The 288,358-nt window shown below is 42.6% G+C and overlaps 1 protein-coding gene and 1 pseudogene across 2 annotated transcripts; both read right to left on the bottom strand.

Annotated features, from left to right (window-relative positions):
• Nucleotides 1–59,120: 59,120 nt before the first annotated feature.
• Nucleotides 59,121–278,913, bottom strand: ZMAT4 (zinc finger matrin-type 4; the record flags this gene model as incomplete). Its single annotated transcript, XM_082608743.1, has 5 exons — nt 59,121–59,221; nt 128,267–128,494; nt 156,144–156,300; nt 230,866–230,955; nt 278,812–278,913. 5 exons carry the CDS (start codon nt 278,911–278,913, stop codon nt 59,121–59,123), a joined length of 678 nt encoding a protein of 225 aa, XP_082464869.1.
• Nucleotides 110,084–117,970, bottom strand: LOC309795866 (BAG family molecular chaperone regulator 1-like; annotated as a pseudogene). The gene is made up of 4 exons: nt 117,930–117,970; nt 112,483–112,565; nt 111,125–111,390; nt 110,084–110,901 (listed from the first exon to the last, which is right to left on the bottom strand). The product of its transcript is annotated as a BAG family molecular chaperone regulator 1-like (transcript).
• Nucleotides 278,914–288,358: the final 9,445 nt, after the last annotated feature.

The raw sequence follows: 288,358 nt of genomic DNA, 5'->3' as shown, positions 1-288,358 counted from the left end.
AATAAATACCAGGCACCAGAAATTTGGCTAAGGCTTCTAAACTTCAGTATATCCTTCTGCATGTAAATTCAAACAGGTAAAAACAGGGGAGCTCGGAAATTCCATTCTTTTTGAGGGCAAACGACAGACCCTACGAGCTCTTGGCTCGTGTAAGGATGAGTAGCAATAAAAAGAAAATAAACATTGGACCCAAGAATATATTTTGAGACATAAAAGAGCAAACACGTATTTTTCATCATCTAGGGCAGGAAACAAAAATATCTTTTGAAATCTATTGCTTAATGTTGCTTAAATTCTCAATAATACCCAAGGATAGGAACAGTTTATAAAAGGAAAATTGAAAGATTAGCTGTTGAGACAAAAAATTGAGATGGAAAAATAGGGGGCTGAAAATCAGGAAGAGATTAAAAATTTGTTAGATGAAGGAAGGAAAGATTATAGACAATTGAAATGTAATCATAGAATTGCCATCTGCATCAGAAGTCCCAGAAGTCCCAAAAGACAGAATCAATACTGTAAAAATCAAAAGAGCAATCTGGAAGATGCATTTCCAAAGCTCCACTTGACTGTAGATTTTAAAAATGCAAAGAGATGCAAACAACTAAAGTTAAGAGGAATGAATGGAACAGAAGCAATAAGCAAACACACAATCAGAGAAAAACATTCATAAATATAAAGACAGACGCAAGGCACAGATTGAAAGAGGCCATTAAAAGCTGGTAAAATTAGTGAAAAGAAGCCAAGAGGCAGATATGTCTTTCATGAGAGGTTTGCTTTTAAAGAGTTAGTCAAAAATTCTAAGAGTTTTCAGACAAACCTATCTCTCTTCACCTAACTGCCCTCAAAAGTGGAAGATATATGAAGAACAACAAATTTAATATTTCTATAAACTACCTTAATATCACTCTTGACAGTCGACCATGTACACACACTATAGCCACAGAGCTTTCACTCATCTGCAGTCTCTTACTGGATTTTTATAGAATAGAATCAATCTTAAAATAATAAAAATGTTTTAAACTAATAATTTAATAAAGTAAATAAAATAACATATGTTTGAAAGGATGTCTATGTTTTCCTCAATATTCAATGTTCCATCAATAAAATCCATTTGAACATGGGTTCAAGCTCTGATCTGGGAAGATCCCACATGCCGTGCAGCAGCTAAGCCTGTGAGCCACAACTACTGAGCCTGTGCTCTAGAGCCCGCGAGCCACAACTACTGAGCCCACGTGCCACAACTACTGAAGCCCATGCGCCCTAGAGCCTGTGCTCCACAACAAGAGAAGCCACCACAACGAGAAGCCCGTGAACCGCAACGAAGAGTAGCCCCTGCTCGCCGCAACTAGAGAAAGCCCGTGCACAGCAATGAGGACCCAATGCAGCCAAAAATAAATAAATTAAATAAATTTTTAGAAACTTTGTGTAAGTTATGGGGCCAAGCCTCATTCTTAAAAAAGAAGAAAAAAAAGAAAAAAGAGGAACCTATTGGGAATTCCCTGGAGGTCCAGTGGTTAGGACTCCGAGCTTCCAATGCCTGGAGCCCAGGTAACCAAGATCCCACAAGCCATGCAGCCAAAAAATTAAAATAAAATAAAATAAAATATGGACGGTATAGCCTCTCCAGCATTTCTTTCACAGATTTACTCAAGGTAATTACATTTTGAACCCTTCATAAAACTACATTTTTAACAATATTCAGAAATTGGTCCAAAGTAGGCTACAATTTTTCACAGTTATATCTTTTATGACTGTTAAAACTGTTACAGTTTAATGGATCGTGATAAAACTGGATCCAAAGATTCTTAAGGTCAAACTCGTCATTTTAATCTTGCTTAGTGTCTGTAGTGTGCTTTGCACCTAATAGAAACTTAATAATCATTTTAATATACCCTAATAACCTGTATTTTTGAAGTAATGCTGCACTGCAATATACTGAATTTTGTTTATTTTCAAAAATCTCTTTTCTGGAAATTCTTCTGAGTTTGTAAGTTCTGGTACAGCATCTTCTGACAGTAGTGATGATGTCTCAGTGCTGTATCCAGCTGTGTCTGTGATGTGCCCGTGGACCTTCTTCCCATTGACTTCATTCCTTACCCTCAGAGCACAGGAGTGCATGAGCCAAGCCTGGCCAGTCCTCCCCAAGACTGTTTATAAAAATACACAGGGGGTACTTCCCTGGTGGCACAGTGGTTAAGAATCTGCCTGCCAACGCAGGAGACAGGGGTTCGAGCCCTGGTCCGGGAAGATCCCACATGTCGTGGAGCAACTAAGCCCGTGTCCCACAACTACTGAGCCTGCGCTCTAGAGCCCACGAGCCACAACTACCGAAGCCCGTGCACCTGGAGCCCGTGCTCTGCAACAAGAGAGGCCAACGCAGTGAGAAGCCCACACACCGGAACTAAAGAAAGCCCGTGTGCAACAACGAAGTCCCAGTGAAGCCAAAAAAAAAAACAAAAAACACACACACACACAGGAGAAGGAGTTTTCCTTCTGCTGGGCTGTCATCGGCCACCTTCCCTTCTCGTCCCTGTGCAGAGAACCAGTCTGAGTAGGAAGCAACCAGAAAGGAATCCAGATGAAACAGCTGGGAAGGTTATGGAGAGTGGTCCCTGCAGCCTGTACCCTGTGGCTTCCCTGGGCCTCTGGATGCTACCCTGGAATTTCTTTTTCTCAGTCCTTTTGCTCCTGCTGATTTGAAATAGATTTCTACCACCTGCCACAGAAAAGAGACCTGACTCATAATTACAGAAATAAATGAAATTGAAAAAAAAACCGTTGACTCTGAACAACATGGGGGTTGGGGTGCAGTTGAGAATCCGCGTGTGACTTACGTCCACCGACTTACATATCCAGAGTTCCTCTGCATCTGGGAATTCAATCAACCACAGGTACTGCAGTAGGTATTCATTGAACAAAACCTGCCCGTAAGTGGATCTGGCAGTTCAAACCCATGTCATTCAACAGCATGCATATAGTTTTAGGCTTTCTGTTAGTTAGAAAGAGGTGCCTATTATTACTTCTTTCTAGCTAACAAAAAGCCTAAGGCTATAAATTTGTTTAATTCACCACTGAACTCTGTTCTCCTGAGCAGCTACTCCTGACCTTTCATACTGTCTTATACTTGTCTGTTTACTTACACATCCCTGTTCGTAATCTATTTCTGTGTAGCAAATTATTCCAATACTACTTTGCTTCAAATGATCATTTTATCTTATCTCATGATGTGATGGGTCAAGAATTCAGACAGGGCTTGCTGCATGAATTGTTAACTCCACATGGTGTCCAAGGGGTCACCTGGCAGCAGGCAGTTGGCAGCTGGTCTCCTCTGGAAAGTCCAGACGGCTTCAGTCACGTGTCTGCACTTGGTGGGGATGACTGGAAGGCTGGGCTCTGCCAGGTGCCTCATCCACCCCATTCGTCTTCCCGGTCTCCACATGGCCCACTCAGCAGAGTGGTCAGACTTCCTACCTGGTGGCTCAGGGCTCTGTGAGAGAAAGGAACTGGAAACCACCGATCTGCAAGGCCTGGACCCAAACATGGCACTGCATCACATCTGCCATATTCTCATGGTCAAAGCCAGTCTGGATTCCAAAAAGAGGACAGTGTCAAAGAATCTACGGCTTATTTTATCCACTGTACCTACTACTCTGTGAGTACCTTGAGAGCAAGAGGTGTGCCTTATTGATCTTTGCATCCCTAGATCAAAAATCAGGCCAGAAACACAAGGACAAAAGCTAGAGAAGGACAAACAGAATCTGGAATCTTGAACACATCCTTGAGTAGCTGTACTAGCTCTGGATGGCCCACATCTCAACTTCTTGATACATGAAAACAAAACAAACAAAAATTATGTGTTTAAACTCTTGCTAATAACAAATCAGACTAGACTAATCTTCCTCTTCTGCATGAGGTCTCAGAACACAACTGAACAACATTCACAGTGGGGTTTCCTTGGAGGGGGCCAAGAGGATGGAACAATTTTGACTTAACTCATGCTGATTTCTTTAAAGTCAAGTTAGGGGAAATTGACTTTTTTTTGCATCAAGAATTAAGGAACTATAGATTTGAGTATATGCTTAGAGAAACTTAAAGGTGACCATTACAAAATTTAAATTTTCTTTAAATTACAAATGACTAGAAGAAAAGAAACAGTGCATTTAACTTAGAGAACACAAAGGAAACATACAAAATGTAAAGCAAAATGACCTCAGACTAAATTTTCTGAAATGCCAAAATAGGTAATGGTTTAATTCTCTTGGTAAAAGACAAAGACTCCCAGTAGTGATTAAAAAGAAAGAAAGAAAGAAACCAAACCCACATCTAAAATAAAATGACGTAAGAAGCTAAAAGACAGGGGTAGTGGGGTGGGTTAGAGTGAGCAAAAACAAAGCAGAAAAAAATTAAAATTTAAAGTAAGAAGAGTGGGACAATCTTAACAATAGGAAATAAAATATAAAGTCTTAACCCAGATAAGGAAGGTTAGTTCACAATGTTAGATATATAATCTATAATAAATATATAATAGCTGTGACACTTATACCCAAAACCATTCTGAAATACTTTGGGTAAGAATTAGCGCTAATCACATTGACAAATATTGTCTTATTAAATCCTCACCACTGTACTTTAGAGTAGGTATTATTATACCTAAATGACAGATGTGGAAATCAAGGATCCATTCTTACATAAGAGTATGGGGGTGAAGCTTTGAAAGCGTAAATGACAGATGGAAAAAAAGATGGGCAGAGCCGGGGTCGTGTTTGAATTCTGCTCCAAAGAGAGGAGTTGGCAGGAATAAAAGCCAGAGCTGGCCTTCTTTCAAAAGGCTGCTAGGGAGCATTCCCTCCCCTCCTCAGATCCCATGCTGGGGAGGGTGACGGAGATTCCCAGGCTGCCCGAGAGGCCCACAGGAGGAGGACTTAGCTGGGGATGAATGGAAGGGCATTGCTGTTCTGACCTCCTATCATCTTATTGGTCGCAGGGCAGAGTCGGGCTTTGCTCATGAGAAAAATTGGTGCTCAGGCAGATGGAAAACTGAAAGCGTTCAGGACACACCCTATACACATTGGAGGGACCCTGGCCCCAGACTGGAACAGCTTTGCTCACTCTTTCAACATCTAGGAAACAGTTCCGGGCCTGTTTATTGCTTGTTACTACTCAGCTATGGATGCTTTTCTGCTTACACACTGTCAAATAATAACATTCAGAATAAGCAGGGCTACATTCCAGAGCAAAAGAGCATCCATTTGGTTTGCCTTCAGAAGAAGCCACCTTGGGCTTCCCTGGTGGCACAGTGGTTGAGAGTCTGCCTGCCCATGAAGGGGACACGGGTTCGTGCCCCGGTCCAGGAAGATCCCACATGCCACAGAGCAGCTGGGCCCGTGAGCCATGGCCGCTGAGCCTGCGCGTCTGGAGCCTGTGCTCCGCAACGGGAGAGGCCACAGCAGTGAGAGGCCCACGCACCGAAAAAAAAAAAAAAAAAAAAAAAAAAAAAGAAGCCACCTTATGTTCTTACACAGTAGCCCAAGCCATTGTCTTTGGTTGGTTGATTGGTTTGGTTATGTTTGGACTTTGTATTCAAGTGTCTTACGAACATGATTCAGCTTAACGTGTCCAGTGACTACTCAGAGGAGAAGGTGTTGAAAACACCAGTAAGAAGAGACATTTGGTTAGGAATGGGGAGAAAAGTAAAGATGATGCATGAATAAATTAAAAGTGGATTTTTTTAAAATGACAAATACCGCGTGTGCTTGTGCTTGTGGAAATGAGCCATTGGACTGTTACAAGGATTCTGAAAGAGGAAACTGTGTATCAGCAATAACCCAGAAACATAGGGAAGAAGTGATTGACCAAAAGCAGCATTGGCCTCTGTGTGGTGGGCTCAGGAGAGGGGCAGGGTCACGGAGAAGCAGGGCAAATGTGGGCGGGGCCACAGAAACAAAACACGTGTGGGAGCCCCGCCCTGGTAGCCCATTGGTTTAAGGCCAATGGAAACTGACTAGTTCTCCTGGGAACTTCATCAGGGAAGAAGTCTCTGTGTGTCCAGTTGTGAAGGGTGGTCTCCCCTTTCGGTTGGGAATATACCTGGGGTTGTAGGTTAAGTCCTCTCATTATCAGTTAAGGATCACAGATATTTTGGAGCCTTGTAGAGTCTGGGTTTCTCTTTGGGGCTCTTTTCCTGAGCTCTCAAACCTCAGGGGTGCATAAGGCATTCTGGGGGCCTGATTTGGCAAAGAGACCAAGGCTGTTACCTGGGCAAGCCCCCGCCCAAGCTCTGGTTCAGGAAACACCAAGTACCCTAGTTTAGGGAGTGATCACACCACCCGGGCTCTGGCCTTAATTCTGCCACCAGTCAGCCGGGACTTTGGGTGAATCCTCTACGATTCTTTGCCTCATTTCACTCAGCTGGAGGTTGGTACACACTCCAAGAACTGTACAGCGATAAGGGAGTAGGGATGTCACAAGGACCTTGTCTTAGAGAAGGATGCTATAGGCCCTACGTGAGGACATGTCTGCCAGCAAGCCTCCCCTTTCCTCTGATTCATTTTAAGAGACTCTGCCCAAGTTCAACAGGCACGTGTTAGCTATGGTTTTGTCAGTTCCTTCTCACGATCTATCATCTGTTTCCATGTGTGATGGCCTTCTCGTTTCCAAGACAACAATCACTCCAACAGCAAACGGATGGAAATAACCAGTTTTCTACCTTCAGCTTCTCACAGAAGTCATTTTCGCTCACTTGTAGAGGAGGATTAATGAGGTCTATCTAATCTTCTTTTGCCAAAGTTACTATATTTAACAGACTTTCCTCATTGAAAGAGCCCAAGGATGATCTATAGCTTTCTGCAAATGTATAAAGAACCAACATGTTGCCCCACCCGATAGAGTGATTTGACTTCATCTGTTTCCCCAGATTTGGGGAGGGGGGGAGATTTTCAGAAGGACAAAGCATAGATGTTTCCAAAACATAGTTAAAGCCATAAGACACTAACTCTATGGATGGCTTGAACTGGCCTGGAATACTTCACAAACTATCATAGGAAAATGACATGACAAGTTACTTTTTTGTGAATAGAGGAACACCTTGGTCTTTAATCAAATGGAAAGCATTCTGTTTATGTGTTTGAGAGCTTCCCATTACTCTTACACAGTTCTGTTGGTCCCTCAGTACAATAAGCAGTTACATTTTTCTAGGTTTATCCATTTAAATACGAATTATGTAATTAGCAAATGCAGTTCTAATTAGAGCTTTAAGTTTGTGACAGTTAAACACAGCTTTCTCCTTAACCTGTGAGAATGTCTGTACTGTATTCTTAGCATCTGAAATGCATTGAAATAAGACCTACAAGAGCACAGAATGTCACCCACAAAATAGGTCTGTTTTTCAATGCCGATTTGAGAGTGGACAAAGGACCCTAAGTTACCACCTACAGGCAGACGTTAACCCATCTGCCCCTCTTGGCTGACCTAATTCCCCAAGGTTGTCTCTTACTAGGGAGATGTTTACCAGCAGCCTCGTGCCCACTGAGGCAGACCCTGAAGGACCTGCGTCATCCACGTGTCTTGGCTTCTGAATATCTCGGCTAAGCTGACCACCCACCGATAATGGGCTGGTGCAGAAACCTGCCATTTACTCAGTCCCCAGCACTTGTGGGCAGAGCCCCTCAACATCCCAGAGGCAGAACTGCTCAGGAACACATAGAGAAATCTGAAATAATGTTGGAGCAGCATCCAGCTATCTGGTAGAATTTTGTGGATGTCGGGGGAAGCTGCGTCCCCTCTGGGAAGCCCTAGCCCTAGGGGTGGCAGGCTTGGTCTCAGTGGTGCTGCTTCCAGGCGCCTCCCATGAGGTTCTGCGCTCCATCCTTTGTTCTGCCTTTGACTTTGCATCGTCTTCAATTCTGTGGCCTCTCTTGGCTCTCACCCCCTGCTTGGGGGCCCTGCTCAATCTGGGGTCAGCAGGCGGTAGCCACCTGCCCTGCCAGCTGAGGAGCCCCGGCCAACCACAGACAGCACACCAGTGTTACCCAGACCAGCTCTTGATGTGTTTTTCACCTGGATGGCTGGGACCCCGCCCCTCTCTTTCCAGTCTCTTCCCTGGCAACTTCTGACTTGCTGCTCAGTCTTTTCCACAAATCCGTGTTCAGACCACGCCCTGCCGCTGGATAGGAACACTTTTCCGAATAACACCTGGCTTTGCAAGGTTGTCTGAAAATCGTGTAACGTCCATATGAGCAATTCTTTCCGTGCGAGCCCTGGCTGTCTGCTCAGTCCCCTGGGTCTCTGCCCGGACTCAGCTGCTTCCTTAGCCCTGCTGACACAGGATGCTGGGGTCCCTGGGTGCCTCACATGAGAGGGCACCTGAGATGTAACAAGGCAGGGATGCACTGCGGTACATGGCCAGTAATGACAGGCAGCCAGAAGGTTCCCTCCGCATCTCCTTCTCTAAAAGGGCTTGTGTCAAAAAATGTGCATACAAGGGACAGAAAGCCTCAAGCAGAGCGTGCTATCCCTCTCAGTTTGTTTTGCAGAAGGTTGGGGGGGGGCTCCATTTGATTTTTTTTTTTTTTTTGGACTCATCCAGAGAACAGGATGCAGCGTGGGCTGGGGTGAACTTCTGGGTCCTCTCCTACACATTCTGCATTGGATGGGCAAGAACAGAGAAGACCTTTCCCAGATTCTCAGAGGTGGTGACAGACCTGCAATTAGCACACTGACACCTGAGCCTTTTATAGACCTTGCAGTCGGGGTACCTCAGAGGATGGTCCACAAGCAGCCTGCAAACCGTGCACCTGTCCCAGTGTAGGTGATACAGAGAAAGCTCAGTGTCAACTTGTCCTCTTTAGCCTGTATCAAATGGCTAAAGAAATTTCTGAAAACTCATACTTTTCTCCTTTCCTTCTTTTTTTTTTTTTTTTTTTTTGCGGTACGCGGGCCTCTCACTGTTGTGGCCTCTCCCGTCGCGGAGCACAGGCTCCGGACGCGCAGGCTCAGCGGCCATGGCTCACGGGCCCAGCCGCTCCGCAGCATGTGGGATCCTCCCAGGCCGGGGCACGAACCCGTGTCCCCTGCATCGGCAGGCGGACTCTCAACTACGGCGCCACCAGGGAAGCCCTCTCCTTTCCTTCTTAAGCCCTGATTTTGCCTGAATTCTACTTTCCCATCTCCCTGCTTTTCCTCCCCTGTCCAACAGTCTAGAACCTTCGAGTAGCTACAGCCGTTTTGCAGAAGCCAGGCCTCCCCTTCTTCCCTCCCCCCCCACCCCCGCTCCCTCTGCCCAGGAAGTGGCAGCCAATATAGTGCTTTCATCTTCCTGGGGAACATCATTATCACTTGATATGCCAATGTGCTAATGGGCAGTTTGCCAATCTTGTCATTTTAGAAGCAAATTGGCTTAAGTAATCACCTAAGCCTCTTCCAAGGGACTTCCCCCCCCCCCACATAGGAGACAGCACCTGTCATTTCCAAGTGTGAGGGACAGAGAAAATATTTCTCCCCCTAAATGATACAAGGGATTTGTTTGAAGCCTTTGCAGGCCTTCCATGTAAATAAAGCTTTTTTTTTTTAAGTAAAAATTCAATGCACGCTCAGAGGATTTCAGTGTTGTCAAATACTCCGTTTAAACTCTCCCCGTTATTTACATCCTCCATCCTAAAAACGATGATTACCCAAGAAAATTTTGTCCCTGCTGAGAGCTTTCAGGCCACGTGGGGCCGGTGTGATTACCTGAGCGATTCTTGTCTCCTGTAGGCTGTGTTCCGAAGCCTTATCTCTATTGTTCCCTTTGTCCCATCCGGCGCCAAGTGGGCGTTCTCCACAGCAGCAGACAGTGATTTCCATCTCTCAATAATCAGCCTGATTCCAAGGGGATGGACTGGGGGGAGCCAGAGCCTGAAAGCTGCTGGGCACCGGGCCCCAGGGTGGGAAAGCTTGTGTCCCCTGCCCTGCTCTCCCTGCTGCTTCTGATCTGAGGAATGCACACCCCGCCTCTTCTGTCCCTCATACAGACGTTTCCTAACACGCCTAAAACCAGGCTGGAGAATGCTGCGTCCTTGCTTCTCAAAGGGCTCTCTGGTGCGTGCTATTTTCCTCTGACTCAAGCCTGGGAGCAGCAACAGGACGTGCTGCTTGGGCTGCGGCAGGTGGTCATGGGCTGACGCTTGAAAATGATTGATGGTGGCCACGCACCTGAGTTTTTGAGGACACCTAGGCTGCAGAACAGTCTACAGACTGTCACTGGGGCTGGGATGCCACTTTTCCACCTGCTGCCCTTGAGCTCCATGTTGATTTGATCCCGGAGTCCATGCTCTTTCTTTAGTTATTGCTAAATTGTTTGACATACTTGATTATAAAATTAAAGTGCTTTCTCACTGTCAGTTGAGACCTGGGACACACCGGACAATTGCGGGGTCACGAAAATGAAGAAGCCGTGAGTCGGAGCCTTGTCGTAGGAGAGGTGAATGGGGACAGCACCAAGGCATCCTCCTGTCACCGCCAAGTGCACAGAGGAAAATGCCAGAAACCCTCTGGACATCTTTGGGAGTTTCTGATAGTGTAATATTGTGGGCAAAGTAATTGCAAACTTCATTTAGGATTCAGGTGGCATCGGTGTTGCCCTCCTGTGATCTGGTCGTATTAATTTTTCTGAGTTGCTTTAATTCACATTCCTGAAAACTGAAGTAACCCTAACGAAGGAGGTCTTCCTTCAGCACACCGTACCACAGTAAAAGGCATTATCACTTTCTTTACTATTCCATCGACTTCCTATTTTACACGGAAATTGAGACCATCCTGTCCATAACTCCCCTACTGTTTTACCCAAGAAATCTGGGCTTAGAGAGAGCAAAGCGGCTTGCTTTATAAAAGCCCCAATTTCTCTCCTGGCAGAGCCTGGCTAAAACTCCTAAATTTCCTACATTTCAACTCCCTTCTTGCACCTTAATGCCACCTAATTCATAGAGTTTCAAATTAAATTTACGATCATTTCTGTTAGTATTTAACTTCACATCATTGAAGCAGTGAAGATGTATCTATATATAAAATGTGTGTGGATCTTATAAAGGCATGGCTGTTTTCCCCCCCATTTGTCAGGACTATCAAGGCCCCATCCACTGAAGATGAGAAGAATATCAGGAAGAGGGTTGTAAGCTCAGGATGGCTGGCGCTGAGAACGAACAGGAGAGCGGGACCCCTGTCTTCAAGGAAGGAGTCAGTAGGACACGTCATCAAGATCGAGGGAGCTGGTGAAATGAACACACCTTCTCTGTTGGGGTCAGGCGCCAGGAATGGGGACCAAGGAGCCGGGTTCTGCGCAGAGCAGTCAGGAGCTAGACATGAATCGAGGGCTGTCCAGAGACACTGCAGCCTGATGTGGTTGGAATATTTAGACTGAAAAGTTCAAGTCCAGCAGGCTCCAGGCAGAAGGCTATAGTACACATCCAAACCACACTGATTGCCGGGTAGGTCTCTCATTGGCCCAGGGGACTGGGTCGGGTGGGACTCCTAAACCCACTGTGTCCCTAACAGGACTGAGCAGAACTAAGCCAGCTCCAACCCCGCAAGAAAGCACTCACCCACCCACAGTGATGAGGATTCGGGCCATGCTTCTCTAGCATCTGTGCTGTGAACTTGAACCAGAGGGCAGATTTCTGAGCAAACACATAAGGAATTCTAGTCAGCTAACAATTACAAATTTAGGGTGCCAAGGGGCAGACATATTTACAGAGCTGGGTCCTTTGATCTTATGTCCATGCCTAGTCAGCTGACTTTCTGGAGTTGGGGGCTCATGTGTAATGAGCTGATTGATGCAGTGGGTTAGGCTCAAGCTCACAAAGTTTATGACTCAGCAATGTCTGCCTGACATTTATTACCACTCAGACTGGCAGTCATAAATCCAGCTTCATTTTTACAGTCAGATGGCTCCTCTCATGAGACAAAGGAACAAAGGGGAATAATCCACAGCTGTGCAATTCATCCTGCATCTTATCAAAAACAGAAAAAAGTATAGAAATGAATAGGTCATGTTGTAACAGATTCATATTTGTGTGCATACACGCATGTACACTATATTACAAATACTGTATAAAAACATATGCTAACCTCTGCTCGCCTATGGAAATATGTTGAGATGCGTGTCTTATCTCTCTGTGTTTAGAGCCAAACTGATCACGAGCACTCCTTGGTAGCTGCAAGTGTGGGTCCTGGTTCAAGGTAAAAGCCCAGCAGGCAGACAGAGCTACTGGAAGAGATGCTTGGGGTGGGGGGAGGTGGCTGGCAGAGATGCTTGAACCTGGGGATGGGGGAGGGTTGCAGTGGGAGTGAGACAGATGAAGGTGCCTCTGGGGAATTCATTTTACAGCTTCTGGAAAGCTTTGGGCTCTGCTCTTCTGGGAAGCTCTTTCCTACTGGAGTTATACTAGCCGCTACCTTCTTCTATACAAGGTTCTATCCCATCATGTGTTTTTAAAAACAAGAATGGTCAAAATAAGAGAGATAGGCAAGATAGTCTTAAAGGCCTTTTCCAACTCACACTGAATGGCTCTGTCTTACATTAAACAATTATTAGTTAGTTGGATGGTAGAAGGAGGGGAGAAGAAGAAATGCATATAGTTAATTTGTTCAACTTTTACAACCCTATAATAAAAGTATCATTAGCTCCGCCTTAAACATTGAGAAACTGAAGCTCAGAAAACTTACATAACTTGCCCAAGATCATAGAGCAAATGAATGGCAGAACTGTATTCTAAATTCAAGTTATTTTTAACTCCTGTATCATTTCTTTTATAGTGTCCCCTTTGTCTAGAATTTTTTATTCAATAAATAATTACTAAATCAATATATGCACATATGATAAACAACCCATATAACCCCTTTAGTCCGTGTTATAAACTGAATTACTAGAGTTTGCAAAAAAGATAAAGAGATTTTGGTTTTGGTTTTTCCCTCCTCGGGTACCCATCTCTATTCTCAAAAAATAGAGCTTTGGCTAAAGAAGAATGATTGCAAAGGAAAACTGGTTTGTTCTCTTCAAACCCCATCAATGTCAGATAATATCAGATATTTCCTAAAAGTAGGAACTGTACTCTGTCTTGAATTCAACATCTGCAGAGATAAGGCCCTATAGTAACCAAGACATGTGTTACCGTACAAAAATGGATAAGGATTGAGTCCAAATCCATCCAGAGAGAGCTCACCATTCATCTGGGAAGATAGGCAATTTCTGAACCAAGGGGTCACTGGAAAATAACTCAAGTATTTAGTTCATTTGCATTTCAGTACCATCAAAGAAGTAAATGGCTGATGGAATCCCTGGGTGGAACACTCAGTTTATTATAGACCCCCATGGGTGGCTTGCAAAGGGTACCTGGTTAGCTTTCATCACAATTAAACTCTCTATACCTAAAGGACACTGAGAGATGGTAGCTTATATAAAGAGGTAGGAGAGGAGCTTGTAACTGGCCTTAAATTAAGTGGTAAAGAACAAGATAAGGAAGACAGAGGCTTTAAAAAAGATACCTAGTCAAAAGTAGAAACTTGTTGGCTTTAAAAAAAATATGTCTCCAAAATGCCAAGTGTTCTCCATATATACTGACTGTATTTCCTTTTACTAATCACTTTTTTTAACAGCAACGTGCTCTACGTAAGCAAGAGGGGTGGAGAAAAGTACACACCACTGAGGAGTTCTGAAGGTGTGGTCCTTGCCAATCAACATGAAAGCCGAAAGAGAAAAGAAGAATGAATGTGGAAGAAGAAAGGAAGGAAAACTCAAACCATTCATTAATGCTCCTCCAGCTGACTGTGGACCCCTGGAGGCCAGAGGATGTCTTTTCTCTACTGGGTGTGATCTTCCTCATGCTCTGACCGTTCTCAGAGTTTCTGCAGGTAGCCTGCCTTGCAAGATGACGTCCCTTCTGTCCATTATTCTCAAGCGCCACCAAAGAGATGATCTTTTTGACAAAAGAGAAAAACATCCCTACTACCTTGCTTGTACCTATGCAGCATTCATAATTTTCTTGGAACTAATACTAGGGAGGCCACTCACATTCTTCCATTCTGAGCTTCTTCGGACCATTTACGGCCAGAGTAGTAAACGGATGGGACATGGGGTTGACCCAGCATGGCAACTCTTTGAGTCTGAGTGATAAAATCATTCGTACTGATGCTGTTATGAATACTAATTAACACTCCATCCAGCTATGAAGACAAAATCAAGAAATATGAGAATATACAATAAGAAACTGATTTTAAGGTAGGACATTTGGTCACTGAGTTGGCCGCCACCAGGAAACCTTATCTTGCCCATCACTGGTGGTCTAACAGTCAGATTTTTAATCATTTCAAGTAGAAAATGCACTGAGAGTTCTCAAAATAGCAAGGATGCAAGACAGGAGTCCATGACTGTGTATAGCAATTGCACTTTTTCCCTTTAATTAAGAAATGAATAAATTTAGCAGCCAAATGCACTACCTTGTACATTACTTCAACTTTCTGAAGTTGAATCAGCCCTTGCTGATCCTGGTGACCACCTGTGGGATGAAAGAACTTGAGCCTGGACTTCAAAGAACCACCGTTGATGTGACGGTTTAGCACATAACAAATAGTTTGACTGTTCTTCACAACGGTAACCTGTGCATGACAGCTGGAGGTCGGGGGACAGGGAAAATTAGGTTTTGTTTTTTCCTTCACTCATATAATTTGAAGATTATAGAATGTGGTTTTTAAAGGTCAGAATGAATTGCTAATGAAGTTGAGACATTTAAAATTAGCAAATAAAACTGTTCCTCAGAATGGTGACTAAGGAGTAATTAATCATACAGGGAAAAATGGTAACCAAGTAGAGCCAGCAGGAAATTTTTTTTTAACTCATTGCCATTGAGCCTTCAAATGACATTACGAAGAAGGTGTCAGATTTTAATTCCTCTCCTTTCTCTTAGGCTATATCCTTTTTTTAAAAAAAACAACCAGTGTTCACCATTTTTCTAGGAAGAAACAAACCAAGGTAGACATTTTTCTGCCCAGTCTCTCTTGCAGGGAGGTGTTCCAAAATATATGGACTAATCATGACTCCTCCCTCTTTAACTCAACATGTGAAGGAATTAAGGGTTACATTATATAGGCGTAACCTTCACCCCATTCTAATTAATTTTTAAACATAAATCACTGACCATTTTTGGCATTTAAACTATTATAGTGCAAATGACTTCATACATTCTTTAAAATAAGTGTTGATCTCCTCTCCACCCCACCTTGGAGAACACCTGCTTTAAAATCTGCTTAAGAAAACATTTTGGTTTTGCTTCTAGGTACTTTTTGTTTCCTTAGGGGCTACATTTGCCAGACTTGCGTTAGATGTTCTCAGTCCATGCTGGGACTCTCAAAATTTCATTTCACATCAAAATATTTGTATTTGAAATTTCAAGTCAAATTTATCAACATGAAGATAACAATGAAATAACCAGATAGTTCATTTGACATGCATATCTTTTTTTTTTTTTTTTCAGTACGCGGGCCTCTCACTGCTGTGGCCTCTCCCGTTGCGGAGCACAGGCTCCGGACGCACAGGCTCAGCGGCCATGGCTCACGGGCCCAGCCGCTCCACGGCATGTGGAATCTCCCCGAACTGGGGCACGAACCCACGTCCCCTGCATCGGCAGGCGGACTCTCAACCACTGCGCCACCAGGGAAGCCCCTGACATGCATATCTTAAACTAGAAAACTAAGGCAACATTTATCCAGAGATTTATATTTTTAAGCACTTGACATGTATTAATTAGCTAATCCACACCACAAACATATGAGGTAGTTTAGCATGACTTTAAGTTGAATAAATTAGGTAAGAAGCAGGAAAAGAAGAAAATCCATCCCCACAATAGTATGTTGATCAGACCATTCTCATCCTGGTGACAAAAGAACAACCATCAATTCTTTGTACGATCTGATCAAATGAATGATGAATATTTAGCTTGGATGGAACATAGAAAGGGTAATTATTTTATTACCTGACAGTTAAGAAAAGTTATTTTCTTATTGGAGTTCCAATATGCTATGCTCATGTGACCTGTCAGAAACTCCTCACTCAAAGATCAGCTTCAAAAGAGGTGTGAGACCTGCCCACCCCAGTGACCCCGGGGCTCAAATTTCCCAGTGAGAGTATTAGCATTTTTTCATCTATCTCATGTTTTTCTTCTCTTGGTCTGATTGGTCTAATAAACTCAGGTCAATGGAAAGGTATAAAGACTCCTGCAGTTCCCATGTATGTTTATATGTCATCAAAAAGTTAAAGGAAAAACAAATTCTATTGGTCTTCGTAGTCAAGCAACTGCTGATGAGTTTTGTTACTACTTTTATCAGCCAAAGGGCTCACTGGAGTCCTCTCTACTTAGCAGATTGCTTTATGATCATATTTATGAGTGTGTTGGGCTGAGGAGACTATGTGCAATGAAAGCTCATTAACCTGGTTCTCATTCTTGTGGCATTTGTAGCCAATGGCCCAGGAGCCAGCCTGAAGGTTTCCTCTGTAGTTAAAGAAGAAAAACTCTGCAGAGCAAGTGCACTACATGCCCAACACTGGAGGAGATTCTATCTCTGTGAGAAGACATACACTATTTCAATCACTTAGCAAGGATCCTTTTAAATACAAATATTTCACATTAATGTAAGAACACCATTAAGCTTGTGTGTTAACTCCAAACCATTTTTCTCTCATGGGAGTCAAACTTCAAATGGGCATTCGCTGGTTAGTCTAGTGGACATGGCTACAAATACTCTGGAACAGTACACATACTTTAAATATTGATAATCTGGATAGTCTCTCTCTTTCAAATAGATAGTGTTCTCCCCCAGTTCCCTTGAATTGAGATTTTACAGGAAATTCCTGGACTCTTCTCTTTCCCAGAATCTCTGCTGTAATCAGAAGGTCCTTCCAGAGCAGCAGGTCTGCAGGGGGCTCTTCCTCTCCACCAGAATTAACTTGGCTATTTGAAACTAGTTCCCTTACATCTCAGTCCCGTTGTTCCTAATGAAACTGGAAGGTAAGATACGACCTAATTAAACAAATATAACCATACCCCCCAAAAAAAGAACAGAAACAAGTAGCTAGCTTCCCCAGCAGAGATGCTTCCATTCAAGACTTCCCCAAATATAAATCACATTCATCATCACCTCCATGGTACACTGGAATGACAATTCCCTTTATCTGCAGGGGCAGAAAAAAAAGAAATTTGAAAACAAACCACAGACCTCTGGCAGGGTATTCACTTGCACTGGACAGGGTGCCAAAGTGCAATGGTATTTAGATGAGGAATTCTGAAATAATCTGATCATTATATCTGGGAGCTTACCTATAAAGGGTGTGGCCCAGCCTTTCTGAAAAGCAAAAGAGATCTACGTTCATAGGCGTGTCTATATTGTTATTAACATCAATAACAACAACAAAAAACACTTAAGGATATGAGCTCACTCACAAACAGAAACAGACTGTTTTTCTTTCTTTTTTTTTTTACTTGGACAATGCTTATTTTACAGCAGAATTGACAAAGAAAGCCTTATTTTACACACTCGAAGAAAAGTCATCATTGGTGGTTTGTACCTCTTTTGTGTGCTTTCCAAAACAGAAAAATAGATTGCTTCCTTTCAAAGCCACCTTCCTTCTCAAGGGATGGCCCACGACTGGTGTGGCCTCTTCTCTCTGCAGACACGGAAACTGACAAGCCTGGTCTCTCCTGAGTGGACCCTTCTCAAGAGAACGGTGCCAAATTGCAAACACCTCCATAACCACACTGTGATGCCTAAGTCATTTCATTTATTGCTCACTGAGTTTTAACCACCTCAGCTCTCTGTGGAAAAATCACAGACATACAGAAAATCCTGACACCAGGAGATCAATTGGCTGGAGTCACAATGCACAAAGGGCAACCCCAGCCAGGCCCTAAGAAGCATCCAGAATAGAAGCATTTAAATGCCCAGCTTTGCAGCCAGCCTGTAGGACTCCAAATCCACTCGCCATGGAGAAGATTTCAACCTAGAAATGTAAACCTCCGAGATAGTCCCCATCAGAGAGTAATGGTTTTCCAGTCTGCCATATTGGCCAATGGCGTTCTCTCTAAAGAAGTGGTTGAATCTCAGTTCAGCAAAAGGACTTCAGTGAGAAACAGAGGAATAGGTGACCTCAGTACCCAAGGCGGTCATTTGTTCAGAATTCACTCACTTCTTTCCAAATCATCAGTGCCCTACACGAAAGCCCACAATTCAGACCAACTTCATAAAAATCCTTCATTTATTTCCCTCTCATATGGGGTTGATCATTCTTCTTTTGAGTGCCTTTGGGAAAACATTTCATCAAGGTCAACTGCTATTAAGACATTTTTGCCTAAGAGGATCATCATGCAGGCAAACTAATTCTTTTCCTAAGCTATTATTTTGGCAGCTTGCAAAAGAAGACTTGGCTTAACCTTGAGAAACTGTTGTTTGAATGATCAGAAGAAAAAAGACGAGGATTCCTCCTTGATTACCCTCTTCATTCTTGTTCAGATGGCAAAGATGGCTCACATTTTTGAAGGTGAAATGAGAATTTGTGTCCATTATATATTTTCTACTAATAGTGATTTGTCCGGTTCTGTGCACGTTGCCACCAATCATGTCAACAAGATGAAAAAGTAAAGTTTATTTCATGATTGAAGTGGTTTACATCTCAATCAGCAAGGATTTAACAGAATAATTATATGTTGAAGAAATCTGAGAATAAATTGGAAATTGAGATTTTCCACTGTCTTTAAGTTTGAATGATGCTCCCGCTGTTTGCTATAGGATTATAATTGAGAACATGTGCTAAATATATTATCAGGAAAGAATTTTAAAAAACCATCCAAATATCATAACTTACCACAAAATTAAAAAAAAGAAAGAAAGAAAGCTCATTCACTCTCCAAAACTTAAATTAGTCATATGTTAATCTGTGAATCCTCATAAGAAATGTTCATTGTTCCAGAAAGAATCTTCTTCTGGTGGTTGGTAAGCAATTCTCCACGGCACAGAAATCCTAACTTATTTTTTCTCATCTCTTGATTGATGTTTTCACTACTTATTCTTCAGGCTATAAAACAGAAGGAAATACAGTCTTACCTTCTTTCATAATTACATATTCCCATCTATCCCCCCACCCCCTTTCTCTCTCTCTCTCTCTTAAGCTCTTCCCATCCCCCATACCACTTTAGCCATCAAATTAATATAAAGCTGAATTGATAACGATGAAACTTTTAAGTTCTAAATAACATGCATATATAATAATTCAATTACCAATAATTCAATTACCAATGTCACTTCAGTGTATGTAGAAGAAAACAGATATCTCTATACTGGCAATCCAGACACTAAATTCACTCTGAAAGTTCTTTAAAATTAAAATAATAAATTGAATTTTATATATGGCATATTGCAAACACCCATCTTTAAGTTTCAGGTATCACTCTTTGCCAAACCCTCTTTTGGGGAGGGAAGAACAACATTATAGCATTTAGATTTCAAAGAAGTATAAGCCCTCTTCAATTCATTCAAATTTTCAGTTGGATAAATAGGAAGAAATTGTTTCTGGTTTTACTCAAAAGTATAGATTTAAATCAATAGATAACTAATTTTTAACGGGTTTTTAGTTGTGTTTTCCTTTATGGTAAGAAGATACCTCCATGTGTTACATGCCTACCATGTGTCAAAACTTTCACATTTATTTTACTTGATAATTTAATCCCCTCATCCACCTTTAATATGTATGTCATTTCTCCCCATTTTAAAGGTGAGAGCACTGAGGCCGAAATTGGCTAAGTTAATGGCACAAGGTCATCAGCTGTCAAGGGTGGGAGCTGAACCCTGGGAAAGATCAGAATCAAAGGCAAAAGAGCTTGTTGGCATGATGTGAAGGGCATGTTTCTCACAGTATTGAAGGTATCCTCTGGCTGCAACGAGGCTGCCAAAAGAGTATCTTCTAACAATTGCCATTGACCCTAAAGCTATATTTTAGTGGGGAGGGCGGCAAAGTGCTGGAGCATGTCAAAATCCTTGCATAGATTTTCCTATCCCTCAACACTAAGATCTAAATATCTTAGTGGAAATCTGGTAAATGAAAACTCACATGCCACAAAGGAATGCTCTCTCACTCACCTAGAAGCACACAGCATATCTTGACATTTTATTTTCCAAAAAACACTGCAGTCATAAAATCTTCTTAGGACCTGAGTAAGAACTGAATGCTGTTGGGATAATGCAGACCAAAAGAAAATGGAGACTACCTGCATTTTGGGGGTAAAAATAGCTTTGAAATTTTGCCTTGGAATGACCCTGGTAAACACTGATGCTTTTTAATAGTTGTTATAAAAAGAAAAAACCTGTTTTAGAATGTCATATTCAGTTTCTGCTACCATCCGGTCATGACCTAAGGAAATTCTATAGTCCTTGTCATCTTCATGAATTAATGTGACATAAAGGTTGGAAGTTCTCACTAAGCAAACAAGCATAATCTCATTTTTAAAATCTGCAAAGATGAACACTTTTCAAATAAAAATGAGTTTGAAGTGCAGTATCTCTACATAATAGTAAGAAAACCAAATATATTCCCAGCTGAGCAGACTTTAATCATGATTACATTGTTAGAAGAAACCACAAGAGAGGTTTTTTTTTGCTTTTTTTTTTTAACTTATAGTAAAAGTGGTACATTAAGAACATAATCCCGTAATGAGGAAAAATAGTACACTCTTCTTTTTTATGGTCAGAATAACTATTCAGATCCTTCCTAAACACATAGAAGTAATGACAAATTAAAATGTCTTTCAGTTCCATACAGCTTTTATAATTACTCAGCCATTACTGGTTACTGTTATTATTTCTGGAAAGGCTCTTTCATATTTTAGTCAGCATCCCATTTGATACAAAAGAACATGGACATTTTTACTGCTATTAATAAATATGCAGTCATCCAATCCAAGGAGAAAATTCTTTTCCATCCAAGAGATAAGCTGCATAATTCATGTATTTTCAGAAATTTCTTTAAATAGAAAATTGAAGAAAGGCATAGGGAAAAAAGAATTCATTACATAGCTTCCATTTGTGGGGAGGGACGGTCTTTGTTTTCTGAATCTTCAGTGTGATTCTGTTTGAAGAGACAATTTCCATTGCATGGTATTCATACCAATCATACTCACAGAGCTCACTTTATTTTTGACTTATATCATGGTAAAAATGATGATAATGTGGGCTTTGTGTCGTTATCTAAAAAAGCCCCCCAAACCCTGTAACTAAAGATTACTGGGACTTTTCTCAGGGTCTTAGAATGCACTGAGAAAAGCTTAGAACAATTCGGGATGGATATCTCTGATCTTCAGGAAGAGAAGTTTCCACGTCAGGGGGTTTGGGGTTCCATCTACCTTCTTCCCTGTTGGAGTTCCTGCCTTAGGAGGGATGTGATGACCTTGCAGGCAGGTCTTGGATTCCAGGGTCCTAACCAGATGAAAATCACATGTGCAGGACCAGTTAGTGAAAAAAGCTTTTCTTTCCACTAATCACGCCTTTCACAGATCTGACCAGGAAGGTCCAGAGTGCAAGGATGCTGGAATGGGCTGCGAGATAGGTCTTATGTCATCTGATAAGGACTTAATACCTGAAAAGGAGTCTTAAATACTGAAATTAAACTGTTCTCACGTTTGAAAATGACCAGAAGTGTACACAGTCTTTTTAGATATTATCAAGGAGAGAGATAGGAGGAAAGAAAGTGCTCAGACCAAGTGTGTTTAAAGTGGTGACTAGAGAAAAATGTAACGAATCATTAATCCCAGGCTGAATTTATGCTGTTTGATAAACCAATTAAAAAGCAAAGTGAACATCCTCAGCCCTGTCAAGCCCAGTTTGTGAGAGCCAGGCAGCAAGTTTACAGTGCATGAACCATGAAGTCGTGAGCCATGGCTTATATGAAATGATATGGCCAGGATTCATCAGATGAGGAGTTATGTTCCAGAGTCTTCCACCAACATGTTGCTGGACAGTTGTGAATTTGAACTTATTCAGCCTGCTGTCTGTGTCTTGAAGGACGTCCAAGGGCTTGTCATCTTTGCCCAATTTATTAAGATAGTTACAATGTTATTAAAATTATGTTTCCAGATTAAATTATGTTTCTATAATTGAACATCTCCCAATCTCTAGTCTTTCTTTTCCTGCATTCCTTAACTTGGCAAATAAGAATCAAGGGCAGAAATTCGGGGTTTTCCCTGACTTGTTTCTTTCTCTCCCTCACCCCATAACCAATCAACCACAAATCTCATTGGCTTCCTGATTCGCTCATGAACATGTATTTCCTCGGCATCCCCTACCCACCCGTGCCCTATTCCAGGACTTGGACGTTGCACGGTCTTCTCTCCGGCAGCCTTGCAACCAGCTGTGCTGCTTCCTCGCACTGGGGTACTGACTCACTAAGTTTCCATCACCCACTGGAGAAAAATACAATCACAAGGCTCCTCTGCAATGTGACTGCTGCCTTCTTCTCCAGCTCCACCTTTTTGTCGGTCACCTTCCTAATCACCCTACACTCTTGATCACAGAGAACTACCTGAGGTTTCTGAACCGGCCAGACTCCCACATGCTTCCACAGTCTGCACAGGCTCTTCTTCTTGCCCAGGAACTCATCCCCCGCAGCTGCTCTCATCCCACTTAGTGGAAGCATATTTCCTCAAGAGACCCTTTCACGAAATAACCCTGGCAAGATGTAACACAATAAGAAATGTATCTGGAATCTTTTGAGCAACCACTTAGGAGTAGAGAACAAAACCCCAAGAAAATGCCCAAGCGACAGGAAGTGACTGGTAAACTGCTATGCTTAAGACAAGGGGTGCAGTGTGTTTTGCTTCTGAGAGGGGTGAATGGCAGGGAATGAGTGGGGTGGGGAGAAAAGGGGAGAAGAGAAAGAAAATGAGGGGGAAGGGGGAAGGGGATAAAGCACGGAGAGAGCAGAACCAAGAAGACAGCTTTGCTCTGTGCACAGCACTAACTCCATGATGCCCAAATCTTCAAGAGTTGTCTAAACAAATAAAATACTTGCAAAGTGCTAATTATTAGTGGAAGTCTATGTAGTCTGATTGATATGGGGGGCACTCCATAGTTATAGGGGGAGAAAGATGCAGAAAGACCACAAGACATTGGAAGTTAAAAGTACAGATAGGGCTTTGCATCCTAACCGATTGTACGAACTTTGTTGGGTCGTCCTGAGCCAACCCCAGATAACTAAAAGTGGATGGGGTTCAGCTGGGCTACACAAGATGGACTTCTCCAAACCCTCTTGGAAATGCAAATCCAGTATATATATAATCCATTAAATACAGAAATAATTTAAGAAGATTCAGGCTAGATCAGAGAAAACCCAAATATTCTGAACATGCAAGGCATTGCAAATATTCAGAAGTATACAGTAGTTAAAATGGATGCAGCTCTACCACTGCCTAATATACCTAGCGAAGCACAATTGACAAGAATGATCTGCAATTAACTTACCAAAACACCTAAGAAAACAAGCCTCCTCCGCTCATATAGAATTTGCATTGTTTGTATGCAAATGAATGCTCCTGATGTGTTTGAGAACAATTTATTCCCTGAAGAAGGCAAATATTCTCTTTATAATCCTGTTTACTCTGTTCCTTTGCTTTGCAAAACATTTTTCATAAAATCACAAAATGATGAAATGTTGGAGGCATCTAACATTTCTCAGGGAACATGTCGGAAAGTCCAAAGTCCTCGTTGTACAGAAGAGAAACTCCATGGAGCCCCGGGCACACCCATATACCCTCAGCATTCCCAAGGTCTGCACCCCATACCCCACACCCCAAGCCCCCATTCCCCCAATGCTGGGGTCCAAGCCACAGCTCAGGCAGATGCAAACAGAGCAAGAAACCTGCAAAGCACTAGCTTTGGGGGCATCACCAGGACCCATCAGCCTCCTAGACTGAGGCAAGAGATTCCAGCGCCATTTCCTTATAGAACTCTAGGCCTTGTTAATCTGTTTGTTTCTAAGCCCCAGCTCCTACTTTATCTCCCGCAGGAAATCTTTCCTGACTCTCTTCCCCCTACCCCATCCTGATTAGGTGTCCACCCTCAGTGCTTTCCTCTATTGTTTTTCTAACCACATCCTATGGCCATCTCGCATTTACTTTCTGACCCCCTGCAAAGAAGCCTGGGACTCTGTCCATTTCTGTATTTTCAATGCTTAGGATAAGGCCTGACACAGGACTTATTGATGCATAAACTTCTCCAAATAAACCCATGAAGAAAATCCAGAGAGGGAATCATCATCTCCTTGGGAAGGAACATAACTCAGATTCACACAGTCCTCATTTCCTGTCCTGTCCTGGCCAAGTCCACTTCCATCCTGCATTTTCAGACAAGAAACACAATTAAGAATTCAAAGCATCTCTATCTCTATTCTTATCTTCTTCTTCCCCTCTTCTTATAGGTTCAAGGGACTTCTGATCTAAAGTTAGGAAACTTGGTTTTAAATTCCAACACCAATTTCTACTACCTGGATATTCGTGTACCGCATTTTCAACTTTATTTAGTCTCAGTTTATCCATCTGTAATACAAAGACACCAAGAATATCTTCCACGTGGGGGTTTCAGGAGGATTAAAGGAGATAACATGTATGAATATGTCTAGTAACCACTAAAAGTTAGAAATTCGAAGGTCCTTATCCTTGATCTTAGCCACTTGAAAGAAACATTTCTGAGGCAGGTGCTGTATAATAAGGAATTTGGCTGGGTTTCATCCCAGGGTTTGGGTGGAGGTCCTAAAGCCTTAGAATTCCCTAAGTGATAGGAGTGTCTTTGGTATTCATGGTGGGCCCTGATAGTTTATCCTAATAAGGTGACTCATGGTGAGTCGCAGGATAATTTCAGGATGGGTGCTGGCCATGCCAGAAAGACTAGCCATGTGATTATAGAGGGTTGGGGCTCTCAGCCAAATGATGCTACACCGACCGCAGGGGAGGGGAGGGAGGCTGGAGATAGAGGTCAGTCATGCGGCCAATGATTCAATCCATCATACTGAAAGAAACAAAACCCCAATAACAACTCTGGACACTGAAGCTCAGTTAAGCTTCCTTGTCGGTGAGCACATCAATGTGCTGGGAGGGTGGGGGGTGCCCCCAATTCCACAAGGAGAGGGCATAGGAGCTCTGCATTTGGGACCCTCCCAGAACTCACCCTGTGCATCTTGTCTGCCCCTGATTTCTGTCCATTATAATAAAACTGTGATCATAAGACTAGTGCTGCCCTGAGTTCTGCAGTCCCTTCTAGTGAACTGTTGAACTTGCGGTGGGGGAGGGACCCTGGAATCTGTAAGCCCTTGGTCAGAGCACAGATAGTCTGGGGACCCCCACACTTGCGGCTGGTGTCGGAAGTGAAGGTGGCCTGACGGAGGATTATGCCCTCGCCTCGTGAAGGCTTTGCTGATCCCAGGTAACTAGAGCCACAGCTGTACTGCAGCACCTCAGTAGCAAACCTCTCTGGCTCTGCTTCTGGTTTAGCAGACAGCACCCAACCCCACCTCCATGTGGGACAGGCACTGAGCAGGGGCAGGGGGCAGGCCGGGAGCTTCTCTGCAGTGGCACATAAGGCAGAGGCAGCTCTGTAGTTGTCCGAGAGTGGGCACCACCATCGAACGCTGGACTTCAAATCCCAGAGCCGGCACTCACGGGCTCTGTGGCCTTTACCTCTGTTTCCTGATCCATAAGATGGGGATGATATAATAATAGCATAACAGCTCACAGGGCTGTTTCCAGATTAAATGAGCTGGGCTTCCCTGGTGGCGCAGTGGTTAAGAATCTGCCTTCGAATGCAGGGGACACAGGTTCGATCCCTAGTCTGGGAAGATCCCACATGCCGCAGAGTGACTAAGCCCGTGCACCACAACTACTGAGCCTGAGCTCTAGAACCCATGAGCCACAACTACTGAGCCCACGAGCTACAACTACTGAAGCCTGCACGCCTAGAGCCCGTGCTCCGCAATGAAGAGTAGCCAACGCTTGCCGCAACTAGAGGAAGCCCGTGCGCAGCAACGAAGACCCAACACAGCCAAAAATAAATAAATTAATTAAAAGATTAAATGAGTTAACACCTGTAAGTATTATGTATCTTGTGCACATGGAACAAGGAATACATGTGGTCTCTCATTATCATTATTAGTACTGCTATTATTTACTCTGCTGCATGGGCCCCTGCTTTAGGTGAAGTCGATTACTGTGGCTGACGTAACTGGCAGGAACAGAGGCAGGGTATGGAAGAGAGACATGCCTTCTAGAACCCAAGGGCATCTCTGCTTCTATGTGTTACCAGAGTCGTGAAAGGTCACGGGAAACCACAGAGTATAACATAAAGATACTGGGGGTAGGAGGAATGCTAATATTTGATGGGTTTACCATGTCCCCTCCGGCAGGAAAAGAAGAAAAAAAAGGTCTAAAGTGGTCTAGACTACACTGTGGTACCCAGTATCTATATGTGGTATTTAAATGTAAAATAATTAAAGTTAAATAAAATTAAAAATTTATTTCCTCAGTCACAAAGGCCACATTTCAAGCTCTCTGAAGCCACTGTACCTGGTGGCTACTGCATTGTTTAGAGTAGATACAGAACATTTCTATCACCACAGGATCTTCTATTGGACAGTGATGGTCTAGAACCATCAAAGTGTCTGCAATCAGAGATGTTTTGAAACATAAATCAGAGTTCTTTTGTGTTTTTTTTTTGGCGGTACGCGGGCCTCTCACTGTTGTGGCCTCTCCCATTGTGGAGCACAGGCTCTGGACGTGCAGGCCCAGCGGCCATGGCTCACGGGCCCAGCTGCTCCGCGGCATGTGGGATCCTCCCGGACCAGGGCACGAACCCGTGTCCCCTGCATCGGCAGGCGGACTCTCAACCACTGCGCCACCAGGGAAGCCCCAGAGTTCTTTTGTAAATAGTTCTATAACCATTTAAAAACCATCAATTTCCCCTCAAATGTAAAATAAAATGAAGAAAAACAATGGATGCATTTCACGGACAGACTGACCATCACTATGTTCAAATAATCTGCACTCTTCTCTCAAACACTTCAGTGGCTCTAAGTTTGGGATCAGGAAAGGGGAAATGTCTGAACTTCTGATATACTATCTTCCTCTCCTTGAGCTCTCATGCAAACATCCTGGGGCACCTGTCTTTTGTCAACCTGGAGGCTAGCAATTCCCGCTAATTCCTGGTATGCTCAGGTCAGCAATTTTAGAAGGGGAAAACCACTCCCCAAAGCTGGCCCTTGGGCAGAGATGGGTCGAAGGCCGATGAAATGGAGTAGTGGAAGCAAAGGAACACATTGGCAGAAGCATGTGTTGATGGGGTTCGTGGTGAGGTCAGAGGGAAGGGAAGGACTGGGAACAGAAGTGATAAAAGCTGGAAAGCAACACTGATTGCTAAGATGGTAACTGGGAAATCTGGTGGGATAGAGCCAGCTTGCAAGGGGGAAGATGCCAAGATAGAGAGTAAGAGGGCAGGAAGCTGCTGGAGGCAACATGGGGGTCTGTACCAACACATGGGCCACGGAGGGGTCACGGAGGACCCTGGTACCCTGAGCCAGCCTGCTGGATGAACATAACAATGCAATTTTTATAACAAGTTATTTGACAATTCTTACATTCTTATCAAAACACCAAAACATTGTGTGATGGAACAAGTGACCTCAGAAAGAGCATTCAATTAAGATCTAGGCCTGGATTTACCACTTAATGGCTACACTGCAAGTATAGCTTCATCTCCCCAAGCCTCAATTTTCTCAACTATTCAATCAAGAGATGGACAGATATATTCTCTAGGTGCTTTAACCTCCATCATGCTGGAATCCTGTGGCCCAGCCAAGGTCACTGTAGTGCAGACAGACTCAACACTTTAAGTCATCCAGCTCCAAGTTCAGCCCCATCTAAATGATCACAATCTCCAAAATGACAAATCCACAGATAGAGAAGATTCTATACCAACCTTTTCCTTTCCTTTTTAATTTATTTTCCCTTCAGACTCAGTTTATTTGCTAATCAGCACTAGCTATAAACACAGCCAAATCTTTCAGCAGATGTCCAAATTCACTACAGAAAGCTGTCAGGACATTTTTCCAATAGAGCCAAACTCTATCTTATAAATGTGCCAAAAGGCCAAGGAAGAGGACCAAGAAAGCCAGCATGTGCTCACAGAGAGCCTCTGGAGGACCGTGGTCTGGTACAGCATCCTCCAGGGCACCCAGGTCTGGACCAAAACAAAACAAAACACACACTACAAAGAGAGGGCAGTGGTATCTGCAGTGTCGGTGGTAGGGAAACTCAAAGATGCAGAGACAATTCAGCCACATCTAGAAATCATCCTAATAAAAATATCCACCCTGATTCCTGACTCCAAACGACTCTACCCTCCATATTGTCCCCAGAGGACATCTACGATGCAGAGTAGGGCACGTAGGTGTGGAGTCTGAAATTCCAATGTCACGGGACATCCTCTACATCATGTAACTGATAGAAAATGACTTGACCTCTCTGAGCCCCAGTTCCCAAAGCTCAAAACTGGGGAAAAGATATCTTCTGCAAAGGATGTTTGTGAGGAAAAAGTAGGTTAATGAAAACCCTTTGTAAATGGTAAAATGGGTGGGAAAAGCTATTCAAATGTAAATCATTAGAATTATAGCTTTATGCAATAATGTGTCTCTACTGCTCCTTAAAGACTATTCTGTACATTTTAATTGAGATAGTGTTGTGGGAATAACATATTAGCCAACTACGGCATCATCAGTGTTTTGCTTATATGATGAATCTCTATCACTTTGGACTTCCGGGTGTCCAAGGACTTGAACCTAACAGACTTGAGCTATTGGAAACAAGATGTTTGTCAGCCTGGGGATCCTGAAAACCTTGGCCTAAGTAGTCAGGGACTGCAAAGGGCAATGAAGCCAATGGTGGAGCAAGAATGGAAGAGCAGGGAGATGGCATGGGGGGTGGGTTGCAATTATGCATGGGAGGGGCTGTTAAAATATAGTTTCCCCCTCACAAAGTGGCCTTGACCAGCACTAATGAACTTGGTGGTCCAGAAGAGATTTTTAAGCTGGGTTGAAGGTGCCATCTGGCCTCATCTTGCTGCTTATAGTAAACTGCAAGAGTAAGGAACTGAAGGAAGAACTGTTAAAAGAAAAGGAAGCAAGACTTGATGATTTTGAAAATTCTCAGCCTCTCCGGACAGAAAATGATGCTAAAATTAAGAAATGGCTTCCAAGAACTGTCAGAAAAATGTGGTCTAGAGACAGAGCTGAATGAGACTGCAGAACCCTGGGTTAAGACTCTAAAAAGATCAAAGCATGGGCTGTTACTGGGTCCTGCACGGCAGCCTGTAAAGAGACTGAAAGTGTGCCTTACGGGTTGTCTCAATGGGACAATTGGGCATTGACTCTCGGTCTTCTCAACAGGACCCAAAGCTAGAGGAAGGCTTTTCTCAAAGAGATTTGTGGATGTGACCTTGTTCTAGTACAGTGAACCCCTACTGGATTCACAGAAATCCCACAGAGCTTTTGAGAAAATGATATCAGCAGAAACACTGTCATTTTGGACTAAAAGGAGTAGACACAGTAAAAAATGAAAAGAGGCCAGTAGACCCCAGACTTTCTCCTGGCAAGAAGCAGGCCAAGCAAACTACTTGGGAGCAAGCATGTATTAGCTTTCATGAAAAAGGAGGATGACTCAGAGGACAGACCGTGGTAAGTGGCTTCTAATAGAGCTTCCAACGGTCCCTGGATTCTGGTACCAATGTCCTGGTGTGATGGCCTCGCCTTGAGTGTGGGCTGGATCTCACGACTTGTTTCTAGCCAATAGGATATGGAGAGTATTATGGCAAGATTAGGTTATAAACGACTGTGATTTCCATCTCATCTCACACACTCTCTCTCTCTTGTTCGGATGGTTGTGAGATGCCCATGCCCAGAAATGCCTCTGGTCCGTATTTAGTGAGGAATAGAGACCCTCATCTCAACAATTCACAAGCAATTAGATCCTGCCCACGACCACTTGAGAGAGATTGGAAGTAGATGCGCCCTAGTGCAGCCTTGATGGAAGCCTTAGGAGAAACCCAGAGCCAGAGAACCCAGGTAGGTCAGGCCTGGATCCTTATAAGGCACCAAGTTTAGGGGTAATTTGTTAGGCAACAACAGATAACTAATGACGAGTGCTAGGAACTGAATTCTGTCCCCCACCCTCTCCCTTCACAATTCATATGCTGAGGTTCTAACCTCGAAAACCTCAGGATATGACCTTATTTGGAAATAGTCACTGCAGATGTAACTAGTTAAGACGAGGTAATCCTGCAGTAGGATGGGCCTCAATTCCAATATGAGCAGCATCCTTACATGCTGGGAAAGGGGAAAGTTGGACACAGATATAGGGAGAATGCCATGTGGAAATTGGAACTATGCTGCCGTAAGCCAAGGAACTACCGGGGCCTAGGAGAGAGGTTTGGAACAGATTCTTCCCTAGAGCCTTCAGAGGGTCCTGCCAACACCATGACCTCAGACTTCTGGCCTCCAGAACTTGGAGACAATCAATTTCTGTTGTCGAACCACTCAGTTTGTGGTACTTTGTTACGGCAGCCCTAGGAAACTAATACAGTCAGTAAGTAGAAGAAAAATGTTATAGAATATCAAGTGGGAAAAGCACAACCAAGGCATGATTTGCTCTGGTTCCAGTAATCCTCTGAAACACGATACCCCCTCACTAAATCTTGGCCAAAAAACAAAAAAAGATCTATGTGTCCCTGTTCAAACGCCATCATTCCAGGGCCCTTCTGATCACAGGAGAAGTTAGAGGACCAAGTTAGAGGACCATTCTGAGGCAGGTGGGCATGGTCCTTGCATCATGGCAGTCACACACCTGGAAAAGGTAAGCAGGGTAGAGTAGCTGGAAGTTAACAAAGCAGAGCAAAAGCCCAGATACAGTAAAAAAGAAGATCTGGGTAAGGAGACCCCCCCCGCTTACCCAGGGCGTGCGTCTCACCACCTCTATAGGTTCATTACTAAGAGAATAAAAATAAATAAAGAGAAAATGTGATTCCCTTTTGTGTAAATTAATTTACAGCACTGGCTGACCCACTTAAAGAACCACAGGGTGAATCACTTTAACAAGAAAGACACCATCTTCTAAAGGACCTCTTATATAAGCCTGGGCTCTGCCGACAGGCACACGCCAGCCCAGCTCTGCATGTGAGCCACTGGGCTCCCAGGCGTCCAAATCCATCAGTTCTCAAACTCTACGCATATTCACTTTCAATTAATAGACCAAAAAAAATGGATTATGGAAAATTCAGGGCTGAAAAACAGACTCTCTGATTAAAATTCATGCTGACTGCTCTCATCCAGGGCTGGCAAGTCCTGGTGGAGAAGAAAAGCCTTTTTTGTTGACTTTTTGTTAATACTTGAGAAGAAAGAGTGAAGAAATGAATTACATTGCAGTGGTCCTCAGGGGGGAGCACCGGTTCCTGAGGCAGCATAATTATCCCTTCCAGCCCATGACCTTTACTCCTTGATGACTGGCAGGTAGGGAAGGGGGAGGGGAGCCCGCCTCTCCAAGGCTCCCTGTGAGCTGCCCAGGGTCAGGAAGCACTCTGCTCTAACCGACTGCTACAGAGATGTAGGTTATGTGCAGCTCATCAAGCTGCACCAAAATATGGCTCAATGATGCTTCTTCCGGATCCTCTGAACAGACTCCGACACACCAGGGGCGGGTCTGAGTAGAGTGTAATTTTTTTTAAAGCATTTCATACACACACACACCCCAAACTAACAAGGAACAAATATGGAAATGCAAACATGACCAGGGGTGACATTTCTCAAGGTGCAGCATTTGCAATATTTTGATTAACTCCCATTTCCGAATGGCAAAGCAACTTATGTTAATAAACAGCAAACCCCAATTAGACATCTGTGCCTGCAGTCCAAGTGGAGCCTTTGGCTGGCTCGCGTGGGACACTGGTTTTCCCAGAGTCTGTGTGCAGGGATCCAGCCTGGGCTTCAGGAAGAAGATTTCCAGTGATCTCCCCAGGCACCTGCATTGAACTCCTGTAAGCAGCAAAACACCCCGCAGGCTCGTGGCCGAGCACCTTTCTCTCCTTTCCTGCCTTCGCCCAATCGGATCCCTGACCACAGTTCGGTCTAGAAAGCAGGAACCCCTGTGCAGAAGCCACCCCCTGAATATAGGAAGGTATTTAGCTGGCTACTCGGAGAGGAAGGAAACCACTGTGTAGTGAAAAGGACGTGGATCATGGGCCAGACACAGATCTGGGTTTGAATTAAAGCCTTGCCATTTACTAAAGAAGTGACTTGGGGAAACCATTCCAGCTTTTCAGCCCAGTCCTATTAATATCCATTAATTACTATTAATTATTAATATTTAGTAATTAATGAAAATGAAAGGGAATTTTAATAGTTGCCTTTTTAGAGCCAGGCACTGTTGTAATGTGCTTGAGGACACAGCAGGAAATCAAAGTGGCAAAAATCCATGCCTTATATTTTGGTAGGGAGAGGCTGGTGTTGGATGAGAATAAGTTAATTATACAGTATAACAGAAGGCAATAGGGACTATGAAGAAAAATAAAGCAAGGCAGGAGTTAGAGTTGGAATTTTTTTTTTTTTTTTGCGATATGCAGGCCTCTCACTGTTGTTGCCTCTCCCGTTGCGGAGCACAGGCTCCGGACGCGCAGGCTCAGCGGCCATGGCTCATGGGCCCAGCCGCTCCGCGGCATGTGGGATCCTCCTGGACCGGGGCACAAACCCTTGTCCCCTGCATCAGCAGGCAGACTCCCAACCACTGTGCCACCAGGGAAGCCCTAGAGCTGAAATTTTTAAGAGTGGTCAGGAGACTTGCCATTTGCATGTGCTGGGAAATTGCCAGTGGCTGTCAGGAAGAGCAGGCAGGGGATCAGCAAGGGCAAAAGCTCTGAGACAGCGCTCTCTTGAGGTGCCCAAGGGGAGTGTGTCTGGAGGAGGACAAGAAAGCTGTGGGCACAATGGTGAGGTGAGTGCAGGCCTTGTAGGCTGGTACGGGCTGAGGCTTTGATGGTGAGCAAGATGGAAAACCATCCGTGTGTTCTGGACCTAGGAGCGACCTCATCCTTTAGGATGTAGTGAATTAAAAGAAGATAAAGACAAAGACAAGAGGAGAGAGAGGAGGAGGAGGACAGGGAAGGTGAAGGAAAAATGATACCAAGTGCAATTAAGGAAGAACAAATCTGACTACATATTGGATCTTAACCTTGTGTTCTATTGCTTTTGCTACAAGTTAATCACTAAAGGGATGGTGCCTATAGCTTAAACTGTACATAATGGTCCATCTCTGGGAACCCCGCTTCTTGTCCTAAGCCTTAAGCTAAAATGCCTTTGTTTAGCTCACAGGAAACATTCTGACCAGGTCCACCTGTGAATGGCTGCAGGAAAGAAGAAATTAACACACACCCTCCCAGAGTCTGGCCCAAACCAGGAGACACTGCAACAACTTTTGGCCTTTTTACTTTACCACCTCACCTCCCCCGATCTTTGCTCCATAAAAGAAACTAGCATCCAGACCCCAGCCAGAAGGGTCTCTAGGACAGCAGTCCATCCTCTTCTTGGTCTGCTGGCTTTCCAAATAACGTCTTTATTCCTTGCCCCTACACGTTGTACCCTGATTTACTGGTCCACTGTGCGGTAAAGCAGAAGGAGCTTGCACCCCGTAACGAAAGCACTTAGATGCCTCCTGGGACAGGTAAGTGCTTTAAAAATGCTGTTTTGAAACGCTCTTCACATTCCCCAGGGAATCACAGCAATCTTTCTTTCTTTTCTCCTTTGCCCCAAGATGGTGTGATTTATGCATACAATTTTGCTTGGAAATTTTTATGTTGCCTGAATGAATGTCATGAAACTTAAAGAATGGAAATGAAGTTTGGAACCAAAGCACACTGTTTTACTAGAGATTCTGGTGATTTCTGCCTTGCTGGGTCAAGGAAGCCAGGTAATGTTTTCCCCTCCATCCATCCATCATCAGCTGTCAAGAGATGAGGGTGCTCGTAACCAGTGTCTGCAGGTTCACCCCACACACCTGTCTGGAGAAAGCAAGGACGCATCCTCCCAAAGGGACAGAGAAAGACAGAGGCAGGGACGGGCTGATTGAGTACCTTGTCCATGTGATGAGAAATTCATGGCTGTTGTTCTCTTTACTGACTTCTGCTGAGTAGACAAAGGTCAAAATCGATACTGAGATGCAAGGGAAGCACGCTCACTAAACCCCTCACTTTACAAGATTCAAGGCGGCCGCTGACCATGCCGGGGTTGTTAAAATGCCTCCCAGGAAAAAAGATTCACAACTCCCAGTCTGCATCTGAAGCCTTGAGTCATCGTTTGAGCTCTGGGTAAATCAGTGCTGAGGGATCTAAAATGCCACACTGTCCAAAAAGCATTCTTTTTTTCCCCAAACCAGTGTCTCTACATGCAGTCTCTCCCTAGCTGAGGAAATGACCCCACTGTCTAGTGCCCGAGCCAGAAACCTGGAAATCAAAGACGCCTCACACACAACTGGTGACCAAGTGTTGCTAATTCTAGTTTCCAAACACCTTTCCAAGCTTCCACATTTCCGGTATTACTGCGATAGTCAGAACATAACCTGTTTTTACCTGCTCTCCCTGTTTCTTATCACATCTTCTAATCCATCCACTGATTTATTTGGAGAAAAAAAAAAAACAATAACCTTATTAGGTCCCTTCCCTACTTAAAACTCTCCAGTGTCTCCTCACTGCCTAAACCCCTTAGATGTACATATCAGACTCTGTGATTTAGCTACGGAACATCTCTGCTTATTATTTCTCAATACCTGCCCTCATCCTTTCTCATTTCCACCAAAATGCAACTTAGCCAGATTGAGGTTGGAGTTCTCCTAAAATTTACCAAAACACTTTAAGCAAATGCTTTGCTTAATCCACCCTCTCAGCCTGGAGAGCTGGCCTCACAGCCACTATGGGTCCCCGAGAACATGCCTCAGGGACCTGCTTCCACAGGGAGGGTGGTTTCGGACCAAGGGACCCAAGTGCAGAGTCCTCTGACTGCTTCTACCGGACCAAGACAGAGGGCAGCCGAGAGGTCAAGGAGGATCCTTTCCCTGAAGGCAGGAGATCCTCTGAGACAGCCTTCCTCTCTGTCTTCCAATGGCCCTGATTTCCTTGGATGACAGGAATCTGGGACACTTCCACCCATCTTTCCTCCTTCTCTCCTTCACCTCGGGTCAGCCGTGCGGTCTGACAGCTTTCCCAGTTTCTCCTGGATCACGCCGCATTTTCTCTCACCGTTATTCCCCCAATAATATTCTTGCACATTTAATCCTCTTAGCATCTGTTTCCCAGAGGAGCTGGTCCCAGACTAACACAATGGCCATGACAGGAAAGCCTGCTTTTTATCCGACACGTCCTCTCCAAGGTGTCTCATGACCCCTGGGTAAAACAATGCATCATATATAATAACAGCATATTATATATTATAACTAATCATAGCACTGCTCATATTAGAGAAGTAAATATTCACACGTCTCCATGGCATCCCCGCTGAAATGCCATCATGCCTCATACTATACTACAGGGCCTCATCACAGTCGTGGCGTCTTACACAACATCTCTGTGTCCAGAGAGCTGAGCACAGGGATTGGCCCACAACCAGAAATGGTTCATCAGTGACTAGAAAAGTGCTCAGCACAGAGTAGATGCTAATAAATACATGGTGAAAGAGTGAATGAGTGATGCTTTCTGCCTACATGAACGAACCTATGAATGGATGGCACACAAGCCCGGATGGCAGGGGTGGAAACCAGAGATCCTAGAGAAACTCAAGGGAGAGAGAGAAAATGTTTTGCTTCCTTGAAGGAATAATGGAGGATGAGCAAATTCTAACAGGTAAGGACAGTAAGAAAGATATCGAATTGTCCTAATGACCTTTCAATTTAAAGTATAACTAAAAGTCAAGTATTTGACATTTTGTAATTTTGTTTTGTTGGACTATTTTGGTAGTTAGACTGTTATTAGTTGTTATGTAGTAGAGGATAGATTAGGTATAGCCTGGATGTTTGTGAAAGATGGGCAATTTGTTGTGGGGAAAGACATGGATTTGCAGAAGAGATCCCGAAAGAAAATCATCACCCCATTTTAAACGTCACTGCGGTAAAACCATGTCATCAAGAGCAAGGTACTTTTCATGGAATGATATAAGCCTAGACCTTACCCTACACCAGTCTTTTATTTAGGGAGAGATGCTATGTTTTAAGAAATGTTCGTTATTCCAGGATGTATCTGCATTTGCAATTTCTCATTTTAAGAGAGGAAAGTTGTGATATAATCAAATGTAAAAACTTGGATTCAAAGCCCCGTTTTTCCCCCTTGCTAATCTGGTGACTTTGAACAAAGAACATAACCTCTCTGAGCACTAATGTCCTATAAAAGGAGAATACTAATAAAACTTCCCATACAGTGTTTGTGAGGATCGAATGAGATAATAAATGTGAATGCCAAAGGAACAGCACTTGACACACAACTGCGGCTCAATAAACACTGGCTGAGTCGACAGCCAGGGCTATCGTGGCATCAAATGCATTTGAAAAGGTCTGAGATGAATTTACAGCTTGGTGTTTCTCCAAAATTCAAATCTACTTGGAAAGGGTTCACATAATAACCTTCTCTGAAACTCGCCGGACTCACTCACTCCTTCGGGCTCTCCAGTTCTGAAGAGACCTCTTCTTTGGCTGCATCTGGGAGATTTCCCCAGGGTGGTTCCTACTCTCAAGGTCATCTTCCCACCCATCAAGCTGCTGCTGCTGTTCCCACTGCCAGAGACTGCAGGCCACCTCCAGACCTCCCAGCCTTGCCTTCCATAAACACGTGCAGTTGTAAAGCTGGGATCTGAGTGCCTGATTCTCTTCCTTTTCCCACTGGACCCCTTTCCCCGATCCCATTCCTACTCTCCAAAACCTCACATCCACTTACTAAAACTTGTGTCCTGGAAAGGATCAGATAAACTACTTCCATGAGGGATCTTTCAATACATTGAACTAATGTTCCTTGAACTCTTTTCTGTGCCAGGCACTATGTTCCATCTTTCCAGAGATGTTCGATTTTAAAGGAGATGGTATTAGGACATACGGATAAACATAAATCAAACTCTACTGGGAGAACTTGAGCAAGCAGGTGAAGTTGACTGAGAAGTGAGAAGGAAGATGAGGTCCCCGTGCTAAGTGGATCACCATCGGTGGCAGGTGACGACCAAAGGGATTGCGAATTGACTTTGACTCTAGGGAATGGTGGTGGCTTTAAAATATGTCCCCAGATTCGTTCACACACCTCCCTTCAAGAGGAGGAGCCTGGTCTCCATCCCAACTCCCCTTCAGTGGGGCCAGACTCATTCCTAACAAATAGAAAAAAGAGTAGAATAAATGGTATGTGACCTTAGAGGCTTGGTTACGCAAGGCACTGTATCTTCCTCCCTGCTCTTCCTCCTGGATTTCTCACTCTGGAAGAACTTAGCTGCCATCTCATGGAGAGAGAGCCATGTGGTGAGAACAGAAGCCTCCTGCCAATAGCCAGGTCCATGCACCATCTTGAAAGCGCATCCCTCAGTCCCAGTCAAGCCTTCGGATGCCTATGTCAGGCATCATTCCTGGTTCCCAGAAACTGTGAGATAGCAAATATGTGTTGTTTGAAGCTACTTAGTTTGGGGATACTTTGTTACGCAGCAATAGAGAGTTAATACAGGGGAAACTTAGACATTCTAATGTTTTAGAGTTAGTTAGAAGTAACAGGTGGTATATTGTGTTTCAAGGTAGCAGCTGGGTTTCTTGTGCCAACACAAGAACACGGGGCCTAAAAATGCTAAAAAAAAAAATTCCAAAGGCATGGTTGACTCTCATCCCACGATAGAAATGTCTGTCTGGGTCACAGGTGGCTTTGAGGACCAAAATAATGGCACCTTACATTCATATAGCATTTCATGCCTGACGTCATTTGATCCTCACAATAATCCCACTGGGAATGTAGGAAAATTATTATGTATTTTGTAGACGACATAAAGTGAATGCCTAAGTTTCACAGATAATGAGTGATATGGGTGGTATGAGAATTCAGGACCCCTGAATTTCAATCCAGCATAATTTCTTCCATATTATACTCTCTGCAAGAATCTATTCCCAAGCCAGTGACTGTGTTAGTTATTAGGGGAGAGGAAAGAAATAAGCACTTTCTGATTATTCATTCTGTGTCAAGAAGTACAACAGCTATTTTACACACGATTTCAATTAATCATCATATCCATTGGCATAGCTCTTGTTATCTTAGTATTTCTGTCCCTAAAATTCCTTGTAGCTCTAACCTGACATGATATAAGGTCAAGGTTGGTCACCCCTGTGTAATTTTTGGCACTTAAAGGCTTTCGTATTTGGGTAAAAGGCAAGACTAGAGCAGGCTTCAACTACAACCACCAATGTCAAGATTACCACCAATGTCAAGATTACCACAAATTTCTGCTTCTGTTTTTGATGAATTACAAACCTATCACCATCTTTAAAACAAGCAAACACAAAAACAAAAAATTAACAAAACAAAGTAATCTATGTTCTGGAAATACATCAGTGAAAAAACTAGGTATAAACTTCTTCCCTCACAGAGCTCCCTGGAAAGTGTCAAACAGTCCTACACAACATGGAAATCAAGTAAACGTCTTTGTGGGAAATGTCATTCTTCCCCATGCCACTTCCTCATCCATCCCAGCTGGGTCATCAATAGAATTCGCCAGTCTTTTTATTTGTTCTTCCTCAACCACCTCGCAAGTATCAATACTTCTTTTTTTTTTTTTTTTTTTTTTTTTTTTTGCGGTACGTGGGCCTCTCACTGTCGTGGCCTCTCCCGTTGCGGAGCACAGGCTCCAGACGCGCAGGCTCAGCGGCCATGGCTCACGGGCCCAGCCGGGAGTGGCATGTGGGATCCTCCCAGACCGGGGCACAAACCCGTATCCCCTGCATCGGCAGGCAGACTCTCAACCACTGCGCCACCAGGGAAGCCCATCAATACGTCTTAGTCACAATCCCAGATATCCTCAGATATCACAGTCTTCAAGATTAAAAACCACAACAAAAGTAGCAGCTAACACACTGGAGTGCCTGCCCAAGCGAAGCACAGTGCTGAGCTTTATGATAATGATCTTATTTGATTCTCATAACCCCATGAGTTAGGTCCTGGTATCCCCATTTTACAGATGAAGAAACCAAAACCCAGAAAGGTTAAGTTACTTTCTCAGTGTCAAACAACTAGTGAGTTGTGTGCCCACTAACTCATGTCAGAGCCCATGTTCTTCACTGCCAAGGGGCACGGTCTCTCCTCCAGTCCCCACCCCGTCATTCTCAGCAGAGGATCATTTCCTCCCGGATCTCTCCCTTTTCTATGCAAGGTGAATTTATTCAAGGAACAGTTCACACCATCATTGTCCCTTCCTCCCCTCTCTTCTTCCTTCAACACCCCGCAATCCATCTTCTCTCCCGACCACTCCACAAACTGCTTTTACTGAGGTCTTTGAAAGAGCCCACTTCTAGACTATCCAGATAGCATTTAGACTTTACCTTACCAGACTTCTCTCCTGAATTTGACTCTGCCCAGGACTCCCTCCTTCTTAAAAATCCATCCAGTGTTCCAAGATACTAGCCATGCGATCCTCCCACCTCTATAACTATTCCTTTTGGCTGTCCTTCATATAATATCTTTTACCCACACTTCAATTTTGCTATTTCCAGGGTTTCGTGCTTGCTTGCCTCTCTTTTCACCCTTTTTCCTTTTTATTCAACAGCACTCATGTTCTTCATTCTAACCACCACCTATATGAGGGTTCCCAAGTCCACAGGTGTGGAAACAGTCCTACCTGATTTTGTACCACCAGCCCTCACTGCCAACTCTTATATCCAGTGTTTTAGTGGAGAATCTTTGTGAATGCTCCACACACACATCTCAAACTTAACATGATTAAAGCTGAACTCATCATTTTCCTCTTTGTCTCAAGTCGGCTCCTCCTCCTTTCTTCAAGTGATGCCACCCCCTTCCTTCTAGTTCTTGACTCTGAAGTCTGGAATTATCTCATAAAGCTCACTTTCACTCATCCTTTTCTTCAGCTCCTAATACTATTATTGTCTAAGATAGTGTCCCTCTCTCTTACTCCATGCAGTCCTGCAATCACGGTCCTAGTTCTGGCCTGGACTACCTTAATAATCACTTAATTGTTGTCTCTGTTTCTTGAATTTTCCAATATGCAGCTTTTTCAATCCAACGTTGGAGTGATATTCTAAAAATCACTTCAATGTGACTCTGCTATCTGTTAAGACCAACTTGCTTATTTCCTGCTCACCTACTCATCAACAACGCAAGTACCACCTCTTCCAGGAAGTCTTCTCCCAGGCTAGGTTGGCTGTTCCTCTTTTGTGCTCCCAGAGTACCCTCTGCTTTCCTTTGACATGGCATTTTCCATATCATTTTAAAATTTTCTCTCTCTGACTGTCTTTAAAACAAGAATGCAATGCATGCTTTCTGTGGGCTGGTCCCTTCCAGGTACTGGGGATATAGCACTGAAGATGACTGAGAAAATCCCTGTTCTTCTGGAATTTTTATTTGTGAAAGTATAGATGGAGGGATGGATGGATAGATAGAAATATCAGAGAGGAATAAGTGCTAGGTAGAGAATCAAAATAGGTTGATGTGACAGAGAATATTTTAGAGTCATTTAAGCTGAGAGCTGGTTGACAAGAGGAGCTAGTCATGTGATGATTAGTGGAAAAGCACATCAAGGAGAAATCCAGGCTGTGTAGGGGATACCACTTCAGGCAGAAAAAAGGTTTGGCTGTTTCAAAATCAGAATGAAGGCCAGCCAGTATGCCTGGATCCAAGTGGGCAGGGGGAGATAGGTCTGAGCTGACACAGAGAGGTGGGTAGAGGTCAGATCACATGGGGCTCCATGAACTGGGATGAGGAGCTTGGATTCTCCTCTGGGTACAATGGGTAGCCTTCAGTGGATTTTTAGTAAAAGAGAATAAGATCTGGAGAGATGCAGACTGATTTGAGATGTGGAGAGGCAGGGTCCCAGGACTTGCTGATAGATTAGATGTGGAACTGGAGGGAAAGAGAAGGATCAAGGTTAATGTCTAGAATTTTGCCTTGAGAAACTGGATAAGTGGTAGTGATGCTTAGAGATATTTGGAGATCAGGGGAGAAGGAGGTAGGAGGTTATAGAGGGAAGTCAACGGTTCCTTCTTTTTGTTTCTCTTTCTTGTTTTATTTTATATTTTTTGGTATTTCCAAAGGATGTTTTTTAATTTTTATTTTTTTATTTATTTGTATTTTTAATTGAAGTATAGTTGATTTACAATATTATATTAGTTTCAGGTGTACAACATAGTGATTCAATACTTTTATAGATTATAATCCATTTAGAGTTATTATATAATATTGGCTATATTCCCTGTGCTGTGCAATATGTCCTTGCAGCTTATCTACTTTATATATAATAGTTTGTACCTCTTATTCCCCTACCCTCATCCTGTCCCACTGGCAAGCACTAGTTTGTACTCTATTATCTGTGCTCTGTTTCTGTTTTGTTATATTCATTTGTTTTATTTCTTAGATTCAATATATATGAGATAACATATATTTTTTCCAAAGATGACATACAGATGGCCAATAGACATATGAAAAAATGCTCAACAACAGGGAAATGTAAATCAAAACCACAAATGAGATGTCACCTCATACCTTTCAGAATGGCTGTCATCAAAAAGACAGCAAATAACAAGTGTTGGCAAGACTGTGGGGATCAAGGAACCCCAGTACACTGTTGGTGGGAATGTAAATTGGTGCTGCCATTATGGAAAACACCATGGAGGTTCCTCAAAAAACCAAAAACAGAGCTACCATATGATCCAGCAATTCCATTTCTGGATATATATCCAAAGAAAACAAAAACACGAATTCAAAAAGATACATTCACCTCAGTGTTCATAGCAGCACTATTTACAATAGCCACAATATGGAAGCAACCTAAATGTCAACAGATGAGTGGATAAAACAGACGTGGTACCTATATACAATGGAATATTACTCAGCCATAAAAAAGAATGCAGTAATGCCATTTGCAGCAACATGGATGGAGCTGGAGGGTATTATGCTTAGTGAAACAAGTCAGACAGAGAAAGACAAATATTGTACATTATCAAGATTTCTCTTTTTAACCATGTTAAGTTTGAGATCTGACTAGAGTCTGGAGTTCCAGGGGAAAGTGTTTATATACATATACACACACATATATGTATATACATACATACACCATCAAATGTATATATGATAGTATGTGTGTATATACATATAATCAAATCCATATCTCCATAGATATATGTGTGTGTGTATTTATATATAAATACTCATATAGATAAATAAATAATGTGTGTGTGTAGTTGGATTAGATCTCTTCTGGCAAGTGTGCTGATAGAAAAGAAGAGAGCACCCAGGAATGGTCTCTATAAGCCCCTTTGTGACCAAACTGTTTTGACAATCTCCTTGGCAGGAATTACAGAGCAGGTGTTGTCTGTTGTAAGTTTTTCACCTTTTTGTCCCCTGAGGTCTGTCCCCTAACTCTTGTCCTCACATCAGCTTCAGGAGGTGACCCTGCCATTGCCATCATTTCTGACACCTAGCAAGTTTCCAACTCCACCCATTCACAACGTGACATTCTTTGGAATGATCTTCTATAACCCTGTCAAACTTTAAATATACACATTCAAAATAAAATAGACAATTTCACTGAGGGAAATTGGACCTTCTATCATAACTCGTTCTGAACAAATTATATAAATAATAATACTTGCAACCACAGATGTTCTATTTTCCAGGAAAGCTCTGTAATAAATCCCCAAGCTATAGCGCCAGCATAAAATGTTTTTTCTCTTTTTCTACTTACCAGTGAGAAAACAAATCATTGTATCTTTCCCCTCAAATAAATTTCAGTAATTTAAATTAATTTCAGAGGAAACCATGTATTCTCCAGATTGTATTTCAGTTCTTTAGTATTCTGGGTTCAGTTCACTTCTAGGTGGATATTAATTATCTTACACATGTGATTCTAGAATATTTTCATTAAAGCCATATGGTTCCTTTAAAAAAAGGTGGTCTTCTCCAACCACCTAGAGGGGTGGGATAGGGAGGGTGGGAGGGAGGGAGACGCAAGAGGGAAGAGATATGGGGATATATGTATATGTATAGCTGATTCACTTTGTTATAAAGCAGAAACTAACACACCATTGTAAGGCAATTATACTCCAATAAAGGTGTTAAAAGAAATTTAAAAAGATGGTCTTTCATTTATAATTTTTATATGTACCTAAAGCAAAGAGATTCAGAATGCCATTCATTAATAAAACAAGTTCATTTTCCTGAGAAAATTGGAGGCCTCTAAAGTTCCTCTTTAATTTTTTTCAAGGAAGGACCAAATGACTCAGCACTTAATGCCTTGGACTTTCATCTGGTATTTAACTCTTTTTCCTTCTATCGTTATCCAGCTGCTCTATTAGTGTGCTGTGGTCATTTTGTAGCGTGCTAACATGGCTAGGCTGAACCTTTTCTAGAATTCCCTTCCCTGTCTCGTTCCAGTTTTTTCTTTTTACACTTGAAGGTCAGCACTTTTGCAGTTCACACAGGTCCACACCTGATTCTCCTGCAGAATGCACCCTTCACTGAGGTGGGTGGTGATAACCAGTGAGCAGTAACAAGGGGCTCCGTCCATCCTCACAGGTTCCAGCTGGTGCTCACGAATTCGCGCTTGTCCTGGCTCTTCCCCACTTTCAATCCATTTCTCTTTCCAACAGGCTGCACTGCATCCTCCAAGCTCCAGCATCAGATGCAAAGGCAACAGCCTTAGACAGTGTCTAACCAGCGGCCACGCTGCCCAAAGTCAAATGTCTGTTGCGAATCCCTGTGTGTAAGGGGTCAGGCGGTAGTGGGGGAGCTGTCCAAGGTGATGCGTTTTCTCTCTACCCCTGTCTGTATGCCAAATGACACTTCTACTCTCCAGACTTTAACTTAATCCTATCTAGATGACTCCATCATCTCCGTTTTAAGCCCTGGCTTGTATCTGCACACCTTGCCTGTTTCCAGCTACCTACAGGACATCCCCACTCTGACAAGGTACCATCACTTCAAAAGCAATGTGTCTAAAGCTTAGATGACTGAAGTCCCTGCCAGCCTCCATCAGCATCCCTTCCATCTTCCAGGCTGGATAAAGGCAGGCACCTTTGATTCTTTCCTCCTGTGGTCCATTCAGCAGCGATTATTGAATGCTCCCTCGGCGTTCTAGAGGACAGCTGGGGTCAGGGAAGAAGTCCAGTGGGTGGCACTTTTGACCCTACCTGTCCAGTTCCAATAAACAGAGTTCTGTTTTCATGAAATTCCACACACAATTATTTTAAATGAGGGCTCTGCTATTTACTGTGGCGTACACACTCAAGGCCCTTTCCTCTGCACGTCACCCTCTGCCCTCCTCACTGCTTATGATCTGTGGGGTTGCTGGTCAGTATTGCTCATCCAGTGAGAACACTGGTGAGGGACACCCTCACTTCGTCCACACCCCAGACAACGTGGGCAACACGGTCTCCAAATTTCAGCAAGATGTCCCTGGCAAAAATCAACCACCGCTGCCTCATTGACAAACCCTCTGGATTTTTCGTCTCCTTCCTACTTGACTCTTTCTGGTATGAGGTGACTCTGTTTTGCACCCTCCTTCTCGAAATGCTTTTCTTCCTTGGCTTCTGAAGCATTAATCTGTCCTGTTCTCCTCCTACTTGAAAAGAAATATAAAATGCATTATTATGGGAAGAAGTGATGACGTCACTTCCTTTGTCACCCTGTGTGTGTGTGCACAAATGTGTGTGTGTCCCTGTTCTTCTCCATACACTCTCTTTGAATAATCTCATCTTTTTCCATCTCATCCACTTCAACAATCTCCTACGAGCTGATGACCCCCGAATCTGTATCTCAACTGTCATCTGTGATCTGCATTCCAGTCTCATAAACCTAAATATCCACTGGAATCTCCACCTGAATGCTCCTAGACCCTTAAACTCATCCCACCCCAAACTGAATCTATCCTTGTTCCCCAGCCCAGGTTCATCTCACCCAAGCATATTTCTCTCATTTATTCATTTATTCTCCCTTCTCTTGATTCCTTGCATGATGTTATGTAAGATCACTCTCAGATATTAGCATTTAGATGTTCTTTTATTATGTTCACCTGTTAATTTCGTCTCCTCATGTAAAATTTAGGCTCCTTGAAGGCAGGGATCACACTGTTGGCTGGTCTTCTAGCCTTACAATATGTGACATTTAGCTACACATAAATACATGGAACCGAATGGAATTATTCTCAAGTCTTTGGCTCTACCAATGGAGGAACATGCCAGGAAATCATAACTACATCCGCTCTCTAAATCCAAAAGTAACAGATGCAATTCATCTTCTTTGAGTACTATTAGTAGGAGAAATAATTTTAAAGTGAAAAATATGTAAGAAAAAGAAATGTTCGAAACTAGATTTTGAAATCTGACTTAGAACTATGTCTTAAACGTTTCCACCTGCATGATCTTCCATGACTTGATAATCCATCTCCCCACCTCTGACCTTCGGATTGGACCAGTACAGATGAAGACAGATGAGAAGCACATGGTTTATTAGGCTACAGAGGCTCTGTCCCTAAAGATGGCCAATCCTTAATTCTGAAAACCAGTCAGAAACTGGAGGAGTTGGGGGGAGGCTGGGAAACAGAAGTGGGGCATCTCAGCCCCTTCCAGCCCCTACCTTTGCTTCCCGTGGTCAGTCCCCTGCAGGGACAGCCTCTGACCTTTCACCCCGTGGTGGCAGGAGGAGAGGCCTTCCCCATTTTCTCATGCCAGGCTCCCCAGACTCTCGGAGGCCACACATCTGCTATCCACCAACACTTCTCTGACTGAAAATGGTAATGAAGCTACTTATTCCCCGCCTGTCCTCCAAAAGGATAAAAATGGGGTGGGTGAGTCATGAGCTCAGTACATCTACAGTTGTTCCAGAATATTTGAAATCTTTGCTTTATGGGCAGTAAGCTAGAGGGGCCAAAGAAATAACCATGGACACAGCCATGACGGGGAGGAGGTCTGGAAATAGTGTGTAGAAGAAATAGTTATCGTCTCCTTCAGTTTTTCTCACTTGCCTTTTGATAAATCCAGGGTACATGGAAGCAGATGTTATTTCTTCATGCTCGCCTGGCCCTGGGCCCAAAGAGGCCAAGCTGGACCTTGCCTGTCCCAGCACCCCTTCTGCCCTCTCTGCCCCACTCAACGACACCCTTTAAATGTCTACCTCAGGCCCTCCGGTCTAACTTCTCACGGATAAGATTCTCAGATTTGTCATTTACACGCCCCATCGTACAACTAACCCTGGGACTTCTATGGGAAAGTAGACAGAAGCAATTGTTTTTCTTCTTCCCCAGTTAGCTAGCAGGTGTGTATGGGGGGAAGGGTATCACTTTGAGAGAAGAAAGCCATTCTCTGATATCACATCCTAAGGCAGGTCCAATGGTCCAGGCTGTCACATCCTCTCAGGGGAATGAAGAAATTACTCACAATTAGCAGAGAACATCTTGGAATGATATTCATGATATTCCTTGGCTTTAGTCATTGTATGCTCTGTTGGCCTCAACCCTAATTAGACGGTTGAGAAAAGAAAGACTATTAATTGCTGCGCATCCACTGTGAGCACAGGATGAGATATTTTAATCAAAAGATCCAAGAACAATTCCCCTTCAAGGTTAAAAGAAAAGTTAGCTGCATGGATAGTAAAAAGATCTGCTTTGGCACATAAAGCAGTTCTTGTTATGAATATCTGACTCAGGCTGACGCTTTTATCTGCGTGCTATCTTATAGAAGCTAATCATTTGCTACCAATTCCTAGAACCACACACTAGAGAACATGTTGTAAGCATGAAGAGAAAACAAATAATTCGACTTGATTTTCAACCCAAGTTGGACAGATGAATGCCTCTCTCATCATCCTTCTTTGATCACGAATGTCACTTTTTCTTAATGTAATTTTCATTCCCGGTTTCTTCCCAGGAATAGCAATGAAATATCCAATCAGGTGTTACAAGATTTAAATCATCCTATATAAGTCATGAGGGCTCTTCAAAGAAAACCCAGAAAACACGAAGTTTTGACTGAAGAAAGCAAAGGCTTTTTTGGGAAAGCCTTAGAAGGCAGAGCTTCTGGGATGGCCAAGACAACAAAACAGCAAGTGCTTTCTTGATGCTTCATCTTGTTCATACTTGACATCCCTCCTGCATCCTCAGATCATCTTCTCTCCTCCCTTCCCAACTCAGGTTCCAGGCTGCTCTGGATCCTGAAAGCTGTACCTAGGACCTACATTCCTGGTGGCAGCTGCTTGGAGGCACAGCTGGGGATGCTGCATCTGCTCACCCAGCTCCACTGCGCTGACAGCTGCTCAGAGAGCTCACCAGCCTCCATCGCTGAGATGGGCCACCAGCCCTCTCTCCCTCCAGAGAGACCCAAGAAGGAGGGGTTACTCTCTGGGATCACAAAGCTTTATTGTTGAGGCACTTTAAAAATTACACCAGTGCTTTAAGGATAGGGAAGGCAACTTGTTAATTTGTCATTCTCTGGTAAGTGCCTTGGACCCTAGCATGCAGTGGATTGCTCTGTAATAACTGACTCAACTACTGACCCAATCAATGGATATCCTGGAATTCTTTCATCATGACATGTTGTGTCACCGAAAACAGATCATCAGTGGACTAAATTCCACCTGCAGAATGAGCTTTCTAGATTCACTGTAGAACTACCATTTGCATGTCCTAGAAGACGAGTTAGTGGCTTGTTACTGGATTTCTTGAGAGTTAAATTTGAAATGAAAGATGCCACTCCAATGTACATACACAGTGAAATGTGCTGGTAGACCTTTTACTTGTACTTGTTTTCACTTGTACTTGTTTTCCTAAAATACTGGAGTGAGGGGGCCTGACCCCTTTCCTGTCGCTTTTAAATAGCCTCCGTCTAATCCACTAAATTTCCTGGCAGTAATGAATCTCTCAGAATACATTCTGATCAGGTCTCTCTTTTCCACAGAAAGCACACTTTTTACCTGCAGGACTCTTATAAAATACGGAATAACACAATCATAACATCTGGTTCTAAGAGTAAGAGATAGAAACCTGTGTAGTTGGTCTAAAAGGGTCCTTTCCAATATAGATACTCCAGGGCAACTAGGTTCTAATTTAGGTAAGATGCCTGACCGTGAAAATCTTAAGCTATTAGTAAGTTTATCTTTAGCACTGGAAAGATGTTAGAAAACAGAATCTATTGTTTGAACTTTATCTATTATCAAGGAAAGAAAATCAGAGGTCTGAAACTCCTCTATGTGAGGCAATTACAAGATCTTTTTTGTTAGAACAGGAATAAATTCAGTGGTGACGGTTTTGGAAATCAAAAAGAGTAAAGAGCACATGTTAGCCTGTTGGGTGTCTTTAGAAGAAACAGCACTTAAATAAGGAAGAGAAAAGACAGATATATCTCTGGAAAGTATAACAGGACCAGAAGCTGTGGGGAGAACTTTGAAGTAATTGTGTCCTGAGCTTGAAATATCACCAACATTTCTGAAAGCTAGCTATATAGATTTTGATGTATATTTGACTATTCAGCATGAAATGGACTGAGATTTCTTTGTGACTCTAAAAGCTATAGAAAAATATACACATTTCCTATTTTCTGTTCGGGACTATTCAAAGTGACACGTATATACTCTAACGATGCTCAAAACTGCATATTCGGACTGAGGTCCAGATTTTGGCTGCATCTGGCTATACTTAACACAATATTGAATGGTCTAGATAATATTAACTCAAAGAAGAAAAAATCTTCAAAATATTTATCATTAAGTTATAACTTAAATAACAGTGGTTAACACTTAAAGAGGTGTCTCCCTCATACAGGGAGATCATTTGTTTTTGAGAAAACCCTTCTAATTCTGAACTATAGAGGATTTATCAAATGCTGTGAATCAAAATCGAATTTAATAAGTTAATGTTGAGATTAGCTAAGGATCTAGTATGTGCTGCAGCAGACAGATGCCTGCGTAAAAATGATACATATTATTTTTTAATGGTGAATTAAAAATGCAAATGGAGAAGAAAAATGAGCTCCATATTATCAGAATGGTAAAGAAAATCTCTCCAGGGAGTCTCAAAGAATATTGGGAAAATGATTCTGGGAAATGCAGCCAGGAGCATAGTTCAATTTATTTTATTTACTTTCAAGGATTATTATCCATGGTCTTTGGAGAATAATGTGCTAATTATAGACGGCTGACAAAATGTAACTGGTAACAAACTATTATATATAGAATGGATAAACAACAAGGTCCTACTGTGTAGCACACAGAACTATATTCAATATCCTATAATAAACCATCACGGAAAAGATATGAAAAAGAAAGTATACATATATGTATAACTGAATCACTTTGCTGTACAGCAGAAATTAACACAACATTGTGAACCAACTATACTCCAATAAAATAAATTCTAAAAAAAAAATGCTCTTTCTGATGTTGCAAGATTGAATACCAAGGTTGAAACTGTTGTATAAAATGAAGACTTGGAGCAGGTGGAAGGCATTAGACCACAAGAAACTCAGAATGAGAATAGTCTTTGGAGGACTGTCCTAGATAATTCTTTATATCTGTCTGATCTAGGTCAGTTTGGGTTCTAAACCCTGTACGGGTCTGAACTTTTTGTGAGTCCAAAACCCCAACTTTGGGCAAGCAACTAGAGTTTGCTATGAAGAATTCTGGACCAATCTTACAGAAGTACTTGGGATAAAGAAGTACTGACGGATCCCTCAGTATTCATCTGCCTGTTCCCCAAAGTCCATTTCAAATGTAATTTCATTATTACAGAATGATAATTAACACATGAGAAAAAAGTTCATGCCATGCATGCCAAGTACTGTCTAAGAAGTTTTGTATTTTTTGTTATTGTTGTTTTTTGTTGTTCTTAAAATTCAATCCTAGGAACTTCCCTGGCAGTCCAGTGGTTAAGACTTCGCCTTCCAATGCCTTCCTCGTCAGGGAGCTAAGATCCCACATGCCTCCAGGCCCAAAATCCAAAACATAAGAAAGCAGGAGCAATATTGTAACAGATTGCATAACGACTTAAAAAAAAAACCTCAGTCCTCACCACAGTTCTGCTAAAACTTTTTAAAATCTGTCATATTTTACAGGTGTGGAAACTAAGCTCCAGACAGGTCTTTAAGTAACAAGCTCAAGGTCACCCAATCAGTAGATGTAGAGCCAGGATTGAACCCAGATGGTCTCCTTCCCAAGCCACTTTCCTGTACTCACCCCATGACCACCTTTCCTGCTGGCCCCCAACCAGAGGCAACTACTTCTGAATTCCAGCAGCATTTGGTGCCAATATATCCTACGTTGATTTTAACTGTATTTACTTGACTACCTGTTGCTTCCTCTCAACTAGATTATATACTTGTTGAGAGGTAAAAGGAGCTCCTTCTCTTGTCCCCAAGGCCTGTTTCAATGCCTCAAACATAGCAGGCACTCAACAGATTTGGGTCATGGGAGTGAATTCAATGGGGTGAGGGGCTGATTTGTCCAATCACTCAAACCACTACCCCATTTACACTATGAAAATCCCAGCCAGAATGGACTTAATCCTCTTCTCCAGCCAAAGGGCAGAGATGGAGAGCTGGACTCAGCAACACAACCAAGGCACGTGTCCATCCCCATCTTATCTCCTCCGCCTACTCCCCTGTCAACATTGACCTAAATGAAGCAAGGTCCATCATTTATTTTAATTCAATTCCCTGGCATTCCATGTTCCATGACAACTTTTAAGAGATGAGACAAACGCTGGCCAAGTTCAACATTTTACCAAAGTCTGGTTGGAGTAAAAGTCAAGAGCAGCTAAAGATAGCTTACAACTGGACATACTCTAGTGTCTAATGAACTCTGGGGAGATGTGTGAGAAGGGGTTACAGTAACTTACCAAAGACCCAGAATGAGTGGAAGGACAGAAACCTGGACTACTCAGGTGATGGGTCCAGGTTCCCTTTCGAGCCCTCCTCACCCCCTCTCACTCATCCCGTTTGCCTGAGAAACCACCAGAATGTGTGCTTGGTATTCATAGCGTGGAATGAAGTGAAAATAAGCTTCTTTCTCTACTTTCTCCTGATATGACCAACTTCACTTCTTTTGCCCCAAGTCATAGCCTTGGAAAAGCCCCTCCGCCTTTTGTTCAAGAACAGGATAAACAGGCCCGGAGGACACTTTTCCTCTAGCAGGACCTGAGCGTGAGGGGGCTGGTCAATTTCTGGGCCACCCAGCAGGAGAGAGGTAAACACGAAAGCAGGATGACTTTACAGACCCTCTTCTGCCGCTGGAAAATACTAAAAAGTTTTAAAAGCTCAGTCTTGAAGCATAAAATTAGAGAATGTTGGGTTGATAGAGACCTTGACTACCCTATATTCAATGAGGGCTTTGAAACTCAGTGAGGGGACATGATTTGAGAAGCAGTGACTCTGGGACTTGCTGTCCACCTCCCAGGCCAGCCCTGTTGGGCTCCATCACATCCTTCTGGTGGTCCTTTTCTCTCTTGACACAGATGCACTTTTCAGAACCAAATCAGGTAACGGCCTTGCACCCTTGGAGACTGGTACTAGGTGACTCTCTGAAGCAGCCTGACAAAGAACATGAGAGGTGGGCAATGGGACCCACAATTAAAGCGGAGACTTGAAAGCATCGGCTCAGAACCACTCTGGAGACAGCCATGACTCACGAAAATTTCAAGCTAGACAAAATAATGATTACAAGTCTGTCCAGAAGGCGCGGGGGGGTGGGGAGTGAGTGAGCTAAAGAGCACTAGGGGTCATCAGTCATTCTATAAATAATATGGAAGATTGAAAATGTTCCCCATTTAGTACTTGTCAAGCCGACAAAAGGCCTAATCTATTCACAGACTGTAACTGTAATGTATCCCTAGATATGGCATGTAGAGCAAAAGCATGCAAGTGAGACTTAGGAAAAAGTACAGCTGTTAGAATTGCCTGTGCATTAGTGCCGTAGAGAGAGACAGATCTAGCTTTTTCTGGCTTCTCTGGAATCCCTCTATCTATAAGCTATTGTCTCTTCTGTTTGAGAAGTTGGGCTCTGAGGCCTTCCTCAGAGAAGGGAGGGCTCGTGACAGTAGTGAACTCGAATGTTCTGTAAAGAACAGGGCTAACTGTGAAAAACAATCTGGAGTTTCCTTAAAAAACGAAAACTAGAGTTACCATATGATCCAGCAATCCCACTGCTGGGCATATGTCCAGAAAAGGTGAAAACTCTAATTCAAAAAGAGACATGCTCCCCAGTGTTCACAGAAGTATTATTTACATAAGCAAGACATGGAAGCAACCTAAGTGTCCATCAACAGAGGAATGGATAAAAAAGATGTGGTATATATATATATATATATATATATATATATATATATATATATATATATAAATATATATATAATGGAATATTACTCAGCCATAAAAAAGAATGAAATTTAGCCATCTGCAGTAACATGGATGGACTCAGAGATTATCATACTAAGTGAAGTAAGTTAGATCAAGAAAGACAAATATCATATGATATCACTTATATGTGGAATCTAAAAAAATGATACAAATGAACTTATTTACAAAACAGAAACAGATTCACAGACATAGAAAATAAATTTATGCTTACCAAAGGGGAAAGGGGAGGGTGAGGGATAAATTAGGATTATGGGATTAATAGATACACACTACTATATATAAAATAGGTCAACAACAAGTATTTACTGTGTAGCACAGGGAACTGTATTCAATATCTTGTAATGACCTAAAATGGAATAGAATCTGAAGCTGTACACCTAAAGCTAACTCCCTATTGTATATCAACTATGGTGTAATAAATAAATTTAAAAAAACAGGGCTAAATAGAGAATGCCCTTTGACCCACAGGCCCTGCCCCATCCCCATCCTTGTGCTGCATGAGGCACCCTATTTACAGTGCCTAGGATGTAAATCTAGCCCTTTGGCTAGAAAGACTTGGTGATATTCCACAAGCTCCACTTCCTGCAGGAGCTCTTTTGCCTTGGATTCTAGATTTTGCCCTTTATTCCAAGCCTTTTCAAGCAGCTTATGAATAATTATCAGCTGAAGAGAAACAACTTGACCCTCTTTGGGAAAGGACAGCTCTGTTTTCAACACTGTCTTATGTCCTGCCTATCTCAGAACTCAGAACCAAAGTCCCAACCCCTTAGGTTATTGAAATTCTTGGTTAATGCCAGTAAATCACATTGAAAATTCTACAAAAAAAAATTCTATACTTTTAGCCTTCGAAGAAGTCCATGCCTTGATTTGGTTTTTGTTTGCTTGTTTCCAAAGAGAACATCTCCTTGGTATATTAAGCTATTTTTATTTATTATAAGTACAGAAGCTTCTTCATGCTGAACATCTCTTGCAAAACTATTTATTTTTATTATTATTATTTATTATTCCACCCTCCTCCCACACACACACAACTAACTATTATCCTGAAGGCAGGAACTGAATTCCAAGGTATTTAAAGCAAATATATTCTAGCTCTGAAAATTAGACTGAACATCCACTCAATCACTTCACAAATAAATGAATATAATGGGGAAATGAATAATATGAAGGATTATTGTCTGGAGGATTCATACTAATTGGGAAAAATTGCAGAAAAAGCAATGGATATCACCACTTCAGGATTCTTCTCAAAGGAAGCAGCACATATAGAAATTACTACTAACTTTTGGTCAGTCTGATTTATTCTTATAAACACTTGTACCTCATTTTCAACCAAATGAAATATCAAAGTAAGTAATGACAAATTTTATAACCTTTAATTCTAGGTAATACAATGTCCTGAGGCTTGAAGTGTTCCCTAAACTCAAATTTAAGTACATTATGGGGGCATTGTTCATTAGTCTATGGTATGTACTCATCTGCCTTTAAATTTCATTTTAAACATTTGTACTAATTGACAGACTAGATCCCCCAGAAATGCTGAAAAATCTACCAATAGGCAATTGCTTTATATGCCGGTATGATCATTTGCATTTCGAAACCTTTACTCTCATTAGCTATTGAATATTTCTCTTGCAATTTAACCATAGAGCAAATTTGACAGTCATTTTGCTGTTTATGACATTTGCCAAAAAAAGAAAAAGGCTTTTTACTACTAGTAAAGAGCAATATAATAATAATATTATTATTTAAGTACTGTTATAACAGTTAGAGTAAAGGTTGCCAATAACCTGACTTCTGTTCTTGACTCTGCTGACCAATTTTTTGGGGATCTTGGGCAAGTCACTGAACTTCTCTGAGACTCAATTTTCTAACCTATAAAGTGGAGCCTCTGGTCAATTACAGGACTGCTGTGTGTATTAGATGTAACACTTCCAAAGCATTTTAGTCTGTGGCTGCATCCCAGTCTCAGACAAGTCCCACTTTGGTTATCAGTGGTGGCGTCATCATCATCACCATCTTCTCCACCCGCATCATTATGACCATCATCGTTGTCATTATCGGGATTGGCATTGTAAGCAGTTGCCCAGAAAATATGACTGAAGGATTACTGATGGAACAAGGCATGTGGGTTTCACACTATATTAATTTCCTAGGGCTGCCCTTAAAAAAGTACCCAAAACTGAGTGTCTTCAAATAACAGAAATTTATTCTCTCAAGGTTCTAGAAGATGAAAGTCTGGAATCAAGGAGTCAGCAGGGCACACTCCCTCCAAAAGCTCTGGAGGAGATTCCTTTTTGCCTCCTCCAGACGCTGCTGTCTCCTGGCGTTCCTTGGCTTGAGGAAACAGAACCCCAATCTCTGCATCTGTCTTCAAAGGGCCACCTTCTCTATGTGTTCAAATCTCCCTTTCCTTTCTCTCATAAAGACACCATAAATCATTCTCATAAATCCAGAAAGATTTCATCTTGAGATTCTTAACTTTTACATCTGCAAAGACCCTATTTACAAATAAGGTCATATTTTGAGGTTCTGGGTGGACATAATTAGGGGAGAGGAGGGTCATTGCTAACTTCAATAAATGCTCAAGGCTGACTGGGACATGTTTCAGGAAAAAATTTAGGTCTGAATTCAGGATTTGTAGAAAAGAATATCAGGATCATGAGCAAAGCATGGGAAGTGGAAGCATATTTGTTGTGTTCTTGTCATCATTAAACACTGATCTTTGAGGGAAGTGAGACTTAAAGAAGGTTTGTCAGTGCCCAGGGTCACTCAGTGGCAAAATTGCACTAGAAATAAAATTCAGTGTCCTTTCCACTACACAACTGAATCATCTCTGCTCATCTCAACGCTCCTCCAGAAATGACTGCAAAAATATAAATATAAGACCTTGAAAATTACAGACACTTTAATACTTATGTTGACTTAGATTAAAACAGTTAAGAACCATTTGGCTGACTTTCACCACACTAAACTTCCACCTGAGAACAAAATAAAAGCTGGATACAATTTAAAGGAAAAAGTTTTGAAAGCCTTGAAGAGTTGCTGTAGTTGATGTTGGTATACTTCAAGGAAAATACTACTAGTAACAAAGAAGGATATTTCATGATGGCAAAAAGTGACAAAAAAAAAGGGGCCCATACAATAAGAATACATTAAAAAATCCTAAATTTGTAAGCATCTAATAATATACCTTTAAATATATAAAACAAAAAAGAAAAGATAGAATTAAGAAGACACATAGGCAAATCATATGTACAGCCAGAGGTTTTTAATTATGTCTGCTTCTCATGGATATAAAAAGCAGACAAGAAAATCAGTAAGAATACACTGATTTGAACAAGATTAAGAAACTTGGCCTAATTGATAGATAGGACCATTTATTTATATTTATATTTATATATATTCTTTTTCAGATTCTTTTTCATTATAGAACCTATACTTTTATATTAAGAAGCCAGGGGAAAATGCAAATTAAATCCAAAGGAAGTAGAAAGAAGGAAATAATATTTTAAATGTCATAAAATAACTGTACATAAAGAAAATCAACAAATCCCCAATGTTTGTTCATCAAACAAAAAAAAAAAACAACTAATAAAGATTGATAAACTTCTAACAAGAAAAGTGATCAAAAAAAAAAAGGAAGAGACACAAATAAACAGTGTCTGGAAAGAAAAATATTCCACAAGCATTAAAAATAAAATTAGGGGATAAAATGAACAATTTTAAACCAATATATTTTAAAATGAAATGGACAAATTAATCGAAAGGCAGCTTATTTAAGCTGATATAAGAATAGAAGATATGAAGAATGCTGTACTAAAGAAACTAAATTTCTAAGAAAAATACTCCCATAGCATAAATTTTTAGGCCTAGATGGCTTCACTAATGAATTCTTCCTCTTTTTTAAGGTAAGAAATAGCAGCAGTCTACCACAAACTCATTCAGGGATTAGAATCTGTTTATCGAGGCCCTCACACACTTGAAACCAAACCTAACAAGGATATTACAAGAAAATTATGGAACCATCTGTCTCGTAAACAAAGACAGACTCATATACACACCCAGGATACTCAAATCTGGTATAAAGACAGATGAAATGGCCTGCGCGACACAGCTATGACAATTATTTTCTTCAAGGTTTCTTCAACCTTGTGCTTTTGTGGTTAAAAAAAAAAGCAAACTGTCTTGTTTATTGGAAAGAAGGCAGCACAGCAGGAGACGTACCCTTCTGAAGTCACATATACTTATTAAATTACACCAGGGAAGCGATGTCCTTTTTCAAAATTCATCATAGGACTCTACTGGCAGTCCCTGCAGTCCTGTGTCCAAAGCCTGTCTGTGGTGGCTGAGTGACACGAATGAATTAAAAGCGAGAGTATGACGCTGCTGGGTCCAGTCCTGGTTCTGCCATTTTTTTTGGCAAGGTGGTGCTGCGAAAGTCACTTTGCCTCTCTGAGCCTTAGTTTCTCAGATCAAATAATGGGTCAGTAATATGTATCTCAAGGTAGTTAAGAGAAATAAACAAGGTATCAGGTGTGACTATGCCTAGCACAAATTCTGTCACGTGAAGTTTTATAGGTACACATGGAGAGGTAGGTATTTTCCTGAAGCTGGAGATGCTATCCATCTGCATCAGTTATTGACATGATTCTCGCCACCTAAAATCACTGCTGTCTACCTTTTTCTGTTTATGAAGAGCAATAAATACATGCCCCTAAAAGATGATCATTTATTGTTGCAGCTCCTTGTAAGGTGTCTGTGCGTACATCAGATGCATGCTCGTTAGGATGCATACGGTATGGCTCACAACGGGAGAGTCAGAGAGATGCTGAAGGGACCGTTTTGGGGGTTGGGGATGGGATTGGGGCAGCGGCTTCCAATAATCAATACAAGTGTTCTAGGTGCTCAGTATCAGAGACAGTCTTGTTTCTGAAGAACTTCCTCGATAAAAGCCCTTTGGGGGTGGATCAGAGTAAAGCAAGTGATGAAAGTAGCTTTGACTCACTGAACCGCACAATATTGTGGAAAAACTGAGAGTCGGTAGGAACTCTGGGCTTAAACTTCTCCCCTGAAGCCAGAAACCCCTGTGAATCTATGTCTTTACAGTATCTTTGCCAAGAAATTTCCCTGCCTGGAATGTACCTTCCTATCCGTGCTTGGAAAATCGTTACTCATCTTTTCTTCTTTTTTTTTTTGGACATCTTTATTGGAGTATAATTGCTTTACTGTGTTGTGTTAGTTTCTGCTGTCGTTATCATCTTTTAAAAATCACGCATTCACTCCATCAGGAATGTTTATGAAGCCCTTACTACGTATCAAGTGTTGTGCTGGGGTCTGGGTGATAATGGAAAACAAAATCAGACCCTGACTTCATCCTTATGAGCTCAGCCTCTGCACTGATGTCCCTGGAAAGCTTCCCCTGGATGCTCCCGTCCTGGTCCTCAAAGCTCGGGGTGCCCACATTATGGTAACAGAGAACAATCTGTGTGTTTACATGACTGTTTCCCCAGCCTGGCAGGGAGCTCCCCAAGAGGAAGGCCTAAATCCATTCATCTTTTCTTCCCCAGGGCACACTCGGGGTCTGGCACACAGTGGGCGCTCCATAAACCTTTGTTAAATGAATCATTCATTATTTATGAGGCCCTGATACAGTCGAATCTGTTCAATGATTCTGCTAATGAATATGAGAGAAATGAAAACAATTCTATTCAGGAAAATTACATATTTTTGAGATATTCTTTGTTTTTTCCTATTTTATTAGATTTTATTAGCAGTCCTAGCAGCTACTTTAAAAATACCTAAAAGCTAATGTCATTGGTTTTCTAAAAAGATGAGCAATATAAATACAGGGGAAATGATGCCTGATTAGACTTTTCTGGCTTACAATCATGAGAATTTGGGGGAGGGGGAATGGAATGAGCTTCCATTGAATTGAAAATAGCTATGTACGTGAATGACTTAAAATTCCAGGGGATTTGTTAGGTTTCCAGACTAAGCAACAATATGCTTCTAGAAATAGAAAGTGGTCGAAGACATTCACAGAATTTGACTTCACAACACGGAGGTCTGGCCCATCCTCCAAGTAGAGACTACATTGCTTATTTAAAAACACTTAATAATATAGATCTAAAAGTTTCCTGAGGTTCATACAAATGTGCTGACTAGCCTTGAAAAGAAGGAAAAAATGAAAAAAAAAATTGTCATTACTGTGTCCAAAAAAGGCAAGAAGTCATTCTTCAAGCGGTGCTAGGCAGACTCTGGAGGCTTGAGCAGCCTAAATATCAAGGGAACCTTGGAGATAAGAGATACAGTTTTCATCTACTTATTTTGAAATAAGTAAAATGGTTAGCCTTGATTCATCATGCTAAAAGTTACATACAAAAGGGCTGAAGAGTGAAAGCATGAAAGTACCTACTTGGTCTGATGTTTAGATCCTTTCAGATGGGCATGATACTGTTCTATTGAGTTTAGAGAGACACTGCAGATGGTACATCTGTAATTGCGCCTCAGACCTGTGGACGACAGACACACAGACCTGGTTAGCTGCATCCTTGTCATCAACCACCTGAACGAATCCTAGATCTCCAAAAGGTCAGGGACAGAGCCTCTTAGAAGCCATCTGGTCTACCCCACCAATAACAGTTCAATCCTGCCTTCCAAGAGCCCAGCCAACAGGTTCCTCTGCAGAAGTATGACCGTCAATACTTTGGAAGCCGCCTGCCCCATTGCTGGATGACTGAAATTATTAGAACATACTTCTTTGAGGTAAAACGTTTCCAGATACTTCATAACCCAAACAAAGAAGCAATCTATTTTTTCCTTACGGCAGAGAGACATGTAAGCTGTCATTTCTGCAGTGAAACTTGAGACTCCAGAGAAAAACTTAGTCTCAATTCCTCTTCCACCTCTATTCCAAGGACTGAATCAGAAATTCAAGTTTATATATCATTCATTTGAGCTCTTCTCCCAAGACCATCTTATAAAATGTAAATGCCCAGGAGGAGGAGGCTGTCTTAATTTAACCCACATGTAAATTTACTTTCCACCAGAGAGTTGAAAAGAAAGTTATTGACTGTTTACCCATTTCACTCATTCATTAATAGAGTGTCAACTTTGGACCAGGCACTAGGGATTCCAAGAGGAATAAGATGTTCTTTGTTTCCAAGGAGTTTAGTGAAAACCTTGACTCCTCTGTCACTCCTCATCTAGAGTCAGATGTGTTTGAAAGAAGCATCAACCAAACAACTTCCACAGCTCATATTCCTGCTATGTCCCATCAGAGTGGAGAGGAAAAGTAGATTCAGGGTCATGGTCTGAGACTTTGGATTTTAAATCCTGGCTCCAAATATTCCTCGTTCTGTAATGTAGGGGAGGCCAATCATATCCCCCTGGCCTCGGTTTCTTCATCTACAAGATGAAGACGAGTCCATCCACATCACAAGGTTTTATAAGAATTAAGCGAATGAGTCTATTCAAAGGCTTAGCAACTGAGACTCGGTGTTCTTAATTTTGCTCCAAAATTCCATATCTTCCCATTGTCAAAGCCAGGAGAGTAAACAGCTATAACATTTTTCCCCCCTGATGAATGCATAGTATTTTCTTTCTAAGACACAAAAATCATTCTTATTTTCCTAAAAAGAAAATAATGCACAGTGTTGGGAAGAATTTTGCAACCTGCTATCTGGGTGACTTGACACAAATTATTTGACTTCTCTGACCTTCTGTTTCCTTATAGGATTGTGGGAAGGACTGAGTAAGATAAGGCATGTATGAAGGAGCGTCTGGTATACAACAAGTGATAAACATGAACTAGCTGGTATTATGACTGCAAAGAGATATTACAAGGGAATCTTTATTTCTCAGTATCTTGGATGAAGCCCCTGGTTGAAGTTCTAAGACACAGATGCTAGCTACACCTCCATGACTAAAGTAGAGTATGAGAGCCCCAGTTCAGGGCATCCAACAGAAGTGGTCAAGAGCCATTTTCCAACTAAAGCTGATCCCTCACCACCAATCTGAAAAAGAGATTGGAGAAGAAAGAAAGAAATAGAGAATTTCTTAAAGGGATCTCTATCATACTATGAATTTGACTTAACCCTCTTCCATGTGAGATGGGGGATTCCTTCTCTCTCACCTCGAACCCATGGGAAAAGGATTCAGTGGAATACTCAGAGAGCTTGAGGAATGCCTTATTGTGCTTGGAGCCCAGTGTCCTGGACTCGACAACACTGGCAAGATCCAAAGTCTGGAGCCTGTGTCTACTTAGCTACTCTGATGGCGAAGTAAGCGAGGTGGAAGGACTAGGCCTGACCTATATTCTCAGAGCTTGTCAGAGCAAACGATGTGAAGTTCCCCACAGACCACGTGTGTGCCGTGTATGAACGGTGGGGGCAATGTGACCTCAGCGGAAGGATGCTAGCAGGTTCAACTGGATATCTAGGGCCTTAAAGTGACCCCAGAGGAGGTACATAGCCTATAGACTAAGTATCAAGTAATGCTGAGTTCTTGAAAAAGCCATGAAATCACCCCATGAGAAAGAGTCAGGCAGTGTCTATGCGAGTTTTGTATAGGTATGTATCAAATAAACCTTTATATCCCTCGCCTTTCTAACCTGATACCCTGCATCCCTCAGCCCTGGAGGAACCTGAGGCAGAGATAAAGGAAGAAAAGCAAAAGCCACAGGCAGAGAGGAAGAGAAGAGCCTATGCACCCTTTTCCCATGGCAAATAGGCCGCCCAAGCAGAACTGAGCTAAGGGAGGGGGAAAACTCACTTCCAATAAAGTTTGGAGCTGTTTAAAAATTATTTTCTACCCTGTGGGAACTACGAATGTCACCTGCCATTTCAGTAGACAAAGGAGTCATCAGCCACTGCAGGCCTCCTGACAATGGGGCTCCCTGAGGGGATTCAGGATGCAGAAAAACAAGATATTGGACCGGGATAGTTAAGATGCATGTCAGGGCTTCCCTGGTGGCGCAGTGGTTGAGTCCGCCTGCCGATGCAGGGGACACGGGTTCGTGCCCCAGTCTGGGAAGATCCCACATGCCGCGGAGCAGCTGGGCCTGTGAGCCATGGCCGCTGAGCCTGCACGTCCAGAGCCTGTGCTCCGCAATGGGAGAGGCCACAACAGTAAGAGACCTGCGTACCGCAAAAAAAAAAAAAAAGATGCACGTCAAAGGAATGACTTCAGTGGGCCCAAGACTCTTGCCATACATAGAAAAGCACCTAAAATCATTAACTTGAACTGTTTTGTTCTTATGATTAGCAGTAATCTTGTGATGTTTAAACACATGGTTTTTTTTTCTCAGCAAAAACTCCTATATATCCTGGCTTCTCCCTTACCTTTTTAGAACACCCCCTCAGAGCTATCTGAAAGGCTGTATCCCAGGCTAAAGTCCTCAGTAAGTTCACTGAATAAAGCATAATTCTCAACCTTGAACCTGTGCAGCTTTTTTCAGCAGATAAAAACTACTGAAAAAAACTTGGATATATCAGTTAATGCCATAGAATTTTGTGTATCTAAGAAGGAAAGTAAAGAACTCTTTACTACTTAAAAGTGAGCAAAAATTCATGACACTTACCCTGGTTTTTACCAAGGGGTAGGAAAAAATTAACCCCACAGAGATGGCATGAAAGGGCAGTGGATGGCAAGAAGTTACTTCTGATTACATCCAATGAGCCCTGCTTACTGAACACTGCAGTGTCATCAGAATTGCTCTTATGTAGATAACGTGACAAAGGGCAGAACTTCCTGTGGACTTTCAAATTCCTAGAGCCCAATGCATGTGTCTGAGAAACCTGTTAGACATGACAGGATAAGTTGGTTTGGCCAGTGTAAGGACGAACTTATTTTGTTTTAGTTTCAGGTACATGATAATCGGACGCTGACTGACCTAATTGCTCAATTAAGAGTCAATTCAGTTATGGGAGAAAACAATGAGACCACAGGATCTTCTTGGTGAGCAATCTAAGGGACTCACAATTTGCCAGGCACAGATGGACAGTTCAGAGACAAAAGAGACAACCCTTGTCTCTCTATTCCTTCAAGCAGTGGCTCCAAAACGTCCCAGTGCATCCTCTGGGGATGGTGCTCAAATGCAGATTCCCAGGCCCAGCATCTGCAGGTTCAGATTCTATAAGCCTTGGATGGGGCCTGGGAACCTACAAGAAGTTTCAGACTTGTAACCCTCACCTCCAACACACATACACACCTACCTTACAGAGTACCGCCCTCTAGTACCATGGTCCTTTCGTTAACTTGAACTTGTCAGAACAATACTGGGTCTTAAAGAAAAAAGTTACAAAGAAGAGCTGTGCTTCCAAGGCTCTTCCATTTCACTCGCAGGTGTGCGTGACTCAGGAAGATTACCATAGTCCCCAAACCCAGAGGCAATAAGTTATCACAACCTACATGTGAGTTGTTTGAATGCTTGTCTGGGGCTGAGCCATTCTCCTCTGTTATGCACAGAACATGAAAGCTAGCTTCAGCCTTCCTACCTCCAGAGTTCTCCATCAGCCTTGTCATAATAAATGGAAACCAGTATTTATATGGGTCCTCTTCACACTACAGACTCATCAAAGGTCTCCTCATAACGAATGGAGGTTGAGCACGGCAACAGGCATAAATATTTATGTTTACAAGTGGGCCTTCTTAAGAGCACCAACAAATCTAAAAACTATTCTGATCTGTTGCTTTTCCATTACAATTCTCCTGCTCTGCAGCCAAACAGAAGCATGGGCAGGAAATATTTGGCACGTTATTGTGATGCAAACTGCAGGAAGCATAAACTATGAAGGCAGTGCATATAAACATGAACAAAGGGAGAGACAGGGCAGAGGAGTCCTCCTCCACACGTGACACAGTGTCCTTGGTGGGAACTTAGGGCTTTATTAATGCTGAGTTGAAATTCCAATGACTTTGGAATTATACAGCTCCTTTTTCCACAGAGAAATAGAGAATCCTATTAAACAAAAACGCTAACTTTCTCATTCAATTCATTTTCAATGCAATACCATTTTATGAGTATCCCGAAATGTCTGCAGATGTAAAGGTTATTTCTGCAGGATTGCCAGTGTGTGTTCAGAAATATCTCCCCTGCTGGCAAGGACCTGACAATCCAGTTGGAGAGGGAAGATACGTATAGAAAGAGCAATGGTACAAGGTCAATCACAAAAAGTACCACAGTCAGGATGAAGTGGAATGCTAGGGGAATGAGAGGAGGAGATTGTTTCCAACTCAGAGAATCTGGAAAAGTTTCTTGAAGAAGCTTCACTTTTGCATTTATATTCCCTAGCACAGTGTGTAAAACAGATGGTCCTGGAGAGTTTAGCAGTGTGACTACTCAATGTGTCTTTTCAATTCTAGCAAAGCTAGACTTCAGATGCCCCTGTAACTTCAGTTGTATCCATTCTACATTAGGGAAACATCACTGTGCCTTTATCATGATGCCAGGCATTTTGCCAAATGCCAAGAATGTAGGAGAATATAAAATAAATTTTCATATGGAGCTACTCAGGTAGAAAGACAAGAAGCAAGGAAACAAATAAAAACATTGTGGAAGTATTGCACAAGGTGTAAAGAGGAAAATGAGAAAGTCACAGAGAAGAAGGCTGGTTTTGGATAGCATGGTCAACAGAGGTCTCTGAGAAGCGTGAAATGAAACCAGAGAGATGAGAATTAGCCTGTGATATGAGGAACTGGTTAAAGAGTTGTCCAGGGAGAGAAAAGAGCAAACAGAGAGACGGGGGTGAAGTGGAGTTGGATCGTTTAAGGAAGAAAAAGTGGTGAAACAAGCAAACGAACAAAACAAAACAATCAGAATTCTATATCCAGCAAAAATATCCTTCAAACTTTCAAGTAGAATAAGGACATTTTCAATAAACAAACCCTAAAAGAACAGTCTGCCAACAGACCTGCGCTAGAGAAATGCTTATAAAGTTCTTCAGGTGGAAGGCAAATGACACCAGATGTAAACTCAGATCTACAGGAAAAAATAAAGAACACCATAAATGATTAATATGTTGGTGTCTTTTTTATTGATCTAAATTTATTTGAAGATAGAGAGCAATTTAAAGCAAAACTATAACACTGTGCTGTGTATTGTGGTGCTTATACTGAATATAGATGTAAAATATGTGACAATAGCCCAAGAATGGGTAGGAGTTTGAGAGCTCATGATATTGTGTATAAAATCTAATTAATAAATAATAAATCTACCAATATTAACTCTAAATGACAGTGGTCATTTAAGGATGCGTCCTAATCCCCTAGAAACAAATACAAAGGTATAAACCTAAGGAGACTATAGAGAAAATTAAGTAGGATAATAAACAGTATTTGATAACCCAGAAGTGGAAGTTCCTATATGAATATCAGACAAAATAGACTTCAAGACAAGAAATATTTCCAGAGATAAAGAGGATGTCTTGTAATAATACAGGGAGAAACTCATTAGGAGAACCTAGCAATTGTAAATGCAATTTAGCCAATAAAGCATAAAGAACATGAAGCAAAAACCGATGGAACTACAGGCAGAAACAGACACCATAATTATAAGAGATTTAACACTCCTCTCTCAGTAAGAACAGAACAGTACAACAAAACAAATAGTATCTAAATGAAACTATCAACCATATTGTACCAACTGATATTTATAGAACAGTACACTCAACAAGTGGAGAATATACAATCTTTTCACATGTATATAGCAAGTAAACTAAGTTAGGGAATGTGCTAAGCCATTGAAAATTCTTACTAAATTTCAAATATTTACATTTTGTACAGTGGTTTCTTTGACTATCACTGAAATTAATAAGAAATAAATATTAATAGCATTTATGAAAATACCTAAATACTTCCAAGTGACCTATTATCAAAGGGAAAAATCCGAAGGGAAATTAGAAAATATTTTGAACTGAATGATAATGAAAATACTACATATCAACAAGTTTATATTAATCAGTTTTTAAAGGAAAATATATAGCTTTATATTAGAAAGGATGAAAGGTTTAAAATCAGTGGTCAAAGTTTAAATGCTATGAAAGTAGAAAAAGACAAGAAAATTAAAACGAAATCAGGTAGAAGGAAAGAAATAATAAAGAGAAGTCAATGAAATAAAAAAGAGTACAGAAAAAATAACAAAACCGAAATCCACTCTTAGAAAGGATTAATGCAACTATTAACCATTAGAAAGTTTCATGGAGGTTTAAAGAAAAGCAACAAATTACTAAAATAAAAGAATTGTTTCTAATGCAGATACTACAGACAGTTTTAAATGGATAATAAGAGAACATTATGAATAATTTTATGCCAATAAATTTGACAAAGTATATGAGATGGGCAAATGTCTTTAAGAATTCAACTTACCAAAACTAACACAAGATGAAATAGAAAATTAGGGTAGCTATTATCTATTAATGAAACTGAATTTATTGTCCAAAGTTTTCACACAAAGAAAGACCCAGAGGATTTCACTAGAGAGTTCAAACAAACATTAAACAGTTGCATAGTATCCACTTATACAAACTCTTTTAGCAAACAGATGAGAAAGAAACACTTCCACACTTGTTTTTGAGGTAACATAACACTATTTTTTTTTAAAAATTGATAGAATATAAAAGAAAATAAAATTGCAAGCCAATATCTGTCATGAACATGACAGAAAAATCCTTTAAAAACTAGTAAGAATCACATTATAGATAAAGATATTTCTGTATGTATGTATACATACAGACATATAACAGTTCCATCATAAACAAGTTTGTTTGTTACAGGAAGTAAGACTGGCTTAACATTTAAAAATCAAATCATATAATTCAAAACCTACAGCTAATATTATATTAAGCAGTGAAATACTGAAGTTTCCTAAGACCAGGAAAAAGCCAAGAATGTCTTTCTTATTTATATTCAACATTGCACTGTGGATTCTAGGCAGTGCAATAGGATAAGTAAAAGAAATGAAAGGCTTGCAGATTGGAAATGAAAAAGTAAAACTGTCTTTATTTGTAGAAGATATGATTGTTTATATAGAAGATCCTAAAGGATCTACAAAATAACTACTAGAATAAGTGAATTTAATAAGGTCACAATACACAAGGCCAATAGAAAAAACTGCATGCTTAAAATAGCTGCAAACCACTGATAAATATATTTGTAAAAATACCATTGTAACAGTATCAGAAATATTTTAAAACACTTAGGGATGAATTTAATAAAAGATGTACAAGACTGAAAACTACAAAACATTGCTGAAAGAAATTAAGAGGAACCTAAATAGATACAGAGATATATACACCATACTTATCAACTAAAAGAATCAATACTTTTAAGATATCAGTTCTCCTATAGATTCAATGAAAACTCAATCAAAATTCCAACAGTCTCTTCCAGAGGGCTTCACTGGAGAATTCTATCAAACACTAAAGGATTACAGAGATAAGTGGATTCTAAAATTTATGTGGAAATCAACGTACCTAAAATAATTTTGAAAAAGAAAAAAGTTTGAGGACTCACACTTGAGGATTTCAAGATTTGCTTATAAAAGTCCATCAATCACAATAGTGTTACATAAGCATAAGAATGGACAAAATGCATCAAAGGAACAGAATAGAGAGCCCAGAACTAGACCACACCCAAAGAATCAATTGATTTTTTTCACTTTCATTGAGATACAATTGACATACCGCTCTGTGTAAGTTTAAGTTTAAGGTATACCCTGTAATGACTTGACATACGTATACCCTGTAATGACTTGACATATGTATACTGCTACATGATTATCACGATAAGTTTAGTTAATATCCATCATCTCACGTAGATTTAAAAAAAGAAAAAAAATTTTCTTTGCTATGAAAAATTTTAAGATCTACTCTTAGCAACTTTCAAATATATCATACAGCCGTGTTAACTATGGCCAATGTGTTGTACATTACATTCCCAGTACTTATTTATCTAATAAATGGAATTTTGTACCTTTTGACCACTTTCATTGATTTCAGCAAAGGTGTCAGGGCAATTCAGTGGGGGAAAGAAAGCTTTTTCAGCAAATGGTTATGGAATAACTGAATAAATGCATGAAATAAAAAAATGAACATCAACCTCTACCTCACAACACACATTAAAAGTAAGATTGATTACAGACTTAAATGTAAAAGTTAAAACTAGGGGCTTCCCTGGTGGCGCAGCGGTTGAGAATCTGCCTGCCAATGCAGGGAACATGGGTTCGAGCCCTGGTCTGGGGAGATCCCACATGCCGTGGAGCAACTAGGCCCGTGAGCCACAGCTACTGAGCCTGCGCGTCTGGAGCCTGTGCTCTGCAACAAGAGAGGCCGCGATAGTGAGAGGCCCACGCACCGCGATGAAGAGTGGCCCCCACTTGCCGCAACTAGAGAAAAGCCCTTGCACAGAAACGAAGACCCAACACAGCCCAAAATAAATAAATAAATAAATAAATAAAAAGCTAAAACTATAAAGCTTCTAGAAAAATATGGAGGAATACGTCAATGAACTTGGTATAGGCACAGATTTCTTAGGAATTAAAACACGGTGAACATAAAAAAGAAAAATAGATAAATTGGATTTTACAAAAATCAAAAGCTCCTGCTTATAAAGAGACCAACCAAGAAAACCAAACAGTAAGCCACATACAGGGAAAAAATAATTGTAATTCATATATCTTGTTCAGGACTTCTGTCCAGAATATATAATTTACTCCTACAGATCAATAAATAAAAGACAAACAGTCGAAGTTTTTCAAAGGACAAAATATTTGATCAGATATGTTATAAAAGAAGACATAAAAATGATTAATAAACACATGAAAAGATGCTCAACATCGTTTGTCACCAGGAAATGTAAATTAAAAGAACAGTTAAACACTATCTCATACCCTCTACAAGTGCTAACATCAAATAAAACAACATAGGGGCTTCCCTGGTGGCGCAGTGGTTGAGAGTCCGCCTGCCGATGCAGGGGACACGGGTTCGTGCCCCGGTCCGGGAGGATCCCACATGCCGCGGAGCGACTGGGCCCGTGAGCCATGGCCGCTGAGCCTGTGCGTCTGGAGCCTGTGCTCCACAACGGGAGAGGCCACAACAGTGAGAGGCCCGCGTACCGAAAAAAAAAAAAAAAAACCATAAATAACATTTGGTTATGTACCAAATGTAAATAACCACATAGAACAGCTGGAATTCACATACAGAAGAATGTAAAATGGGAAAACTGTCAGTTTCTTATAAAGATAGACTTACCCTATAACTCAGCAATTCTACTCCTAGACATTTACCCAAAAGGAACAAAAACTTAGGACTAAAAAATGGCTTCTGCAAAAATGCTTATAGCAGCTTTATTCATAATAGCCAAAAACTCAAAATAATCTAAATGTTCATCCATGCAAGAATTGATAAGCAAATTATGGTGTATTTATATAACGGAATAATACGTGGAAACTAAAAACCAAACCAAACCAAAACAAACCCTACTGATTTATGCAACAACATAAATTAGCATCAGAAACATAATGTGTAGGTAAAGAAGTCAGACAGAAAACAGCACAACAGCACAGCTATGCTGTGATGATAGAATTCAGAGCAACGTTGCCTTCTGGGATGGGGAAGGTCTGGCAGGAGACACAAGAGAATTTTCCAGAGTAATGTAACTGTTCGGTATCTTGGGAGGGTAGTTACAGGGTATATTCATTTACCAAAAGTCATCAGATTATATACCCAAGATCTGCATATTTCGTTTTATTAGAAAAAAAAGCCAGAAGGATGTAGTTCCAGACAGAAATCTCAGCAAACCCGAGACTTCAGTTTATCCTCATGTACTCCCTACATAACTTCTATTGTTTTACATCCCTAGAAAGTAAACTTTATATTCCTACTTATGCTTTGATAACCTTGCAACTCTCCAAGAAATGTTTGCCCATGTTCTGCATTATAATGCTTGCTAAAGCTGGAAACATTTTGAAAGATGATTAATAATATGAAAGTTAAAAAAGTAAAGTCTTTGGTTTTGAGTTCTTTCTTTCTCCTCTAATCCTAAACATTCATGAATCAGACTGTCTAGTAAATGGATGTGTCATCTTCCAGTATAAAAAATCATACCTAGGGCTTCCCTGGTGGCACAGTGGTGGTTAAGAATCCGCCTGCCAGTGCAGGGGACACGGGTTCGAGCCCTGGTCCGGGAAGATCCCACACGCCGCAGAGCAACTAAATCCCTGTGCCACAACTACTGAGCCCGTGCGCCACAAGTACTGAAGCCCACGTGCCTAGAGCCCGTGCTCCACAACAAGAGAAGCCACCGCAATGAGAAGCCTGCACACCGTAACGAAGAGTAGGCCCCACTCGCCACAACTAGAGAAAGTCCGCACGCAGCAATGAAGGCCCAACACAGCCAAAAGTAAATAAATAAAATAAATACATTTATTAAAAAAGAATCATAGCTAATCCGTATCTTATATATGCCATATAGAAGCATTGCTGTGCTTACTTTACCCATCTACTCATTTACTCTTGGCAACATTCTAGGAGCAGACACGACGGTTATCCTTCTTTAGCAGATGAGGAAATTGAGGTACAAAGACTTAGTCAAAATCACAGAGCTAGGTGGAGACCCAGCTGGGTTTGAACCCATCCCTTCTGCTCAAGCTGCTCCTGATACCATGCATGGGGCCCTCCTGGGACAGGGGGAATAGAGTCACAGAAATATGTAAGGTTCTTTGGAGCTCCTCTGGTCCAGGAGTTCCCACACTGGTGACTAGAGAATCAGGTGGGAGTTATTAACAGCACAAATCCCAGGCCTCACCCCAGATGACTGATTCAGTACATCTAGAGTGGGACCTGGAAATCTATATTTTGGAAAGCTCCCCAGGGGGCAAGTTTAAGAGAAACCATTGGTCTAGTCCAAAACCCCATGGGGGTCGCATGAAGGTTTACAAGCAGAATGGTTTGTGTCCGCTTGCATTTGGAGGCTGTCCTTTTTCAAACACCCACTGTTCTGAATTCTGCTTTGTGCACAAGCTTATTCCCATCTCTTCAAATACATCAAATACTTGAGGAAGGTTATCACATCCCCAAGGCTCTGTTTACCAGGCTGAAAGTCCATTGGCACTTTGACAGCGTTCTTCACTAAAATATAGGTTCAAGTTCCCCATATCATCCCTTATTACCTTATGGATGGCATTTCCTCTTTGTGGATGACATTCTTAAACTATGACCCTTGAACTGAAGGCCAGGCCCCTGGTGTGGTTTCATCGGTACAAAGCAGAGCAAGACTTTCACAGCTCTCGTGCACCATTAATTCTATCAATACCTTTAAAGCTTTAAGTATGTATGTGAGTCTGGCAACCCTGACCCACTGTAATCTATACTCATAAGGAAGCTGCTAACAATCAGTTCTAAGTCTTTTGTACCCAGATTTCTGCTAAGCCAAATCTTCATTTCCTCTACTTTTTATACTGCTTATCCCCATTAAGTTCTAGCTCAGTGAATTCCACCTATTCCTTTAGGGAATATAGCTGCAAATACAAGGCAGCTCATGTATCCATTTTGATTAGTTAGGAAGGAGAGGCAGCCAGAGTGCTATGAGAAGATTATGAGCCCTCATTCCAGATGACAGTGAAAGACGGCCACCATCTATTAGCCAGTCTGTCATTGGCCAGTGGTGTACTTGGCCTGTCTGTGAGATTCCAGCTCTAGCATATCAACATCAATCATAGAAAAGTCAGGACAAGCAATGTTCTGGTAAACCAGGGAGTCATTGACATATAGGTGGTAGTTAAAGCTGTAGGGTTGGTGAGATCATCTATGGAGACAATGTAGGTAAAGAGAAGAGAGTGGAGGAGGGTGGAGAAGCATTTAGTACCCCTTGATATCAGAGATGCTCACCGTGATGCATGCGGTGGAGCCAGACCCACGGGCACCTCTGGCTCCTATCAGACCTCCACCTTCCAGGTTGCTGAATCCTAGGCAGGACGTGGTACAACATGGTACAAAGCCCCAGCCTATCCTGCAGGTCACCCACATCAGACACAGCCTCCAGTTTGCACTCGTGGGTTCCAGTTTGTCTTTGCTCTTCCCTACTTCACGGCCACCTTTCCTTCCTGACTGCCGGCCCTACGGACTTCAGGCCCAAGACCAGATGCAGAAGAACCAACAGAAGAAAAGACTGTCTTACCAGTTCCCATAATCCTTACAATAAGTTCCTCACTCTTGGTGGTTGTACTCCTCTGATCAAACCCCGATGGATAGAGGGGTTATCAAGGAACCAGAGAGAAGAAAGCTTTGCTAGAAGGATGAAGGAGACATTTTTTTTTTTTTTTTTTGCGGTATGCAGGCCTCTCACTGTTGTGGCCTCTCCCGTTGTGGAGCACAGGCTCCGGACGCGCAGGCTCAGCGGCCATGACTCACGGGCCCAGCCGCTCCGCGGCATGTGGGATCCTCCCGGACCAGGGCACGAACCCATGTCCCCTGCATCGCCAGGCAGACTCTCAACCCCTGCGCCACCAGGGAAGCCCAAGGAGACATTATTATCATATTTAATCCTCAAAACCACTTTATGAACGTTATTAGCCCATTTTCCAGATAAGAAAACCATGGTTCAAAGACATCAAAGTCATACAACTAGCAAGTGCACAATGAGACCTGAATCTACTTATTTCTGAATTCAACGCTAGTGACCTTGATAACGACACTAGGGCTTTTAAACGAAACATAGGAGTGAAGGAAGAAAAGCGGAAGAATCCTGTTTAAAAAAAAAACAACTTAATTTGAAAATAATGCATGAAATAGACAAAGCACAGTTGCTCTAGTTGAAAGGGGAGTTAGGGTTTTTAAACATCAGTGAGACCATCAAACTTCAAGCATAGCACTTAGGGTGCCCCAAGTAAGGGACCTTGGGCTTTGGGGAGAAGAATGTGAAAACCACTGCATTTCGTCATGCCACCCATCATGGGATAACACAAGTGTTGCCATGTCCAATCTTAGACTTGCGCTGTGGAGTATCTCTTCCCTGTGAGTGTCAGCTAAGGAAACCTCCTAGGATCAGGGCTGGCTGCAGCACCAGATAGAGGAGAGCAGTATTACTCCAAACAAGAATCATTATGACCTTCAGAACATTTAAATGTTTAATCTTTTGAATTCATCCCACTGTTTGCTGGCACAGACTACAAGATATCTGACAGTCAATTAAACGAAGAACACACATTTCCTAAAACAATTCTTTCTCTATTTAAATAGTATTTATGTGAAGCCTTGAAAATGGAATCATGAAGCAAATGGCTTTACGTCTTCATAAGCTCTTTCCAAACAAACAAAACCTAAAGCTATGGGCTAAATGTATTCCCCATAATTAAAAGACAATTTTAGCCATGTTGGATGCCTGACCCAAGAAAGGACTAGAAAATTGTCACCCTACTGTGAAGATTCAGAATTGACAGAGTAGCTCATTCTAAGTATTTAAAGAGCTGCTTGATCAGAAGAAGATTCACATGTATTCTATGTGGCAGAGGATAGATGATACTTTTTTTTTTTTTGGCCGCACTGTGAGGCATGTGAGACCTCAGTTCCCTGACCAGGGATTGGACCCATGCCACCTCCACCGGGAGCGTGGAGTCTTAACCACTGGACCGCCAGGGAAGTCCTGATATATTTTCATACTTTGAGCAAGGCAGCCCCCAGACAACCTTGTTTTTAGCTTTGGAGGGGATCACTAGTATTATGATGGCTATTAGCAAACTGCAAGCAACCCAAAGAATTGAACTCATTTTTGTTTTTGTGATTTGAATTAAATGCAAAGGATACAGAAGTAAGTAAACCTACTCTGAAGTAATCTGTTATTTGAAAGGTACTCAAGGGATCTGTAACCATATATTAAATAACAACATATGGGTGAAATAGCTTTGTCCTGGTCTGGATGTTGATGTGATACAAATGGAAATTTATGGAACATGAAATGTGTTTTTCCTTTTGGTCCCATGACATTGCCATAGATCTCAACTTATACAGGCAACTAACAACTTAGCTGGGCTATATGTTTTTCATGTAAAGTGTTGTCATATATGTGTTTTTTTCTAAAATATAATTTTTGATTACAGATTTTTTCATGCATAAACTGTACTCCTAAGGTGAAGTTGTGAATTATGGCATCAAGTTCAACAATGGGTTACATTAAACTCAAATGGGTTAAATTAAACTCATGAGGGCTGGTGGAAAGGGTGCACAGGAAAGGAAACACGTGTCTCTTTCCTTCTCTCTCTGCCCTGTGGAGATGTGTCTTCCAAGCCATCTCTCATTTCTTCCTGAGGGCTAGGGAATCACAGGCCCTGTGATTTCCCTGAAGAACTGTCAGTAGTCCTGATAGGTCCACAGCTGTCAAAGGATCATGGCATTGGCTTTTTAGCTCCATCAGCTGAGGCACAGTGATTGTCAACTCTTTTGTTATCGGCTAGAGGTCCAAATGCATCCTTAGCGACCTTTGCTTTGGAGCTGTCCCGACTACCCTGGTCAACCAAAAGGCTCCAGGAAGCAGTAGGAGCACTTGTGATCATTTTCAAGAGACCTAGTCCAAGAAGGATTCAAAGGTGAAATACGAATGAAAAAGAAGTCCTAATTGTCAGTATCTCCTTTGACTCACATTATAAATGAAATTGTTCTCTCTCCCTCTTTCTCTCATTATCATTCACACACAAGTTGGCTGTCTGGTACATGAATATTATCTTTGGTGTCCTCTGATTCTTTGTTAATCTCTCTTGGCCTGCTCATAAACATCTATCTCACATGGCTGGGTCTTTATCTTGCTTTCAGCAGACAGCCTGCCAGACCCTGTGTTAAGTCACAGCTGTCTGCTGCTTCCTGCAGTATTGGCCTTTTAATAGGGATGTTTGAAATTAAAAAGCCTTCAACACTTGAAGAAAACAATATGAAAGGTAGAATTTCAGGCCTCACCAGATGGGTAGGAGAGACCTTTATGAAGACAGTAGCCTTCAAATCTCTGCAGCCACCTGAGTGTGTGCCCTGCCTTCCCCTGGGCCAGCCTGACACCAACGCCTTGACACACATGGCCCCACTGTGCCTTGAATAAGTGACTTTTCTCTAGGACACATGGCAAGAGACATCCCCATTCAATACCATTATCACAGTAGCCTCACCTAATTACAGAAGCACACCCGATCTTGTTTGATTTACAAGGTAATGGAGAATAGCAAAATTCACAATTTATAGATAAATGTTGATTTTAGAAAAAGAAAACATTGTAAAAAAAATCTAGAAAATGCCTGCGACTCAGTAATTCTCAAATATATCGGGGCCTGCAGATATGGGAAACAGTGGGCATGAGAATAAAGTACCAATCATTTTCAGGAGGAGGAATTACATATTTTTCCTCTCTTTCAACCTAAGCTTGTTATTTAACCCTTAGGAATCTCTATTTCATAAACTATAAAAGGGAGATAATAATTGTACCTACCTCAGAAAGATTATATGAAAATTAAAACTGTTGATGTAGGTGAACAACTTAGAAAAGAACCAAACAGCTCAATAAATGTAAGCTGCAATTGCTATTTTTAACCACAATGAGCCTTTGCTTTGAACAAAAATAAAGACCTAACTCATGAGTGTGAGATTTAATAGAAATTTAATATTCTAGAAAGAGTTCTCTTTCTTAGCATCCTGAGGCATATTCAAATTATTCTGGCAAGCTGCCTTCTCTACAGATGCTATTTATACACATCTTTTTTGACAGGTCAAAAGTTTCCTTATACACTGATCATCCTATATATTTGCTTGGCATAGAGTTGAATGAAAAATTATCTCTATTCTTTAAAAAATTTTTTTGAAAACATGGAAGATATGACATTATATGAACTACTTCTTAGGAAGCTGTTGACAGTGGATCTCAATATATTTTGCCTGCTTAGTTCTCAAATTGAGTGATTGAGGCTATTGAATAGGTAATTAGCCAAGTTCATAAATTAGATAAAAAGGAAAACTTGGAAGGGTATATTGGAAGTTGTGTAATTGCATCTTTTTTATTCTTAAGGCGTGCACTCAAGGATCCATCTGAAGACCTGTTTTAATTCTTCCATTAGTAGCTTTTGTTAACAATACTATCTGTTCTCTTGGGCCCTTATAAACACTGAGCAGGCAGCAGCTCTGGTGAGAGCAGCAATTCCTTTCCAAATGCTCAAACTGACTTCCCAGGAGACTTTGATGTACCTGAATAGAATATATATACAGATAAATAGATGTATAGATATATCTCCTCATCATTACATTATATTATATTATAATGCATGGATCTGAATTTGTGAATTCACTTACCTACTAAAATTTATCTGTAATCCCCAAAATCAATACTGGTGATGCTCTGTGGTCATTCTCAGACATGTACAGAACAGCCCACATGCACATTCCTTGATGAGGCTGAACAGGTGACACTCCATTTCCTAGTTTCAGCTCTCACACAGAGATGAACAGAGGATGGAGGTGATGGGGAACAACCAATGTAAGGCAACAAGCTCCAGCTTCGGGGCCCATTGATGGAATTTGAAACTCAACTCTAGCCCCTATTCATGGGGCAGCTTCAGGCACGTTGCTTACCACTTCTAAAGCTCATTTTCCCTTTTTGAATAAAAGGAAAATAGCCTTTACCAGTCTGAGTTGTTTGTTAAGATTCTAATCTATGTGAGATATGTATACAGATAAAATGATAGGCGCTGTTATATTGTGATTTATAATAAGAAACATATATTTGGTCTTCACCCCTGTTTCTGGCACAGAGCTCCTAAAACCCTTGGAATTTCCAAAGTGAGGGCAGAAAGTTTTCTTTTGTTATGTTAATGAGGATGGGGCTGGTTGTCAGGAGAACCAACCTTGTGATTAGAGGCTTAGAACTCTCAGACCCACCCTTCTGATTTCTGGCTGGAGGTTGAATCAGTCACCAATGGCCAGTGATTTAATCAATCATGAGCCTCCATAAAAACCCAAAGGATTGGGTTTGGAGAACTTCTGGGTTGGTGCACATGTGGAGATGTGAGGACAGTGGCTCCCCTGGAGATGGCATGGAAGATCCTAGCTCCTTCCCACGTACATCTCTTCCATCTGGCTGTTCCTGAATTATATCTGTTTATAATAACCTGGTAATCTAGTAAGTAAAAGGTTTTCCTGAGTTCTATGAGATGCTCTAGACAATTAATCAAACCCAAGGAGGGGGTCATTGGAACTTCCAATCGATAGCCAGTGGGTCAGAGGCACAAGTATAGGTAACAACCTGGCCTTGTGACTGGCATCTTAAGTGGGGCTGGAAGGGCCGTATGGATGGACTGTACCTTTAACCCATGGGATCTGGTGCTGTCTCTGAAATGGTGTCAAAGTTTAGTTGAATAGTAGCACACCCAGCTGGTGTCTCAAGAATTGCTTGCTGGTGTGGGGAACTCCTTGCCAGCATTGGAATTGATACCAGAGCCTATGTAGATATACATATTTCCCCTAGTAGCGATGGTTCAGTATTTGTAATTTAGTTTTGGGGTGGGGGGATTTACAGAATAACTACCCTGGATAAAGAAGATTAATGGCATATATACACAATGGGGGAGGTCAAGACCATGCGAGGGTCTGTGGCCACTGTGGTGACTTTGGCTCTTAATCAGAGTGTCATGGCAGCCAGCCACTGGACCGAAAGTCAACAGGGTCACTCTGACTGCTATGTTGAGAGTTGTCTAAACGCAGAACAAGAGCAGAAGCGGGGAGACGGTGTAGAGACCAATTACAATCATTCAGATGGGAAAAGGTAGTGTCCTGGACCAGAGTAGTAGCCCTAATTTCATAAAATGCCAAAGACGAGCACAGAATATGCCTTTCTCCCCTGAAAAGAGGAAAAGCAAGAGAGCTTTAACTATGCAATGTCTCCACGTCTAACACCAAGCTCTTCGTCTTCTATTCCAACTGCTCCTCCCACAATGCTTTGCATCAGGTCCAGTGAGCACCGGCTAAGCCTTCAGAGCTGTCCTCCAAGCCCCTTCCAACCCCATCCAGCTCCCTGGTACACTGGGTTGGCTCTGTCTTCAAAACAGATCCAGAGTGTAATCTGACATTTAAGAAATTGTTTCAATTGTGGTAAAATTTATTTACACGTAACAAAAAATTTGCCATCTTAACCATTTTGAGGTGTACACTTCGGTGGCATTCAGTACATTCATATCACTGAGAGGCCATCACCACCATCCATCCTCAGAACTTGTTTCATTTAGCAAACCTGAAACTCTGTACCCAGGAAACAACAACTTTTTCCTCTCTCCCCCCCTGGCAACCACCATCTACTTTGTCTCTGTGAATATGACTATTCTAGGTATCTCACGTGGGTGGAATCATATGGGATTTTGTCCTTTTGTGTCTGGCTTCAGCATCATGTCTTCAAGGTCCATCCAAGTTGTAGCATGTGTCAGAACATCCTTTTAAGGCTGCACAATATTCCATTTGTATGGACATACTAAACTTTGTTTATCCATTTGTCCTTGGACACGTTGATTCTACCTTTTGCCTATTGTGAATATCGCTGCTATGAGCCTGCTGTACATGTACTTCTCTGTTTGAGTCCTGGCTTTCAGTTCTTTTGTGGCCCTAGCCTGAGGTGGCATTTCTGGATAAAATAGATCCAGAATCCATCCCTGACACGTCTGCTGCTACCACCCTAGTCTAAGCCACCATAACCTCCCATCTGAATGATTCCAATTGGTCCCCACACCTGTCTCCCTGCTTCTCTCCTCTTCCCTAACTTTAGACCATTCTCAGCACAGCAGTCAGAAGGATCCTGTTAATGTTTCAGTCCAATAGCTCCCATCACAGTGGCATCACACTGTCACTCTGGCCGGACCTCCCCCACTGCTCTCTGCCTTGCACACTCCTGTCTTGCCCCCCCCCACCCTTGCTACCCCCTCTGTCTGCTCATCCCCAGGGCTGTGTGTGGCTCTCCCTCAGCTTCTTCGGAGCTTCATTCAAAGGTCACCTTCTCCGTGAGGCCCTCCTTGACTGCCCTAATGAAACTGCAAACCTCCTGCCCCACTCCTGTCTGTTTTCCTCTCATCTTTCTCCATAGCACTTACACCATCTATCAGATTATTGACTTTACTTCTTAAAACAATTTTCTGCAATGCTGCTTTAAAATTTAACATTCAAAAAGGCACATATCTTTGTCTTTCTGTTCCAAGCACAGAGAAGTGCCTGACATAGAAGCACTCAGTAAATATTGGAATAAATGGACGAATGAATGAAATGTACAATCATTCAAAGGTAATTCAGAGAAGCTGAACATGAAGATATGTTTAATCTTTAGAGAAATATCCAAAACAGTCCTTTCTTTAGGTTACCTGGATGGGAAAATTCATTGACCTATTATTTGAGTTTCATGGCTATTTAAAACCAATGTTTGTGGAAGGGAGAGAGTTTCAACAGAAACTATGTTGCTCTCTCCCCCCCATCAAGATTCTAATGTGCCTCTCCAAAAGGAAGTATTTGAAGATGCAGAGAGTATATTTTTTAAATTCCCTGAGTTTTATGATATAAGATTATACCACAGATTTAAAAAAAAACACATGTAATTCATGTTTTTACATGCCAGTATGTTATATGCATAATTTGAACATGAAAGTAAGGTACCATGTATATGAGTGAATTGATTTTGGAATTCTATGTGAATGTGTATAGGAAAAGAAATAAAACATTAGGCCTACAATCCAATGAGACAAAATCCCAACAGCTATAAAATACTGCTTTGATACTCCAACTGACAGTTTCCAGGACTAACTGTCACCAGGTATGTGAATTCTTACAGGATTTTTTCTGATCAGCCAATACAAATGACTATTCTTTAGTCAATAGTTACAGTCTGGTGGGAAATTTTGACTGGAAAAGAGTTAATTCAATAAGGTCAGTAGATATAGGCAAATCAATCAAAAGTTGTAAATTTGAGATTTCCTGAAATCTTACAAACGTCTGACACTGACCTACTCCAAAGTATTTCTAAAACGAATTCTTAAGGCCCCAGATTCACTCATTGCAATTTATTTTATCGTTTCTCCTCTTTTTACCCCATTGCACTTTAATTTTATAACACTCCGGCTTCCTCTATTACTTGGTTATAGCCATGGAGTACGGGAAATGTCTGATTCATTTATGTATTTCCAACATAGGGTCTAGCACATAGTAGGTATTCAATTGAGGTCTATAATTACAGTTAATCAGTAGGACTCTGTCAAATACACACACATACATACACAAATGCACACACACATAAACACATACACATAAACATGTATACATACATATACATACACATATAGACTTAAATGTTTCTGCACTGACTTTCAGGAAGTTGAAGAATTTGATTTCCAAGGTAAAATTGGGAAAAACTTTACCAAAGAAGGGCTTCCCTAATATAGCAGGTCTTCACCGTTAAAAGAGCTAAGATTCTCTTCCCTTTGGTAAAAATAGGGGCACACCTCGTCTGGCGACATACCATTTGGGGAATCATCAGCTTGCTTTTTTTTTTTTTTTTGCGGTACGCGGGCCTCTCACTGCTGTGGCCTCTCCCGCTGCGGAGCACAGGCTCCGGACGCGCAGGCTCAGCGGCCATGGCTCACGGGCCCAGCCGCTCCGCGGCATGTGGGATCCTCCCGGACCGGGGCATGAACCCGTGTCCCCTGCATCGGGAGGCGGACTCTCAACCGCTGCGCCACCAGGGAAGCCCCATCCGCTTGCTTTGAACCTAAGAGTTGGCATCTGCGTTAGTGTGCAGCTGTCTGTGCCGGGGCATGGCTTCCTCTCCCAGGGCTGTGCCTCGAGGCAGGTGGGAAGGTGGGGTGGAGACATCTGGGAGGAGGATGGAGACTGCTTGAGCATACGCTGTCTAAGGAGCAGCATGGGGAGGCATCACTCAGTCCAACTGAGCCCTCAGTTCCTAGCACAATTCTTCTGCCTGCCCTCCCTCACCACACTCAGTGCCCGAGTCACCCTCGGGATTCCTTGGACCGTGATGGTCTCTCCTGGTCATGCAGAGTTTGCAAATGTTCTTGGTCTTGAACTATTCAAACTAGCACACTATTTTTTTCGATGTTTTCATCTCCCCATTTAAACTAAAAACCACTTTGAAGCAACGGTGGCATCTCAGGACGGTCATCCTTTTACCTACATCTGCACCTGCAAAGAGTTCTGCTCACAGGGCTGCTCACAAAATAGCTGTGCAATCCAACAGGTGTGTATGTGTGTTGGGGGAGGGATGTTGGAAGGGAGAATGAAGGTGATGGATAAAGCTCTTTTTTGCCTTATTTTCATAAATTGGACATCTGTCATTCCTGCTAGGACAAAAGTCAACCATAAGGAAAGTAAAAGTTTCCATCACATTCAGATATTCTGTTATTCCGTCCTCCTTTCTGGCCTAAGCTGTGCTAACTCTTATCTCTAACTTCTCCCAAGATAACAATGAACCAATTAAAACATTCCTACACAGCTCAGTACAGGATGCCAGAGGGTCCTGCCTGGGTACCAGCCCGCAGATCCTTCTTTCTCCATCACGGTGGACCCAGCTGCCCTTAACAACGGACAAATACACACACATACACCTAACACCTAGCCGCACCTTTGGCAGTCCCAAGAGCCCCTGCCAGCCAAGCTTAGGCAGGAGGAAGCAAGGAAGTTCTGATCCCGGTAATTGCGCTTCTGAAGGGCTCTCAACATCTAGGCTGTGTAACTCCATCTCACCCCAAGTGTGGAGACTAGATTCCCGGCTTGGTCGTGATGCCTGAGCACATCGGAGAAGTGCTATTTCCTCGTGTCGGTCCCCCTGCTGTCCCAGTCCCCTTCCAACTGCCCACAAGAAAGACCAGCAAGCCATTCGATCCTTCCCGTCAGTTCCAGAACTCCAGCAGGGTGGAAGTTAAGTAAAACTTTTGTCCCTCTGACCAGGTGGGTTTGGAAAAAAATCTATTTAATCTATAGCTGAGCACCTAAATGTCAAGCACGTAATATAGACAGGCAGCAGGATAAGACTGTCCTCCATCCCTCAACTTGAAAATGGCTCTCACTCCCAGCAACTTTTATCGCTTGAATATTTTCAGTTGTTGAAGGAAAGGCTTTATTCATATGATGTGCCATCAGGCAGAACCGAAGATCAGGTGACACCTGGTTGAAACAGGGTCAGGATTATAGGGCAAGGGAAAGCTGAGGATGGTTCCTCAGTGGTTTGGACTGAGGCAGCCCTTTTCCACTTGAACCAAAACTTGCAGTCCGGGTACCAAAAACCAGCAGCATAGCGTTTACTGAGACAGGTTTAATAAGCCTTGTAATTTAGCAGTTCTCCAAAGTTCCCAGGAAGTGGGGAGGTAAATAGCAGAGAAGCAAGAGAGGGGGCAAAGGTGAAAGGCAAGGGGGAAACTGGGGCCTCTGAGGTCTGTTTTATTCCCCTTACGTGCTCAGTGCTTCTCAAAATATCTGTGATAAAGAACCATAATTTTTTGTTTTTATTGACTTTTAATTTTCGATATGTTGCAGACCGCACTTTTGTGAAATCCAATAAAAATTAAATTAGTAGGAAAATAAAATGAAAGCAAAGGCACGTAAAACACCAGCTCAGAGTTTTATTATCAGCTTCAACATACTTAAAATGACTCTATAAAGTTAGGGGGAAAAGTTTCTAAACGTTTACTCTCAATGTCTATGCTTATCTCATTGCAGACCAGTAAAAACTGGTTCTCAGAGCATCACCGGCCATGAACTACTTTTTGAGCGGAATTGCTTTAATTTAGTGGAGTTTCTTCAGTGCCTCTAGATCTCAAAGCCCCACCTGCCCACAGGAATATCCCCCGCTTCACAGAGGGCATCCCTGTGGCTGGCGAGTACTTTCCTGACAGCAACCTGCTGACCACTGCCCACAGGTGGCCCCCATGCTCTTGTTTTCAGTGAGAAGTTACACCCCAAACCCACAGTTAGGCACTAACATTGGCCAATCTGATCACCTACCAACACTTGGAATGTGGCTAAACCCCAGAGACACCTCACTGTGACAAAATAGCAAAGCCAGACCTTTTATTCTGCATTCTTCTCAATTTTCTTCTTACCTCCCCTCACTTTCTCGATTCCTTGATGGATAACTGATTCAACACACTTTGGTGTGCCATCCCTCCAAACTTTTCTTGTAGCTTTGGACCATGGTTTCCCCCAAGTTTCATGTCCTTTCTGTTCCCTCAGCTCCCTTTGAGAAGATGTCCCAGGTTCTAGCTGAGCCGGCAAAGCCTCAATTCAGAGGAGTCAGGTCACAGAATTTGCTGTGTTAATGGCCAGATCCAAGCCCTAGTCCCTTTACTCTGTCCCAACATAGTCAACCAGTCCCAAGGTAAGGCAGCAACTCCAACCTTTATAGTTATTAGAAGATTAATTAATGCCCAGCAATTTGAACAGATTTCCATTGGTGAACTCAACATAGTCTGTTTAAAGATTTTTTTTAAGAAGTAAAAGTATCTTTCAATAATGTCAATCCTTGAAAACAAACAAAACTACAAAGAATCCACAAATAGGGCTTCCCTGGTGGCGCAGTGGTTGAGAGTCCGCCTGCCGATGCAGGGGACACAGGTTCGTGCCCCGGTCCGGGAGGATCCCACATCCTGCAGAGCGGCTGGGCCCGTGAGCCATGGCCGCTGAGCCTACGTGTCCGCAGCCTGTGCTCCGCAACGGGAGAGGCCACAACAGTGAGAGGCCCGCGTACCGCCAAAAAAAAAAAAAATAATAATCCACAAATAAATCCCCACTCATTATTGAATCCAGAGCGTGGAGAGTGTGCGTTGTATACAATAAATCCAGGAAACTGAGAGATTATTCACAGAAGCACACAGGACTAAATTTAAAGAATACCCAAAATACTGTTCACATGTACAAAGACCACCTGGGTGTCTACCTACTTTTATCTTGGATCAAACAGGCAAAGCTTTGTGAGCACATCATGCCTTAGGTAGACACAACACTATAAAGCAAAAATGGGTTGGGTGAAGCAGTGATGCAGGGTTGGAATTCATCCCACGAGGAGATATCCAAAGAAAATCACACAAAAAATATCCTAATCAAGTGGATGATCCACCAAATCATATACATTTTTTTTTCTTTGCATCTGTCTGGAAAGCTTGACTGCCAGTTGAACCACTTAAGGGAAGATGGGTCGTCTGCTTCATGTGGATGAAAGCAGGAAGCATTTCTTTCATAAATGACATGCATACAATTTAATTCTGTTATCTTTTCTGCTTGGGAAAAGTGCCTGGATTTTACACAGAAATAAGAATTCGATGTTGGCACATTTGCCATGTTTTCTTGAGACTGTAAATAAGAAAGAGATGGTGTCTCATGCATTTCTGAATCATTGGTATGTCTTGGATTCAAATGTGCAGGCTCTGTAACAGCAGAAAGGAAAGATAAAGACAGGGCAATAAGAAAAGGAGGTTGTGTGTGAAACCCAGGCTGGTCCTAGACTAGGCTTTCTCCTATTTTCAAACTGAGTAACCAGATTTACCCTTTGTATTATATTACTCGGCTGGTCTCAGCTTATGTGTGTGACGGCTGTTATGGAAATTTCTCTTCATCACCACATAAATAGACAATTATCATTTTCAAAAAGAACCAAGGTGGCATCTGCACTTTCCTTTGAGTTCTAAGAACAAGTGGTCTGTGCTTAACTGAAAAGTTCCTTTGGCAAATACACAAGTTGTGGAATCTTTTGCTATAGAGAGTCACGTAAAAGTAGTTTTAATGGACCATGTAATAGCTTATTTGACTGTGCCCTTTTATTTTAGCATAAAAGCATAAATGTTCCATTCAAATGCAGAAAATCTATTCAAGGCAAAAATTCCAGCCTAGTGCATCAGCTACAACACTCTTTGGGTTGTGGTCCATTTAAAGGACAATGATGTGTCACCATTCATGGTGTCTGCCTAGAATTTGTATGTATTATCTGTGGGATATATCTGATCTCTGAAATTCACACTTCAACTTATTGTCTGGTGCATGTAATCACATTGAGAAAACCATTATTCCTTACTACACCAAATCAATGTAGGATTTCCTTCTGGAAAAAAAAAAAAAAAGTAGGATGTTCATTATTCCGGGCACTAGTAAGGGAGACCAGTAAAGATGAAAAGTAAAAGTCTCAAATGTTCAAATGGTTTCTCAAGAGAGGTTAAAAATAAAATTTTACTATCATCTATTTTAGTTTTACAGACAAGCAGCTTAAGTGCCACAGTAAACTGGGGAAGTAAGGTCTGAAACTCTCCCTATAACCTAGAGAGCTGATTTTTCAGCAAGCATTTTTAATGGTCAGACCTGCACTGTCACGGCTGAAAGGCAGAGGTAGTCCAGAGGAGGGCAAGTTCACGGGCTTTGGGTTCAAACAAACCTGAGGTTTCACTCCCAGTCCCACGACTTACTGTCGTGACGCACTGAGGCTCAGTTTCCTGCTTGCAAGAATAAAGATCATTTCATTCACTCTGGAGGGTTATTGTGAAGGAATGAATTGGCAACATATATAAAGGACCCAGCACAGTTCATGGTATATTACAGATACTCAATCAGCGCTTATTCCTAATCTCTCCTTTTCTCTCTCCCACGAGTCTATTATGCTAAATAATAGCCACTAGCGCTCTGGGGCAATATTGCAGCCCAAAGATTCATTTGTGTGTCAACGCAACTAGAGGGTAGGAAACGCAGGTTCTACGTCAAAGAAGCCACTTGTGACACCCACAGAAAACTTCTAATTCCATATTCCTGGCAACTCTTTCTCAGTTTCCTTTATTGCTAGCCCTTCCCATGTACACACAATAGCTGTTCCTTATACATTGATATTCCTCAAGCTTCTGGGCTTGGCTTTTCTCCTTGATCTTCACTTATCACTGATCTTACCCACTCAAGGACTCCAGCTTCTACCTCTGTGCTGATGATCTGAAGTCCATACGGTCAGTCCTAGCTTCACGCCTTAGCTCTGGACCCACGTACCTCATGGCTGACTGGCATCTTCACCTGAGTGACCCCCAGGCACCTAAATCTCACGTCCCAAACAGTCTTCACTCCCTCAACCCACTCAATCCTCTTACCCCCCAATAAACCTGATTCTCTGATCTCCTATATTCTGGTTTATTGTATTCCTACCCAATCATTCTCTGAACTAGAAATTCTTCACCTGCCCATTTAAATTGGTTAAATAAGTTTTACCCTCTTCCCAAGATTCCTACATGCACTACCCTATTCAGCTATGGATGTTCATTCCCTCCTCGCCTCTTCCCACCCCACACCTGTAACCTGCTCCTGACTTCCTTATCTACTCATGTAGCAAAGGCAAATCTTATCTGGAACCTTGGATTTCCTCAAATGGCCAGTTTCCTGGACTTGATGCCACCACTGGGGGCCAGGAAGTCACTTGGTCTTACTGAGAGCACCAGGCCAGGCACGTGCACTGGGTGACTGGTTTCTTCAGCCACTTCTGGACTTGAAAGAAACATCACGCTGCAGGGCATGGAATCTGGCATCCCAGAGCAGCCTCTGAAAGCTTGGGTGACGCAACCTGATAGCATGAGAGAGTCAGCTTTCTATAAGGCCAATGTCCCCCAAAGAAAATCAGAGATGGAATAGGTCTGGACAAAGGAATTCCCCCTTGCTCTTGGGCTCTTTTAAGGTAAGCTTCCTTGATAGACAGTCCAGTGGCATTCCACATACTGATTGACAGCCCTGCTGGGTCACCTCTGTATCTCCTCACAGCCCATCATGAAGCAGCAGCTCACACAGAAATGCATCACGTTTCATTACATCATATCCTTCTCTGCATCCCCTCCATGGTTCCTCGCTTCTGCTACCCTGGGCTTTTACCCGACAAACAAAGCATTGACATTTAATCCTTGCCTTGAGCTCTGTTTTCTAGGGAACCCAGGACTAAGAAAACTTCTAAAAAAGATTTTGCACAACTTTAAATAAAAGGCCATGTTCAATAAGATAAGAAGGCTTGGCTTTCCTTTTTCTGCAGCAAGTATTAAAAGAAAAAGTAGTAGTTTAAGAGTCTGCTGGAGGAATGCTACATTCATTTTACAAAATTTTGCCTTAGGTTTTCTAGCAGCCAGAATGGAGAAAGAAACATAATAGGTTTCATAAGTTAATAACAATTGGAAATATATTTATCAAGAAAAGTATCTCAACTCTGAATAGACCCTGAGCTTTGGGAGGAATTTGTCATGATGTCATGACGATCTTTACATAAGAGTCATAAAGTAATGCAATGAATCATATCCTTTATATTATATATTTTTTACAAAATTTAAAAATATACACAGAATGCTCCCCATGTGAATTTTTCTTATACTAGAATTCAGGGAAAGGCAATGCAAGATTTTAGGACAATAGTTGTAAAACTCTTGATCTACACAAGAAGTTTCTTTAAAATACACATTTCAGGGCCTCATTCCAGACTCATGAATCAGAATTCCTGGGACTAGAGATATGTATTTTGGACAGGATGAAGCCAATGCACATGAAAGGTTGAATACTGGCAATTCCAACGGTTCAATCTAAATGTTATCTAGAAAAATGGTACAACTTTGGTAGCAGACACAGCTTCTAAGAATACAGTCTAAATGTTATCCTAGAATGGGGGATCACTACACAAAAAGATACCATCGTTTGGATTTGAGGAATTACGAAATGTGTATAAAGCTAAAATGAAATGGCAAATTATGGATCAAGAATATGATGTGTGTTCTTTGAACAAATATCTGTGACACATCCTCTGTGGTTACAATGCCTTAGCTAAGTAAATGGCATGGGACATGCAATGTAGGATTCTTAAAAGCAGAGGCAGGGTCCCAACCATCCATAAGCTTACAGGATAATTCAGAAGAAGTGCCACACAACAAAAGGTTATATCACTCAGGACGAGATGATGTACCATGAATTATGTCCACAGATGCAAACTGTCTCCTGAATATGTCAGCCACTGAGGAAACCCAAGACCAGCCAAATGTTTTGTCTTTTCCAAAAGGAAGCTTTTGTCCCATAGATAGCTTTGTTGCTGACAATTCATGTAAGATTAAAAATACAACAAATAAGGCACATGGCACAGATCAGAGCACTAGAATGTTCTCAGAAATTCTACCTCACTCTCCACTTTTAGAAAGCATGACTGAGACAGCCTGGTTGGTCAGAGTTGAATCACCATTGTTTTCTTTCTTTTTTTAAAAATTTTTATTGGAGTATAGTTGGTTTACAATGTTGTGTTAGTTTCTGCTGTAGAGCAAAGTGAATCAGCTATATGTAAACATAGATCCCCTCTTTTTTGGATTTCCTTCCCATTTAGGTCACCACAGAGCACTATGGGTAGAGTTCCCTGAGCTATACAGTAAGTTCTCATTAGTTATCTATTATATACATAGTATCAATAGTGTATAAATGTCAATCCCAATCTCCCAATTCATCCCACACCCCGCTTCCCCCTTGGTATCCATACATTTGCTCTCTATGTCTGTGTCTCTATTTCTGCTTTGTAAATAAGATTGTCTATACCAATTTTTTTCAGATTCCACATAGGTGCATTAACATACCATATTTGTTTTTCTCCTTCTGACTTACTTCACTCTGTATGACAGTCTCTAGGTCCACCCATGTCTCTACAAATGACCCTATTTTGTTCCTTTTAATGGCTGAGTAATACTCCATTGTATATACGTACCACATCTTTATCCATTCATCTGTCGATGGGCATTTAGGTTGCTTCCATGTCCTGACTATTGTAAATAGTGCTGCAATGAACATTGGGGTGCATGTGTCTCTTTGAATTATGGTTTTCTCAGGATATATGCCCAATAGTGGGATTGCTGGGTCGTCTGGTAGTCCTATGTTTATTTTTTTTTTAAGGAACCTCCATACTGCTCTCCATAGTGGCTGTATCAATTTACATTCCCACCAACAGTCTAAGAGGGTCCCCTTTTCTCCACGCCCTCTCCAGCATTTGTTGTTTGTAGATTTTGTGATGACGGCCATTCTGACCAGTGTGAGGTGATACCTCATTGTAGTTTCAATTTGCATTTCTCTAATACTTAGTGATGTTGAGCATTTTTTCATGTGTTTTTTGCCATCTGTATGTCTTCTAGACTAATGAGAATAAAAACAAAAATAAACAAATGTGACCTAATTAAACTTAAAAGCTTTTGCACAGCCAAGGAAACAAAAAACAAGATGAAAAGACAACCCTCAGAATGGGAGAAAATATTTGCAAACAAAGCAACTGACAAAGAATTAAACTCCAGTATATACAAACAGCTCATGCAGCTCAACATCAAAAAAACCCAAACAACCCAATCAAAAAATGGGTGGAAGACCTAAATAGACATTTCTCCAAAGAATCACCATTGTTTTCTACACATTAACCCCCAGGCTCTAGGTTTCCACGATCTGGGTGTGTGGCAATGAGCTGACACACCATGAGGAACAGTACCATGTTAATATGACTTCAGATTCAATATTTAGAGGTATTTTTAAACATCAGTCCAATTCTAACAAAGAAAAAAAAATTCTTTGTCCTGGGGTATCCAGGACAAGGACAATGTGAGGCAGTGTTTTCATTTATAACAGAGTCCTGCAGGGCCTATTGGTATTTACCTTCTACATCACTGCTCTAAGAGGCTAAACACTCACAAACAATTCTATCAGAGGGTCTGAGGATAAAAAGCACTTATAAATAATACTTCCTGACACCAAATACATTTCATAGTGTCTAACAGATGCTCCAGATTTTAAAAAGGAAACCATGGCTTAAATATCTTTTAAGGGGATGCAGTTCGTGTGGACAGAAAATTAGATACTCTTGAGCACGAGGGTTTTAATTGTCTTTTGAGACTTTAAAATCCAAGCTCCTAACTCATTTGTTTAATGTAAAAGCTGAAATTGTGTGGTCATTTTGATTGAGCACATTCCATTTTTCCTGCGACTAAAAAAAAAATAATTACAAGTTTTAATGGTCAGAGCCACACTAAAGATGGAAAGGAGACGTGAGGGTCTAGCTCACTCAGGCTGACCATGCATTAGCCTGAAAGACACAGCTTCCGGCCTCATGCCCCGACGTGCTATGAAGTGGCATCTGAGCTTGCGTTTCTCTGGCTGATTCAAGGAATCAAGTGCAAGAATTGTATTCTGAAGACAATTCCAGGAAACACTAATGATGCAGTAGGGAAAGGGGTAAGGAAACTGATTAATGAAGGATTTGTTCCCCAGTAAGTGAGGTCTGAGAAGAAGGCTGAACCCCACTGGGGCCTCTCGGAGTGAGTGTCCAAAGTGTCTGTCAGAGAGTAATCCCATCTGAGGGGTGAGGATACACCAACTCCTGGTCAGCCACTGAGGACAGGCTGCTGGGGGAAGGGGCAGGAGTATTAATCCTCTGATGACTTCAGCCTCTGCCACAGGGACAGCGAAGTGGACTCTGGTGACCCGAGAAAGCCCTTAGACAAAGAGGTGCTGGTGGCGACGGCCTGAGGTCAAGGTGACGTGCACTGAGGCGCCGTAGGTGGGGGGTGATATGGGAAGAGCGTCAACAGGGTTGGCCCCAAGTGGACTTGACCTCATGCGCCCATTCAAACTCTCTGTAGTCAGGAAGATGGCGGGGGCAGGGGGGCGGGTAGAAGAGAAAAGGTCAAAAAATAATAAAAGCAGACAATTTGGTCTTCTCTACTTGGATGGGGCACACTCGGCACCTTCAGTGTTTATGCCGTGCTGGGCAGGACGCAGGCTGGAAACAGGCAGAGCTCACACAGGTGCCCGTAAGGTAGACACAGATGGGGGGTGGCCGTGAGCCCAGATGGGGATCACAGGAGAGGCAAGTGGGGAGAGAAGCAGAGACAGAAGCTTTTGCTCAGTCCCTGGGGTAACAGAGGGGGAGACAGGGAAGCTGGCATCGGCAAGGTCCAAGGAAGCAGGTGCCGGAGAGGTGCAGGGCCAGGGAGACACCAGTAACATCTAGAGCAGAGCCCTAGCCGGGCAACGATTCTATTTCACTCATCTCTTAGCATCAGCTCCGCACTGCTGACAGGCAAAGCGGAGCACGGAGGGTGAATCGGGCACCTCTCCACCCCAGGAAGGAAGAAACATGCCCTGGCAGAGGGCAGAGGGATCAAGGGAGACCACGTCCACCACAAACATCCCAAGTGCATGCCCTGTAATTGTGGGTCAGTCGTGTCTTTTTCAGACTTGAAGCCCAGCCCGTTACCAACAGCCCAAGACGCGTCCATCTAGTTTCTCAGAGTGAAATCACTTACAAGGAAAATGCACAGTAGAAACACAATAGGCCATCAGCCAAATAAAATCCCAGAGTTTGGAGGCTATTTGCCATAACATAGAAATCTAGATTTTTCTCACTAGCTGAATACATTGTCCCCTACATATGAACCTTCAAGTTGCGAGCTTTCAAAGATGCAATCGTGTGTTCCGTTCCATCATCGTCAGGCGTGAGTGAAATGGCAGCTGGCCCTCCGTCTCCTATTGCTGACGACCCTTCAGCTCTACCGTCTCCCACCTCCTCTCCCTCCTCCAGTCAGTAACTCTTCTTGCCCGTTCACTCGATGCCAGCCCGTGTGCCGGCTGTTGTACTGGACTACTGTACTTTTCAGGGTACTGTACTGTGAGATTAAAAATGTTTTCTTTATTTGTGGTGTTTGTTTTCTATGTATTATTTGTGTGAAAAGTAGTATAAACCTATTACGGTACAGCACTATATAGCCGATTGCGTTAGTTGGGTACCTAGGCTAACTTTGCTGGACGTACGAACAAACTGGACTTATGAACTCGCTCTCGGAACAGAACTTGTTCATATGTAGGGGACTTAGTGTGTTCCGAGAGATCCCAAGATATGGAAGTGTCTGGGCTCATGGCTTGTGCAGGAAGGTAGCAGGCTGAGAACTGCTATGGGGCAGGAGCCCTGACCCATCCTGACACTCTCTACGCTGAAGGGTCATGGCAGAGGCACACTTTAAAATGACAAAAGTCTGGGTGTTTAGAGCAACAAGAGAGTCGAAGCTGGAGCTAAGGTTGATGTGGGAACTGTCAGAAGCCCCCCTCCTACTCTGTTCTTCCCCAGAGCACGGCAGGGCTGGTGGCCACAGGGCACAGAACCAGTACAAAGCGAGGCCTTTCCTGCCCGGGGATAGGGGATCTGCCACCCGACTAACATTACACAACGTTGTGTTAATTTCTGCTGTACAGCAAAGTGACTCAGCTATACACATATAGACATTCTTTTTACATACTCTTATCCATTATGGGTTATCACAGGATACTGAATCTAGTTCCCTGTGCTATACAGTAGGACCCTGTGTTTAACCATTCTAAACATAAGAGTTTGCATCTACCGAGCCCCAACTCCCAGTCCATCCCTCTCCCTCCCTCCTCCCCCCTTGGCAACCACAAGTCTGTCCTCTATGTCTCTGAGTCTGTTTCTGTTTTGTAGTTTATTCCACTGTTAAAGACCATTTTTGTAGGATCCTTCCTACAAGATCTAGGAATCCTGTTTAATAGCCAAGCAAAGATTTAGGTCAAAGGAAGACGTGTTTGTTTCAGATTTTGAGATGCTCCCAATGTAAAGTCGACCATACGTTATTATAACACAAATTATCCAACCAACGATTCCTCACTCCTATCACTTGTTTACAGATTTTATTAAGTTCTTGATCCAGCCACTGGGGTTTGCCATTGCTTCTATTTGTGTCATCCCATAACAAACGGCCCTGATAGGTTATAATTCTTCAATTACAATGCCTAATACAATCTGTATGTGAATGTGCACAAATATGTTTCTCTCTTAGTGGTTTTCTCAGGCAAGCCTTTTTGCTGCTCAAGCTGCTTTCAAGCCTGTGCCGTACATTTATTTTTCAGCAAAAGCATTTGATTATATAACCCCTGCTGCTTATTCATTTCTAATGCCTCCTAGACCATTTGGAATTCTAGTAAATTCTTGACAGAATTATATATATTCTAATACTAGCAATGTTCTGTTTCACAAAATTGAGGCCTGAGTCGTTTTATTAGAGAAATGACATCTACCGTTACTGAGCTCCATTTTTATAACCTAATAAGAGTGGGTGATGCCCTGCAAGGATAGTGGGCTGGCTGGGAGACACTGTGATTCTAGTCTCAGCCCTACTGGGAAGGGACTTGGGGGTGGGGCGCTTGGGAAAATGACTCAGTGTCAGACACAGGGCTTGTGCCCATGAGACAGGCCTGCACACACCAGGACCACCTGTGGAAAGGCAGCAGGTGGAAAGATGGGAAGATGTTGGAAGCTGCAGGCAAGGCCAGAACTTGCTGCATTAAAGGATGAATGAAGATACAAGAGCCTGCAGATAACCCTAAAGCCATACTCTAATCTGGAGGAAAAGGGCTGGAAGAGGCTGTAATTCCACTAGCTGGTGCTTTGAAGTGGGTCCAGGTCTGAGCAGCTGGTAATCTGCAAAGACTCAGGGATTCAGAATTTGGAGCAGATAATAAAGACAGAGGAAAGAAGAGAGAGTCACCCCGGTGGTACCAGGCAGGGCTGGGAATTTCAAGTCACAAGGTTAGAGCTGAAGGAATAAGCAACAATAGTGACATGATGTGACATCCCTGAGCTAATGGCATCAACTCCTCGGGCCCTGACCTTGGGCATGTTTTGTAACACATTCGTAAGTGGTCCAGAGGCCTCTGCTTTCAAGGTCAGTGGGAAATGGTGGTGATGGTGGGGGTGTGTAATCAGGAAAACATGGCATGTGTCTCTTTGGATTTTCCCTTCTGTAAAGTGAACAACTTGGACCACATCTCTAAGTGTCACTCGGTGTCTAAGTTTAATTATTCTAATGATTCTTTGCACCATCTATGAATTGTTCAAAGCAGGTCAAATCATGTTTGGTAAAAGCTTACCCAAAGCTTTTCAATTTCAGTCGTGTCAGAGGCAACACACCAGTTACAAGGTCAGGGAATTTATTTTGAAGGCACTATAAATATGGAATATTTTGTATAGTTTTAGTAAAAATAGAAACTCTACTCCTGTTTACTAAAATAACAGTTATCAGAAGCTTAGTAGTAAGAGTCACTTCAAAGTATTTAACCTGTTTAAACTGCCCATCACCAATACATGAAAACACAAAAGAAAGTTCAATTGATAAATGAGCTGCTAATTCTTTTCACTAACCAATCACTATGGCTTATAATTTAAGCATATGAAATGCAGAAGAAACACAATAGTTTATTTCAGACATCCAGAGTTTACACTTGTATCTGCCCAAAGAAAATGGTGAAGAGAGTGAATATGTGTGTAAGGTACACCATTGAAGGATACTGGGAAGGCCCATGGACCCAAACACCTGTCTTCTCAACCACTTACAAGGAGGCCCCTCCAAGGCTGAGGCTGTAGACTTCCAGGAACCTGGCACGGCTGATGCATGCTTACAAAGAGGAAAGCACACTGGGCCAAGAATCAGCTCTATTCTAAATAGTGGCACTAACTGGGCGGCTTTGCACAAATCCTTCACTTCTCCAAGTTTTCTGTCTCATTTGCTAAAGAGGGTATTTAAGGCCAGCTCAAATGTTATGATTCTAAGAGGTTACTTAGCATTAACACTTCATTTGACAAACATTTACCGCTTCCCTCACCAATGTGTTGGACTCTTGTGTTAAGGACTGGGAAGCAAGACAAATAAAACAGCACATGTGGCTTCAGGGAGCCGTCCGTCTGGCTGGGGGACCACCAAGGACACTCTAACTGTTACTGAAGTCGGGTCTAGCTGCTCAAAAGCCAATATTCGAGAGGCAAGATTGGTGGAAAGGAAAGTTGGCTTTATTCTAGAGGCTGGCAACCAGGGAGAAGGTGGACTGATGTCCAAAGGCCAACTCCCCACTGCCAGTCAGTGGGCAAGAGCTTTTAAAGGGGAGCTTCAGGGGTGTATAGGTGGAGGGAGGGGATTACGTGTAGAAACAGCACAGTCAGCTCTGACAGCCGTCTTGAAATTGGTCCTGCACTGGTCTGATCAGCATCATCTTGATTGTTTTAAGTCCAGTTAAACTTTAGTTCCGGAGTTGGTTTGTTCCCATTTCTCTGAGGCCAGTTCTTGGAATTGTGGCCACTTATGTCATGGCTACAGTCTGGTCATCGTGTAGTTAACTTCTTCCACCTGGCGGGGGTTTCAGTATCTACAAGACAGCTCATAGGACATGGCTGAGAATATTATCTATAGTCCTTGAGGAACTAAAGGTCCTTGACTTTATTTAATAACTAAGCATTGTTAATTGGTCTTATTTGACTGATTTTCCTTTGTTTCTGTCTTTTCTCACGTCTCTGATTAAATTTATTCCTTTTTTTTTTTTTTTTTTTGCGGTACGCAGGCCTCTCCCTGTTGTGGCCTCTCCCGTTGCGGAGCACAGGCTCCGGATGCACAGGCTCAGCGGCCATGGCTCACGGGCCCAGCCGCTCCACGGCATATGGGATCCTCCCGGACCGGGGCACGAACCCGTATCCCCTGCATCGGCAGGCGGACTCTCAACCACTGCGCCACCAGGGAGGCCCTAAATTTATTCTTTTATTAAAGTATTCCTATAGACAAAAAGTAGGCTGAGGACTTGGTGGGGGGGGATAGTGGGGTCTCTTCTGGGAAGGGTCCATAGCGTCCTGCTCGGTTTCATAACCACGGGATGCTACACAGACAGAGGGAGGGTTCCCCGACATAACAGAAGAAGCTAGCTGGAGATTAGTAGCTGTCACTTGAGTACCTGGCCTCATGGTGGCACAGTGGGGCAGCATGCAGCACTACGACAATGTGACATAGTGACAAGATGGCATACTTGGAGGCCTCTCAAGGCAAATACTGTAACTCTAAGTGCTCCTCTGTGAATCTGAAAAACAAGACTAATATTATTTCCCTTGCAGGGTGGGTGTGAGGATAAAAGTGAGATAATGCATAAGAAAATACTAGTAAATGCCTAGCATAATTGTAATAGGGAAGAACAAATCTGCCTCCATATTAGATCTGTTCCTTTTACTTTAATTTTTGTGCTCTGTGGCCTGTGCTTAGTCATGCTGGCTCTGCACCTTTTGTAAAAGAATGTTGCCTAGGGCTTCCCTGGTGGCACAGTGGTTGAGAGTCCGCCTGCCGATACAGGGGACACAGGTTCATGCCCCGGTCCGGGAAGATCCCACATGCCGCAGAGCGGCTGGGCCCATGAGCCATGGCCGCTGAGCCTGCGCGTCTGGAGCCTGTGCTCCACAATGGGAGAGGCCACAACAGTGAGAGGCCCGCGTACCCCCTCCCCCCACAAGAAAATGTTGCCTATAGCCTGAATTATACAGGGTAGCCCATTCTCAAGGCTCTGACCTTTAAAGGTATAACAGTCCTCCATTCATATAGAGATAAAAAGTTGCAGAACAGAGAATAACATTTGTCTTGTTGGAGGTTTTACAAGAACATCATGACCTAACCAGATGTGGGCAGACGCAAGAACAAAGGATTCTGACAGCAAAAAGTTTGCAATAACCAACCTCACCCCCTCCCCTTTTAGTATAACAGAAGCCTGAATTCTAACTCAGGCAAGATGGTTCTTTGGGACATGAGTCCGCCATCTTCTCAGTCTGCTGGCTTTCCAAATAAAGTCATTATTCCTTGTCCCAACAATTCGTCTCCTGATTTATTGGCCTGTCATGTGGTGAGCAGGATGAGTTTGGACTTGGTAATATTATTTCGGTGATTTTCATTTTTACTAATATGCAAGTTACTCAGAAGAGGAACCAAGAGGCCAAGAAGACAGATGTGTCAGTTTTGCCTCAGCTTGGCCTTGCTTAAGGCAAGAGGCTGGAGGAAGTGGTCATCCCTAGCCTGCAGACCCCAGATCTCTCTTTTCCAAGACCGCCAGGGTATATCACGGCACAAGGGGACAAGGGATGGCATCTAGCATTCCAGCAATAGCCAGAAAACAACAGTGCTCTTGGTTGTGGGGAATCCATCTCACAGGGGCATGAGATATGTTGGGTTCTAAAACCACAGGGACCCCGGACAGGTCATATCAATTCTAAGATGAAATAAACAACTCTTCTTCCTCCAAGTTTCACCCCGCCATAACAAACCCCAGAACTAACAAAGCCTCAGCCTGCCCCCTCCAAACAGCTACAGTGCTAATGTGTTTGACTCCAATGGGAGAGGCTTCTGTGATTGGTGGCCCTTTGTCTCCTGTATCCTACAAACACTCAAGGCTTAGGAGAAACACCAGTTTGCCAGACTCCTTATCATCGGCCCAATATCAATACCCTTGGGGAAGTGCGTGGGTCTGCTCACTGCACTCACACTGCCTTTACCTCTCAAATGAGGAAACTAAAGGAAAAAATGTCCCCAAGGATATACAGCTCGTCTGTGTAAAGGGCCAAGACTAGTCTCCAACACTAAACTAGCCTGCTAACCGCCAGCCCTGTGATCTTGACCTGTGTCACCTGCCCCATCGCATGCCACCCTCCCTGATGCCCTGCCATGAGCAGTAAACATGCAGGGTGTCTGGGGAATGGCAAAGCTGGTTAATATCTCTTTGTGATTGAGCGCTGTATCCAGCACACTGTCTGGGAGGACAGACCAGATCTTTATCCCACTGGTGTGAAGGTAGGCTTCTGTGACTATAAGAAGGAACCCCTGGGTCTTTAGAATTAAGAGGAAGCAAAGCCGTTGATTGCTAATGGGAGATGCTGGGTGGACAGGCACCAGTTAGGATTCAACTGGGGAGGTAAAAGAAAGCACGGAGAAGATGGGGGTAGGCTGGAGAGAGCCATTTACAACTGCAGCCCTCTGCAGGAGAAGCTGGGTTTGGAGTTTGGGTAAAAGGAGAATAGAACAAGGAGCTGTGGAATTATCCATTGGATGAACCACATTTCCAAAACAAAGTTCAGCACAGCTGACCCTGTGAAGCTCTTCCTGATCACCCCACTCTGAATTATGTGTTCCCTCTGCAGTTTTCCCAAATGATTCTGTGTATAAAATCACATTGTTCTTCTCTACCTTTGTACCTGTCTCCCCCACTGAACTGTGCCTGGTCTGGAAGACTGTCAGTAAGTGATTATTGAACCAATCAATAATCAAACAATGAATGGATCAGGAGATTTGACATTTGGTTTGTCTTTGAAAATCTGAGCTATGTATTTGCCTTAAGAATATTGCTGTGGAATAGTCTACCAGAAAGGCTGAGATTTTCAAGGGCATTAAGCACACTGAGAATGTATCACCTCATTATGTAACTAGAACATTTTAGATATATCTGCAGTAGAGTTAGGCATTAGAATCTAATGCATAGATAAATAAAAGAATATAAGAATATATACACAAATACAAACCCATACACACATATATACTCAAAAGTCTATATATACATACATATATGTTTGTCTTTATGTGTGTGTAAGTATATATACACACACAGAGAAAGAGAGAGAAAATATTCATTGTTTTACTGACTTTATGGACCAGGAAGACATACACACTCCTAAAATTAATATTCATGAACATTTATTAACACTATTGTAATTCAACTTATCATTTGAATTATAATATTTCTACCATTACAATTTTTTCTGCTATGTATAAGCCTGGAATAGAATTAAAACATCTTATACCTGTGAGATTTCAATATTTTCTAGGTTGATATTCATATTCAAATTATTTCAACTTGCTTCTTCAACTTTAAATCTAATGAGAGCATCATCTCTTTTCTTATATGGTACTAAGCAGTCTCTGTGTTCACAAATAGGTATGTTAATAAGGCTTTGTAATTGATACAGCCCTATTTCTTAGGGAGTCCTTGGAGAGGATAGGGAAGGAAGTGAGGATTAGTCTACAGATGCAGAGGCAGGAGGCCAAGGGATTGACTGCTGGAAGGTCTCACTTCTGTCTCTGTGGTGGGAGGGGAAGCCATCACTGAGAATGAAGGTGATGGAAGGTTAGGAAGAGGCTTGAAATAAGTTGTCAGCTTTGAACCGTCCACAGGGAATGGGAAAGAAAGTTACACAGAGATACACAGGAGGACTGAGCTCTGAGTCAAGAGCTGAGGAAGGATTGTGTCAATTTATCACAGCCCAAGGTTTAGGTGATTTTTCCCATTGGTGTCTCCACATCCTGATCACAGGAAGGGATGTGAAGATGTGTGGATGATTCCAGGTTACAGCCTGCCTGAGGGGGTGTAAACACAAGAGGGCAAGGGACCTGAGGGTACTAATAAGGGGGAGGCAGGCTGATGTCTAGGTTATCAAAGAAATGAAGTCAGAAAAAAGTCGATAATATGGTATATATGGATCAAGGGACTAAAGGTCGTAACACTGAACAGTAAGATTCTGGAAGGTTTATTATGCGCCGACTATTGTGTGAAGCATTTCACATACATTATTTCATTTCATAATAACTATGAAGTCTGCACTATGACTATGAAAGAGGCTAGGTAAGTTATCCAAGGTCATACTGCTAATAAATGATAGAAGGGCTCAGCCCTCTCATCTATTATATGACGAGACCGCATGGTGAATAGTTATAGTGAAATTAAGAAACTGTTTTGAGCTTAGAAAGCTGTGGTCTGGGCATGAAATTTTGGATAGAAAGGAGGAATTACTGGAGGGCTGAAGGTCTAGAAGTTGGTAGCTGGGTGGCATGAGCCTCAGAGGAACACGAGCACTAATTTGGAGCAGAGAGATGGAAATTTGAAAATGTCACTAATAATCTACAAGGATGTCAACACTGCTTCTGGGTTATTTGTAACTTAGAATGAAAACAAGGAGTAACCACGAGGGAAAATGCCAACACAAATCTATGCAATACAGAATCACTACTACTTCGAATCTAAATACATAGTGATAAAGATCCATCACACAATGGAAAAATGATTGTATTTGTATGACAGATCATGTGGAAGCATATTATAATGTCTACTTGAGAAAGCCTTACTTTCAGTCTTCCTTTTCTATTCGAATTCTACTTCCTGGCAAAACAAAAAACAAACAAACAAAAACCAAAAAAACCTTATTTTCAATTCTTACTTAATGACTTGCTGCTCCATATGAAAAGTTTCACATCACTCATGTGGCTTCCTCCATCTGGGACGTCCATCCGTCAGTGGCGTTCGTGCAAACTCTCTCTTGTCTGGACCAAATTCCACATTCTACACAAAGTTTTTCTTCCTTCTCCAAACAGAAGTATAGTCGGTCCACCGTATCTGAGAGTGGTTGAATTCACAGACAGAGCCCAAGAACGCAGAGGGCTGACTATACTGTGCCACTTTATACAATATAAGGGACTTGAGCATCTGTGGATTTGGGTATGGGGAGGGGGTCTGGAACCAACCTTCCCCAGATTCCTAACGACAATTGTATATGCTACTTGTGCTCCAAAATCCCCACCACATTTGTTTGTACTTCAAATGCCTCTGCTGCCTTTCACAGTTACATCCATAATCAGTAAAACAACAGCTCACATTCATTGAGAACATCATATTCCCTGTGGGGCCTAACATGGGTCCCTTGAAATAGATTTTCTCTAAACCTCACACATCTCTTATGTAGAGTATAATCGGTATCAGTTCCATTTTACAGATGAAGAAACTGAGGTTCAGAGAGGCAAGTTACTTGTCCAAGCTCACACCACCAAATAGGAAGGGACCAATATTCAGACACAGTGATGTCTATTATTAGTCTCGGGCCCAACCCCTGTAGTATTCTACACATACAGACTCACATTCTATAAATCCTGAAGAGTAGGTACAGCTTAAGATCTGAGTATAAATGATCTTTGTACTTCCTGAAGTGCCATGACAGTGCTTTGCCCATAATAGGCTGTGCCAAGATACTGAGTGAGGGGATAAATGAATCGGGCTAGTGATAGTTAATAAGGGAAAACTTTGTTTCTGAGCATTTAAATAATTGTGGGAGAGGGTAAATTATCAGAAGAAAAGGGCTTAAAAAGTAAGGAATAGGGCTTCCCTGGTGGCGCAGTGGTTGAGAGTCCGCCTGCCGATGCAGGGGACACAGGTTCGTGCGCCGGTCCGGGAAGATCCCACATGCCACGGAGCAGCTGGGCCCGTGAGCCATGGCCGCTGGGCCTGCGCGTCCAGAGCCTGTGCTCCATGGCGGGAGAGGCTGCAGCAGTGAGAGGCCCGCGTACCGAATAAAAAAAAGTGACGGATAGTTGGCAGTGTAGGGGGAAAATGGGGCTACAGGGAGATATGTATCAGGACCTGAGCCATGCCAGAGCTACAGTAGCCCCACTAACCCCAGTCACTGTTAACACACCCATGTTGTGTCAGTGTACCTGTGCGTATGTCCACAAAGTCATTTTCTTACCTTTAAGAGTTTGATTTTTCTTTTTAAAAATTTGACTTTATTTTTCTTATTTCACTCCTTAACACCTTACCGATGCACAACCTGTCAATGGCATATACTTTTTTTCCCCAAAATAAGTAAAGTTAAAAAAAAGTTCTCTTTTATTATTTTCTTATTTCTGTGATAGCATTGTTTTTACATTATCAATTGGTAATAAGCAGGAGAGAAAATAGCATGGCTTGCCAAAAAAAATCTAGAAAACTCTTGGACTAGGATGATTTCTTGCTATGGGCAGGGGCGAAAGAAGAGGGATGAGCAAGGACCCCATGGATGGACATTACCTAAAAGGTTTGTTTAAGTATCAGATACAACTAAGCTTTAAACGTCATTGGACGCAATAAAGTTTCTTTCTTTTTGGCCCAGCAGCTAGAGGTGCATGAAAAAGACCCTATTTGTTTAGACAAACAAAAAAGCATCTAAGCACAGTGCAAATGAATTCGTTTTTATCCCAGGTTTATTCCCTTAAATAGCTGGGGAAAAATATTTTCTCTTTGCTGTCACCTCTAAGAAATTATCTTTCACAGCTCAGAAAGACTTCTTATACCACCAGTTCTAGAGAAAGGTTATTTCCACATCCTTAATTTCACCCAGAAATGTAAAAGTAAGTCAAGGCAATAATGTCATGCATCAAGCAGTTATTCTACATGTAATGAAGAGGCTCCAGAAGCTCTTGTTCTATACACGGGGAGTTGGGCAGGAAATGTGAACTGTTTGCAGGTAAAAGTTTCCATTCTGGGGGCATCATTCAATATGGTTTTCTTAAGCTCAGTTACCTTCTTTGCATTCATAATACCTCTGATCACTTTACAAAAAACTATTCAAACATCAGTAATCTCCCACAATCCACTTGTGTGTAAAAGCATCTAAGGATGGAGCCATCCACACAGAGAAAAGATACAGAGGCAGGATTCCATTACCCACATCCCTTCAGCACCCTGCGATCATTTGCAGTATATTAATTTGTACACATTTGTAGGAGTTTCATGGAGATATACTTAGAGGCTAGTCATATGGCTCTATTCTGTCTGCCCTTTTAGATGGTGGATGATCTTTTCAAAGGGAAGAGCAGCAATTTCCCAGCGGCCCTTGTGTAAACTGCTCGGCTACTAGTACAGAGAACGAAATTCCCCCAAATCTGATGAACGGATAGCGTTCCTAGGTTTTCTCTCCCAAACCTGTACAAAGCATTTCCGTTTGTATGACTTCCGAGAGGTCCACTTAGCCAAGGCGCCGACAAATAAAAGGTGGCCTGGGAAATGATGTTCAGTACATCTTGATCATTACTTTCTCCAGAGACCTAAACACAGTGGTGAGAAGGACTCGGGAAAATTTGGTCACTGCTTCCTTCTGCCTCCGTTTCCTTCCCCAGACAGTCCCCTGCTGCGTCCTCATCTCTCTGTGACTTCCTTCTCTCTAAAGGACACCCCAGCCCACCACATGCAGACACAGTCACACACACTGCAGCCCAGCACCCGGGCGTACACGTGTTCCAAGATATCCCATCCCCTGGCCAAGCAATCAAACTCCCATTCCCTGGTAGTAGACTAGGTAGTCGTACACTAAATATTCATTTACAGTGATTCCTCAGACTTCCCTGGAGTTCCAGTGGTTAGGATTCTGAGCTTCCACTGCAGGAGGCACAGGTTCGATCCCTGGTCGGGGAACTAGGATCCTGCATGCTGCACGCACGGCACAGCCAAATAATAATAATAAAAAATAAATAAATAAATAAATAAATAAAAATATACAACGATTTAAAAAATAATAAGTAAAAAAAATAAAATGATTCCCACGGAAAGAGTGGCTACAACATTCCAGAAAGAGCCCCCAGACTTTAATTTGGAAGTCTTGGGTTTGCCCCCTTGTTCTGTCACTTACTACTTCGAAAAATTCCTCTGCCTCTCCAGTGATTCCCCTCATTAGCTTTGGTGTCACGGCCATGAAAATATTCACTATGGTGCGTAAGTGGCTAACAGACATGGCCTTTGTGCATGTGTTCTGAAAAGCAATGTTTAAAAGGAGAGCTTAGGGCTTCCCTGGTGGCGCAGTGGTTGAGAGTCTGCCTGCCGATGCAGGGGACACGGGTTCGTGCCCCGGTCCAGGAGGATCCTGCGTGCCGCGGAGTGGCTAGGCCCATGAGCCATGGCCGCTGAGCCTGCACGTCCAGAGCCTGTGCTCCACAACAGGAGAGGCCACAGCAGTGAGAGGCCCGCATACTGCAAAAAAAAAAAAAAAAAAAAAAAAAAGGAGAGCTTAAAGAGTACAGATAGATACACATATGTATATGGATAACCGAATCACTTTGCTGTACACCTGAAACTAACACAAGATTATAAATCAACTATATTTCAATTTAAAAAAAAGTTTAAAAAGTTAAAAATAAAATAAAAAGAGCTTACTAAGTCAAAGAAACTGTAATTTAATTAGTAAAGTTTGAGAGCAGGAATGACTGAGTTCTGACATCTTCTGGGGGCCTCCATCACCACCTGCCAGAATAAGTGTCAGCGACCCGGGCCCTTTTCTAAAGGTTCCAGATATCTGAGTAAGCTTCTTAGTCAATGTTACAAGAGATGCCGTGAAGAACTGTAAGGAAGTCCAGCAATCAAAATTAAGGACATTGCCAGAAGAACCTGTGACTAGTCCCTGGCATTTTTCAATATGTCATCGCCTTTTCATTTAATGGATGTGAGAACATTTCTTAGTAGACATCTGAGGGTGTAAACACACACACATACACATTTTGTATGCCTTTTCTTCTTGAGAAACAGGCTTGCACTCACAGAACTGATTGAAGTTGAAAAACAGACTTGGCCAAGCAGCCGGGGTTGAAGTATGGTACACAAAAGCTTTCACTCTGGGAAAAACCAGGATCTCTGACATAAAGCCAAACAGTGGCTTCAAGTCCTGCACGTCCGCATCCTTTTCTTTTTAAGCCAGTGCTCAATTTATTCTGCCAAACACAATCAAAAAGGCCTCACAGTGTTTTTTGTTTTTTTGCTTTCTTTGGTGTTTCGAAGGTCAGCTTTAAATGCCTTCACATTTCTTCGGCTGCCTTCTATTCTTCTTTCAGGAAAACAAACAACAACTTAGAAGAGAAAGATAATTTGCTATGCCTGCCAAAGCTTCTGGAGCTATAAGTTATAAACAGGTGGCAGTCACCAGTGGCATAGTCTAGGGGAGTTTGTAATTAAATAGTGGCGCTTTGAGTACCTACCAGAAAGCACTGATGATGGATCAATGGCTTGGGGAGAGTTTTTGTCCCAGACAATCAAGTCTCAGTCTAACACGTATATTTGGGGGCACTGAGGAATGTTTTATGAGTGATTGGGGCCCTAGGATCAATTTTAATTTCACTGAGTTCCTAAGACGCAATTGTCAAGTTTTTTTTTTAATGAAAAACTTTCATTTTTTTAAAAAAACACCTCCCTCCAGAGGGAGTCCCCATGCCTTTTTCTGATGTGAGAGCTGCCAAATGCAGAGTTAGGTATCCTGAAAAAGTAATTGCTTCTTTAGCCGAGGCTCTAGTGTGTAGTTCCTGAAAAATAACCATCTTCAAAAGTTCCAGAGAGAGGAAGGCAGTCTGAATCTCAAATATAAAAAAGTAATGAAATAGACTGAAAAAAATAGGACACAACTCTGTGATTCCCAGGAGGGTACACAGAACACTTTAAATGTCTCCTCTGTCTCAAAGTGACATTTCTAAGACAAACTGCAGGTGTTGGAGACGGGGTCAGAAGGAACACTACAGTCATATGACCAAAATAAAATAACATGAAATTATTTTCAGATTATCCTCAGAACGGAAGCCCTTTCAGAGAGGCAACAAAAGGCAGCAGTTATCGTGGGAATTGCTTAGTGCCAAATCAGAATTAATGGCAAAGAGGCTGAGTCAGACTTGAAGAGGCTGACACCCCAGTAACTGTGTGATTCCTCCCTTCAAGTCTGAATCCACCAAGATCTGGATAAAGTGATTTAAAACAAGAGGTCAACATGCAGTTCCTTATGGTTCGGCACCCGCCACTTCCTGTCTCTCCCAAAAGAGAAATTAATGAGACTCAGAGAATTATTAAAATTAAACTTTAGAAACAGAAATCCCTCCAATGCCATATTAAAATAGTTATTAGGTGGGTCCTCTGCAGTAATAGAAGCTGTGTACAGAAATAGCCACGAGACAATTCCTATCATGACGAAGTCCTGGACAAACGTCTGCTTTTAAGAACCCCTGAGGGACTTCTCTGTGGCACAGTGATTAAGAATCTGCCTGCCAATGCAGGGGACATGGGTTCGAGCCCTGGTCCTGGAAGATCCCACATGCCGCGGAGCAACTAAGCCCGTGCACCACAACTACTGAGCCCACGAGCCACGACTACAGAGCCCGCATGCCTAGAGCCCATGCTCCACAACAAGAGAAGCCACTGCAATGAGAAGCCCGTGCACCGCAACGAAGAGTAGCCCCCACTCGCTGCAGCTAGAGAAGGCCCGCGCACAGCAACGATGACCCAACACAGCCAAAAATAAATAAATTAAATAAATTTTTAAAAAAGAACTTCCTTTCAAAAAAAAAAAAAGACTTGAACAGGTACTTTATAAAAAAAAAAAAAAAGAACCCCTGAATCACTCATGTGACTGTTGGATGGAAAGGTCCTTGCTTTCCAGACTCACCAGGACACTAGGTACCAGGTCAGGGAATGGAGCAGGGTGTGCCAGGATGCTGGAATTTGGGGATGTTGGGAAGACAGTCAGACCACCACCACCAAATCTTCAGTCTGTCTTTACTTCACAGTCATTTAATGAGGGATGGAGTCTTCCATTGCACAGCTGATGTGAAGGTTAAAAGGCTCCTCTGCTTAGGAGGAGCTCCATTGAAGTCCCCTCTCCAGGGTAAATAAGTGCTTATCAGACAGGAGAATATTTATGTTATGAAGAACAATTAAGGATGGCGAGGTAGAGGCCTCGGAGCAGCAAGGGGCGCTGCGGGAGAGGCCCTGAGAGGGCAGGAGAGGCATCCCAAGAGACAAGGGTGAGCATTCGGGTCAAACTTCACCCACTTCTCAATTGTGCAGTTTTCAGGCTGTGCCTGGGCGTGAAAGGCCCCAGGAAAAGCTTCTGGTGCTTTGGAGAAAATGGAACATAAACAAGGTCAGCAACGAACATACACGCTGTTAAGATTTCTATTAAACGGGGGAACTCTGAGTCAGTGTACAAGGTTGTATCTGGAAGAATTAAAAAGATGCTCATGAATAGAAAGCACATTATAAATATGAAGTGCAACAGAAAAGCTTTTGAGTTCAGTCTATTACGTGGTTGTCTTCAGTCTGATACAGAAGCATGACATCATTACATAGCAATGAATAATTACCCTCCGTCACGGGAAGCTCAGTCTATGCCTTCAGTGACTTGATGCTGGTGATGGCAGGGTACCCCCTCCTGTGCCCAAACCTCCAGGCCTATGACTGCTGCTTCTTAGCTGAGCAAAGCCCAGAGATAGGAAGGTTGCAAGCCACCGACAGGGTCATGGAGAAATACTGGCCGGCCACTCTTTAAAAGGATCCATGCCTTCAGCTTGACTCTTCTCTTGAACGGTATTTCTCATCCATGACTGCTCAGATATAGATGTGGAAATTGGGGATATGAAAATTCTATGCTGGTAAAGTTTTCTACAGAGTTTTGAATGAGCGTGGAGATAGTTTGGGAGCTGGGAAGGCCCAGTTGGGGCTAATATACCCAGGCAGGCTCTGAATCCCCAGCCCTCCATAAGGCCCCCAGGTCCACACTGGGATTCCCACGCCCACACGGGGACCCCATGCCCACAAGGGAATTCCCACACTCGCACAGGGATCAAGGGCAGGGAGTAACTCTTAAGCTTCAGAACTTCCACCATTCTCAGTTCGTAGGATTTTTCTAACAATCCTCCAAAGAGGTGGAATGGAAAGACACAACGCTGTTTCTCTGAGGTTCAGCCAAGATAAGGCTGGATTTTCCTAAATAACATTTATATGGAAAATAAAAAGAGGGAGGGGAAGAGTGAGGCAAGGCAAGAACACACACGCACAGATGAAATCACGGAAAAACAGTATCTGAGTTCCTGCTTGCCTGGGTCTAGTCCTCATAGTTTTTTTTTGTGTGTGTGTGGTACGTGGGCCTCTCACTGTTGTGGCCTCTCCCGTTGCGGAGCACAGGCTCCGGACATGCAGGATCAGTGGCCATAGCTCACGGGCCCAGCCGCTCTGTGGCATGTGGGATCCTCCTGGACCAGGGCACGAACCCGCGTCCCCTGCACCGGCAGGCGGACTCCCAACCACTGCGCCACCAGGGAAGCCCTAATCCTCATAGTTTTGAGGGCAGGTGCTTGTCTCAAACAAGCAAAAGATCTTTATCATAAATAAATATATATGTAATAATACATATGTAACAATGTACAAATATATATAAATGTATTGTTTATTTTTGCATATATTTATAAATATATGTAGTGTATATATTATATAAATCTATATGTAATATTATGTATATGTTTGTGTGCATATATATATATATATATATATATATATATATATATATATACACATTATTATACAAGAGAAAGATGCAAGGAAGGACTCAAGTGAGAAAGGAGTTCTAAAAAAAAAGAAAAAATTTCAAGCTAACACAAGTCACTCCCCTCCCCTGTCCTCTGTCTTTCCCTTATACCCATTTATATTTACATTTACATTTATTTTGCTCAGGTGACTTTCAAATCTTGCTGGAGGAACAGGAAAAGTAAAAGCTCAGAAATGTTTACATACTTTAAATGTCTCAATAATATGCACAGAAATGAATTATTTTAAAAAAAGCGTTGGTGACTTTTAGTCATTTTTTTTAATGACTTTGCAAATTTGACGATCCCTGACAACCAAAGCTGATGTTGCCAAATGGCAGCGAAACCATTTTCTTCTTCTAAGATGTCTTTTTCTCTTTATTTCATTGAAATTCAAACTTTTAAAGATATTTTGGCCTGAAGAATTAGGCATGACATTAAGTTTACCAAATTTAGCAAATGAAAATATAGGATGCTTGGTTAAATTTGAATTTTGGATAAACAACAAATAATTTTTCAGGATCAGCATGTCCCAAATACTGCATACTCATTGCATATTTCTACTAAAAAGTATTTGTTGTTTATCTGGAATTCAGATTTATCTGATCATCTTATATTTTATCTGGCAAACCAAGGGGCCATTAAAAAATCATACCTACACCATATAGCCTACTGTTATGGTGGGTGAGCATTAAATAATATAGGGTATTCAAAAATAATTATCCTGAGATATCAGAGTAGGAAAAATATTAAACATTTAGTCATCCTCATTAGTATGGCTGAGAAGTAGTACATATACACAATCAATGTGGCTTCCAGAAGACTAGAGAAAACACATATCAATACTTCAGTGTATTCAGCTTTCCTACTTCCCTCACTTGGCCAAAAAGGGTCATCTTTTCAGGACAAATATTTCCAGCTCACTCCATTCAGTATGAAAATAAAAGACTTTCCTTCTAAACCTGATACACGAGCATGTCCTTCCTTCAGGAGAAAAATCTGGCAATGCTGCGGCAGTTTTAGCCTCTCTCCTGTAAAAGCTATCTGTGAGAGAAGGGCTATTAATATTGTCTCCATTTCCTTATCTAAGGAAGGAGGATTGGAGGCGACGTCTCTACACTATCAGGTTTAGAGGAAGAGCATTGCTGTTTGGAAGGAGTAAAGATCCATTTCCATTCTGGTGGGTCTGAAACCTCACATCCGGGCCGTGTTTCACGAAAGTAAGATGACTGACTTAGTTTCCCAAGGAAAGATATTTGAGAGACACCACAGTTTTCTCTGGAGAAAATAAAGGCGTGGATGAGCAAAGTCAAAACTTATATACTTGTTCTCCTGTTAAGAGTCTTGGTGAGTGTGTCACTGTCTGGGGGGAAGTTTTGGAACTTGTTTGGAAATGCCTTTGAGATTACACTCTATTCTGAGCCGCGAGGCACAGGTAGACATTTCCTGGCAGCTTTAGAATCCCTGTCCATTTCTCTGTGGCTGGTTTCCCAGTCTGTTTAACCAAGCACTTGCCACATGCTACATTAGGACTAGGCTCAAGCAGTTCAGAAGCTGCACTCTACCTTCTGTGTTCATTTAGAAATGAAAAAAAAAAAAAAAAAGAGGCCAGTAATGCTGCCTTATAATGAGTGACGATAGATGGGTGACATTACCTGTTCACGTACCAAGGGAGTCTCTGCCTGTAAAAATCAATTTATAATAACACTTGGAAAACCATATTCTTTTGGAAGTATGTCAGGGCCCTTTATATCCATGAGACAAGCATAATGGGGAATACCCCAGGGGGCACTTACCGACTCACTAAACAAATACTTCTTTAGTGCATGTCAAGTGCCAGTTAACACTGGGTTACGTGTTAACACTGCAGTGATGAAACTATGTACAAAGTCTCTGCCATCACATAGCTCTCAGCCTAGAGGAAAGAGACATGTGCAAAGGTGATTGCCAACCATTGTGAGGAGTGCTGTGAAGTGAAACCATAGTGCAGGGTCCTATGGGGAGCTGAGGAAGGACGCCCAGCCTGGAAGCATTCTTGTGACGGCTTCCTAGAAGATGCTCATTGAAGGCGAGATCTGAAAATTCAGTAGGTATCTCCCCAGTGAAGTGTGTGTGTGTGTGTGTGTGTGTGTGTGTGTGTGTGTGTGTGTTGGCAAAAAGACAACAGTAAGGGGCTTCCCTGGTGGCGCAGTGGTTGAGAGTCCGCCTGCCGATGCAGGGGACACGGGTTCGTGCCCCGGTCTGGGAAGATCCCACATGCCGCGGAGCGGCTGGACCCGTGAGCCATGGCCGCTGAGCCTGCGCGTCCGGGGCCCGTGCTCCGCAACGGGAGAGGCCACAACAGTGAGAGGTCCGCGTACCAAAAAAAAAAAAAAAAGCCGGGAAGACTTGGGCAGGGGAGGTCCCCTCCTGACAAGGTGGGCTGCTGGACAGCACAGATATACAGAGACGGAACGAGAAACTGACAGGGGCGCTAGGATCGTACAGACAATACTTGTTGACTGAGAGCGGGTATAAGAGAAGGAAAACTGGCAATCGTCCAGTTGTCCCCAGCAGCCCCGGGGAAGGCGCGTCACTGCTGTTCCAGAGAGGACAGAGCTGCTGGAGCTGTTCTCCGGGGCAGCCCCGCCTTCCCTGCCTCACCTCGGGGAGTCAGGGCCAAGTTTACGGACTGCAGTCGCTCCGTCTCCTGGCAGATGTTCCACCCTCCTGCGCCGCACTCAGCCAGGAACGCCTGAATCCTTTCCCCCAAACCCTTCCTTTTTCATTCTCCTGTCTTGGGGATTTTCGGGCAGAATCAGTGTGTCAATCTCTTCCAAGATCTTCATACACTGCTCGCCTATGGAGTTTGCAGAGAGCTTCAGCTTGCAAATCCTTGGCCAGAAAACCCTGCTGGATTCCAGTAAGCTCTATACTCAACGCCTCCAGTCGCTCAGCTATCTTCTCCACAGACTTCTGCAAGTCTTTTAACTTCTTTAGTTCAACTTCTTCCTCGGGATTGTTCCTTTTCCCAGTTCACATGACCCGGCCACCGTTTGGTATTCCAAGTGCTGACAATGGCGTCTCCATTTCCTTCAGAGATTTCCCCTTCAATATGAGTTTCTGAAAAGGCCGCAGGACCCCTGTGGCCTCTGCAACAATGTGGACCAGGTCTTGGACCATTGGTTCACTATAGCCCTCTTGCAGGGTAACTTGCAGATCGTGCTTTTTTTTTTTTTTTTTTTGCGGTACGCGGGCCTCTCACTGTCGTGGCCTCTCCCGCTGCGGAGCACGGGCTCCGGACGCGCAGGCTCAGCGGCCATGGCTCACGGGCCCAGCCCGCTCCGTGGCATGTGGGATCTTCCCGGACCAGGGCACGAATCCGTGTCCCCTGCATCGGCAGGCGGACTCTCAACCACTGCGCCACCAGGGAAGCCCCCAGATCGTGCTTCTCATTGCTGTGGGTGCCGGTCACGCGGAGCCCGGCCGCCGCCTTTTCCTCGCTCCGGGCCGAGGGAGGCCGTGCTTTCTTCCTCACCCGCGGGCTGCGATCGCAGGAGGCGGCGGCATCCCTGGTGGATGCCGCATGCCCTCTGGTCCCCCTCCGGACGGCTGATCCCTGGGAGGGAGGCGGACCGCGCTCGGCGGGGGGCACCGACTGGCGCAGCTCCGGGCCCGGCCGAGGGGCGCGCAGCCGCGCTCCGCCAGACCCGCCTCCAGTACATTTTTTAATTTTGAATATTTTGTTTTTCAGATCTAAATTTTCCACTTGATTCTCTTTTGTTCCTGTGGCTGAGTAGATTTTCTATTTCCTGTCTCACTATGACTGTATTTCCCTCCACATCCTCAGGCATGTCCATTAGCTGCATCAGCTCAGTGTTAGTCTGCACTGACTGCTTTTTCTCTTAAAAATGGGTCATAGTTTCCTATTTCTTCATAGGCATGTGTATTAACTTGGTATCTTATCTAGACATTGTGAAATGATACACTGTGTAAACTCTGGATTCTCTTATATTCCTCCAGAGAGTACTGATTTTTAAAGAAGGCAGTGAACTTAGCTGAACTCAAACGCTCCCCAGTTGTGTGTGTGTTACAGCAGAGGGTGGGGAGTAGCAGCTGAAATGGGTGCTCAGGCCTTTTCGCCTTTGCTAGGTTATTTGGAGCTGGCCTCTTGGAGGTGTTGCTTAGGTGTCAGGAAGAAGTTTAGGCAGAGTATAAACACAGAATTTGAAGCTTCCGCTCTATGGCTTTTCTTTCTTGAATTTTTCCTCCACTTTCTAGTGCCCTTGTCCTCACGAGCTCTTTGCTCTGGTTCTTCAGGCCGTTAAGACTGTGTGGGCTTTTATCTGAGATTTAGCCAATCAGCTTGATGCTGACTGAGGTCAGCCCTGAGGGAAAAAGCCACGAAAACTGGGAAACTCACTCAATGTTGTTTGTTTCTTCCAAGTATTCAATTCCCTCAAGTTCTTACGTGTTTCTGAATGTTTGTCCTTCATTGCTTTCACTTACATGAGTTTTATATACTGTCCAGAGTTTATAGTCTTTATCAGTGGGAGGGTTGATCTGATAAGAGTTATCCCACTATTAATAGAATTGGACCCCCATGATTGGGTGCAACAATCGTGAATTCCATTCAAATAGTAACCACACTGGGAGAAAATGAGAGACAATCAGAAACGATATATGTGCTCAGTAATCACGTATGTGTGTGTGGGGACGTGTGGGTGCACGTGTGTTGTAGAGGCCAATGACCACCGACTCCACTGAAGAACTTTTATGTCTAAGGGCTGAAAATTGGAAACTTACAGATGTGCACTTGAAATTGAGGGAAGGCTACAGAACAGAGATGAGATGAGGGGATGAGTAAGATGACGAAGTTGGCACTGACCCTTGGGGGTTGACAGAAAATCTCAGGTTTTAGGGGAATAAGTCAGGGTGCCTCCAGAGTTCTAACTGTGTTGGTTTGCTTAGAGCTTCAAGTAGAGATATAGTTTGTTCAGACTCAAGCCAACTAGTAAGAAAAAGCTATTTGCTAAGACTACATACCTGAATCAAGTCTTTACATTGTGGCCCAAGTGCAGAAGCCCATGGGTGGTCAAAAAGAATAGAGAGGGAGCAAAATAAAGCTCTTCCTTATGGGTCCAAGGTAGGGTCAGTTCATCATAAAAACCGGTCTTAGACAATCTGTAACAGATCCTATTCCAGAGGTTCAGCTGTCCACACCCCAAGCACGTGGACTTACAATAAAGTGTTCCTCTGTGGTTCAGACGGATGGGATGGAAACTAGATGGATGGTGATGCTAAAGAGACATTGTGGATGACCAGCCCCACACCTTCATTGTATAAGAGAGGAAACGGAGGCCCAGAGAGGTGAAGCGACCCATCAAGATCTCCCAGCTACTTAACAGAGACAGGACCCAACTCCAGGGTTTCTGTCTCTGAGTCCATTATACCAAACCTTAATGAGTCACCAGGACTTTGTGAAACCACAGCTCCCACCAAAAAAAAGGGCTCGTGTGAGCGATAGATGCCCCTCTTTCACACGTAACGGCATAAAAACTCAAGACTCTTATTTACAGAACAGCAGCGCTTGATAACTCATTTCAAATCAGTTCACAGTTAGCCAGCTGGTATCGGTGAAAAGCAATGCTGCCACTCCACTGGTCCATTAGCTATTTTAGTAAATGTAACATTGGCATACTTTGCAAAAATAGACTCCAAACTCAAGTTATGGCGTATTTTTGTTCATCACCAAGGTCTAAGAACCCACTTAGCTAATGGAGGCATCGTACACACCTTTCAAATAAAAGATCTGTTTTGGTAAATAACGTTTCTACTGGCAGCACACCACCAGCCTCCATATTTCTAAGGAAATCTTTAGTTTTATTATTGTATATGTTTAAATGAAAATGTTTTCTCCAAGATTTTAAGGAAAATTTTCCCATTTCATACAGTAAGGACATGCAAGTCATTTGGGAATTTTAAATACATTTAAAAAATAATGTTAAAATGGGGGCTTCCCTGGTGGCACAGTGGTTGAGAGTCCACTTGCTGATGCAAGGGACACGGGTTCGTGCCCCGGTCCGGGAATATCCCACATGCCGCGGAGCGACTGGGCCCGTGAGCCATGGCCGCTGAGCCTGCGCGTCCGGAGCCTGTGCTCCGCAGCGGGAGGGGCCACAGCAGTGAGAGGCCCGCGTATCACAAAAAAAAAAAAAAAAAAAAAAAAAAAGAAAAGTTAAAATGCTAGCTTTTCCTATTAAGCGTGGAAATTTCCTCAAGTCAAGGACTGTGTCTTGTTCATTATTGCATCACAATATCCAGCATGATAACATATAACACAAACATAATAATCACCTAATAAGAATTCGCTGAACAACCAGTGGATGAATAAATGAAGAGATCTTTCTTTCAAGTGATTCCATTAGAGCAAAGCACCTATAGGATTGACTGTCTCCATTTGCATGTAGCAGTTTCCACCCTGGGCATAGAGCCATACAAAGGTTCCAGACACAATTTACCAGGATGACTAATGCTTCTTCCCTTACATCAACGTCAACTATAAAATCCCCATTTTCTTGGGGAACTGTTCACATGAGATGATAATTGCCAGTAGCAGAAGCTGTTTGAAAAACAGATTGAATGTGTAGAACGCACTATGCTTTTGTGGGTGTGTTTTCCTTCCTGTATCTCTATATGTTTATGTACGCAGGATACACCAGAGATTTTCAGGTAAACAGCTTTTCAAAATATTGCTGTGGACTTCTTGAAGATGGGAGGATGTCTTTTATATTTCAGGGCAATGACATCTTTATACGCCAGGGTTTATCACAATGCTTGTTATATGCTAAGTGCTCATTAAATATTAGTCAAAATAAGATAGTGAACAAAAACATCAGTCAGTAGGCTCTCCTTTGAGTAAACCTGACATTTGTATACCTTAATCTCAGTTCACAATCCACTTTATAGAATCCCATCTATTGCAGAAAATTAGGTCTATCGGTAGCAGCTTTGAAAAAAATGGACACTTATGATTACTCTTTTGCGTGGAGTTAAAGCTATAATTTTAGAAACAAAGAAAAGTTACCCACTTGTTAAAAGACAGGTTTCTCCTGATTTTGCATCTTTTCCCAAAGCATCCCTTATTTTGTTGAATACAAAGCCCAACTAACAGAGCCACTACCAAAGCCCACATCTATTTAAGAGCCAGCATGACAGATATCTGTTCCCAGAACCTTAGGAAAACACCGTGCTGAGCTCTTGTAAAATACGACCTCTGTTATTGGAGCTTAAACTAAACAATAGAGACCTTCAATCAATACTGAGGAAAAGCCTTAGAGCACTGAGGAAGGAAAGCATCTTCACATGATACTGTCAGCTTCCTCAATGTAGCCAAAATTGGCAACTAAAGAACACTTAAGTAACCTGGATTTTTGGTGGGTGTGTTTTGATGTTGCTTTTGCCCTTTTCTTGGTCAGCATCTCAAAACCAAGGACACTGTCTCCATGTGTCAAACTCAAGGCTGTTTCCAATGTATTAGCCCACTCTGAAATTAGAAATCCAAGTGGCTTTGTAGTTCTCTGTTTGATGAGTTTGCCCACAAACGCATAAATGGAGACAGAATGATTCCGTTTGAAAAGCCAAGCTCGTCCATTCTGGAACCTAGTCAGTGACGATGAAGAGTTAACCCAGCTTCTTCAGACAGTGTTCCATTCATTAGCTTCAGGAAGAGCAATAATGGACCAAAGTCTGTCTCGGCTGAAGAAAGAATGGCCCTACAGGATGTAAACAGACTGCCATGAATGTTCATCAACTACATTTCTTGTTGGACTTGAGAGTGAACAGAAATTTAAGTCATTACCCATATTACTCATTAAATTTCTATTTTTCCTATGAGTGTTCCCAAGGCCTCGCCAAGGTGTCTTTGAGAATTCGAATGCTCTGACTTCTCTTCATTTGGCTGACATGGGGAAGTCTGCTGAACAGAGCAAAGAGAAATACGTATATCTTTCACTGGTCCCATTTCTTCCCTCCCCCTGCTGGACCTTGGGCCCCTCCAGGCCTTCACACAGGCCTCTGCATCCATTCTATCCAGTCTCCTGGCCTCCTGAATCCCCCTATTACAATCCATCACAGAGCTATCCCCCTAAAGCACAGATAAGACCGGTCATCATCCTACTCAAAAAAAAAAAAAGAACAAAAAATGTCAGTGGCTATCAAATAAAGTTCAGCTTTGCCTGACACGTAAGGCTATTTATAATTTGGTTCTGATCTGTCTTCTCAGTTTTATCTCACTAACTCCAGGGAACTGGGTTGCTAATCGTGCTCATACTTCTGCCGTCTCTCTACACTTTTAGTCATGCCGACCCTCTGCTCTAAAGAAACTGGTCATCAGTTTCCATGTGTCCTGATGCTAACTGCAGGTTGGATGTCATTGTTTCCCTACTTTCAATTCCCAAAGCATCATGCTGGAGTGGCTGTTAAGCTCTGATTTTAGTTTTTCATATGTTGTGTTCTATTTATTTCAATAAATGTATTATTTTGCTCTCCCTGCTCTTCTCAAGACTTTAAATGCTTTGAGATGGGATGATGAGTCACAGACATTTCAATATTCCGTAAATCTTTAGGCACAGAGCCTGGTACATAATAGATACTTAGTAAGTACGAGTGAATGAATGAAGGAATGAATGAAAATGATCTCTTCCACGTCACCCTATTTTCCCATTCCAATAATATGACAGGAACACGAGCCATTTAAGCAGTTTAATTATCTAACCCAGAATATGGGCTCTGAACATCAGAGCAAGTCTAGATGCAACAGCTGAGGTGTCAAAACACATTAAAACTAATAATGCAAAAAGAACCAGGTGTGAGCTAAGCTGAGCATTTTCTTCTGGCACCTCTTCCCCTACCATTCAATTGTTCTATAATTATCGTCTCTGCTTCAAGGTCCTATTTTCTGCTGATTCTCAACTAGATAAAATACATACAGCTTTCAGAGACTGAAAATATTCCTATAAGGAATATTAGTTCATTAACCTTAGTTCATTAACTAAGGCTTTTGTTTTAACTTATTAAATGGAATAAAAATACACCTTAGTTACATAGTAATTTATTATCAAGTATTCAGCACTGGGAAATGTTCAATCATCCGTTTGAGACCCAGAATTCTGAGTGCACCAGAAAAACTGGAGTTGGTTAACAGGAGTGAGACCACTCAAATCCTGGGCATCCATTCAGGACCTTCCATCAATGATACGTTGTTCTTCATACTGTAGGTGATACAAAGAATAAGAAGGTATGGACCCTGCCCTCCAGAAACTTTGACAAGACCACGACTGGGTTAAAAGTATCAGGACAGATAACACCAAATGCCCAGCCCTGGGATTCGTGCTTCAGCAGAAGGTTCTGACGGTATCTGGGTATGCAGTTAAGAGTCGGTCATGGGCAGGCCCTGCCTGTACATGGAAGGTGCAACTGTCAAGGGCTCTGGAGGACCAACTGTCCACCAAATTCTGTTGAATTCACATCCAATTTGTTCCTCATTTTTTCCCTTTACTGATATTCCTGCTGCTACTACTTTCTTTAGATCAAGTTGGCATAATTTCTCACTGGATTAAATTAGTAGCCTCCCAATAAATCTCCCTGCTTCCCATCCAGTTCCCTTCTAATCCAGGCTCCACATTGCTGTCTGTAAACATCTCTTTCAAAAATACAAATATCAGGGCTTCCCTGGTGGTGCAGTGGTTGACAGTCCGCCTGCCGACGCAGGGGACGCGGGTTCGTGCCCCGGTCCAGGAAGATCCCACATGGGCGCGGAGCGGCTGGGCCCGTGAGCCATGGCCGCTGAGCCCGCGCGTCCGGAGCCTGTGCTCCACAACGGGAGAGGCCACAACAGTGAGAGGCCGTGTACCGCAAAATAAATAAATAAATAAATAAATAAATAAATAAATAAATAAATAAATAAATACAAATATCAACGTGTAACTTTCCTGCCAAAAATCTTTAAGTTACTCCCCATAACCTTCAGGGTTCAGTGGAAGTATTCAACTGGCGCCATGATCTGTTTCTCTAGGTGCTTCTCCCATTAACCCCAAAGTGGCCTTAAGCTCCAGCCACCCCACACAGTTCCCCCAGGGGGCGCTGCTGTCCCTCCAGCTCGCAGGCCTTTGCGTGAAGTCCGTCCTCAGCCTGCAGTGTGGTCCCACTCAGCTGCCTGACCTGCACATCTTCCAGTGTCCTTCAAGGTTCACCTGACGCCTCGGATCGCACCATCTGGGAGTTCCACCTCCATTCCCACGCCCACTGTCACCTTCACAGGGCTCTTTTACTTGCTCACTTAAACAAGGCTCAATCAGTGGCCAGAATCCTCTGTTCTGAAATGAAGACTTCAATGGGGATTTGTTAGGTCCATTTTCCTGTGAATAAGCTGCCCCAACAAGCCTGGATGCACCTAATGCATCTCCTTCTAACTCCCCTGCTGTTTTTCAGGAACCAACATGCTCCTCCCGAGCTTGGTTTCCTCCCCAAGACTGTCAAGAAATTTCAATTCTCCCCCCATGCCCCCCACTCCCCCAAAACTATTAAAGAAACCTTGGTCAGTATGACTTTCATACTAAAGGAACTCCAGAGCTTTTTCTTAGTCCTGAAAACTATGAATGAATGATGGACCTCCGACCAGAATGGGCTGCTACCATAAAAACCTGCTTGTGATTTGAGAAATGTAGCCCTGAACAAAGGAAGCAGGTAAAGGGTGCGTCCCCAGGAATGACAGAAGCAGGACCTGCTCTTGGACAGAGGGAAGAGCTGGTGACCCAGAATGGAAATGAACTAAGCCCTAAAGTAGGGAAAAGGTGGAACATTTGGATTCACAAAATGAGATGCAAATACCTGGGTGCACTTAGAATAAGTCACAACTTCTTCCCAAGAATAAATCACAACTTCTTCCCATGACCTATTTGGATCTATGCAGTGTGACCTCATCTAGATCACAATCTCACTTTTTACCCCTCTCCTCTCATTAGCTTCAGGCCCTTTGCCCACCACAGGGCCTTTGCACCTGCCAGCACCTCTACTCGAAGGGGCAGGTGCTTCGTGTCAGGATCCTTCAGGTCACAGTTCAAAATGTCAGCTTCTCTGAGTGGTTGTCACTAACTTTCCCATTTAAAGGAACACACCTCCCATTAGCACTTGTCACAGGCTAAATGTATTTTGCTTGTTTATTTCCTGCTTCTTCTCGATAGGAAACTTCTCTTCTCATTCACTGTAGAATCTCCAGCACTTTGCGCTTGGTACCAGGTAGGAGTTCAATGTTAGTGGAATGAAGTGGAAAATAAATGAAAAAATCAAAGAAGGCATCAAAGAGGAAATAAATCAACACATAACAAGCTTTCTGTTTCTAAAATCTTGACCTTGAGTCACCTGATCAGAATTTGTTTCTATCATCTCACAGGGAGATTAGGAGCCCACGAGCAAACTGTTAACTCCAATTAATTTGCTCCCCAAAACTTTGGAATCCCCAAGCGTATTGGAGTGGCCATGTCCTAAGGGAAAATGATTGTCGGATGAAGGAAGGATTGTTGAAAACTCAAATGGAGATTCTCAAGCAACCTTCAGCTGGGAAAGTGTGCCCTGTCTTTGCCGATTCCCGCTGTCACATCCGTCAAGTCTTGGGCAGAGGACCTCAGAGAAACTATTTTCTGTTGACCTGGTTCTCATGAGAATAGGCAGAAATCTCGATCAGATTTTTAAAATGAAATCCTTGACTTGTGTTTATTGCATATATTAATGCCTCCTGTGGATGAGATGTTTTCCACTCCAAAGTCTACAAAGGGTATGACACCACAGTATTTGTCACATGGGTCAGGTGTCCACCTGCATTCTGATTGTGGTGGTTTAAAAATGTCCACGTGTTCTCTGGTGGTCTCCTCTTCAAAGGTGGAGTTGAATTCCCAACCACCCCTTGAATAGGGACTGGCATTGACTTCTAACCAACAGAAGGTGATGGAAGCAAGGCCATGTGACCTTGGAGCATCCTAAAAAAGATGGCTTTCACCTGAGGCTCTGCAGGAAGCCAGGGCCACAGCACGAGCACCTTCAAAACTCCTGGGAGAGGCCCACAAGGAGAAAAACAGAGGCCTCCTACCAACATATGAGTGACTCACTTTTTTTTTTTTTTTTGGTACGCGGGCCTCTCACTGTTGTGGCCTCTCCCGTTGCGGAGCACAGGCTCTGGACGCGCAGGCTCAGTGGCCATGGCTCACGGGCCCAGCCGCTCCACGGCATGTGGGATCTTCCCGGACTGGGGCACGAACCCGTGTCCCCTGCATCGGCAGGCAGACTCTCAACCACTGTGCCACCAGGGAAGCCCCACATTTTCTTTCTTCTTTTATTTGGCTTTTGAAATTGACATGCCACTCTCCCCACTCTCTCCTTGGATACAGTTATGTGAGTTTTGACAAACACATACAGCCAGGAAGCCATATCAAGGTCCAGGCAAATTCCACAATCCCCAAATGCCCTCTTATGGCCCTACTGTAGCCAACCCCTTCCCTTCACCACCAATGACCGGCCACCACTACTCTGTTTTCCAGAATGGAATGAGCCACCTTTAGAAGTAGAACTGCAGCCCAGGCTGACATCTCAGGTGCAAAGTGATAAGAAACCTCAAGCCAGAATCACCTAGCCAAGCCACTCCCAAATTCCTCCCTGAACTTTGAGAGATAATAAATGTTTACCATTTTTTAAGCCACTAAGTTTTGGGGTAATTGTCACACAGCAATAGCTGCACCCGTTGCCTTTGGAAACTGTTCGTTTTTTAACCTAGACTACCTTTCCTTCCCTGGTCTTGGAGAAGCCCCAGTGCCCAAGTCCCCTGCACAGGTACCTTAGGTGACCTGAAGGTGGAGGAGGGTCACTGAATGATAGGACCAAGCTGTCTACTGCCTGCCACGTGGGCAAAGGCCGAACTAATATTAAGAGGAATCCACTATCATCTGAAATAATTCAAAAAGTAAATCTCTCTCACTCCAGTGTTCTGCCTGTTTTGAGGAAAGTCTGCTCATTCTCACGCACATACCACTTTTATGATTTGAAGTCCTAGGTAAACTTCCTGTAACCCCTGGAAATGATTCCCCATTCCCTCCAATAAAGGCAGAAGCTGCATTACAGAGGGAGTCATCAATTCTAGCAGACTCTCTAGAAATAGCTTTCTCTTCACAGAATTTTGCTTCTCAATCCCAGGCCCCTGGGAAAAGTGAATATGATTTCTTTGCCTTTTCTAGATTCTCTCTAACTGAGATGGAGTCATGAAGGTGGAGAAAACTCTTTATTAAAGTATAGGATGTACCCTGTAAATCATTCATTCCCAGAAAGCTGAGAGTTGAACGGTGCCCATTCTATACTTGAATTCAAAAAGAGTTTTATACTAAAATATATGTAAGTTCCCAAACTTAACTGTTTCGAAACAAAAGAGTTAATCATCAGAGTTCTAGTTAGTCAATGAGGAGTCATTGGAAATGGATGCACCTCCAATCAGGAGCCATAACTGAGAAGGGGACAGTTACCCCACTTCTCTGGGCCCCAGAACCCTGCTCTGTAAAAACAAGGGGCATAATTCATGATGTTTGATGTCCTTTCCAGCATTGTCTGCATCTGATGCTCAGAAACATTATGAAATTTTCAAATGAATTCTTTTGCTCTGTTTTCGTTTCCTCCGAAACAATGAAATAACTGTGCATTTTCTCATCCTAACACTTTTAAGAGAATAAATAATAAATGTCTGCAAGATGAATATTCTATTTTCACTGAGCTCTAAATTCATAATTTATACTCTCCCTGTCTCTACATAAGAAATTGCCTTATATCTGTGTTTTATGCTAGCAAGAAGAAATTAAACTACAAAGAAAACCTCTAAAGCACTTTCTGTCCGTTGGATTTTATACTTCCATAATTCAATAACTTCCTTTGCTTTCTACATTGGACTCCATGTTCAGAAAGAGGTGGCCGTTTTTCTTATTAAGCTAAAACTTGGAAGTAGATAGAGACAGATGTCATCTATTTTCTGGAACAAATATCACTAAACTTGAGTCAGTAACCAGGTTATTCATATTAATAACTATTTAGGCCAATCCCATTTAAAATCCCTTGTTAATCTACAAGAATAACTTCCTTTTTAAAAAATTGATTTGCCACTTGAAGCAAAGGAAGGCCAGAAAGCTAATACGGTTCTGTAGAGTTTCCAATGACTAAATAGTGTGGATACCAAAAAAATACAAAAGGTACAAGGTTTTTCTGTGCTATTAAATTATATACAAATAATAGGTAGAAAGTTATGTGTAGGTCACAGGAATCAAGGTCAATGTATACAAATTAATTGTATTTTCTATATGTCAGTAAGAAACACATAAAAATGAAATTTCAAAAAATATAATTTATAATAGTGTTAAAGAGCACAAAGTACTCAAGGATACATTCAACTAATAATGTGTAAAATCGTTACACTGAAAACTACGTGATAGTGCTGATAGAACTTAAAGAAACAAGTAAATAGGGAGATATATGATGTTCATGGATTGTAAGATTCAATACTGTGAGTCATTTAAATAAATCTCCCCAAATTGATCTTTAGATTAAATGAAGTCCCATTCAGTATTCCACCAAACTTTCTACGTAGAGACTGAAAAACTGATTCTAACATTTATATAGAAATGTGAAGGATATAGAACAGCCAAACAATCTTGAGAAAAAAACAAAGCTGAAGAACTTGCACTACCTAATATCAAAACTTCTCTAATGCTATAAATAAACACAGTGTGGTGCTGGCATAAAGATAGACAAATAAATCAATGGAATACAATAGATTGTATAGAAATAGACTCACACACAATCAATAGATTTTCAAAAGAGGCGCCAAGAAAATCCAATGAGGAAAGAAAAAATAATTTCAACAAATTTGCTGCAACAACTGGGTAAATATCTAAAAACAAAATGAATTTCAACCCCTTCCTCACACCATACACAAAAATTAATTTGAGATACATCATAATTCTAGATATAAAAGCTAAAATTATGAAACTTGTAGAAGAAAATATACAAGATTATCTTTGATCATGAGTGTAGGCAAAGATTTTTTAGACGGGACACAGAAAGCAATGATTATGAAAGAAAATAAAGAGAAATTATACTTTCATAATTCAATAGTGTCTGCTTACCAGACATTATTTAAGAAAATGAAGAGCCAAGTCATAGTCTAGGAGAAAATATTCACAATGGGTATACCTGACAAAGGATTTGTATCTATAATATATGAAAACCTTCTACCTATTACTCAACAATAAAGTATGGTACTGGCACAAAAGCAGAAATATAGATCAATGGAACAGGATAGAAAGCCCAGAGATAAACCCACACACATATGGTCACCTTATCTTTGATAAAGGAGGCAAGAGTATACAATGGAGAAAAGACAGCCTCTTCAATAAGTGGTGCTGGGAAAACTGGACAGCTACATGTAAAAGAATGAAATTAGAACAATTCCTAGCACCATACACAAAAATAAACTCAAAATGGATTAAAGACCTAAATGTAAGGCCAGACACTATCAAACTCTTAGAGGAAAACATAGGCAGAACACTCTATGACATAAATCACAGCTAGATCCTGTCTGATCCACCTCCTAGAGAAATGGAAATAAAAACAAAAGTAAACAAATGGGACCTAACGAAACTTCAAAGCTTTTGCACAGCAAAGGAAACCATAAACAAGATGAACAGACAACCCTCAGAATGGGAGAAAATATTTGCAAATGAAGCAACTGACAAAGGATAAATCTCGAAAATTTACAAGCAACTCATGCAGCTCAATATCAAAAAAACAAACAACCCAATCCAAAAATGGGTAGAAGACCTAAACAGACATTTCTCCAAAGAAGATATACAGATTGCCAACAAACACATGAAAGGATGCTCATCATCACTAATCATTAGAGAAGCGCAAATCAAAGCTATAATGAGGTATTACCTCACACCGGTCAGAATGGCCATCATGAAAAAATCTATAATAAATGCTGGGGAGGGTGTGGATAAAAAGGAACCCTCTTGTACTGTTGGTGGGAATGTAAACTGATATAGCCACTATGGAGAGCAGTATGGAGGTTCCTTAAAAAACTAAAAATAGAACTACCATATAACCCAGCAATCCCACTACTGGGCATATACCCTGAGAAAACCATAATTCAAAAAGAGACATGTACCACAATGTTCACTGCAGCTCTATTTACAATAGCCAGGATGTGGAAACAACGTTAAATGTCCATCAACAGATGAATGGATAAAGAAGATGTGGCACATATATACAATGGAATATTACTCAGCCATAAAAAGGAATGAAATTGAGTTATTTGTAGTGAGGTGGATGGACCTAGGGTCTGTCATACAGAGTGAAGTAAGTCAGAAAGAGAAAAACAAATACCGTATGCTAACACATATATATGGAATCTAAAAAAAAAAGAAGTGGTTCTGAAAAACCTAGGGGCAGGATAGGAATAAAGATGCAGATGTAGAGAATGGACTTGAGGATACCGGGAAGGGGAAGGGTAAGCTGGGACGAAGTGAGAGAGTGGCATGGACATATATACACTCCCTAATGTAAAATAGATAGCTAGTGGGAAGCAGCCACATAGCACAGGGAGATCAGCTTGGTGCTTTGTGACCACGTAGAGGGGTGGGATAGGGAGGGTGGGAGGGAGACGCAAGAGGGAGGAGATATGGGGATATATGTATACATATAGCTGATTCACTTTGTTATAAAGCAGAAACTAACACACCATTGTAAAGCAATTATACTCCAATAAGGATGTTTAAAAAAAGTAAATAAATAGGCAGACATGTAATTTTTTTAAATAGGCAAAAGACATGAACAGACATTCCACAAAGGAAGATATACAAATGACCAACATTTTAAAGTGTTTGACATAATTAGTCAACATGGAAACACAAATTATAGCCATAACGAAATACTCTCCTACACCCACTAGAATGACTAATATTTGAAAGACTGATAAAAACAAATGTTGGTGAGGACATGGAATTCATATATGTTGCTTTAGGGTGTGCAAAATAATGCAGCTACTTTGGAAAACATTTTGGCAGTTTCTTGTTCAGTTAAAAACACACGCAACTTATGACTATGACCCAGCAATTCTACTCTGAGGTATTTAACAAGAGAAGTAAAAACATCTGTCAACAACAACAACAAAAAGAATGTTCATAAAGCCTTATTCAAAATACCACCAAAGGGCTTCCCTGGTGGTGCAGTGGTTGAGAGTCCGCCTGCCGATGCAGGGGACACGGGTTCGTGCCCCGGTCCGGGAAGATCCCATATGCTGTGGAGCGGCTGGGCCCGTGAGCCATGGCCTCTGAGCCTGTGCGTCCGGAGCCTGTGCTGTGCAACGGGAGAGGTCACAACAGTGAGAGGCCCGCGTACCGCCAAAAAAAAAAAAAAAAAAAAAATAGCACCGAAAAAGTCAAGAGGAGAATGGCTAGACATATTGTGGGATTTCTGTCTAGAAGAAAACCACTCAGTGATAAAGGGCAAGGGGCTACTACTCTGCTTTTTATGCAACAAATGGATACATTTCAAAAACAATATGAGAAGCTAGATACAGAAAAATACATACTTTCTGTGCCAATTATATGAAATTTTAGAGCAGGCAAAACTAAATTTTGGTGAAAAGAAATAAGAAAAGTGGTTCCCTGGAATGGGAAGTCAGGATTGACTGGGAGGGGGCATGTGGGAATGACGTCATGATGGAAAAGTTATGGATCTTGATAGGAGTGTGGGTTACACTCAGTGAACTATATATCACTTAATATCTCTGCCTTTCACAATATATAAAATATACATCGTCTTTTTAAATTAGAAGAAAAAATCATAAATAATTTCTTGTAAAAATTATTCAATCAGGATCCTTTTGGAAATGAAAAGGATTGCCATGTTAAAAAATGCAGGATTTTAGGTGATTTTAAAATTCTGATTTCTCTGTTTATTCATTCATTCAGCAATTTTACTGAGTACCTACTCTGTGTCTATCACTGTTCTAGGTGTTTTTGAACACATCAATGGGCAAAGCAGACATAGATTCCTGCTTTTAAGTTGCTAACAGTATATAGGGTGAGTAGGGAGAAATCAGGAAAACCATAATAAACCGGTAAATGATGTAGTGCTTTACTGAGAAGTGCTGGGACTTCCCTGGCGGTCCAGTGGTTAAAACTCCACGCTTCCACTGCAGGGGACACCGGTTCGATCCCTGGTCGGGGAACTAAGACCCCATGTGCTGCATGGCCAAAAAAATAAAATAAAATAAAAAAATAAAAAACTGAGAAGTGCTAAGAAGGAGAGGAAGCCTGTGACACTGCCATCCTCCAGCTGCTTGAGACCAGTTTTTTACAAGTTATGGTTATGCCTGTATTTACTGGTTAGCATTTTTGCCTTTATTAATTGATGGACCATGCACTAGAAGCGTTCCAGAAACAGGAGACTGTGTGTGTGTGTGTGTGTGTGCACGCGTGCGTGTGTTTTAAAACATGCTAGGTTATCATCATTGCTTTATTCCCTAAACTTCTGCAATATTTAATGCCTGAATACATATACAAGATGTCACCTGGGGTGGGTGAAAAGGTCGGTTTCAAGGACGCTGTATTCAATGCTAATCGCGTTTCATGTGCTACTGAGTCAGAATCACATTGAGTTATCAAGTCCAAGAGCAGCCTTTTTTGTCTTCGGGATAAAAGACAAACCACTCAAATGTTACAGAATTCAGACTCCCAAGTCATTAAGATGTGGTTGTACCTAAAAGATGCAGCACCGATAATTCAAAACAGACAAGAAGAATGTGCTCTAGGAATAATTCTTCTACAAGTCATAATATCTGGCACAAAACATAAATAAAGCCCTATTTTTCTCCTTCAGTGCCTGCCATGAAGGAGTCGCCGAGCAGACTTGTTATCTGCCAGGAACAGCGAGACATGGGGAGGCCTTCAGCTAAAAAATACTCCTCCTGTATTTTTAACAAGACAGAGACTGCGAACACAAGAAATTCCCCAGCAGACAGCAATAGTACCAACAATTCAAAAGCATTTGCAACATGATTATCCAACACACTGAAGTATTAAGCTCCATGTTGTTTCTCTATAGCTAGAAAACCTACACAAAAATAGTGGTTTTGCTCTTTGCTCTCATTTGCTGTTTTTAATCATTATCTTGGAAAAATCAGTCTCTCATCAAGCTCCATAGATCTCCTAATGGACCTGCAGTCTTGAATCTATGCTGTATGATAGGATTCTTCCATGATAATGTTTATTCACCAGCGACAGCTTATGTTCTCCTCTCTTTTGCCTAAACATATATGATTCTGCTCACATGGGATGCCTTCTCACCTGCTAAAAAACCACCCACCCTTCTAGTTCCAACTCCAGTCCTTTTCTTTGGTGAAGTCTTCCTCAACCAACATCATCAGAAGTGACCTGTCCCTCCTCTCAGGTCACACAGCAAGATTTTCTGTCCCACTTATTTGGTCTAGAATTATACCAGGTTATTTTCCCTTGGAGGCTCATAGCCTGGTAAGGGTAATAAGAATCGCAGGCTCCACATACCAAACCCAGCTCAAACCCAGGTTGTGTTCTCAGAACTGACTTGTAAATTTTGTTATTACAGCTCTTATGATGGATGATGTCCTGGCCAACTCCTAAAAGTATATCTAAACCATAAAATATCTGAGGAATAGTCGAGCACCCTTTGCAGAATTATTTTTCTGAGAAAATGCATTTCTACTTCTACACTGCCAACATCAGTTGATCAAAACTGTTTAGATGATCAAAAAATGTTTAAATGGTTGTTGATGATGAAATATTCTATTAGGTTCCACAGAATGGTATGTGGCTTCCTCAGGAATCCATAGGACTGATCCTCACTCTATGACTTCCAAGTCCCCACTCAGCAACTTCTGTAAAACCTCCCATGAACTTCAAATGCTCCATAGTTTCCATCAACCGAGAAATACGTATCAGATGGCGGATGGGGGGAGCCAGGTATTGATTCTATAGTGGTCCACAGCACTGTCTTACCTCAGCTTCCTAGGTATGCCCATGAAAAGGCCTTGGGCTTAATTTAATCCATGAAATGGAGCCCATGTGTTGCTTTGTTTTGGCTGAATTCATAAAAGCACAAAAGTTTAAAATTAAGATCACACCATGTGGCCTTTTTTGCATCTGCTCTTGTACTGCTCATGTACAAAAGCATTCATTCCAGAAGGTGTTTAAAGGTAAAGCAGAAGGAAAAACTCTGATTCATGAATGGGTGGTTTTGATCTGAAACATAGTCAATAAAAATATGGCAATCACAAATACTCTGAAAGAAAGGAGATGGAAAAAATTAGTTTTCTGTTCATTCCTTTTTCTTCTATTCCTTTTGGAGGATCCTAGAATTGTCCTTAGTAAGCAAAGCAATAGGAAGAATCATCCCAGTTTATGAAAACACAGTCCTTTCTCTGAAAGCCCAGTTCTGTGGCAGAAATCAGAAGAGTTTCTCTTACCTCTTAATTCCCCCGTATCCAGAGTTGTCCCAAGCTGTTCTAACAAAGCAACTCTTGCTGCATTCTTTTTGTGTTTCTTGCCGTCATAATGCTGCTGGGCCATCAGAGGATTGTTAAACCAGGCTGCACAGAGCCCACAGTATCTGTCTGAATCTCTTCTTTGATAGGGAGATGAGACCACTGGAGCAGTGTCCACTCTCGGAGGTTTAAGTGAGTTCAGAGGCGTTGCTGGGGAGAAAAACAACCAGATAGAACCACAAGCCACATTAGTCCCTTCCTGAGCGCACGTGTCCTCAACAGCTGAAGATGAAAGGGTCTCCCGTTCATTCTAGAGCTCAAAAAATCCAAGAATTTACTGAGATCAGGAAAAATGATCTTTGCCAGCCTTTGTTTTTGAAGTCGGGCTACAATTAAAAATTCCTAACTTATTGCGATCAAAGTTTGCAATTTGTTATGGTTCCATCTGATAGGTCAGGAAACCATCCTTTAGGAGGAAAGAAAGGTTTTTAAAAATAAAATCTCGGTGCTTCCCTGGTGGCGCAGTGATTGAGAGTCCGCCTGCCGATGCAGGGGACATGGGTTCGTGCCCTGGTCCGGGAAGATCCCACGTGCCGCGGAGCGGCTGGGCCCGTGAGCCATGGCCGCTGAGCCTGCGCGTCCGGAGCCTGTGCTCCGCAACGGGAGAGGCCACAACAGTGAGAGGCCCGCGTACCACACACACACACACAAAAATCTCGGAGGTAAGGGAGTGATTTATTAATCAAAGCTAAAACTTGAAGTAAACATTGAACAATCACGACTTGAAAGATTCTGAATGAATGAATTAAACTAGTAAGTAAAGGATTTGCCAAAGTGATAGAAGCTGATCTGTCAGTTGCATGGATTGTACCAACTGACGAAATCATGCTAATTTTATTTTCAGTTATTTCTGTTTATTGTGAGAGGTTACTGTCAACCCATACCTGCTAAAATTGACATTGAAAATACAATATTTTTTTTAAAAGAACAAAAGACAAACACTATAGAGCAGATGTTGCTATCTAAATGAAAAAGACATACTATCACTATTTTGAGATTGCACAGCCTCAGCTATTAACACATTTCATTGTGAGCTTACAGTTATTTTGGGTCCAGGAAAAAAAAGAGAATCTAACTTGGAAGAGTTTACTAACAGAAAACAAAAATAACCTTTTTAATGTATTACAACATACAAGTTGCTTTCATCTTTTCAATAACTATGAGTTGGATTATTATCCTGTTTCTCAGATGATGGACTTCAGAGATGCCAAAGTTTTACTGAAGGTAAGGTAACTAGTTATGGTAAATGCAGGACTCCAAGCAAATCCTTAATTTACAAAACCAATATTCCTTTCAATACCCCTAAGAACTCTTTTCATACTTCTTAATAAGCCAAGGGATTTTTTTTCTAGACCTCAGTTATCTTTGTATTTTATATGGGACATAATTTAATTTTAGAAAAAAATTCTGCTCCAAAACTTCTGGAGAAGAAAACAAATTTAAACTCTCACATGGCCCATTAGTCATCATGCAATATAGCAGTGCCTTCTGTTTCTTTCTTTGCCTCTGTGATGTGGAGTGCAGCTGGCAAGACTATGAAAATTAGGGTTATTCCAAGGAAAAGCTGAGATCTGGAACCTCAATAACAAATTAATGAACCATCTGATCAACTCACTAAGCTTTCAAATCACTTTTATGTGGATTTTATTTTTAGATTGAATAACTGATATACCCACAGCCAACACAATACTCCATGGTGAAAAGCTGAAAGCCTTCCCACTAAAATCTGGAGCAAGACAAGGATGCCCACTCTCACTGCTTCTATTTAACATGGTATTGGAAGTCCTAGACACAGCAATTAGACAAGAAAAGGAAATAGAAGGTATCCAAATTGTAAGGGAAGAGGTAAAACTGCCACTATTTGCAGATGACATGATACTCTATATAGAGAACCCTAAAGTTTCCACCCCAAAACTATTAGAACTAATAAATGAATTCAGCAAGGTTGCAGGATACAAAATTAATATACAGAAATCTGTTGCATTTCTGTACACCAATAATGAAATATCAAAAAGAAAAGTAAAAAATATATAAAATAAAATCACATCAGAAAAATACTTGGGAATAAACTTAACCAAGGAAGTGAAAGACCAATATGCTGAAAACTATAAGACATTAATGAAGGAAGTCAAAGATGATTTAAAGAAATGAAAAGATATCCCATGCTTTTGGCTTAGAAGAATCAAGATTATTAAAATGGCCATATTGCTGAAAACAATCTACATATTTAATGCAATCTCTATCAAAATACCCAGGACATTTTTCACTGAACTTGAGCAAATAATCGTAACATTTATATGGAAGCACAAAAGACCCCAATTTGCCAAAGCAATTCTGAGAAAAAAGAACAAAGCTAGAGGTATAACCCTCCCAGACTTCAGACTACACTTCAGACTACACAAAGCTATAGTAATCAAAGCTGCATGGTGTTAGCACAAAAACAGACATGAAGATCAGTGGAACACAACAGAGAGACCAGAAATAAACCCACACACCTACAGTCAATTAATCTATGACAGAGAAGGCAAGAATATACAATGGAGAAAAGACAGTCTCTTCAGCATGTAGTGTTGGGAAAGCTGGACAGCTACATGTAAAATAATGAAAATTAAAATATTCACTCACACCATATGTAAAAATGTACTCAAAGTGGTTTAAAGACCTAAATGTAAGACATGAAACCAAACAACTCCTAGAAGAGAACATAGGTGAAACACTCTTTGACATAAGTTGTAGCAATATTTTCTTGGATCAGTCTCCCAAAGCAGAAGAAATAAAAGCAAAAATAAACAAAGGGTACCTAATTAAAAGTTTTGCATTGCAAAGGAAACCATCAACAAAATGAAAAGACAACCTATGGGATGGGAGAAAATATTTGCAAATGATGCGACCAATAAGGAGTGGTTATCCGAAATATACAAACAGCTGATACAACTCAATATCAAAAAAAAAAGCCCAGTCAAAAAATTGGCAGAAGACCTAAATAGATACTTTTCCAGAGAAGACATACTGATGGCCAACAGGCACATGAAAAGATGCTCAACATCACTGATTATTAGAGAAATGCAAATCAAAACCAGAATGAGGTATCACCTCACACCTGTCAGAATGGCCTTCATCAACAAATGTTGGAGAAAAGGGAAGCTCGTACACTGTTGGTGGAATGTAAATTTGTGTAGCCACTATGGAAAACATATGGAGTTCCTTAAAAAACTAAAAATAGAGCTGCTATATGATCCAGCAATTCCACTCTGGGTGTATATCCAGAAAAAACAAAAATCACTACATCAAATAGACACATGTACCCCTGTGTTCACAGCAGCATTATTTACAATAGTCAAGACATGAACACAACTCTCTTTCTCTCTCTCTCTCTCTCTCTCTATATATATATATATATATATATACACACACACACACACACACACACACATGTAAATACACACTCGTGTATATTTTATATATATATATATATATATATATAATGGAATATTTCTCAGCCATAGAAAGAATGAAATATTGTCATTGGCAGCAATATGGAAAGACCTATTAAACTTAGTGAAGAGTGTATTATACTTAGTGAAGTAAGTCAGACAGAGAACAACAAATACTATATATCACTTATATGTGGAATCTAAAAATAATACAAATGAATGTTTATACCAAACAGAAACTGACTCACAGACATAGAAAACAAACTTGTCATTACCAGAAAGGGGTGGAAGGACAAATTAAGGGTATGGGATTAACAGATACAAATTACTACACATAAAATAGATAAGCAACAGTAATCCATAAGTTACTGTACAGCACAGGGAATTATACCAAATATGTTGTAATCACCTAAAATGGAATATAATCTTCAGAAATACTGAATCATTATGCTGTACAGCCAAAACTGACACAATATTGTAAATCAACCATACCTCAATAAAAAATAAATAACTGATATACAAATAAATACTTGCTAAATGACATTTTAATTCAGGAAATGAATTGTCACAATATCTAGAAAGCCTTTTCCTACCTACCCAGAGATTTCATCAGAAAGGGAAGTTTTTAGCTACTTTGGATGAAACCAAATGGTATTATTTCTATAGGGACTTAGAAAAACAAGAGGTCTCTTAAGAACCTCATTGCCGAATTCAATAATACATCACCATGTGATGATAAAACTCAAACTGGGGCTGTACCATCCTGGCAGCCACCCAGATCATTCTGCTATGACTTAGAAATGCTAATAAAAGCTACAAATATGCAGTTGACCTGTAACATGAAAGGACTTCTATTTACTTTTCTGAAGGAAATTGAATCTTTCTTCCAAAGTTTCCTGCATCCTTATCAATTTCTGAGGATTTATAGCCATCTATTGTTTTTGATAGAAATGGAAAACATATCAAACATTTGCAGTCTGAATGAATGTTGAGTCTTGAAGCATAATTCACTTTTCTCTAAACTGGGCCCTAAAAAACATTTCAGAGTTGATTTCATCAATGGATAGCTTATACATCATATTCTGGCAGGAGCAATACACTATAGAATATTCAACAGATAAGATAATCTTATCTTGCACATAAGAAAGTAGTTTGATCCTGCATTTGCATGGTAGCTTTTCCTCTTTAGTAATCCTACTATCCTGGTGCAGCACCAAAGTTTAATTTTTCCTATGCTTCTGTTTCCAACTGTCTTCACCAATTAAAACCCAGTTTATATTTCCTATAAAGGCAAACAAAGGTAGTAGTATAAAGGGAATGGAAATAGCTTTGAATCAAAATTGAAAATCAAGGTTGGGTTGGACTCTACCACCCCTGAACTGTGTGACCTTTGGCAAATCTCTGATGCCTCTGGTTTCCACAGGGTTATCTTTATACATTTCAGAGAGTACAAATTATGCATCTCATTCTGGAAACTTTACTTTCAAACAGGAAACCATGTACTCTGATTCACTGAATATAGCATCCAAATCCTCACTTCAGCTTTTGACAGGGTACCAACGATCCCAGTGTGCCTGGGACCAAGAGGGTTCCCAGGACATGAGATTTTCAGTGTTAAAACAGAGAAAGTTGTGGGCAAACTGGGATGAGTTGGTCACCCTAACCTCTGGGATCAGACCTGATTTAACATCCCACTGGAGAAAAGAATTAGGAAAAAGTATGGAAATAACTGTTCAGGAGACCAGAGCAGGTTCTCTTTCAACCAAGCAGACAGGATCCACTGATAGATCTCAAAGGTTTACTTGTTAGCTCACCAAGTGGGTGTCCTTTGCCAGAGAAGGGGGTACCACAACCTCCAGGAAATGGTGTTCTCACTTGCCTGTCTGCCTTCCAGTCCACAGTCACAGGGCGCCCTTCAACTCTCACACCTCCACAAGTGAGACTTCCAATAACATCTTCTATCTCCTACACTTTCTCTCTCTCTCTCTCCTTTCTTCTTTGTTCCTCCTTTTCTCTCCCCCTCTTTCATTCATTCTTACAAAGGATCTGGGGGCTTTCAAAACAATCCCGTAAATGGACTCATTTTAAAATGAGTGGTTTTCTACTAATTCAAAAAGATACATGTATCCCAATGTTCATAGCAGCATTATTTACAGTTGGCAAGATATGGAAGCAATTTAAGTGTCCATCAACAGATGAACAGATAAAGAAGATATGGTATACATACATATATACATGTATATATGCGTGTGTATACACACACACACACACACAGTGGAATACTACTCAGCCATCAAAAAGAACAGAATTTTGTCATTTGCAGCAACATGGATAGACTTGGAGGGCATTATACTAAGTGAAATAAGTCAGACAGAGAAAGACAAATACCATATGATATCACTTATATGTGGAATCTAAAAAATAAAACAAACTAGTGAATATAACAAAAAAGAAGCAGACTCACAGATATAGAGAGCAAACTAGTGGTTTCCAGTGGGGAGGGGGGAGGTGCAATATGGGGGGGGAGGGCGTGGGAGTTACAAACTATTGGATGTAAGAAAGGCTCAAGCATGTATTATACAACACGGGGAAAATAGCCAATATTTTGTAATAACTAAATGGAAACTAACCTTTAAAAATTGTATAAAACATTAAAAAAATAAAAGTCCATAATACATTAAAGAAAGCATGTGTTTTTCTCACCTAAGGGTTCTTATCTACATTACTAATTCTTCCAAGTTTTGTGATATCATGCAGTTTATTCTATTTCATCTGTTCCATGTATTTTTTAAAAATTTGAGTTGCCCCCAAATTCAGTTTGACCAATGGGGCAGCTTGAAGCTCAGGGAGATAAATCAACCAGCGTAGGGCCCCTAATTAATAAACAGCAAAGGAAATAGCAAAGACCACACCTTCGGACTTGAGGCCCAACACCGTATTTCGATGTCAGTTCCCAGTGATGCCAAGGGAGCAAGAGGCCAAATAAACAAGCAAATTAACCACAGAGTCAGGACACAGTTCCTAGGTTTCAGCATCTGTTCTCAGTAGGGATTCTTTGGAAATATGCATGTTCTCTAAAATAATTTTTCTGATTTCCAGTCCCTATGATAAACTGCCTTTCTTTTTTTTCTTCCTATCCTAAATCAAATTAAAGACGGGAGGAATTTTTCGGCAAGTATCACTGTTTTTTTGCAAATGCAGTTGACACTTCAATGTGACTGGACCATTTAGCGCCTGGCTGAGGAGTGGCTGTCACTGCACATTGACAGCTCAGCCTCCAAACAGTCCAGCCTCTTCTGAAGGTAAATGCCTCAACTCCATGCAAACTGTGCAAAGTTAGAGCTCAAAACGTAGACTTCCTCTGTACTTCTCACAGAGGAGCGTGCCTCTTGTGTAGAGGATAAATGCTCAATGAACATGTGATGAATAAATGAAGAAAAGAACTAGTAAATTTCAGTTAATATCAACTCGGGGGATTTTCATGTTTTAATAATGGCTTGTGATAGCTGAATTTAAAATCTTTGATGGTTTCATTAAACTTACTTCATAGGATTAAAAACAAGTTAGATGTTCGTACGTGGGGATGAATTAAATAAACTGTGGATCGCTATACTCTGAGATTTAGTGACCTGGAGAAACATTCAGGATATAATATAAATTAAAAGATGGAGGTTACATGTGGGATGTAAACCCAATTACTTATTAAATTATACACACAGACATATAAAACTATATATAAAGGCTAGAAGGCTATAAATAAAAATCTTAGCACTGGTAATTTTTAAGTCGTGGATGATGAGTGATGTGGTTTATACTCATACAACCCTTGATGCAGGGGGAAAACATTTCTATTTTTCGTCTTATATAGAGGTCACATTTCATGCGAACTTCTTATAGTGCAAAGTCTAGAAAACACTGCTTAAGGGACTTTTGGTGCCACAACGAGGTCTCAGATTAAATCTCACAAGATTTTCTTTGCACTGATTTATTTATTAATTTATTTTTGATGGGGGTGGGATAGGTTGGGAGAAAGCTAACTCAGTCAGAATATCATATAAAAGCTCCAGCTTCTCCTATTTCTCCAAAAGATATGGGGCAACTCCTTTCCCACCACAGCTGACCCTGAAATGGCTCTAATGATTTAGATAAAAGGAAGTATCTCTCTTCCTTCTCATCTGATATGTTTGGAAGTGAATACTGCTACCTGAATCTGCAAGATAGAAAAATCCAGGTGCTATTTCTTCGATGCCAGGAAGGAAATTAAAGAACACTATCAAATATCCCAAGTTCCAAAGTATGTACCATTAAACACTTCCTGAGAATAAACAAAGATGAGGGTGACTTACCAGAGCCATCATTCAATTCAATTTTGTATCAACAGTCTAAGTATCATCAGCCTATTAGTGAGAATTGCTTCCTCACCCATACTGCATTCATAGATCATCAGTCTTCATTAATATCCTATTCATAGATTATTGATTTTCATTAATATAGAATAATTCCCTCTGGTTCAGTCACTGATTAGGTTCTAAATATCTTAAGTACGCCTGTTTTCTGCGGAATCTTAATCTTTGAGAATAAGCCATGAAATAGAACTTCAGAGGAGATAAAAGCCCTTTTATAACTTTCTCAGGTTGTTTGACAAAAGAATCCTAAGGCTGTGGTACTGCACATTCTTTTACACATTGGAAACAGAAGGACAGAATGTAAGTTTCAGGAAGATAGAATCTTTATCAATTTCATCCGCTGACATATCCCAGGTGCCCAGAACCAGTGCGCGTTATATCAAGGCTTGTGGAATAAGGGGCCTAGTTTTTTCTCCATCAAGCTATCTATGTAAGAGAAGGAATCATGGTTTTGCCTTAGGACATTCTGATAAGATGATGTGACAGCATCCTCTCTGTCCAGAGTGATCTTAAAAAGCCCTGCTGCACTGTGGGTACAATACACTCATGGCATTCGGTTTTCAAACAGTATTCAGTTAAGGTGCTTTAGTCCCTCTGAGTTCAGTCTCAAAATCTTCGGTTTTCGCCTCTGTTCTCAAACTCTGTGCAGAGGTGCCCTGGATGGTGCAGTGAACACACAGAAGAGCCCATACGATCTTTTAAAATCCCGAGAAAGCATCGTGAATCCATCAGACCCCATGGGAACCACTATCTCCAGGTAATTCCCAGTTTCAGCATGAGGTGCTACAGTCCTTTCTGTGAGCTCATATTCCCTTGAAGCTGGACTTCCAGAAGCTGCTGTGTACCTCCAATCCATCCAACCCATCAATGAGGAACAGGAAATGAAGTTGACAAAGTCCAGTCTAATTCAAAGATTTGAGAAGTTACCCAGTGCCCAACAGGCAAGCGCATGCATTAGGCGGTGTGGTTATTTAAGGATTAAGTACAAAATTAAGACTTCTTTCAATACACGTGCATTATTTTTGCACACGGCTGCTAAGTCATTAGGACATAAATACTCATTAAGTTGTATGGACACAAAGAGTTATGACATCCTACTGTATACTTTGCTTATTGCTTGAGCAAGAATTAATGACCTGCTAACTGGGCACTGCTCGAAGTGCCTCTCCTCACAAATCTCAGATGAGAGGCAGAAAGTCAGCTTCTGGGGGAGAGACTCGACTCACTGCCACCCCTATGCCTGCCCCCAGCAGGTGCCATCCTTAGAGTGGTGAGCAGGAGAGCATCACCCAGACCACAGCCAGTATTGTTGGAGGGCGAGGGAGGGCCGATGAGCTGACCCCTGGGAACGGATACTAACTCCTGCTCTTTTCATTCTGCCATGGTTCTCTGGCGTCACCTAATCCATACGCAATGCTCAGGGACGGGAATGATTTACTTATCCAGCGGCATCAGCTATTCAACCAGGGAGCCAGCTTCCTGGCTCGTTTCTTATAGCCTATGAATATGTACAGAGGATTCAAAGATGGGAAAAGTGATCAGTGCCAGAAACACAGCGGGGATCAAGTGCAAGCTAAGTTTGGAGGAAGACAGAGAAAGAGGGTGGCCTTTTGGCCTGGGCTGGAGGGAAGCTGAAACTTTAGAAGTAATTTTAGGGAAGTCAGCGCTGATACTGTCCCGAGTAGAACACGTGCATCTACACTTTTCTTCTTTACCCTTAGGCAGCATTCCCCGCGGCCCCAAAGCGATCTCCTGGCTTCTCCATCCAGCCTCAGCTTTGAGGTACCTTAAGCCCACATCCCTAAAAGTGACACTGACCTCAATAACCCAGAGTTTGCAAGTTATGAAAATTGCCTCTACTTTGTATTTAAAGCTATGAATATTAGCTCTGCATATATCTTGCATGTATCTATTTGGTTAATCCAAATAATCTAGAAATAAAGTCTTTTGTATTAACTGCCACTTAGAAACTTCTAAGTCTTAAGATTTGGTACTCTTGGTATTCAGCTCTATAAACCTCAAAGCAACCCAAAACTTCCAGAGGTCAGACTGTGAAACAGCTGGGGTTACCCGGCCCCATCATGCGAGCTGCCCCCAATACCTGGATCAAGAGAATCCAGAATATTAAAAGCTAAAGCAAGAAGGTTCTCCAGCCCCAAAGAGTTTAAGGACCACATCCTTACACCACTGCTCCTGATCTTGAGCAGTGAGGTTGCTGGGTAGAGGATGATTGTACATAAGGAAGAGGTTTTAGGCTACCTAAGACTTTGAAGATAAATGCCAGAAAATCATTAGGCAATCCGGTTCCTGTGGAAACAGAAGGCTACTCAGAGCCCGAATTGTTTAGATGTATCATCTATAATCATTCCTTTAACTATGGTTTTGGCCGTAAATTGCACAGTGCATTGCCAGGCAGACACAGCCAAAAGGGAGTGCGTAAGAGAGAATAGAAAAGCTCTCAGCTGAAGAATTTTTTTAGGACAAGAGTGCCATTAACAGCCAAGGAGTGTGAAGCCTCTTAAAACTTGTTACTCTGAGTGTGCTCCAAGGACCAAGAACATCAACATCGCCTGGCAGTTTACTGGCGATGCAAATTTCAGGTCCAGTCCTGGACCACTGGATGAGAACCTACATTTATGAGCGCTTCAGATGACTCATATGCAAATTAAATTTGGAAAGCACTGAATTAGGATTCAGTGGTTCCCATCCCTGGCTAAGGGTTAGAATCACCTGGGAGGAGTTGAATACTTATGGACTCTAGGCCACAAGCCAGATCAATTAAATCAGGATCCCTTGGTTCAGGGCTGAGCATCAGTAGCACTTTTGCAAGGTGCTTCTGGTGTGTGGCCAGGGCTGGGAACCATGGGACTGAAGGAACACCATCTGGCTTGGACCGCACATTCACCTTGACCTTACCAAGCATCTGTGATTCCTTGTCTCATCCGTTCAACTATAACTGGCACCATCTTCCCCATGAGACCTACAGCACCACTCTGGCCCTCCTGGAATGGAAACATCTTTAATTTCAAGTGGCATCTTGTACAATGACCTGTAGAATTTAGAACCTGGAGCCTAGGCAGAGTCTTGCCGGGTGAGCATGAGGTCTCCCAGAGCACGTTTCCAACCCCCTCCTGTCAGAAGGAAGGTGTAACAAGCTCCAGACACCTTTTTGGCTGTTTTCCTGCAGCTGTTAGTTTTTAAATAAACACTTCCTTTTTCCCTCCTATTCCAATTGACAGCTTTCTTATTTAATAAATACTAAAACTGTTTTAGGTCTATGGCCATACCACCCTGAATGCGCCTGATCTCATCTGATCTCAGAAGCTAAGCAGGGTCGGGTGAGTACTTGGATGGGAGACCACCTGGGAATACCGGCTGCAGTAGGCTTTAAAAAAATAAAAAGTAAAAAATAAATTTAAAAAATTTAGAACTATTTTACTACATTGCATTAATTCTACAGAAGATTTCTTAAAAAAACTAATCAAGAGAGACAATGGGAATAAAAAAAATAACATGGTTTTTAAATGATATCCAACCACAACTCAGGCTGGGGTTTCTAATTAGACAATAAAATGGGGCTAATTGTTCGACCTCATATCGTTGCTGTGAGGATTCAAAGTACCTGTTTGGTGAACGTTAGTTCCCAAGCATCCTGGCCACAGAGGAAACTATGACTGGAACTCAGATATCCTAACTCCAGCTCCATGTTTTTCCACTGTCCCACATTGACTTTATTATTTTTTTACACGTTTATTGGAATATAATTGCTCTACAATGGTGTGTTAGTTTCTGCTGTACAACAAAGTGAATCAGCTATACGTATACATATGTCCCCATATCCCCTCCCTCTTGAGCCTCCCTCCCACCCTCCTCAATCCATCCCTCTAGGTGGTCACAGAGCATCGAACTGAGCTCCCTGCTGAGCTGATTTTAGTCCTGCCAAAAGTGGGCCCAGAGGCTGGCCCAGCAAAGACCGGGAACGTGGTGAGCATGAGAAAGGGCAGTGTTGGGTGAGAATAAGCTGACGTAGTGGTAATGAAATGTTCAGGTCGCTTATCTTAAGTGTCTGGTTACCAAAGTAAAGGGCACACATTGTAGAATGATACATAAGATCCAGAGAGATGGCTCATGGAAGAAGGGTGCGTCAGTGATGGTTAAAGGATTTGGAATGGCTGCACCAGAAGAAAGGAGGCTGCAGACTTATAAATCTTGAGACTCATAGAGGACTATGGCATTTGGACCAACGGCCAGCTGTTCTCCAAAGCTGCTCAAAGAGGGAAACAGATTGAGTCTGGAACAGGAGGCCTTTGGAAGACAGGTAGCTTAAGGGACTTCACGCCTGATGTGAAGCAGGCTTCCTGGCCCTGGGACGGGGACCTGAGGGAGGTTTACAGAATGTGAGCATTATTAATACCCAGTGGGGGAGGGGAAGAGTGTTTCAGTCACACCACATACTGGGACTTAGAATGAAATGGAACCTTACTGGCAACAGATAGATAGATAAGATCCTAAGTCCAGATTCTGTGAATTCCTAGGTATAACTAGTCTCTGGATGAAACATAACATTTTTTTTCCAAAAAGCAAAATTCTTGAATATTAAATCATGAGGGTTAAACAGATATATGGACATCTTTCTTTCTGACTTATTTTGACTAAAAATCCCCTCCCCTTGGTATTAAGGAAGATCAAGGAAAACATTGCCAGAGTTAGTTTTCGCCTCCCTTGCCCATCAGCATTCTTGATCTATTAGTTCTACTATCTGAAAATGAAAATTCAAGTATTAATATTTCATCCGCTCTATTGACTGAAAAGCAAAATGAAGATGTCATGATTAGCACTTTGCACTAATCGAGATGTAATTACGGTGAGAATTCATGAGGAGGCCTTTAACCCCAGACTCCTGCTGCCCGGGTAACTGATTCCAGCAGGTGGGACAGAGTGGCCATCATGCCTTCCCGTGACCGAGGGCTCCTGGCTTCCAAAGACCTTTGTAGCTTTCGGTTTTGAGGGCTGCACTTGGAAGTCCCAGGTGGTGTCTTTAGCCAGTATCGCTAATTATAAGAGTGGCTGCAACTCCTGCCCCGTCACAGTAGACAACATCCTCTTGAAAACCTAGATGGGGCTTCCCTGGTGGCGCAGTGGTTGAGAGTCCACCTGTCGATGCAGGGGACACGGGTTCGTGCCCCGGTCTGGGAGGATCCCACATGTCACGGAGCGGCTGGGCCCGTGAGCCATGGCCGCTGAGCCTGCGCATCCGGAGCCTGTGCCCCGCAACAGGAGAGGCCACAACAGTAAGAGGCCTGCATACCGCAAAAAAAAAAAAAAAAAAAAAAAGAAAACCTAGATGGATTTTCCATTACAGCCATAAACGAGTGTGTGCCCATGAGACAAGTGAAGAGAGTCACTCAGCAGGAAATCCTACACAGGAGAAGCAGCTCCTCTGAAGGCTGATCATACAGTAAGAAAGCATGAAATGTCATCTACCTGTTTTTGGACAGGGAAACTTGCTTGGTGTCTGGATCACATGACAATTTATAATGCAGGATAACCCCTAGAGAAATTGTGTTTTCCTGTAGACTCACTTCATGAAGAGGAAAGATGCTTTTCTATCGCATTCCAACATGAGACCCTTGAAGCTGTGGTTTTCCTCACCTCCACGAGAAAAGGAACCCATGCATTTGTTCCGGGCTGGCTGAGAGGCAAAGGGATCTGAGTGTCAGAGGCGTGTGACTGATGTCAGGAAAGGGATTGCTAGGGACTAGGAAAAAAGAGGATTGTACATATGGATAGAGACCTGTGTGTCCAAGGTGGCAGGATGTCCCGGGAATGTCTACAATGGGACCACAGACTTCTCTTTGAAAGCCTAGCTTGGCACAGAGGGGTTGAAACCACCAAGGAAAGTCACTGACCTTGAGTAATAGGCCAGTCTGCACAGGCAGAGAGGAAAGTGAGACCCACTTCTGAGGAAGTCCTGGGTCTTCACCTTGAACCTGTGGAAGCCCAGCACCCAGCAGCCTCCTGGGTGATCAGAAAGTAGCCAGCGCCTACAGGCTGAGGGACCACTTTGGGGGTACCCACATGCTTCTAGGCCCCTGTGTGGCCCTGAAGACAGAGAGGGTACCCCAAAGAATGACCAAGACTGGCCTTCTCACCAAGCTTCAAGGCTAGAGGACAGAAGTCTTGTAAATTGATTTTTTAAATATAAAGAAATTTAATATGTGTGGCACTCAAGTACTGTCCAGTAATTCACACTTACTGCATCTGATTATTGAAGAAACCAAACTGAGTGTTAAGCAAGACTTTTAAGGCTGATGTTTAAAATACATAGATGTTTCAGAGGATGAGAATACAGTCTGGGACATTGACTCCCAATTATTTTAGGTGGAATGGCTACTTTACAAGTGCCTTCTCGATTTCATAAACTAGACAGTTTTAGGGTTCTTGTCTTTAGTCAATAATTTAAGAGTTGTTGCCAGAAAATCTCTCACTCACAGTTTTCTGAATCATAATGCATTCTGTGTGGATGCCAAGTCCTGACCATGCCTCTTACTGACAGTTTCAGAATAAGCGCAGGAAATTGATGGTTTTATTGGTCTACTCCATTCCTTCCTAAAAATGTGTCGAGGAATACTTTCTGGAATAAAGGTATAACTGCATCATAAAAGCTGCCGAAATCATCAACTATCTTCTACTGCTGTTGGACCACCCAGAGGAGAAAAGTGAGCTTGCGGTATGTTTAAAGATTTGTGAAAATCAGCTGGGAGGCAGCCTCATTGTTGAAATCTTTAATTCTACCCAATCACCGATGCATTGCTTTATTGGTCATCAAATATAAAATAAAAAGACAGTAGCCTTGATCTAATCATTGTTCCAAGCCTCTTATGATCCACTGTACAAAAGCATGACCAAAAGAATCTGGCTTACCTCTCATGCTAATTCATTTAAAACCTGATTCCCTATAGGGTAGTCAGCGGCCTGACGTGTGTGTTTTCTCCCGACAGTGTGACACCAGGGAAAGATCATTGCAAGAGAAGAGAAGCCTCTTTGCCATCAACCAGTTTTATCACTTGGGGCAAATAATGTCATCTCTCTAGACTTCAGTGTCCTCATCGGGAAAATGAGGTGGTTGAAATAATAACTGCTAAGAGCCTTCCAGTTCTGCAACTCTATGAATCTATTACTTGTTGCATTTACAAGCATCAGAAAAGCCACAGTCATCATCGGAACAAGTGCACTGATGTGAGGACAATGCCTTAGAACAAGCCAGCTTTCCTAATTTAAAAGAAAACACACCACTACGAAGATCTGCCTGTTTGACAAACTACTGTTTGCATCTATTAAAACAAGTACCTAGACAGGTTATGCCAGGCACACCAAATAACCTGATTCAGATGATAGAACTGCTGGGGTGGAGAAAACCTTCAATGCAAATGTGAGGCACTGATTGGATCTGAAATGCATATATATATATATATATATATATATATTTTTTTTTTTTTTTTTTTTTTTTTTTGCGGTACGCGGGCCTCTCACTGCTGTGGCCTCTCCCGTTACGGAGCACAGGCTCTGGACGCGCAGGCTCAGTGGCCATGGCTCACAGGCCCAGCCGCTCCGCGGCATGTGGGATCTTCCCGGACCGGGGCACGAACCCGTGTCCCCTGCATCGGCAGGCGGACTCTCAACCACTGCGCCACCAGGGAAGCCCTGAAATGCATATATTATTCAAAACGTGAATTTATTTAAGTTTCAAACAGATCCAGAATACCCTTTTCTTTATTCATTCAACAGAGAACTCAAATAAGCAACTGGGTATCAGCCATAGAAATTTATGGAAAAGTTCTAAATCTCTGTCTCGTGTTCAATAGGAAATAAGGGGAAAAAAGGAGAGAAGCAACAAGATTTCAGAAGAGGAATATACGATAAATACACCCACACACGGGACAAGCAGAGTGGACAAGATCATTGCTTGTCTATTTCTTTCCCCACACAGTGGTTCACTGTTCCCACAAATGAGAAATTATTTTTTTTGAGCTTCATTTTTTTAAATTGAGAGACATTCTTGATTGAAGGTGTATAAATATCTGTCTTTGTGGCTTTATTGCTTCCAGTCATCTTAGTGAGAGTCTTGGGGGCTGAACTCTGCTGTTCGTTAGGTAAGCAAATGTCTGTAGATCATTTTACAAAGAATTACTTATCCTCACCTAGAGATCAAGGGAAAAGCCTTAGAAAATGCAATCAGAAATCCTGGGTTCAAGTTCTGATTATATATATCACTATGTGACACCAGGCAAGTCACCTTATCCTATACAGCCTCAGTTTCTTCATCAACAAAATGGAGCTAATAATACTTTGTATTTATTATGAAGATTAAATGAAACAATGAAGGTAATATTTCTGAGATAGTATCTTTTTTTTCCGGGGGTGGGAAATCCAGGGTGAGATAATATCTTAACAATTATCAGTTATGATCACTGATTTTATCATTAGGTTAAAAAAATATATATATATATCATTAGGTTAGATTCAGCCTGCTCTACTACAGTTTTACCACAGGGCAGGATCTTTTAAAATACAATATATTTTTGCTTCATTGTTGAGAGATGAAAAGGCTTTTTGAAAGCTACAGTTTATAAATGTAATGAATATAAAGTAACTTTTGCCATGTAGACAGTTGATTCTTGTTATCCGTGGCAGTTATATCCTAGAAACTCTCCAAGAATACTGAATTAGTAAATACTGACCAAGTATTCCTTGGGGAAATAGAGTTAGGTTCCTGTGAGCTTGTGGTCACATTCTGATCAACTGGTCAATATAGAATCTTGTTTTACGTGTGCTTCTGTTTAAAGACACCTACTTTAATATATATTTTTGATTCACTAACATTTAACTCAAAGCCAACACATTACAACTCATGCCTGAACAAAGCTTATCTAAACACACACATTTTCCCCGTAAGGCACATCACAGCCTTCTTGCACTTAGGAAAACTAGACAGCACTCCAGGGCCGTCCCGGGGAGCCATTTTAAATGGCAAAATTTTCAACAAAAAGCACAAAAATGCAAAACACCTGGCAGGAAATAGATTGCAAAAAAAGGCACTTGTTTGCAGTATGAGGGTTGAAATTTCGAAGATAGAGGGTTGCCTTCAGCTGAGAACATACACATGGGGCAACTCAAATGTTTCACCACTTTGCACACATCTGTGAGTGCCCATGAAATGCCATAAGTGCTGATTTTGTGGTTAAAAATAAATTTTAGTGAGTAGGTGAGTTCACAGATACAAAATCCCACAAATAATGAGGATTGTGTGTTTGTGTATACTTATGTAAGTATTTATACACAATCATATATTCATTTAATACTTAATCATGTGGCAGGCACTATAGTAAGTATTTTAGATATATTTTCTTCCTCCTTTATTATAATAATTATATAATCTCAGTATCCCCATAATCTTACCAATATGAAATTGAGGGCTGAGAACTTAAAATCACTTGTAAAATTCACACAGATAGAACCAGAATTTAAAGCTGAGTCTGATTTCCGAGCCTATGTTTGCCCTCTACTTTATTCTGTGTTTCACCAATTTTGTTTTTTTTTAACTCAAGCAAGTGGCCAGGCATGCCACATCTTGTCAAATTGGCAAACCACTGCCTTTGATCATCATACTGAACTCAAATTTAAATGACCAAGGTAACAATTTGAAAACCAAGCTATAGATATTTAAATGCCTATCCTTATTCTAATCCATGCTTCCAATTTTCAGTCATCTATGTTCAGTTATTAAATGCCTACTATGTGCCAGTAAGTGTTGTATGTGCAGTCATCAACACAGAGGTAATGCCAGGATGCCTCTGGAGCACGTCAGAACTGTTCTCCATCCATCTTCTAGGGTTAAGATATATACACACGACAGCAACTTCAAACTCTTACAGGCAAATGAAAGAAAGGTTATTGCTAAATGTGATGCCATTACCTGTCAAGCCAGTGATGTCTGAGAACTATATAAAAGAAAGTGCTCAGTATCCATTCTGGCTAAGAATGATGGATGTATTCATAAAAGCTTATATGTGAAACAGTAACTTTCAGGGACAATGTATCAAGCAGGATGGATTAGGCTCTTCTGCAGTAACAAATAGCCCCCATGTATCACAGTAAAGGCCTCTTTTTTGCTCTTGAAAAGTCTAGTGTAGGTTGAATGGCCCTCCTCCATCCTGTAGCCCGGTCTTAAGACATCTACTCTCAACCAATTGAAAGTCTGGGGAAGGTAGGAAGCAAAGGGTGTTTGGATGAGCAATGTCTCTGCCACAAACACAAATAAATTTTCCCGTTAATCCTAAATATAATACCTAACCATATAGACTATGGGTAATCTTAAATCTCACTTTGATTAATGGTAGACAATGGGAAATACCTGTAGTTTAAAGTCTTTATTCTAAGCTTCAAATTTCTTCTAAATCGTTTACATTTTCTTCAAGAAAACTTTTTAAAGGACAGTTAAAGGATGTTTTCTTTTAGGATTTTCTTTAAGATTTTGAGTCTGAACTCAGTCTCATTCTTATTTCAATTATCTTGTTTGTACGGGTTGGTCATAAAAAGAAAGGGGGAAAATCACTAGCTAGCAAGCATAATATCGGGGCCAGTGACTTCAGTTAAATGAAGGTGGTTGTATCCTGTGTTGAACAGTGTCTCCCCTCCAATTCATGTCCGCTCAGTATTTCAGAATGGGAACTCATTCGGAAATAGGGTTTTTGCAGATAAAATTATTTAGACTAAGATGGACCAGACTGGATTAGGGTGAGCCATAGATCCAATAATTGGTATCTTTATGAGAAGAGGAAAGGACACACAGATGCACAGGGAGGAAGGTCATGTGACAATGGAAGCAGAGATTGGGATGATGGATCCAGAAAGCCAAGGACCGCCAGGAGCCTCCAGAAGGTAGGCAAGGATTTTTCCCCAGAGCCTCAGTGTGAGCGAGGCCCTGCCCACACCTTGATCTCAGACTTCTAGCCTCCAGAACTGTGAGCATAAATTTCTATCATTTTAAGCCGCCCAGTTTATGAGAAGTTGTTACAGCATCCCTGGGAAACTATACAGATCAGACCTCAGATTTCAAATAAGAATTTTAAATCAGGAGGTATAAGTATATGAAGGTTTTGATAAAATCCAAATTCAAATTGGTTATAATCTCATCTTTTTCGTTTTCTAAATGTCTTTGAATTTCAGGCCTAGTGGAGATATTTGCTATCACTCACATCTCTCAGCTTCTCTGGAGAATTCCTTGCCCTCAGCAAGAAGGAGCCACTGGCCTCCCCTCATTCTCTACTCTCAAGGTACCTCCCCAAGGCTCGTCTCTCTAACTTCCCCCCATCTGTCCTGATCTCTCCACTAACCCCCATCTGGTGTCTCCCCAGCTTCTCAAAGGTGTGTGGTCCTGGGGAATGTTTCATTTTATATACACACACCTATAATACCACCACTCTCTCTCCTCGCCGCCTCTCCCCCCGAGATCATTCATTGTCTAGATCAGAGGTGGGCAAACCTTCCACGTAAAGGACCTCGGAGCAAATATTTTAGGCTTTGTGGATTCTATGGTTTCAGCCCTGCCATCGTGGCACAACAGCGGCCTAGACAGAGCGCAGGTGAATGAGCACGGTCGTGTTCCAATCAAACTTTATTTACGGACCACTGAAATATGAATTTTCTATATTTTCCGTGTGTCACAAAATATTCTTCTTTTGATCTTTTTTAAACCGCTTAAAAACATAAACACCATTTGGGGCTTGCAGACCACACAGAATGGGCAATAAGAGGTCAGATGTGGTTCTCGGGCCAAAGTTTTCTAAACCTGATCTAGCTCAGTGGTTCTCAACTGGGGTCAACTTTGCCCCCCAGGAAACATCCGGCAATGTCTAGAGACATTTCCTATTGTCACATGTCTAGTGGGGCTCTTTTGTCATCTAGTGGGTGGAGACCAGGGACGACGCTGCTAAACATCATATAACGCACAGGACAGCACCCCTCCCCTAACCAAGAATTAGCCAGTTAAAAATGTCAGCGCCACTCAGATTAGAAACTCTGAGCTAGATAAAGGGTTCCTGTGAGAAACTGTCAGCCCTCCCTAACACCCCCACACCATAGGTTATATAGCTATTAGGGCCCTAGTTGGACAACTCTCATCCTAAATTCTTTCAGATCTCTCCACTGCAATGATTCTAACTGTTCTTCAATAGATCCTGTGTATCCATAGATCTTCACGGTGTGTTGTTCATTGTAGCCAAGGGCCCACGTTTCCTCCACAGCGAGCCTCAGAAGGGCGTGTGGTGTCTTACCCACGTTTATATTCCCAGGACCAAGGGCAACAGGAACTGAGCGAGGAAAACAATGAACTAAAACCTCCAAGTTATGAACTCACTTGAGGCAGGTACCAGGTGAGGGAATTCCAGCTTCCATAGAGAAGCTACTTCTATGCACCCTTAGAGTGGAATTTTCTGTCCCAGAATGCCAGAGTTGCTGGGTGAATCGATGGCCAAACAAGGCCCCATGCTTGATGCAGCAGGAACTACCTTTGGCCAGAAAGTCAGTGGGACTGGAGCTGGTTAAGAAGAGCCAGTAGGGCTTCCTGCAGCCCCTCTTATGGCATCGGTGGAATCTTCAATTACCCGTTGAGCTTGGTGTCCTGTGGCATCACATGAGGCTGGAGCAGGTGGGACCACAGAGCCAGAAATGGATTTGCAGAATCCCGCAGCTCTGGGTTTGCCCTGCCCTGCTCCCATCCAGTGCACCCGACGGCCCTTGGATCCCTGACTCAGCCCCTCCTCCTCACCTCTGAGTTTCTGTCACCCAGACCCTGCTTTGCTCTCCCCATCTCACAGCCCACCTCTGCCCCACCTCAAGCTTCTGCACTGACTATGCCTCTTCCTCCTATGATTTCTGGACTCGGCTAGTCCACACCCTGGACGTCCCAGGCCAACACCGCCAATGGCTCCCTCCCTGCACACAGCACAGAGCCCCACTTCTCCCACCCTCCGACTTGCCCTCTGCTCACATCCGGTCTCCTGGGCTTCCGTGGTGGCGCAGTGGTTGAGAGTCCGCCTGCTGATGCAGGGGACACGGGTTCATGCCCCGGTCTGGGAAGATCCCACATGCCGCGGAGCGGCTGGGCCTGTGAGCCATGGCCGCTGAGCCTGCGCGTCCGGAGCCTGTGCTCCGCAACGGGAGAGGCCACAACAGTGAGAGGCCCACATACCGAAAAAAAAAAAAAAAAAAAAAAAATCTGGTCTCCTGCTCGGTCCTATTAGTTCCTGTCCATCCTCCCTCTCTACCCAGTCACTCTGGATTATGTCTCCTTTGGCAGATTTCCCTGGCTGTTTTGATTCATCTTCTCCCCAGGTTCCTGTGACCTGTACCCTGACCCCTACACCTGCACTCGCACTTGTCCTCAAGCAGGGACAGAACGCCAGGTGACACTGGCTGTCACTCTCTGTTTCAAGGACACGGAAGACAGGCAAGCTTGTGTCTGGGGAGGATGCGGGAGAACAAGTGTGGAGCCCTGTTCCCTCCAGGAGGTGCTCTTGGTAACGTAGGTCCACCCAACGGAAGCAGCCTTGGATGACAAGACAATAAAGTATTTCAAGAGCAAAATCATATGGCCCGGAGTTCCGAGCAGGCTAAATAAAAACAGCTTCATTTCCTAAGCAAACAGAGCAAAACATTTCCTGAGCTCTCCATGGCCCTGTGATTAGCACTTTGCATTTATTAATCAGATCCTATAATCACTGTGGAAAGCCTTTGATATAAGTAACAGCATTAGACCCATTGTACAGATTGGGAAAGGGCAGTCCAGGCAGGTGAAGTCCTCAGCCAGTAAAGGGTGGGGTCTGACTGACCTGCTTAATACCACAGGACAAAGTCAGCAGTGGTTTTGCACAGCGAAGTAATAAGTTATACTTGGGGGTAAGGCCCTGATACAAAGATATACCTCCTTCCCCCAGGCAAGTCTCTGAAAACAGTCGCGTCAGTGTTCCCTATGCTGAATTTGAGGCTCCCCAAGGTGAAATAAGTAAAATCTACTAAAGGAGTGCCCTGTGTGGCCAAGTATTTACTTAGCCCAGGTGTGTTAGTTTCCTCTGGCCGCTGTCACAAAGTACCACAAAACTGTGGTTTAAAGCAGCACAGTTTTACTATATCACCATTCTGGAGGTCAGAAAACGTAATTCCATAGGCCACCTCAGTTGCCCCTTGCCCTGTAACTCATATTCACAGGTTCTGGGGATTAGGAAGTGGGCACATCTGGATACACTATTTGGTCTCCTCCAGGCACTAACATTGCCCTTGGGGCACCACCAATGGCAGACGTGCAGCCATTGAACATATACCCCTACAGGGCACCCAGGCAGCCACGGGGAAAATCCAGCACAGCTTACGACACAGGAGCCCAGAAGGGAGCCATCCAGCTGGTCCCCCACCCTCCCCTGCTCTGTGGGAAGTGCTCCCCTTCACCTACAGACTCGGCTCCTGTGAGGGGCCTCCAGGGCCAATCCCTGCCTCCTGCGGCCAGGTTTACATCAATCTTCTAGCCCTTTGTGTTTCCACTCAGATCGCACAGCTCCTTCCATACACCTGAGATTGGCACTCTCTTCTGGGCCTTCATTCTGGTGTCTGGTTCCTTATTTGATCCTTCAGAGATGTTGAGTTCTTGTCTTTTTTTTTTATATAAATTTATTTATTTTATTTATTTATTTTTGGCTGCGTTGGGTCTTTGTCGCTGCGCGCGGGCTTTCTCTAGTTGCAGCGAGCAGGGGCCACTCTTCGTTGCGGTGCGTGGGCTTCTCACTGCGGTGGCTTCTCCTGTTGCAGAGCACGGGCTCTAGGTGCACGGGCTTCAGGAGTTGTGGCTTGCGGGCTCTAGAGCGCAGGCTCAGTACTTGCGGCGCACGGGCTTAGCTGCTCCGTGGCATGTGGGACGTTCCCGGACCAGGGCTCGAACCCGTGTCCCCTGCATTGGCAGGCAGATTCTTAACCACTGCGCCGCCAGGGAAGCCCGAGTTCTTGTCTTGAAAAAGATTTACTGTCGCCTCTGTTTGCTTGCCAGTCCTCAGTCCCAGATGCAGAGTCCTGCCCTCGGGTTGGTGGCTGCGTCTCTCTCCTCCTGACAGGTTTCCTAAACGCCAGAGCCTGCTTGTGTCCTCGGCTCCGTGGCCACCCCCTGCCCGTGAGTTCACAGTCCCTGCTCCCCCGGCCCACCAGCACCAGCGCTGCCCCCCTCTCCTGGGCCAGGCCCTGCCTTGGTTCACAGAACTCATCCCAGAAAGGTCCGTCTCCAAGGAGACCCAATCCCGGGCACCCTTGTGTTCCTCCCAAGGCAGTTTGTATAACCCATGTTAATCATAATCCGGACGTCAGAGGCTCTGATAGACAAAAGGGGTCAGGCTGCCCACTAACCCCCATCAACTCACCAAAGGCTCACCTGGGAAGAACACAAGACCTTCTACTTTTCAAAGCACTTTTCAGTATATCATTTGCTCTGTAAAAGGGCCAGTGAGGTAAATGCATCCAGTATAAGAAATAGACGACTGACGGGAAACCTAAGGTTGAAAAATACGTGGAGCTACTAAAGGAGATGCTACAAGTGGGCCTCACTTCCTGTCTCCTGACTCCCAGGTTAGGATTTTTTCTGCCATATTATGTCAGTGGGTCAAGGCTGTAGGTGGCATCCGCTGAGAATCTCAGTCTTGGAAGGTCTTTAAATGTCATCTAGGCTAACCATGTAATCTAGGGCCATTAAGTGTCCTCTGGGCTAATGTCATGATGGTGGCAGCCCCTCAGGAAATGCCCTGCCAAGTGGTCAGCCAGCCTCTGCTTCAAAAGCAGCCCCCAGACACACAGCCCACCTTTAAGTGTCTCTGAACATTAATAAAGCCTTCCTTATCTTGAGCTCAGATCTAACCCCTTAATGTCTACCTACTCATTGGTTGAATCTGTTGCAGCCAGGCACACACGTGCATGTGTGCACACACACATATGCACACACACACACACACACATAATAGAGAAGAGCCAAACTGGATTACCTGCTGGATCTGTTTCTTTTACCTTAACCTTTGCTTTCCGCTGCTTTTGTCCATGAAAAGGGTACTGTCTATACATAATTGCCTGCCTTGGGGAACCCTGCCCCTTTGCCTGAATGTTAAACCGAAGTGCCTTTGTTCAGGGAATCTCTGGACCCTGTTCCACCTGTAGATGGCTGCAAGAAAGAAGCAATTAACACATCCCCTCCCGGAGGCTGGCCATTCCAGGGGATATTTGCATAACTTACGGCCCTTTTACATTACTTCCTCATCTCCTCCCTTTCTCTGTGCTATAAAATAAACTGGCGTCCAAACCCCGATAAGATGGTTATCTTGAGACTTTAGTCCGCCATAATCTTTCCGAATAGTCGTATCCCCTGCCTCAACACCTTGTCTCCGACTTATTGGCCTGTCGTGTGGCCAGCAGAGCGAACTTGGACTCGGTAACACACACACAGCATGACTCTGTCCCATGACAGCCTTGTGAGTAATCTCTTTTCCGTGCTAAACAACCCCGCTCCCTTTCCTCTCCCTCCAGTGAGAGGATTTCCATGCCCTTCACCATTCTGGCCTCTGTCCTGTGAGTCAGCTCGAAACGCGTCCCACAGTGTGGCAGTGACACGACCACGGCAGCCTCAGTCTAGCCTCCGATCTGGGCAAGACCTCCACGCTGAAGTCTGCCAAGGCTTGGAGAACGTGGTGGGTCCCGAGTCCTCATCACGCTCTCATCTTACAGAAGGATCTAGAAAAGCGTGAACTGGAGCAGAGATTCCACAACACACTAACAAACGAGATCCGGAACTGGGTTGTGTTCTAGTGGCCCTGCCAAGCATTTCAGAAATTCTAGTAAATACACGTCCATCTGGAAAGGCAACCCAAACCTAAACCATGTAATTCAGCAGGATCCCCAGCTGATGCCTGATCAAAGCACATCTTGAGTAGGAGGAAAGGTAATGATTCCCAGATACCAACTGCTGGCCCTCATCAGATGGAGAAGCTCGGAGAAGCAATGAGTCACAACTCAATTATTCCTACCCAGAAATCGCCACCGTTCAAGGGCCTATTATTCACGGAGGGGAGGCTTCAGCAGCACACCTGAGCAGGGAGATTGCTTCTGAATTCAGTTGTTTATGATTTTTATGTTCTGTTTCTTCCTTTTGTTTTCATGATAGAAGTAATGTCAAGCCAATCTGGTTGATTAGGCAGAGCAGTTCCTAGATGGGCAGAGGACGGTGAACCTTCGGGCACCACTGCTGGGTTCGGCTGCAGGCAGCATGGGCGGGTGGCAGGCAATCCCGACTCCACTCAAGGAGCAGAAAGGGCTGCACTCGGGGGCTCAGGAAGCCCGTGGCCTGGGTATCCTCTTGGTCCTTATCCTGCATTTGCAGTAACTGCATTTTGCTGGAGACCAAGCCTCAACCTCTATCCGAGGTCTGGCCAACCGGGTTCCTGATGTGTCGTATACTTGGTTTCCAGCCCAGCACTCTGGTCTAAGATGACGGTGCCCTGCCATGCTCTGAACAGCCTTTTCTTTCCCTAGAGCCCCAGGACTGCAGCCAGCACCCCGCTACCACATGCCTGACTTTTCTTGATGCTGGTACCCTGCTTGAGTCTCGGCATGATCTCGGCACCCAGAATGTCCATTGCTGGATTCCACCCTCCTATCAGGCCCTCCACCCCTGTCCTGTGCCTCAGGACATAATGCCTACCCTCTGCTTACACTTGGACCTAATGACTCACCTCCCTGTAGGAGGACACATTGCTTCCTTTGCTCCCTGCGGGCAGCTGGCTTGACAACAATGCCAGCCCAGGGACCAATGTAGCTTCCCAGGCTCTCCAGTCCTGTCTGAAGTTACCATGTTCTAAGATCCTTTCTGCTCAAAGCAGCTTTGGAGGAGAATGAATGAGAGATTAAGGTACAGAAAGGGAGATGCTGGGAAAAGACAACCAGCATCTGTTTCCATAGCCCAAGCCACGAGCTGTTAGCGCTACCTTCCTCCTGCCCACCCCCATTCCCTCCTCACCCACCCAGCAACTGGATGCCTGTCACAGTGAGGACTGGGCCAGCTCCGTGGACACCAAGACTAAGTCATTAAGGAAACACTGCAGTTCAAGTATTTTAGATTCTTTTCCTTTGGAATATATTGATGGCGACTAACAGCTCAGGATAACTCAGAAAAACAAACTGATGCTTGGTTATCTTAAGGATGTATTGAAATTCACAAAGAACTATTTTTTTTTTTGCCTGGTGGTGATTTTTTTTACAGAAATAATAACTCCCATTTGCTAATTAATGTGATAAACAAAGATATAGCCTCTTCTCGTCCATCACCACCTCCAAAATTCATTTTAACAGCAATACTAAGCTTAGGCAGAGAGAATAAATGGGCTAGTTACACATTCATGGAGAACAGGTAAAAACTTTCCACTGGTTGTTTCTGTGAGGTGTCTATTTTAAGAGATTTGAGGGGGAGTAGGTTACAAGGTGAGTATCCAAACTTTTAGAGGGCAAAAATCAAGAGTTTCGACCAAATGCCTGCTTATCAAATATCAACACACAGAATGTGCCTAAATCAAGCTGAGGTTGTCTCCAAATTCAATGTGTTTTGCAACGCCATCCTATGTCTGAATGTCATAGCCACCTTGACAAAAACAAGAGTCTTTAGTTCAACTAAGTAGAAAAATCCAGTGAAAAGATTCCTTGCTCGTCTCCAGGTAAAAGCAGATTTTTTTCTTAAGAAAAACACCAGTGAGGATAAAAGCCAAGTATTGTTTCAGACTCTCTTCAGTTTCAAAAATACCATTGAAAAAATAATTACACCCACGATTTATGCATGATGCATTAGGCAGCCAGATACAATGCACTGCTACCTTGTAATTGCACTGAAAAAGTCAACATCATGAAGTATACCCTCAACTTCTTGGGATTATCACCTAGTCTAGTAACATCTGTGCCACAATGTAAATCTTGTCCAAATAGTCTATCTTGATTAAATGATAACAGTAGTAATTTTGTTCTATGACTTAATAGACTTCTGAAGAATTTTTTTTTGGTTACTTCTGAAGAACTAGAGGGTCAAATGATCTGTTATCAATGTTTAAGCTTTTTTTTGGGGGGGGGGTACGTGGGCCTCTCACTGCTGTGGCCTCTCCCGTTGCGGAGCACAGCCTCCAGACGCGCAGGCTCAGCAGCCATGGCTCACAGGCCCAGCTGCTCTGCGGCATGTGGGATCCTCCCGGACTGGGGCATGAACCCGTGTCCCCTGCATCGGCAGGTGGACTCTCAACCACTGCGCCACCAGGGAAGCCCAATGTTTAAGCTTTTTATTGTGAAAGTTAATAGGCTTGAATGACAAGATTCCCTACAAAGATGACTGAAATGTCATCTGGGGGGAGGGGGTGGGTGCGCCTCGGGTGCCAGCACATGAGAGTGTTTTTAAAGACTCCCATTTTCCTCCTCCGTATCCCCATGAAGACAAAAACATCCTCCAGGAGTAAGCAGGGAAGCAATATGTATACAATACACTATCCATCACCCCTACTGATTACAGACCAAAACTAGAAAGGACAGTGTTCCTTACATAATAGATAGATTATCTTACATAATATACGATAAATATGACAGACAACATCTTGCAGGATGGAAAGAGCCATCCAGAAGATGCAAATTGCCGAATTACGAATCTGAAGGGGCCAGGTTGAGAGAACCAGCACTTGGATTTAACAGTCTTATGACAGCACAGGTTCCGCTGGGCTACCTGCTCATCCCTTTAGGTTTTCCTCTCAGCCACTCTCATCCTGGCAGCCACCCATGAAGAGGGAGCCTGATGAACGGGACGGGCACTGGATTTCAGTGTCTCCCCGCCATCACTGTTCAGACACCTACCTGTGGTCGTTAATGGGGTTTTCTCTCCTAGCAACAGTTTTAACCTTTTGGCATGGATTTTGCCTTGATAATGGGAGTCAGCCACCACCGCGGAGGTGAAGGACATGTTACAGAGGGTGCAGCACTTGTTTTTATCCACCATGTCGGCATCACTTCCCTGTGAGGGAGAGAGATGAAAAGAACATTAGAGAGAGCCCCAAGGCCTCTGATGTTTTTGTCCTGTTCCGTTCTGTTGCACGTGAAACCTACCATAGACTTTCTTCTTGAAATGTCTGTATTGTCTTTGCTCTGCAATCTCTTTTTTCTTCTCCATGATAACATCATCAAAACTTTCTCAGTTACTAACTTCAACCTATATTTAATAGGGACCACTACTGCCAGGCACTGGGAACACAGGACAAAGGGGCGGATATGAACTACCCACAGAAAACCAAGGCCCACAACAGGTGTCAACACGTTGGATCCAGCACCGGGAGGAAAGGGGTCTCTCACTTCCTCCATTATATGCATCAAAGCTAAGTAGAATATCAGAGTTCACATGGCCTGAATTATTTAGCAAAAATTATCATTTGGCATTCAGCTCTGCCTTTGACCCACTTTGGTCTCACCAGGATACGTGGTCCCATGTTCAAGATTTTTTTAAAGATTCCTTTAAGGAATTGAATATTTTTCATAAGTAACTTGAGTCTATATCATAAAGCTATGGTGACCATGCTGGCTGAATTTTCCAAAAGAGTTTGTGTCATTTTCCTTTTCTTCAGGACAGGGAATTCATTAACTGCTGCACAAAATACTTAAATCCAGCTTGATTTTTATTCCTTTGTAAGACTTCACGAAAATGAATAATGATTTGGAGAAAATAAATCCTTTGTCAGACCATGTGACCTGGCTATTGTGCTCACAGATCATCAATTACCTATATTCTGTGAGGGGAAGATTAATCCATGGGATCCCCTCCTGCCTAGTTAGAAATTGAGGGTAAAGAAGGCACTCAGATAAGGAGTTAATCTATTCCTTAATGGAACGGCAGTAGCAAAGCATCTCTTTATTAAAACAGCAGCCTTGGCTGAGTATCTTGCCCCACAACAGCCCCTTCTCCTATTCCCGGCAGGCCCAAAGAGTGCAATTTAAAATAAAAAGGAATGAAATTGGGTCATTTGTAGAGACATGGATGGACCTAGAGACTGTCACACAGAGTGAAGTAAGTCAGAAAGAGAAAAACAAATATCATATATTAATGCATACGTGTGGAATTTAGAAAAATGGTAGAGATGATCTTATTTGCAAAGCAGAAATAGAGACACAGACGTAGAGAACAAACGTATGGCTACCAAGGGGGGAAGGCGGGGTGGGATGAATTGGGAGATAGGGATTGACATATATACACTATTGATACTATGTATAAAATAGGTAACTAACAAGAACGTACTGTATAGCACAGGGAACTCTACTCAATGCTCTGTGGTGACCTAAATGGGAAGGAAATCCAAAAAAGAGGGCATATATGTATACGTATAGCTGATTCACTTTACTGTACAGTAGAAACTAACACAACATTGTAAAGCAACTATACTCCAATAAAAATTTTTTTAAATAAAATAGCATGGGGACGAGGATGAGGGTGGGTATGGGACTGAGAAAGGGAATTCTGTATTTTCTGCATAATGATAAGATGTCCAGACTGCTGGAGAGTGTTGCATTGCAAATTATGTGGCAGTTGGAAAACTAACTCCTTCCTTCTTAAGGCATTCGTTGGTAATATGGCTGACAATTGGCAGTCAATCTTGGGAGGAGCGGGGTGTGTGTGTGTGTGTGTGTGTGTGTGGTTGTGTGTGTGTGTGTGGTTGTGTGTGTGTGTGTGTGTGAATGCACCAGGAGGCTGGCCTGCAGCTCGGGGATCAGGGAAAGGGAGAGACGCCATAAGAGTATCTGAGATTTGGAGTCCCACCTACAGCCATTTATTCTCTTGACCTTAGCATTTAAATCTTAGCATCTCCCCAGCCCCCTTACCACAGCTAATGAGTGAGATTGAAAGAAATGTACTGCTAGGGGCTGGAGTGGGGGTCGGTGAAAGGAGGTGGATTCTATGGAGAGGGGAGGGGCTTCCCGAAAGGGGTCTCCTAGAGAGGCACAAACCTCAGGGCAGGACGTCTGGGTAGACATCGAGGCTGGACTCACCGAGTGTACCCTTGCTGAGGGTTTCAAGCCAAGGTTTTCTCCTCAATAAAAAACCGAAAAGGGAATTCCCTGGCGGTCCAGTGGTTAAGGCTCTGAGATTCTACTGCAGGGGGTGTGGGTTCAATCCCTGGTCGGGGAACTAAGATTCTGTATGCCTTGTGGCACAGCCAAAAAAAATTTTTTTAATTTAAAAAAATTTAAAAAATTAAAAACCAAAATGAAGTCATAAATACTTGTACCCCTTTGTCTGGTCTACTGTAGAGCTGACTGGACCAGGCAGGAAATAGGAGAAGAGTTGGCTTCCCCGCATCGACCTCACCAGCCAAGCCCAGGAGATGCCCCAGATCTATGTATGGGGTAGAGCTAGGAACACTGGGAAATACAAATCAGGGAGTTACTGAAGGCTTTGAGCCCAATAAATGAGGAGCGGACAGCTCGGGAGGACTGAGAGACACACACTGGCACTTTCCCACTCTGTGTGAGAGGATATCTGTCCTACATTTGGCGGGGGGCGGGGGGGAGAAAGGAAGGTTGTCAAGGTGAAAGTGGTTGCTTGAATTACCTGTTTTCACCTACTTATGCATAATATGGGTCAAAGCACCTAATTTTTTTCTTAAAATTAGGCAGAAGGTCATAAGCCAAAGCATAACTCACAACCTACACCTATTTAGATCATGTGCATCCCTCCTGCCTCTTTCTAGCAAAACTGCTGGCCCAGCCTGCCCCTCTCTCCCTGGAGTTCTAAGGTGGAGACATTTCTATGGAAAGTGCCTGCTGTCATTATATGAAGTGTATTCAGAACTAGTTTCCGGGGCAACGGACAGCCCTTAAACTGGATAATGACCAGTGGGTTTATGGTATTCATTCACCCAACACATTTTTAAGGACCTCCTAAATGTGTGAGATGCTGTGTTAGATGAATATAACCCTCCTCCTTGTTATTAAGGAGGTTGGGGCCAGGAGAATTGGAGAAGGCAGGTATAGAATGAAAGGAACATATTGTAATCAAAGACATATAGTCTCCTATTGGACCCACGCTCTCCCAATTGTAAGGTAAAAAGACTAGCAATGTAAATGAGCCTATTTCTGTGGATTTTCATCTTCAAGCCTTTCTTGTGCCTGGAATGTCCTTCCTCATCATTTCTTGTCTAATCTCTTTCCAGAACCTGTTTTCATGGCCCAGGTTAACCATCACTTCTTGAGATGAAGCTTCTTCTGTCTCCCTCTACTGCCCTGCAGAAGTGGGCACTGATCTTAGGGCCCTCTGTGTGTCCTGTACATACTTCTCTTATAATAGAGCACTGAGTCATGATATTTGTTTTCATATTTGTTCCCCTTGTGAGGAAGAAGGAGGACATTGCTAAGGTCAAGGAAATGGATACTGAGGCTCCAGCTTTTAGCACAATGCTTGCCACACAGTGGGACCTACAGATATTTACTGAATGAATGGAGGAGTTGAGGGTTGGTTTGTGAGGTTAGTAAATTACATGCCATAAAAAGTCAAAAGAGGAGACAGGTAATGCAAGGAGGTCTATGGGCAGCCCAAATCTCTCAGACTGACAGGAAACTGGCCAGAAAAAGAACCAGAATTTTGAACAATTTATAAACTAACTTGAGGGTTCAACTAGGGCAACATTTTCCGAAAATTTATGTTTGTTTCATCATGGTTTTAATATATATTCCTAGATTTCTGCTCTGCTGGGCAATCTCATTCACATCACTATATAGAACAGTGGTCCCCAACCTTTTTGGCACCAAGGACCGGTTTCATGGAAGACAATTTTTCCATGGACCGGGGTTGTGGGGGGGGGATGGTTGTGGGATGGTTCAAGGGCATTGCATTTATTGTGCAGTTTATTTCTATTATTATTACATTGTAGTATATAATGAAATAATTATACAACCCCCCAGAACGTAGAATCAGTGGGAGCCCTGAGCTTGTTTTCACTTACCACTCACTGACAGGGTTTTGGTATGAGTCTGCAAGCAATTGATTTATTACGGTCTCTGTGCAGTCAAACCCCTCTGCTAATGATAATCTGTATTTTCAGCCGCTCCCCAGCGCTAGCATCACTGCCTCAGCTCCTCCTCAGATCACCAGGCGTTAGATTCTCATAAGGAGCGCGCAACCTAGATCCCTCGCATGCGCAGTTCACAGTAGGGCTCGCGCTCCTATGAGAATCTAATGCCGCCGCTGATCTGACAGGAGGCGGAGCTCAGGCAGTAATGCAAGCGATGGGGAGCGGCTGTAAATACAGATGGAGCTTCGCTGGCTCAACCGCCGCTCACCTCCTGCTGTGCGGCACCATTTCTAACAGGCCATGGACCGGTACCATGGACCCCTGATATAGAAGAGTCAAAGAATAATAGAAGCAGAGAACCAATTGTTATGCAAAAATATATCATGGGATGTAATTATGCCATCATTGCAGAAGAGGGTCGAAGAAAGTTTAGCTGTCTGACAAGAGAGGGGCTGGGATGCCCTGAGAAGTTAGGCAGATTTTGAGGCCCATAGGACATCTTTTATAGGATATTTTACTAAACAGGTCAGTGTAACTCACATGATGCCACCATCTCTGATTCCTCTAATGAGCCTGGTGGAGATGCAACTACCCAGAAAGAATCTCAGTATTAACCAAGGGCCTGGAAACTGCCGGAATTTTTTTTTTTTTTTTTTTTTTTGCAGTTCGCAGGCTTCTCACCACTGTGGCCTCTCCCACTGCGGAGCACAGGCTCCGGACACGCAGGCTCAGCGGCCATGGCCCACGGGCCCAGCCGCTCCGCGGCACGTGGGATCCTCCCAGACCGGGGCACAAACCCGTGTCCCCTGCATCGGCAGGCGGACTCTCAACCACTGCGCCACCAGGGAAGCCCGGAAACTGCTGGAATTTAATTGTGTGTTCCTGGCTATCTACATCCTAAATTCATAGCTCCTTGCAACTACAGATCATAGCATTGTTCCTGGAGTCTCCTACTGCCCCCCAGAGCCCTGCTCTTCTATGGCTCAGGGGAGAAATTCCATAAAAGTTGATGAACTGACCTCAATGAACACATTTAAGGTTTCTGGCTTAAAGAATTGAGAATGGCCCCAAACTATGAAGTAAATTAAGGGGAATCCAAGATTGTCTTAAAATATGGGTTTCAAACTGGAGGTAAACATTCAGTGGGACTTTTTCAATGCAGTGTCCACATGGCTGAAAGAAAAAGAAGTTTGTGGAGGGTCCTAAGGCTGCCTCGTCAAAGCATTCTGCAAAGTTAAGAACGTTTCAGAGGAATTCCATCTAGGTGAAAAAACGCTGGCTGACTAGGCCAGAAATCTAGTCCCAAAATTCTGTTTTCTTTTTTTACTTAATTCAAATAACTGTCTTCATTCTCCTTACTTTAAGTGAGTGTAAAAAGCCTGAGAGAGAGACTTTTATTTCAGAATATCAGAGTGAGGAATCCTGTGAATTTGTTCCCTGGCAAAATAACCATAACCAGTGAAAATTCTTTTTTAAAAAAAAAAAAACCTTTGAAGTCTCTGAAAATTATCCTAAGAGCAAACACCAGCTTAAAAAATATATATCTATTTAAGAAAATATACTAACTCTCAGTAAGAAGAGTGAGAGTCTACGGCACTTCAGAGACAACCTCTCCCTCCCTACTGACCCCCCAGTTCAACATAAAAAAAAGTCCACTCTGCTGTGTGTGGTCAAGAAATTAGTGTTCCCTCTCCCATCAGCTCCCCATTAAGAGATATCAGGAAGAACAGATCACCAACACATCCTCTTTAGCTCCAAGCTGTAGAAACTAAATTCCTGGCAATGTAGCCCAGAGAGAGATCAAGTACTCTCTTCCTCACTCTTATTCATAGGACAGAAGCTCTTTCCCTGGCATAGCAGGCCAAGAATATTGGAACTATGATTGGCCATGCCCCAGTTTGCTTGGAGGACAGAGGTTCTGTGCCAGGGAAAACAAGCTAAGAAGACCAGAGGCTGCCATCTCTGCCCAGATAATAAAGCAGAGCTGTCACTCTGAGAAAAGCAGTGGCTCAGAGATTTTTCCATAAGAACAGAGGGGTAAGAGGGGGGCTGTAAGAACAGAGAGCTCCTAAACTCTCCCCAGAGGAACTGACTGTGTTTGAAGTAGTGTGGGAAGGTTCATGCTAAAGGATGCTCTCAAAAACAATGGAGGTTTTGGTGTTAAGCAATTAAGAGAAAACTGATAGCTCCATCAGACCAATAAGCTAAACCACAGCCCAGCTAGTTTATCAGAAAGAACCAGCTAAGGCGAGCCTTCCCGGAGTGAGAACAAACTTCAAAGACTTGGGCTTCCCTGGTGGCGCAGTGGTTGAGAGTCCGCCTGCTGATGCAGGGGACTCGGGCTCGTGCCCCGGTCCGGGAGGATCCCACATGCCACGGAGCGGCTGGGCCTGTGAGCCATGGCTGCTGAGCCTGCGCGTCCGGAGCCTGTGCTCCACAATGGGAGAGGCCACAATAGTGAGAGGCCTGCGTACCGCAAAAAAAAAAAAAACTTCAAAGACTTGCCTCAAAAACTAATGCTACAAAAAGGAGTGAATTTAATCAGATCAGAATTTATACTGCACACTGGCAAAAACAGAAGAGCAGTCGTCCAGCAATTAGCAGAGCCTAAGAGCTAGGTATGATTCTAGCAGAGGCAGACAGCTTAACAGAGAAGATCAGGGAAAGAGACAGTCAAATAGAGTCCTGCAAAAACACTCTCACCCCACAATGACTGTGCACTTTCCTAAGGCTGTTCCTCTGAGCAATGACATTTGTGGCTGCATATCATGGGGGAGGAAGAGATATAATTAAAATAATCTAGCAAAGACAATGGACAAATAAATAAGCAATCAAGAACAAAAACAAACCCAAGAGGGTGGGGGAATAAGTTTCCAGAATTGCTACAATATATTACCTAAAATATCAAGTTTTCAACAACAAAGTTAAAAAACATTTAAAAAAACCCAGAAAAGTGTAACCCATACAGAGAAAAAAAAAAAAAAGAAAAAAAAAGAGGGCCCAGATGTTAGGTTTATCTGGCAAAGACTTCAAAGCAACATCAAAGACTTAAAATGATTACAAACGTGTTCAAAGAATTAAAGGAAATCATGCTTAAATAATGGAATGTATGATGCCAATATGCTATTAAGTAGAGAATATCAATAAAGAAATAGAAATAATGAAAAAGAATAAAATGGATGTTCTGGAGTTAAAAAGTGCAGTAATTGAAATTAAAAATTCACTGGAGGGGCTCACCAGTAGTTTTGAGCTTGCAGAAGAAAGAATCAGTGAACTTGAAGATAGACCAAGATAGAGATTGTGCAATTCAGAAAAGAGAGAAAAAAAAGAATGAAGAAAATTGAACAGAGACTCAGAGAAATGTGGAACACCATTAAGCACAACAACATATGCCTAAAATTGTAATACCAGAAGAAGAAAAGAAAGAGAAAGGAGCAGGAAAACATATTCAAAAAAATAATGACTGAAAATGTCCCAAATCTGAAGAAAAACATTCATCTACACATCCAAGACATTCAACAAAACTCAAGTAGAATAAGCGCAAAATGATCTACATCCAAATACTTCATAGTAAAAACACTGAAAACCAAAGACAAGGGGAAATTTTTGAAGCAGCAAAGAAACACAGGTCATCACAGACAAGAGAACCAAAATAAGATAAACAGTTGACTTCTCATCAGAAGCAATGAAGGTCAGAAGACAGTGGGATGACATACTCAAAAGGCTGAAAGAAAAAAATCCATCAACCAAGAATCTTATATCCAGCAAAACTTTTTTTTTCAAAATTTAAGGTTAAATAAAGGTATTCATAGATTTTTTACAAGTGAGAGAATTTTTTCCTAGCAGATCCACACTATAAGAAATACTAAAGGAAGTTCTTGAGGCTGAAAGCAAATGACATCAGACAATAAGTTGAATCTCATAAAAAGAACCAATAAACAAAGAGCACCAGTAAAGGTAACTATGTAATTATAAAAGACAACATAAATGCATGTCTTCTTTCTTCTCTTAACTAATTTAAAAAGTATATAGAGTCACATGTATGTATTTGTATAGTTGGGCCAATAATATATAGAAATATAATGTGCTTGACAATAATAGCACAAAGGAGGTAGGTGGGAGCAAACCTGTAATACAGTAAGGAAATGACACCAGGTTGTAACTCAAATCCACAGGAACTAATGTTAAGAACCATAAAGAGTGAATAAGAAGGTTAATACAACAAGCACTAAAATATATACTGTTCTCCTTTAATTTCTCAGCTTCCTTAAGGATATAAAATTACATAAAATAGTAATTATAGCAATATATCATTGGGTTTGTGACATGCATAGATGTTATATATATATATATATATATATATATATATATATAAATAAAATAATAGCACAAAAAATGGAAAGAGAGAAGACTGCTATACAAGAGTAATAGTTCTATATTAGGCTAAAATTAAGTCAGTATAAACCTTAAGTAGATTCTGATAAGCTGGGATGTATGTGTAAGCACTAGAGCAACCACTAAATAAATAATTTCGAATAATACAGTGAAAAATCACTAAAGGAATTAAAGTGGTATAGTACAAAATATTCTCTTAATGCAAAAGAAAGTGGTATAGGAGAAATAAGGGAATAAAAAAGACATAATTCATACAGAAAATAAAAACTAAAATGGTAAACATAAACCCAACTATCGCGACAATAACACTAAGCTGTGGCAGTATTCTACAGTCTAATCTAAAGAGAGATGATAAGACTGGATAAATAGAAAACATGACCAATCTACATGCTGTCTGGAGGACACACACTTTGGATTCAGTGATGCAAATGGGTGAAACGACAAGAATGAAAAGACGGGACTTCCCTGGTGGTCCAGTGGTTAAGACACCATGATTCCACTGCAGGGGGGCGTGGGTTCAATCCCTGGTCAGGGAACTAAGATCCCGCATGCCACAGGGCGTGGCCAAAAAATAAAATAAAATGAGCATAGTTTTAAAAAATAAAATAAAAAAATTAAAAGATATATCAGGCAAACAGCATATATAACGAATCTGTAGTGACTCCTAGGAAAAGACCTAGGCAGTACACTTTTTAACATCAGTCTGAGCAATCTCTTTTTAGATATGTATTCTCAGGCAAGGGAAACAAAAAACAAAAATAACCAAATGGGACTATATCAAGCAAAATACTTCTGCACAGCAGAGAAAACTATCAACAAAACAAAAAGACAACCTACCAAGTGGGAGAAGATGTTTGCAAATCATATATCTGATAAGAGGTTAATATCCAAAATATATAAAGAATTCATACAACTCACAATTAAAAAATAAAACTGATTAAAAAATGAGCACAGGGGCTTCCCTGGTGGCGCAGTGGTTGAGAGTCCGCCTGCCGATGCAGGGGACACGGGTTCGTGCCCCGATCCCGGAAGATCCCACATGCCGCGGAGCGGCTGGGCCCGCGAGCCATGGCCGCGGAGCCTGTGTGTCCGGAGCCTGTGCTCCGCAACGGGAGAGGCCACAGCAGTGAGAGGCCCGCGTACAGCAAAAAAAAAAAAAAAAAAAAAAAAAAAAAAAAAAAAAATGAGCACAGGAGTTGAAGAGACATTTTTTCCCAAAGAAGACGTACAGATGGCCAACAAACAGGTGAAAAGCTGCTCAGCATCACTAATCATCAGAGAAATACAAATCAAAACCACAAGGAGATATCACCTCACACCTGTCAGAATGGCTACTTTCAAAAAGAAAATAAATAACAAGTGTTCGCAAGAAAGTAGAGAAAATGGAACCTTGTGCACTGTTGTGGGGAGTGTAAATTGGTGCAGCCACTATGAAAAACAGTACTGAAGTTCCTCAAAAAATGAAAAATACAACTACCATATGATCCAGCAATTCCATTTCTGGGTTTCCAAAGAAAACAAAAGCACTAATTTGAAAAAATACATGCACCCCTATGTTCCTTGCAGCATTATTTACAATAGCCAAGATATGGAAGAAACCTAAGTACCCATCAACAGATGAATGGATGGATAAAGAAGACATAATACATATATGTATATGTACACACACACACACACACACACATAATGGAATGTTGGTCATAAAAAGAATGAAATTTTGCCATTCGTGACAACATGGATAGACCTAGAAGGTATGCTATATGAAATAAGTCAGACGAAGACAAATACAGTATGATTTTACTTATATGTTGAATCAAAGAAATAAGACAAATGAACAAAAACAAAACAAGTGAACAAATATAAGAAAATAGAAACAGAGTCATAAGTACAGAGAACAAACAGGTGGTTGCCAGAGGGGAGGGAGATAGGGGGATGAGTGAAATAGATGAAAGAAATTAAGGGGTACAAACGTCCAGTTACAAAATAAATGAGTCAGGGGATAAAATGTGTAGTGGGGGAAAATTAAAAATAATGTGATATCTTTGTATGGTGACAAAGGAGGTCAAAAGTGATAAGCTAAATAAGTGATAAGCTAAATAAGTACTATGGGAGTAAGGTACAACATGATTAATATAATTAACACCGGTGTATGGTATAATGAAAGTGATTAGAAGAGTAAATCCTGAGTTCTCATCACAAGAAATATCTGTTCTATTTCTTTGATTTTGTATCTATATGAAATGGATGATGTTCATTAAACTTACTGTGGTCATCATTTCATGATGCATGTAAGTATGTAAGTCAAATCATTATGCTGTACTCCTTAACCTTATACGGTTCTGTATGCCAATTATCTCATAATAAAACTGAAAGGAAAAAATTGGGCAAAGGATCTGAATAGACAATTTTACAAAGAAGATATACAAATGGCCAATAAGAACATGAAAAGATGCTTGAATCACTATCAGGAAAATGCAAATAAACCACCGTGGGATACCACTTCATAACCACTAGGCTGGCTAGAGTTTAAAAGATAGGTAATAAAAGGCACGAGCAAGGATGTGGAGAATTAGGAACCCTCATATACTGCTGGGGAGAGTGTAAAATGTCACCGCCCCTCATTGGAAAACCATCTGGCAGCTCCTCAAAAGTTGAAACGTGGAGCTACCGTACAACCCAGCAATTCCAGTTCTAGATAGAATCCGTCCTCCTCATTTACAGGCACGTACAGGTATCCCCCGCTTTTCGGAAGTTCGCTTTCACAGGAAGATCTCCAATTAGTACCTGTTTCACTAACTGAAAGAAATCCCAAGAGGATTTTGACTTTTGGGGAGAAAAGTGAAAACAGCATTGAGCTTTTGTTTTGCACTGAGCTGTTACAGGGGCAGCACACAGCCGCAGCAGCCAGAGGAGCATCACAGGCTCCCTCCCCAGGAACTACACAGCATCTCAGCATCAAGCTGCCATAGCTTTGCACACCCCGTGAGCATCTGTGCCTCCGTCAGCAAGGTGTGTCCTAAGGTAATCGCTTCTTCGCTTTACACCATTTCGGTTTACGAAAGGTTTCGTAGGAACGCTCTATTTTCAGATAGTGGGGGGAACCTGCATTTGCAAATTTACCTACTTGCAAATATTTATTTGTAACCCCCAAATCCACACTTCTGGTGTTATTGTGGTAATTCGCAGACTCGTGCACAGTGGCAAAAAATGAGTCACCTGACGCACACGTTCCCAGCTGAGCTTGAACAAGGCAACGCTGCCTTCTTGTTTCACCTCTCATGCTGTAAACAAGTGTTCTTTTTATGGCCCATTCAGTTCCACATTTTTTTTTTGCATCTTTGTGCTTTTACTTGGTGATTTCACCGCTTCTAATGATCCCCAAGAGTAATGTTGAAGGGCTGGACAGTGTTCTCAACCACAGAGAAAATACACGTGTTAGATCAGCTTCATTCAGGAGTGACTCATAGTGATGTTGGCTGTTTGAGTTTGGTGTTAATCCATAAACAATACTTTACATCTGGAATAAGGAAGAGAAAATTCACTGATCCTTATGTTATCCAGAAAGTGCTAAAGTCATATCTGCAGTGCATGATGAAGGTGTGGAAAATCTGGAAAAGTGGCTACATGTGTGGATTCACAAGATAACAGCCGATAAAAAAGCATAATGGACAGCATTGTTGTGAGGCTAAAAGTCAATGAAATGTACCACATTACCCAGAGTCAGGAAAATATTAAACGTCCCTCAGCTAATTTTATCATAAAAAAGAACTATGTATAATCAATTATTTGTAAGAAATGTATATTAAATAAGGCATCTTTAAAGAGAAACACATAAAACGAGGTTATGTATTGATAGATTGACAAAAGTCTTGGGACCAGCGGCTTGCAGGAACTTAACCCTGTATTTCCCCTAGAAGCAATGGCTCAGCATTTGCTAACTCAGAGCTGGTAACTTTACAGAACATAACTACATGAAAAATGAGAATTCAATGTATATTTCATTCAAGAGAAATAAAAATATATGTCCACATAAAAACATGTACATAAATATTCATAACAGTACACTTCATAATAGCCCAGAAGTGGAAATAACCCACATGCCCATCACCTGAAGAACTGGTAAATAAAATATGCCATAATCCATACAATGGCCCATTATCAGCAATAAAAAGAATAAAGTACTGATACATGCTATGGCCCAGATGAACCTTGAAAACACTACGCTAAGTCAAAGAAGGAAGTCACAAAAGACCGTATATTGTATGATTCCATTTGTATGACATTTTCAGAATAGGAAAATCTATAAAGACAGAAAGTAGCTTAGTGATTGCCACACAGTAGGAAAAGGGGAGAGAGAGTGAGGGGAAATGGGAGCAACTCCTAACGGGTACAAGGTTTCTTTCTGGTGAGGATAATATTCTATGGTTTACTATGGCAATAGTTCCACAACTCTGTGAATGCACTAAAAACCCTTGAATTGTACACTTTAAACAGGTGAATTGTAAGATATCTGAATTATATCTCAATAAAACTGTTAAAGGAAAAAAAGCCTAAGAGATGCATTTAAGTATTCCAAAAGCCCAAAGGAATACTACATTTGAATCATAACTTTTCTTTTCTGGGCATCTTCTGCTTGGAGGCAAATCCACTGAGAAAGGGAAAAATGAAAAATATTGTGTTCGTGTGGTCTGCCTTGTAGTATATGTCTCAGAACTAGCTGAAAGTCCTTGGAATTCTGATCACTGGTGTCCATTTTAGCTAAAGACATTTCGTGGCTACCGTGGAACTCTAACTGCAGCTGCTATTAACCTACACCTAAAGACAAGAGCAACCTGACACCCCCTGCTAGCGCCAGAAATAACTGTCTCCCAGCACATACCGTGCAGTAAGAGGAAATGTCCAATAAATGCAACTATTTCCAGAGTTATGCATGTCGTTGCTTATCATCTGTATTTAACTTTGAAAAGAGGCAGTAAGCAGGAAAGAATGTTCTTTCTCCTTCTCTCCTACTTTATTGGGACCAAAAGACCTAGAAGATGCTTCCTGACTGACAGCAGGGCCCTGAGCAATCTTTCTCCCACTGTTCTCTCTCATGCATCCTGTCCCCCTCCATTTAGGTCACGCTGTCCTCTCTCCTCCCAGGCTATTCAAATCACACCCAGATGCCGGTCCATTTTCTCCAGGACTCCTGTGAACTTCAGCTACTTCTTCATGGCTGACCTCTCCCCGTCCTGAATATCTGTGCCTTAAGTTTTGATTAGGTATATTTCTTTAATTGTTTCATCTGCATTTTTTTTCTTTTTTTTTTTGTGGTACGCGGGCCTCTCACTGTTGTGGCTTCTCCCGTTGCGGAGCACAGGCTCCAGATGTGCAGGCTCAGCGGCCTTGGCTCACGGGCCCAGCCGCTCCGCGGCATGTGGGATCTTCCCGGACCGGGGCATGAACCCGTGTCCCCTGCATCGGCAGGCGGACTCTCAACCACTGCGCCACCAGGGAAGCCCCATGTCCATTTTTTTATTGGGATCATCTCTCCAAAACCATCTTTAAGGCAAGAACTATAGGAGTGATCCTCCCTCCCCACCCGCCCCATCTCCAGAGCCTGCTGTGGGTCTAATTACATAGAAGAGACTCAATAAACATGGAATAAATAGTTGCTGAATGAATGATGTGAAGTGGCCATCCATGAACCAGTTCTAACTTGGTCATGTACATCTGTTTTCCGCATAAAATCATCTCTCCCCTGCTCTCTTCCCAGCATTATTGCTGTGTCTCAGGAAAAGGTCAGTGGGCATGGAGTTCATACTCAATACTGAAATGGACATAGTGGCAATGGTATGTTATCATGGGAGTTTGCCCACACAACAAGGATGTGCCCTGCTGGCCAGGAAAGTGGATGGTGACCAGATATCCCAAGAGGAAGCTACAGTATCTGCAAGAAAGCTGGCATGAGCCTCGTGTCCCAGTGTTGACTAGAGAGATACACAACCCGTCCTTTGGATGGAAACCATCCCTCCATTTCTATAGGATTGGGGAAAGTGGTCCTTTTGACACTAAAGGAAAGAGAGAAAGAAGATGTCTCCCCGGGAGAGATGCAGAATTGTCTGTGTGCCTTTGGTGTTTGGAAGGCACTGGTTTGTTTCTTCAGTCACTGAAGAAATATTTAAACAGTTGGTAACAGTACTTACGAGATCCCCAAAGGGAGAAATTAGCCAGAGCCTCTGAGACAGGACAAGCACATAAGTCAGATAAGCCCCACTAACAAAGAGAAGGGGCAAACAAAACTGTCACCATTGAATAGATGTGCCACAGAGAACAAAGGCGGTGGGAGAGGCAGGAGGGAAGAGGGGGAGACCAAGGGCTAAAAGCTCTGAAAATCTAGAACCTTCCAAAGGAAAAGCTGTATGTCCTGTCTGAGACACCACTTGAAGACTGGACAGAGCTGAGGTGGCCTTAAAATTTGAATGCCACCCATGCCAGAGAGGCCCTCCTTCAGACAGCCCTATTCACCTTTACCATCCAAACTCCCAGCCCCCACGTACCCACACAGCTGCCTTTTCTGAGCCATAGGAGACCCTTATGTATTTTCCCACACTTAGTTTTCATAATAACTCTAAAACAGGCTTAGGATTTATCTCTGTCTTCCCTTTTCCCTCATCCCCCAAACACAAGCCATCAGCACATCCTGTCAACTTGTCCTCCAATTACACCCCCAAACTGTTTCTCTCTGTCTCTCAATCCACTTGTAGAGTCTTTTCTCTGATCACTCCCACCATTCAAGCCTGAGTCCTTCTCCACTGCATGCCTCTCTTTTATACTCTTCATAGAACTTACTTCACATTCTAAAATTATACGGTTTAGCTATTTAAATCAACTTATTTCTTACCTGTCCCCTACCACTAAATTATTCAATCCTGTGTGCCCAGTATCCAGAGCAGCAGCACTGGCCTAGAGTCTGTAAGACAAGCCACAAATATGGCCACTTTAAAAATTTTAATAGTCATATTAAAAGAATTAAAAGAATCTGTGAAATGAATTTTTAAATACATACTTTATTGAGCCCAATATATTCAAACTAGTTTCCTTTCCACATATATTCAACGTAAAAATTATTAAGGAGCCATTTTATATTCTTATTCTCCTACCAAGACTTTGAAATCTGGTGTTTACATTTACAGCACATCTCAATCAGGTTACCCGTACTTCAGGTGTCCAGTGGCTCCATGGGCCAGTGGCTACCGGGTTGGATGGCATAGTCCTAGATCATAATGAGTAATTGTTAAATACTAGTTGAACTAAAAAATGAATGAATAAATGAATGAAGGACTCAGTGAATAAATAAATAAATGAATTCCCATTTTCACAGATCAGGAAAGTGAAACCAGAGTGTTTACATAAATTCTCCAATGTGTCATATGTTTAGAACGTGGGGGAACTGATTTTTGAATCCTTGACTCACTGAATTCAAGGCAGTGCTATCTCCATGATATGGCACTGGCATCTTAGGTCAGTTGTCTCATCAAAAGCTTTCAAGGGCCCTTTACTACCTAAAAATAAATTCCTTATCATGACATTTAAAGCCTGCTACCACGTAACTCTCAACACACTTTTCCACTGCTTTTCACACATAATGTGCCCCAGGCAAACTGATTTTTTCAAGGTCAGGAACACAAAGGAACCTGCCAGGAGATGGCCTGAACTCCCAGTTCTCAATGTCTCTGCTCTTCATAGCCTGGCCGCCTGCCGTTGTCAGATGCTGCAGGTGAGTGAGGATCCAGTGCTTTTGGTCCCATTTCTGTATCAGGTTGGAGAGCAGCAGACTCCCCAGAAGAGGAAGCCCCTATCTTGTCCATCTTCCTGTCTCTGCCCCAGCAGAGTGCCCGGAACATGGCAGCTTGAATGGAGGAATAAACCCCCCACCCTACAACCACCCTGAGTACATTGCTGCATGTCCTTGTTCATATGGCTCCTTCCACCTAGAATTTCCCCAGTCTCTCTACATACAAGGGTCACTCAGCTACCATGTCCCTCATCAAGGCTTCCCCAAGTCAGCCCACCACCAAAGGATCTCATGCTTCCCTCTCTGCTGTACAACTTCATTTAGGTCTCTCCCCACACACTTAACACCACAAAGCAAATATCTCACTATCTCTACTGGATCGTTCATTCTTTGGTCTAAAAAGGTATCATTCCCCAGTGCCCAGCATGGTGTTTTTGTGTGACATCCTGAAAAAAACACAGAATACTGAATTAAAGAGGAGCAGATCTGCATTCAAAAGATGCTGGTTTAAGTCCTGGCTTTAAATGTTCGAGATGTCACATAATTATTGAGTCTGAAATTTCTCCCCTGTTATGTATGAAATAAAATCTGCCCTGTCTGTCTATTCATGAGGTAAAAGTCAGGATAAAAGAATACAATATATGGAAACATGCTTTGGTTGGAAAGTACTTTTCAAAGTTTATATATATATATATATATATATATATATATATATATGATGTCTATACACATATTTATGTATGTATATATAACATATAATTATAATATTGTAATTATATTATTCATATATACATACATATTCAAATAGACTGGGGGATGGATGCATATTATCTTATTTTATCTTTTTCATGGCATTTATTTGTACCTGACTTTTTCTTACTTATTTATGGGGGTTCATGTTTAATCCCTGTCTTCTATCGTTGTAATGTATGCTTCTTGAGGCCAGGAACTCTGTTTTATTCACAGCTCTACCCCCAGTGTCTGTAAGAGGGCCTGCTATAGTCCATTCAATAAACATCTGCTGATGAATGAAAAAATACATGCACACAAAATAAAATGAGGATTCTGAGAAGATGTTGGCAACAGTGGTACGGTTTTAAATTTTCTCTAAATCCCCAAATAAACACAGAACTCAAAAGCCAAACAAAAAACAAAACCCAAAGACAACACTTCTAACAAAACTAAATGACAAGGTAGTCCCAGGAACGTCAAAATACAAGTGACTAAAAAGAAACGAGATCTAGAAGGCCTCTAGGTATAAGTCTATAAACGAGATCTAGAAGGCCTCTAGGTATAAGTCTATAAACGAGATCTAGAAGGCCTCTAGGTATAAGTCTCTGTGCAGGAAAACAGAGTGAAGGCGTGGGGTACCTGTTGGACCTCCGAGCAGAAGGGCCCTCAGCGGCCAGCAAGTCCTCATGAGAAAGCATGGCAGATGCATGTGAGAACAGCAGCTGAAATAAGGAGGGCCTGCTCCATCCCAACAGCAGGTAGTACAAGGGTCTATGTAAGGTCAGGAGAGGCAAGCACAGTCTTGCCCCTTGGAACTTTCAAGGCAATGCATCAGAATTCTTACCGGGACAGAACTTTATACTGAAAAGACACTGCTGAAGACAGAATCAAAATCTTGGGGTTGCCATATACACACTACTATATATTTATTATTATTTTTTTTTTTTTGCGGTTACGCGGGCCTCTCACTGTTGTGGCCTCTCCCGTTGTGGAGCACAGGCTCCGGATGCACAGGCTCAGTGGCCATGGCTCACGGGCCTAGCCGCTCCACGGCATGTGGGATCTTCCCGAACCGGGGCACGAACCCGTGTCCCCTGCATCGGCAGGCAGACTCTCAACCACTGAGCCACCAGGGAAGCCCCACACTACTGTTTTGAAAATAGATAACCAACAAGGACCTATTGTATAGCACAGGGAACTCTGCTCAACATTCTGTAATAACCTAAATGGGGAAAAAAATTGAAAAAGAACAGATATATTTATATGTATAACTGAATCACTTTGCTGTACACAATACTGTAAATTAACTACAGTCCAATATAAAATTAAAAATTTTTAAAAATCGATCAGATCAAGGACAATGGAGACAAAGAAAAGAGAGGTTCAGACAAACATGCAGAAGTGAAAAAGAGCCAATAATATTCAGTAAACAAGCTACCGTATTTTTAAACACTAAACACAAACATGCTCATGCCAAAAATGTAAAAAGAAAGGAGCTCTGTTAAGTTAGAAAAGCAACCTTGAATTACACCTCCTTCTAAAAGTTCAAGAGACAAATACATGATAATAAGCAAGAGAAAACTATGAAAATCATATTCCATAAGAGTTATTTTCAAAAGGAGCAAAGTAGCAAGCTTACAGAAAATGAAAGCATATCAGAAACAAATGCTTTCAAAACAAATCAAAATGGTAATCTTCTATTTCAAAGCAAACTAAGACACTTTAAGAAAATGATACAAGGCATGAAAGGACAACATAAAAATGAGAAAATTCACAAATTAGGTGTAAGAACTACAAATATAAGTGGAAATAAAAGAATAAATCACTTCAGAAATGAAGATTAAACTAGAAGAAACAGAAGATGAATAAACACAATGAATAATTCTCTAAGAAAAATAGAAGGTAAAATTAAGGAAAACATTTAAAATCCTAAGGAAGTAGAGATATAAAGAGATTCAATAGTAAGTGACAAATTGAAGAAAGACAAGGATGATCCAATATACGAATAGTAAGAGACCTTGGAACAGAAAGTGAAACAAAAGAAAGCAAATGTTGGTATTTTCTAAAATTAAAATTAAATAATATAAAATATATATATATTTTTTTTATTAGTTTCTGCTTTATAACAAAGTGAATCAGTCATACATATACATCTGTTCCCCCATCCCTTCTCTCTTGCGTCTCCCTCCCTCCCACCCTCCCTATCCCACCCCTCCAGGCGGTCACAAAGCACCGAGCTGATCTCCCTGTGCTATGCGGCTACTTCCCACTATCTATCTACCTTACGTTTGGTAGTGTATATATGTCCATGCCTCTCTTTCGCTTTGTCACAGCTTACCCTTCCCCCTCCCCATATCCTCAAGTCCATTCTCTAGTAGGTCTGTCTTTATTCCTGTTTTACCCCTAGGTTCTTCATGACATTTTTTTTTCTTAAATTCCATATATATGTGTTAGCATACAGTATTTGTCTTTCTCTTTCTGAGTTACTTCACTCTGTATGACAGACTCTAGGTCTATCCACCTCATTACAAATAGCTCAGTTTCGTTTCTTTTTATGGCTGAGTAATATTCCATTGTATATATGTGCCACATCTTCTTTACCCATTCATCCGATGATGGACACTTAGGTTGTTTCCATCTCCAGGCTATTGTGAATAGAGCTGCAATGAACGTTTTGGTACATGTCTCTTTTTGAATTATGGTTTTCTCAGGGTATATGCCTAGTAGTGGGATTGCTGGGTCATATGGTAGTTCTATTTTTAGTTTTTTAAGGAACCTCCATACTGTTCTCCATAGTGCCTGTATCAACTTACATTCCCACCAGCAGTGCAAGAGGGTTCCCTTTTCTCCACACCCTCTCCAGCATTTATTGTTTCTAGATTTCTTGATGATGGCCATTCTGACTGGTGTGAGGTGATATCTCATTGTAGTTAAAATTAAATAATATATATTAAAAGAGCATACTCTGAATGTCAATTTAGAGCAGCCAATACTAAAATATATTCCAGGAAAACTACTGAACTTGAGAGAAACATTTTAAAAAAGTATTTGAGCCTCTAAGAAAATGACTTATTTATAAGGAAAACAATGTTAGATCATGATCAGACTTTTCAACTGCAGTGTTTTATTCCAAAAATAAATGGACTAACATATTTTACATTCTCAAGAAAAAAAGGTGAGCCCAATTTTTTTTATATATCCAGCAAACCTGACATTTCAATAGAAAGGGTCCAAAGTGCTAACAGGGATGAACTCAGGTAACTTTGTTCTCATGAGCCTTTCCTACTGTATCTGCTGAAATGACTCGAGAGACATCAATAGAAGACTAGTGGTTGTGTAGTATATATGGTTACTTATGAAATTAAGATAAAAGGGGGTTAATAGGGAGAAAGTAGAGTATGCAGTGTCTATATGCTCAGATACTGTGGATATAGTATAACTATTTAAACTGGGGAGAATAAGTGCTGCAGAAAATATTTATCAGTTAATATATTAGTGATGTAGTAATAGTATGGTTATTTGCAGCATGTTATGTCTATGATATTGGAGAGAGTAAATGAATAATCATGGGACATTCAAATTTTGTCATTTCCGGTGTCTCTGGGAATCAAGAAGAAAGGTAAACAGAAGAAAACGTAAACAGAAGAATAGAGGAGGGTGAGTACAAACCCTGAAATCATGACTGAATTGGAAGAATCAGTCTTCACTGGTGAGGTCTTGTGGAAACACACATCTTTCTTAGTTCTATCCACTGAAGAGACCTAAAAACAATCACAAACCCAGTACAATATCCCTAGCACTCAGAATCCTAGCAATCTTGAAATACCATTCCCACTAAAAGAAACTCAGTCTTTTGGGAGAAAAGCAGCTGATTCCAGGAAGTGGACAAGATGAGCCTGAACTATCTTGCCATACTAGATAACAAGAAAGCTATCAAAGATGACCACGGGGCTTCCCTGGTGGCGCAGTGGTTGAGAGTCTGCCTGCCGATGCAGGGGACACGGGTTCGTGCCCCGGTCCGGGAAGAGCCCACATGCCGCGGAGCGGCTGGGCCCGTGAGCCATGGCTGCTGACCCTGCGCGTCCGTAGCCTGTACTCCACAACGGGAGAGGCCACAGCAGTGAGAGGCCCGCGTACCACAAAAAAAAAAAAAAAAAAAAAAAAGATGACCACGGTCATGACACAACGGCTCAGAGGCAAACTTGAAGAGAGGCTCCCACTGGCAAAAGATGAACTTCAAAAGGGATAGTAACTGCAGTTGATCGAAACACACCAAAATACGTTTAATCCATGTACTCATAACAGTATGTCTTAAAAGTCTCTTAGGTCACCTCTGCAGGGAACCCAATTCCTTAACTGGAAAGTTGATAAGTAAAAGGACAGAATAAAGCAATATTTCTGCCTTTTCTAAAAGACCTGTAACACAGAGTACCAAACATTAAATGAGGAAAAGTGCTTGTTCAAAACAATCCCAACTAATCAATGAAAAATGATAGAAGAAAAAAATTTTGCAAGCTTCAGTGAATTAATATCACCAACAGCTGCTAACATCACAAAAAGAGAGACAATCACATATCATGTGTCTTTGGATGAAAGAACCCAACACCATTTACAGTCTTGTCAAAGGCATCAATCCCAAAGCTCATCAAGTCTCTGGATCCATCTGCCAATTTGCAGGGAATAGACAGGATAAAAGAAAAGTATTGAATGGAACCACAAATACACTTGCAGTAAAACCTACACTCTAGAAAATTCTGTAGGTCAAGTGCCCCCAAGTTTTTTCTACAGGTAAGTTATAATGAAAAGAAGAAAACGGAGAAGGAAACTGAAGATTCAAATCAATAAAAACAAATACAGGGAATTCCCCGGCGGTCCAATGGTTAGGGCTCCGTGCTTCCACTGCCGGGGGGCATGGGTTCGATCCCCGGTCAGGGAACTTATAATAATAAGATAAACATTAAATAAGAAAAACATTAAATAAGAACAAATTCATCAAGTTTTTAAAAATTAGGCAAGACTAAACTTTGGTAATTAGGGATGCACACATTGTCATAAAACTATACAAAAACCTGGGAAATGGTTCTGGGAAAGTCCGGGTAGCAGTTTATTTTGATGGCATATAGAGGGTCAAGATAGGGAAGGAGCAAATGGAGGTGCTCCTGGGATGAGTGACCTGGGTCGTGGTTACAGGGTGTTTGCCTGAAAATTCATTAAGTGAAACATCTTTTTTTTTTTTTTTGGTAAAATTTTGTATCTGTGTTTTATTTGCTAATGAATGGTTTGAAAAGATGGATTCCAGTTTAAAATGCACCTGGCTAGCAGCCCTAAGTGTCTCCCTGAGTGTAACTCTAAAATACTAACGAAGAGTGAAAGAGATGAAATGCACACTAAAAATTAATTTGACAGACCACCTGATACCAGGACTTAAACTGAATTTCCACTTGCCATAAGGCATAAGGAGTTCAACTGAGATAAGCTGTGAAACTGGAATAATAACAGAATTTCCCTCGTAGGGCAGTAGTGAGGATTAAATGAATTTGTAGGCGCAAAGTACTCAAAATGGGGCCTGACCCAGAACAAGGTTATATTTAAGAATAAGCTACTGTTTTTATTATACACCTACCCACGGTCACGTCTCATGAGTTCCATAAAACAAAAGATAAAAATATACTGTCTACACCTCACTGTCCTTCCCCAAAATTCAGACTTGTACCAACCACAACAAAAACTGAACTGCTATACTTTATCACATGGCTTCTTGAACTGACAAATCATTTACTAGTTGTCATTTATCTGCATCCATTCTGTGACACTCATTCATAATTATCAGCTGGGTAAGGAAACGCGACTAATCCATTATACATTGGTGGGTGTAGCTTCCCATCCCAGCAGCCAAAAAGATGGGCTATAGAGACAGAGGCAGGGACAGCTGCAGGGGCTCAGCATCTTGGGACTCATAGCTTTAAACTGAGGCAGCCACTCCTAGTGTTAGAAAACCAGCAAGGATAAGAAAAGATGCTACTCAGAAAGCAAGGCTTAACTATAGTTGAAGATCTTGCAGAAACTGGGGATGGGCCAGGAGCTGTGCCCATCAAGCCACGTTTCATCATGGCTCTAAGAAAGGAATTAGACACTTAGCCAATTGGACACCAAGAGAAGTTATTTCTTCTCAGATTAATTTACAAATTCAACACACGTTTAACCACTGGACGTTGGGGAAAAAGAAATCTGAATTTCTTCTGCAAGAGAAAACCAGTAGAAAGCTTAGACAATTTTGAACATTAAAAATTAGGAGTGATTTAGCTTCAAATATGAAAAACATAAAACTCTACGAGTTTTTAAGGTGGGTTTCTGTTACAGAAAGGCTAATGAAACAAAATAAATGCAGAAACAACTAAAGAATAAATTCTAATTAGGATAAAATAAAGAGAAATTTCATGTCAGTGAGAAAAGTGACATTATTAAATAAATGGAATTGGAAGATTGAATAATAATTTGGGAAAAACAATAAAGCCATAAAATAATGAGAAGAAATATACAGAAATATTCATATAATCTTAGGATGGATTAAACTTTTTAAGCATAAAATCAAAAACAGTTCAACATTAAAAACCTTAATGACATATTCTTCTTGACCAGAAATTTTTCTGGAAATTTATCCTAAGGAAATCATGAGAGTCTGAGTGAATACATACAAGGTTATTTGCTAAAGCACTGATTATAATAGCTAAATGCAAAAATTTATATACTGAAATTAAGAGGACAATTTTTGAACAAATGGTGGTATACTGGTTATTGAACTAATGTTTAATAAACTGTGGCATGTTTATATAAGGGCATGATGGAATACAAAGTTATTAAGTGAAAGCAAAGCTATTAAAGTCATGATAGAAGATATTTACAGACATGGAATATGATTCCTGATGCATTACTAAGCCCATTCATTAGAGATTTTTAAACAAGTATTTAGGGAGTGTCATCTCTGCATTGGGGATAGTGCAGGAAACAACCCAGGTGACAAGCCCTGTCATGGAGTTTATATCCTAGCTGGGGAGGCTGATAATAATTAAGATAAATAAGTAAAATACATCATATGTTAGTCATGATTCCTAAGGAGGAGAAAATAATGAGAGGAGATGTGAAATTTTAAAGTGGTCCTAGGGGTGGGGAAGGGAAGGATTGGGAGTTGGAGATTAGCAGATGCAAATTATTATATATAAGAAGGATAAACAACAAGGTCCTACTGTAAAGCACAGGGAATTATATTCCATATCCTGTGATAAACCATAATGGAAATGAATATGAAAAAGAATATATATATGCATCAATATAACTGAATCACTTTGCTGTACAGCAGAAATTAACACAACATTGTAAATCAACTATACTTCAGTAAAATTAAAAACAAACAAACAAAATAATAAAGTGGTCCTAGAAGACTTCAGTGTGGAAGAGACTTCACTGTGGAAGGGACTTATTCACTGTGGAATAAAGGCCTGAAAGAAGCGATGATTGGTCGTGCAGATAGATACAAGGAGGAAGAGTGTTCTAAGTGGAGGGAACAGCAAGTAATAGGGACCCGAGCATGAGGTGACCACGGTGCTCAAAGGTTAGCAAGGAGACTGGCATAGCTGGAGCAGAGTGAAAGGAGTGGTCATGAGGTCGGGGAGATGACCAGGAAGGGGACATGGTGCAAACGGTAGGTTATAATAAAGACATTGACTGTATGCAACAGAAAGTCATCTACAGGCAACAACCAGCGTGGTCTACCATATACAAAAAGCAATATTTGCATATATATGCATACATCTTATTTATTCATATAGACATAAGACAAGGGAGAAAAGAGACAAGTGTAAACAAAAACTAGAAAGACATGTCTCAGAACGTTAAAAAGATTTTCTGTATATACAGTTTCATAAAATTTCTTTCTTGGTCCTTCGTAAATTGTCTAAACATTCCATATTGACTATATGCTCCTTTCTTGTTTTAAGAAAGAAGTGAAATTGCTTTTAAATTTTTTTAATTGTAGTTGATTTACACTGTTGTGTTAGTTTTTGGTGTACAGCGAAGTGATTAAGTTATGCCTATCTATATATTCTTTTTCATATTCTTTTCCATTATAGCTTATTAAAAGACACTGAATGCAGTTAGCTGTGCTATACAGTAGGAAAAGAAGTAAAATTTTTAAAAAATAATTTTTTAAATAAAATGTGAGCAAATCATGATTCCCACTATCTTGGAAATTTTCAGTTAAAAGGGGAGAGATCATGCATTTGTAGATGAGATACTCTTTCAGCAATAGACGGGGCAGATCTACATGAATGTCTCTAATTAGCATGACCCACCTCAGTATCCAGGTTCCCTGTCCATGACCTCTTTTTCCACATGTTCCCATGGGGGTCAAGTCACTTACCTCTGCAGACTTCTGAATAAGCTTAAGGTCCAGGAACTCCCTGACCCTACAAGTCATGAAGGAAAACTGTCAAGGAGGCAAGATGTGGGATGCAAATCTACAAACACCTGTGATCTTATGTCTTTACCCCCCCACACACACACGCCACTTCCGGGTCTCAACTGTCTACAGAGAGGACAGTCAGAAGCAGACATTATACCCCAGTTCCCACTGGTATCACCACAGCCCTGGGGAAAGGAAATCAAAGGATCAGACCTAAAGAAAAAAAATTATGGACAGTTTTAAAGGAAAAATAAATAAATATCTCCACTGGATTCACCATGAATACTCAGAAAAGAAAGTCTAGATCTTCAAATTGTGGCACCCGGCTCTGCAGCATCAGGATCACCTGAGAACTTGCTGGAAATGTGAATTCCCGGGAGCCCATCCCAGACCTGCAGCATCGGTGATGCTGTCCACGGGACCAAGCTCCAGGTGATTCTGTTCCATTGAAAGAACGCCCTACCAATTTACATTCCCCAAAACAGTTACCTTTTCTCCACATCCTCGCCAGCATTTATTGTTCAACCACTGTGGAGAACAGTATGGAGGTTCCCTACAAAACCAAAAATAGAACTACCATATGATCCAGCAATCCCACTCTTGGGCATATAACCAAAGAAAATCATAATTCAAAAAGATACATGCACCCCAATGTTCACTGCAGCACTATTTACAATAACCAAGACATGGAAGCAACCTAAATGTCCATCGACAAAGGAGTGGATAAAGAAGATGCAGTACATATATTCAATGGAATATTACTCAGCCATAAAAAAGAATAAAATAATGCCATTTGCAGCAAGATGGGTGGACCTAGAAATTTTCATACTCAATGAAGTCAGACACACAAAGACAAATATCATATGATATCACTTATATGTGGTATCTAAAAAATGATACAGGGGCTTCCCTGGTGGCGCAGTGGTTGAGAATCTGCCTGCTAATGCAGGGGACACGGGTTCGAGCCCTGGTCTGGGAGGATCCCACATGCCACGGAGCAACTAGGCCCGTGAGCCACAGCTACTGAGCCTGCGCGTCTGGAGCCTGTGCTCCGCAACAAGAGAGGCCGCGATAGTGAAAGGCCCGCGCACCGCGATGAAGAGTGGCCCCCGCTTGCCACAACTAGAGAAAGCCCTCGCACAGAAACGAAGACCCAACACAGCAAAAATAAATAAATAAATTACTAAACTCCTACCCCCAACATCTAAAAAAAAAAAAAAAAAGAAAAAGAAAACTTATAAAAAAAAAAAATGATACAAATGAACTTGTATACGAAACAGAAACAAACTCACAGACTTCAAACACAAATTTATGGTTACCAAAGGGGAAAGGTGGGGGGGAGAGGGATAAATTAGGAGCTTGGGATTAACATATACACATTACTACATATTACATAGATAACCAACAAGGACCTACTGTATAGCACAAGGAACTCTACTCAATATTCTGTAATAACCTATCTGGGGAAAGAATCTGAAAAAGAATGGATATATGTATATGTATAACTGAATCACTTTGCTGTACACCTGAAACTAACACAACATAATAAATCAACTAGACTCCAATATAAAATAAATATTAAATTTAAGAAAAAAAGAATGTCCTAAATCTACTGCAGGAGTCGTTCCTCAGACTCTGCATCCCTTTACTTAAGGGAGAGTCGGTTGGATAGGGGGTCAAATGTCTACCCTTTAAAGGAGCTCTTCATTCATGCTTTGTGTTCTATGGAGGTTTTAAAAAGCAAGGTCTGCTCAAGATATCAACACCTACCCAGTTTCCAGCTGGTTAGACTGGGTAGGAGTTGGGACATGAACACTTTCTCTAGACTGGTTTGGAGACCACACGCCCATCTGCTTTCCCCCCTTATTTCCTCAACTGCCAGCAGTCCTATCCTTGTGAAATTGTTTCACTGGTGAGTTAATCTCTTTGGATATAAAATACTGTCCTCCTATGAAAAGTTCTGAGAACTTTTAACAGCGAGACTAGCTGAAACATTCTGTATCTCTTTTGTAATCCTGTAAGTTTATCTTCGATTGTTCAGTAATACCCTCTTTTCCCAGTAGGTTGGAATCATCCTTTTGCTACTAAACCTTGAACACACCGAAGGCCCTTAAGTCCCTGTCTGATCGGGCCAGATGGAAGGTATTCTGAGAATCTCATTTACCATTTACTATGTGCTTGTCTCTGATTCAGGCTGTACAGAAAGGTCAGAACAAATCACATATTCACTAGTCTTTCTGTGTCAGTTCAACTAAGCAAGCCAGACCAAAGGAACACTTTCTAATAGGAAATATGCAAACTAAAACATTCAGTTAAAAATGTGCATTTCTTGGGCCTCCCTGGTGGCGCAGTGGTTGAGAGTCCGCCTGCCGATGCAGGGGATACGGGTTCGTGCCCCGGTCTGGGAGGATCCCATATGCCGCGGAGCGGCTGGGCCCGTGAGCCATGGCCGCTGGGCCTGCGCATCCAGAGCCTGTGCTCCGCAACGGGAGAGGCCACAACAGTGAGAGGCCCGCATACCGCAAAAAAAAAAAAAAAAAAAAAAAAAAAAAATGTGCATTTCTTGAAAAAACTTCAGAGAGTTATAACTTCAGAGAATCTTTCAGCCTCAAGCAGGGACTGAATTTAGTAAAGTAAGGTTACTGGAAGTTTTGGTGGTATGTTCCTTTGTATTTTATTTTTAAATAAACTTTATTTTGGAATAATTTTAAATATAGAGGAAAGTTACAAGGATAGTACAGAAAGGGCCCATATACTGCTCACTCAGCTTTCCTTAATGATAACATCGTACGTAACCATGATATATTCTTCAATGCTACGGAACTAATATCTGTACATTACTATTACCTAAACCATAGGCTTTCTTCGGATTTCACCAGTTTTTCCACTCAGATTCTTTTTCTGTTCCAGGATCCAATCCAGGACACCACATTGCATTTGGCATTCTGTTTCTCAGCTTTTACTCCTTCCTGCCAGCTTCTGGATTAGAACTTCGTATAGAAGATCCGCTTATAAATTAATTAACTAACACAGCATCCTGTGTTTCATAACTGGTAGCTATTCTGCTCTAAACATCAAGCAACCCATCATGCCCTGTCACCAGCCCGCCTCAAGGGTTAGATTGGCCTGACTCAAACTTGGGCACCCTCTTAGGTAGGCCTGGGATCAGAGCAAGAAATCTATTTGGACTGGACAAGCTAACCAAGCCCTGCTGATTCCTATTTCTGAAGATAAAAGTAAGCCAGCGTGTCATGAGGGCAGCTCTTTGTAACGATATCTTCAGGATGGCTGGGACGACAAATGGTTTAGGAAACTGCAGTTATTTATTTTTTTAAATTACCAGTTCATTCAAAGGCTACAGTATGAAGAAGATCTGGGCAACAGAAAAAACAGAAATCACCCATGATCCCTTGGAGAACATCCTCCTGACAACAGCTACTGTGTCTTTATCAGCTCACTGGTCTCCCACACTCTCTCCCCACCCAACTCACCTCCACAACAGTGAGAGAAAGGGAGAGACACACAGAGCAAAACAAACAAAAACCTTTAGCCAAAAGCGAAGTTTGCAAACTGCCCATCTAGATCATGGTTCTCAGCCCTGCTCTGTAATAAGGTTTCTGCCGGTGCAGGAAAATAGTTTCCTGAGTGGAAGCGATCGTCTCTCATATCCCTGTGAATTCAAGTTCCAATTTCTCATGATATTCTTCCTCTAAGTCTCTGACACACAAACGTTCCTAAGGTTCAACTGCGGCATCGACCCGGAAGCTCAGATGAGGAAGAAACAAATAATCATGTCTGATTCTTGAGGCACCTCCCAGATGGGAAATGGGTCAGGCCCAGAAATAAGCCTGAGGGCTCTCTCCCTAAATGCGTTATACCACGGGGATGTTTTTTCTTTTTCTTTTTTCAATAAAGAAGTTGGCGCGAGAGTTGTTATGACTTTGAGGAACACACTAGAGAAAGCAGCGGGAATGTGGACGTGGACAGACAGTGAGGCCCAGGGCAAGGGCCCCCCCATGTGCTGTTCTCCATGAGCCCGAGGGCACAAGCCCTGTCCCCCCAGCAGCCCGTCCTTCCTCAAGGCTGATTCTGGACTGGAACTGAGACCTGGAGACAGTTTCGGCATGTCCTCTGCAGAGGACCAAGCCACCATTTACACCATCATTGGTCCACAGTGGACTCACCTTTCCCTAATTCCAAATTCATAATGAATCTCTGCATCCGAAGATTCTTATCAACTTCTTGCCTGTGTTATTTAAGCCTCAGAGATTTGTCTGGAAAACACCAGCATCCTTAATGATCCAGAGGAGATGAGTCTCATTCAGGTCATTGTTGTCACTATTGATTGTGACAATCAGCACTGTTTAGTACAAAAGGTCCTAAGATTAGCCTGCCATTCACGGCAAGTATCTGCAAACTTTTCTTAATCGAGTTTCTAATTTTCTAAGAAGTCTTATGATTGCTTTGGATAAATACAATACAAGTCTTGGTCTGAGGTCAGAAGCATTTGCATCATCCCTTCTCCCTGCTGCCCTCATCCAAATTACAGGAAAAGAATGACAGGGAGTGTGACATCAAAGGCCAGGTACAATTTCAGAATCATCAGCTAGACTCTTTCAGAAAAGCCCCTGTCTCCTGATAGCACGATCTGAATGAGGGGATAAGGGGAGAGGGAGATAGGATCAGAGGCAAAATAGCAAATGCCATGAGAAAGCTATTTTTAAGCCTTCAGGTGACACTGAGGGTAGAGGTTTCTTGAACCTTAGAGCTGCATCTTAAAGCCAACCATGTGTCTGCATTTTAGAACTATCAGCTAGAAGCATCCTAGTGGGTAGGGAATTTATATTTATAACCAGATAAGTACATAGTCTGATAATAAACAATGTACAGCCGCCTCTCTATCTATGCCTGGAATGGTTTTTTTGGTAGCACTTTCTGCTTTTCTTTACAAACAGCCCTAAACGTGGTCACAAGTAAAATGGCATCAAATATAACAAAGTCATATTCAAATTATTCTCCAAAAAGTGAATAACGATTCCCTTTTTTCCTGTGAGCCACAAAAATAAAACTGTGATGAAACCCCAAGGGGAAAAGCCAGGCTTGGAACACAACCCTCCTGTCCATGAGCAGGAGTAAACGAAGGAGACGTACATGCTGCACAAAGCACCAGGGAAGTGCCGGGGATCCGCACGCAGAAGGGACCCGGTGAACGGAAGCACGTGGTTTTCGTCCATCGCTACCTATGAGCGCATGCGTACTCACAGCACAGACAGCAGGCGCGTGCGCACACACGCACGCAATGCAGGTACACGCGCGCGCTCACGCAGGCCCATGCACACGCACGCACACTCATTCACTCACGAGCTAGTCATCCCAGCCCGCGACATTCACACTCTCAACACAACAATAACCCACATACAAGAAACGGTTTCGGGCTTCCCTGGTGGCGCAGTGGTTGAGAATCTGCCTGCTAATGCAGGGGACACGGGTTCGAGCCCTGGTCTGGGAGGATCCCACATGCCGCGGAGCGACTGGGCCCGTGAGCCACAGCTACTGAGCCTGCGCATCTGGAGCCTGTGCTCCGCAACAAGAGAGGCCACGACAGTGAGAGGCCCGCGCACCGCGATGAAGAGTGGCCCCCGCTTGCCACAACTAGAGAAAGCCCTCACACAGAAACGAAGACCCAACATAGCCAAAAATAAAACAAATTAATTAATAAACTCCTACCCCCAACATCTAAAATAAAAAAAAAAAGAAAAGAAAAAAAAAGAAACGGTTTCCCCAGGAGTCCAAGACCCCACCACACAGCCAGGACGAGGCCATTTCTTCCCCACCTGACTGAACCTGCAAGCACACCTTCCCTCAGGAAGAAGCTGGAGATGGAGGCGACAAGGCAGTCACAGAAGTACGAACCGATGCTCCAGACTGGAGCCTGTGGGTACCAAGGGCCCAGAAGCCCCTGAGTCAGGACAGAGAGCCGGGGAGCATGAGCATCTGTATCTGAGGCCACAGTCACCTTCTGGAAGGCATATCGTTAAGATTGGTTAGGTGTAGCTGGAAGGTTCTATCCATGCTCCACGTCAGGTACTTCACGGGCTGATGAGGATTAGTGGACCAGGTGGAAATCAAACCAGCCTCTACAGTATTATTTCTATGGAAAAAGGGTTCCACACTCCAGGCAGAGATTCACAAGTGAATTGTAAGAACACCATACATTTGTGCTTTGGTGCCTTCTGGGGAGGGGCAGGGACTAGCTTTTTGCCTTTCGTCTCATCTTGAAGGACACAGCCGGTGGATGGGGGCGGTGCTCCACGGGGGTGGCAGATGGTCCTGGAAGTGTCACATCTGAAAATGCACTCTGACAATGACTGCTACTGCCATCCCATGTGCAAAGCTGCCTCCTGAAGTCCTGTGCCAAGCGCCCTTGCCCTTGAACCTGGCTGTGCCCCTGAGAGCCAGGTAGCTGCCCTGCCTAGTCTGTATTTCAGCTTTCTCCCGTCCTGTGGGTTGACGTTTCCTGTGCCTTTGCTGTCTCGACGTGAAAGCCACTTCCCATGCTCTCCTTCGACTCTCTGCCCAGCAAGTCGCCCTGGGATAAACACGAATCCCCCTAAGGCTTCCCTGTCGCTCTCCCCACAGCCTGACTGCCACTTGACAATTGACTGAAAAACCTATGCTTTTGAGTTGCTGCCAGGTGACTGAGCAGGAATTAACACACTTATAGGTGTCTCGGGAAGCACAGGTGAATTCGGGTAGGCTGACCCTCGATAATATGATCCAAATAGGATGGGGAAGGGAAGGAGTGACAAAACCATTCAAGGAGCCGGATGTGGTGTCTGTGGTGGCCCCAAGTCTCAAGGGAAGTCAGGATGTAAAATTACTTTCTTGGCTTTTAGCTTGCACAGAGGTGATGTGCTCTGTCAGTGTTTGATTTTGTTCTAACCTGTTTTGTGGCTCAGTAAATCATTGGACGATGTCTTAAGATGGTATCTAGCTTTTCATGGGCTGACTCATATGCACAGATACTTATTAATCATCTACTATATGCAGGCGTCAGAGAGGAATAAGATATAGACTCTGACCTTCAAGAACTTCCAGTGGAAGGAGAGAGAATGACCATAATCAGGTCAGTTGATTTCACTACGCTCTGCTATGTTCTATCACAGACAAGGGGAGGCACAGCAGACAGAATAACTCTTCTGGAGAGAGCTGGGACCTTCCTACAGGAAGAAATATTTAAGCTGGGTTTTGAAGGCTGAGTAAGACTTTGCCAAGCATATATGAATGTAGAGATGAGAAAGGAGATGGTGCAATCTGGAAACGGGAAGGCATGCAGAGTAAGGCACTTGAGGGAGAAGATGAAGTGGACAGGGAGGCAGGACCCAGGACGACAAGAGGCTCAGGTCCCAGGAGGAAGAGGTAACAGGATACTCCTAGCTCCCCGTGTTCACCTACAAAACAGTTTGACTGACGAAGCATCAGAAGTCTTGCTGAATCTGTCTGCACTTCCACCAATGAAGCTGAAACGACGACTCCTTTCCATCAATGCATGACTTGCAAGTGGACACTTTTGTGATCATCGGCTGCCTCCCAGGGGCCTCTCTGTGAGGGGGCCCACAGGGGGGAGTCGTCTCAGGAGTCCCAGGCAGCAGAGCTGCGCTTCCCGAGACACTTGTAAGTGTGTTAATTCCTGCTCAGTCACCTGGCAGCAACTCAAAAGCACAGGCTTTTCAATTAATTGTCAAGTGGCAGTCAGGCTGCGGGGAGAGCGATAGGGAACCAGTAGAGGAATTCATGTCTCGCGGGGCTGTGGTTACTCTCTCCCCAAAGAGACAGAGAACCTCATTAGAAACTAAGCTAATGTAACATCTTTCCTGGGGTGCCTCTTAAGGGGAGGTTCTTTTGTTCTGTTTTCTCTTTGTTTGTGTCTGTATTCATCAGAATCCACCAAGGCACTGGATATAAGCATGTAGGAGGGTGATACGGCGTATACTTCTCTTCTACACAGAGTGCAAGGGGCAGCTGCGTGAAAGCATGATGCTGAGTCAGGGATGCAGCAGGTTTTCTGACCCTGCCTGGTGGTCACAGAGCAGGACCCATCAAGGAGCCACCGGGAAGCTCTCGCTCCACGGCTACGTGCACTGAGGAGCTCCTTCAAAATCGTCATTTCATTTCCACCTACTGTCAGAGACAGCGTTGCATTTGAAGAAACAGGGAGAATGAGAGATAAGAGAAGGACTTGTAAAATGAATGAACATTCTTCTGAATATGTGTTGTACACAACATATAATTTTTGCACTGTTCCTCATTAGATCATGTAACCAGGATCCTCCAATTTCCACTCTGCCTTTCCTCTCTTTTTCCTCAACAGATACTCATCATTGGTACTTTCCTAGATCAATCTTTTACCTGATTTCCATTACCCCATGCTGTTTTTGCCGGAGTTCATGATTATCTCAAACAGCACGCTGGCTAAATGTGACAGACAGGCACTTTCGGAATTAAAGTCGTTCCTGTTTCCCTAATTAGAACAACATTCCTGCACAGACTCCCCAGATGCACCTGCCTTCGTGTGAACTCTGAAGGCTGATCACATTGCCTTTCTTTGGTCAAAGATGCTTTGAGTTAAAGCAGATGGATGGGAGGAAACCTTCTCCAGATGTGATTTTCTCTTTCATCGAGCAGCATCAAGTTCATGGGCTTTTCTAGACAAATGGTTTCCAAAAAATGCAGCCAACCATCAATTATTCAGTAATTGATTAAGTCGACTGTCAATTATATAAATCTGCTGTTTCTCAATTTTCTCTCCCTTGACTTCTGCTCTTCCCACCATCTCACTGCAGATAGCTCTTTCCCCAGAGGACAGACGGTGCCAGTGAAAGGGGAGAAAATGGGAGTCAGGCAAGTGGCCGCCCTGTCCCCATGAACCTTGATCACCCACACTTGGCTGAGCATTTATTTTAGGTCAGAAGTCAAACTATGGCCCACTCCCCAAGTCTGGCTCACTGCCTGCTTTCTGAAAACAAAGCGTTATTGGAACACAGCCACTATCATTTGCTTATGTGTTGCCCGTGATGCTCCTGCACTCAGCAGCAGAGTTGAGTAGTTGCAACAGAAACCACATGGCTCGCAAAGCCTCAAACACCTACCTCTGGCCCTTTACAGAGGAAGCTTGCTGACCCCTATGTTAGGTGCTTGGGCTAGTGAGATCAGCTTCTTTAGGGCAAGCTCTGATTGAGGTGAAGGACTCACATTCTCTAGCTCATGAGCCCAGATGTCACCTGTAAGAATAGTATAAATGTGAAGGACACCCTAGGTCACCCAGTGCAGAAAAAGATCGTTTGAAAGTTTGCTTTTAACTGCAAGTAAAAGAAAACACCAAATCAAACTGGCCTGAGGAATTTATTTTCTCACTTTGTAAGTTGAGAGATAATTTAGCCCCAGGGTTAGTTTTGTTACTGGCCTGGCAGCTCAAGGTTCTTTTGCCCTTTCTGGCTGGCCATGCTTAGCCTGATGTGTGCTTCAGGCGAACTCTCCTCATGGCACTAAGATGGCTGCAGAATTCCAATCATCTCACACTGACACAACAGTGTCCAGCAACAGAACAATCTTTCCTTATGTCTGTTTTTAAGATTGTGTCAAACTGTTCCCATAACTGCCACACCCACCCTCAGCTGTCTTACCCTATATCTCAGTAGCCAGAACAACAGTACACGCTCCTGTGTTAAACCAATGACTGACAAGTCACAGGACCAGCTTCCTCTAGTCATGATGCAGCCTTTGGTCCTGGGACGGACGCCTCTCTCCCCTGAGCTTATGCTTTAGCTGAGAAGGGTGGGTCTGTAAAAAAAATTGGGGCTCTATCAAAAGGAAAAAGAGTGAAGAGGTATGCTAAGTAGACAAACAACAATGCCTGTTGTAGATTAACACAGATCCCCTTTCACCACTAGAATAATTCACAAGCCATGTCCAATTAGTGATAAGCAAGTTATATATATTATATATACATATATATGTATACATGCACACACACAGAACTTGATACAGTAGAGAATACTTTCTATTTTAAAGATTAAGATACTGCCATGAACTATCACTATGAACTTGGAACCTGGACACATCATTTTATCTCTCTGGACCTTAAGAGGTTAAGACAAAATGAAACTCCCTTCAAGGTCTGGGATACAAAAATCATTATTAATTCAAAACCTTAAGTAAAGGAACATTGGTATTTGGATAAATATTTTATTCATATGTTTTTATAGTTACAAGCTGCATTTTCACACAAAGAATATGAGCTAACCTTAAAACAAATCTAAATACCAAAAGGGAAAATAAGTAGCCATCGGAATAGGTGCTAGTGGAAAATAAGGGAAGGAAAACATTAAAGACAGAGGCTAGGGGAGCATGTAGAAAAGCAAACCACATGTTCCCAGAGAGTTGCTTCTAAGAACCACCTAAAAATTGAGTTCTAAGCTCTCTACAATAGGAAACAAGAAAGGAAACACGGTAAGTTACAAAACAGACAATGCCCTTGAGATAAAATCACAACAATTATTTAAAGGAAGCATAGCTTTGCTTGATAATAAGACTTAAGATAGGGGCTTCCCTGGTGGCGCAGTGGTTGAGAGTCCGCCTGCCGATGCAGGGCACACGGGTCCGTGCCCCGGTCCGCGAGGATCCCACGTGCCGCGGAGCGGCTGGGCCCGTCAGCCATGGCCGCTGAGCCTGCGCGTCCAGAGCCTGTGCTTCGCAACAGGAGAGGCCGCAACAGTGAGAGGCCCACGTACCGCAAAAAAATAAATAAATAAATAAAACAATCTTACAATACTTGATTTGTACACATTGTATATTTCTGTGTATATGGGTTTCCAACCTGCCCTCCCTTGAAAGGGTTCAGACCCAAGTGTACATGGAGGGTCTGATTGGTGTAGTTCTGTCAGGGGGTCTCATCATAAGCATCTAGGGAAACACCAGTGAAATAGTTCCCCTTGAAGGAAGGACAAACAGATCTGGCTTATATACAAAGGGTCACAATAAGAGGACCCAAAACAGGAAGGTCAAAGCCAGGAGGAAGTACTGGGGCAGGTGACATACACCAAGCAAGATGGCATCAAATAGAGCCGGGAACACAGAGTGAGGGTCCTGGGGCTGTGGCCCTCAGAAGCCCAAGCAGAAAGGAGGCACTGAGCATTAGGGCAGTCAGCCAGCAGGGAGCAGGGCCCAAGCCACTGAGCTGGATTCATGTCCAGGACTCATGCCAAGAGTGCCCTAGATGGCAACTAAGTCACCACGATGGGACTCAGGCAAAGGACAAGAGGGGAGTTTAACACCCAGCCAAAGTATCCAGTGGTCCATGATGCCAGGAAAAGTCTTGAAGCAAGCATGACTGAGGCTGGTTTCTAAAGCATTGGGGTGGGACGGGGAGGGGGGGTGGTGGTGGTGGGATGAACTGGGAGATTGGGACTGACATATATACACTAACATGCATAAAACAGATTGGGATTGACATATATACACTAACATGCATAAAACAGATAAATAATAAGATCCTGCTGTATAAAAAAATAAAATAAAATATTAACTTGTAAAAAAAAAAAAGAGTTGTGGGATGGATCTTTACCATCTCTTCCCAAAATGGGCTCCAGTTGCCTTGGTTGTGGGAAGAAGAGGGATGCAGAATTCGGGGACCAGGGACAGCTGGCAGGCAGAGGCTGAGCATGACCTTCATGCTCTTAACTTAAAAAAAAAAATTCTTCCCAGAGTTGAAGTACATTGACATTCTTTTAGAAGAGTCCCCAATGCACCTTTGAGGGAAAATTATTACAAGGGGGTCAATGGGCAAAATAGACCCCATTTTTGGACCTTCAGTAAGTTCACTACTGTCTTTGAAAAAATCAGAACTCTGGTATATTTCACTTCCAACATAAAAATGCCTTGAAACGCTACTATGTTCCACATTTTAAACTTGTTGCCAGGAAAGAGGGTGACTGCATCTAATTTGCAATGCATGCCTAGGCATCATGTTAATTCACAGAACGTGTGTTAATAAGAGACACTTCAAAGTGCATCCTGTGTATTCTACAGAATTAACTAGAATTGTTCAGGGGCCTGTTAACAAGTTGCTGAAATGCAGAAGCTTTGGGGTTTGTTGGGCAAAGCTTATTACAAGCTGTGTCAGGGCAATTTCAGGGGCAGGCAAAAAAGGATTGCTACTTTCTGGGGAGCCTTAGGCACAACTTTCAGATTTCATTAACAATGACATATACATGGATTGCAGATAACTATTACAGGTGGGCTCCATTTGAAGAACTATTAGTTGTGAAAAGCAATCTGAGAGCGTGTCTACATGAGGAGGAAGTTATTCATTTTGATAAAGAATTTTCTATTTACTCATCAGCTATTATTCATTCATTCATTCATTCCCTCATTCAGAAAACGTTTCCCAAGCCTCCCCATGAGTGGGAAACTCTGGACTATCGGTAACTCGCAATCCTTGACCGGGAGGAGCTGACACCCCTGAAGACACATTAATAATTAGCTAGTTCTAGGAGGTGACAGTTGAAAACAAGATGCTATGAACATTAAAATGATGGAGATGCCATTTCCAGCAGGGAATTTAAGGAAAGCTTCTCAAAGAAGATGGTAGCCTAGCTGAGACTCAGAGCTAGGAGGGTTTTAGCAGTTAGTGATTGTAAGTAGAAAAGAGGAACCATCTAGACAGGCATAAAGGAATATATGCAAATCAATCAATGTGCTACACCATATTAACAAACTGAAGGATAAAAACCATATGATAATCTCAATAGATGCAGAAAAAGCTTTCAATAAAATTCAACACCCACTTATGATTAAAATCCTCCAGAAAGTAGGCAAAGAGGGAACATACCTCACCATAATAAAGGCCATATATGACAAACCTATATGCCAACATCATTCTCAATGGTGAAAAACTGAAAGCATTTCCACTAAGATCAGGAACAAGACAAGGTTGCCCACTCTCACCACTACAGTTTTGGAAGTTTTAGTGACAGCAATCACAGAAGAAAAAGAAGTAAAAGGAATCCCAATTGGAAAAGAAGAAGTAAAACTGTCACTGTTTGCAGATGACATTATATTATATGTAATCCTAAAGATGCTACCAGAAAACTACTACAGCTAATCAATGAATTTGGTAAAGTTGCAGGATACAAAATTAATGCACAGAAATCTCTTGCATTCCTATACATTAATGATGAAAAATCTGAAAGAGAAATTAAGGAAACACTCCCATTTACCACTGCAACAAAAAGAATAAAATACCTAGGAATAAACCTACCTAAAGAGACAAAAGACCTGTATGCAGAAAAATATAAGACACTGATGAAAGAAATTAAAGATGATACAAACAGATGGAGAAATACACCATTTTCTTGGATTGGAAGAATCAACATTGTGAAAATAACTATACTACCCAAAGCAATCTACAGATTCAATGCAATCCCTATCAAACTACCAATGGCATTTTTCACAGAACTAGAACAAAAAATTTCACAATTTGTATGGAGACACAAAAGAACCCGAATAGCCAAAGCAATCTTGAGAAAGAAAAACAGAGCTGGAGGAATCAGGCTCCCTGACTTCAGACTATACTACAAAGCTACAGTAATCAAGACAGTATGGTACTGGCACAAAAACAGAAAGATAGATCAATGGAACAGGATAGAAAGCCCAGAGATAAACCCAAGTACATATGGTCACCTCCTCTCTGATAAAGGAGGCAAGAGTATATAGTGGAGGAAAGACAGCCTCTTCAATAAGTGGTGCTGGGAAAACTGGACAGCTACATGTAAAAGAATGAAATTAGAACACTTCCTAACACCATACACAAAAATAAACTCAAAATGGATTAAAGACCTAAATGTAAGGCCAGACACTATAAAACTCTTAGAGGAAAACATAGGCAGAACACTCTATGACATAAATCACAGCAAGATCCTTTTTGACCCACCTCCTAGAGAAATGGAAATAAAAACAAAAATAAACAAATGGAACCTAATGAAACTTCAAAGCTTTTACACAGCAAAGGAAACCATAAACAAGACTAAAGGACAGCCCTCAGAATGGGAGAAAAGATTTGCAAATGAAGCAACTGACAATGGATAAATCTCCAAAATATACAAACAGTTCATGCAGCTCATTATCAAAAAATACAAACAACCCAATCCAAAAATGGGCGGAAGACCTAAACAGACATTTCTCCAAAGAAGATATACAGATTGCCAACAAACACATGAAGGGATGCTCAACATCACTAATCATTAGAGAAATGCAAATCAAAACCACAATGAGGTATCACCTCACACCAGCCAGAATGGCCATCATAAAAAAATCTACAAACAATAAATGCTGGAGAGGGTGTGGAGAAAAGGGAACCCTCTTGCACTGTTGGTGGGAATGTAAATTGATAGAGCCACTATGGAGAACAGTATGGAGGTTCCTTAAAAAACTAAAAAGAGAACTACCATATGACCCAGTAATCCCACTACTGAGCATATACCCTGAGAAAACCATAATTCAAAAAGAGTCATGTACCAAAATGTTCATTGCAGCACTATTTACAATAAGCAGGACATGGAAGCAACCTAAGTGTCCATCAACAGATGAATGGATAAAGAAGATGTGGCACGTATATACAATGGAATATTACACAGCCATAAAAAGAAATGAAATTGAGTTATTTGTAGTGAGGTGGATGGACCTAGAGTCTGTCATACAGAGTGAAGTAAGTCAGAAAGAGAAAAACAAATACCGTATGCTAACACATATATATGGAATCTAAAAAAACAAAAAAATGGTTCTGAAGAACCTCGGGGCAGGACAGGAATAAAGACGCAGACGTAGAGAATGCACTTGAAGACATGGGGCTGGGGAAGGGTAAGCTGGGACAAAGTGAGAGAGTGGCATTGACATATATACACTACCAAATGTAAAACAGATAGCTAGTGGGAAGCAGCCGCATAGCACAGGGAGATCAGCTCGGTGCTTTGTGACCACCTAGTGGGGTGGGATAGGGAGGGTGGGAGGGAGACACAAGAGGGAGGGGATATGGGGACATATGTATATGTATAGCTGATTCACTTTGTTATAAAGCAGAAACTAACACACCATTGTAAAGCAATTATACTCCAATAAAGATGTTAAAAAAGAATTTTAAAATTATAAAAAAACCATTTCCCCAAACAAGAATATTAATTAATTAAAAAATAAAATAAAGGTAATTTGGAGCCAAATCAAGAAGAGACATAAATTCCAGGGTAGGGAGTGTGCGATGGATTTGTCAGGCAATCAAGAGTCACTAAGCTGTTCTGCAAAAAGAAAGGACAGGATGAATGCTTATATTTAAGGAGAGCAACATATGCTTCTGAAATGCTGTGCATCTTCTATGGGGAAAGAAGACTGAAAGCAGCGATGTCAGATACAAATACATCACCATAGTTTGGCAGAGATGTGAGGGGCGACTGACCCCATGGGCTGCAGGGTGATACCCGTGTGCCGCTGGGTGATGCCCCACGTGCTGGTGTCTGAAGGAGGTTCAGTTGTGCTCACTAGGACATGTCACAGCGCTGCCCAAATTGGGCACACGTTTTCAGCTGGGGTTTCAAACAGGAGGAGGCTCTTCCTCCCAAGAGTCTTTCAATGGCCCCATCAGCACTGGCTTTGGGGTAGATGCGGACACACACACCGGTTAGAGGGATGGAACTGTAGCCCTGTGGTACCACTGCCACGACTAAGAAAAACACAGTCATCAGAGACACATTTTGCTCAGGACCAAACCAAGACCAGGTTATTGATAAGGAGCGAGTACTGGACATTCCAGAACAGACTGGACTCTTGGGGGCAAGAGCAGTGGGGGCTTCAGAGCAGAAGCTACAGACATGATCAGTTCAGAAACGTCCTCTTGGCATTCCTGGTAAAGGTTACTCATCAGTTCTTTAGTACAGAGGACCTGGAGGCTGCTCTGAAAACCCACTGCTTCTTCTTATGTTTAGCTGCACAAAAGGCTGTACAGGAAACGAAATACTGCTCCTACTATAGCATAGACGGGATTGACCATGGTGTATCCTCTCATCAGCACTATAAAGAAGCAAGGGGAACAACCTGTCTAGGTATTGGTATCTATTCATCACCTAGACTGAGAGAACTCTTCGGAAATTTAACATCAGGATCCCTGTGTCCACAGTGTGTGTTTGGAAGTAGGGCAAGTAAGATGGCAGATTGTCCTAGAGTCCCATGTTACCAAGGCTTGTCTTGTATACACCAGGAGCAGCTAAACTTTGCAGTATCTTCAAGAACACTAGCACAGCTTTAGGTTTGCATACATGAAGGAGAGGAGTTGAGTGGAACTGAATGAACACATCTGGGAGCCTGGAAGAACAGTGATGCTTCCTGTCAAGTAACAGTAGTTGGGAAGGGGAAATTATTTGCTTAAGATGATGATTTCAGTTGAGAATGTGTTGACCTGGAATGGGAAATCCAGACCAAAATGCAGGCACTGAAAAGGCAGGATGAGAAGTCAGCAGAAAAGGTCAGGGCACGAAACCAAACGTTTCTCAAAATAAAATGTAAACCAATAAAAAGGGACTCATAAAATGTGTTATCTGTTTACACACAGCTTTCTAGAACTATCCCAAAAGCTTAAAATGAGGTACACCTTTAATTACATTAGTAGTATATTTGACATTAAACAGACAATCATTTTACACATTTTTAGAGAAATAAGTAAAAAACAAAACTCTTTTTTAAGGAACTGCAAAGTTCTAGTGTATCCCTCATTCTTGAATTAGTCAATACTCTTATTGAGATAATAATATCATTGTAATAAAAATTTTGGGGGCCTCCCTGGTGGTGCAGTGGTTGAGAGTCCGCCTGCCGATGCAGGGGACACGGGTTCGTGCCTCGGTCCGGGAAGATCCCACATGTTGCAAAGTGGCTGGGCCCATGAGCCATGGCTGCTCAGCCTGAGTGTCCGGAGCCTGTGCTCCGCAACGGGAGAGGCCACAACAGTGAGAGGCCCGCGTACCGCAAAGGGAAAAAAAAAAAAAAAAAGAGATGACCTTGGCCACCCAGGAAATTTAAATTATATTCAATATCTTCTGTTTATAGAGGACAAGATAACGGTTCATGCATTTTATGAGGCTTTTCATCACAATAGTTAAATATTCGTTTTGGGTGCTCACAAGAGTAACAGCCAATCCTCTGCAAAAGATACTCACTGAGAATAGTCCATTATCAGACAGTGTCAGATGTTTTTAAAAAGCATTACTAAAATACAGGATATGAGTTAGAAATTTGTTAAAAAGTATTTGAGAGCTGTTTTCAGGAATGTAACCCACTGTGAAGTTTGAAAATATACATTTTGTGTTGCAGCCACTTTTCCAACTCTCCTCACAGAGAAGGGGCCTCCATGCAGCCGCCCGTCAGAATGTGTAAAACTTCGTGCCCAGTGTATGCAATCGTCCTCCTAAAGTGGAGAGCTTAGCAACTCTCTCTGTAGACAAAGGCATATGGACAGGTGCCACCGCAATACTCAAGAGTCCCAAAACAGCATGTCTGGAAGGGAACTGGGAAAGCATCTTCCTTTCACAGAAAGAGAAACAGGCACAGAGAGTCTGAGCGACTTTTCCTAGGTCACACAGTACATCGGTAGCTGTGATGATACTGGACATCAGGTATTAAAAGCTAAGAACCCGGATGAATTATGCAGGAGCACAAATAGAAAAGATGAGAAACACATCCGTGTATAGGGAGATGCTGCAACGTGAAGCAGCAGAAACACGATAAAACATCCACCTTCTGACGGTCCAGACATCAGGTGGGATGGGAGACAGTTGGACTCACCTGGCTTGAGCTTCTAGAATACTCCAACCACAACAGCCTCGGGAACACGGGGAAGGAAAAAGGAAAGCCAGCACCAGGGGACATTGCTGGCTGGGGGCCTGAGTCCAAGAAAACATGTAAGCCCTGCTGGTAAAAATGAGGATGGCTCCCCAACCTTTGCTGGCCTCTGCAGAGAACCCACCGTGAAAAAGCACAGGACATAGAGGGAAGGACCCTCTTGATCATCTATACCCATAACAAGGAGCAAACTGCAGCCAGGAAATGGTGGGTACTTCCCCTCAAATTTGGATATTACCCAGAAACATTTGCTTTCCTGGCTCTGCTATTTTCATATCTTTCAGCGGTAAGTTTTATCTGACAGTCTCAGAGTAGCATCCCATGATTCTCATTCATTCAGTAAATACTCATTGAGCACCAACTGTGAGGAAAGTACAGCACAAGCTCTGGGACCTGATGCCTGCCTTAGAGGAACGCACAGTCAAGGGTGAGGAAAACAGTAAACACCAAAAGTGTCCAAAATTGCTGGGAGTATTTTACAAGTTCACAGCAAGTTCAAAAGTAAGAAGTAAAAAGATGCAGCTCACAAGAAGGACAGGGAGACTGGAGATCACACATGAACAAGGGAAAGATCACGAAGGGGTGGGTTTTGCATTCTAGAAGGATCCTCTCCAGCTGAGTGAGAGACGGGGAGAGTGAAGCAAACGGGACATGGAAACCAGAGAGGGAGCGATGGGAGAAAATGGAGGTCAGAGAGGGCCCCGAGATACAACAGGTGGGACTTCCTTAGGGATGGAAAGCGGGGGCTGAAAACACCAATGACTCCAATGACTCCAGGGTGTCTGGCTTGGGGTCTTATTTGCCAAGACTGGAAAGACAGGGAATGGGTTTAGTTCCAACAGGACATAGCACCCATGGGACTTCCAGAGGGAGAGATCAGTAAAGCATTTAGATACAGGTCTAGAAGTGGGAGGGAATGTGGGGAGATGGGGTGGTGATGGAGCCATGGCAGCGAATGGACGCTACAGAGAGAACATTTAGAAAAAGAAGCGATGGGGGCCAAGGATGGGACTGCTAACCATGTGAGAAGTTAAGGATTTAATGGAAGCAAGCCATTAAAGGAGAATGAAAAGAAGCCAGAGATATAGGAGAAGGAAGAAACGTCATAGAATCCAAGGAAACTAAAGTTCTTAAAATAGTATCATTGGTGTCATATGCTCAGATCAGATGAGAAAGGACTAAAAATCCCGCTGACACTGGTCACTAGCAGGTCAATCATTAGTGACCTTGATCAGGGCCATTGGCCAGGTGGGTGGGAAGTAAATAAGATGAGGAATCGGCATAAATGTGCTCAAGGGAAGTAAGTGAATTTGAAGGAGGTCTGATTATCCATCTCTATCTATAAACATAGACAGAGATACAGATATATCCAGATATATCTCTCTATATAAATATAGATTATGGAAAATGACATAAAGTCTCTGCTCTGTACCTTTCAAACTATATGCTATTAAACAAGTTATTTAATCTATCTTATCCTCAGCTGCTTTTTTTTAATGAAAAGAGTAACAGTACCCACAAAAGAGTTACATGAAACAATGCACGTGAAACATTCAGCTTAGAGTGTGGCACATGGGATGCCCTGGGTGATGCTAGTCATTAATATAAGTACCATGGTTGCTGCTCTAGCTGGGGCAGTGAAGGTTCTGGCAAAAGAGCACTGAAAAAAGTAAAGCAAAGAGGTGCCCGCTGGATGGGTTGAAAAGGAAAGGGTTAAGGTGTTGGAGATATGGATGCAGTAAAGACAAGGTATCCTAGGAGTTAGGACTTGGAGAACTGGGGGAATAGGAAGTTCCCCTATGTGATTAGAAGTTTCTATGTTGTATTTTAATACTTCAGGAAAGGTTAAGTGCCGTGTAATAATGAAGGAATATGACTAAGGCAATGAGAAGACAAAGATCATTCATTCGTTCCCAAGAAGTAAAAACTTCTTGAGAAATGACGATGTTGTTTGGGGAGCTGGGGCCACACCTTGAAACAAAGTTGAAACCTGGCTGCAAAGGAGCCTAGAGGAGGTCAGGATGCAGGACGGCTTGTCTCCAAGGATGTGAAAGTTGTTCTTGGCAGTGTCTGGATGGTAGACTCAGCGACCCAAGACCTCACAGCGTCAGACCATGGGCATCAGCTAAAGGAGAGCTGTAGGGTGACGTGTGTGGACGGAATGATGCTGGAAGTAGATGGTGGCAGGAAAGTGCCCACCACGTGGGGAATTTTCAGTGAAGGGCAGGAGGTGAAGGGACATGGTCTGAGAAAAGTCTGAGTACAAAGGCTGTTTGATGTACACCCCCAGGCGGTACCATATCCCTTCAGGCACTACAGGCACCAGCCTCAGGGCCCAGGGGCTTTCCAGAACCTACAAAACATACTTTTAAAAAATTGGCTCCAGGGGCTTCCCTGGTGGCACCGTGGTTGAGAGTCCACCTGCTGATGCAGGGGACATGGGTTCATGCCCCGGTCCGGGAAGATCCCACATGCCGCGGAGCGGCTGGGCCCGTGAGCCATGGCCGCTGAGCCTGCGCGTCTGGACCCTGTGCTCCGCAACAGGAGAGGCCACAACAGTGAGAGGCCCACGTACAGCAAAAAAAAAAAAAAAAAAAAAAATTGGCTCCAAAATATGGAAAGCAAACTGCACGATTGCTATTGCTAAATGTTTAATTAAATGTACAAAAATGTATCATTATGTCAACTTCATTAACTGTTAAATTTAGTGCTCATAAAAATTTCATTACATTTAGAAAACAATTTGTATGTTAGATTTGCCTGCTTTGCAAGAACCCCTGAGTAAGTACAATAGTTGGCAAGAAAGCGCTGTCAGTTGTAAATGAAATACCTTTCTCATAACCAAGTGATTTAAAAAGTACTATTAGTATAATTCTTTCAAATTTTTATAATAAAAATGTATTTAATGGGAACAAGGGTAGATGTTAATATATTTGATATAACACTTGAAAAGTTTCCAGGGGCCTAGGACAGGGATCCAGGAGAGTGAGGAATGATATAGGGAAAGGACAGGTCAGGGCAAAGGAGGAACCTTAACCAGGAACAAGTAAGAATCTTCCAGTAACCTTGACACTTTCTCCAGCTCAGGGATTCTTAACCTATGTGTGCCTTGACACCTACAGACCCCTTCTCAAAATAATCTTTTTAAGTGCATAAAGCAAAATGCACAAGATAACAGAATAACCCAATTGCAGTGAAATACAACCAACAAAATATTTCACGTTTTTGTAATAAAGAGAGGATGCTTTCAACATAAGTGATGTGATTTCAAAATATTGATGGTTTTTATTGGTGTCAGGAATTGCTCCTATTACTACAGTTTGTGGCTCACATGTATAATTGAAAGAAATACTAAATCTCAAGATGTCAGTGCACATAAAAATATAATTTTTTTCCCATCAAAGTTCACAAATCTCTAGAATTCTATCCACAGATTCCTTTGAAAGTTCATGGCTTTGTGGTTAAAAAATCATGCTGTAGCTTCTGTGCAGATAAAATGAACAGACTGGGGGAAACGTTAAAGGAATGAGAAGCAGGGGCAGAAATTTCTAGCTGACTTACAGGGACATCACATTCAAAGGTGCTCCCCCATATTTTCATTTCCTCTTTCTAAACTACTTCATACACTCTGGCAGAATCTACTTCTGTTGGTTTGGCGTGTCACCTCCTTTAGCAAAACCTCATTTGAACAGTACTGGACTCAAAGCTAGAAAACGATTTCACAAATGGGTAGGGGGATAATATAGAACAAAAAGTAAGAGTGAGTAAAGGATAAATGACATGCTATGAAATTCAGAAAAAGTTACGAATGTTTAGAAAAGATGGACATCACCACATGATAATCAAACCTCACTAGTAACTAAAGCTCTATCAACCAAATAATGAAATCTCTCATTTTTATCTAACAAATTAGCAAAGATTAAAAGCATTACTAACATCTAGTGTTTGTGAGGATGAAGTAAAATGGACACTTTCATACACTGAGAGTGGGAATACAAGTCAGTACAATCTTCCTGGCAAGCAATAGCCTTAGCCTTAGACTACATATCAAAAGGCTGTAACACAGAAATGCTGCTAGGAGAATATAAAATAAATACTTGTACAAATGGACCGAAATATAGTTAAAATTTTGATATAGCATAAATATCCATTAATAAGAAATTGATTAACTAAATTTCAGAATATTCATTCAATATAACATTTAAAAGAAAGCATTAAAAATCAGATATATGTGTTGTGTTGCCATAGGAATTTGACTAAACTATTTTATTACATAAGAAAGCGGGACACAGACATTATCTATAGTGTTAGCCCATTTTTGCCCCCAAAATACATATATAACATAGTTAACATACAATTCATATGTAACTATTATATATAGCTTATATATGAATATTATGTATGCATATATACAGATGTATATATGTATACAGAAATGCAACTATCAAAATATTTTCTATAGGGCCTCCCTGGTGGCGCAGTGGTTGAGAGCCCGCCTGCCGATGCAGGGGATACGGGTTCGTGCCCCGGTCTGGGAGGATCCCATATGCCGCGGAGCGGCTGGGCCCGTGAGCCATGGCCGCTGAGCCTGTGCGTCCGGAGCCTGTGCTCCGCAACGGGAGAGGCCACAACAGTGAGAGGCCCGCGTACAGCAAAAAAAAAAAAAAAAAAAAAAAAAAAAAAATTTCTATATATACATATATTTCCAGGTGTATCAAAGTAAAGAAACCAGAAAGGATCTCTATCATACAGTTAACTGACGACATCTCTCAGGGTGGGACTTTAGTTTGCAACTAAACTAAGTAAATAAATAAAACCATGTAGAAAACAAGAATCACTGTATCTCATTTTATAATCAGAAAGGGAAATAACACAGCTATTCCCGTTTGGCAAAATGTAACATGGTTCCTGTGTCCTCCAAAGGCCTACTTCTTTAAAAGGAGGCTTTGAATAATTGATCTTTTTCTCTACTCAACAAGAATTCAAGGCTTTAAAACATTTGCTTAATTGGGTCGTTTCAGTTAACACCTGAAAGCAGTAATTTGTGATGACATCTGAACAGGGAGCTTCCTTCTTATTTCCTAATGGCCCCAAGGTGTCAGGCGGACCCCCCAGACAGCTGATCCAAGGTTGCCCTGGCTGAGGGTCCCACTAAGCATTTCCTAAGGGCCAAGTAATCCATTTGCAAAGAAACGATGTTTTGCACTGACAGAGGTCTGGTTCAAACCCAAGTGTTACTTTCTTGTTCATTTACTCACTCACCACCCATGTGCTAAGTATCTTGGATGTAAAAGGAAATAACATACTCCCGGGCCTTCTGGACCTTACCATAGAGAGGGAAGTCCTTAGTAAAAAAAGAAACACACAGACAAACCAAACAAAATGCAGAGGGGCTCCAGGTGATGGTGGTCTTCGAGGTGCAGGTGCTTTCTGAGCTGGACCATGAGTGAGAAATGGGGTTCTTCAGGCAAAGAAGGGGGCGGAACGGGCACTCATTTCTAGGAGGGTGACCAGCTTTAAAAAAAGAAAGAAGATGCATGGTAACCACTTCCAGGAAAGAGGAGAATCTGACCTGACATGATCTTAGAGTTCCCTTGGGTCAATGCCAGGAGCTGAGTCCACAAGGGTGACGGGGTGGGATAATAAGGTCTTGTTAAGGGACCCCTTGGAGACAATCTCCTACATGGGGCCCAGGCTCCCTGGCACTGCATGTTTGGATGTTTCTTTTTCGCAGGAAGCAGGAGGGGTTGGTGCACAGAAGGCATCTGCCAGCTCCATTTCTATATCGAAACACACCAAGGACTCTGGGTCCCTGGCCGGTAGAGATAGAAGGCAAGCCTGCTGGAGATGGGGAGCTGGGAAGTGGTGTGAGGGTGAGGAGAGGCCAAGGGGCATGACCCTGCTGCAGAACCGCAGCTGGTTTAGTTATCAGGCTTGTGTGTTTTGTTCCTTGTATGTTTCCATGAACTATCAGGGAGGCCCTGCTCATCAGTGTCCCAAATGAGGTGAAAGAAATGTGAAAGAAAAGATGTATCCAGTGGTCCCTCATTTCTTAGGTGAAAAAACACATGCCGTCAGACCCTGTCACCTGGAGCACCTCTACTGAATGTAGTCACCGGGCTCCACCCAGCTGTAACTCACCAGTGTCCCTCCATATGAGTGACTGAGCAAACCCACCTTGGATATAGTACCCCCGGCACAGTTCAAGAATTGCATCTTCGGGCTTCCCTGGTGGTGCAGTGGTAGAGAGTCCGCCTGCCGATATAGGGGACGCCGGTTCGTGCCCCGGTACGGGAAGATCCCACATGCCGCGGAGCAGCTGGGCCCGTGAGCCATGGCCGCTGAGCCTGTGCGTCTGGAGCCTGTGCTCCGCAATGGGAGAGGCCACAACAGTGAGAGGCCCGCGTACCGCAAAAAAAAAAAAAAAAAAAAAAAAAGAATTGCATCTTCACAAAGGTAAACTGGGAATGGGGAATGAAGGGAGAGTGAAATCCTTTGGACGGACTTGCCCTTGGTATCTTGCAATTCCTACCTAACTTCGAACTAAAATAATGACTGAGGCAAGCCCTAGTTAGGCAGCTAAATTAGGAGGGGCTACGGGTGCCCTGTTGAGAAGTTTAGGTTTTATCCTACAAGAAAATGCATCAAAGGTAGATAAAGAAGATGGGACAAGATCAGACCAAGACACAAGAAAGGCAATTCTTGTAACAAAATTTCTAGGCTGGATAGAAGCAAAGACAGACATAAAGAAGGGTAAGGAGACAGAGGCATTAGGCCGAGTGGGAGTTGATGACAGCTTGATCTCATTCTGAAACAGCAGGAAGGGACCATGATGGGGTGAGCAGGGTCAGACAGGGAAGAATCACAGGATCGGAATGTGGCAGGTGAGCGGGGCTGAATGTATTTCAATAGTTTGCAGCCTGAGAAAATGGAAGACGTTTGGTATCATTAAATCGTAAAAGGACATATAGGAGGGGAAGCAGGTTTCTGTGGGGAGAAAAGATAAGTCCATGAGGCATGCTTGTTCTAGACTGAAAACACCCAAAAGTCCACAATCTGAGAACACGGGGCTCTATTTTCAATATATAAAACCAAACCGCAGGGCAGTAATGCAAGGAAGTGGTATACGAAAACATTTTCCCCACATTCACATAACTGCATTTCCCAGAATAGAGAGAGATTTCTTCATGTTTAAAATTTAGTTTTCTGAGCAAAACAAATGACTCGGGCATATCAGTCATTTGCACCTTAGTATAAATGAGCGAATAAGAGCTTTTCCCGAGCCAAGACTTGGAGGAGGGTATCTGAGAGTCAAGCACAGTGGCCCTGGGAGGGAACAAAGGTGCAGAAGAAGGATTACAGGCAGCCTATCCCTTGCTACACACGGTGCCCAGAGCCAGAGCTGCCAGGCAATGCTCCTCCATTTCCAGCCAGAGAATGTTTACCCTACACCCATAGATCATCAAAACCTCTGCCCCTCCATCTCATGTGCCAGAGGGGAAGAAAGCAAGGGGACATTTCATATTTTTTAGTGGCTATCATTCAACTTGCCCTCTTTAAGGAAACAGAAAATGGACAATTTGGTACTGTTTTATGGAATATTGAAATAGTAAAATGCAAAAAGATATTGTTCTATAGCTGATTTTATCCTCTACCATGACTTTGATAGTAACCAGCTAAGCCTCCCACACACAACACACTCCCATCTTCCTCCACATGTCCTCTGAGGCCTCACTGTCTTCCCAGCAGCAGGTTTCCAGGCTCCTGCCCCAGCCCTCCCCTGCCCTCCCCCCCTCTCCCCTCCTCTCCTCCGCTCTCCCCACTCCTGGTTGGCATTACCTCCAAAATATCTCAATAGCTCCTCAAAATCAACATGTCTAGGGCTTCCCTGGTGGCGCAAGTGGTTGAGAGTCTGCCTGCCGATGCAGGGGACACGGGTTCGTGCCCCGGTCCAGGAAGATCCCACATGCCACGGAGCGGCTGGGCCCGTGAGCCATGGCCGCTGAGCCTGCGCGTCCGGAGCCTGTGCTCCACAACGGGAGAGGCCACAACAGTGAGAGGCCCACATACCGCTAAAAAAAAAAAAAAAAATCAACACGTCTAAACAAATGGGTTTATGCAAATCTGGTCTTCCTCCAGAGTTTTCTCTCAGTAACAACTTCTGCATCTACTGCTATGTAACAAACCAAACCAAAACGTAATGACTTGAAACAACAACGATTGCCCTAGTCTGAGATTCCACAGGTGGGCAATTCAGGCAGGGCTCAGCCGAGCGGTTCTCCTTGTCTGAGCCAGGCTTGCCTGCTGTTCACTTTGGCAGTCGGCTGTTAGGCTGGGTCTCAGGTTTCTGGTGGCCTCCACGGGGGTGCCCACACCTCCTTCCCCGTGCCCTCCCATCCTCCAGCCAGCTGGCCTAGATGGGCTGCCAGAATCCAAGCGCATCACAAGTCTCAGGGCAGTGGACACGTGTGTTTCTGTCTCTACTTGCGATGCGTTTGCTACTACTCCACTACCAAAGCAAATTGCCTAGTTTAGTCCCGGTTCAGGTTGGGAGAATGATGCCAAAGGGCGTGTACACAAGGAGGTGGAAACAAATTAGAACCCTTACTGCAATCAACCCTCCATCACTGAAGATGTTAACTTCAAATTCTCTCATATTATTCACTTCTGGTCTCCACCTGCTCTGTCCTAGTCCAAACTCCCCTAAACCTCTACAACAGGCTCCTGGCAGGTCCCCTTGCTCCCCTCTGAGGCCCTCTTCAACCTTTCTTCCACTTTGCAACAGACTGATTTTCAAAAGCCACATCTGATCATTTCAGCCTTATGGCTTAAAATCCATTGATGAGTCTCATTCCACGTAAAGTAAAAAGAAATCTTCTTTCGATAGATTTTAAAGAGAGCCCTTGATCATACATAGTGGGTTACACCTATTTTTCCAGTTTCATTATGAATAGTGCCCTTTCACTTGCACACGTATCGCAGCTGGGATGGGCTGGGAGGGTCCATGACATCGTCAGCCTTCCCCTAAAAGCATCAGCGGTCTGGCTCCTACTTAGTGCCTGTCCCAGCCTCTTTTACCACCATACCTTGCATTGCTCTGCGCTTGCCAGGCTCGCCTTCTCTCCATCCCTCCCCAAACTTTCATAAATGTGATTCCTGCTCCCTGGAATGATCTTCCCTTACCTCCTTACCTGTGAATACCTATGCACCCTTCACATGTCACTTAGGAATCACTGCTCAGAGAGACCTCCTGCCAGCTCCCAGACAGGCCATCTCCCCTAATGAGCTCCCCTGGCACCATGCCCACTCACCACAGCATCCATCAGGGTTGCCATTTTCAGCCAAGGGCAGGGGGATCTTGTCTGGGTCTGGCTTTGCTCACCACTGACTCTCTATCTGGAATTGGCGCTTATTACTGGATTATATAGATGAATAATTATTGCCTTAGAAAATGAAAGAAATATTTCTAATGGTAAACAATTTATTTATGAACCAGTTTATTTATGAATCATAATATTGGTTTCCAGAGAATATTTAAATCACATTTGATGAAGATCGGAAAGCAACAAGTGATCATTTAATCCAGACAAGGAAACAGTCCAGGCATGTTTAGTGACTTGTCCAAGATCTCTCAGCCTTTCTTGAAGTCCAAGTGAAATGCAGACAGGACTATAGGTTTTCTCTTTTATTTCTAAGTGACAAGGCTTCCAAGGAGAAGCCTTGAAATCCCTTCCAAACTCAGATATTCTTTCGTTATGATTTAACTTTACTTTTGTCCTGATAGCGTTCTGTTTTTTTTCTCTTTCTCTCCCCTTTCCTTATCCTTTTTGCATCATTAGCCATGAAAGCAAAGAACTACTGCCCAGGACAGTATGTCACAATTCTCAAAAAAAAAAAAAAAAAAAAAAAAAAGCCAAGTCTGTATGGAGTGAGGGAAGGACAGGAGAGACACACTCACAACTCTTATTTCTTGGTGTTGAGGAAATTTCAGGCCTTAATCTCATCTTGAATTTTTCCATTCTCCATTACAGCAATGGATAGAAGGGTAATGAGAGATCAAACAAACTAATTTGTCAATTCTAGGATGTGACATCATGACCATTCATTTCTGGAATTGCTAATGCCAACCAGTGACCTTCTAGGATTATGTACAGCTGTGATGAGGAAATTTAATAAGAAAAGGTCAACCAATACTCAGTATAGAAAGGAAACAGACTTTTTTCTTTTACAATAAAATATCAAAAATTTTTAAAAACCAACATTGTGTCTTACAACACATATTCAGTGCTTATAGCCCAAACTATAATGACTATTTAAATTACACAGAGGACAATATTTGCTGAGTTCTTGAGTATCTGAAGCCATAGACATTCCTTGAAAGGTCAGCTGTAAAACCCAGTTAATAAGTTTGAAGGAAAATGACTTTTTCCATCAGGAATTTACAATAAAAATCATGTCCTTTTCTACACAATTTTTCTTTTAACTATACTTGGCAAAAAGACAAAGCTAATAGAGGAATTATAAATAATTACAGGGCTATTTGGCTATACAATGTCACAGATCAAGAGGAACAATCCCTATTGCAAGTAGGAAATAGTCCTACACCATTCGCTCACATATGCTTCCAGAGAGAGTTTCGATGGGGTTTCAAGAATGACATGCTTAAATAGCTGCATTCTTATTATCTATTAGTCGCTGTGCCATGACTGAATAATGCCACCCGTGAGCAGGAGGAAAGGGAATACAGTCCAACCAACCACACCACGCGTGTGACCAAGGGGTGTGCTTGCTGTCACTGCAGCTGTTCCAAACATCTCACTCTCTCCTGCTTAGACTCAACAATGGGGACTGGATAGCAGCCAAGTCAGGACAAGATGAAAGTGTTCCTCCAAGCAAAGATCTGATGTGCAAATACCAACACCATATTTTTCACTCTTTGAATTAGTTTAGGTTCCTTCGAACAAGAATATTATTGGACACTGCAATATTTCTTCTCAGTTTGTCTAGTTCCTTGGCCATCACTTAGGGCTTCTACAGAAAATGTATCTCTCAGCAGCGTTTAGTTCTGGATACAGACCACTGAATTTCACCACTAGGTCATTCTAACCAGTCTGTATGTGTTTCTCCCCCTATCAAATGTAGCAGCAGAAAGACACTCAGCATCATCTGGGCTATTAGAAAGGAGAAGAAGGTAACAGGTGTAGAGCATCTCTCCCCCACCAGGCTCTGGGGGGCTCCCTACTTCACGTCTACATTATCACATGTATTCTTTCTTCTCAGTAGTCCTGGAACATATGGGCTGTTGGCAGCATTTCTCAGATGAGGAAGCTAAGTCTTAGAAAAATTAAAACATTTGACCATGGTCACCCAGCTAGCAGAAGTTGGAGGCCAGATTCAATACCAGGGAAGTTCCCAAAGCCTATGACTTTTCCTTTATATTACACTGAATCAGGTGGCACTTCAGCATCTAAAACCTCAGATTTTCTATAGGTCTGTAAGGCCATCAACCCTTAGTAGGGACCTGGCGGAAACAAGCACGTGACTGGGATGCCCCACCAAACATTGCTCCAGCCCACGGCAGGCTCTGAGTGGAAGATTTCCTTGAGTCACTCCCATAAAGAACGTGCTATGGGAACTTAGCACTACCGATGTCACCGAGACATGAGATGGCTGAGCCAGGAGTGACAGCGTGTTCGTAAAAACGAAGAAAGTCAGTGCCGCAAAGCCTGCCCCCGGGAAGTGGGAGAACGAGAAAGAACTAGGTGACCTGCCCCAAACCTTCTTTATCTCAGCTGTAAAACGGGCACAGTAAATGCTCACGTTGAGAAAATGTTCTGAGCCTGACATAAGCTCACACGTGCAGAGCTCCCAACTCAGTCTGTGACATGGGGCACGTGCACGAGGGAGGTTTGCTGGATCCAAGTCCAAAAAGCCATTTTACTGCAAGTTAGTAGAACTCAGCACATCATCCCTATTTTCAAAATGTATTTTGCAAGGCTTTCTGGTATTTATCAGGAGACATTCATCACTGTCTCAGCATGACCTGCAGCAAATCTAGGTCACATGAAGTTAAAATGTATCTTGTATTCCAATGTCACAACCCCTTGTCCGGTTCTAAGGCAAGAAGAAAAATATACAAATATTCCTAAATGAACACATCAACCTAAACAGAGCCAAACGGTCGCAAGCCAGAAGGTAGTGAAGGAAACGGATTTCTTTGTTCTGCAAGAATGATATTCTGAGCATGAGGAATGCCCAGAGGTGACAAAGGAGAAACAGAACGGGCACTGGGGGTCATGTAACAGGGTGACAGAAGGCGTGATTTATGATACGGCTGCACAAGGGTACAGACTCACGGGGCTTTGTAGGACAAAGCAGGGAAGGGAGGCAAGATGCCCTCACACCCCTCCCTGCAGCCAGGGAAGAGATGACGATAAATGGACCCAGACACAGAAGGAAAGAAATCTGATTAAACATGAGTGATAACATTTTCAGGATAGAGTTGGGATTTCAGAGAAAAACAAACGGATGTTTTACGAGATTCTAGAATGTTAACCAAGGAAATCTATCTACCAGGGGAAAACATAATTGAGACAGGGAAGATACCTTTGAGATACAGACACCTAAAAAAAAGGAAACACAGCAGAAAGGGAGGAGAGAGCTGCAGATCCCAGCTGTCACGTGCCAGCGAGTCACCTGTGCCTGGAGGTGCCTGGAGGCTCCTGTGTACCCATGCTACCTACCCCCAAAAAAACCAACGTAGAAACTAACATTTCAGAGCAACACAGAAACGAACATTTCAGAGCTGACATCAGCTGGAGAGAGACTATCACAGGTCAAACAGCTCTCTGGCAATCTGTGGTCACCAGAATTCTTTTATTCAAACTACCCTAAACAAAAATATCTTTCGATTCATTTTCAAGGGCCCAAGTGGTGTGCAAAGTGAGAAGACACACACTAGGGAATTTGATCCATACCCTTCCAAGTCTTAAGGTCACCCAGGAGGCATCCTCGACCTCTTCACCCGGGGCAGCAGCAGATTGTCCTCCAGAGAAGGACGTCCTGACTGTCAGGTCCCTTTTGTCTTATGGCTGAAAGGGGTTTGGGATCTGGGAAGGACATCTACCTCTGTGCGCTGCACACCAACTCCTGCTCACGCAGCCTTGATTTCTGGTACAATAGGATCAAGCCTCCAAAAGCAGACAGGTGAAGGCAGGCGATGCGTAGCAGCAGAGGTGTCCAGTGAGAGGGCAGGAGGGTTTGCCAAGGGGGAGGATGGAGTCAGGACGTGTAGATGGTTATCAGAAGCAACTTATGTCGGGACCAGCTTGTGCTACGAGACCACGCCCTCCAAGGACCTGCCTCTCCCTTTCTTTGGGTTTTTCCTATTTGAATACGACCCCCCTGGGACCAAGAACCTGGTCAAGATTCTTGTGGAAACTGTCCCCAACCCTCAGATTTTCTTGAACAAAGCCAATTTCACAAAATATTCTTTTAACAAGGCCACTTTGATAGGTATATAACTAAACTATGATTTCATGGAAATGTTCTAGAAGACTTCCTATACAATTGATCATTTTTTTATTAAAACTATTGTTTAAAGTCTTAATTGTTTTTAAGAAAAAACAATGGGGCAATAGCTTATTATGAAGGTATGAACAATCATTTATGGAACTAAGTGCCAAGGTACAAAGGTGAGTAAGCAAAGCCCATGCACTCAAGAAGTCTAAAATCGTGCTCTCTGGGTCCTACCATCTCTGCCTTTTAAACAAAGGAAGAACGGGATGGACCCCCTGGGAATCACTGGACCTAGGTCCCGAGACCACACCTAAACTGTTTCCACCTTTTAAATAATCCAGTCCTCCTGCTAGAGGCGTATGATCTAACTAATGCCAACGTCCGTGTCCCCTCTGGACGCCTGCAATAACTTCCTGCTGGTATCCTTCATTCAGGGTACCGGGGTTCTGGTAACTGTCCTCTCCCCGGCCCCTCCCTTGGTGACTGTCTTGAACTCACTCAACGCACTGTCCTGCCTTTGGATATCAGCACACCAGGAGGGCACCTCTAGCCCATGCCTCTCTGGGCTCCACCCCCTGGGCTGGCCCCTGGGTGTCCTCACCCTCCATCAGAGAGGTAGAAAGGCTTGATTGGGAAGAAGCTCTGAGGACAAAGCCCCCCACCCACCGTCCCTCTCCTTTGCTGCCCCATACCCCTTGGCTGGAGGCAAATTCACCTCTACGCCACTTTAGCCCTGCGCAGCCTGGAGCAACATGGACAAAGGGTTTCGTCATGTTCTTCCCTGCTTCTCAGATCTTTCTGCTCTCTGGGTCACAACCTCAAGGTTATTGTTGGGGGGGGTAGGGTGGAGGGGGGGGAAGCAGCAACCATCCAGTGGTGTAAGTTCTAAACGTGGAAGTCATTCAGAAACCACCTTCTCTTTCACATCCATTATCCACTTCATCCATTTTTACCTACTTCACTGTCCCTCAGATCTATTTATTGCTCGTTTTTCTCCACTGCCGTCACCCTCATCCAAGGCCATACTCTTTCAGTTGATAAAAGAAATGTTCACATACCGAGGTATGGGGCAGTCATTCTGGCTTAATTTGAATTTTATGCTAACTAGAACAGCCCGTTTGTGACTATCAAACCTACTTTATACATCTGTTTTAGTTATTCAAGAAAAGGGTGCACTGACCAGAAGTAAAGAATGTCCATGTTAAAAAGAAAGATGAAATGCCCCCCCTTCCTGGGACGCCACCGCTGGTGCTCCTTCCATGATAAGACCCCCTTCCCAGGTGCCAAGGTCATACTGACTCGCTGTGCGTGTGCTGATCTGGTTTTTTGAAAACCTAAAGGAATGTATCCCTGACTTGTTTGATGTTCTTTGTTCTGACAAGACATAAAACTGTGCTGAAAACCATGCTTCTCCAGAGCAGTTTCTCAGAGTAATCCAAGAAGCTGTCTTCTGGGCTACAGCCCTCAGTTTGGCTCAAATAAAACTCTTTTCTACTCCTATTATAGACTGTTTATGGATGATTTTCATCGACACAGGAAACAGTTGAAAGTCTGATACTTGACAGTTCAAAGTAGACGAGACTCTTCCTTCCATCAATCCATTCTCTGCAGCTCACCGCATGGCTTCTAGCCATGCTGGCTTTCTTGTTATTCCTTAAACGCTGTGATTTCTCTGACTGCAGACGCTTTGCATAGGCTGTTCCATCTGCCTGGACTTCTCCTGTCTCCCCTCACTGCTCTGACTAATCCTTACTCAGAGAAGACCTCCCTGATGCCAAAGACCTTGTGATTTTCCCATTCTCTACTTTTCCGTTAGGTTCCTTCATTTAGATATTTGTATGACTTTTTACATTAGTGTCCATTTCCCACACTATCCTGTAAACACTGTAAACGGAAACTGTATCTGTTTCATGTGCTATTAAATTCTCTGTAATTAACACAACACCTGACTCTTGGTAGACAGCCAATTAATATGAAAGATTAAGTAAATGAAAAATACATAGTAATTCGGAGCTCAGATTCGAGAGCTAAACTGTACTGTGTTTGAACCTTGGCTGTATCACTTACAAGGTGTACGATTTTGGATAAGATACTTGACTGAAGCTTCAGCTTTCACATCTTTTTAAGATGGAGGCAATGAAGATTCCTACTTGCACTTGTAAAGTTCAAATGAAATAAATACCAAGTATTTAGTAAAGGGCCTGACACATGAAAAGGGCTTAATAAGTCATCTGCTAAGGAGAGGATATATCCAATGATAACAATATAATAATGGGATTACAGAGTACAGGAGGAGGCCACAAGGCTTACAGTAATCAAACACCCATGACAGTACCTCCACCTTAAAAAAATTACTTTCACAGCTGTCATTTTGGGGAATTCTCTCCTCTCCTCTGAATCAGATTCTAGATGGAAGTAATAACTATGATTTACATATTTTAGTATAAATGAGCTTCAGTACCAGAGTCCCAAGCTACAGATCTTGTCGCAGGCCTAGGAAGTTGTACACAGCTCAGGTGCCATACTCCACATTCACATCTGTTTTTTCATTTAAATTATCATCTGTCTGTTTGTATAACAAAAGTGTTACTCCCCTGCTGGGTACAGTTTGGAGAGGAAATACTAGATTTTTCAGGACATATCGTTGATCTGTAGTGACAAGAAAAAATATTCTACATCAGGGCCGTCTCAGAAAACTCACCAGTCCTGGTTACCATAAATTCAGTTTGGTGGGAAGATGGCAGAAGAAACAAACCTTCCTCATTGTTTCCACAGTGTGGCAGACTTCAAATTGATTCTTACAACATAACCTGTTCATAAATTTCTATCTATCCTATTGAAAGAAACAAAGCAAACTAGCAACAAAGTTCCTGTTCAGGGGTTGGGAATGATACTTCTTATTCCCTACAACCTTCAACCTGCTGGGCCCTAAAAAAAAGGAAACTCTGGAAATGAACAGAAGACAAGGCAGCTTTAGAGTCTGGAATGTTCCAAAGGGATCATTCCTATGAGTAGTGAGACAGCCACCCAGAGGGATGACAACTCACCTCCTCCTTTGCCAGAATCATCCACTTCACACAGGGGTGGGCAAACATTTCCTGTGTGGTGGCCAAAGAGTAAACATTGCAGGCTTTGTGGGACAAAGAGTCCTCCACTGCAACTACTCAGTTCTGCTGTGTGATGTGAAGAGAGCTCTAGACAGTAATGGAGAGGATTGAGTATGGCTGTGTTCCAATAAGGCTTTATTTATGAGCATTAATTTTTGAACTCCATGTAATTTTCATGTCATGATGTATTATGCTTCGTTTGATTTTTTCCAAACATTTAAAAACGTAAAAACCATTCTTCGCTTGCAGACCTTACAAAATAAGTAGTGGCTGCTTTTGGGCGGTGGCTATGTTCTGACCCCTGGCTTAAGACACATAAATAAATATTAAGTCACACCTATGGATTTCCTAATTGCTCTTCCAGTCTTCCAGATGTGAACAGCAGGCCTGCCCCTAACTGGAAGATAGCAGGTCGTATATTGCACTGCAGAGAAGAAAGAATGGAACTAATAGACAAATAATTTTTTTTAATCCCAGGAAGGAACATTTTACAGACACTTTACAGTTTATTACACAGCTTCGCAAACAGGAAGCTTCTAAACAAGCAGGGCAGTGATTGTAATCCCTGATTATAAAACCATGGCAGTGACGGTTTAGAATGTTCAAAGCAATGCTGTAAAACTAATAGGTTGCTGAGCCAGGGAAAGAATCCCCACTTCTAGCTCTAAATGTGCAACTGGAAGCCAAGACACAGCATCCTCAGTAGATGCACCCCTCTTGGAGAATTCCCCATGAATTCAGCAGCAGACCAGTCAAGAAAATGGAAAATGTTGACAAAGTAAATGTCAATATTATGCACAGTATGGGTCTGTACCTTTGTCTACCATCCAATCTCCACTTTTGTCTCTACTGCTGTGCTGGGAGAATACTGTCCCCCCAAATTCAGGTCCACCTCGGACATGTGGCCTTATGTGGAAATAGGGTCTTTTCAGATGTAATTACGATGATGTCACACTGGATTAAAATGAGCACTAAATCTAATGACTGGGGTCTTTTTTGGAAGAGGAGAGGACACCCAGAGATACACACAGAGAAGAAAGCAGACTGGTGTGACTCAGCTGCAAGTCAGGGAACACCAAGCGTTCTCAGCAACCACCAGCAGCTAGGAGAGAAGTGTGGACCTGACTTTCAATCAGAGCCTCCAGAGGGAGGTCCTGCCTACACCTTGACTTCAGATTTGTAGCCTCCAGAACTGTGAGAGAATAAATTTCTATTGTTGTAAGCCAAGCAGTTTGTGGTCATTTGTTACAGCAGCCCAAGGAGATGAACACAGCCACCCTCTACCACTTTGTATCTACAAATACCTTTGAATTTTGTTTCCCTGAAGACATCACTCATGTGCAGGCCACACTCAGAAGAGGCCTTTCCCACTCTTCTTCATTAGCACCATCCACATCCCACCCTTCAAGAATCAGCTCAGGGTCACTTTCTCCAGGAAACACTGTCCTTCCCCGTCCTGCCAGGAGAGATCGGGGACCCCTCCCCTGTGCCCAGATGGCAGTGAGAAAAGAAATTTTCACATATTGAGGTATGGGAAAGTCATTCTGGCTTATACAGGAGTTAACTTGAGTTTTATGCTAATTAAACAGCCTGTCTGTGGCCTATCAAACCTACACTGTACATCTGCTTTTTTTTTTTTTTTAAAAGATGTTGGGGGTAGGAGTTTATTTATTTATTTATTTACTTTGGCTGTGTTGGGTCTTCGTTTCTGCGCGAGGGCTTTCTCGAGTTGCGGCAAGCGGGGGCCGCTCTTCATCGCAGTGCGCAGGCCTCTCACTATAGCAGCCTCTCTTGTTGCGGAGCACAGGCTCCAGACGCGCAGGCTCAGTAGTTGTGGCTCACGGGCCTAGTTGCTCCGCGGTATGTGGGATCCTCCCAGACCAGGGCTTGAACCCGTGTCCCCTGCATTGGCAGGCGGATTCTCAACCACTGCGCCACCAGGGAAGGCCCATCTGCTTTAATTATTAAAGAAAAGGGCACAGTGACGAAAAGTAAAGAATGCCCATGTTAAAAATAAAGATGATCCCCACGGATACACCAGAAATACAGCTACACGTGGAACAACTCCTACAGAACACCTACTGAATGCTGGCAGAAGACCCCAGACCTCCCAAAAGGCAAGAAACTCCCCACATACCTGGGTAGGGCAAAGCGGAGAGATCCCCGCACAGAGGATCAGTGCCGAGCAGCACTCACCAGCCCGAGAGGCTTGTCTGCTCGCCCGCCGGGGCGGGCGGCGCTGGAAGCTGAGGCTCGGGCTTCGGTCAGAGCGCAGGGAGAGGACTGGGGCTGGCGGCGAGAACTCAGCCTGAAGGGGGCTAATGTGCCACAGCTAGCCAGGAGGGAATCCGGGAAAACTCTGGAGCCGCCGAAGAGGCAAGAGACTTTTTCTTCCCTCTTGGTTTCCTGGTGCGCAAGGAGAGGGGATTAAGAGCGCTGCTTAAAGGGGCTCCACAGACGGTCGCGAGTCGCGACTGAAAGCGCGTAGCCCAGTGACGGGCGTGGGACGCTGGGGCTGTTGCTGCTGCCGCCAAGAAGCCTGTGTGCCAGCGCAGGTCACTGTCCACACCGCCCTTCCGGGGAGCCTGTGCAGCCCGTCACTGCCGGGGTCCCGGGATCCAGGGGCGGCTTCCCTGGGAGAACGCACGGTGCGCCTCGGGCTGGTGCAACGTCACGCCAACCTCTGCCGCTGCAGGCTCGCCCCGCACTCCGTGCCCCTCCCTCCCGCCCGGCCTGAGTGAGCCAGAGTCCCCGAAGAGGCTGCTCCTTTAACCCTGTCCTGTCTGAGCGAAGAACAGACGCCCTCCGGCGACCTACACGCAGAGGCGGGGCCAAATCCAAAGCTGAGACCCAGGAGCTGTGAGAACAAAGAAGAGAAAGGGAAACCTCTCCCAGGAGCCTCAGAAGCAGCGGATTAAAGCTCCACAATCAACTTGATGTACCCTGCATCTGTGGAATACATGAATAGACAACAAATCATCCCAAATTGAGGAGCCAGGAGTCAGTGCTGGGCCTCTGAGGTGGGAGAGCCAACTTCAGGACACTGGTCCACAAGAGACCTCCCAGCTCCACATAATATCAAACGGCAAAAATCTTCCAGAGATCTCCATCTCAACACCAGCACCCAGCTTCACTCAACGACCAGCAAGCTACAGTGCTGGACACCCTAGGCCAAACAACTAGCAAGACAGGAACACAACGCCACCCATTAGCAGAGAGGTGGACTAAAATCATAAAAAGTCCGCAGACACCCCAAAACACACCACTAGACGTGGACCTGCCCACCAGAAGACAAGATCCAGCCTCATCCACCAGAACACAGGCACTAGTCCCCTCCACCAGGAAGCCTACACAACCCACTAAACCAACCTTAGCCACTGGGGACAGACACCAAAAACAACGGGAACTACGAACCTGCAGCCTGCGAAAAGGAGATCCCAAACACAGTAACATAAGCAAAATGAGAAGACAGAAAAACACACAGCAGGAGAAGGAGCAAGATAAAAACCCACCAGACCTAACAAATGAAGAGGTAATAGGCAGTCTACCTGAAAAAGAATTCAGAATAATGATGGTAAAGATGAACCAAGATTCTATTTCCAAGATCCAAAATCTTGGAAATAGAATAGACAAAATGCAAGAAACAGTTAACAAGGACCTAGAAGAACTAAAGATGAATCAAGCATCGATTAAAAACACAATAAATGAAATAAAAAATACTCTAGATGGGATCAATAGCAGAGTAACTGAGGCAGAAGAACGGATAAGTGAGGTGGAAGATAAAATAGTGGAAATAACTGCTGCAGAGCAAAATAAAGAAAAAAGAATGAAAAGAACAGAGGACAGTCTCAGAGACCTCTGGGACAACATTAAACGCACCAACATTCGAATTATAGGGGTTCCAGAAGAAGAAGAGAAAAAGAAAGGGACTGAGAAAATATTTGAAGAGATTATAGTTGAAAACTTCCCTAATATGGGAAAGGAAATAGTTAATCAAGTCCAGGAGGCACAGAGAGTCCCATACAGAATAAATCCAAGGAGAAATACGCCAAGACACATATTAATCAAACTGTCAAAAATTAAACACAAAGAAATCATATTAAAAGCAGCAAGGGAAAAAAAACAAATAACACACAAGGGAATCCCCATCAGGATAACAGCTGATCTCTCAGCAGAAACTCTACAAGCCAGAAGGGAGTGGCAGGACATAATTAAAGTGATGAAGGAGAAAAAAACCTGCAACCAAGATTACTCTACCCAGCAAGGATCTCATTCAGATTTGATGGAGAAATTAAAACGTTTACAGACAAGCAAAAGCTGAGAGAGTTCAGCACCATCAAACCAGCTTTACAACAAATGCTAAAGGAACTTCTCTAGGCAAGAAACACAACAGAAGGAAAAGACCTACAATAACGAACCCAAAACAATTAAGAAAATGGGAATAGGAACATACATATCGATAATTACCTTAAATGTAAATGGACTAAATGCTCCCACCAAAAGACACAGATTGGCTGAATGGATACAAAAACAAGACCCATATATATGCTGTCTACAAGAGACCCACTTCAGACCTAGAGACACATACAGACTGAAAGTAAGGGGATGGAAAAAGATATTCCATGCAAATGGAAACCAAAAGAAAGCTGGAGTAGCAATTCTCATATCAGACAAAATAGACTTTAAAATAAAGACTACTAGAAGAGACAAAGAAGGACACTACATAATGATCAAGGGGTCGATCCAAGAAGAAGATATAACAATTGTAAATATTTATGCACCCAACATAGGAGCACCTCAATACATAAGGCAAATACTAACAGCCATAAAAGGAGAAATCGACAGTAACACAATCATAGTAGGGGACTTTAACACCCCACTTTCACCAATGGACAGATCATCCAAAATGAAAATAAATAAGGAAACACAAGCTTTAAATGATACATTAAACAAGATGGACTTAATTGATATTTATAGGACATTCCATCCAAAAACAACAGAATACACATTTTTCTCAAGTGCTCATGGAACATTCTCCAGGATAGATCATATCTTGGGTCACAAATCAAGCCTTGGTAAATTTAAGAAAATTGAAATTGTATCAAGTGTCTTTTCCGACCACAATGCTATGAGACTAGATATCAATTACAGGAAAAGATCTGTAAAAAATATGAAGACATGGAGGCTAAACAATACACTAATTAATAACAAAGTGATCACTGAAGAAATCAAAGAGGAAATTAAAAAATACCTAGAAACAAATGACAATGGAGACTCGATGACCCAAAACCTATGGGAGGGCCTCCCTGGTGGCGCAGTGGTTGAGAGTCCGCCTGCCGATGCAGGGGATACGGGTTCGTGCCCCGGTCCGGGAGGATCCCATGTGCCGCGGAGCGGCTGGGCCCGTGAGCCATGGCCGCTGAGCCTGCGCGTCCGGAGCCTGTGCTCCGCAACGGGAGAGGCCACAACAGTGAGAGGCCCGCATACCAAAAAAAAAAAAAAACCTATGGGATGCAGCAAAAGCAGTTCTAAGAGGGAAGTTTATAGCAATACAATCCCACCTTAAGAAACAGGAAACATCTCGAATAAACAACCTAACCTTGCACCTAAAGCAATTAGAGAAAGAAGAACAAAAACATCCCAAAGTTAGCAGAAGGAAAGAAATCATAAGGATCAGATCAGAAATAAATGAAAACGAAAAGAAGGAAACGATAGCAAAGATCAATAAAACTCAAAGCTGGTTCTTTGAGAAGATAAACAAAATTGATAAACCATTAGCCAGACTCATCAAGAAAAAAAGGGAGAAGACTCAAATCAATAGAATTAGAAATGAAAAAGGAGAAGTAACAACTGACACTGCAGAAATACAAAAGATCATGAGAGATTACTATAAGCAACTCTATGCCAATAAAATGGACAACCTGGAAGAAATGGACACATTCTTAGAAATGCACAGCCTGCCAAGACTGAATCAGGAAGAAATAGAAAATATGAACAGACCAATCACAAGCACTGAAATTGAAACTGTGATAAAAAATCTTCCAACAAACAAAAGCCCAGGACCAGATGGCTTCACAGGCGAATTCTATCAAGCATTTAGAGAAGAGCTAACACCTATCCTTCTGAAACTCTTCCAAAATATAGCAGAGGGAGGAACACTCCCAAACTCATTCTACGAGGCCACCATCACCTTGATACCAAAACCAGACAAGGATGTCACAAAGAAAGAAAACTACAGGCCAATATCACTGATGAACATAGATGCAAAAATCCTCAACAAAATACTAGCAAACAGAATCCAACAGCACATTAAAAGGATCATACACCATGATCAAGGGGGTTTATCCTAGAAAGCAAGGATTCTTCAATATACGCAAATCAATCAATGTGATACACCATATTAACAAATTGAAGGAGAAAAACCATATGATCATCTCAATAGATGCAGAGAAAGCTTTCGACAAAATTCAACATCCATTTATGATAAAAACCCTGCAGAAAGTAGGCATAGAGGGAACTTTCCTCAACATAGTAAAGGCCATATATGACAAACCCACAGCCAGCATCGTCCTCAGTGGTGAAAAACTGAAACCATTTCCACTAAGATCAGGAACAAGACAAGGTTGCCCACTCTTACCACTCTTATTCAACCTAGTTTTGGAAGTTTTAGCCACAGCAATCAGAGAAGAAAAGGAAATAAAAGGAATCCAAATTGGAAAAGAAGAAGTAAAGCTGTCACTGTTTGCAGATGACATGATACTATACATAGAGAATCCTAAAGATGCTACCAGAAAACTACTAGAGTTAATCAATGAATTTGGTAAAGTTGCAGGATACAAAATTAATGCACAGAAATCTCTGGCATTCCTATATACTGATGATGAAAAATCTGAAAGTGAAATCAAGGAAACACTCCCATTTACCATTGCAACAAAAAGAATAAAATATCTAGGAATAAACCTACCTAAGGAGACAAAAGACCTGTATGCAGAAAATTATAAGACACTGATGAAAGAAATTAAAGATGATACAAATAGATGGAGAGATGTACCATGTTCTTGGATTGGAAGAATCAACATTGTGAAAATGACTCTACTGCCCAAAGCAATCTACAGATTCAATGCAATCCCTATCAAACTACCACTGGCATTTTTCACAGAACTAGAACAAAAAATTTCACAATTTGTATGGAAACACAAAAGACCCCGAATAGCCAAAGCAATCTTGAGAACGAAAAATGGAGCTGGAGGTATCAGGCTCCCTGACTTCAGACTATACTACAAAGCTACAGTAATCAAGACAGTATGGTACTGGCACAAAAACAGAAAGATAGATCAATGGAACAGGATAGAAAGCCCAGAGATAAACCCACGGACATATGGTCACCTTATCTTTGATAAAGGAGGCAGGAATGTACAGTGGAGAAAGGACAGTCTCTTCAATAAGTGGTGCTGGGAAAACTGGACAGGGACATGTAGAAGTATGAGATTAGATCACTCCCTAACACCATACACAAAAATAAGCTCAAAATGGATTAAAGACCTAAATGTAAGGCCAGACACTATCAAACTCTTAGAGGAAAACATAGGCAGAACACTCTATGACATAAATCACAGCAAGATCCTTTTTGACCCACCTCCTAGAGAAATGGAAATAAAGACAAAAATAAACACATGGGACCTAATGAAACTTAAAAGCTTTTGCACAGCAAAGGAAACCATAAACAAGACCAAAAGACAACCCTCAGAATGGGAGAAAATATTTGCCAATGAAGCAACTGACAAAGGATTAATCTCCAAAATTTATAAGCAGCTCATGCAGCTCAATAACAAAAAAACAAACAACCCAATCCAAAAATGGGCAGAAGACCTAAATAGACATTTCTCCACAGAAGATATACAGACTGCCAACAAACACATGAAAGGATGCTCAACATCTTTACTCATTAGAGAAATGCAAATCAAAACTACAATGAGATATCATCTCACACCAGTCAGAATGGCCATCATCAAAAAAATCTAGAAACAATAAATGCTGGAGAGGGTGTGAAAAAAAGGGAACCCTCTTGCACTGCTGGTGGGAATGTGAATTGGTACAGCCACTTTGGAGAACGGTATGGAGGTTCCTTAAAAAACTACAAATAGAACTACCATATGACCCAGCAATCCCACTACTGGGCATATACCCTGAGAAAACCATAATTCAAAAAGAGACATGTACCAAAATGTTCATAGCAGCCCTATTTACAATAGCCTGGAGATGGAAACAACCTAAGTGTCCATCATCGGATGAATGGGTAAAGAAGATGTGGCACATACATACAATGGAATATTACTCAGCCATAAAAGAAACGAAATCGAGCTATTTGTAATGAGGTGGATGGACCTAGAGTCTGTCATACAGAGTGAAGTAAGTCAGAAAGAGAAAGACAAATACTGTATGCTGACACATATATATGGAATTTAAGAAAAAAAATGTCATGAAGAACATAGGGGTAAGACAGGAATAAAGACACAGACCTACTAGAGAATGGACTTGAGGATATGGGGAGGGGGAAGGGTAAGCTGTGACAAAGTGAAAGAGCGGCATGGACATATATACACTACCAAACGTAAGGTAGATAGCTAGTGGGAAGCAGCCACATAGCACAGGGAGATCAGCTTGGTGCTTTGTGACCGCCTGGAGGAGTGGGATAGGGAGGGTGGGAGGGAGACGCAAAAGGGAGGGGATATGGGAACATATGTATATGTATAACTGATTAAATTTGTTATAAAGCAAAAAATTAAAAATTAAAAAAATTAAAAAAATAAAAATAAAAAAATAAAGATGACACCAATGGGACACCAATGCTGGTGCTCCTTCCATGATAAGACCCCCTTCTCAGGCGCCAAGGCCATACTGACTCCCTGTGTTATGTGGTAGTGGGTTTTCTTCTTCTGTGTTTTTTTTTTTCTGAAACCTTGAAGGAAGGTATCCTGATTTGTTTGATGCTCTTAGTTCTGACACGACATAAAACTGTGCTGAGGGCTTCCCTGGTGGCGCAGTGGTTGAGAGTGCACCTGCCGATGCAGGGGACACGGGTTCGTGCCCCAGTCCGGGAGGATCCCACATGCCTTGGAGCGGCTGGGCCCACGAGCCATGGCCGCTGAGCCTGCACGTCCGGAGCCTGTGCTCTGCAACGGGAGAGACTGCGGCAGTGAGAGGCCCGCGTACCGAAAAAAAAACACCAAAAAACCGTGCTGAAAACCAAGCTTCTCTGGAGCAGTTCCTCAGAGTTGTCTGAGAGGCTGTCTTCTGGGCTCAAATAAAACTCTTTGCTATTCCTATTATAGATTGTTTATCGATTATTTTGGTTGATGGTCGCCTGGACATATGTTTAGGGTGGTGCCTAGCACACTGTATGAAAAGACATGAGTTGCACATTGAAGCCCCGACTAGATCCTGATTTCTGTTGAGGAAGGTTCCATGCCCTTCCATCTTTGTGCCCCCAGAACTTAGTAGATGCTCACCACCTGTCTCTGGGAGTGTCATGGTTAGCTCGTTTGCAGGGCCAGAGGGAATTTTATTTTGTTGTGTTTTATGTTTTCCCAGCCTTGTCTCTGCCACTCACAAGCTGTAGGGCCGGAGTCAAATGCCTTAATCTCGATTTCAGTTTGCTTCTCTGTGGGGATAATGCTAGCTCTTGCCGTATACAGGAGGTGTGAGGATTAAATGTGTTGATGTATATAAAGCATTTAGAACTTAAGTGGGAAGCACCTGATAAGTACCAGTTACTATTATTACTTTGCCCCAGAACAGCAATATTCTCTGGCTATGGACCCAGCAATGGCTTCCATGACTCCAAATAAGATACAATTTCAAGATACGTGGAAGAAGCCCAGGAATAAGATTTAGGGAAGCTGGGAGGGTCTTATTCTCAGGCCTGACAAATTTGGACAAGTCATGGTACTTATTTGGGCCTTATTTTCACCTTTGTAATTACGGGGTGGGAGGGAGGTTATATCAAGTCCTCCCAACCTGAACCCAGGATATTTAGGGACCTGTGAACGTGATCATGGAGGTCCTCAAGCTGCACTGAATATTTCAGACCTAAGGGAAACCATATAAATATTTAGGAGTGATAAGTTCAATCACACTAACCAAATGTCAAGTTTCACCACTTAGAAGAAATTACATTAATTCCATGTAAAAACACTTTATTCAATACCAACTGGCAATTTGGGTTGGCAGTTACTTATCTTTACAGAATGAAAATAAAAGTAAAATTAAATCACGTTTTTTAACTTAAAAGTGCTATTTCCCAAGCAGACATTTTTTTTTTCAAAGCATGTGACCCATGAGTGAGAAGACAATAAAAAGGACCATTGGTAGAAAACCGAGGCTCTCGGTGGACTAGATAACCTTTAAAGTCCTTTTTGGCTCTAATGCCGGTGGGATTCCTGAACATTTCTCTAAGGCAATCAACTCTAACCATTTATTTTGCACTTAATTTTACTCTGTGGCCTCAAGGGGAAAATGTCCTGCTCTAAAATTTCAGGGAAAAACACAGAAGACCCAAATGAGGATTCTAAAGAGTAAACAGGGAATTTAAAATGCTGGAAAGGCCAGAGGACAGAAATGAATTTCAGTTTTTAAAAAGCAACGACAACAAAAGGTCAAATGACCTGGAATAGAAATGACAATGGCCCTGGGAAAAATATCAGGCACTTCTGTTCATCTGTAGGTAAACTCAGAGTTACTGTGTATTCCCAGGCTGCCATTACCCATCAATTTTAGGGATCACTGTAGGCCCAAGGTTCACGTGTGGTCAGGGTTTGGAAAATCAACAACAAGTTTTCTATTTTCAGAAACACTCCTTTTGTTGGATATTCGGGGCAGCCATAAAAGTGTTCTCAATCAAGTAACACTAGGATGCAAACCATAGACCCTGGGAGCAGGGGAGGTGGGAGAATGGGCAAGACTGGAGAGGCAAGTGGACCAAAGTATTACATCCTCCCAAGAGCACAGGTGCTGGTAGAGAGGGGATCAGTAATAATAATGCTTGCAGAGGGACTTCCCTGGTGGTCCAGTGGTTAAGAGTCCGCCTTCCAATGCAGGGGACGCGGGTTCGACCCCTGGTCGGGGAACTAGGATCCCTCATGCTGCGGGGCAACTAAGCCCACGTGCTGCAACTAGAGAGCTCACGTGCCATAACTAGAGAGAAGCCCATGCACCGCAAGCACAACTAAGACCCGACACAGCCAAATAAATAAATAAGTAAAAAATAATAATGCCTGCAGAGAGCACTTTGAAAACAAAGTGCTATATAAATGGGTTAGTTCAGTTGAGTCTTAGGGTGAACCTGTACTTTAGAGATTCTTATCCTCATCCCCATTTTACCACCCTGTGGAAATAAACAACAACCAAATGGGAACAAGAAAGGCTATTTACGTAGAGCTTGCTGTAGCAAGACAGCCAGCCAACATCACCTGCATTTGGAGGAGACTCAAAGGCAAGCAGAGAAGTGGAGAGGAGCTTCATAATGGAAAAGGGGTGGGTTTCACCCGTGCCCCGATTGGAGGCTGTTGGCCTGGGGAAACTGCAGGTGGGCCACCTAGAATGGGACAGCCTATGTGATTGGTTAGGGGTACATATTTGGCTTTTTCTGGTTGGTCCTAAGTTGGAAACAGAGACAGAAATTAGGGAAGCTGTCAGCTATTCATCAAGCCTGGCCATTCGAGGCCTATTGTTACAGGGCTATTTTCTGACTTCCTGGATTGTCACTAGAGACGGTGGTCTGACTTCCTACAAGTCTGACTCACAGCAGGCAGGCTTCTGGGCTAGTTACTGGATATCAATGGGTTGGTTTTCTGGACTGGTTGCTGCAGGTTGTGGGTCAAAGTTCTACTTTTAGATATGTTCTGGCCATTGTTGATTTGTGTATTTAGTCTTTCAACCCTTAGGTGTGAGTCTGTACCAGAGAAAATTGACCCAAATAGTTACCCACATCAACTCTCAGGGCCCTGGAGAGGGGCTGGGCGTACCTTCCACACAGCATCCAATGCATCAAGACGCCTAATGGAAATGATCTATTCCTCCTGTGAAATGTCCATACAGCCTATTAAGGCATCAACCATCTCTTTTAAAAAGTAAGATCATTATGTTGCTTTTCCTACTTACTTACTTGCTTCCAGACAATGATTAACAAGTCACAGAAAATGATTCAATCAACAAATCACTGGTAGAGCTAAGTTTTCAAAATCCAGGAAAAAGCTCTCAAAGGGGCCTTTGGTAAAGTACCCTTGCAAACACTTCTTTCTGTAAAATCTGAACCTCTTCCCCTCTATCAACTGACACCGAGGAGTCTGGCAGAACCGGAGCCTGAGTGGGGTGAAACATGGATCTGACCAGAGCAGCAAAGATCGTGTCCTCAAGGTCACAGCTGGAGTCACAGTGCCCCTTTCTGTTTGCTTGTGAAGGGAAAAAGAAATAAGCCCACCCCAAAATAAGCCACTTTGGCATATTGATTTTTTTTAATGAAGTTACTTAAGAAACAGCAAGGTCCAAGAAGGATACTCTGACCATCCTTTGTCCCCCTGAAAGCAGGAAATAAATCTCCCATGGAAAAGGCACCTTCCCTGTACCAGGGGGTAGACAGACATGCGTATCACCAAAGATACGGAATTCATGGTGGGGAGAAGCCTGTATAAACCAACCTTGTTATTCCTTCACTAATTTGCTACCCCAAGCCCAAAAGCCTTTGTCGTGTCAATTCCTCACAAATGTATTGCTTTGCTTCTTTGTCTAAAAAGCATCAAAGTTGCCTGTTTTGGTCATCTCCTTGAGTCTCCTATCTCTGGGGCTCCCACATGTATGAAATGAAATTTGTTCTTCTTCTGTTCATGTGTTTTATGTCATGTTAATGATCAGACCAGCCAAGGAACCTAGAAAGGAAAGGTTTTCCTCCCCTACACCTGATGGATGACTCGCTAGGAGCGCAGATATAAGTGCAACATTCATGATTAGAATTTGAGTGGATAGAAAATAATCTGTGTTCCAAGAGCTAACTGTCAAGTGTCCGTGAATCCTATTGTTTCTGACTCTTAGGATTAGACGCTAAATGGCTATTGAATAAAGGGATACATCGTTGAATAATTTCAAGAGGAAATAAAAAACCTAATTCTGTTCTCTCTGTAATAGACAGCTGATGGAGGGCGGGACTCCAACGTGGTCCCAGGATTCTGAGATCACATAAAAGCTGACTTAGGCCAACTTTCCTGTGTCTTAATAGGTTCTTTGGCTAAGGATGCACCCAAGAAAACACCTGTCCTCCCCTCACTCTCATGCCTCCATCCGGTACCACCCATCCAAGCCCAAAGACCCCAGCTCACATGCCAACCCTGCAGTAACACCTTCCCTGGTCAGATGGCCCTGGCATGACTCACCTGCCCTTTGTCTCCATGGGGCTTTGTACAAATGTTAACAAACACCCACACTGTGGCATCAGAGCTATTTTTTATACAATGTTAAACTCTCTCACTATATTTAAGTCTCTTTAAAGCCACAGGTCTGTGGCTTATGTGTCTCTGTTTCCTCAGCGGGCAGTAAAGAAAAATCCACAGCATCCAGATGAGTCTATACGTGAGCACCTCATTTTGTGATGCTGAGACACGGGCTTGGAATCTGTGGACCCTGCCAGCCATACTGCTTGCCACCTTTGGTCATATGCAGTTACCTTTCTCTCTCTGTTTCTTCTGTGACAACAAACAAGTACGGTTTTTGTCCATTCTCTTTGATGATCATGTATTAATTTTTAATAAGACTGGCATCGATATGGCAGCAGAAAGCAAACAGGATCACAAGCACGGTGAGAGTGTGGGGTGTGAATGCTACATCCTCAGCCTCTCAGCCCTCAAAGGGTGAGAGGAGTTTCTGTGTTTCATCGGCAGTTTTTATCATGGAGGGTCTCTGCCGTGGGTGGGTAAGAATATTCCACTTATTAGGAAAAGGGTCCCCTGCTGGGAGGAAGCAATATTTCTCTCATCAGTCTTGGCCTTGGCCTGGCTAAGGGAACCCCTTTGCTCTGACATTAAACCCTCAAAGCAACTTTCTAATTGTCATTTGTCTTCCTAAGTAAACATTCCCTCAGGGAAAAGTGACGCTGATCAAAGCCCTGAATATTTTTATTTGCAAGATGTGCACAGCTTTCATTATAAATGAACAAACGGCATTCTGTTTTACACGCCAAAGGAAACATACATTATGTAGCAAGCAAAGCATCTGATCTTTCTGACAGGTTTGCCCTTAGGTCACGTCTTCTGAAGGTGCCCGCCTCCCCTCAGCCAGCCTCTGTCTGTCTCAGCACCTCTGTCTGTTCTTTTCTCTGTGAGGTCCCAGTACAGCACCATAAAAAGTCTCCCAACCCGATACTGGCAAGTTCTGGCAGGAAAAAAGGAGAAGACTTGCTTCCATGTCATATTTTCTGTAATATTTAATGCGAACGATTTCAACTCACTTAGCTTTCCCGCTAAGCTGGACATAACTGCAATTCCTAGACCTGCAAAGTTTTTAGCAAACAGAACAAATTATCCAAGGATAACATGTGGCATCAGATACTCACATTCTCTGATCGGAGTCTCTTTGCGGGACACCCACCGTCCCTGGGGTGAAGCATGTAATATAGTCGGACTTTACTGGCATGTTTTCGACTCTGGGAAGAAAAAGCAGAAGAAGCAGATACTGTGAAAGAGAAGGCATTCTGAATCCTTGGACACATAGCCAGTGACTGCAAATGCCCAAAAGGACTTTGCTTAGAAAACACTTGAAACAACAAGGTCCTCACTGCAGAGCACAGAGAACTACACTCAATATCCTATGGTAAACCATAATGGAAAAGAATATTTTAAAAAGAAGGTATATATATGTGTAACTGAATCACTTTGCTACACAGCAGAAATTAACACTTTATAAATCAACTATACTTCAATTAAAAAATATTAAAACTGAAAAAAAAGAAAACACCTGAGCACGTTCCTATGGGTCCCATGGGGTGAAGTTTCAGACAGGTTAAGTGACTTGCCCAAGGTCATCAAGCCAATATAATTTCAGGATTACAAAACAGAGTTAATGAAGAAAGGTGAAACCATTGGGATCTTTTAGCCTGGAGTGAATGTTTAATTGTCTTCAAAGGTAAGACCAGGTCAGCAGAGGGAATAATACAAGGACCAACTGTGATGAAGAGCTAGGTCCCCAGCCCCTCTCTCACTGCAGCTGCCCAGCCCTAAGCAGCCAGGGACAACGCCGCTCTGGGATGGTGACACGCACACGGCACCTCCAACCAAAGCCTAATCAGAGCCAAGCTACACGCAAGCAGGCAGATGCAACTGAACAAATCAAGCCCCACCTCCTGCAGACTAGCAGGACTATGAATTTCCATCTGTCCTGACTGCTCCGTGTCCAGTGTGGACACACTGACCCCTTCTTTCTTTCTTTCTTTCTTTCTTTCTTGCCTTTTCTGGGTTATTTTTTTCTTATTTATTTTTATTGGGGTATAGTTGCTTTACAATGTTGTGTTAGTTTCTGTTGTACAAGGAAGTGAATCAGCTCTGTGTATACCTATATCCCCTCCCTCTTGGACCTCCTTCCCACCCCCCCATCCCACCCACCTAGGTCACCACAGAGCACCGAGCTGAGCTCCCTGTGCTACACAGCAGGTTCCTACTAGCTGCTGTACACATGGTAGTGTATATATGTCAGTCCCAATCTCCCAGTTCATCCCACCCCCACGTCCACACGTCCGTTCTCTACGTCTGCGTCTCTATTCCTGCCCTTCTCATTTCCATCCTTCCTCCTTTGCTGAACTGAGAGCCTGTCCAAACTCCCCTCACCTCTAAACAACACTGCAGTTCTAACTTCCAAGTTGCTACCTGAGGCAGGATGGTGGGCTGAAAACACCAATAAAAGAGTCAGAAGTTCGCCGCAACTAGAGAAAGCCCACGCACAGAAACGAATAGCCAACACAGCCAAAAATAATAAATTAATTAATTAATTAATTTAAAAAAACAGAGAGAGACAGCTTAAAACAATATGACCGGGGCTTCCCTGGTGGTGCACTGGTTGAGAGTCCACCTGCCGACGCAGGGCACATGGGTTCGTGCCCCAGTCTGGGAGGATCCCACATGCCGCGGAGCGGCTGGGCCCGTGAGCCATGGCCGCTGAGCCTGCACGTCCGGAGCCTGTGCTCCGCAACGGGAGAGGCCACAACAGTGAGAGGCCCGCATACCGCAAAAAAAAAAAAACCAAAAATGAGACATTGTATAGGAAACACTGTAATCCACATAATGTTAAACATCGCTCACTGCAGACTGCATCAGTCCTAACTTCGAGTTCTATGTGATCTCCATGATATGAACTCTCCTTGAATCCTTTGCTACCTGATTCCAAGTCCCCCATCCCCTTCCTTTACTCAGATTTTTTTCCTTCTTTTCCAGTCCTTGGTTCCACTTGTCATTCTTTACAATTGGGTTCTAGCCAACCTCCTGAATAATGATTTGCCTTCATGGATTAGCCACAAAGGCAAAGTGATTTTCAGAGAATACACAGCAAATTGCATCTTGTTTACAGGATGTAGTGTAAATCCTTTCTGTCTGGTTTTCCTCATTTATCACTTTTTTAATTCCTTCATTTTTCCTGGAGCACAAAGACTGTGCTTCCAAACAGTCCCTTGACTGTCTTTAAATGGGTTTAAAAGTGCTATTGGAACATGAAAAATACTAGAGACATTAAAAAGTACTGAAGTGTGATTTTAAAATATATTTGTAGTCCTTTCTAGGTTGTATCTTAAGTTTTGTTTTTGTTTTTGCTGTGCGCGGGCCTCTCACTGTTGTGGCCTCTCCCGTTGTGGAGCACAGGCTCCGGACACGCAGGCTCAGCGGCCATGGCTCACGGGCCCAGCCGCTCCGTGGCATGTGGGATCCTCCAGGACCGGGGCACGAACCCATGTCCCCTGCATCGGCAGGCGGATTCTCAACCACTGCGTCACCAGGGAAGCCCTACCTTAAGTTTTAATCAAGGTTATCTGGAGTCTTGTTTGCCTGGAAGATTGGTAGGACAGAGAAATGGAACCCTATATGAACCCATGTCAGACGATTTCAACATCACGGTTTAGCTTCTGCATATTTTTGAGAATGATGCCATGCAAACTAGCACTTTTCCTTTTGCAGATAAATATGTTGATTCCTAAAATGTGTACACCTTTCCTACAGGATTGTGGGGTTTGGGGAGGTAAGGGGTAGTGGGAATATTAGGAATACTGCTATAGTCAAAAAATAAATCAAATTAAAAGAAGATGTCAAAATCTCCAGGACAGTGAACGTGGCCACAGAGCCTGGGCTGGTGAAGAGCATACACAGACAAGTAGTTGGTGAAAAGACGAAGTGATAACAGCGTGAGCTCAAATGGGGCTGAAGTAGGCTTTCAATTTTGCGTTTGTTACCATAGAAGAACTTCTTATCACAGTCCTTGCAGCATCAATCTACCCAGGGAACAAAATCATGGCAAAATTGGAAATCTCATAATGCAGCCTGTTTTGTGGTTGGGCTTTTTTTCCCTCTTTCCTAAAATAAACCATTTCTTTCAAAAAGACTATTTCCAGCAAAGACACAGTTCACTAGGTTATTTACTTGCAGTTTGACAAAACTAGTAAAAGCCCATTAGCTGGAAAAAAAAAAAAAGGGGGAGTAAAGAGCAGCTCGGGTATGAAGCCGTTAGTGGTGAGCGATGCTGGGTGCGACGAGCCTTCTTCGTGATTTTGTTCATCTAAGGCTAGTTTGTCTCCTTCAACTTCCCAGCCTCCAGGTTTGATGGAAGCACTGCCTTGCCCCAGTGTCTGGGTGAAAAGAAACAGAGTCTTGGCAAACATCACCTGATTGTAGATTGATGGGGGAGGCGTTCTGGCTCACCATTTAGCCGCATCCGTTCCTCCTGGTTCTCTCTTTTCCCCCTGCTGCTTTTTCCAGGCTGGACCAAGGCCTCCCCACCCTGACTTCAGGCAGGAAGTAACAACCGCAATGACCATCCACTCCCCAGTGAGAGGAGCACGGAGTCCCAGTGAGGCTGATTCAAACCCAAAGCCACAAATCACGTTAGTTGACAAAGGGAAAGAGGTTCCCAGCAGAATGTTCCAGGTGCTCTCAGCTCGCCCTGCTTCAGCCCTGGAGCTCTGCAGCAGCCCTCCCCTTTCTTCCTGGTACACTCACCTCTTTGTCCTGACAGGACACCGAGTCACCTACTGCATCTTCCTCCAAATGACTTCTCTTAACTACCCTCCTCTCAACTTCCCTTAACCATCTGAAATTGCTTGGAATTAGGCACCGAAATTCCATTCCATTTATTCTAAAAACAAAACCTTCCCCATAAAAAGTTACAATTAAATTTGAGCAAAGATGTTCATGGCGGCATTATCGAAATAGGAACAAAAATAAATAAATAAATTGGGAGACAGCTACATTTTTTTTATTTTTTTTTTGCGGTACGAGGGCCTCTCACTGTTGTGGCCTCTCCCGTTGCGGAGCACAGGCTCCGGACGCGCAGGCTCAGCGGCCATGGCTCACGGGCCCAGCCGCTCTGCGGCATGTGGGATCTTCCCGGACTGGGGCACGAACCTGTGACCCCTGCATCGGCAGGCAGACTCTCAACCACTGCGCCACCAGGGAAGCCCGAGACAGCTACATTTTTGACAACAGGGGATGGGTTCAAGCCGCCGTCAATGCCCTTATGTTCGGTTGGAAATGGAAAAAATGCTTTCTACGTAATGAATGTTGGATGGAAAATGCTAAACTCAAAATGGCTTGTATACGATGATGACAATTAAATAAAAATTCGTAAGTATACCAAGAAGAAGTGGCAAGGGAAAAGGAAAAAAAGCATGATTTATTAGGGTAGAAGGAGGCTGGATGGTTTTCCTTCTTAAGTTTTAAAACAGATTCATCTTTAACATAAAAATAATAACAACTTCACAATGCTCAAGCCTTTGTAATTCCTCATTAAGTCTACTTTATATGCAAAATAATTGTAATTAGTAAAAAGCATCACTGATCTGGAATGCGTTTAACATATACTGATATAACGGACCACATTTCCATCTACCCTTATCAACATTCAAAATGCATATTTTTTTCATTGCAATAATTGTTATTTAGTGGAGCCTATTTAACCCAAGGGTAGCACGTGCTACTTCAAAACTGAAAACTTGATTTTGGTACGTACAAATTCAATGGTAAATATGTGTACTTTTCACAGTGTGGTCTCTTTAGCTTTCTGTGTGTGTGAATGGAGATTATGGCAGCGGTCCCCAGCCTTTTTGGCACCAGAGACCAGTTTCGTGGAAGACAATTTTTCCATGGACTGGGATCGGGGTGGGGGTGGGAAAAACGGGACGGTTCCGGCGGTAATGCAAGCGATGGGGAGCCGCAGATGTAGCTTCCCTGGCTCGCCCACGGCTCATCTCCTGCTGTGCGGCCCTGTCCCTAGCGGGCTGTGGACCGCTGGATTATGGGATGGTAAGTACTGTCCAGACAACCAAACTGAGAAGCCCTGGAAGAAAGCTACTTCTGAAACAGACTTATGTCATCCAAATAAACACGAACAATAGCAAGTCCTTAGGACTTTTTCAAAGATGCATTAATATCTAAAATTTACACTACTTTTAAGAGCTTAAAAAGCCAACTGAAAGGAACTTAAAAGAAAAAAATATATACCTTATATGTTAAATGTATACCTTACAGAGTTCCAAGAGGGGAAAGGACCATTCCTTTCAGGGGAAAAAAAACATGAAAAAGGAATTACAATCTCTTTCAGCTGCACTCAGAGTCAAACCCAGGTTCTTTCTTGTATTAATATTCGCATTTTAAGCAGAAGTCATTACTTTCATACAAACCACATCAACTTTAAGCTTCCCAGGTAGGCCAGAAATGACCAACTCTTCCATTTTAATTAAAGCCTTTGCCCCCATTGCTGGACATTGTGCGTGGGCAGACCTATCTGCAGATTAGTTTCTTTGGCTGAAACAATCTCTTGGCACTGTAAGAAATAGTCTAAAGTGGAAATTCAGGCCAGCCTTCTCTTTGCAGGGATAAAGAACGAGACCAACCTCTATTTCAGATCTATCGCTGTGAAAGGAGAGGGCGAAACACATAGAAATAGAACGGCTCTCTGCTTCACCTAAATAACCATCTTCCATTATCACACATTCCTTAAAAAACTGGCAACTCACATTTGCTTCCAACAGGGCTACTGATTTCTGGTCTCATAAAATGTGGCAGTAGCAAAGCAACTTTGTATTTGCATAATGTTCCTAACAGCCTTCAAAGTCCTTTCACATTTATCCTCTCATTTTATCCTCCAATCACCGCTGTGAGGCTGGCAGGAGATGTGTTATTTCAAATAAGCTTTAAGATCCATTGCTGATTTCCTAGTTAAATCTTTACCATCTTATTTCATCATAGGTATCTAATTATACCTCTTCCAGAAACCAGCTAACATAAGCCAAGAACTACAAGAAAAAAAGAAAACCTGGAACGGACTGATCATTACAGAAGAGTGATTCTCACAAGCCACCAATTTTTGAGGTATTTCCACTCATTCTAGGGTAAAGAGCAGCTGATTAGAGCAGAGACAAAACATACCAAAGGTTTAACTCCCCAGCTGCCCACGAATGTCTGCCCGATGTGAGATGGGGGTTCCATCTCTCAGGAAGGAGGAGAGGTTGCCCTGGCAGATCTCCACTTAACATTCTGAAGTTGAGGTCCCAGGGCTGAGCCCCAGAAAAACTGGGGGGCAACTCCACTAGGAGGTCAAGGTTAAATGCAGATAAACCAAGAGAAACCATGAGTCTCGGAGATTCCCTCTGATGAGTAGGGCTCTTTCCCAGATTGGTGCACCCAGATTGGTTGGATACAGAAACCTATAGTGAAAGACGGACCAACTGGAAATCTAGGAAGAGAAGACTGACCCCCTAGAGAAAGGCTTTACCAACACAGAGAAGGAAGAAATAAAACTCCTCTGCCCAAGGCCCCAAGGCAAGATGTTCTACCCAGGCTGCTGGGTTACTGAAATGGTCTGTCATCCAGTCCTACAGCTGAAATTGGATCAGAAGATCCTAAGAAGTTTTGGGTGGACTATGAAAGGATCCAAGGCTGATCCACACACACTGGGGACATGTGGCAGGCCTTAAACTGATGAGTGGCATACAGAAAAAAATTACATGACTCCAAAGAAGACATTGACAAAACTCTCAAGGAAGAGACATCAAGGAATTTTTTCTTTGCAAAATATTTACCACAATAAATAGAAGTAAGTTTTAAGCGGCATGTTGTATTGGGCCATTTAATTTCAGAAAATATGGACTGAGGATTAAAGCTCAAAGATGAGATAAGACAACTGATTAAGATGAAGATGTACTATCTGAGTTAATAAAATAAAGCTATTAAAAATATCACAGCTTAATTTGGAAGACCTTTCACAGCAGGGCAAGAGCAGAATCAATACTGCAGGTCAGTGTGAAGTCCAGATAGAGTCACTTCCTAGAATGCAGAAGAATAGTATAAAGAAGTAGGAAAAAAATGATATTGGAGATCTGACATATGAAAGACCAAGACAAATATAGTGCAGCTTTAGCCGTAGAAAAAATAAGACAAAAAAAATGGAATAGGAAAAGACTCCCAAAATAGACCCAATAGTTTGGGACCAAAAAGAAAGCTAGGAAAATATATCTAACTTTGTGATTGGAAAGTTTTCTAAACAACAAAGCAAAAGAAGCAGTACTGATAGATACAGCTAAATATATACATATACATATATATATAGATGTTTGTAATCTGAAATACATAAATGTAAGAGGCAAACCACAAAGTAGGAAAATATCTGCAATATGTAAAAGAAAGTGGTCTAATACCTTTAAGATAAAGAGTGTTCTAACAAATTTATAAGAAAAAATAATATTAAAATAAGCAAAAGATATAAATAGGAATTGTAGAAATGAAAATAGCTAAAAGATACATAAAGAGAAGTTCATCCAAATTCTACCTCATATTACTTACTTTAAAATACATATGTATTTTCACCCATTAAATTGGCAAAGGTTTATAAAATATACATATCCGTATCAGTGAAGATACAGGAAAACTAAGACTCTTGTACATAGCTAATAGGCATGTGAATTGATACAATCTTCCTGGATGGAAATTTTGCAATATATATTCAAAAGGCAAAAACTTGTTTGATCCAAAATGCTACTCCTACAAGTTCATTTTAAGAAAGCAATCGGAGACATGTACTGTCATTTATTTATAATAGTGAAAATGAGAAAATAATTTAAATGTCCTGAATGAGAGAAATGTTATGACATATATATGATAGATCACCAAAACTGCCACTAACAAGCATATTAATAATATTTAATGACATGAAAAATATCTATGCAATAACACTAAGAAAAAGTCTGTTTCAAACCAGAAAATAAAAGATGCCAAATTTTTTAAACAAAAATATCTATGTGTACTATACACGTTTGTGTGCATAGACATGGCCAAAGTCTACGAAGAAACACACCAAAAGATTAATATTCTTTACCATGGGTCACAGGTGACTTCAATGTATGCTTATTTTTGAATTTTCCAAATTCCTTAAGGAAACTAGTCATTCCAGTAATTAGAGGGGAAAAAAATCACAATTTATAGGTTCATTCCAGTTTTGATGATTTACCATTCTGTTTTACCTTAAGATGAGGACAATGATATCACAACTTCTAAATCCTCAGAGAAGATGGATTACACCTATTTTGTTCATTTGCATCCCCATCATTTAGCATCATGACACACAGTCGGCGTTCAAGAAAGGTTTGTTGATTGAGGGACTGAACGCATGCATGGAAGAAAGAAATGATCCAGAACCAGAGCCCAAGACTCCTGATGTACACACACTTCCATGATTGTGTGGAAGTGTCTGTACATCATTGCTATAGATTCCCTTCCACTCTGAAAATGAAATCAAACCCACCTCCCCGTTCTTACCATCCCTGAACCCCACGGGCAGGGCAGGTCCAAAAGGAGAAGGGAGCGTGCAGACCAGAGAGAGTTCTGGCAACAGCTCCTGCAGGCATTTGGCAGACTGTACACATTAGAGGAAAACTCTCAAGGGGACCTGAGGACAGCTGAGCTTGAAGAAAAACTCCAAGGAAACCGAGGAATTGCTGCAGCTGGTACAGAAGTCCAGATCCAGAGCGAGCCCTCTTGCTGCAGCCATCGTGACACATGCAGATCCAGGTGGCTGAGCAAGAGGAGGTTCGGGACTGGCAGAGCCAACTCCTCCACTGTTTCCAAGAATCCCAATCCACCAGACGCTGGTTTAGTAAATCTCATTTAACCTGTGGTCAGACACAGGCTGTGGCCTAGGGTGATATGTCACTTAGTTTTTAATCATAGGATCCCGGGCATTTGTGCTGCTATGGACTGAATTGTATTACCCACCCCCCAAATTCATATGTGGAAGCCCTCACCAACCACCCTCTCCCACGCCCCAGCATTATTGTATTTTGAGATAGGTAATTAACATTGAAAGGGGTCAGAAGGGTGGGGCCCTAATCCAGTAGAACTGGCGTCCTTCTAAGACGAGGACACGTGCACAGAGGGAAGGCCATGTGAGGACACAGCAAGGAGCTGGCAGTTCTGCAAGCCAGGAAGAGAAACTTCACCAGAAACCACGCCAGCACCTTGATTTTAGCCTTCCAGCTCCAGAACCGTGAGAAAGCAAATGTCTATTGTGTAAGCCCCCACGCGATGCTATTTTGTCTCGCAGCCTGAGGTGACTAAGACACATGCCATCTATCCACACCAGGTGCTCTTTGGGGGTCTTTCTTCTTGTACACAGGAATCAGTCCCTTTCCCAGAAGCAAATAGGATAGCCTTAAAGTTTCTAGAATTAGGTCATTTTATTATTTTTCTGAAATATTTTTAAAAGAGCATTTGAAATGAGAAATGCTTATCTTAAACAAGTTTTGAGAAAAATGAATTTTTGTTGGAGAAAACCATATAGGGTGGGCTGGGCAGCATTCATGATTGTGTAAACATGTTCGCACTAAATCTGTTACTTCCGTCTGCCTACACAAGTGCCTACATCAGTGCATTACAATTTTAAATCAAAGTCTTGCAACTCAAAAAATTACATTACCACCAAAGTACAGAGGAACAATTTTTCTGTTGCGTGAGGGCAGAGCTAAATATTTCTCCAAGATGTCTGCACATTTCAAGCAGAATCACAGGAGAAATAAGAGAACACTGGAGGATACAAAATGCAGTATACCTCACCTAGGCCTCACTTTTGCTGTTTGGGAAAATAAAACAAAAAATGATTTTTTTTCCCCTCCAGAAGCTCCTGTAAAGAAGTTAAAGTTAGAGATGAGAGAAAAAATAAAGCCAGTGAGATCAGTGATTAAAGTCAGAGAAGACAGGGTGATTTGAAGCAACAAAGCTACCAAAGCCTTCTGCAGTGTGAAAGCTTAAACACAAGCCAATCCTGCGCAATCATTTCCCAAGGTCTCTTGGTTTCTCTTATAAAATTCATGCCTGGAATAAGAAAAAGGTTAGCACTTTATAAAAACGTGGCTTTATGAGGTCTGCCAAGATTAACCCAACCACTGCCAAGGGCAAACACTTGTCTCCATCTATTTGTTTGGAGTGAGGTTTAAGGTGGTGGAGAAACAAGATAAAACCGAGTCCCTGGTCTTCTGAAATAGATGACAGTCACCGAGAAAACCCAACAAGCAAGGCAGCAGGAGCAGGTTTAATGTGGCCTCATTACCCTGTGTAACATTTTTACGTTTGATTCTCTTTTTACCCTATTATTTTATACTCCTTGGCATGTACCATACAATTATTCTCAAACTGAACTCTGTTGTTATGACTGAATCCTCAGTTTTCGTTGTTTTTATAGTCCTGATCCATTCCCACTATGTACCTTTAAAAGTTCTGCACAGGGCTTCCCTGGTGGCGCAGTGGTTGAGAGTCCGCCTGCCGATGCAGGGGACACGGGTTCGTGCTCTGGTCCGGGAAGATCCCACATGCCGTGGAGCGGCTGGGCCTGTGAGCCATGGCCGCTGAGCCTGCGCGTCTGGAGGCTGTGCTCCGCAACGGGAGAGGCCACAACAGTGAGAGGCCCGCGTACCGCGCGCCCTCCCCCCAAAAAAAGTTCTGCACAGATTGGTTCTTCTATAAAAGCATGTTAATTACTTAAATAGTCAGGTGAACAGAAGCTTTTTTGTTCTGTAGTCTGCTTTTGTTTTTATAGTCCCACTTGCTTATTTTTGCTTTGGTTGGCTTTGCTTTTGGTGTCAACCCCCCCCCAAAAAAAATCATTGCCAAAACCAGTCTCAAGGAGTTTACTCCCTATACTTTCTTCTGGGAATTTTATGGTTTCAGATTTTATGTTTAAGTCTTTAACCCATTTTGAGTTAATTTTTGTGTGGGGAATAAGATAGTGGTCCAGTTGCATTCTTTTGCATGTGACTGTCCAGTTTTCTGAACACCATTAATTGAAGAGGCTATCCTTTCCTTTATTCTTGGCTCTTTTGTCGTAAATTACTTGATCACATATGCATGTAAAGGTTTATTTATGATCTATGTATTCCATTGATCTGTATGTTTGTTTTTATGCCTATATCATACTGTTTTTTTGGTTTTTTTAAACACCTTTATTGGAGTATTATTGCTTTACAATGGTGTGTTAGTTTCTGCTTTATAACAAAGTGAATCAGCTATATGTATACATATTACCAAAGATTTGAAATATACTTTGAAATCAGGAAGTGTGATGCCTCCAGCTTTATTCTTCTTTCTCAAGATCACTTCAGTTACCTGGGGTCTTTTGTGCTTTCATACAAATTTTGAAATTGTTCTATTTCAGTGAAAAATGCATAGGAATTTTGATAGGGCTTGAACTGAACCTGTAGATTGCTTTGGGTAAAATGGACATTTTAACAATATTAATTCTCCCAATCCATAAACATGGAATATCTTTCCATTTTTGTGTGTTTTCTTCAATTTTTTTCATCAATGTTTTGTCACTTTCAGTGTCCAGATCTTTTACCTCCTTGTTTAAATGTATTCCTAAGTATTTTACTCTCTTTGATGCAATTGTAACTGGGATTACTTTCTTAATTTCTCTTTCTGATAGTTCATTGTTAGTGTATAGAAACCAACTGGGTTTTGTACATTGATTTGTATCCTGCAACTTTAATGAATTTGCATATCAGTTCTAACAGTATTTTTGGCAGAGTCTTTAGGGTTCTCTACATATAATATCAGACCATCTGCAAATAGAGACAGTGTTACTTCTTCTTCTGTGATCTGATACCTTTTATTTCTTTGTTTTGCCTAATTGCTCTGGCTAGGACTTCCAATACTATGTTGAATAAAAGTGGTGAGAGTGGGCATCTTTATCGTATTCCTGATCTTACAGAAAAAGCTTTCAGTGTTTCACCATTGAGTATAATGTTAAGATGTGGGCTTAGCATATATGGTCTTTCTTATGTTGAGCTACATTCCCTCTACACCCAGTTTGTTGAAAGTTTTATTATGAATAGACGTTTAATTTCATCAAATGCTTTTTCTGCATCTACTGAGATGACCAAATGACTTTAACATTCATTTTGTTCATGTGGTGTACCACACTGATTGATTTGCAGATTTTCAACCTTCCTTACCTCCCTGGAATAAATCCCACTTGATCATGGTATATCATCCCTTTAATGTATTATTGAATTTGGTTTGCTAATATTTGTTGAGGATTTTTGCATTTATGTTCACGAGAAATATTAGGCTGTAATTTTCTTTTCTTGTAGTGTCCTTGTCTGGTTTTGGTATTAGGGTAATGCTGGCCTCGTAAAGTAAGTTTGGAAGTGTTCCCTCCTCTTCTAATTTTTGAAAGAGTTTCCAAAGGATCAGCATTAATTCTTCTTTCAATATTTGGTGGAATTCACCAGAGAAGCCATCTAGTCCTGAACTTTTCTATGCTGGGAGGTTTTCGATTACTGACTCAATTTCTGTAGTCTGCTCAGATTTTCTATTTCTTCATGGTTCAGCCTTTGTAGGTTGTACTCCTCTAGGAATTCATCCATTTCTTCTAGACTGGCCAGTTTTCTGGCACTGTTTGTTTACAGTAGTCTCTCTGATCCTTTGTATTTCTGTGCTGTCAGTTGTAATGTCTCCTCTTTCGTTTATAATTTTGGTTTTGAGTGCTGTCTCTTTTTCTCTTGGTAAGTCTGGCTAAAAATTTGTCTGTTTTGTTTACTCTTTCAAAATACCAGCTTTGAATTTCATCAATCTTTTTTTATTGTCTGTTTAGTCTCTATTTCATGTATTTCCACTCTGATCTTTGATATTTCTTTCCTTCTACTAAAAGCTTCTGCACAGCAAAAACAAAACAAAACCATCAACAAAATGAAAAGGTAACCTATGGAATGGGAGGAAATATTTGTAAATCATATTGCTGATAAAGCTTAACAGCCACGATATGTAAAGAACTCATGTAACTCAATAACAAAAAAAAGAACAATTTGATTAAAAATGGGAAGAGGAACTACATAGACATTTTTCCAGAGAAGATATACAAATGGCCAGTGGGCATGTGAAAAGATGCTCAACATCACTAACCATCAGGAAAATGCAAATGAAAACCACACTGACGTACCACTTCACACCATTCAGAATGGCCATCATCAAAAAGACAAGAAATAACAAGTGTTGGCAAAGATTTTGAAAAAGGGAACCCTTGTGCACTGTTGGTGGGAAGGTAAACTGGCACAGCCCTTTGGAAAACAGAATGGAGATTCCTCAAAAAAATTAAAGATAGATCTACCATATGATCCAGCAATTCCACTTCTGGGCGTATATCCCACGGAAATGAAAACAGGATATCAAAAAGGTAACTGCACTCTCATGTTCATTGCAGCATTATTCACAATTATTTACAATATTCATAAATCATAAGATATGGAACAACCTAAATGTCCATCAATGAATGAATGGCTAAAGAAGATGTGGTATTTACAGACAAAGGAATATTATTCAGTCATGAGAATGAAGGAAATCCTACAATTTGAGACGCAATCATGGCCCTTGAGGACATTACACTAAGTGAGATGAACCAGACACAGAAAGAGAAATACCACGTGAAATCACTTATATGTGGAATCAATCAATCAGTAAAAAGCTGAACTCACGGAACCAGTAGAGAAGTAGTTGCCAGGGGCTGCAGGGTGAAGGAAATAAGGAGAGGTTGGTAAAAGGGTACAAACTTTCAACTGTTAGATGAATAAGGTCTGAGGATCTAACGTAAAACATGGTGACTATAGTTGATAACACTGTACTGTATAATTAAAAATTGCTAGGAGAGTAGAACTTAGTCGATCTCATAAACAATAGATAAATGATAAATATGTGATGTGATCGATGTGTTAATTAACTCCATGGAGAGACTCCTTTCACAATGTGCACATAAATGTGTACGTATGTCAAATCACCATGATGTACACTTTAAATATATTACAAATGTATTTGTGAGTTATACCTTAATAAAGCTGAAATAAATAAATAAATGGCCAGATGACTTTTACTGTAGAACATAACTCCAATAGACCTCACTTTGAATGCAGCGATAGTAAATAATAATAATTTTTAATTGGACTAACAAACAAAACAGAATATCTGCCTAACAAAGAGATTCTTCCACGTACAAGAAAATTTAAATTTTTAAAGTCAGTTTCCTCTGGTACACTTGAAAGGTGATTTTATTTTCACAGATTGTGCATTCATCCTATTTTCAAGAATACTTGTAGGTACATATAGCTTTTATAATCTGAGAAAAGTAATCAGCAAATTTATTAGGAATATTTTTCACTGTAAAATAATGGGCAAAGAGTGGACTGCCTATTTCTTCCCACCCTAGTGTCCCCCCCTCCATGTTTAGCTAGATTTTTGCACACCAAGTTAGCCGGCTGAAGTGGGGCAGGGCTGGGAAGCCTCAGCACTGCTGAAATCCTGAGGGTCCAGCCGTGCCACTAGTCGAAAAATAGGTTAATAACTTGGTTTCACTTAATGACAGGGAAACAGAAATTTTTTTCCCTTGAATCCCTAGAGTCGAGTATCTGGAAGCATATTTTATTTTTCCAGAAATACCTGTTTTGCTTAATACTGCTCTCCAGACCTTCAGGGCACACATGCACATGGCTGCCAGCTGCAAATCTGCTACCACCACCAGCTCGCCACCACCTGCATTTCAGCTTCTCTATTTGCCTATTCAAAGTCCCAGATTTTAATCTGCTTGCAGGTTGCTCTGAACTGATAGCATGATTAAAGAAAAACAGGGAATTCTGAAATAATCCATTCTCTCTAGCCAGGTGGTTCAGAGAGATAGACTTGTTCAGTGGAAGATGGTTGTATTCAATAAATACTCCCCCGATGCTCCAGAGTCCCTATGTCACTCCTTTCCCTCAGCTGGAGGGACCAGAGGGACACACCATCTAAAGCAAGCAGAGGTTTGCACATCCATCTGCCACAGACTGCAGCGTGCTGCCCCTCGGGGACAGCAGGGAGGGGCGCAGGAATCCCTAGTTTCCACCCAACCGCCCACCCCTCTGCATACAGACCAGACCTGGAGTAGTTCTTTTCCTTCCAATCTCTCCCAAAGTTTGGTCCCTGGACCACCTGTTTCAGAATCATAGGGTTGTTTTTTTTTTTTTTTAAAGGAAGGTTTCAGACCTCATCACAAGAATTGCTAGGAGGGCTTCCCTGGTGGCGCAGTGGTTGAGAGTCCGCCTGCCGATGCAGGGGACATGGGTTCGTGCCCCTATCCCGGAAGATCCCACATGCCGCGCAGCGGCTGGGCCCGCGAGCCATGGCCGCGGAGCCTGTGTGTCCGGAGCCTGTGCTCCGCAACGGGAGAGGCCACAGCAGTGAGAGGCCCGCGTACAGCAAAAAAAAAAAAAAAGGAAAAAGAATTGCTAGGGGCCAAGGGACCAGGAATTAGGTTTTTTGCAGCTCCCCAAGTGCTTAGAAGGCAAGTGGATTTTTGAAAACCCGGTTCTATTTTCCCTCCTTTCTAATCAGCTCCTCTCCCCTTCCCTTCTGTGGCTGCCAAGCCCAGATTGAAAGAAAAAGAAAACAGACTGGGAGAGCTACCTCCAGCTTTAGCTAGATTGCACTTCAGTGTGAAGCAAAATCTGGAAGAGCCGGTCTCAGCCAACCTCCCAGGGACCTGCAAAGAGCAGGCTGAGAAGTGCAGAGCTCGAAAGAGGCTGCTGCGTGGCACAGAGATGCTGCTCTGACATCTCTCAGCTCTCAGACTCTGAGACTCCACTTCTCACCATCTCCTCCCGACCTCCATTTGCCTCTTCCTAAGGGCCTTCAGAACATCCCCTGTAGGTCCAGCCAGTGTCTTGCTCAAACCCAGTACTTCCAAAGAGAAGTCATTATCTTTCTTCTTTGTCTAGTCCCCTTTTCAGTGTCTCTGTCTTTGTCTGGAATACAAGTGTTCGTGCAGGCAACCAGGCACAAAACCAAGTGAAGCAAAAATATTGGAAAATACCAACCGAAATTGTTAAATAAGGATGCTAAATATATTTAAGGAGTTGAGAAGATATTACCAATATGAAACAAAAACATGAAATCATAAAAAAGCAGAAATACTAGGTAATAGGATTACACAGCATGACTGTATGCAGTTTATTGCTTTAACAGATGAAAATCCATCAGTGTAATATACCGCAACCATGATTGTTGAACTATGTGAATCTGTTATTTCTCTAAGTGAAAAACAATCAAATATTGGAAATTTCATATGGCTCAACTTCAGTTTTCTTTGATAATCGACAAAAAATACATCTTTTTTACAAAATGGAAATTTTGTTCACACAAAACCTGCACACAGATGTTTATAGAAGGCTTATCCATAATTTTCAAAACTTGGAAGCAACCAAGAAGTCATTTAGTTAGGTGAATGGATAAAATAAGCTGTGGTGCATACAGACAATGGAATGTTATTCAGCACTAAAAATAAATGAGCTGTCCAGCCATAAAAAATTTAGAGGAAACTTAAGTGCATATTACTAAGTGAAAGAAGTCAATGTGAAAAGGCTACATACCATATGATTCCAACTATATGACATTCTGGAAAAGGTAAAACCATGGAGACCGTAAAAAGATCAGCGGTTGCCAGGGGTTACAGGGGGGGAAGGATAAACAAGCAGAGCACAGAGGATGTTTAGGACAGGGAAACTACTCAATATGATATTATAAAGATGGGTGGATGGGGCTTCCCTGGTGGCGCAGTGGTTGAGAGTCCGCCTGCCGATGCAGGGGACACGAGTTCGTGCCCCGGTTTGGGAGGATCCCACATGCCGCGGAGCGGCTGGGCCCGTGAGCCATGGCCGCTGAGCCTGCGCATCCGGAGCCTGTGCTCTGCAACGGGAGAGGCCACAACAGTGAGAGGCCCACGTACCGCAAAAAAAAAAAAAAAGATGGGTGGATGGTTGTCATTATGCATTTGTCCAAACTCACCGAAGGTACAACAGCAAGAGTGAATGAACCCTAAGGTAAGCTATGGACTTTGGATGATGATGATGTCAGTGTAGGTTTGTTAGTTGTAACAAAAGTACCATCTGTTGGGGGATGTTGAAATGGCGGAGGTTGTTCCTGTTGCGGGGTAGGGAGTCTATAGGAACTCTCTGTACCTCCCTCTCAGTTTGCTGTGACCCTGAAAACTGCTCTAAAAAATTAAGTCTATTAAATTAAAAAGATTAATGGAGATGCCAAAACCCTTAAGTAAAATTAACAAACTGAATACAACATTGTGGGTTTTTTTAAAAAGTAATGTATCATGATCAATACTGGATTATCTAAGAAGTGCAAGCATGGCGCAGCTTCAAAAAGCTCAATGTTATTTACCACACCAATAGACTAAAGGAAGAGAAAAATCATTATCTCAACCAATACAAAAAAATCATATGATAAAATCCAGCACCTATTTATATTCTTTTAAAAACTTAGTAAACTAGGGAAAGACAGGAGCATTCTTGCCTCCACACTGGTTGTATGAAAAATCTATAGCGACTGGTATGCTTATTGGAGAAATTTTTTTTTTTTTTTTTTTTTTTTTGCGGTACGCGGGCCTCTCACTGTTGTGGCCTCTCCCGTTGCGGAGCACAGGCTCCAGACACGCAGGCTCAGCGGCCATGGTTCACGGGCCCAGCCGCTCCGCGGCACGTGGGATCCTTCCGGACCGGGGCACGAACCCGTGTCCCCTGCATCGGCAGGCGGACTCTCAACCACTGCGCCACCAGGGAAGCCCTGGAGAAATTTTTATTGTATTTCTTTAAAGACTATGACCACTGTCACTCTTGCTGTTGCACACAGCACTGGAGCGCCTCATCAACTCCATAAAGAAAGTAAAAGAAAAAGAGATCTGGGCAAAGAAAGGGGAGAGCTGAGACTCACTGTTGGCAAATAATAAAAAATGTATCTAGAAGAAAATTGACAGAGTCAACAGACAGACCATTAGAACTCGTAGGAGAGTCTAGTCGGTTTGATGGACGTGGAGAGGCACTGCCCAGATCCCCTTCCATGGAGAACGTGCGGCCCCTGCTCTGGGAGTATTGTCAGCAGCCAGTCCTCAGCTGTCAACTCTTTCAGGGATCCCCAAGGCCAGGTCCTTCCCAGGGTGAGTGGAGAAAAGAACATAAATAAATACCAGGAGAGGGACCTCGCATAGCCCGGTTTTGAGAAGGCTTTATGCATTCTGAATGCGATTAACTAATCCAGGTTACACACTTAGTAGGTTGTGTACAAGGTTACACAACTAGCGGGTTGTATAGAGCCAGTATTTGAACCCAGGCTTTCTCATTCCAGGGGTTAAATAAAGTCTTAACTACAATGCTGTACCACAGGATACTTTCCCCTTACCATCCTAAGATCACAAAATGCATATTCCTGTCTCTGTATATTTGTTGATTCTCTTCCCAATTCCTGATATACACGTACGCCTCTCATCACATAACCGAATATAATAACCCTTCTATGTCTATTCCAAGACTGACCCCTCTAAGGACTCTTCCCCAGTTGCTCCAGAAACTAATTTCATCCTACTTGAAAATCCCACAGCTCTCATTGTCTTTACCGTATATTTTAGCCTTTTTATTAGTTTCAGTTAAGCAATTCATAAAACATTCCCCAGCAATATCAAATGCATATGTAGTTATCCATCCAGCATAACTCATGTAGCCCCAAACCACAACTACTTTGGCAAAGGGCAATGTATGAATCTTCTATATTAGAACCAGGCAGGGTGTACAGTCGGTGTCAAAACAGCACCCCTCGATTTGAATAGATTGCAGATAGTATATTAGTCTCGCTGTCTCAAGACAAGTTAAAGCAAAGGAAACAGAACTGACTGTCAAATTCAGTTCCGCTTGTCTTTCTCAAACACATGGTCAGTATTCTATAATTTCTTCCTTCCCCTCATCATTCTTGACAATCTAATTTTGATTCAGAATCTCTTCCCGAAAGTCAGCCCACAGATAAATATGCACATATAAAGATAGAGCAAGACTACTGAGAAGTATTTAACCAGTGTAATCATGCATTCAGGCTGGACACGTTCTCATCCAAGGAAAATAATAACATCTTCATCCTAACATTATCGGGCATCCCATGATTATGCAGCACCATGCAGAGCCCTTTCCCTCTGCCACCTGCTCTTAACTAAATTTCAAGTAAGCCTTCCCCACTCCTTTTCACCTCCCGAGTGACTGGCTGTTTCATATAAATGGACTGAAATTTTGAAAACTGATGAATAAGGGTGGAAAAATTATGACTATAATTTTTTTAAAAAGATAGAGGGTTTAGCTGTCTTCAGCTCCCCCACAGCCCACTGCAGTGGCTTCTGGCTTACATGACAAAACACAGCAGCCAAGGCAGGGGGACGGGGTGCTGCGGCTGCAGGTTCCTCTCTTCTTTGCTGAATTAGGAATCCAGCAGAAATTAGTGCCTTCAACACAACCATCTGTTCTCCATGCACTCTTTTCTTCTGGACTTCAACAAGGGGTGATATGTTGATGCTAAGACACATTTAAATCCAGTTCCTGGTGTTTCAAATCTTATTCATCTCAGCTGAGAGTGAAGTTATGAAATTGGGCCAAGATGAGGGAGGAAATTAACTAATGTTCATGCCCCATTAATTTTCTAGTTTCCTTTTACTGGATTCAACCAACTGTACAAAAAAATTCCCGTGATATTTCAGCTATGAGAAGAGTTACATGGACTGTGGCAGGTAAACAGTACCAACAATTATTCATTCACTCATTTATTCTCCAAACTCTTGATGTGTAATACGTACAGGCTAGGGTCAAAAACCACCTCCACAGGTCATGTGGCATGTGGATTATTCTGGGTTGAGTTATTGCTATAAAAAGAGATGCTACCGAAAGGAAGATGATCCAGCATACGCTATCTAGTTATTCTCTTGTGAAATCTCAGCATCACCTTCCACGAACATCTACTCAGTCCTTGTGCCTCCCAACTTACTGGCTGGAATTCACTCAGCTATCCTTCGGCAGCCTGACACTTCCTGATCTTCTTTTGACTTGGTATGTCTAATAGCACTCCCCTTCCTCAAGAGTCTGGGCCCTAGAATAGATGTATACAAACATAGGCTGTGCTAACAGAAGAAAACTGGAGTTGCATTTTGCCAAAGGCTATTCTTGGTTCAAAGAGGATGAATAGGTAGAATGTAATTTTGAAATCTGTTACAAAGATTAAAACAGAACAGAAAGCTAGATGGTGAGTATAAAGATACATTAACCTTCCAAAATTGGGTTCATGAGAGAAGTTGTTTAAAGGCCAGTGAAGGAACATACATTAACTTTAAGATGCTGACTAATTTATGGTCTCTTAACTATAAAATGCAAAGGTAGAACATGACAATTTTTAATGTCCCAATCAATGGTAACACTCTGTGATTCATGATATACACCCATTGAAAATGTCATTGCAAATTTAGAGCAGTAATGCTTATGTTAGAACAGGAGGAAGGTCTCAAATCAATGACTTCAGTTTCTACCTTAAAAAAAAAATCAGAGGGCTTCCCTGGTGGCGCAGTGGTTGAGAGTCCGCCTGCCGATGCAGGGGACACGGGTTCGTACCCCGGTCCGGGAAGATCCCACATGCCGCAGAGCGGCTAGGCCTATGAGCCATGGCTGCTGAGCCTGCGCGTCCGGAGCCTGTGCTCCACAATGGGAGAGGCCACAACAGTGAGAGGCCCGTGTACCGCAAAAAAAAAAAAAAAAAATCAGAAAAAAAAAGGAAATTAATCCTAATGAAAGTAAAAATGATAAAAAAATAAATATCAAAGTGGAAATCAAGAAAGAAAACAAAAAAATAGAGAAAAATCAATGAAAGCAGAAGCTGGTTCTTTGAGATCAGTAAAATTGATAAGCCTCTAGTCAGACTGATCAGCCAAAAAAAAAAACCCATAAAAGACACAAATCACCAATATCAAAGATGAGGGAGCTAACATCAGTACAGGTACTACAGATATTAAAATATTAATAAGAATATTATGAACAACTTTAGGCCAATTAATTCTACAACTTAGATGAAAGGAAAAATTCCTTGAAAAATACAAACTACTGAAGCTCACTCAAGAAAATATAACCCAAATAGCATATCTATTAAAGAAATTGAACTTGTAGTTTAAAACCTTCCACAAAGGAAACACCACACTCAGATGGTTTCACTGGGAAATTCTACCCAACATTTAAGGAAGAAATAACATCAGTTGTACACAAACGTTTCCAGAAGTTGAAGAGGAAAGAATATTTTCCAGCTCATTCTATGAGACCAGCATTATTCTGACACCAAAAATAAAGATATTACAAGGAAAGAAAACCACAGATTAGTATTCCTCATGAACACAGATGTAAGAATTGTTAACAAATTTTCAGCAAGTGAAATCCTACAATGTATAAAAAAGATAATGCATCATGACCAAGTGGGATTTACCCCAGTAATGTAAGGTAGGTTTAATATTTTAAAAACCAGTCAATAGAATTCACTATACCTACCAGCAAAAAAAAAAAATTATAATAATAATAAAAAAATAAAAATTAATAATAATAAATAAAAGGAGGGGGAAGAAAGAAAAGAAGAAAACTTATGTGAACATCACAATAGATGAAAAAAATGCATTTGAGAAAATCTGACATCAATTCCTGATAAAAACTGAAAGCAAATTAGGAATAGAAGGGAATGCCCTCAAATTGATCAAAGACATCTATAAAAAAAACAAAAGCTACCATGATACTTAATGGTGGAAGATTGAATGTTTTCCCCAAGATGAATTAGGCAATGATGTCCACTCTCACTGCTGCTATGCAATATTGTACTAGTGGTTCTAGCCAGTGCAATATAGCATGAAAAAGAAAATGTATCCAAATTATAAAGTGAAAGACTAACTATACAAATGGACAATGGCCAAACCATGTATAACTATAGAACTCTGACCCATAGCTATAGTAACCAGTCCTAGAAGTCAACCTACTATCTGCAGTAACCAGTCCAGAAAATCAAACTAGTCTTCATGGCAACCAGTCCAAGAAGCCAAATAGTAATGCCTGTAGCAACAGACCCAAACTGCAAGAACATAATTAATAACTGAAGTCTCCCTAATTTTTCCCATGCTTCCAATTTAGGACCAACTGGAGAAAGACAAATATATGTCCCAAATCAATCACATAGTTAACCCACCTATAGCCTCCCCATTGCTAAGAGCCTCTAATCAGGATATGTCTGAGTCTCTTTTTTGCAGCTATGAAGTTTTATCACCCCTCTGCCTGTCTTTGAGTTTCTGCCAAACACAAGTGATGGTGACTGACTCCCTTGCTATAGCAATCTCTGAATAAACAGCATTTGCTTGTTCTCTTTTGATTGGTCTTCATTTATTTCTACAAAAGAAAGAAATAAACCTTTTTTTACTCACAAACAACAAGAGTTATGTGTAGAAAAGACTACAGAATCTGTCTTAAAAGCTCTTAGAACTGGGTACTATGTTAGTAATGTTTCGGGATACAAGATTGATATTCAAAAATCAATTGCATATGTACTAGTGACAATCAGAAATTGATTTTTTAATTCACTATTTATAATAGATCAAAATTGAAATACTTAGAGATAAATCTGACAAATTATGTGCAAGACCTATGCACTAAAAACTATAATAGATTGCTGAGAGAAATTAAAGAAAAAGTAAGTAAATGAAAAGACGTACTGCATTCAGGAATTATAAGACTCAACATTGTTAAGATGTCTATTCCTCCTGTAAGTTATTTATAAACTTCCAATAAAAAATCTGTGTAGCCTTTTTATTTGTATGAATCGATGAACTGATTATAAAATGCATATGAATATGCAATGTACTTAGAATAATCAAAACAACTTTGAAAACAAAGAACAGATTTAGACTTGTACTACCTGATTGAGACTATAAAGCTACAGTAATCAAGAGAGTGTGGATTTGGCATTAATACAGAAAAATACAGGACAGAATACAGTGGGCAGAAGTAGACTCACACATACATGGTCAATTGGATTTTTAACAAATATGCAAAAGAAATTCAGTGGAGAAAGCACAGTCTTTTCAACAAGAAGTGCTGGAAAAATTGGATATTCATACAAAACAATGAACTTTGATCCATATCTAACACCATATAAAAATTAATTCAATCACCTCATACCAGGTAAAATGGCCATCATCGAAAAGTCTACATATAATAAATGCTGGAGAGGGTATGGAGAAAAGGGAACCCTCCTACACTGCTGGTGAGAATGTAAATTGGTGCAGTCACTATGGAGAACAGTATGGAGGTTCCTTTAAAAAACTAAACATATAGCTACCATATGATTCAGCAATCTCACTCCTGGGCATATATCCAGAGAAAACTCTAATTCAAAAAGATACATGCAATGTTCATAGCAGCACTATTTACAGTAGCCGAGGCATGGAGCAACCTAAATGTCTATCGACAGATGAATGGATAAAGACGATGTAAGATAGATATATAGATATATATATATATGTATATATATATATATGTATATATATATATGTATATATATATATATATACATACACACACACACACACACACAAAATGGAATATTACTTAGCCATAAGAAAAGAATGAAATAATGCCATTTGCAGCAACATGGATGGACATAGACATTATCACACTAAGTGAAGTAAGTCAGATAGAGAAAGACAAATATCATATATCACTTATACACGGAATCTAAAAATTGATACAAATAAACTTATTTAAGAAACAGAAACAGACTCAACAGACAGAGAAAACAAACATATGGTTACCAAAGGGGAAATGGGGGAGGGATAAATTAGGAGGTTGGATTAGCAGATACAAACTACTATTTATAAAATAAATAAAAAACAAGTTCCTAGTGTATGGCACAGGGAACTATATTCAATATGTTGCAATAATGGAAAAGAATCTGAAAAGTATATACTTTTTCAGATATATATATGTGTGTGTGTATATATGTGTACATATATGTATATGTACATATATATATATATACACACACATATATGTATAAAAAACTGAATCACTTCACTGTACACCAGAAACTAACACAACATTGTAAATCAACTACAGTTCAATTTAAAAAATAACTTAATTTAAAAAATTAACTCAAAATGGTCCAATGGTCAATTGTGAAACCTAAAACAATAAAACTTCTGGGAAAAAAATAGAAAATTTTTGAAATCATGGATCAGGCAAAGATTTTATAGATATGACATGAAAAGCACAATCCATAGAGTATGAACAAATGGACCATTTGGACTTAATTAAAATCAAGAAGTACTGCTTTGCAAAATCTATAGTTAAGAGAATTAAAAGATAAGCCACCACCTGAAAAAATATATATTTGGAAATCGCATATTTGATAAGGGACTTGTATGCAAATATATAAAGAATTTTCAAAACTCAATTATAAGAAAACACACAATAAGATTTTTAAAAATAATCAAAGGATTTTAACAGACATTTCTACAAATCTCAAATAAGTATATGAAAAGATGCCTCAATATCATTTGCTATTAGGAAAATTCCAATTAAAACCACAATGAGATACCACTACATACCTATTGGAATACTAAGATAATGATGTCTGACCATACCGAGAGTTGATAAGGATTTGGAGCAACTGGAACTTTCATACACTGCTGGGGGAATGTCAAGTGGTACAATGACTTTGGAAAACAGTTTGGGAATTTCCTTAAAAGTCAAACATCCACTTACTGTATCCTTAAAAGTCAAACATCCACTTACTGTATCAGTTTGTTAGGGATGCCATAACCGCAGACTGGTGGGCTTAAACAACATAAATTTATTTTCTCACAATTCTGGAAACTAGAAGTCTGTAAGCATTACTGGCCTAGCTAAGAGTGTCACTGCACAGCTGGGCAGTGATGTCTCCAGGGCGAGGAGGGCTGTTTTGCTGCCCAACCAAGACAAGCAGTGAAAGCTCACCTTCTCTGGGATTGTGGACAAAGTTCCAGCTACGACTAGGTATGGGGGCAAAACAAGTCTGGATGGATCCTGAGGCATAACATAGTCTTATGTTAATTTTACCTATAATAAAAATCCCATTTCAATTTTCTACAGTTTGGTATTTGAGTTATATACTATGAGCATATATTATGTTGAACCATATATAACTTTATTTGTAAGTGAAGAAGATCATATATTGGCAATTTCAACCTTATATTTCTTTGATAATCAGAAAAAAATACATCTTGATTTTTTTTTAAATTGAAAACTATGTCCACACAAAAACCTGCACATAGATGTTTACACCAGATTTATTCATAATTGTCAGCAGTTGGAAGCAACCAAGATGTCAACAAAATTTGCCAAGTAAGTGAATGGATAAATAAATGTGGTACATCTTGGAAATGGAATAGTATACATCCATGAAAAGAGATGAAGGAAACTGAAACGCATATTAGTAAGTGAAAGAAGCCAACGTGAGAAGTCTACATACTGTGTGATTCCAACCATATGACATTCTGGAAGAGGCAAAACTATGGTGATGGTTAAAAAGCTCAGTAGATGCCCAGGGCTTACATGGAGGGAGGAATGAACAGGTGGAGCACAGGAGGTATTTAGGGCAGTGAAACTATTCTGTGTGGTACTGTAATGGTAGACATAAAACCCATAGAATGAATAACACAAACAGTGAAACCCAAAGTAAATTACAAACTTGGGGTGATAATGTGTCATCATAGGTTCATGGATTATAACAAATGACCATACCAATTCAGGATGTGAACCGTAGGAGAAACATAGAGGTTAGGGGATATACAGGAACTCTCTGCACTTTCTGCTCAATTCTTTGGGTAAATCTAAAACTGCTCTAAAAAATTAAGTCAATTAATTTAAAAAGAAAAAAAAAAACACCTTGCCTTTCATGGCCAAGTACAGACATTAAGGACAGATGAGCTCAGGGAGAAAAATCCTGGGACAGGCTGTGTGCACCTGGCGGGGAGGCAGCCCTCATGTCTGCAGAAGGGGCCCTAAAGGAGTTCAGACCAGTCCCAAAGACACGCTCCAACGACTTTCCAATCTGCCTAAGGCTGACCTTCCTTTCCTGACAGCATGACTTCACAGCAGCCTGGAAATCCTTTTGCAAATTTGCTGCTTCCTTTCAAGCATCACAAATTTTCCATTGGGGGGTGTTTCTAAAGCTCTGGTGGTGTTTAATCTCATCTCCAAGTCATGACAAAAAGTCCAACACTTGCAAACGTTTCCAAGTAAAATGAATAGCTTGTGACAAGCAATGTCCCCAGTGTTTTCAAACCTGCACGTCAGGGAAGACAGGGACCACCCCATTTTATTTGGGTCATTTTTCTTGCCCTGAGGTTTCCCCCAAGGTTGAGGGGTCCCCTGAGATGTGACATCTGTCATTACAATCCATCTGGATTCCTCTTGTCACCTCCTTTAGGAAAAGTGTGACAGACTTGCCCCTCTTTTTTTTTTTTTTTTTTTTTTTTTTTTTGTGGTACGCAGGCCTCTCACTGCTGTGGCCTCTTCCATTGCGGAGCACACGCTCCGTACACACAGGCTCAGCGGCCATGGCTCATGGGACCAGCCGCTCCGGGGCATGTGGGATCTTCCCGGACTGGGGCACGATCCCGTGTCCCCTGCATCGGCAGGCGGACTCTCAACCACTGCGCCACCAGGGAAGCCCCTGCCCCTCTTTTTGCAATCATAATAGAAGCACATATTTGTGTATTTTCTGCCCCAGATCTGTACATTCCTCAAGGTCTTCCATCCACGGAAAACAAAACATGCTTATTTCTCCCCATTCTCCTATATTCTCATTTGGTTGAACAGAATGGCCAATTTCACCGAAGAGAAGTTCCCTGGAATTAGTTATCTGTGGGCTGATTCAGGAGAGGTCAAAAGGCCATTTTTATTTTGACCTTTAACAGAATTGTTTTGAACTGAAACATAAATATCATTAAATAAAATCCATTGATCTGTTCATGTGGGTCTGTAACATGACACAGTCCTGGGCTGACAAAACTCAGCAGCTTGATCAGGAGGTCAGGATACATTAAGGAAGAAACTGCCCTCACGAGCCTGGATGGGAAATAGCTTGTCTGCACCAACAGCTGAAGAGAGGCATTGGGATCTGCCCTGATTCACAATGTAGGACTGTGTTTACTCAACATGCTAGAGAGCAGGACCCGCCTCCACTGTGGATATTAACTCAAACCCGGGGCACCTAGAGAGGAAATATACACATACCGTGCTGCAGTTCACCAAGTATTTCACCAGCCCAGTGACCCAGGCACTATCTGCTGGAAGGCAACAGTCAGGTTTCTACATCAGGCTTCTTCTTAAGGACTTTGCTTGGGCTTTTATTGCCTCATTAAGGGGTGTATGCTGTTTGGATCAGGACACCACACAGTGGCACAAAACAGATATGCACTGTCCCTGGGGCTTTCTGACCCTCCCTTTCCTATGGACACGGGTGTCTCCAGCCCCAGGGACCTCCCTTCCCTACAGCCTCTGTTCTCTCTCCTTGGGTCTGTCTCAGCTGGTTTCCCAGATGGACAGCTGTCGTCACAGACGTGTTGGGCTCTAGCGTGACAATGGTTACGTTAATGGGAAAACAAGAACTTGTAGATGGGGCAGGAGGGAGACTGGGTGATAGTGGCCAATGTAATGTCATCATCCTGACAGAGAGGAGGAAGCTCAGAAAACAGAAAGGAACAGATGCAGAAACACTTTGTATCGTCTTGGAAACCCAGACAGAGCCACCAGGAGTCCTCCATGCTTCTTTTTCCACATCTCCTCATTACGGACTCCTGAGCAGTCCTAGCTCACGATCCTGCCGTCATCGTCACCCTCAGACCCTCCAATCCAGAATCTACTCTGGACCCGGCCCTTGCCTTGCAAGCCCTAACCTTGGGCCATATTGATGGCTGTACACCCCATCACAGCACCTGACCTGGGGGCAGACCTCTTGGGCAGCTGTGGCCAATGGTGTGAATGTCCCTGCACTGCTCTCCTGTGAAGAGGCACTTCTGCACCTGAACCCTAAAGACACAAATAGAGAGCCCACTGCATCAACCCATCAGGCATTTGAAAGGTACAAGCTACCCTTATGACACACCATGGTCACTAGACCAAGAGACTGATCTTTAGTGCAATTTCTAGCCAACTTAGTTAACTCTAGAACTTACAGAGATGCCATTCAGAGCCTCGGCCGTCCCTAAGCTGAGGGGAAAATTTACTGTCACACCTGCTTCCTCCTCAGGGGCTTCCTTTTTGCTTTCACTGGCTGCACTGATAATACATCAATTGGGAAACTGTTCTCAGCAGTGGAGTGCGGTATTGATTTAAAGGGCTGAGGCTCTGGGGCTCAGACTTTCTCCCCAGATTTACTGGATACAATCCATGGCATTAATGTTGTATATAAAAATCTCCCCATACTTTATAATGAGCATTCTCCATTCTGCAAATTGCAAACAAATGGCGTTCTTGAGCATCCAAAGTGATGCTTTATATTCCAATCACCATCACGACAAGTACCTTACAAGACACCACTTACACAGGATCTCATCCCTTCCTATTACAAAATGGACCTGAGAAGCAAAAGAAGTACTTAAAAATATGGCTATGACTTTCCCACATTTCCTTTTTCTTTGTTTTTCTCCCCTTTCTTTGCACTTTGAGTCTCAAATAGCATGCGTGAGGGGATGGAGAGGTTTATGCTGTGTTCCCTCTCCCCAGAACGACCTCACTCTCTCTGGCTGGCAGAGGCGGGCGAGGCTATAAAGAAAGGGGAAGTTTTCACGCCATATGTAACCCTGCCTTGGAAGCGGGGTCGAGGCAGGCAGCGTGCCCAGGCCGTGGAGCGCGCCCCTGCCGTGGTGCATGCACCTGGGAGGCTCCAAGATGCACGCAGTGAGAGGGGATGGCAACACCGCTGCCGGTCCCGCCCAAATTCTACAGCAGCCTCCACCCTCCCCCACCTTTCCCTTTAGAGGAATGGTCCTGCAGGATTTACTCAGATCAGCACTGAAATGAAAATGAGAACATTGATATTCCATCTCAGGATGTTTCTTTGTGTGCCGCTTAACTCAGGAGAAGGTAAAGAGCAAGTGCTTAAATCAGCAATTCACAGAGCAATTCACAGTCCTGTCTGCTAACCACCGCCCTTGAATTTCACCTGGCTGTTTATCACTGTCTCCCTGGTATTTAGAAAAAGACAGAAAGAAAACTTTCAGAGCTGCAGTGCTGCCTCCAAAGCACTAGTGAGAATGGTGTCTCCTTCACTCCCGGGCTGCCCCACACAGCTGCCGCCCAGACGGGAGAAGGTGCCTAGATGTGCACGCCTGACGCAGTCTTCACAGTATCGCCTTTGCTTCTTCATCGAATCCAGTCTGGAATTCTTGCCCATTTCAGTCAAAGGCCATCTTGGTTTTTTCTCTTCCTTTTGGGTGTCTGGGAAGCTGCATGAAGTTCTAGGCCAAATAGCCACCTGCTGTGCTGGGAGAACTGACTGGCCCCAGGCAGGATTCACAACAGCACCAAGACTTCCAGTCCCACGCAGGGTCCCCTCACCTCTGGGGTCAGCCAGTCCCCTGACCTCTACCTCCAGGCTCACTGGGCTTGCTCCTCTCTCCAGCAAAGCCAGGCTGCACGCCTTTCGTATTCACTCTGACTTTGGAGCTTTGTGCCAACAGCCTGGAGCCTCCTTTTTCCCATGTCTATAACTGCTGAAAGCTTCAGAGCCTGCTCACCTCTCCTCTGCGAATCCCACCCAATCCATCATGTCCCACCCACCAAAACACTGCCCAGCACCTGTCCAGGGGTCAGGGTGGATCTGACCTAACCCTTGGGGCAACCTGACATGTGTAACAATCATTCACACATCCATCCCTGCTCTCCGGGAGACCCCAGGCAATCACAGAGACACCACCATTCATCCTTGTATTCTTGGGCCCCAGGCTCAGCACCCAGCACTTTCTAAGAACACAGTACATGCTTGTTGAATTGAAGAAAACACAGTTGGACTCAACTGCATTGTCACCTGACTTTTCTCAGACAGAGAAAGGAGAGAGCGTGACAGGACCAAGGAAGGTGGTATTTGGGGAATTTCCTACATAACAGAGTCCAGGTACTGCACCTGGGCAAATTACCTAACCTCTCTGAACTGCAATTGCCTCAAAGGACTAGTGAAAAATCGCCATATCTACCACTTGATAGTCCTTAAAAGAACAAAACGAGGGACTTCCCTGGTGGTCCGGTGGTTAAGACTCCACGCTCCCAATGCAGGGGGCCTGGGGTTCGATCCCTGGTCAGGAAAGTACATCCCGCATGCTGCAGCTAAGACCCGGCACAGCCAAATAAATAAATAAATAAACAACAATGACAAAAACAAACAAAAAAAACAGCTTTAGTGTTTAAAAAAAAGAAAACAACGGGGGCTTCCCTGGTGGCGCAGTGGTTGAGAGTCCGCCTGCCGATGCACGGGATGCGGGTTCATGCCCCAGTCCGGGAAGATCCCACATGCCGCGGAGCGGCTGGGCCCGTGGGCCATGGCCGCTGGGCCTGCGCGTCCGGAGCCTGTGCTCCGCAACGGGGCAGATCACAACAGTGAGAGGCCCACGTACCACAAAAAAAAAAAAAAAAAGAAGAAAAGAAAACGATATGAGATGATGCATATAAAGATTGGCACAATGCCTGGCCCTCGGTGAATGGAAGCATTGCCATCAAGAAGAGCATGGGTAGGAAAGCATATCAGGCAGGGAGTGGTCGGCCAGCCCACACTTTTCACCTGCAGCATCCTCCATGGTGAGACGGGTCTGTGGCAACTACACGAGAACAGGCAGCCTTGGGACACAGGCTAAGACCCCGAAGTCCAGGCCAAAGCCCTCCAAGGGGTGAGCCAGGTGGGAAACAGGCAAGGATGTGAGGGAGACTGGCAGGTCCCTTGGGTGAGCTCCTAAGGGAAGGTGTCAGTGGTCCAAGCCTTTCTCCCCCTCCCCGGTCTCGACTGCCCCCCTCAGTTTCAGAGCAGGGAGACAGGAGGGCTCAGCTACCATCTGGGAAGGGGGCTCTACAACAGGTTGAGGGATCTGCCCATGGCTCGTTCCCCTGCCTCCTCTGAATCTGTGCAAAAAAACTTTAAATCCAAGCATTAACCGGGGCAGCTCCGCTCAGAGCCTGATCTGCACGTAATGCCCCCCACACATCTCAGACAGAACTTTCCGCTGTTCTCCTCCTTCTTCTCCCCTGGCAAATATTCATCCAGCCCCACAGTGGGATGTGGTCTCGCCAACCTGTAGGGCTCGGTTCCGAGGTCCTGGTGCCCAGCTGTTAATGCATGAGAACCCAGAGGGCAGGACATCTTATTTCTCAAGCCCTGTTGCAACTATCTGAAAAAAGACGTTGCTGAAATGCAGAAAAGAACACTTAGAAACTAATCAGCATCTCTATATCTTGACTGATTCTACCTCTAAGAGCTGCCTTGAGTTTCCACATGCGGCATAAACCTGGGCTGTTTTAGAGCCACAGAGGTGCCCGTGGATGTCCCTCGTAGTCCCAGTCCCTCCCAGCTTCTCTTGGCTCTGACAGGAAAACTTCATTGACAAAGAAGGTAATTCGTACTTGCGCTACCAAAGCAGCACTCTGCTGAGATTAATTTTCCCTTATCTTTACTGCCTTGCTGCTATTCCTCAACTTTGCTTCCTAGGGTTTCATCCTGGGCCAACACAGTGTTTTATCAGTGAATAAAATAGCGGCTAAAATTAGAGGCACCTTAGTGCACAGACCACCTCTACCCCCTACCTCCTTCCCCACTCCGTGTTTCTAAACTGTTTCTACCATTTCGAAGGATTTTTTTCAAACCAAACTCTCTTCAGTTGGCTCAATTACCTTTGTTACCATCTAGTCTAGCTTCTCCCTTTCTGTGTCTGTCTGCTTCTGTCCCTCGATAGATGATAGATAGATAGATAGATAGATGATAGGAAACAGATCATCAAACACTGTTTCTGTTTCTCTCTCTCTCTTATATACGGGCAGAGACATATCTAGGGGAAAGAGAGAAACAGAGTCAGACAAGAATGGAAACAAAGTGTTTTTTTCTTTATTCCAAATTCACAGATCTGTTCCCTTCACTATTGGAGCTTTCTCCTGAGGTCTCTGAAGGCTCTCCTAAGCAGTTTGTTTTTTTTTAAAAATAAATTTATTTATTTATTTTTGGCTGTGTTGGGTCTTCGTTGCTGCACGCGGCTTTTCTCTAGTTGCCGTGAGCTGGGGCTACTCTTCGTTGCGGTGCGCGGGCTTCTCATTGCAGTGGCTTCTCTTGCTGCGCAGCACAAGCTCTAGGCGCGCAGGCTCAGTAGTTGTAGCACAGGGCTTAGTCGCTCCGTGGCATGTGGGATCTTCCCGGGCCAGGGATCGAACCTGCGTTCCCTGAATTGACAGGCAGATTCTTAACCACTGTGCCACCAGGGAAGTCCCTAAGTGATTTTCACTTTGAATACACAAAAGAAAGTCAGCTAATCAAAATGTTAAAGTATAAAAGAAAATTTTAAAAACACCACCAACGTACTTGGAAAATAGGTAAAATCAATTGTTAAATCCATCAATCTAGTGATCATCTTAATAATCTAAATCATTGGCTCATCAAATCTGGAGATCATTGACACAAAAGCAATTTAAAATTATTAAGCCCCCAAAAGAGTAATCGAAGAGTGGGCTCTAAGATGCAGTGTGTCTCAAAGACAAGTAAAAGAAGAAATTCTCAAGTGTCCACAAGAACAAAATTCTTAAGGATCTGATGACTCCTGTCTGAGAAGCAGTAATTTAATGATCTAAAGTCTTATTCCATAAAAATATCTTTTATTAACACAGAAAAGGGGAATGGTTCATCTTTATACCTGCCAAAATAGATGCATTAAAAATGATTATTGGGGCTTCCCTGGTGGCGCAGTGGTTGAGAATCTGCCTGCTAACGCAGGGGACACGGGTTCGAGCCCTGGTCTGGGAGGATCCCACATGCCGCGGAGCAGCTGGGCCCGTGGGCCACAATTACTGAGCCTGCGTGTCTGGAGCCTGTGCTCCGCAACAAGAGAGGCCGCGATAGTGAGAGGCCCGCGTACTGCGATGAAGAGTGGCCCCTGCTTGCCGCAACTAGAGAAAGCCCTCGCACAGAAACGAAGACCCAACACAGCCATAAATAAATAAATAAACAAAACAAAACAAAAATGATTATTTTTATTTATTTATTTTTTTTTGCGGTACGTGGGCCTCTCACTGTTGTGGCCCCTCCCGCTGCGGAGCACAGGCTCCGGACATGCAGGCTCAGTGGCCATGGCTCACGGGCCCAGCCGCTCCGCGGCACGTGGGATCTTCCCGGATCAGGGCACGAACCCGTGTCCCCTGCATTGGCAGGCGGACTCTCAACCACTGCACCACCAGGGAAGCCCCTAACAAAAATGATTATTAAGGGCTTCCCTGGTGGCGCAGTGGTTGAGAGTCTGCCTACCGATGCAGGGGACATGGGTTCGTGCCCCGGTCCGGGAAGATCCCACATGCCACAGGGCGGCTGGGCCCGTGAGCCATGGCCGCTGAGCCTGCACGTCCGGAGCCTGTGCTCCACAACGGGAGAGGCCACAACAGTGAGAGGCTGGCGTACGGCAAAAAATATATATATATATATATATTTAAAAAAATTTTTTAAGTAAAAGAATTTGTAGAACCCCAGGGTTACATCCATGTACCAAATGTGAGGAACACTAAACGTCTTGCATCCGGACGGTTCAGTCAACAGTGTGTCAACACTCCCTGGAATCTCAGAGCTACAAACCTCAACCTCCAGGGAAGCAGACACAGGGCACCACTGTCAGGGTTTTGCTTTTTTTCTTTCTTTCTTTCTTTCTTTTTTTTTTTTTTTTAATTCAGGGCATTTGAATTGACTTTATTTCCTAAAGACATGGATATGTACTTCCTCATGATCACACACGACAAGTATCCAAGGACAGAAAAGCAAGGTTCCCTGAATGTGACTTTGAGTGACCTTAATTTTCAGAGATGTGCTGCCATAATCAGGGCTTTGTTCTTCTATTAAGCAACCATATTTTCCCCTTTTAATTATTAAATATATTATATGTACAAATCTAGTCCACAGAAAAGACACAGGAAGTTTTTTAGTTTTCACACTTCATTAAATAGAGGACAGGGAAGAGATATGGGAACATACGTATATGTATAACTGATTCACTTTGTTATAAAGCAGAAGCTAACACACCATTGTAAAGCAATTATACTCCAATAAAGATGTAAAAAAATAATAATAATAAAATTTTTTTAATTAAAAAAAAAAATAGAGGACAAGTCCAACTGAATCTTCTTTCTAACCAAGTCACCCTAATCTCTGTAATGAATAACACACACCTGCACTTCCCTAATGCTCCTTACACCTTCTCATTTGTATGGGTGTCATTCCCGCTCTATCCAAATGAGTGCAAGAGCTTTGTCTTTTTCATCTAGGGATCCCCGAAGAGGAGGAAAATGGAATCAATTATGGTGCATTTACACAGTGTAGATGTTCAAAAAATATATTGGGAGCATAAATGCAGACAAACATCAGGGGGTTCATCACCAGGCTCTAGACTTAGAAGAAAATGTTCAGAAATTGCAGTGAGTCAGCCACCTCTTAAATCCTACACTACTTGGCTGACCTAAATATCAGAACACAAACCAGTGTGCCTTCTGTCCACCGCTGTGGACAGAAACAAGCTTAAGAGACTTGCAGTTTCCCAGATGAATGTTTCCAGAGGATAAGACCCTCTTGAATTCTGGAGTCAACCCTACAACGCTGGGCGGGCTAAGCGGGGATGAAATCAGTTATGCACTCGGTGTTTCACGTCTTCCAGAGACTGAAGGGATAGCCCTGGTCCTTACCACCCGGAGTGGCCCTTCATTTTTATTAAACAGAGAACGTGTAACTCTGCCACATTAATATTTTAGCTACAAGACCGCTTTCCTGGGCAAACACATTTTGGTCTCTAAGATGCTAAGGTAGTAAACATCACTTCTTATTCCTTCACCCAGAAAACATTTCAAGAAAATTTCTGAATGTCATAGAAGCCCAGTGACATCAGATTAACTTCCAAACTTTATTTCAACAAAACCAGCACATAAATACCACACACCCATGTCTCATCTGAGGCACGCCAAGCCATTCCAAAGACACCTGGGTTTTTTAAGTACCAGAGCCAAGGGATACCATGCGTTTTTAGTGCCCTCAGCTTTATCCAGCTTTGAATTATTTCCACTACACCCAGTTCCTAAGCCAAATAACTTGATGAATTCTTTGCACACTGACACAGATTAAAGCAGCTTTTCAACATGGAGAACTTCATTATCATATAAATTTATTATATGGATTTGGATAGGGTGCAAGTCAAATCACATTTCTGGCTCACCGTATAGATTGAAAAGGAGACACGAAGCAAAACAGCCAATAGGGCAGGGGTTAGGCATGTCACTAACAAAATAAGGAGGATCTACTATGACTTTTCTTTTACGAAAATAAAATGTTGTTTTTCTTTAGATCAAAGAAGACTACCATGGGAGCACCTAAAACAATAAAAGTTTCCATAACGAATGTTAGAGCACTTTGTAAAGAAGATGTGGTAATGAAAATGCAGCTTAAGGATTGAAGGGGGAAAAGATTGCATATTTTGGCTTTTTATTACAAGGGGGAGTGGGATGAAGTGAGAGATTGGGATTGACATATACACACTACTATGTATAAAATAGGTAACTAATAAGGACCTACTGTACAGCACAGGGAACTCTACTCAGTGCTCTGTGGTGACATAAAAGGGAAGGAAATCTAAAAGAGTGAGGATATGTGTATACATATAACTGATTCACTTTGCTGTACAGCAGAAACTAACACAACAGTGTAAAGCAACTATACTCCAATAAAAATTAATTTTAAAAATAAACAAAAAATTAAATAAATGAAATATACATGCCCATAAAGCAACATACATTTCAAAGACCATATACAAATAAAAAATATGTCAACACTAATAAAATGGTTACCTGTGCAGATGCAGGAGAGATGGGCGTAAGGAATGGGGGTAAAAGAAGGAAGACCCCTAACCTTCTTTAGAAGGGGGAACTAAATTCTGGACGGGTGAAGTGACGTCGCTAGGATTATACTTACAATGCAGGCCTCTGACCTTGAGAACACCGGAAGCTCTTTTCCTACCTCAGGCAAACTCTGCCTGCTCTGAGGATAAACTGAGTGAATTCACTCCACAGATACAAACTGGGGAATTTAGCAGGTGGGCCAAGAAGGAGTATGAATGTTTCCATGAAGTGGAAAAAGAAGATGATGCTTTGCTGCTTTAAAGTAAGTGACGGAATCCCATAGAATTCCCCAGGTTAAACACAGGGGCTGCTTTAGCGCCACAGAAAACTGGGGAGTAAGATGAGAGGTATCATTTAGGGCCAAACCTGGAGAGGTTTAGTTTCCAGTAAGTCAAGAGCTACAAAGAATTAATGAAAACAGGGATGGGTTGGATTTCTGGAACCGGAAGGTGGAGAAACATCTCAAGTCAAACGCAACATCTGGGACTGCAAGGCCAGAGCAGAAGGAGGAATATTTGGGGCAGAGATAGAAGAGAGTTTTGCTCTATTTTTCCTATTTTCTCAGTAAAATCTAAAACTTTCCATCTGCCTGTAGGTTTTTCAAGGTGAGGGCGGGACTGTTTCTATAGTTGAGTCAGTAGAGTGTGTGGACAGGAGAGTCTTCCCAGCAGCTAGCATCGTGGTGGCACAGATGTGCCCAGAGGCCAGGAAACCTGAAGGATGGGGCAGGGAGAAGGGGGCTGCAGGCAGGAGGGGGCAATTTGAAGGTGGTAGGGATCCTGCCTGAGTACGTACAATTATGCCTTTGTATGATCCTCAGGGAAAGGGATGGAATTCAAGCTAGAAACATTCCACTCAAAATTAAAGCATCTTAGTAAAAGCTAAAAGGAATGAATTAAATGCTCAAATCACAGAGAGGGAGGGAAATATGATGCCCTCAACATCTTCTCCAAGCATCAGAAGAAACGTGGGCAAGACACCACAGCTGACAGCAACACTCCAACCCACTTCCTTAGGTCATTAGCCTTCAAGATTCCCCTGTCTGCTAACATCTTAAAAAAATCAACAAGCCCAGATGGCTCAATGACTCGGAAGTCGGAAATGCGTATGCTTTCAAGGGAATGCCGGGAACGGAAAACTGGAAGAAAAATTGTCACTGTCAATAACCATTCAGTAGGAGCCAGGAGCATCTTCCTGCTACCAGAGTTTTATCGAGCCTGCCAAGGAGTCATCATTCAATTCAGTAATTTTTTTCTTTACAAACTGTGATACATTCATATCATGAGAATCTAAGCCACAATTAAAACAAACAAAAAGTGGAGGGTCGGGGCATCCCTGGTGGCGCAGTGGTTGAGAGTCTGCCTGCCGATGCAGGGGACACGGGTTCGTGCCCTGGTCCGGGAGGATCCCACATGCCATGGAGCGGCTGGGCCCGTGAGCCATGGCCGCTGAGCCTGCGCGTCCGGAGCCTGTGCTCCGCAACGGGAGAGGCCACAGCAGTGAGAGGCCCGCGTACCGGAAAAAAAAAAAAAAAAAAAAAAGTGGAGGGGCTAGCTTGCTGCCGTTTGTGAAAAATAAAGAAAAGGAAAAATTAAGTTGTAGCAACATGGGTGGACCTAGAGATTATCATACTGGGTGAAATAAGTCAGACAGAGAAAGACAAAAATCATATGATATCGCTTATATATGGACTCTAAAAAAAAATGGTACAAATGAACTTATTTACAAAACGGAAATAGAGTCATAGATGTAGAAAACAAACTTATGGTTACCGGGGGGAAAGTGGTGGTGGGGAGGGATAAACTGGGAGATTGCAACTGACATATTTACACGACTATATATAAAATAGGTAACTAATCAGGACCTACTGTATAGCACAGGGAACTCTACACCATACTTTGTAATGAGCTCTATGGGAAAAGAAACTAAATAAGAGTGGATATATGTACATGTATAACTGTTACACTTTGCTGTTCAGCAGAAAGTAACACAACACTGTAAATCAACTCTAATAAAATTTTTCTAAAAAATTAAGCTGCATTGATATGCATAGATCATTTCAAAGAAAATCGGTCACCCAGGATTCTTCTGAGAAGGAGAACTCCGTAGCTGAGAAACAGGAATAAGTGGAAGAATTTTCACATTATACACTCTTCCCCCCTTTTTGAATTTTGAGTCATATAAATTTACCCCTTCGTCAAAAAAAATGAATAAAATGTTAAAAATAAAAAGATTAAATATTGATATGTTTATCCCCTGCTCTTTTCTTCAAAGACTTTAAGAAGACATATCAAAATACATCCACCTCTAACGCAAAAGGATGAAATAAATAATTGAGAGGTACAGATTTAAATTAAAACAGGGGAAAGAAAATAATAACATCCAGAGGTAAAGTGAGCGCAAAAAATGTGCACACAAAATCCTGTTGCTGGATGTGGCCATAAATCTGGTGGATAAAGCAAAGCAGGAAACTAGATCAGAGTCAAGGGCCTGTGATAAAGCAGCCTCTCAAGCAGAAGAACACCTTTTCTTATAAGGGAGAGCAAAGAGAAATTTCTCCCAAACATCCATCTTTAGAAGATGCTGAGATACCAAGGATAGATCCCCAGCTTCTGCCCACAGATGGAGAGCCCCTGAGTGTGGGGTAGGCAGGCCGCTCACCACCTGGGCCCCCCAGGGCTCAGAGCCTGGGAGACCGGATGGCGGGGCCCAAAAAGGCAGAGCAGAGGGGGATCCTCCCAGTTAGACATGCCACTCAGAACACAGGCTCCAAATTCCAAATGGAAAATCTCTGGGCTTGACCAATTAAGTTGGAGGAGTTGGAGAGAAAATCCTCATTTGATAGCATTGTATTTCTTTGTCTCAGACAAACAACACATGCTGGCTTCAGTTTTCCACACATCATGGAAATGAAATAGGCATCAACTTCACAGGGGCCCCCAGACACGCGATTGCCAGAGTTGTTTGTCTGTTTTTAATACATTTATTTATTTTTGGCTGCATTGGGTCTTCGTTACTGCGCGCGGGCTTTCTCTAGGTGCGGCAAGCAGAGGCTACTCTTCATTGTGGTGCGCGGGCTTCTCATTGAGGTGACTTCTCTTGTTGTGGAGCGCAGGCTCTAGGCACGCGGGCTTCAGTAGTTGTGGCTCGCGGGCTCAGTAGTTGTGGCTCGCGGGCTCTAGAGTGCAGGCTCAGTAGTTGTGGCGCACGGGCTTAGTTGCTCCGCGGCATGTGGGATCTTCCCGGACCAGGGCTCGAACCCGTGTCCCCTGCATTGGCAGGCGGATTCTTCACCACTGTGCCACCAGGGAAGTTCCCCAGAGTTGTTTTTTACATGTTTGTTTGTCAAGAGCACTCCCTTGGGGATGTACAGCCTTTCCTCTCTTCCTCTTTCTTCTCCACGCGCCCCCCTCCATCCCCAACGAACCCACAGCAGGTCCTAGTCACAATGTCCCTCTGGTGTCACACACATGCAGTGCACAGAGGCAGTGCTGTATGTTCACCACACCGGCTCCATTTTCCTCCAGGGAGCCCAGCTAAGCCACATTGGTTGCCCAGCTTCTCATGCAGTCAGAAGAAAACATAGGCCTGAGGTCTGGTCAGCGGAATGTGGGTGAATATGGTGTTGTCACTCGCAGACCTGGCCCCTAAAATGTCCTGCACAGTCACCCACATTGCCCATCGGTCCCTAAAATGTCAGCTGGACTTTGATACTCAGAGCAACTGATGGCTCTATCATCTTTGTCAGGAGCAAAGACAGCGGAGCCTCTGTCAACTTTTGTCCTAAATAATTACATGGTACAAAACCCCCTCTGCTAGCTAACCCACAATGGGCTATAATGCAGGCAGTAAAGAAATTTTTATTTCTAAGATGCTGAGATTTTTGTGACTGCAGTTAGCCTACGTTGTCTAAGGTAGAAATGGGGGTTCTCCCATAACAAGACACCAAATAGTTGGCATTGGCTTAGCAGATGGAGAGTTAGGTGGGGAGGGTACACATACAGCAGATCCGGGATACACAGTGACAAAATCTTGGCAAAGCTACTGCCTATAGTACCCTGGAGGGCAGACCTGCCTCCAGAGCTTATGGTGCTAGAACTGGCTGGTTCTGCACGAGGAAGTGGTTAAAATTCTAAGAAAACTAGAAGAGGATGGGAAAGCAGATTGCTTGGAGAGATGTTACCTGTTCCTAGCTGCCTGGTGCTGATGTTCAGCTAGGTTTTTTATAGAAGTATCTAAGAACTACAAGAACTATGATGTGTAGCTGACTCACTAGCAAATAGACATAAGCAAAATAAAAAGCTATTTCAGAAATTTGAGACTTAGGGAGTTGGAAAAGTCATTTGCTAATTGCTTCGAGTCACCTCAAAGAGATGTCATTTTTTAACTTTTTTTTTTTTTTTTTTTTTTTGCGGTACGCGGGCCTCCCACTGTTGTGGCCTCTCCCGTTGCGGAGCACAGGCTCCGGACGCGCAGGCTCAGCGGCCATGGCTCACAGGCCCAGCCGCTCCGTGGCACGTGGGATCTTCCCTGACCAGGGCACGAACACGTGTCCCCTGCATCGGCTAGCGGACTCTCAACCACTGCGCCACCAGGGAAGCCCTTAACTTTTCTTTTAATTGAAGTATAGTTGATTTACAATATTATGTTAGTTTCAGGTGTACAACATAACGATCCCAAATTTTTATAGATCATACTCCATTTATAGTTATTATAAAATATTGGCTATATTCCCTGTGCTGTAAAATATATCCTTGTAGCTTATATATCTTATACATAGTAGTTTGTACCTCTTGATCCCCTACCCCATCTTGCCCCTTCCCTCGTTGCCTCTCTGTCATTTTAAAAGACACTGTGTATTGGAGACCCCGTGAGATTTCTCAGTTGCACGTGGTGACTCAGGCCTTTGGCAAAAATCAGATTAAGGATGGGTCTTTCCACCCACTTTTAGATAACCTCAAGGTAGCCACGATGAAACTGAAAAATAGAGGCACAGAAGTGAGGAAGCAATATAATAAACAGCCTTGAAATTATGTCTGGGAAACGCTGTATGGTTGTGACATGAGGAGCTTTCTGAAAGGAAACAAATCAGAAGCCTTCTATATTACTGAGAGAATTGTATTACTAAAGCTGTTCTGATCTGGAATTAGAAAAGCTTTGAATAGTCTCCAAACCTTAAATCAATCTCAGGCAGAAAGTGGGCTGTGAGTGCTGGTGGTCCCCAAGGAGGCTGGAGGACCCAGGATCCATTTCACATGTGTCAAGGAGGACCATGGACGGACAAGGAAGAACTCTGGGGGCAGAGCCAGGGATCCCTGGGGAAAATGAACAAAAAGTCCCTCCCAGAGGGGAAGATCGGAATCTATTTGGGTAACTTCCCCCACTCCCTGGAAAGAGAAACTTCCCAATGCCTGCCCTGCAGGATGTCGACTTTGCTGTGGGCTAGTGGTTACTCTTTTCTTCCTTTTTCAGATGGAAAACATAACTGCTGTCATCACCACTCTAAAGTGTAAGAGGGGGAGAGATGACATTTCTCTTTTGTTCGTTGGTGGCTGAACCAAGAGGACTCACATCCACAACTGATAGAGAAAGCCACTCCCCTCCTGGAGATCCTGACATTTGAGCTGTAGGCAGTGACTGGGTAGCACCTGGAGGCTGTTCCCATGGAGATGGGATGCATGTGTTCCACATGCCCCAGGGAGAATGTAATGGTGACCAGAGGGGTTGACGCGGCAGAGATGATCCTATGTGTTCACTGCACTCCTTTCATCTCCTTAAACATTGAAAGAGCATTTCCCAGCTTCCCCTGCGGTTAAGTGGGACCATGTGACTGAGTTCCAGCCAATGGAGTGTGGCCCGGCTCCTAAAATCCTCTGAGTGACGTCATATGCTCTCAGCAAATGAGAACTCATTAACCACCTGCTCTTAACCAATGAGCAGTAAGCACAGCGTCTGACAACTGCTCTTGGTCAATATCTATGTTGTCCCGAGTCGAGTGTGTTCTTCTGCCTGGCACTGTCTACTTCACTGTAGTTTCTCTATTAATCATTTATTTTATGTTCCAGTAAACTGTATTAACTAATAATAAGTGATAAAAGGTAAACTGGCCAGACCTGCTGGAATAAACAATAGAAAAACATAAGAATAGGAACAAATTTCATAGAAGCTCAAGAGTCTTCATGAATTGGTCAAGAAACAGACATGAAGAGTATCAGGCAATCAGGGACATGAGGAAAGGTAGTAAGAATTGCTTTAGCCTGGGCAGATGCGCCAATAATTGTAGTAAGAGCATCTGGGAGAAATTAAGCATGTCATGACTATAAGAGATCTGAAGAGACGAAAACAGCAAATCTCAGTGTACAGTGCAAAGGAGGCATCTCCACAGGACCCTGCAATAAAGATCTTGTATTTTCCTCACACAGTTAGCGCTTGCATCTCCAGGAGCACATCACCAGTGGTACCCAGGAGAGATGCGAGTGGTGTGAGGATACAGTGAGCCCTGCCGATATTCAAGTCCAGTCAGCGTGGTACCTGGCAGGACTGATGCAGAAACACAACACAATGTTGACCCCCAACTCTCACACATATGCTAGGAGTTGTCCAGCTTGCATGCTCACTCAGGCAATTAGCAAAAGGAAGAAGCAAAGTGGAGAAGAAGGTGTGAGGGACTAAGGGGGAGAAGGCAATAAAGGCATTGGTAACACCAAAAAGTCAAGACACTAATCAGCATATATTGGAGACCTCATGTTTACCTTGTTATCTCTACCCAGGAAACACTTATGCCCCATTCACTATTGGACCTATAGAGACTAAGAGACTGCCCTTCAGCTATTCCCCACTTTAAACAGAAGCTACGGAAGGCAGAGTTCTGTTGGAAGGCCATCAAAACAGGTGGAACTGAAAAATCCGTTTCAGCATGCCCCTGCAGGCCCAATGCACCTGTCGCTAGATTCTGACATTCCCGTGGGGACTGATAGGTTTCACTTGCCAGGACTGACATTACTACAAGATTCAGAGATGCCTGAAGAGTTCCCCATCAGCTTAGAGAACCGCCTTTCCTATAACTGCAGAACTGTCACCTCTACATTGAAGGCCGCTCCGGGAGTACAGAGCGACTCCGAACGTACACCATCGCGCCGTCTGGTGCACCCACGGACGCTTCCATTACACCTGCCCCATGGCTTCCCCCTGCCAGTCCCCACCGCAACCTCCTCATCACCCTTGGAGTGCCAACGAGCAACAAACAGGGGCCAAGCTGTGGAAATAAATGGGAAACACAGTGCATGACTCTGGCCTGCCCTCAGGAAGCTTGCAATCTTGTTTGGAGGTGCCTCTGAGACATGGATTTCACAAGCAGTGATTAATTACACAGCCGGCAAAGTAACACAAAACGGGCAAGGAATCGGGGCTGGCCTGTTGATGGCTGGCTCCCTTGGGTCTGCCTAACAAGAGTTTTTTCTCTCCTGCTAGATCTGATCATTCATCTTCTTCCTTTAGTTTTACTCCAGAAAATAATCTTTCTGTCCTTTTGGTTTCAGTTCTCATAGTCTTCCAATCCTCTTCTTCCTACACTTAGAAAAGCAGCCCTTCCCTCATGGCCTCAAGGGGAAACAAGTTCTAACCTCTGTAACATTCAGGCATATCCATTTGAAAGCTTTCTCTTCCCCTCTGTGTCTGTGTCTACTTGTTCTATTGATTCAGACTATTCAACCAGCGAGCAGAGACAACATCTAATTATATTTTCCACCGAAACATTACATGTTACTAATGCTTAGCAAGTAAGAAAAACAATAATGTCTTTATGTTTCCCCTTTTTTTCAGCCCAGAACTTCATATGTAAAAAGAGATCTTAAAAGTATAGCATGGAAGGGTTTGGTCCATTAGACATATATTAGGTTGTGTCCTCCTGTACAAAGGTTCAGGCTTTTAAATGGGACATGAAGCTATTAGCCATTACACGTCTGCTTTGTTGTTTTTCCTCCAACTTCAGCGGACTGGCACGTTAGTCTCTGGGCAAAAGTCATATCAAGAGCTGTTCTTTTCCCAACAATACATCTTGACCACCATCGATGGGCTGTCACTCAGAAATGCACAATGATTTTTTACACTCTCAAATACTTAAGAGCCTCACAAGAGTCCAGACTCCCCTTTCCTTACCCCTTGATCCCACCCTACCTGTAGGTGCTGCCAGCCTCTCTTCTCCAACACAAATCTTCCAGTCCAGCCAGGCCAGCCTCCTTGGAGATTCCAAGGCTTCTTATTCTAGTAACCTCTAAATTTAACCCATCCACTGAAACCTCGAAAACTCATGTCATCCCCAAAAATCTCTCTTGACCATAATAGCTCTTGGTGATGACTCACCCTTTTGAATTTGGAATATGCAAAGACCTAAAAAATTAACAGCACAACATAGCATATACATCAGACAGTCCAATGGGCAGAAGAATGAACATTCTGTTTATATCAAGTTAGATCAGCCTCTTTTTAGGAGCAGAATCTACAGAGCCTGTTCTCGGTATCACACACATAGATACCACACTGAACTAGCCATGGCTTTTCCTTTCCAAGGAAGTTTATGAGCCTCTTGGAGGCAGGGACTATTCCTCACATAACCCAGAACCGCCTGCAATATCAAACGCTAATAGTGCTGGGCACGCAGATAATACACCGAAGATTCCCACTGATTTGCCCTGTAGGGAGGCTGGGAATATGATCTGGTCAAACTGAGAGTAAAATCATACTCAAGCAATAAATCAGTGAAGAGCACTGAGAATAACCGTAGCCTTATTTTCAATGAACTGACTGGTCTTGGGACCGTAACGGAGCTGGACCCTATGAGACCTTCCCAGAATGGACACCCACCCATGTCATCCGCCTGCCTCTCTGTCTGTAGGAGAACGTTAGTCAAAGAATAAATTTAATCAGAGAAGTGAGAAAATGCAGAAAGAAAGGAAAATGGTCAAGCAAGACAAATAATAATACTTTAACCATTAAACAAAGTCAAGGACCTTTAGTTCTTCCTCCAGGACTATAAATAATATTCTGAGCCATGTCCTTCAAGCTGTTTTGCAGATACTGAAACCCTCAACAGGTGGGAGAAGTTAACTGTGTGCTGCCCACAAACACACAGACCCTAGGCCAGCTGGAGCCAGAAGGCTGACTATGCTGATTCCCACTCACCTAACCACCGACCAATCAGAAGGATGTCCACGTGCTCACCACGCCCTGCTCCTTGAACACCGTAACACCCCTCACTACAGGCATCAGGGTGGGACACACAGTCTTGAGGGCATTAGGCCCCCTTTGCCTGGCAAAGCAATAAAACTATTTCTTTCTACTTCCCCCAAAACTCTGTCTCTGAGATTTAATCCAGCCCCGGTGTACAGTGGTCAAATTTTGGCAACAGAACTCACAGAGACCCACTCTACGTGCAATTTCAGCAGAGGGGGTGTGGGGGTGTGGGGGGGAGGGATGAATGGCATGAAAATATCAGTTCTTAAATGGCCTTTGAGATCATCTGATAGGAGCCATCCTCCTAGAGATGAAGAACGTCTCCAACCGAAGCTGGAAGACCAGAGACCACACAAGGTGTGCTCAGTCCCAGCTATACCCTTTCCACACTCGCAGCGGCTCTGCATGTGTGTTTCCCCCGAAGCAAGTACCCACCTCTACCTGGAAGCAGGGGATGAACCCTCGCCCAGAGTTCCCATCCCTGGTTAACAGGGACACATTTCATGTTGTTCTCATGATATGTAACTCGGTTAACTGCAGATCTGTTGCTTTCTCTTCTCCCTCTCATCTAGGCTACATGCAACAAATCTTAACACATCCTCTAAACAATTAAGTTATGCCACAGCTGGTACAGTGTGGTAACAGGAAGACTTGAGTTCAAATAACTAAACCCGTAACTGAGCAGCTAAGATGTTTTTCCTTTAAGAAAATTTTTTTGTTGTTTTCAATTTTCTGACATTACTTCTCTAACTCAGGTAACAACAAAGCAGTGTTTGGACAGTGTCACCAGGTTATTTTTGTAAACAAAAGCTCACTGAACAGCTCTGATGTGCACATGCTGTCCCAGGAATTATGGAAGATCAAATGAATAAAACTCTCTTTCTGGTTTCAAGAATCTAGTAAGATGATTAAAAATGGAACCCAAAAAGTCTAATAAAGGGAGAACATAAGAGGAGGCTGTGGAATTTCAGAGCAGGAACAAATTCCCTGATTTTCCTTCACTGGGGAAATGGAATTAATAAAAACCATATATGTTTACAAAGCAACATCTACAGAATTTAGAAATTCTTTTTTTTTTTTTTTTTTTTTTGCAGTATGCGGGCCTCTCACTGCTGTGGCCTCTCCCGTTGGGAAGCACAGGCTCCAGACGCGCAGGTCCAGTGGCCATGGTTCACGGGCCCAGCCGCTCCGCGGCATGTGGGATCTTCCCGGACCGGGACACGAACCCGTGTCCCCTGCATCGGCAGGCGGACTCTCAACCACTGCGCCACCAGGGAAGCCCTAGAAATTCTTAATTTCAAAAGATGGCTATCTTCCATTTTGATCATTCTTCTGCATCCACATTTCCTTCCTCTTCCACTCAGCCCCCTACTGACAAAAGAACATGCTGACTTTTTTCACAGAGGCTGATTTTTAAAAGTTTTCTCGGAAGAGCAAGTTTTCTTTGCCTTCATCCAAATATTGACGCCATGGAGTTAATAACGAGCAATAATGTAATGTTGCACGTTTGCCACACTGTACAGCTTCCGAAGTGTTTTCACAAATGCTATTTCAAGGGGTCTCTCTGGTCACCACAGAATCCTGAGGAGAACACATGACCCAATGAATGCGTCGCTCGGCGTGTGCATGTGATTGTTATTATTTTCCTCGTGCACGGAGGAATCTGAGGCTCAGAGGAGTTTGGTGAGTGACAGGGACAACTGGCATTTGTCAGACAAAAAGAAAATTGCTGGCTAAGCCCTCTAAGCTAAAATTACTTACAAATTACTGCCCTTGAAAGCTCACGTTCTCGCTGGTATATGTTCTCTTGCAAAGCTAACGGCCCTGAGAAGCATCTGGGGGCCCAGGCTCCCCTTTTCTCCACGCGTGCCCCCCCCACCTTTCCCTCCTCAGAAACTGGTCGACCTCTCTCCTCTCTTCCCAATAAAAGATCAAAAAGCAGCCACTTGAACTTCCATCCTAAAAAGCCAAAGCCGATGAATTATGTCCTTCAAGAGTGTTTGGGCTTTAAAACTTGGGCATCCCCCTGCGGGGGGATGTCTTCTTGCTAATAAACACTTTGGGGGCAGCAGCCAGAAGGTGGAAGGAATTTGGTGCCGAACCACTGATGCTGCTATGTTTCCCTCCAGTGATGAAGAAAGGGCCTCTGAGCTTTTCTTCGGGGTCAGAGACGGAAAGAGAAGCTGGCACTAATGAAACCTGGGCTGTGTCCCTGAAAGGGACTTCAGGGATGAGCAATGACAGATTTAACCAGTAGAGAAAGCCCACTGGGTCCCCAGGGGCTGAGGGACAAAGAAAAAAGCAGAATTGGGGGAGCAGCCAGGGGCCTGAGAGTGACATCCCCAGCGCTCTCTCCAACCCCACGCGTGCACATCTGTCCTGGCCTGATCTCAGACTCGCCGGCTCAAACCCTGTGCTTCTCGAGATCTGCCCCAGGTCCAGAAAGCAGCACCCTCAAGTCCCACAGCCTGGACCCAGGCCTCTCCTGCTTCCATTTGACACACTACGTGGGAGAAGCTTTCTTACCTCGTAGTGGGCCACGCGCTGGGATTCCGATATCAGCTGTGCACTGCACACCTTGCAGTGACTGTCTGTGAATAAATCCTGATCGACGTCGGAGGACTTCATCGGGCTAAAGGAGAATCAAGAGGAGAGAAAGACAAGATGAACCCACCGCTTCGGCTTTTAAGCAGGACACGAAGTGCGTGAAAAAGCCAGCAGCCCGGTACCAGATCCAGTGACGGTGACAGTGGGGGAGATCTCCCCAAACCTTTGGGGTGACCATGTCAATCGACCTTAGAAAGCGTATAGGTGACCATCTTCTCATAAATGCTCGACAGCGTGGCTGATACCCCGAAAAACGGAAATCCAGCTTTAGTTTTCTTTATGTGACAAATCAGACCTACATCTACTCCACTGTCAGGAATGTATGTGAAAAGACATCTTCAAAAATGATTCACGCCTCTCTCATATACACTACCAAACGTAAGGTAGATAGCTAGTGGGAAGCAGCCGCAGAGCACAGGGAGATCAGCTCGGTGCTTTGTGACCGCCTGGAGGGGTGGGATAGGGAGGGTGGGAGGGAGACGCAAGAGGGAGGGGATATGGGGAGATATGTATACGTATAGCTGATTCACTTTGTTATAAAGCAGAAACTAACACACCATTGTGAAGTAATTATACTCCAATAAAGATGTAAAAAAAAAAAGATTCATATTAGCAAAATATTGTAAGCACCCAATATAGCCAACAGTAGGAAATAGGTTAAATGAAATTTTGATACAACCACACACTAGAATACTACATGGCTCCCAAATCCAAACTCCGATCAAATCCTTCAAGAAAATATTTAGTAAAATAGGAAAAAGTTTACCATTAACAACAAAGGTTTACAAATCAGTATGTACAGTATTATACTAATTTCTTTTAAAACAGGTGTAGGTGTGCAGAAAACCATTCCAGGAAATTTTAACAAAATGTTAATATCAGTTATCTTTCGGAAATTATAGGTAATCATGTAATTTTCCTTATTTTTACATTTTCTGCAATGAACATGGATTGCTTTTGCAGTACATGGAAACAGGTTAGTTTTGTAAAAAGACTTATAAGCAATATCCAATTGACTTTTGAGTTCAATGGCTTTACTTAGACAGTTAAAAAGTAAAATCAGACTAAAGTATCACTTTCTTTGCAAGTCTATACCTTGTAAAGTGAGGAGCCCTCATGATTCCTGCTGACTTTTCTACATGTAGGGTAGAGGAAATTCATAAAGGCCACTTCCACCGCTCCACACCACAAGTGAGCCCACAAAGGTAAACAAACATATCCTCAAATTCCAAACCCCAAACCAAAGTGCAGCCAAAGTTCTCAAGCTTGTGAAAGTGAGCTGACACAGAGGTGTCTTACAGCAGCTGAAATGTAACGTCACCACCCTGGAAACACACCCCAGCACATCAAGATGCTTTTCTCTAACCCAAAAATTCGTTTCATCTTACCTCCTACCTGCCAAGCAAAGAGTAAGGACTGTGCCAGAGGCCATGCGTATGAAGAGGCCTGAGAAGCCGAGACACCAGGGTAGGGTGGGCACCCTGGAGTTCATCCTACTCCGACCCCCTCACCGTACACCTGAAACTGTCCACAGTCACACTGCTGACGTTTGGCATGGCCACAGATACTGCCCAGTTTCCCTGATCCCAATTCCCAGTCTCCAGCCCAGATCGAGCACAACCTGCAAGCTGCATGACATGCTAAGTCACTAAACGCTCTAGGTCTCAGTTCTCTCCCTAAAAAAGTTGAGAAAACAACATTTTCCAGGCCTCCTTAGAGAACTGTGGGGAATATCAAAAGGAGAAATCTAGAAGAAGGTATTGTATAAACTGTAAAGCTCCTTTTATTTGAATGGGAATCACTATCCCATTTTTACTGACATCCCGATGTTGGTAAGACAGTGGGCGAGTCTTGATTAATGCAACAAGATGAAGGATTGTGGTCCATTGTTAGACATGTAAACAAAATCATCTAAATAGCTCGGTCATGAGAGTAAAGTATCCGCCTGAAATAAAAGGCTGCCTGACTCAACAACTCCAAACTCACTTTCTACCTTCTCTTTGGCTATCTTGGCCTGTTAGGGCATTTGTATTAAGCAGTTCAAAAGGATTCACAGTTTCTGCTCCCGGGAGAAAGAGTACCTGTGGTTTCCAATGCCCTGAATCCCAACAGTAATGCCAACGAGTAAGGACCAGTGATTCTCACAGCTGAAATGGACCTGTTATTTCTGGAAGGATCGTTCCGGGCAGACGGCCCGGTCAACTTGGAGTACAGCACCCACAGTGCCTGGAGGCTCATGACCCCACATGACAGCCTGTTCCAAGAGCCTGGCAGCTCTAGTATGTAGGTACTTTTTAGGTTGATTCAAAATCTGTCCCCCTATAGATTTCACTCATTGATTCTCTTTGGGAAGGACACAGAATCATTCTACTCCCCTCTCTCATGAGAGCCCCTCCCTCAAGTACTGAAGATAGCTCTCGTCTATCTATCCCAACACCTGTCCTGCCTTATCATCTTGGTCCGTGTCTGTCTTTCTATGGACCATCTTCAAAGGCAATGCCAAGAGCAGAATGAGACACTCCAAAGAGGTCGGCAGAGGATCGCAAATCCAAATGACCCTCCAACATCCACTGTCATTTGCAATGGTCTGTATTCACAGCCTAGAGCGCAAATGGACAAGAGGTGCTTTGATGATGTGAAAATGTAGTACAACGTTCTGAAATGTCAAATGGGAAGAGAAAACTCGGTAAGGTGTATTTTTGAAGCCAAGCTCCTATAAGTAGTTGTGTTTAAATATTATCGTGTTCCCTGCTATTTCTAATAAAGAAAAGCACGAAAATAGATTCACGGGTGACCCGGCTAATAGGAATCTCCAAACTCAATGCACACTCCCTCCTCATTATACAACTGACTGCAGAAATCAAACAGTGTGAAAGGATATTCAAGGTACATGTCGGACCAAGCAGGGCCCGTAGGAGTCTGAGTCTCGGTAAAGCAGCTGTGCAGCAGAAATAGCTTTAAAGGCAGAATATAAAATGTGTATCTTAAAAAAAAAAAAATTCAAAGGAAGAAGATAATATCTTGGCTTTTTCCACTGTTTTATATAAGAATATTGACTGGAACAAGCCCACATACAGTACAATAGTAATAAAGACCCCTCTGAAATCGACACGGCCCGAGTAGAATGCCTGCATGAGTTAAATTCCAGTGGGAGGCTATCAGTGGACAAGTGTCAGCCTGGTTTGGGCATGAGAACTTTACTCCAAGAAAAGAGAACTCTTTCTGTGTAGGTCACGTTAGACCAGCAGAGGGTCTGATTTATGATTCAAAGAGTGGACGTCCCAAGAGGGGAGGCTGCCACTTGATCCTCTCCTCCAGCTTGTTTAGAAGAGGATTCCCAGCTTCACTGGCCCTCAGAAGCACAGGAGAGCTGGGAAGAAAAAGGAAGACTTGACTGTCTTTCCTTAACCTTGTCCATGGCGCTGAATCATTGGCTAGAGCTGAGACGGGGCTGGGCCACTGATCACTGATTGGTCAGTCATACTGTCCATCAGGGCCAATGTGTGGTGACACGCGCCACCACCACCCCCCCACGCCAGACGCTAAGAACATGCTGATTGTACTGAACTCTGACCAGGCACTGGGGCATTGTGAGGAGGGAGACAAGACTAAGGGAAGCAGTTTGATGTCCTGAATTTGAAACTGATCTGAAGGAAAGCTTCCTCACTATTCCCCACCCTGGCACATTCCAGAGCAAACACTGAAGACTTGAATAACCTCTCTATCACTCTTCAGTATTCACAGAGGAAAGGGCTGGCCTATATTGTAGGAAAGTAAAGGCCCAGAGTAGAATTGGAAGCAGTATTAGAACAAGAACATGGTCAGATTCTCATTGGCTGTCCTAGGTCTCTATACAGCAATAGACCTATTTAAATGTGTAGCGGTGACACTGTAAGACTCAGAGGTGTAGTTCAGTATAGTAAATAAAGAAAATTTGGAGGGGAGAGATTTTGTTCATTCAGTAATGGTTACTGAGCATCTATTATGTGTGAGGCATCGGGATAACAGAAGGCACAGATCCTGTCCTCCAAATCTTTATAAGCTATTGAGTGAGAAGAGAGATACCCACCAAATACAGGCAGCAAGTGTAACTGGCTGGTAAAAAATGCTACAGGATTTGAAGAGACAAGAGGTATTACAGGGAACTCTTCAAGGAGGTTCTATAAGAATTGAAATTTAAGGATGGACAGGATTGGAGTGGAAAGAAACGGGTTCCAACTCAGGAGCTAATTCTTTTCCCTGGCATGGGAGAAAATCCTACTATCAATAGGTATAAGAAGATGTATATGGGGCTTCGCTGGTGGCACAGTGGTTGAGAGTCCACCTGCCAATGCACAGGACACGGGTTCGTGCCCCGGTCCAGGAAGATCTCCCATGCTGCGGAGCAGCTGGGCCCATGAGCCATGGCCGCTGAGCCTGTGCGTCCGGAGCCTGTGCTCCGCAACGGGAGAGGCCACAACAGTGAGAGGCCCGCGTACCGCCATAAAAAAAAAAAAAAAAAAAGAAAGAAAAAGAAGATATATATGAAGGGCACTGGTGGCTGTATTTGGGATTATGCAACATGAGGGGAAAAGGCAGCAAAATGCAAGGAAGAGCGGGGTACACAAACTTCAAGGTCCAGATGGAAGCAGGAGAGCCAGGTCCCAACACATTTCTCAAGGTGCAAGGAATGGCGTCTCTCAGGATCTTCAAATGCAGATGTGAAGCCTTCCTTTCTGCTTCTTTCTGCCCCTCAAGAGTAGATTTCCGGAACACTGGCTGAAAATTCAAAGAAACCTGAGGCTTCATAGCCGAGATGAATATTCTTCATTCCATTTCTAATAATGCTAAAACAGCTTCTGACTGAAAGATCCCAAAACCCATGCAGGACTCTTCAGAGAAAAACAAGACATTAGTTCAAATCCAGGTTTGGTCACTTGTCAACTAGGTTTTTGAGCAAGTTACATATCCTCCTTGAGCCCTGCTTTCCTCATTTGTGAAATGGGGTAAACATTCTCACAGGGTTATTGCGGTGATAAGAGAAGGTGAAGATTGAAAGCATCTAACAAAGACTGTGGCGTGTGGCAGACGCTCCAAAGACAGATGTTACCGCCACTGGTATGAATATTATTAATTTTACATTATCATTATTCTTATTTTCAGGAGGGATGCTGTAAATATTTAAGCAGAGAAATAAATAGAACCATATTCAAGACTAAGGGGGAAGATAACACAGTCGGTGCGCTGAAATCATAGCTCTTATTGCCTTCACAGGCTTTCTCTTCTGTATTAACAATCTCATCTACAAAAATGTCTTATTTCTACTGATTCCACTGCCAGCTGACACTCAGGCCTTATGCTTGTGAAGACCCCATACTTCATGAATGTTTAAAATCTATTTTTGTTGTTGGGAGGTGCTAATACTTGCAGATGGAGCAGTTTGATGAGAACTGTGCCCTACCCTCTGTCTTGCCTACGTGTGCTCTTCTCGCTGCGAACTGCTTCCCGGGGGGAAGCACACTCCACCCAAAGTCTGGGGGTAGACCAGTTCTCTGCACCCATAGCCACTCACTGTGGTGGCCCTGCGGTGGCCACAGCTGTCACACTCCCCAGGGTGGCATCTCGGCTCCCATCCCTTGGAGAGAGAAGCCCTCGGCTCGGTGATCCCCACCGCTGGGTATCCTGTCACAGATTTTGGCATTTTCCTTCCGAAGCTTATCTATAAGATCTAATAACCTAACCTACCCTTCAGTCACTCTCTCCCCTCACTAGCCCTTTAAGCATAGGGTTTAAGGGGTTTCCCTGGTGGTGCAGTGGTTGAGAATCTGCCTGCTAATGCAGGGGACACAGGTTCGAGCCCTGGTCTGGGAAGATCCCACATGCCGCAGAGCAACTAGGCCCATGAGCCACAGCTACTGAGCCTGCGCGTCTGGAGCCTGTGCTCCGCAACAAGAGGGGCCACGATAGTGAGAGGCCTGCGCACTGCGATGAAGAGTGGCCCCCGCTTGCCACAACTAGAGAAAGCCCTCGCACGGAAACGAAGACCCAACACAGCAAAAATAAATTAATTAATTAATAAACTCCTACCCCCAACATCTTCTAAAAAAAAAAATAGGATTTAAGACTCATGGCAATTTTAACCAAAGTGTTATTTACTCTTACCTTTAGGGGCATATTTCTGCATTTCTAAACTGCCACTCCATCTGAATTTGTGAACTCATCAGTATCAGGGACTGCATCTAAAAATACTCCCAACATGGAACTTCCCTGGCATCCGGTGGTTAGGACTCCGCGCTTCCACTGCAGGGGGCATATGGGCTCGACCCCTGGTCAAGGAACTAAGATCCCACATGCTGCACGGCGCAGCCAAAATTAAAAAAAAAAAAAAGTACTCTCAACAGCGTTTGACTCTTGTGAAAACTCTAGACCCAGAAGGAATGAAGATTTTATTTTACTACTATAAACATACTAAGTGGTGCTCCTGAGTCGGGCGTAGGGCTAAGGGCCTTACCACCTGATTCAGTTCCTCCAAGAGGCAGGTAGCGTCATCAGCCTCATGTTCCGGATGAGTAACTAAGGCTTTGGATTGAGTAACAAGTTTGTAAGTGGCCGTCGGGTACCAAGCTGGGGCTGACTCTGTGCGCATCCACTCAGCCCTCACCCTGGCTCCCTCCCTGTGGTGGAATTCAGCGCGGTGAGCCTTTCAGTCTGTTCTCCTATCGCCTGTCTAGGGAGCAGCATTAAAAATATGAAAATGGGCCTTCCCTGGTGGCGCAGTGGTTGAGAGTCCACCTGCCGATGCAGGGGACACGGGTTCGTGCCCCAGTCTGGGAAGATCCCACATGCCGCGGAGCGGCTGGGCCCGTGAGCCATGGCCGCTGAGCCTGCACGTCCGGAGCCTGTACTCCGCAACGGGAGAGGCCACAACAGTGAGAGGCCTGCGTACCGCAAAAAAAAAAAAAAATATATATATATATATGAAAATGAAAGTGTCGGGCAGACATCCTGCCCAGAACTCATACGTTGTGGCCTGGGGAGCCCCAACTGTCCAGGTGGAACCTTGGAAGCTGGAACTGACCTCAGGGTCCAGACGCTTTTACCTGCGTTTATCTATCAAACTGGGATGTGCTACCGTCTTCCCGCACCTTCTACCTCTGTTCTGCCTGCACATCGGTAGCCTGACTCACCCTCAGATTCAGCACCTACTTCTCCCATTTGGCCTGACACCCTACAAAACCAGCCCACCCTTCTGTCTAGCCTGGCTGGCTCCTCTTCATCCGGCTGGGACCCTCCACTCTATGCCCCGTGCCCACCCCAGCAAAGGGCTGGACTCCCACGGCCACAGTGCCCCGTGTGGAGAGGCTAGACTTCTGTCTCTTTCAATTTTTTTTTTTATCGCTTTTTTTTTTTTTGCAGTACGCGGGCCTCTCACTGTTGTGGCCTCTCCCTTGCGGAGCACAGGCTCCGGACGCGCAAGCTCAGCGACCATGGCTCACGGGCCCAGCCGCTCCGCGGCATGTGGGATCTTCCCGGACCGGGGCACGAACCCGCGTCCCCTGCACCGGCAGACGGACCCTCAACCACTGCGCCACCAGGGAAGCCCTGTCTCTTTCAATTTTGACAAGCTGAATGGTTGACTGAAAATGCCACCAATGAAAATGAACTTTCCCCTGGTTTATGAAATCGAAACTGACAGGAGGAAGCCTGCTGCTGTTTACAATCAGCCACATTCTAAAATTAAAATTATTAACATCAAAAAGAATATTGAAATGGTTCCTGTTTTGTTCTTACCAATACTGGAGGGCATCAAGTTCTACTCAGAAGGAGGAAAGCTATGAGACTTGGGGCTGGTTCATTTTCGGGGCAAAACAAATAAGCCTTGGTCTGCTCTGTGGTACTTTGAGTTCTTATTCTACGTGTGAAAGGGCCCTGAACTGGAGCCCGCTTTTGGTGTTCTTGTGTCTGTGGCCTGATCTGTGCTCCCTTCCCCTTTCAGGCCCTGCCACTGTCCTTCTGGGGCACATAAACCGCCTTCCCCGTGAGCCTTCCTGGCATCAGCAGACAAAGATTTGGAGACAAACGCGTGACTTTGGAAACATCTCCACAGTGACCCCTCACCCTAACCCCTGCCTCTAGGGACCAACAATCCTACAGATGAGCTGGGTCTGTCTTGTCCCTTCACATCTCCCTCCATGTGATGGTGGGGGACCCAGGGCTGGTTGCCATGGCAGCAGACCAAGCAGCCTGAGCAAAAACCACCGTGGAAAGTGCTCCAGAAATGGAAGCACACTGGACTTCCATGAAATCGCACCCGAGAGAGAAAGGGGGCCGGGAGCACACAAATGAAGTGATGCCCGAACCCAGCTCTCGGGGCCACAGACCCAACGTGTCCTCCTTTAATTCACCGCACACCCCCAGGTGGCCAGACAGGGGACCTGGAACCTCCATGAAGTGGCTGAGATCTGGACGAACGTCAGATATACAACCAGCTTGAAGCAACTTCGGGTTCCCTGTTTCTTGGGATGAAGCCTTTTCTGCTGATCGGATGCTTCCTCCCCCCTTTCCTGATGATGCTCAGGTAAAGGAATCTGGCAGTCCAGGCCCCTCACCATAGATTATCCACATGCAGGCGCAAGCTCTGCTTTCCAGCCTGAGCTTGAGAGAGAGAGAGAACTCCCCACACCACTATCTTCTCTCTCTTCTGCTTGGCATCGCCAGGAGCTGCAAAGCTGACTTACACCACTCGAATAACTGTCTTTTAATGGCACCATTTTCCTCACTTGTAAAACCGGGCACTGTGATCCTGACTCAGAGGCATCTGCCTCTGCTGGGCACACATGCCTCATCCCAGGCCCTGGGCTGTGGAACCATATCTGTCAGTCTTGTCCACATATGGCTCAGGCTGGCCGATGACATCCGGGGCAGAGAGAAGCAAACATGCCCCCAGCCTGGGCCAGCCTCTGAGGGCACACACGTGTGTGCCTGGTCCCTGGCCGCTTCTCCCTCTCCGGCCCCTTGTGCCTTGTCAGGATGTGTGAGTCTGGATGGTAGACACCAGGGGGCTGAGTGGAGCCCAAGGCTTCCAGGAACCCCAGCGCCTCAGATTTTCTATGGCCTTTACAAACCGGCCTCTGCCCAGGTCCAGCATATCCTACAGCCTCGCTCGCATCCCCCTTTTACTCATCACCCGGGGTTTACTGAGCATTTACTCTGTGCTGGTGCTCCTCTAGGCACTAGGTTTGCTGCAGTGAACAACTCCTCCAAGGTTCTGATCTCACGAGAAGGCTCACACACTGGACTCGGCACACACCATTCTGCAGAAACACACACAGAATCCCCATCTCCTTCCACACATTAATAAAATATTTATACCAGCTAGTAGGCAGTGGCTCTATCTCTCTCTCATGTCACTCTAGAATCTCTACGTGTTCTGTGGCTTAACAGTTCCTGCTAAGATTTCAGGGTTGGACCTTTGTCTCCAGCGAAC

This window comes from Mesoplodon mirus, assembly GCF_964341445.2.
Source record: "Mesoplodon mirus genome assembly, chromosome: 20".
NCBI classification, from domain to species: domain Eukaryota; kingdom Metazoa; phylum Chordata; class Mammalia; order Artiodactyla; family Ziphiidae; genus Mesoplodon; species Mesoplodon mirus.
The sequence above is the reverse complement of the archived record's forward strand: the minus strand, read 5'-3'. Positions and strand labels throughout refer to the sequence as shown.